At 45.5% G+C, this 268,264-nt stretch overlaps 3 protein-coding genes, 1 long non-coding RNA gene and 3 pseudogenes across 15 annotated transcripts; 4 read left to right on the top strand and 3 right to left on the bottom strand.

Annotated features, from left to right (window-relative positions):
- Positions 1-9,377: 9,377 nt before the first annotated feature.
- LOC109456774 (large ribosomal subunit protein eL28) lies at positions 9,378-9,953 on the top strand (annotated as a pseudogene).
- Positions 9,954-36,065: 26,112 nt separating this feature from the next.
- On the top strand, positions 36,066-36,674 carry LOC109456793 (COP9 signalosome complex subunit 8; annotated as a pseudogene).
- Positions 36,675-39,698: 3,024 nt separating this feature from the next.
- Positions 39,699-66,713, top strand: SLC22A2 (solute carrier family 22 member 2). 4 transcript variants are annotated; one of them, XM_019749748.2, is made up of 11 exons: positions 39,699-40,371; positions 41,734-41,837; positions 46,814-46,971; positions 49,272-49,440; positions 53,935-54,049; positions 55,214-55,320; positions 56,606-56,820; positions 57,766-57,838; positions 58,384-58,496; positions 62,046-62,145; positions 64,739-66,713. In XM_019749748.2, the coding sequence occupies exons 1-11, from the start codon at positions 39,961-39,963 to the stop codon at positions 64,803-64,805; spliced, it is 1,632 nt and encodes a 543-aa protein (XP_019605307.2). In that variant the 5' UTR covers positions 39,699-39,960; the 3' UTR covers positions 64,806-66,713. The 4 variants fall into 4 exon arrangements, with proteins under 4 accessions (XP_019605307.2, XP_074189883.1, XP_019605297.2 ...); XM_074333782.1 differs by having other exon boundaries at positions 39,702-40,371; positions 46,817-46,971; positions 57,730-57,838; positions 62,046-62,152; positions 64,745-66,713; XM_019749738.2 differs by having other exon boundaries at positions 39,703-40,371; positions 57,730-57,838.
- A 4,785-nt stretch (positions 66,714-71,498) lies between these two features.
- Positions 71,499-117,843, bottom strand: SLC22A1 (solute carrier family 22 member 1). 8 transcript variants are annotated; one of them, XR_012496810.1, is made up of 14 exons: positions 116,606-117,843; positions 112,133-112,236; positions 110,109-110,263; positions 107,353-107,521; positions 105,948-106,062; positions 105,630-105,736; positions 102,400-102,614; positions 98,640-98,748; positions 91,951-92,063; positions 90,752-90,851; positions 89,238-89,298; positions 87,311-87,455; positions 71,734-71,851; positions 71,499-71,608 (listed from the first exon to the last, which is right to left on the bottom strand). XR_012496810.1 is itself a non-coding variant. In XM_074333778.1 (13 exons), the coding sequence occupies exons 1-12, from the start codon at positions 117,014-117,016 to the stop codon at positions 87,354-87,356; spliced, it is 1,761 nt and encodes a 586-aa protein (XP_074189879.1). In that variant the 5' UTR covers positions 117,017-117,843; the 3' UTR covers positions 81,936-82,073; positions 87,311-87,353. The 8 variants fall into 8 exon arrangements, 6 of the variants coding, with proteins under 6 accessions (XP_074189879.1, XP_074189878.1, XP_074189877.1 ...); XR_012496811.1 differs by having other exon boundaries at positions 89,253-89,298; XM_074333778.1 differs by lacking the exons at positions 71,499-71,608; positions 71,734-71,851 and adding an exon at positions 81,936-82,073.
- Positions 81,953-82,995, top strand: LOC109457070 (peptidyl-prolyl cis-trans isomerase A; annotated as a pseudogene).
- An 8,000-nt stretch (positions 117,844-125,843) lies between the features above and the next one.
- Positions 125,844-224,502, bottom strand: IGF2R (insulin like growth factor 2 receptor). 2 transcript variants are annotated; one of them, XM_074333775.1, is made up of 48 exons: positions 224,144-224,502; positions 204,543-204,682; positions 195,162-195,289; positions 193,546-193,644; positions 187,912-188,044; positions 184,975-185,104; positions 183,032-183,137; positions 180,255-180,417; positions 179,951-180,116; positions 179,009-179,112; positions 174,571-174,735; positions 171,858-172,001; positions 170,538-170,681; positions 169,302-169,439; positions 168,568-168,712; positions 167,862-168,039; positions 167,102-167,217; positions 166,476-166,644; positions 165,069-165,248; positions 163,366-163,467; positions 161,319-161,420; positions 159,536-159,731; positions 158,261-158,431; positions 157,536-157,679; positions 157,276-157,451; positions 156,895-156,982; positions 156,108-156,323; positions 155,216-155,346; positions 154,841-154,938; positions 149,459-149,595; positions 147,790-147,980; positions 146,078-146,204; positions 145,159-145,278; positions 144,571-144,827; positions 144,047-144,265; positions 142,372-142,521; positions 140,040-140,201; positions 138,600-138,807; positions 138,120-138,266; positions 136,877-137,111; positions 135,942-136,078; positions 133,580-133,694; positions 132,728-132,874; positions 131,900-132,087; positions 130,829-131,015; positions 128,257-128,409; positions 127,493-127,562; positions 125,844-126,745 (listed from the first exon to the last, which is right to left on the bottom strand). In XM_074333775.1, exons 1-48 carry the CDS (start codon positions 224,290-224,292, stop codon positions 126,329-126,331), a joined length of 7,488 nt encoding a protein of 2,495 aa, XP_074189876.1. In that variant the 5' UTR covers positions 224,293-224,502; the 3' UTR covers positions 125,844-126,328. The 2 variants fall into 2 exon arrangements, with proteins under 2 accessions (XP_074189876.1, XP_074189875.1); XM_074333774.1 differs by lacking the exons at positions 204,543-204,682; positions 224,144-224,502 and adding an exon at positions 197,937-198,162.
- Positions 224,503-232,419: 7,917 nt separating this feature from the next.
- On the bottom strand, positions 232,420-236,718 carry LOC141571923 (uncharacterized). The gene is made up of 3 exons (XR_012496966.1): positions 236,230-236,718; positions 235,181-235,516; positions 232,420-232,626 (listed from the first exon to the last, which is right to left on the bottom strand). It is a non-coding gene; the product is annotated as an uncharacterized LOC141571923 (long non-coding RNA).
- Between the last annotated feature and the right edge of the window lie 31,546 nt (positions 236,719-268,264).

Below are 268,264 nucleotides of genomic sequence, written 5' to 3'. Positions count from 1 at the left end.
TGTTTGTTTGTTTGTTTGTTTTCACTTCCTTAGCTCTGACCTGTTTTGGTGGGATAGAAACTAGACTGTCTCAGACATTTTACACACTTTGTCTCATTTAAACTGTTCTGCCTATTTTTAAAAGAGAACAAACAAGGTTTGGAGAAGCGTTAACGCCCACAAACTACAGCAAGGGGAGAGTTCAAGTCCAAGTCTGTCAGATTCTAAAGCTGATGATGTTCCCACCTGGCCACGCTGCTTGTTTCTCACTCAGAGCCTGCAATTCAGACAAGAACCAATAAATGATCAGGAAGAGATGGGCTGGGATTCAGACCCAGGTTTCTAAACCCACAACCAAGGTTCTAAGTCCTTTCGATATTCGTATGTTTCTATTCTGTGTCTTTACCAGCACTAGCGATGAATTACCCCGATTCCTGGCTCTACATTTGCAAATTAATGGACATTCTACCCAAGAGGGATTTGGGCAGAACCCCAACGCACACTCAAGGATCACTGCTGACGTCATCCCCACTCCTTTGGCTCCTGTGTCTGTCTTAGAAAAGACCCTCCTTATCACTCTAGATGATAAATGGCTACTGCCTGAATTCTTGAATCAACATGGCCAAGAATATAGAAAATAGGATTTCTACCCCCCAAAGTTTTACAAGACAGATTTCCCCTTGCATTTCTGAGAACAGGCTTCTCCAGTACCTAGTTAAAAAGCTCATTAATTTCTGTCTTTGATAGGCATTGTTATGTAGCCCCAAATAATTAAAATTACCTCCCCAAATCCATCTTTGAAATAAATTCTAAATGGAGTGAGGAGAGAAAACTGGAGAGAACTGGATGGAAAAAATTCCTCTACCCTGTACTCTTTCCTAGACAAATGTAAAAGCCTCCCCAACTCCAAAACTACCCAGCGTTTTCTGGAAGTCTTGCAAAGCCCATGAATGAGGGCAGCATGCGATGCCCCTGGTTACAGAAGCTAATGCTGGTAGTACCTTCTCAAATGAAACCAGGAGCAGCTCTGTATGAGCAGCACAGCTATTCCTGTGTACAAAGTAGCCCAGATGACTTACGTGCTGCTTTCGTCAACCTTTAAGTTCCCCCATTATTCCAGGCCCTCACAGCTTTGTGATCCAGCCCGGGCTTGGCAGACATGCTCCCTGGCGCTGCCAAAGGTGGCTCTATGAAATGTGGGCCCTCAGGCCTAAGCACAACCAGGGCCTCTGTGACACCGGAAGCCTTCCAAAAACTCTCGAGCCCATTACAAGTTGTCCTTTCTGGGGACAGGCCCCAGATACCAGGACAGGAAGAGAGGGCCAGAGGGGCCCGACTCCACGCTGCACTGCCTCCTCTGCCCTCCTTCCTCACTCTCCCCCAACTTCTACCTTGGAAATACACTTGACTGTTGGATTATTTCATTTCAAAAAATGTAATTAAAATAATACATGCACATGAAAGAAAATTCAATGATACAGAAGGGAAACAACAATCTTCCACATAACCTTTCCACATCTGAGGGGCCACTTCCCAGAGCCAACCATTTTTTTAATGATTTCCATTTTCAGCCCTACTGGAAGTTACTGCTGGAACATGGAACTTATGTGGTTCCATGTTAAATGATGCCTATGGTTCTATTTCTTCTGTAGCAACTCTTGATCGTAATATTCATTGACTCTCTTCTGCAAAACATACACACTCTTTTCCCATAGTCCTCTAAGTATTTTATGACTAAAGAATAATTTTTAAGTTCTTCCCTATTTCATAAACTTATTCATCTCTATTTCTTGTTCTAGAAACTTTGGACAGTGTCTCCTGACTCAATCATGGGTGAATATTGGCATCTTTCCATCCCTCACCTTCCACCCTTTGCTCCTCCCTCTGTCAAGTGATAAGGCCTCCAATGTGGACGATGAAACAGACGATTCCTGAGTGGTGTAATAAGTCTCACTGACCCTCTGGTGTCCCCCCTCACAAATCCATTGTCACCCGGACTTTCAGCGGGCTGCTAGCATTTGAAAATAATGAGGGCTCTCTCATTCTATCTCCAGTGATTATTTCACTGTTCACTTCGCACTGGTCTGCACTGAGGTAGAGTCACAAAGTGAAACATCAGAAAGCTTTTAGCCATCTCCTGAATAGAACTGCAAGTCAGAGAATGACAAGGGGTGGGGAGTATCAGCTACAACGTAGAGAAGACCCAGTTCCTGTAAATGTGTCTATGAGTTTCCTTTGGCTGCTGTAATGAATTACCACAAACTGTGTGGCTCAAACCAACAGAAATTTATTCTCATGGCTTTGGAAACCAGACGTCCAAAATCAAGGTGCTGGCAGGGCCATCCTGAGGCTCTAGGGGAGAATCCATTCCTTACCTCTTCCAGCTTCTGGCAGCTGCAGCTGTTCCCTGGCTGTGGCTGTGTCATTCCGTTCTCTGCTTCCCTGTTCACATGGCCCTCTTCTGTTCTCCCTGTGTATCTCTCCTTCTCACTGTGTCTCCTATAAAGACATGTGTCTTTGGATTTAGGGCCCATCCAGTTAATCCAGGATGATCATATCTTGAGACCCTTGTGTTAATTACTTCTGCAAAGACCCTTTTTCCAAGTAAGGTCACATTCACAGCTTCAAGGGTGAGGATATGGACATATCTTTGGGGGCCCACCTTTTAACCAATACACTGCACCTGGAAAAACACATTTTGATATACAAATGAAGGAAGAGTCCTTTTTCCCTCTTTGTCCTCTAAAAATAGGACAGGGAAGAAAGCAGACATCAAGAGTCTTGCCCACACCAGGGCAAGAAATTGTGTGTTCTTTCTCCCTCTCTGGCCCCACAAAGATTAACAGATTATTTTCTCCTGCTCTCCTTTCCAGTTCCATGGAGGTCTGCATTTGTCATTTCTCCTGGGAATATAATTCCCAAAACACTCAGAGAAGGGTTGGTTTTGTGGTATTGCCAACCTGCAGAGTAGGAGGGTTAATTATCAATTCTGCGATTAGAGATTCTTTGCCCCATGCTTGCATATAACTGGAAATCCTTTGGTCACATCACACAACCACCCTGCTGCCCTCTAACATATTTCCGTGAGGGGTAGGAGGTGCACTGGCCCCCTATGCATTTTGCAGAGCCTCAGTCTTACACCTTTTACAGTCATCCGTCCAAGAACCGGCCCCCCATGGGCAAACTCACTTTTACAAGATCAACTTAAATGCACCAGTCAGCAGAGAGCTGAGAGGCACTGGTGGGGCCTGGGAAGGAAGAGCACTGGACTGGGAGTCCACAGCCCCCCGTGCCCCCACACCCCACCCATCAGTGGTGTCAGATGGAGTAAATCACTTTCTCTTTCTCCCTGAGCCTGTTTTCTCCTCTGTAAAATCGAGACGCCACCTGCATCCTCACTTTTTCCTCCTTGCCAACTTCCTTCCATCCTTTCTGCCTTCATTCAAGCATCAGTTGAATTCCTGCCAGACACCTGGCATGGTGGCCCAGAAGTGAGTTACTCTCTCCCCCAGACAGCATCTATACCCCCACCGTTTGGGGGTTACTGTGGGAGTCAGATAAGAGGTAGATGTGAGGGTGCTCGGTATAGCAGAGGCACTTTGCAGGTAGGAGGCTATTTTTCACGCATTCCTGCTTTCCAGACTTCTTTGAGCAGGACGCGGGCAGCCCTGAATGATCCTTCTGTGTTCTGTTCTGGTGAAAGCCATACAGACCCACAAGGTTGTCTGGCCGCCCCTGAGCAGAGGGGGCGGCTGGAGAATGTCCCAGCCCCCTCATATCACTCAACTTAATCCTCAGCCAAGCCCAGTGAGAACGTAAGCATAGCACGAATAGGACTTTAGAGTTCTTCCACAGATGTCACTGTGCTCCTTAAGCACTTTTAAATTGTCCCGCATTTAATGTGTTCCCGCAACAAATATTCATATAGAAAAGTTCCCACTGGATGTGTTTCCTCTCCCCACAATTACTCATCTGAATCACTCTCAGGCCCCATTTCCACCATGGGGGTCAGCATGTGGCTTCCGAGTGTGCTTACGGGTCCATGTGTCCAATTCCACGTCAGGCACCAGCTGAGTCAGTCACCAGTGGGTCTCTATGGCTTCAGTCGGCTCAATGGGGAGACAGACCAGATGTGCTTAGCCTTCACATTTCCATGAGTCTGCAATTCTGAGGTTCTAGAGCTTCTAGTAAATTTCAGGACTTAAAGCTAACAAGAAAGTATAAAGGTCCCTTGCCACCCACACACCCGCTCCTCAGTGACCCCCTGCAAGACACTTCCTGCTCTTCTCAGAGACCTTGCTAAAGTGCTCTGTTAACTGGAGGTTAAGACACGTGCTGATTCTATCTCCTGGGGCTCAGCTTCTCTGTCTGTAAAACGGGTTCGTTAGCTCACAGTGTCGGCCTGTGACAGCTTTTGCTGATTTGTGTTAAAATGGGGAAGGGATGCGAAAACAATGTCATTCAACTTTTAAAAATGTATTATTATTTACATTTATTCTATTGCTAAATTCCGAGATGATTCCTACGATGTCTGGTATCCACGTGTTCCTTTTTTAAGTCAGGGTAACAGGAGACACCTTTTTGTTGTTGCTTCAGTTTGGCTTTTGCTTTTGAGTATCTCACTAGCAACCCTGTCAGTCAGTGTAGTTTTGCAAGTGATTTTCCCGGTCCATGGAATACAACCAACTGGACCTGCTAGACCAGCCGATTCCTCATTCGAGTCCACTGCTCTTGTTTCCAACAAGTCTGTGTGTCAGCTATTCCGGCAAATTAATTACAGCATTTTTACCATGACCTTAGTCTCACCATCTTTCTCTTGTCACCCAAACCCTAGCACCCGCTCTTCGTTCCAGCCACTGCTCCTGTGAAGCACCAGAAGAATTACTCCCCATCTGGAACATCCCTCTTATTCCAGGCCAGGCTCCTCCCTTCCCTCTATATTCAAGGGAAGATTTGCCTATTTCACAAACCTTTCCATGCTGTTCCTGTCACTGTAATCTAAGTGATTACAGCCTGATAACATTAATGCAGAGAAATGAGACCAACTCATATTAGAAAGGTGAGACTGCATGGGATGTGTTTCTCTTTTTCTCAGCAGCAATGCCCCTCTCTACCTAACATTCTGTAACTACCTCCAAAATATTGGTGAATCTGAGCATTTAGGACTGGACGAAATCTTGGAGGCTAAGTGACTTCCCCAAGGTCACAAAGCTGGCTCAGGGAAGAACAGGGACCCAGCCACCTGTCCCTTCCCACTAGGGTTGGTAACATTGTCCATACCTCCCTCTGGTCACGATTTCTGGGAGAATCTCCTCTGGTTCTAAGGCACCAACTTAACCCCTACTGGGTGATTTTAGAATCTAACCAGGTGACATCTCTCAGGTACAGTCCCCTCAGACATTGGCTGCAAGGTATAGCAGTTTCCTAGAAATCGTGTCTGCCAGAATTGATCAAACCCCTCTGAATGAGCCACTTCCAAGGCAGAGCCTTGGCTGGGACCTGGAAATGCCAACTCTCCTCACTGTGTAGCTACAAATATTCTAGTCCTATGGCTAGAATTGGACTCTGGCATCTAATAATTTCAGAAGGTTCGTTTAGCCCTTTTGAGCAGCCTACACACTTATTGCAAACCACCCTGCCCCGTGGGTACATGCTTCTTGGCATAAACTTCTTATTTCTAATGTGTCATGATGTCATGGATTTTAAAACATGGATTTTAGTTTAGTTGTTTCAATTTGAGATAAAGAGCAACTTTTGCTGAGGCTGCAAAATACTGAACAAAGAAAACGCCTTTCGAGATTAGCTTTAATGGCAAATTTAGGAACTCTTTCCTAGGAAAGACCTCAAACTGCCGGAATGACTCTGTGTCAGCAGCATGAGTAAGTCCCAGCTGTCATTATCCGTCACTGGCAAGTGGTGGTCAGCGGCTGGTCAGACGACGGTGACCAGGGCTGGAAGTTCAGCTACTGCCCCCACAGCACAGGGAAGGTTCTAGAACCTGGAGAAGCCCAGCAGCAGGGCTGTTCATGACCCCTCCCCCCCCCCCAGTAGTTCAGAGCCATGCTGATTCTATCAGGTATGTTTATATTAGGTTGGTGTACAAAAGTGGTTGCGGTTTAAAAAGTTAAAAATAATTGCAAAAACCACAGTTACTTTGCACCAACCTAATAACATGCTCCACATCTACCTAAAAGCTCCCTGAGCCAAATGCTTAGGACACTGATTCTTTACAAGCTCACAAGAGATCACGATTACTCATCTGGACAACAATTAGTCACTTTGTGCCTCCGTGAGAAGAGAAAACACGAAGAAAGCCTCCCCCCTCTTTCCACGGGTGTGCTATTGCTCACCCCTCCCCCAACCCTTGGGTGGGTAAGCTAGACATTGGATTACTTTACAAATAACAAAACCAGGAGGAGGATTTCTCTTTTGCCTCCACATTCCCAACAAAGCCTCAGAACAGTGTGAAGGGTTTTCAGAGATGAGGCCCCCGTAATGTCTAAAGATAACTGAACAAAGCTGCACCACCCAGCTGAGCTCCGTCTGTGCACAGCTGGCCTGTCCAACGAGCCGTGGGCAAGTGGGGGAATGGGAAACCTAAACCCCACCTCACCCACAGGATCAGATGCCGAGAGGAAGGTTTTGGCGATAAGTGCTGCAAGGATTCGATAAACACAGAGTGCCAGGCTCTGGTCTCATTGTTCCAGGGGCCAGAGATAAGTATGACCTATATCAGCCACAGAAGGTGGGAGCTGGGTCTTTGAGAAGTGGCTTTCCCCAGGCAGAAGGGCGGGGCTAGTTCATGAGCCTAGAGGGAGCTGGCTGCTGCGTTTGGGAGTCCATGAGGAGCTGGGTCCAGGCAGAGGGGATATGGAAGGGGCTAGGGGCCCTGGAACTTCAGTGGAGGGTGTGCACCCTGAGTTTCCCACATGGGCCACACTTCCTCTCACCTGTTTTCCTCTGTGGGACACGCCCTGCCTCTCCTGTGGTTGGCTGGCAACTATCAGATCTTTGAGATCAGGGTCATGTGTCATGCTTCTGGGAAGCCCTGTTGCCCTCCCTGCCCCCATGCAGGTGTGAGCTGCCTCTGTCCTGGCACAGCTCTTGGCACACCCTGTGGCAAGGATTGGCTTGCTGGTCGACCTCCCCACCAGGCGGTGAGCAACTGGGCTGCACCCCAGGGCCTGTCTCTTTGCCAGTCACAGTCTGCCAGTGTGGAGCTGGACAAGGAGGAGCAGCTGGTGAATTCTGAAAGTCGGGGGACTGAGGTGCACTTTGCCCCCAACGGGGACCTACAAGGATTAGAGGGAAGCCTGCTTGCCTGATGCGGCTACTGGAGAAGATCATGTCATCTCTAGGCTTACGCACCTGCATTGCCTGAGCCCACCCAGAATCCACCAAGGCTCAATGACCACCAAGGAAATCAGGCACCTGTCAGCGCCTCAGTTTCCCATGTGAAGAACGAACACTTGGTTTCTCAGAGACTTGTCACAGAATTGTCAGACGTTATTGAAATCATTACCTTTGACCCAGAATCCCACCCCTGGGGATTTGTCCCATAGAAGTAAAAGCATATTGGAATATATGCACATAAGGTATACGAAGGTCTGACAATTAAGTGTGCAAACTCATCCTATAAAAAGTGCTACACACCTCACTGCTGAATATCACCACAGTCACCTTCGAAGTACTCCCCTTGGGAAGCTATGCACCGACACCCATGCCTAGTCAAAGCAATTTTGGAACTCTTTTTCTGGAATGGCCATCAGAGCTGTCGTCATATTACCCTTGGTGGGCTGAATATCATCAAAAATGTCTTCCTTTCAGTATTTCCTTTATCTTTGGGTAAAGAAAGAAGTCACTGGGGGCCAGATCAGATGAGTAGGGTGTTCCAATACAGTTATTTATTTTCTGGCTAAAAACTCCCTTACAAACAGTGCTGTGTGAGCTGGGGCATTGTCGAGATGCAAGAGCCATAAATTGTTGATGAAAAGTATAGGTCATCTAATTTTTTCACACAGCCTTTTCAGCACCTCCAAATAGTAAATTTGGTTAACTGTTTGTCCAGTTGGTACAAATTCCTAATGAATAATCCTTCTGATGTTAAAAAAGGGTAGCAACATGTTTGCAATAAGTTCATGAACTTAATTGTCAGACCTCATATATATATGTGCATATAAATATGTATGTGTGCACGTGTGTGAATACATATACATTTGTATGTGCATATAAATATATGTGTGTGCACGTGTGTGAATATATATACATTTGTATGTGCGTATAAATATGTATGTGTGTGCACGTGTGTGAATATATATACATTTGTATGTGTGTATATTATTATAATTTCTAACTCTACAGACTGGGAGCAGACACCCACCGATAGCAGTGAATGCGTATGGTGCCCAGATCTTGACTTTTAAGTACCATTCTCTGGGAAAGGAAGAGATGCTCCTTAGACAAATGGATGATTCTAGTGCTGGGGATGGGAAAGTACAAGATGGGTCTGAAACACCCTGCATCAAAAATCAAGAATGTGTTCAAATAATGATGGGGACATATCACCGGACACATACCTGGAGGTCAAACCAAACAGTGGTGATCAGCAGATGTTAACAGATTATCATAACCCACTAAATATAAAGGGAAACTAGGAGTCCACAATGACATCCATGAATGAGTAAAGAAATAAATGAGTAAATTGAAAGTCTGATGAGGAAGAAGATATTGACTTAGTGTCCAAGTGCCTCCCCATAGGCTATTAGCTACAAAGGGGAAAGAGTAACTGTGCACTAAGAACACCCTGGCAGACAGCACCTTCATCAGGCAAAGTGAACCTGCTCAGTACTGGTAACACAGCCTGTGCGCCACCAACAGGGCTCCATGAGAAGAGCCCAGAACGTCGTTTCTGTCACATTCCTGTCACAGGACACACACACCAACATATTCAGAGGTAACGGGGCTTCATGTTTACAGCTTAGCCTTGAATGAATGAGGGGTTAAAAAAAAAGAAGTACTTTGTATTGTATCTGTAATTTTTCTGTACATTTGAAATTATTTCAAAGTTTAAAAAATGTAGACTAATGCAGAGCAGGATGCTGACAACTGTGAAATATGATCCTAATGGTGTGAAACAGTGACCCACCTCCACCTCTGTATATGGGTGCATGCATATATACAAGTATGTATGTCTCTTTCATTCCATGAGTATACAGAGAAATGCGGTCTCCTTCATGATAAGTCCTACACAGGTGACCTTGGGGGAGGCAGGAGGAAACAGAGAAGGAGTCAAGCATAAGGAGAATAAGAAAATGCTACATTAAAAGTAAACAATGTGCTCTTTCTGCCTCCTGCTGCTGCAGCAACAAGAGCCAGCACATCTCTGTGCATTGCAATGGATGGCTGTGCGCAGCTGCTCCAGCTTCCTGACCAAAAGGAACAACAGTGTTTCCCCGAAAAGAAGACCTAACCAGAAAATAAGCCCTAGCATGATTTTTCAGGATGCTCATAATATAAAATAAGCCCTACCGTATTTCCCTGAAAATAAGACTGGGTCTTATGTTAATTTTTGCTCCAAAACATGAATTAGGGCTTATTTTATATTACGAGCATCCTGAAAATCCATGCTACGGCTTATTTTCCAGTTCGGTCTTGTTTTCTGGGAAACACAGAAGCAGATGTGCAGCGCGGAGCCCAGTGATGTGAAGGCCCGCAACTCCTTCCGCTCCCACAGGCTGATTCACTGCAAGGTAGTGGAGCCAGCGGCCCACAGCAAAAGTGTGGTGGTCATTGTGAAGCAGAGATCCAGGCAGCGAAAGCCAGCCACCTCTTATGTGCGGACCACCGTCAACAAGAAGGCCCAGGCCACCCTCAGCAGCATCCGGCACATGATCCGCAAGGACAAGTACCGCCGGGACCTGCACTTGGCTGCCATCCACAGAGCAGCGCCATCCTGTGCAGCCAGAAGCCCGTGACGCTGAAGAAGAGGCAGGCTCGCCCCACCAAGAGCTCCTGAGCACCTCCCTCCCAAAGCAATAAAGCATAAAGCGTCAGCCAACTTTCTCCAACCAGAAAAAAAAAAAAAAAAGGAAATGCTATGCAATGTAAATAATCATTATCATGCACTTAGCATAAACTAATGCGTGTGTATTAGTCTGCTAGGGCTGCCAAGACAAAATGTCAGAGTGGGTGGCTTGAACAACAGACTTATTTTCTCACAGTTTTGGAGGATAGCAGTCCAAGATCAAGGTGTGGGCAGGATGCTTTCCTTCTGGGGCCTCTCCTGGGCTTGCAGGTGGCCGCCTTCTCAGGATGTGCTCACCTGGTCTTTTCTCTGTGCCCACATGCATCCCTGGTGTCTCTTTATGTGCCCAAATTTCCTCTTCCTGTAAGAACACTGGTTGTATTGGATTAGACACCACCCTAATGGCCTCCTTTTTAACTCAATCACCTTTTTAAAGGCCCTATCTCCAAATACAGTCACATTCTGAGGTGCTAAGGGTTAAGACTTTGACATATGAATTTGGAAAGGACATGATCCAGACCATATCAGTGTGGATATGTACGTATGCGTACATACATATATGTATGTATATGTGCATATATATGTATGTATATGTTAATATATACACACGTGTATGTATGCAAATATAAAAGCTTTTACTGATCACCCTGTATGTTCCCCGACTTTGCTAACACCCAATATGACGTCTTCTAGACTTCTTGTTGAAGGAGATTTGGTCACTTTTGCTCTTTAAAAAAATATTTTTATAGGGTTGTACTTGTATATTTTCTGAGTTTTTTGAATTCCAGTTGAAAACAATAGTTACTCTGTTGCTTCATTTTAGGTAAATGACATGGGTTAGCATAATCCTCTGATAACAGGATGTTTATGAAATGATACATAGCGTTCTCTTCCCTTGAGGTCAAATGGTTAGAGGTCAAACTCTGGCAGCTCAATGACATTTCTTCTTCTCATGAAATTTACATTTTTGCCCCCTACCATTTCTTTGTCTTGTGTATTGCTCTGTGACCTTTTCAAGACAGTTTCACTCCCCATCCTCATTTATTTTTCTTTCCCCTACACTTTTGGTTTCGCTTAATTCAGTTCCATGATTTTGAAGTTGTCTTCTCCCATACCAAAACCCCCAAACCCATACTGAATGACAACCCGACACAACCTAACGAAAGAAGATATAGCCCATCTTCAAAGCCTGATTTATAAAAAGAACAGTCTGTGTTTTCCTTGGAACATCCATTGTGGATTTGGTGTTGTGCTCTCTCCATGCCCTATCTTCCCAGGCTCACAGAGATGTGGGAAGTGTTTTTGTTTGCTCTAGAAATGCTTCAAATAAGCCTTCAGATCTCTCCTTTTTTTTTTTTTCCTCTTTGCAATCGCTCTAGATTGGATGTGCAAACCATCAATTAGATGGAAAACAGTAGACCTGCATGGCCTGTTAAATAGAGCATGCTGCACTAGTTGTATGTTGTGTCATTCCTCAAACCAAATGCCGGAATTGTGACCACAGACATTTTGGAAGGACATAGAACAGCAGAAGCCAATGGATTCTGGAAGTTCAGCCTCTGTGGTGGTGCGCAAAGAGCACTGGCTGTGGTCTGGTCCCACTCTGCTGTGTCCTCTGTGGGTGACCTCACCTATCCATCTTCTCACCTGTGCCAAAAACACTCCTGCTTAGTCTTCACTGGATGGCCAGGTAGGTTCTAGATCACACACAAATGTGCCCCGTAAATAGCAGAGCCCCATGTAAATGGCAGAGCCCCGTAAATGGAAGCTAAGAAGCGTGTTAGTCTCATAAAAGTGAGAGGGCTGGCAGGGAGCCAGGAAGTCTGGGTTAGGTGTCCCCGTTGTTCCTTTCCTCCGAACCTCAGATTACTCACTGGGGACACGGGGGTACGTGAGCCAACCTCACAGCTGCCTATTGCAGTTGAACTATCCACAGGACATTCAGGCAGGATTTTCCCAGGCTGCTATATTATCCTGTTTCCTGTTTCAGAGAGTAAGAAGTCTGTCTCCCCGGGGATGCTGCTCTGCGGGATGGGATCTGGGGAGCAGAGCCCGCCGTGCCTGGGAAGCTTGGATCCCAGCTTTTTGAGACCACAGATTCTCCTCTGGTCTCACTCAGCCCCCAGCCCCTCCTTGGGGGTCTTCATCTTCGTGAAGTGCACACCTGTGTGGCCTGGTGCTATGCTGCTTGGCCCAGCAGCTATCCTCTCCCTGCTTCCTGACAGGTTTCCCACGACCCTGAAAACACCACAAGGTGGAGTCAACCACTCAATCTCCCTCAGGGAGAAGAAAGCTAACGCACTCTGCCCCTGATCAGAGTGTGGTCTCCCTGCCAAGCGTGATTATCTCATTCAAGCACAGTCCAGAAGGTGGGGTGGCAGGGTGCCCTCTGCTCACCCATCAGCCCAGACCAGGTTTGCAAAGCAATCTTCAGAAGCAATGCCCAGTCTTCACCAGCACACAACAGATAGGAAATGTGCCATGCATTGCTTCAGTATTCTTCCCATGCCAGGGGTTCATTCACTCAGTTACATCTTCATATCCTTATTGAAACCTACCCTATTCCAAGCACAGGGCAAGGGACTGAGCACAAAGACAGATAAGACACCATCTTTGCCCTTAACGAGTCCTTGGTCTAGAGCACAGAGGCATGGGCACCCAGCAAGCACTTGACTGCTGAGCAAATGTAAGCTCAGTGCCCACAGTGTGAGTGCCCCACCTGGTCAGTGTGGACCTATTCGTCTGCACAATCCGAGAGGTACAGGCTGTGGCTGCGGAACAATCCAGTCTGATGGACCTACAGGAGGCACCAGTCCTTGACCTTCGCCCCTTAAGACCAGGTCTCTGGTAATCCACGAAACAAGTCACTAATGGTTTAAAATTATAAGTAGGAAGGGATGGATACTCGTTGTGACTGAAAAAAAATCACACTTTGGGGTCTTTGCTTGCATTGGAAAAAATTGTTTTTCCTGTTCAGTAATTGAAGCCAGTGATGACACAATTGCTTAGAAAAATAGATTATCACAAATACTTAGAATACAAATTGCTAATGATAAATGTCCACTACCATGTGCCTGTGTATCTTTCAAGGGAAGCTGTGTGCCTAATGCATGTGGGATAAATCTGTCACCAGAGCACCAGCCCCATCTGAGCGTGCCAAGGGCTTGCTCTGCTGCCCAGAAGGAACGTGGAAAGGGTCCTGCTGACCGCCTGTGCCACAGGCTCCTCCTGGCTCTGCCCCCTTCCAGCTACGCCAGCACCCACTTCTCCCAGCACTCCTCCTGAGTCATCCTCCCTCACCCACCCACTTCGGAGCCTCTTGGCACATATGCCTGTGGTTTGTATATGCCATGGCAGAGGTCTGCCAACTGTCACATCACTGCTTCTCCTCTAAGCCTTCCAACCACTGGTTTATCTAACTAATGTGTATTCTCTTTGGGGAATTTTTCTTTAGCTTGGCAGAATAGAAGTTATATATACATGCTTTGTAGGCGAGGGAAAGAAACATATACCCAATCATAATCTTACTCTTCGGTTAGAAAAATAAATTATCACAAAGACTTATTGCCAATCATTATAAATACCCATTAGCTTCACTATGACATTAGTACTGTGATTGCAAATGTTGGTAAATATGAACCGAACTGTTTCTCCCAGGACCTACCACTCAAACCTATACTTGTCTGTTAACAAAAACCTTGCACGTGTTTTCTCCATAAATGTCTCAAGAGCACTGTGACCTAGATACAGCTCTTTCCATTTTACAGATGAAGAAAAAGACGCTCAGAGTATTAAAGACCACATAGGTAGTAAGAACACAGATTTCTGGCCTTGTGTTCTGATATATGCCATTGTCTTTCACCCCTTTATAACTTCTGCACATGGTATACACAAGGGCCACTGCACTCATTATAACACAGCCCTTAACACTGTTCTACATGTTTCGTATCCAGCTCAGGGCTTGACACTTACAGATGAAAATAGCAAAGAGTCTGTGATTGAATGTGGATGGATGTCTCCCCCTCCATCCTGACCACACTTAGGTGATAATCTCCTTGGTGCCTGACACCAGCTCTTCTACGTCCTTTGTAACTCAGTCTTGGGCACATAACAAGCTCACTCTGTACTTGAATAAATTAATGATTTTCAGGAAAGCAAGAGATTCCATCCCCATCTCCTTGTATGTACGCTTTGGAGGTTATGCTGCAAAAAAATGAGTTGTCCACAGCCATCTGGGGAACTCAGCTGCACTTGACCTCTGGGGTCGGTTCATTTCTCCCCCCTCCTTTCCTCCCCAGGGAATTAATCTCAGAAGGATTTCAAGCCACAACAGGAGCAAAGCTGGGTAAGGATGGGGCAAGATTATTCCAGGCTGGTAGCAAATGATGAGAAAGCTCTGTGTTATCTGTCTCTGATCTCTGGCTCCCATCAGCCACTTTGCAAAGCTGGCTCCATCCAAGGCATTTGGATAAGTGTCCCATGTTTCGAGGCAAATAAATGGTATGTGTTTGCAGATCTCTTTAGAGCATTTTTTGATGGTTTTACAAGTTCCCACCAGAGTCTATTCCTGTGGAGCTGCCCTGAGGTCCAGGCACTACCCTCCCCCAGACAAACGTGACTCTGGAGCAGTGAGTTTCCATTCGGAGGTTCACAGTGTGTTTGTCTTGGCCATTACCGATGCTCTGAGATTGGCCATTGCAACAACACAGGTCCCATCCGTGCTGCGTGCTTAGAAAACAGCTGAAAAAACGGCTTAGGGAGCTGGTGGAACCTACCTTTCTGCCTCTACTCTGAAATAAAGTGCGTCATTTTGAAACAAAATGGGGCTATACTGACATCCCTTATGGGGAAAATTATAGGAAAGAAAAGTGTAACATTACTAGAATATATTGGAATTTTGATGGCTGCTTGTTCATTATATGGTGGTCACTAATGTTTCTTTCTCCCCCCAACATCTAACATTGCAACAGCTGCATGTCAGAGACTATGGTTCATTCTCTGAAAACAAAATAGTTAAATTTGTTTAAAAAAAAAAAAAGTTTTACTCATCTCTAAGGAACCCTAGAATTTTATAGCAAAATATATCACATGTGAGGATACTTTAGAAGTTTGCAGTTAGTAATCTCTCCTCTCCAACTCAGCATTTCACAGTTTTCGGGCATTCATTAAGTAGAATCACATCAAGAGAATATTAAGAGTTTCAAGTGACCTATTGATGAAAAGAAAACCATACAAAACCAACTGAAAACTGCAGGAAACATTTAAACTAGCCTGATGGAAAATGTTCAGACATCAATATCTTTCCCATTAACGAGCAAAAACTCAGTTTTAAAGCTCAGGGTTTCCAGCCACTCACAATGTCAATAACAACAAAACCAGATCGCTTGGAAAAAAACCTTATAAAAATGCACAGGAGATACATGTATATCTCAGTAAATATCTATGACATAACTGAGTTGTATAAATTGAGAGATAAAATGTTTCTGGATGGGAAGATTGAGAAGATTGAAGTATTGTAAAAAACGGCAGTTCTTCCCCCCAAAGAACTGAGATGCTTTAAAATCCCAAAGACAATTTTAATGTGTTTTATTATTATTATTATTATTATTATTTTAGCTTGAAAAAGTTAACAAAGTTTATCTGGAAGATAAATTGAATGAATAACAATAATCAGTGATGGGAATACTGAAGGTGTCTTCTATAGAAGATCTTTTCTATAATTTAGAGCAGCATTATAGAGATACAAGACAGAAAAAATAAGCAGAAGAGAGCTGAGAACCCAGAAACAGATCTCAGTATACATTAGAAATATATATTTTACAAAAATGGCATCACAAATCAATAATGATGGGTATTTTGTTTTTTAAATAATGGTGCTGGGAACATTTCTTGACATTTTGGAAAAAGTAATATTGGCTTCTTAGTTCATATGCCTAATAAATTCCATATGAGTTAAATAATAATATATAGAAAATAACCTATTAAAAATAATAATAATAACATTTATCAAAAGTATGTCCTCTCAGTAAGGAGAGTGTCAAGGCATCAAAGCAATGGGAAAAAAATGAAAGAAAAATATCTGTCTATTTAAACTTTGAACACCTTCGTAGGTTAAACTCCTTAAAATAAAAAGGCCAAAAATAAGCTGGGAAAAAAATCACTGGCACAAGTTACCAGCTTCCTAAAATGTACCGGCTCAGCCTTGCTCTCTGTTCCGGCAGAAAACAGGCTATTTCTGTGTTGGTGTGGGCTGTTCTGTTCCCGTCTCTGCTTCCAAGATCGCTGTGTTCACCGGCCAGAGGCACATTCGGAGCCCTTGTGTGGAAATCCCACCATGTACTTACTGAACATCTATGTTAAATATATAAATATTTCCATGCTTAAGGATCTCATCATGGTAAGTATATTTTTAGAATACACTTTAGAATGTAGTTTAGGCCTCAGTCTTTAAATCTGTAAATGTGGTATGATCCCTTTAGGAGAAGCCAGTTCATAAAATTCTCAGGGAGCCAAAACTAGAATTTAAAGAAATGAATTTAAACTTCGAGTGGATATTCAATGAGAGCAAAGAAGAATTTAACCGAGAAGGGGATACCACTCCCTTGACAGAACAAGAGGCCCCTGAATACACATCAGTGACAAGCAGATAAGTGAGGGCAGGAATTCCCTAACTCCTTCAGTACCTGGCAGGCATGACTTACCTAGCATACCAAAAAACCTCGTAAATTAATCATCTATTCAGTTCCAATATAAAACTGAGATCAACATTACTTACAGAAAATATCTGTTAAATGCATGCAATGTAAAATCTTAGCCACGTGCATACACCTATGTTAAAAAAAAAAAAAAAAAAAAAAAACTAATTCATTTGCAACTTCTGCTTCTGACCAAATTGAAGTAACAGAGACCAGACTTACCCTTCTATCTGAAACCATCATAAAAACCAAATAAAATACATCAAACAGTAGTTTTCATGACACTGGAAATTGGCAATGAAAACAGAAGTCCTGCAAGACTGGAAACAGAAAAGGGGAGCCCTGTGATCACTCCAGCTTACTGCCATGGGAGTGCCCAGGCCACGGTGCAGGGACCGGAATCCAGGTGACGCCCAGTGGAGTCCCTGAGTACAGAGAGCTCGACTGAATAAACAGAGATGAGAACGTGGGAGACCAAAGCGCCTAGAGTTTGCAGAATAAAGTCCTATAGAGGAGAGAGAATCCCTGAGATCTGTGGAAGGCCCCCTCAAGAATTTGGCAGAGCACTGAAGAGCAATAGAAACTGTCTGAAATAAAATACAAAAAAAGATAAAGAACTTTTAAAAAATGACTAAATCATCAACAAACTATGGAATAACCTCAAACAACCTAATATATGTATAGTTGAGGACTTGAAGAAGAGTAGAGAGGAGGACAACAGAAAAATTATTCTAGAGAAGTAGTAGATAAATTTGTTCTAAATTTGGTGAAAAGTGTAAACCCACAGATCCAAGATACTTATGTAACTCTGAGCACAAGAAACATAAAAAACTCGCACAAAGTTACCTCATAATCAAATTTCACTAGCCAATAAGTGAGTTTATCAATGTTGCAAGATACAGGATAAATATGCAAAATAATGTTTATATACCAGCAATAATCAACAATTAAAATTAACCATCATTAAAAATAGCACCCCAAATAACAAATACTTAGGGAAAAATTTGACAAAAGGCATGCAAATCCTCTATATTGAAAACTTATAAAAGACTGATGAGAGAAATTAAAGACCTAAATAAATAGAGAGATAGATCATCTTCATCCATTAGAAGACTCAATATTGTTACAATATTAATTCTTGCTAAATTGATCTACAGATTCAACACAATCTCTGAGAAAGTTATCTGTAGAATTCTACAAGCAAATTCTAATAGTCATATGGAATGCGAAGGGCCTAAAATATAACAAAGTTGGAAAACTAACACTGTTTGACTTTAATGTTTATTATAAAGCTACAGTAATCAAGGCAATATGGTATTGGCAATAAATACAATCAAATAGATCAATGGAAGAGTATAAAGCCCAGAAATAGACCTGTGCATATATGAGCCACTGATTTTGACAAAAGTGTAAAGGCATTTCAGTGGAGAAACACAACCTTTTCAACCAATGATGTTGGAACAATTGGATATATTCATATGCCAAGAAATTAACTTTGATACATACCTCACACCAGATATAAAAATTAGCTCAAAATGAATCATACATTCAATGTATATATTTTCACATAGTATATAGATATATATGACCAAAACCTAAAATTTCAAAACTTATAAAAAGAATCATAACAGAAAATCTTTGTAATCTTGTGTTGAGCATATTTCTTAGATATGACATCAAAATCACTATCTATAAAAGAGCAAATTGATAAATTCAACTTTATCAAAAATTAAAATTTCTGTTCTTTGAAAGGTAATACTAAGAAAATGAAAAGATAAGCCATAGACTGGGAGAAAGTATTTGTAAATCGTAGCTGACTTGTATCCAGAATATGCAAAGAACCCTCAAAACTCAACAACAAGACAGCAAGCAATAAAAGATGGGCAAAATATTTCAACAATTCACAAAAGAAGGTAGGTGGATGGCAAATAAATAAAAAGATGTGCAAGATTAAATTGTACATTTTAATCATGTACAGTTTGTTATATGTCAATTATGCCTCAAAAAGCATTTATAGAAATGCAAATTTAAAAGACAATGAGACACTACACACAAGTAGGTATACTTGAATACTGATATTAAAAAGACTGACCACACCAAGTGTTGGAGACAGTGTGGAGGAACGGAACTCTTGCTCACTATTGGTGGGAATGTAAAGTAGTATACAACTACTTTGGAAAACAGTGTGGCTGCTTCTTAAAAGGTGAAACATTTACCTACCAGATGATCCAGACATCCCTCTTTCAAGTATTTCCCCAGAAGAAATGAAAGCTGAAAGCACATGTCCACACAAAGACTCGTACACAACTGTTCATAGCTTCTTTACTAGTAATAGCTCCAAACTAGAAATAACCCAAATGTCCATCAACAGATGAGTGGGTAAATGTATAATGCTACTCAGCAGTGAAAAAGAATGAACTGCTGATATAGACACCATAGATGCTTTTCAAAATAATCGTGTGGAGTGAACTAAGCTGGAAAAAGTACATCATGTATGATTTCTTTTATATGAAACTAGAAAAATCTCACTAATCCATAGTGACAGCATATCAGTAGCTGTGTTTGGCAAGGGGTGGGGAGGCCAAGAGGGATGATTGCAAGTGACATATGAGGAAGTTTGGGGCGATGTCGGATATTTTCATCATCTTGACTATGGTAACAGTTTCGTGGGTGCATACATGTCAAAATGTCAAATTTTACACTTAACATACGTGCAGTTTAGCATATACCATTTACGTCTCAAAAAGGTGTTTTAAAAAAGCTTTCTTATCAATTACAAGTGTGACAACCCGCCTCTAAGGTTGCAGGGTTTTTGCAGGGTGGGCAGGGTGGCTTAAGCCAAGGGTTGAGTTATTTATCAATGTTAGGGACCGTCATTTCAATGTAAGACAATTTTTATACCAAAATACGGAACGTGGATAAGGTCCTGGAAAATATTCATTCGTGAAGATATTACAACATTCATGAGGGCCTGAGAGGGGCTAGACCTTCCCCTGGGCAATGAGGACCCAAACCCACATCCTTGGAAACCTACACTGTAATGCAGGAGATTAAAAATAAACACAATAACTATGTAAAGTATGCTTTAATGAACGAATTCTAAAAAAACATACAAACAAGGGCAGTGTGTTGGGGGTGAGGAGATGCTGTAACTTCAGATAAAAGAGCTGAGGTATCCCTGTGAAGGTAAGCACTGTGAAGTCCTGAAGGAGGGGTGGGGTTCTGCGTGGGAGAGGCCGCTGTGTGCATGGGGGTGGGTGAGTTGGGGAGAGTGCGTGGGGGTGGGGTGGGGAAGGGGGAAAGCCTGCAGGACTTACTCTAGGGTAGGAAAAAGCCACTGAGGAAGAATGGGATCCCTTTATTTGCTGGATGGGAAAGAGACTGTAAAGGGCCCAGGAACCAGGGAGGCCAGGTGAGGGCGCCTTGCACTCACCCTGGTGAGAGGCCATGATGGCTTGGACAGGACAGTGGCAGTGAGGACGGTGAAAGTGTCCAATTCTGCATATTTGGTAAAGGTGGAGCTCATGGGTCGCCTGTGTGCTCTAGAGGAAAGAGGTCAAGATTGACATCAAGGTTTTTGGCCTGAGGGACTGGAAGAATGGAATTGCTATTAAGGCCGAGTTCAAGTGTCTCGGCTTGCAAGCTTGCATTAAAATTCCTTTCAGGAAGTGGAAAAATCTGAGCTAGTTTTTTGGTTTTTTTTTAAGCTGGTAATAAAAGTATTTCAAAGTTAAAAATAAAACTAGCTCATTTGCTACTTGATTAGTTACCTGCTTGATAATTGGGAGCAGTCAAGTCTGAGAAGAAAAATTGCTAGAGAAAAAGTTTAAAATTGAGATGTTGTTATCTGGTCATTAACACAGAGGTGGGTGAGAGAGTCTGATTTTAGCTGCAGCTAAAATGGATCCAGTCTGGGCAAAATCAGTGCTTTGTTGGAGGATACTTTGAGAATCTCTGCATCGTATCATTTAATATTCATTCACTCGTGGCTTCACCCATGTAAAAGTGAAAAAGCAGAGCTGCAAAGAAAAATAAGCTCCACCGTCTGCGCCCCCACACGAGAGGGGACGTGGAGGTAGGAGCAGAGGCCTTGAAAGGGGGAGAAGGAGAAAAAACATGACCCCTCAGAGGCAGGAGCTGCTGCTTCTCATGTCGGCAGAGGCTGGGGGTGTGGGGGTGCATGGAGGGCAAAGAGGTGCCACCTGCCTGCCCCTCCTTTGACATGCATGGAATTCAACCTCGGGATGGGGATCGTGTGTATGCATGCACACTGGGAGATGAGTGAGGGGCAACCTGGAGCCCAAATGGGGAACAGACACCCAGACTGAAGTCTGCACAGCCCAGAGGACAGGACCTGAGGTTTTAGGTGAACGTCCCCAGACTTGCCACAGCTGACCACCACAGCCCCAGGGAGCCCAGGCAGGGCGTTTTTCTAATCACGCTGTCCAATATAGTAGTCGCTAACCGCTCATGGCTGTGTAACTTTAGTTAAAAGGAAGTCAAATTTAAAGTGCAGTCGCTCTTGCCTCATTTTCAAAGCTCCATAGCCACATGTGGCCACTTGCTACCATGTCGGGCCCACCCAGACTACTTCAGTCATTGCAGAAAGTTCTAGCAGACAGCATCTATAGACTTCTGCTGCCAGCTCTGCCAGGGCAGAGAAGACCAGCTGCTCCATTCCACACGTACTGAAGTGACCTCGGTGAGATCGGATCAGGTGCTCTCCAAGCCAAGACACACCATCATGATGGAGGCACAGAGAGAATTCCAGAGTATCAAAGAGATGGCAGTCGGGTCCCATCATCCTCACAGAATTACATTCACAGGGGTCCTGTCTATGAGGCCCTGGAAAACACATCATCTTGCCAAAAGGTTTGCATCTTTCAAATCTTAACGCACCAAGAAGCTTTTAGAACAAAGTATATTCCTATTTCTATACTACGCCTTCACCATGAGTTAGATAAATGGCATGCCAAATGGAAAGTCTGTATGGTGTGATGGGACATGGAATGGCAGCACTGGCTCTTCAGGAAATCTGTGACGTGACCTTGAGTGGGTCGCTTGTGCCATTGGTTCTGTCAACCATGAGACAAAGCAGCTGGATCACAACCTTGGGAACCTATGCCTGTCAGAGCTAACCAGGTTTTCAGAAGCCAAATGACTGCCTCTGCTGGCCAGATTCTCAGGAGGAAATGCTCAGTGCTGTGAGTTTGCACAACCCTCAAAAGCAGTGGGAAACCACAGTTCGGGAGAGCTGTGGGGAAACGAGGCCCCAGCTGCTGAGCTACTCACCCAAGCTCACAACCGTCAGAGCGTGGCTGGAACCCAGATGTTTACATTCACTTCCATCAGGGCCCTCACTGCGGTCCCATGCTGCCATCTTAGACACTGCACTGCACATGACAGCAGGCCAGGAAACAGGCCTGTGTCCCTGTCCCCATCGGGCTCCATCACAGCACGATTCTGGGTCCAGTGCAGAAGATGGAGTGAACCAGGGGAAAGGGACGGGTGTGCTGTGGGGCCTCCAGCAGGCCTGACCATGCAGCATTCACCTGATTTGTTTCCACCCTCCAGCCTTCAAATTGACTATGGATATTTCTGGGTTTTGCACAAAGCCAGCAACAAATTCATCATCTGGGGGCAATGAGGACATCTGACAACACGGAGGCACAGTTCCTCTTACTGGCAGAGCGGAGCGTAAGCCAGTAGGGTGCTGAGCCCCGGATGGCGTCAGCAGCATTCCTGAGCTATCTCCCGCAGCTGGAGGTCACTTCAACAAAGGGCAAGGAGAAGCACTCGCTGTGACCACTGGCACTGGCTGGGGCTGGCGGGAGGATTTGCCCTGTCAGATGGATCCTCGGGAGTGCTGAGAAACACTTGTGAATTTCGTCACTGGCACACTGACATAAATTGGAGTGGAGATGGAATGTCACTGGTCGTTTGCTGGCTCAGGTGATCTTTGCCAACCACAAAATCTGGTGGCCTCAATGACAACAGCACTGCAGTGTCAGAATCCAAGCCAGGCCTGCCAAGCGAGCCTGAGCAACCTGTAAGGGAATGCGCTTCCTGCCAGCTAGGTAGGGAGGGCGAGTTCACAGTGGTACAGTCCCTGAGGAAGAACATTCTGGAGTCTGGTTTCACTCACCGTTTGCTGTCTCTTTTACTTATTTATCTACATGGTGAATAAGAGGAGAATGACAGCACCGCAGGGTTTCAAAAATGTGAATTATCTGGGTTTTTTTCCCCAGGTGTCTGAATGCACCAATCAGAAGAAAGGACGCCAGATAAAACCAAATGTTTTCATGAAGTGAACTTTAACTTTGCATAGATTATACCCAATTATCCAACAAACCAAAGCAGCTGTGTACAGATTTATTTACTATCTGGCAAGCATATGGTCACCCAGTCCCCAGTACCATGGAAAAGGATCAAATGTACCAATATCCTCTGGGGCTGGTTCAAGGCATTTGTTATTTCACAAGTAAAGGAGATGGAAGGAGAAACAGATGCTTTCCCAAAAAGAAAGTGTGAGTTTGGGAGGAACATTTTCGTTGCTTACAATCGGCTCCATGAGTATCGTTGGTTCTGAAATCAATTGGAGACAACCCCACCAGGACAAGCTTGCTGAGCCTAAGGTTTTCAACAGAACCTACATTATTTTAGGGTCTGAGCCCAAGGCTCTGGCGTCGATAAAACCACGTGGTTAACTAATACTGGCCAGGAGATTTTGTTGCAGTTTCTGTGAAAAGAGCGGAGAAGAGCAGCAACCAATGCAGGATGATATACCAGGGACTTCTCGAACTAGCTTGTGATCCAGCTGCTTTGTCTCATGGTTGACGGAACCAATGGAACAAGTGACCCACTACTCAAGGTCACGCCACAAATTTCCTGAAGAGCCAGTGCTGCCATTCCATGTCCCATCACACCATACAGACTTTCCATTTGGCATGCCATTTATCTAACTCATGGTGAAGGCGTAGTAATCTGAGGCCCATCACAGACCTCGCTGAGCCTCCATTTTTCATCTCTGAAATAAAGGGTCTGCACCAGTAGTTCTCATCTGGGGACATTCAGCATTGTCTGGGACATTTTGTCATAACTCAGGGAGCAGGGATATTACTGGCATCTAGTGGGTAGAGACCTGGCTGCAGCTGGGTTGAGGGACCCTGTTTTCAACTAGATTGGACTAGATTTTCAACCAGGAAATATCCAGCCCACACACCCGACAGTTCTGCAGATACTGTTTCAATATCTTCCTTCTGTTGAGCTCTTATTTTTAAATTGTCCCAAATTATTTATCTTGATATAAATAATAATTTTTATATTTTACCAAAAATATGTGGACAATAAGCACTTTTTAATATTTAAAACAACAAGAACAGAATAAAGCTTGCTAAGTCTTTGGGAAGAGCAAATCTTCATAAATGTGTACCATGGCAGCTGGGAATGACTCAAAAGTCTTCCAGGGAAAAATATATACCCCAGCAATAAAATTCATCTTCTGGGAGGCTCTTTTAATAGTTGTTTGAATGGTGCTGAAAGAAACGTGAAGCTTGTGAAAATCCTAGACTGTGGGAAGCAGGTCGGCTGGGACTTTCGTGTCTAACTGTGCTTGTTGGGCCTATCCACAGATTTGAAAAATAAAATACAACTAAAAATGTTTTCCCCACAAAAATGCCCTGTCACATTCATCTTTTCCAATAGATGCTTTGTTTAGAAAACATGCATTCTCTTCACTGACCCCCACCTTTCCCCGAAAGCCTCAGCCAGATGTCCCCGGCTCCTGGAGCTTCTACAGAACCTCGTGATACTTACAGCTTTGAACTTCTTGTATTTTATTACAAATGCTGTTTCTTTGGTCTGCCTGGCCCTCTGGACTCTAAGTTTCCTGAGGAAAAAGGCTGTGCCTTGTGATTTCTCACCCTCAGCACCTTGCCACAGCGAACATACAATAGGCACATCCTAAATATTAGTTGACACTGATCAATATGGCAGACAGCAAATCTCACTGGTCCTCGCACAAGGAATGCTGGGTAGAATCACTGTTAGATAGAGACCCGAGCTCAGAAGCGAGAAAGGGTATAACTAGGCACTAGAGTCATAGCAGGAAATGGAAATCAGAGGGGTGCCTCGTAAGTTTCAACATGACTTGAGCCCACGGAGTGTCATGAACCCCTTGGCACTGAGGTTTCATGCCCAAGGAAGAGCAGGCATGGATCCAAGCCTGTATGTGATGAGCAGCTGAAACTGAGCTCCCAAAATAAAACTAAGGGTCAGAGATAATCCACCCCAGAAATACAGAAATGAGAGAATCTGAAAAATATTTTAAATGAGTATGTTTTAAAAATTTGACAGCATAAAGGAAGTATCTGAATGTGTAATGCAAAAATACAAAATTTTGTTAAAGAGAGCAAGGAAAAGGCTTCAAATAGAAATTCAGCCATTAAAATAAAATGCCATAGACAAGTTCAACTACAGGCTAAACACAGCAGAAGAGAAAATTAATGAGTTGGAGATGCATGTGAGAATATAACATAAACTTCATCACAGAGAAATTAAGAGATGGAAAAACATAGACAAAATGTTAAAAAAAAATGGAGAAAAGGATGAAAAGCATTAACTTATTTATAAAAAGATTCCAGTTGAGAGAATGGGGCATAAATAATATTTGAAGGAAAAACAGATAATTTTCCAGAATACACACCCTTACCAGACTTCTCCCTTTACATTGATGGAGCTGCTTTTCTCTAATTAACCAGGTAAATTTGATTGCTAATTGCATTATTACAATCTCAGAGACCTGAAGTCTAAGGGAGAGTTTCCTCCATGCAAATTCTCTCTTCTCTGAGCTCTTTATTTTGTCTGATGAGACCTGAAGACCACACCCTCAAACATAATAGCATATGTTATCATTTCCTGTGACTGTTTCCCCCGTAACACTATTTTGTCTCCCCAGCCACTGCTGTTTTGGCTTCTTTGCATATGGTAGCTAAAGCTTATTCTAACAAATGGCTAGCATGTGAGAGAATGAATAGACAGACAGACAAATGGCTAGAACATATATGAAGACAGAACTCTGACTGTAGCAATCAGTCCAGAAAGCCAAATAAAAAGCCCTGTAGCAATCAATCCAGAATGGCCAGGACTTGATTAATAACTGACAGCATCCCTAATTTTTGTCCCTGCTTCCAACTCAGGACCAATCAGAGAAAGTGCACCCCTAACCAATCACATGATACCCCACCTCCAGTCAGCTACCTCCAGCTTCCCCAAGCCAACGACCTCCATCAGGTCACCCCTGGAGCCGCCCCTTTCTTCACTGAGGAGCTCTCCCCTCCTCTGCCCACCTTTGCGTCTCTGCCAAATGCAAACAATGAAGGCTGACTCCCTTGCTACAGCAAACTCTGAATAAATACCGTAGCTGTTTCTTATTTGGGTAGTTCTTGTTCATTTCCACACTTGCTTTTATCACACATTAATTCTTTCCTCAAAAATTATTTCACCCTCCAAAATTAATATAAAAAAAGAGGTAAAAATCTTTTTTTTAATTCTTAGTTGTACACTCTTTTCTTCACTGTGTATTCCTTTCTTGCTTTGCTCTGGGTAAATGGACATGACTTGTCAGTCCTCTCATTTACTTCACATCCTATGAAAACTATGACCTTAGGCTGCCTGTTCTTTCTATTCCTGCATCAAAGGAACCTACACTATGATATTTGATCTTGAGGAATTCCCAAATGTAAACAAAACACTTTGATCATTTGCCATCATCTCTCATGTCAACCAGAAGACTGCAAGTCTTTTCTTAGTCTTCTTTCTACTTGAATTTGTCTTTCTTAGGAAAATGAAGTTTCTGGAGGAATTGTGTCAGTGACACGCTTGGTAATTTTTTCAATTAATTAATGAGGGTGGTAATCCAAGGAAATGAAGAGGATGTAGGTAGCTGTTGGTCACACAAACCAGCTGGGCTCTGACGTATACTAAAGGGGAAGTTTGAGACACTATAATGATAGATCTAGAGCAGAAGAAGCATCATGAGAGTCTTGGTCTGGGCATGACATAAACGACTTGGATTTGCCACCTAGCAAGTTACTAAGTCCTTAATTTACGATGTTTAAAGGGACCCTACAGTTTTAGTTCATTCTCTGACTAGTTTAAAGTGACAGGGCAAGTTATAGCCCATCCAGGACAAAGTACAGGTTCTTGTCTACTCCGGTACTTGTTCCATTGTATACACGGTCCTTTCAGCAACAAAACTGGCTACAGGCCTTTAGATCCCTAATTTGGGGCTCAGTGAACCACATATATAACTTTAAAATCCAGTGGAAGTTGGTTTTATTGCCCAAACTTTATAATGAATTATTCTGATACCTGATTTGATATTTCCCCCCCTCAAACAGCCATTCACACCATGGGCTGATAAATTGGTATTTACATGGTAAATGAGTAGCTGAGTCATTTGGAATTTTCTAAGTGATAGGAGTTAAGATTTAGTTCTGCTGCAAGGTAAAACTGATCCAAAATAACTGTGGATTCAGTTGGCATTAGTTACTGTCTCATGGAACAGCCTGAAGGTTCCAGCCCAGAACCTGGCGTAGGCTCTGTGCCGTGGAGCCTCAGGGAACTTGTTTGTCTCCTTCTGGTTCACAGGTCAGGTATCCCTAACCTTTAATTTCATGGTTCACATTGGAGACAAGGGCATCAGAATGCTGCAGGCAGAGAAAGCAAGAGGAGACAAAGAAGAAAGTGGCAAAAGGAATACGCAAGTTGTCTTTTAAGAAAGGTTTTCAGAAGCTGGCACGTGATGCTTTCCAATTGATCTCATTGGCCAGATTTAGTCACAGGGCCACACTTAGCTGAAAGAGCAGCTGGATGGCCACATGCTCATCTGAAAGTTAACGGCTCTATTGCTATCAAAGATGAGAAGGGCACCGAGGGACCACCTGAGGCTCTGTCTCACCGCATAGCATAAGAGTCCTGTGCTTTCACTTGCATAAATGTTTCTGTAAAGACCTTTTTCTCAAAATCTTTTTTTTCATTTACACATTCTTGTGTAAATTTCAGGTTGTGTTTTAAAACAAAAGTGTATCTGAAAGGAAGAGCACCATGGTCATGCAGAGGGCACTGGGCTGGAAATAGGGAGACCCACAGATATGGGGGCTTTCCAATGGGGTGGCTTTGTGTTTGAGTTCTTTGGAATTCATCTTTTTTACTTAGTCAGCCAGCCAGCCAGTCAGTCAATAAACCCTTACTGAGCTCTTACTTATGGCCCCTGGGTTAGGTGCATGATCTCACATAAAGATACAGCATTTTGTAAAAGTCACTCACTGATTTTGCGATAAAATCATCACATTAGATCTATGAATTTGTAGAATTTTTTTGGAGAGTACAGTGAACATAAGACTGCGAGATTAGCAAGAACACAAAATAGCAAAGTAAAAAATACACAGAGAAATTTTGAAAATGTTGTGAATAAAATTTGGGAAATGCTGGAATGTTAAAGTGCTTTGAAATAAGCCATTTACACTTTCAGAATCTACCATTGTGAAACAGTTAGGCAAATGGATTCAGGAAAAGTGTGAGTGCCATCAAAATATTTAAGTTCTTCAACAAACGTCAACAGATCCTATGTTTTTTATTTTTCTTATTCTCAAGGTTTGTTGTGGTTTCATTCAACACTTCCTAATAAGATATGCCATCTCTCCCCAAAACTATTGTGGTCTTGTAACTCTCAACCTAATTCTACAAGATTGGCTACTTCAAATGAGTGTGGAATACTCATGTGGACCATTAAGTTCACAGACTCATCCTAGAAGAAGTGCTACACACCTCATTGCTGAGTATCACTATGGTCACCTCCGAAGTCCTCCACTTGGGAAGATATGCACTAATGCCAGCACCTCATCTAACTTTCAAAGCAGTTTTGGAACTCTTTTTCTGGAAGGGCCATCAGAGCTGTCGTCGTATTACCCTTGATGTCCTGACTGTCATCAAAATGTCTTCCTTTCAGTATTTCCTTTATCTTCGGGTAAAGAAAGAAATAATTGGGGGCCAGATCAGGTGAGTAGGGAGAGTGTTCCAGTACAGTTATTGGTTTACTGGCTAAAAACTCCCTCACAGACAGTGCCGTGTGAGCTGGTGCATTGTCGTGATGCAACAGCCATGAATTGTTGGTAAAAAGTTCAGGTCGTCTAACTTTATCATGCAGCCTTTTCAGCACTTCCAAACAGTAAATTTGGTTAACTGTTTGTCCAGTTGATACAAATTTGTGATGAATAATCCCTGTGATATCAAAAAAGTTTAGCAACATTGTTACACCATGTGTGTGAATTTAATTGTCAGATCGTGTGTGTATTAGAATGGTCCTCCCTCCACACTGTATGAGAAGTTCTTTCCTTAAAATAAAATTCAAACTTATCATCTGGACTGGTTTGGTACAACGGAAGGAAGGCAATCTGCTTTCAGGCATCCTTGTGTCAGGTAAACTTCAACTAACCTGAGGGGCAGTATCTGAGGTTGTGTCGTGCCTTTTCAGTGTGTCAGGTATTTACTGCTAACATCACCCTGCCGTAATACGTGGCTGCAGAACCTCCCCTGCTTTGCTGATGGGTTGCCTGCTTCTGCCCTGTCATCCTGGTGCCTGGCTTGTCATTGGGTAGGATTCATAGTTCTAACAGCCCACCTGAACCACTCCCTGTCCTCCGGTGCGGGGAGCTGAGAAAGTTAGTCTGGGCACAGCTGGCCTCCCTCGGTGCTGCCAGAAGATAGTGATGATATTTACTTACACTACAAAGGAACCTGATAAAAAATTAAGAAATACTTCCGGCATTAATCAAAATGCCTCATCCGATTACATGGATTAAATGATCAGGCAGCACTGGATGGGACCAGCCTCTTGTCACACTTCTGAATAGGTGAGCACCTGCCACAGGTGCAGTGACGAGGGCACGAGGCCAGATCCAAATTGTAAGGCAGCTCCTTCGCTACGTCCCCCGCTCTCTGCAGTTTCTCCCCTCCAGTTGCTCAATGCCTGTGGGGCTTTGCTGCAGACACAGTCAAGTTTGTCACCCAAGGAGGATGGATTTCTGGCAGCCGTGCTGTGGCTTTTGCTCCTGTGCCAGCGAGTCGATGGAAAAGTATAGAATGACAAGGTAAATCAAGTGCTGTAAACGATCTCAGCTTCTCCTTATCTGATCGCTTTTGTCAATCATTCCCTGTGGATTTCAACAGCATTTCTCCTTGGCAAGCGACACTCTTCTTGCCTCTCACCTGGTGCCTTCTTGCTCACAGCATGGAGACCTGGTATCTCAAAATGGACCGTATCAGTGAGTTAAATTCAGAGTGTGGGAGTTCATAAAATTTCTTAGTAAGAGGCACTCAGGAGTACCTCTGGGTCCCTGGGAGAGGGGGCAGGTTTTATGACCGTAGTCACTTTTTAATTCACACACCCCCATGGCACTTCCGGTGAATGACAGGAAGCAGGGGAAGTTCAGGGAACCCTTCCCTCAGGGTCTGACTTATCCTTAACTGGCTGGTGCACAGGAAGCCCCTAACATGCTCTGATCCTCAGTGAACTCATCTGTGAAATGGGAGCACTATATCTACCCCCACAGGACGTTCTGTGGATCATGGAGAAACAGCTCCTCACAGGTGGCCTGGACCACAGCACATGCTTAGCAGATGTGAGCTTCCTTCTTTCCTCCCCTACTCCCATCATGCTCTCTGCCACAGGCAGTGGCACTCTGCCTGTCCTCCTCTGGATTTGTCCATTGATGCTTAGAGTCAGAGAAGAGTCTGAAGGTGGAGGTCATGGTGCTAAGACCAAAGCCATAGATGGTCATGTTTAACTCCTACGAGAAACCTGCCACAGTCTCCCCAAGTCAGCCATGGCGATGCTACTAAGTCTTCAACATGTGATAGATGTTACCCTAGAGAGGAAGGAGCCTTATTCTGGGAGTTCTGGAGGGGAGAACCAGGCCAGTAGGTAGAGATTGCACAGGGACAAGCACTAGAGTTATATAAGATGGAATTTTTCCACTAATTAGAAATGTCAGGAAGTAAAGCTGGCAGCCTCCAAGGTTGAGTGGCTATGTGTTGAAGATCTCGTTTCAGGATGCATACATTTGACAAAGGTTAGCCTAGGTGACAGCGGGTCCTTGCTGATTGTTCCCAACTGGGAAATAACATCCATGGTGCTCAGCACACTTGTTCAGATGACTAAATCATACTGCAGACTGTTTGCAGTGTTTGCAGACAAATATTTTTAAAGCAATGTTACGGTTTATGGAGTTCTGGGGTTCTTTTCAGATACGAGATAATGATACTTTGAGGCTAACAAGAGACTGACCAAAAAACTTAAAAGGAAAGAGATGTCCATTGGAATCACTGAAAAGCTCCAACTTATTCCTGGGATTCTAGAGGAAACAGGCTTTTGTTGGGGCTTTTGCTGTCTGCACCACTGGTATTTCTGGCTTGTCACTTCCCCAGCACTGAGCCTGGTTCTGTGAGGCAGGAAGAAAACCCCCACTATGTCACTCTTTGGGGTGCCTGGCCAGTTTGTCTTGTTTCCGCTGTTCAGTTGTCTTATGATTATTTTATATACAGTATCCAGAGTGTTGTAGTCAATGGGAAAAATAAGGAAAAGTATATCTACCCCATTTTCCTGGAAGCAGAAGTTACTTGACATTGTCTTATCTTTTTGCTGGTTGGGATTATTTATTTTCCTCTATTTTATTAATGATTTTTCATTTTTATTTGGAAAATATCCCTGCATCTAGAGAGCTCCTGGAGTTTCAGGAGCCTCTGGGACAACTTAAGCATACCAACATTTGCATTATAGGGGTACCGGAAGGAGAAGAGAGAGAGCAAGGAATTGAAAATATATTTGAAGAAATAATGACAGAAAACTTTCCTAACCTGGTAAAGGAAATAGATATACAAGCCCAGGAAGTGCAGAGAGTCCAAAACAAGATGAACCCAAATGGGCTCACACCAAGGCACATCATAATTAAAATGCCAAAGGTTAAAAACAAAGAGAGAATCTTAAAAAACAGCAAGAGAAAAGCAGTTATAGTTAACTACAAGGGAAATCCCATAAAACTATCAGCTGATTTCTCAACAGAAACTTTGCAGACCAGAAGGAATTGGCACAAAACATTCAACATGATGAAAAGTAAGGACCTACAACCAAGATTACTCTACCCAGCAAAGCTATCATTTAGAATCAAAGGACAGATAAAAAAGCTTCCCAGTCAAGAAAAACTAAAGCAGTTCATCACCACCAAACCAGTATTACAGGGAAGCTTAGAGGAACTTCTTTAAGATGAAAAAAAATTAAAAATATGAATAAAATGGCAAAAACTACATACCTATCAACAATTACTTTCAATGTAAATGGATTAAATGCTCCAATCAAAAGATAGGGGCGATGAATGAATAAAAAAACAAGACCCTTACATATGCTGCTTACAAGAGATTCACTTCAAATCGAAAGACACACACAGACTGAAAGTAAAGAAATGGAAAAAGACATTTCATGAAAATGGAAAAAAACAAACAAAAAACCTGGGGTAGCAATACGTCTATCAAACAAAACAGACTTTAAAACAAAGACTATAACAAGAGACAAAGAAGGACCCAGTAAGTCCCACTTCTGGGTGTTTATCCAAACAAATCCAAAATGCTACTTAGAGGGGACGTGTGCGTCCACGTGTTCATTAAAGCATTATTTACAATAGCCAAGATATTAAGGCAGCCTGGGTGTCCCTGAAGGGATGAGTGGACAAAGAAGAGGTGGTACACATATACAATGGAATATTACTCAGCTGTGAAAAAAAGAAAAACAAAATCTTGCCATCTGCCACAACATGGATGGACCTAGAGGGTGTTTTGCTGAGTGTAATAAGTCAGATAGCAAAAGACAAATGTCATATTATTTCACTTATAAGGGGAATCTAAAGAACAAAATAAATAAATAAATAAAACAGAAACAAACTCACAGTTACAGAGAACATTTTGATGGTTGCCAGATGGGTTGGGGATAGGTCAAAAAGGGAAGGGATTAAAAAGTACAAATTTGTTGTTACACAGTAGTCATAGGGATGTAAGGTAGAGTATAAAGAATATTATAGTCAATAATATTGTAATAACTATGTATGGTGTCAGATGGGTACTAGGTGTATTGGGGTGACAGATGGGAAGGGAATTTTGGGCAGGGTAAAAATGGTGACGGAGTTAAGAAATACAAATTGGTAGCTACAAAATAGTCATGGAGATGTAAAGTATAGGGAATATAATAAATAATGTGGTAATAACTATGTATTGTGCCAGGTGGGTACTAGTCGGGGGGTTCATTTCCTAGGTTGTGTAGATGTTTGACCACTGTGCTTACACCTGAAACTAATTTAAAAAAATATTGAATGTCAACTCTAATGGAAAAATTAAAAAGGAGGTGAAAGATAAAGAAGAATAAGAGGTTCAAAGTTCTAGATATAAAACAAATAAGTCTTGGGGATGTAATGTACAGCATAGAAATATAGACAATAATATTGAGATAGTGTAGTACAGTATCAAAGGGTTGCAGGACTTATCATGGTGATCACTTCTTTAGCACAGGGAATATAATCAATGATGTGGTAATAACTCTGTAGAGTGCCAGGAGGGTACTGTTGAATAACTATGATGTACACCTGAAACTAATATAATATTGTATGTTAGCTATATTTTAATAAAAATCTTTAAAAAGGAGAGCACTCCTGAGCAAAGAACTGAAAAGCATCTCCAAATTCATGGCCACACGCATGTGTACCATGTGTGGCCATCATTATGGCCTCCTCTCTCTGTAAATCCTTTCTGTTATCCAAGATGGCTACAGAATGCACCCCAGTTTTCCAGGAGTCTGGCATTTCCAGCCTGTGAGGGGTTGTTACCTCAGAACCTGAGATCTCTGTTCACTGCCGCCTACCCTTGGCCTTTAGGCCAGTATAGCAGGTCCTAAAATAATGTCGTTTTGTTCAACGTTGTTTCATTATCACTTTGATGAGATGCTATAGGAATGTAACTCTGGTTTATATCAATTAGCTTATGGTAAAATTGGCTTCATTATATGTCATTTCACTTAAAGTTGCAGAACCTATCGAGGATGTGAAGTGAGGACTCCCTGTAGAACCAAAAATGTAATCCAGTTCTCATTCATTTTGTTTTCTCCTATTGCATAGTCAGTGGGTATAACTGCATGAATGCGCTTTGTAAATCAAACTTTGTGCCAGAAATGCACCCCTAAACTCTTGGTTCTATAGTCTGAACCCACTCACTTAGCAGACACAGGCAGAGTTCCTCCCATCCTGCCACCGCTGAGAAGAGCACCGCTATGAGCCAGGCCAAAGTGCAGCAGGGGCTGGTGGATCCCGATGGGCACCCTGCTTCTCACTTTTTTAAGAAAGCAAGAAGCTGCAGCTGCCAGAGGAAAAAGGACTCCACATGTCAGTACTCTTCAACCCAGGCTATTATACCCAAGAACTAGTCAACAGAAGAAAAAGAAGAAAGAAAAGTGGATTAAATTTCTGGTATTTTAATGGGCAGATCTATCAACAGGTTACCTCCCTTGTGTGGCATTTTCCCACCATAGTCAGGACCCCTTTGCCCATGAGGAAGATGGTTTGCCTGTTTCTCTTGCATTGGCATGTACCCAACACCATCCTAAAGAGGCACTCTGTCCCCAGAAAGAAATATCTAGGACAAAAAGACAGCAGAATGAGAACACGCCTGCCTGCACCACTTACACTTGACCTATATGCATAGAGAATCTTTTTCCTCACAAATGGGTCAAGGGAAGGACACTTCAGGGTTGAAAGGTGAGGACTGGCATTCTTTAAAAAGTAGAATTGTAGAATTAGAGAGATCCAAGATGGCAGAGTAGATAAACACTGCCTGCTTCCTTCTGTGAACACGTTAAGATTACAACTAAATTATAGAACAATTAACCTGGAGAACCATCTGAAGAGTAGCTGAACAGAAGTTTTATAACCAACAATATAAAGAAGAAGCCACATCGAGACTGGTAAGAGGGACAGAGACGCAAAACAGTCTGGCCCCAAACCTCTGTGTGGTGGTTGAGAATCAGGAGGAATACCTCAGCTATGGAGGTTCCCCCCAGAGGACCGAGGGACCCCATCCCCAGACCCGCCTCCCCAGCCCAGGGGACTGGTGCTGGAAACAAGGGCTCCCACAACATCTGGCTGTGAAAAATAGTGGGGATTCCGACCATCCGGTTGGGACAGAAGGCGGCGGGAAACCCAGACATCCTCTTAAAAAGCCCTTGCACAGTCTCACTCACTCGCAGGCACTCACCCTTGGCTCCCACGGAGGGACGATGACTCGGGAGGTGTCAGAAGCGTGCGGGGGACACACTGGTGTGTGTAGTTTCAGCTCAAGGGCCAGACGACAGTCACCGTTTTCCCTGTGTGGGGTCCCATGCAGCCGACAGGCAGCAGGTGGCTGCCATCTTTTCTGTGTTGAGCCCTCCCCCTACGCTTACGGCAAAATCTGCATCTGATTGACCTGATGAGCTCTGCTGAGACCACGCCCCACCCAATTCCCCCAACACGAGAGGCACTTTCTCCAAGAGCAGCCAGCCCCCCCGCCCCCCACATTGCACTCTATCTTGGAAAACTATCAGAGGACTGACAGCAACTGGCCTCTGTGTGCTCTGAGACTTTTGCTGAGTAGCTCCAGGCTCAGCACTGGCACCAAACCAGAATCTACCAAGATCACAACTCTTCTCACTCTAGTGACTCCCTGAGACCCTGCCTCACACATCTGCATACCACATGAGGCTTTATCACTGGCTGAACCTTAAGGGAGCCGGTAGGTGGCAGCAGGCCTCAGGGTGTCCTGGCTTTTTGCAGAGCTCTCCCTGGCCCAGTACTGGTGGCAGACATCCTTGGTTCACAGCATGGCCTCTCCCACGTACCTTCAGATCAGCGCAGGCAGCAAACAACCTCGGATCACTTGGTAGCCCCTACCAGGTAGTCCTGGTCAGTCACAAGATGTGGGTGACCTGGGCCTGCACCAGATCCCCTCCCAAGAGGCCCTAGAACCAATACACTTGGAGGTTGGCTTCAGACCATAGCAGAGCACGGCTCAATTAGCCCCACAAGGGTCATACAAAACGAGTAGTCTCAAGTGGCACCAGAACCCACGGGAGTGAATCCCACTCAGTGAGGTAAGCTCTCCACACAGCAGCCCCTAAACTGTTGACATGGCCAAATGCCATAGCCTATCAGCCTGAGGGTCAGTCTCACCCACTGATATGCCAATAGCAATCAAGGCACAACACAACAGCCTGGGAAGATGCCTGGGAAGATGTCATGATGGCAGAAATTGCTTTTAGTTTTAAAAAGTCAATGGATCAGTGCAAGAGCCAGGAGCCTTGAGGCTCCCGAAGGAGTTGCCACAGCCCCAGTGTGTGGTCAGCTTCTTGCTTTGTATCTGCTCCATAATGACATGAACAATGCAAATCATCTTTGGAAAACAATACCACCTGCTATAAAATCTGCAAATTGTGCTGGGGGGAATTTGGTCAGTCAAACAGCAAATCTGGAAGAGAGATTTCCCTGGACTCTATATGGCCATCAAAGCTCACCAATGGCCTGAGACAGTCCAGCCACCCATGGAAGTGCTGAGAGATACAGCAAGGAGGTAAGCATTTGCCCTGGCCTCTCAAGCTTACACCTCAGTCATCACCAACAATTTCTCAGCTTTAATGGGTTCCCTGTGGAAGAGTCTGTGAAAGTTATATTAGAGCAAGGATAGCAAGCTGACTCTACCACAGAATTCTTATGCCCAAAGAGCCAGTTGCAGGGGTCCTGGATGTTTCCTTTCACAGGTTTATTCCTTCATCAGAGCCTGTCACAGTTCCACCAATCCCCAATTAATAGCAGTTAGCCAGACTGACTGGTTATTTCCTCAAAAATTGACTTACCATTCTGAGTCCAAGACCCACCTTCAGCATCCTGTATACTGACAAAAAGAGAAATGTCAAATTCTTATTTTCAGTTTATTGGGTGGATTAAGCACCTCAGCATTCCTTACTGAGTATGTGATAAAATACATATATAATATAAGTACATTATGTATATTTTGTCCTTAAACATCATGCTGAATAGTTGTTGAAAGAATCCTCATTTTGTAATTGACGATTTGGATGGAGCCCATCAGTATTACGTCAGCTTGTATTTCCTCATGGCTCGTGAATGTGGCCCTCCTGCTCCAAGTAGCACCTCAACTGTCAGCTGTCTTTCTTGCCCAGGCACACAGCATACTCCAAACCCCTACCACTGATGGATAATTGTAGTGATTCATCTGGGGTGTGAGGGGGCTGTCCCTAGGGGCAGTATCTGAATGGTGGGGCATTCTGACTCACCTTCTTTGGAGGATATTCTCTTTTTTCCTCACCTCCTGAGAGCACTAATCCAGCATGCTGAAATACAGCTGAGCAGCAAAACAATCGTTTCCTTGGTAAACGAGTTTGTTAACTTTAGACTTTTTTCTGATGGTGTGAGTACATCCATTGCGGGCGGTGGAGGGCTTGCCATGAAAATACGACTTATTAGGGACGTTCATGAGGAGTATTAAGTTGTCATATTTCCTTTCAGAAGAAAGGAACGTACATATGGAATGCGTTATATTGGGAAAGAAGCTACCAAGATAAGGGATAAAGTTTGTGCAACTATCCTGCAGCCTGTTGGTGGCTCCTATCTATCCCTCAGGACAAGTTCTGCCTTTTGGAGAAATACTGAATAAGTCTTTCATTTTTTGGGGGATAATCCTCTGAATATTTGAAGCTGTTTATTGCATCTTCAGGTTAAAACATCCCCTAGTTCATTTATTTTGCATTTGTTCAATAAATATCTAATTGAATTCTTAAAAAACAAAATAAGGATAGTTTAAGAGACCTCTGGGACAATGTCAAGTGTAACAACATTCATATCATAGTGGTGTCAGAAGGAGAAGAGAGAAAGCAAGGGATTGAAAAACTATTTGAAGAAATAATGACTGAAAACTTCCCTAACCTGGTGAAGGAAATAGATGTACAAGCCCAGAAAATGCAGAAAGTCCCAAATAGGATGAACCCAAACAGGCCCACACCAAGACACATCATAATTAAAATGCCAAAGGTGAAAGGCAAAGAGACAATTTTAAAAGCAGCAAGAGAAAGGCAACTAGTAACTTTTAAGGGAGCTCCCAGAAGATTTTCAGCTGATTTCTCAACAGAAACTTTGCAGGCCAGAAGGGATTGCATGAAATATTCAACGTGATGAAAAGCAAGGACCTACAACAAGATTACTGTGCCCAGCAAGGCTATCATTTAAAATCAAAGGACAGATAAAGAGTTTCCCAGATAAGAAAAAGCTAAAGGCATTCATCACCACCAAACCAGTATTACAGGAATGTTAGAGGGACTTCTTTAAGACAAAAAGAAAGAAAGAAACAGAAAGAGATGAAAATAAAAATAATAAAACGGCAATAGCTACATATCTATCAACAACTCTCAATGTAAATGGGTTAAATGTTCCAATAAAAAGACTTAGGAGAGCTGAATGGATAAGAAAACAAAACCCTTACATATGCTGCATATAAGAAACTCACTTCAGATTGAAAGGCACACACAGATGGAAAGTAAAGAGTTGGAAAAAGATATTTCATGAAAATGGAAACAAACAAACAAAAAAGCTGGGATCACAATACTTATACCAGACAAAGTAGACTTTAAAACAAAGGCTATAACAAGAGACAGACTCAGTAATCCCACTTCTGGGTGGTTATCTGAAGAAACCCAAACTCTACTTTGAGGGGACATGTGCATCCATATGTTCATTGCAGCATTGTTTACAATGACCAAGATGTGGAGGCAGCCTGAGTGTCTGTCGATGGAAGAATGGATAAAGAGGAGGTGGTACATTCATACAATGGAATATTGTTCAGCCATAGAAGGGAATGGGTTCTGGCCATGTGTGGCAGCATAGATGGATCTGGAGGGTATTGTGCTGAGTGGAGTAAGTCAGACAGAGAAAGACAGATGCATTGTGATTTTACTTATATGTGGAATCTAAAGAGCAAAATAAACAAACAAAACAGACACAAACTCATAGATACAGAAAACATTTTGTTGGTTGCCAGATGGGAGGGGAACTGGGGTACGATTAAAAAAAGGAGAAGGGATTAAGAAGTACAAATTGGTTGTTACACAGTGGTCATGGGGATGTAGGGTATAGCATAAGGAATATAGTCAATAATATTGTAATAATATGTATAGTGTCAGGTGGGTACTAGATTTATCGGGGTGATAGATGAGAGGGTGTTGGGAGAACAGTGAAAAAGGTGAAGGGATTAAGAAGTACAGATTGGTAGTAACAAAATAGTCACAGGGATGTAAAGTAAAGCATAGGTAATATAGTCAATAATATGGTAATAACTATGTATAGTGTCAGATGGGTACTAGACTAGTCAGGGGGATCACTTCTTAAATTATATAAATGTCTAACCACTATGCTATACCCCTGAAATTAACAGAAAATAATATTGAATGTCAAAAAATAAAAAGAAAACAAAGAAAAGCAGAATTTTCAAATCTGGACAAAACCCCAAACCAGCATCCACCTTATGTGTCAGCAGTGCATTTGCTGTGCTTTGTGGAACAAGCCTGGTGGTAGAAGTTGCAAACCACCTTGAATGCAGACACGGGCTCTGACCCAAGACCACGAGTCCCGTTACACCAGTGAAGCAAAGCCAAATGCGTGTGCGTTCTCTGTGGCACTTGGAGAAAAAGTGGGCTGTGTGGGGGAGACAGGAATATATTCATTTCCCGACACCTAGTTAACTCGGGAAGATTAACAGGTCTGTGATATGTGAAAGCGGTCAGATTTCTCACTGTGTGAGACAGAGGAAGGATTGTTTGTGGTGCTGGTATGAGGTAGCAACATACTAGCAGAGAGTGATGTTACAACAAACACAGCATCTCGCCCTCCTACTTGCTCAGGGCGCTTCAGGGGAGCGGCAGGACGCACACCCACCGGAGAACTGCTCGGCTGGAGATTAGCCTGAGCACGAAAAGGTCTGGACCAAAGGCTGCTCTTTCTAAACTCACGCTCACCCTTTGACTTTTGGTCAAGAGTTGTGCTGAGCTGGCCACAGCCTCTCTTTCAAGTTCCACTTGTCCCAGGCAGGGGGAAAGCATCAAGACATCTCTTGCCTCCGGTAAAAATGCCGACGGTGGATGACATTCTGGAGCACATAGGGGAATTTTGCTTTTTCCAGAGACAGACATTTTTCCTCTTAGCTCTGCTCTCAGCTTCCTTTGCCCCCGTCTATGTGGGCATCGTCTTCCTGGGCTTCACCCCGGACCACCGCTGCCTGAGCCCCGGGGTGGCCGAGCTGAGCCGGCGGTGCGGGTGGAGCCTGGCAGAGGAGCTGAACTTCACGGTGCCGGACCCGGGGCCGGAGGGCGAGGCCTTCCCCCGCCAGTGCCGCAGCTACCAGGTGGACTGGAACCAGAGCGCCCTGGGCTGCGTGGACCCGCTGGCCAGTCTGGCCTCCAACAGGAGCCACCTGCCACTGGGCCCCTGTCTGCACGGATGGATGTACGACACGCCCGGTTCCTCCATCGTGACAGAGGTAAGTGAGGCAGGTCTTAGAAACGACAGAGCAAATAGTGAGGCTTTTCTTCAGGAAGAAGCCAGGAAGGCCCACACATGCTCTTTGGACTCAACATATCTTTTAAAATCCTAATTTCTGACAAAAACATGCAGGCTCTTCCTTGTCTGGAGCAGGTAAAACTTGATCCAATTTAGGCAATAATGATTCTCATGTATGCAATTCTCAGCAGTAAGAAACAAGCAAAAGCATAGGAGAATTGCTGGAAATAATGCCAGGAACGGGGAAATTTGCAAGCCTCCTCTTTTTCTGGAAGCCCTCCCTCCCCTTCCATTCTTCCATCATGCAGATGAACACTTGAAAGCTCATGGAACTCACCTGAACGGGGCCTTACTGTGATACGATGTACTTTCTCTTAATCGCTATCTTTTCTATTCAGTGTGGTCAGAGTGTCCGTATTAAACCATTTGGCATTGGAGCTTATGCTAGGGTACTATTGTGTTATTAAAAACTACAGCCAACATTAACAACTAACTTTGAAGACTTGTTTTTATTAGAGGAAAAGCAAAATGAGGTGGTGCAATTATTCTGAAAATACAGAGGAAGCCAGTTGCCTAGCTTAACTTAAAAAGATTGCTTGTCTAATGTGAAGATATTCTGTATGGACAGACATTTAGCTACAGGAGCCTTTTTTTAAGGATCTAAACTGGTCTAAAAGTTCCGTGAAATGAGGAAGACCAGATTTAACACCATACAACTCAAAGAGGTTTTGCAGCATGGCTGGTCTCATTCCTTCATACAGAGATGAGGAAACAGGCCCAGAGCAGAGAAACATTTTGCCGAAGGCCACAGAGTGAGAGAGTTAGCAGTGAGCCCTAGAAATCGGATCTCCTGACTTCCAGGCTAGCACCTGTCTAGCTAGACACTGCCTGTGGTTCCAAATGAGAGCAAAGGTAACAAACAGCCTTTGCAAAGGTTCCTAATCTCCCAGCTACTGAAGAGACAGCAAAGAGACACTGAACAGCCCAGCCTCCTCGGGGCACCATTTGTATCCTGTTCAGACAACTATTTGCCTCTGTGTATGAAAATTAGAAAGAAAATGGTTTTGTGCATAAATGAAGATTACCCAGTTTCAGCTGATTTAGCCACCAGTAGAGTTTACCCTAATGGCATACTGCCAAATGGAATGCTACATAGATTGTGGGACAAATCTTCTGGTCGGGTAGAGAAAGTTAACGTAATAGCAAGAAAACTGAGTTTATGGCCTTTCAGCTACATCTGTGCAATGTCCAGGATACATAACGAGTCCCCCGGCTGAGTTGTGTCTAACAGGATTTTATTTTCTTTCTCTCCTGATTTGGAACCCCTCTTGCCCTTCGGCAGTTTAACCTAGTGTGTGCCAACTCCTGGATGCTGGACCTGTTTCAATCGGCAGTGAATGTAGGATTTTTTATCGGGTCCGTCGGTATCGGCTACATAGCAGACAGGTGGGTGCCACAGGTTCTGAAAGCACTTGAGTTCACCTGTCCTTGCTTGAATACCATCCTTTCCCACTCAGACAGACTACAATTGCCTGGCCCACCATTGGTTGTCTTGACAATCTCAGACCTTTTCTTTTGCATGGATAAGCATGGCCAATGCTGTTATTTTCCAGTGCGCTGGGTCATAGAGGGGTGTTTCAGTATTAGGCCACAGGTTTCCCTTGGGGGGCTACCCAGAAGCCTAGAGCACAAAGGAAGACTAATAGGTGGTTTGATCCCTTTTGGAGTCCCGTCTCGTTCTTTGAGGACCTCTGAGCTGTCCCTCCTTTTCTTGCCTCTCATAGTCCCAGAGCCAGAGCAGACTCGCCCTCCTGCTGTCCTTACGTTGGCCCGTGGGATTGCAGGGTTCCTGAATTGGGGCCCTGAGGCCAGATGTAATTATAAGTATGGAACCTAGGATGAAATTTGGTGAAAGGGAAGCGGGTCTGTCTGCACTGAGAGAGGTAACTATCCATTTCCATAATGTCAGTGTCCCTGGAGAGAGATACGGAAAGACTGTTCCACGTGGAAGGGCCAGGAGATGGTCCACTCAGATAGTCTGTGTGTGCAGGGGCTAATATTCAGTGACTCGGAGTAATCCCATACATTTTATTATCCATCATTAGAGAATCCCAGATTCACTGTGCTGGAAGTTCCTTCTACCTTGCATCTTTACTCTGTTGATGACCAATTAGATATTTTTAGGAGTCCTCAAAGGGAAAGGAACAGAAAAGTTTGTTTTAACTTGATAAGCACTTTAGATAACTTGGCCATCAGAGCTAATTATTCAATGCACACAATGCCAACTGTTTATGGACTATTTTCCATGTGCCAGGCCCTGCTCAACATTTGAACAGTGTTGTTTTCTTTCATCATCAGTCACCTAGTGAGATAGTAATATACAAATATATGTCATTTTAGTGGTAGATAAATGGTAATGTAAATATACTTTATGCTTGTTGCTCCCCAACTATATCTAAGACATAGATAAACCCAAACCTGTGAGTATAATATAAAATGTAAACCGAACATTTTCTCTGGTTCTCTTATGTTGTCAGGCTGGATTAAAATTTACAAATGTGTTAAAGATTGGTAAGGATGGCTTAATCTGTCACATCCCCAGGGGCATCTGCATTTTCACAGCCCAGCCCATTATAAAGCAGGGGAGTGGGAGGGGGACATTTGAGATGCTGGGCTGCAGGTAGCTCCATCTATCACACCACCTCTATAACCGTCTGTGCAGCTTCCCTTCGAGGCTCTCTCTGGGATTCTGTGGGAGACTTGAGTAGAGGAAGTTCATTCACCTTTATTTTTATTGCTGCATAACTGAGGACAGTTGTTTGGAGGTGACCCCTTAAGTCAGGAGAGACACACTGGCAAGGGGCCGTCCAGAGTCTGTGTTGCTCCCGTGTGTGGCTGTCTAACCCACTGGCTCCTCGTTCCCTCTCCACTCCCTCCTTCACTATCAGACGCAGACACTAACACTCAACTCACCTGCACGGAAGTGAGCAAATAGGTAACAGAGCCTCACAGCTGGTTAAGTAAATGAGTTAATTATTCTCATCCCACTCAGAGTTGGAGACAGGTTATAATTCTCTACTGACAGTGCATTCCTGACTTATAACCCCCAGTCAATTATCCACCTTCTTAGATGACTTCATTATTTTGCTCATATTGTTTAATTCTCCTGTGTAAAGTTGATTACTCATTATTATTCCCCAAAAAGCTGTGTACATATCTCTGTGGGGTTTTTTCTTAAACTATCTGAAGTTCTGTCGGTTGTTGCCCCTTCTTCTGTTCTATTTGTGTATGCATGTAAGAGTGTGCAATAAGATAACCACCATAGAGTTCAAAAAAAGGCAATTACCTTTGCATAATTAATGCTATTTCTGAACATTTTTCAAATTTTATACAAGAATCTCATGGAAACCCATTTTATGCTATAGATTAAACCAACATTAAATAAAATAGGTTGTTTTCTATGACAAATTTTTAACATATAACCTGACAGTTGATTAGGAGGAGATTAAAAAGTTATAAATAAGAATACTGAGTCTTAACACCAAGCCAACTTTCTGAAGGTCAGCTTTGCAAATGGAAGGAAGGAAGGAAGGAAGAACAGAAGGAAGAACGGAAGGAAGAAGAAGGGAAGGGACGGGGAGGGAAGGGAGACATATGTTAGAGAATTTGAAAATAAACCTTTTATTAGATGTCTAATTTATTTCATCACCCATAACCTCCTAAAGGATGATTTTGAGTGTCACCTGACCCAAAAATGGAATCTCTCACCAATTCAAGATTTTTTACTCTATTTATCAGCAACTACAAGTGCTATATTTAGTGGCATGCTGTAAATGTTTGACAACTGGCTCTCTGAGGGGAAAAGTCCCAATTTGTAGCATTTGCTGACTTCCATGGTGTAAATACTCCCATGGTGGTCCATTGCGAGCTACCCAACTGAGGTCACTGAACACAGAGTTGGCGAAAATATGCACCATCAGATGTTATTCCCACCATACAGACACAGCTGTAAATAACACTGTGAGCACAAATAACGGTCAAACACAGTGAAACAATTAGGAAGCAATAAATTTTGCATACTTATTACACTTGTTTTTAATATAATTTACTTAATTGTAAGTGTATAATTTAATTTTTAATAATGGCTGTGTTTAACAATTAGCTCACAAATTTTCCGAAAATCTAATAATCAGCTCTCAAGAGCCTGTACCGCAGGGGCTGGATTTCCTGGTGGAACTAGAGCAAAGCAGAATCAAAGTCCCAGCAGTCACAGTCAAACTTACCAGCTCTGTGGAAGCTTCTAAATCAAGTTCTCCACCACCTACTATATGCCAGTCCGTGTATTGGGCATCCTCATGTGTTTATTTAAGTTAGGATCATGCTTTGTTTCCCCGAAAATAAGACCTAGCCGGACAATCAGCTCTACTACGTCTTTTGGAGCAAAAATTAATGTGATACCAGGTTTATATTATATTATATTATATTATATTATATTATATTATATTATACCCGGTCTTATATTATAGTAAAATAAGACTGGGTCTTGTATTAATTTTTGCTCCAAAAGACTCATTAGAGCTGATGGTCCAGCTACATCTTATTTTCGGGGAAACACGGTAACAGCCTTTAAAAGGAGATTTTATTATCCCCAATTTGGAAATAAGGAAACTGAGGCTCAGAGAAATGAAAGCAGTTCTTCTCCAATGTTAATGTGCATATAAACCCCCTCTCCCCACTCCCCCAGTGATCTTATTAGGATACTTGTTCTGATCTGGCGGGTCTGGAGTGGACCAGAGAGTCTGCATTTCTGACCATTCCCATGAGATGCTCTTGACCTTGGGCCATATTCTGTTAGCAGCAGTTAAGGACTTAAGAAGCCAGCAGTACTTAAGAAGTCACCCCCCTGCTTTATCTCTGTTTTCATTGAACCACTGAAGGGGTTTTGTTGCAGGGGGAAAAGTTTTAAACCATTATTCTAGATCTCCAAAATAAGCCATGACTTATTTTTTTAAAATAGCATTGTATCCTTATTTGGATCACGTCCCCAGTGAAGTTTTTCTGCGTCATAGATTGATGGTTGCCAGATGGAAGGGGGTTTGGGGGTTGGGTGAAAAAGGTGAAGGGATTAAGAAGTACAAATTGGCAGTTACAAAGTAGTCACGGGGATGTAAAGTACAGCAAAGGGAATATAGTCAATAATATTGTAAATACTACATATGGTGTCATACTATACTAATTGAGGGGATCACTTTGTAAGTTATAGAAATGTCTAGCTGCTATGTTATATACCTGAAACTAATATAATATTGAATGTCAATTGTAATTGAAAATTTTTTAAAAAATAAAAGAAAAGCTGCAATCACAACTGTCCAGCCACCACCCCTGAATGTGCAATGTTACTGACATGAAGCTCTAATGACTATTCAGTTTGAAGCAAACAAAGATTTAATAAAATCTTGCTTTCTATGAAGAATTATTAAAATATCCATTAACAGCTAATCAGGGCATCTTTTAGAACAAAACCCGGAGATCATGATAAAAATGTGAACATAAGAGTGCTGAGCCCCAAGTCAACTTTCTGAGAGCCAGCTTTGCAAACAGAAGGAAGGGGCGGGGGGAAGGAGGGCTTTCTGCCAAGTTCTTTACATGGAATATCTCTCTTAATCCTCTTGTCATCTGGGTCCAATAGCTCTCTTCCGGAAGAAATTGAGAAAGGTTGAATAACTCACCTGAAACCATAGTAAGTGGTAAGGTTCAATCCAGGCTTCCAGGTTTTCCTCTGCTCTGTGTACTGAGACACTTGTCTCCAGGTCTCTACACTGATAAACCTAAGACTGTCAAATAAAATGTGTGGTAGCTATCCTTCTAGGGAACTCCATAACAAAGGTCCTATGGGGTGGCAACATGTGAGGTGACTGACAGACCAGGAGACACAAAAGACCATTTCCACAAAGTCCAAGAGCAGAGTTTAAAAGGGATGGGGGAGTACACCAAACACTGAATTTTGTTTTCTCCAAGGAGAAAACGCTTGGGTGGGCAGGTGGTTGAGACTGTTGGTGCAGAGGCCCCAGCTCATATGGTGATGGAAGACCTAGACAAGCCCCTAGGGCATTCGGCACTGGGTGGCCTGGAAGAATCGCCCCCTCCCTGAATGCGCTCCACAGTGTGGGACTGGGAAAGTGCCCCCAGTGCTGGGGGAAGGGCCTATTATGCTTAAAATGTATGCATGGTATGCACTGACCAAAAGTCTTGAAAACTCTTGAACCTGAAGTCAGACTCTCTTGGTGGGTATTAATCCATGCTTCCTGAATTTCCGTAATTCAGAGTTAACCTCCACTTTAGATTTCCATAGCTTCCATGAAAGTTCTACAACCTTCCTACATCTAATATAATTCTCTTCTCTCTCTCTGTTTTTCTCCTAGCAGGTTTGGCCGTAAACTCTGCCTCTTGGTGACAATCCTCATAAATGCTACATCTGGAGTTCTCATGGCCATTTCCCCAACCTACACATGGATGCTAATTTTTCGCTTGATCCAGGGACTGGTCAGCAAGGCAAGCTGGTTAATCGGCTACATCCTGAGTAAGAATGCTTGTGATTGCAGCTGGGGGAACAAAGGGTCATTGCTGCCAAAATATAGTCAGGTCGGGGATTGCTGTGTGGAAAAATGGACTCAGCTTCAAGACAGTGTTGAGAGATTTTTTTTTTTTCCTGTATCAAAAGAATTTCTAAAATCTTTTCAATCAACTCATTCTGCATTCCACCTATAAAGAAAACAATGAAGTCAGAAATGAGGGTAAACATGCCATCCAGATTCTTACATAACTCGTTAGGAATTTGTGTTTTCTGTACCCTGGGGTGTTGCAGAGACAGAAAAATGTAGCCAACCAGGCCTATACATAAAGAAAATTCAATGATGAGAGATATGTTACATTTATAAGGGACTTTAATACTTTGCACAAATCTATTCTAGTAAACCATAATTATCCTCAATTTATATACAGGGAACTGAGAATATAAGTGCGATGGTCAATCTAGGCTCCTCATCCATTTGCAGGACCAGGAATATCATTTACATCCTATTTATTAGGAGCCAGAGTGAAGCTTAAGCTCCATAGAGTATAGGAGAATATTTGAATTCTGATAGCATAATATCTTTAAAGCAATATTAAGAAAAATTACCGCCATTATTAGATCTTAGGAAATTATCCCATCATTAGTTTCCCTTCAGCTACATTCAAATAGCATCCATACCCAGAGAGATGAACACTGAAATTGAAAAAAATAATAATAAAGCTCTCGTGGCACACGAGAGATCTGGAATATGTGTGCTTCTTAAAATTTTACCTGCAAAGTTAATTAGGGCAATTCTGTGAGATAAAGAAAAGAGAGTGCTTGATATTATTAGGTGCCTGTCATGGCAGGCACCTAATCTATGTTTGGTCAACAAAGGAATTAACGTACACAGTTATTCCATCAGTAACTTGGTTTCTAGAACACATACTATGTAGAATTCAATTCTGTACATTTAAATTTCAGCAACAGTTAATTTCAGCCTTCTCCCATTAATTTCTTTTCCAGTCCCTCTGGATGTCCTGGAGATACCCCTTGCTACGAGACTGTGCTATCCCATCCTCAGATCCACCCGTGACCCAACCACTTTGAAAGATAGACATTTCTATATATTGGGCACTTGCATGATTTTGTTTAATGCTGTTATAAAACACTTTGGGATAATTCACAGTAATTTATAGAAATATTTTTAGGATGCATTTCTATTTGGTTTATAAATGATTGAAGTCTTTAACATAATTGCCAAACATTTAAAACAAAAACTGTGTGGCTCATGGAATATCTGAAATTTCAATTCTAGTACGTTTGTGATATAAACATAACTATTCCTTAAATTCATGGACCACAGACTTCATACATCTGCCACGATGCAGTCATGGGATGAGATAAAGCTGATTATGACCCCATGTGCAGTGGTATGCTGATAAACTGGCTCTTGGAAAATAAAAACTCTGATTTACGGTGTTTTCGGATTTCTAGGTTGTAACTACCCCCACCATGACAGATTTTTAAGACATCAATGGGTTTAACAACCAGCTTGCAAAATTCCAGAAAACTTGAAGATCAGTTTTTGCAAGCCAGAACTAGCTGACTCCAGCCAGCTGGAAACTCATTGCGAGGTTTTTAAGCCATTTCCACACATTAACAGGATTGCTAAGGAAATGTTCAACTCGTGCAAGAGAACTAGTCGTATTGTATTCAGCTACGTAGAAATCATCTACAATCTAAACTTAGTGTTTGGTTCATTTATTCAGGTCTTAAATGATCACTGCCTTAGTACTCTAGGTCAAAGTTTTTTATGTATCCAAAATACAACTGCACTTGTCCATGATATTGTTCTATAAATCAAGTTTTGCTCCTCTTGGCAGGCCTTTCACCACCATCTACTGTGGGATTATAAGATTTTATGTTAATCCTTTTACCATGATAGTCGGACATATCCAAATGAATATATATGAAATTTTTATACATAAAATAATGTCATTTATATTCAAAGCAGCTCAAACTGTTATTATTAAATGCATAAAATAGTCAAAATATCAACTTTTTGTTTTTTGTGTGGATTTCTGACACATTTTGGAAAAAAAACACTTGAAATCAATTAATGCAGCAAAAGAGTTAATTAATGCAACCACAATAATTCTAACAAAATAGGTTCCAAAGAACATTTAAAACTTTTTCAGAGAGCTGTATAGAAAATTCTAGAATTTGGACTACTTTCTTGAGGTTGGCATTCTAGTTTCTGCATAGTTGGACAGCCAGCTCATTGCTGTACTGACTTGCGCTGACCACATGGGTTCTCTCTGCAGTTACAGAATTTGTCGGGCTGAGCTACCGGAGAACAGTGGGGATTTTTTATCAAGTTGCCTTTACCGTCGGGCTCCTGGTGCTTGCTGGGGTGGCATACGCGCTTCCTCACTGGAGGTGGCTGCAGTTCACAGTTACTCTGCCCAACTTCTGCTTCTTGCTCTATTATTGGTAAGTCTGTTTGGAACAAAAAGGAAACAAATTGAAATATTTTATTTCTGTCTTCCCTAATGCCCAGCATCTTTCTGAATTCTAAGGTTTCCTTCACTGTCTTGTTTCACGGGAAGCTCAGGTCCATGTTTCAGGGATAAAAACCAAGACTTTCAGTCTGTCCTCCCTCTGGAAATCAAATGTCCCTTCACTTTGGCCTTAAGAGTTTTATAACGTGGATCTTACATTTTTCACATTATTTATGTGGTGTTTAAATTAGCTTCTAGTGGCTGTGGTACCCTTTGAAGAGACTGACAATATTACTGCTCTTATTCTGTCCCTCTTCAGAGAAAACTTTAGAGTAGAGAGGCAGAGCATGACACTTGTGTCACCTCTTCCCTATATGCATGCCCAAAACAGACATCCCCAATCAATCACAGCAGCCTTTATCCCAGATAAGGCCAACATGGCACCCCCACAGACCATACCAATCAATCATAGCTTCCAGGGCAAGTGAAATATGCCTGTCACCCTGCCCACAGGAAACGTGGAAAACAGTAGAGACAGCAAAAACTATCGAAAACCTCTAATGTGACGTTACCTGAAATAAAGCAAGAAGGATACTGGATTATCAACCAAGCTCTCTCCCATGCAACAAACCCACGTATTTCATTTCTGGGCACCTTCACTTGTTCGTCCCAGGGTTGTCTAAGAAATAAATATCTCAACCTTCCCAGGAAGACTGTTTCTCCCCCAAAAGCCAGTAAAACTCTGAGAGTGATCCTTAGCTCCCTCTTTATGTCCATTTCTACCTCTTTTGTGTCTCTGAATCCACCCCTTTTTTTCCTATTCCCATCAGGAGTTCATGATTTCTTGTCTGAACTGCTGTGATAGACTCAGAACTGGTCTCTTTGACATTTGCTTTACCAGCCTCTGATCCTTTTTTTAAAATCCAGTTCCACCATGTAACTCTCCAGCTTAAAAGTCTCAATAGTTTTGTTCCCTTCAGAATAAAGGCCTTATACCTTAGCGTGACAGAAAGGCCCATCTATTGTCCAAGTTCTGACCTCTTCTGAAGCACTTCTTCTTGCCACTTTCACCCAACAGAGTCACATTGAATTGACTTATAATTGTGCCAGCTCTGTGATGGGACGTTTTCAAAAGATCACTCAAGATGCAGAGTAGAAAACAGGTGTTTTGGTGGAAGAATGGAGGCAAGGGGATCAGGTGAGAGACAATTGCCATAATCGTTGCAAGAGAGGATAAGAGCCTGAATTAAGACAGAAGTTGTAGGTGTGAGGAAGAAAAAATTATAGACAATAAGGTGGCGATGACAGAGCTTGGTGAGAGACTGAATGTGGAAGTCTAGAGAGAGAAGGTGCCGTGTGGATGGCACCCAGAGTGTAGGCTGTGTGTCTGCGTGTTGACAGGTATGTCGTTCAGAGACAGAAGGACCACAGGAGGAGGAGCGGGTGTCCAAGGGAAGGAGGTGACGTGAGCTTTGGGTAGGCAGAACTTCAGGTGCTGGAAGGACATCAAGTGCAGAGAGTCACGTCTTCACTGTAACTGTGGGGATGGATGAGTTCACCCCGAGACAATGAGCAGGACAGGGAGAGGAAGGGGATGGGGCAGAACAGGACAGAACACCAGTTTTGAAAGCCAACGTAAGGACAAGGAGCCAGGACTGAAGAATGAGGTGGCACCATCGGCATGAAAGGAGTTACAGGGACAGAGGGGGTGTGGAATCACAGGAGGAGGAACCCTGTGCAAGCCTCACCTTCCCTGAAGGTGACCCTGGTCAGCCTGCCCAGGCGGGGCCTCTGTCCCATTTGATGGCATTGTGTACACACCTCTGCAGCCTTCACATTTCACTGCTTGTTGGCATTGACTGTCCTCTTGACACTGCATGACTTGACTGTGTGCCCCAGTAAGCTGTCAGCTCTTTGGGGGCAGGTAACATTAGGGGCCCTCCCGCCCAGCTTCCTGTCCAGGGCAAGGATCCCACAGATGATGATCCAGCCTCTGCTTGAGCACTGTCATGGATAATGCTTACTTTGCATCAAGCAAGCCGTTCTACTGCAGAACCCAAAGCTCAGGATCAAGAGAAGGTTCATTGGGCCACAATTTACATTCCTGTCAAGTTTAACCAGTGCTCCTAATTCTGCACTTAAAGCTTCAAAAAGTTACTTTACCTTCTATTCTACCCATCAGTTCTTCAACTATTTGGATATGCCTCTCAGAATCCATCCAGACCCTCCACCTCTAGGCTAACCATTTCCGGCTCCTACCTCCTCTGACCTGGTTCCCAAGTCCTTCACCTTCTTGGGCCTCAGGTAACAGTTAGCCAGACTGACTCTGCTTCTTGAACTGTAGGCAGCCAGGCTGAACATACATGCCAAGTGTGATCTAGAAAAATGTCCCTGTGACGTCACAGCAGAGAGGACCGTGCTGTGAGCTGTGGATTGACTGCCACTGAGCTTCTGTTCCTGATGTCCAGTCTTCACCGAGGAATTGTCCTGGACCCCTCCTCTCCATCACACTCCCACAGAAACATGCATCAGATTTCCTTTTGAACCCTGCCTCTCAGAGCAACCCTTCTCTCCCTGAGTGATGACCCAGCGGGGGCCTTCCTGACTCTTCCCTGGAACTATAACTGGAGCAGTCCTGCCACCTCCTTTCTCACAGTCCCTCTTCCTCCCATCTACCCTGAACCAGCACTCAAAACATCTTCTCCCAACACAGACCCAAGTGGCTGTAGTCCTGCTCAAGGACATACAGGGGCTCCCTTTGTCCTGCTAGGTCAAGCTGAATGTGTGCAGCCTGGCTGAAAAATTCTCCCACCATCTGATCCCAAATGCTTATCTCATTACTTTAAAAAATCAGCTCTCAGAATAATATCCATCTAAAACATTTGCTTCTCAGTTGGTTAGAGCAAGGTGCTCTTAACAACAAGGTTGCCAGTTCAATCCCCACATGGGCCACTGTGAGCTGCACCCTCCACAACTAGATTGAAACAACTACTTGACTTGAGCTGATGGGTCCTGGAAAAACACACCTAAAATAAAATTTTAAAGTTTAAAACATTTGCTTTCCCCCATGATGGTCTGCATACTTCCACCTCCACCCTGCCTGTCAGTTCCCACAGTAACAAGCCTGGTGCCCACCTGAGCTGACCTGCCTCCCCCTGTAGCCCAGACCTGGGTATTCAGCCATACCCTGCTCTGTGGTTTGCTTCCTGTAGCTCCAACGGGAACTCTCTGGAGAGGGGACCAAGGCTTTTGCACAGGGCTGAGTAGAAGTCAGCATTTGAAGGAGGAAAGACTTATATATTCCCCTGCACAATTTTATAAAAATGTTTTTCTTATGGTGAGGACTTAAGATCTACTGCCTTAGCAACTTCTAAATATTGAATACAGTGTTGTTAACTCAGTCACCCTGCTCTACATTACATCCCCAGGACTTACTTATTTTACAACTGGAAATTTGTACTTTTTGACCACCTTCACCCATCTACCCTCCACCCGCTGCCTCTGGCAGCTACCAGTCTGTTCCTTGTATCTATGAATTTGGTTTTTTTGTTGTTCTTTATTTAGATTCCACATATAAGTAAATCATACTCTGTCTTTCTCTGTCTGACTTGTTTCACTTAGTATAATGTCCATCCATGTGTCAAAATGTCAAGATAGTATTCCTTTTTATGGCTAAATAATATTCCATTATATATGTATATATAATGTATATCACATTTTCTTTATCCATTCATTCATTGATGGACATTTAGGTTGCTTCCATATCTTGGCTATTGTAAGTAATGCTACAATGAACATGAGGGTGCATATATATTTTTGAGTTAGTGGTTTTTTGTTTTCCTCAAATAAACACCCAGAAGTGGAATTGCTAGATCATAGGTAGCTCTATGTTTAATTTTTTGAGGAACCGCCATACTGTTTTCCATAGTGACTGCACCAATTTGCAATCCCACCAATAGGGCACAAGGTTCCCTTTTCTCCACAGCCTCGCCAACATTAGTTATCTTTGTCTGTTTCATAACAGTCACCCCACCAGGTGTGAAGTGGTATCTCCCTGTGGTTCTGACTTGCATTTTCCTAATAGTGAGTGATGTTGAGCATCTTTTCATGTACCTGTTGGCCATGTGCATGTCCTCTTTGGAAAAAAATGTCTATTCAGATCCTCTGCCCATTTTTAAATCAGTTTGGGGTTTTTGTGCCATTCAGTTATATGAGTTCTTTATGTATTTTAGATATTAACCTCATATCTGATCCATGATTTGTAAAGATCTTCTCCCACTCGGCAAGCTGTCTTTCCATTCCATAGACAGTTTCCTGAGCTGTGCAGCCCCCGCACTATTTCATTTCCTTTGTAGACCCACCCGAACCTCACTGTGCAAGACCCGTCACAGAAATCTGATTATGGCCGCTGGAGGGGGGAGAGGGTTCAGGAAGATTTCCCCTCCACTTAATAACTTGTGCTCATAACACTTGTACTGTACCCTAGGTGCATACCTGAGTCTCCGAGGTGGCTAATCTCCCAGAACAAAAATGCTAAAGCCATGACAGTCATTAAATACATCGCAAGGAAAAACGGAAAATCTCTACCTGCTTCTCTTCAGGTGAGCCAGCTGCTGCAGTATTAGGTTGGGAATTCCAAGCACTGTCTCAAAGGGGTGCCACCTTTGACTGTATTTCTGTTGTACGAAGATTATTGGTTCCCCGGACAGATATTTTAAGCAGATGGAAAAACATAAAACTAGAAGGAAACCAAAAATCATGTAAAATTCGAAGGAGGAGCTTCTGGCTTGTGCTTCTCAAGACTGTGCTAGCCACTCACGCCTTAGTACCTGACGTCTTGTTTACCTGTGTGTCCGTCAGCATCCTCAGGGAAGGGGGTTTTCCCCAGAGGGGATTCCCAGATCAGTAAAACAGATTTTCAAACACAATAATTTCTTAGAGTTAAAAAAAAAATTGGATAGAAGTTGTCCTGAGATGTCTTAAGCGATCCTCTGCCTTCTTGAATAGAACGAGTTACTGAGGTGTCCGTTTTCTCCGCCTTTTGTTTTGCCGTTAGTAGACCTTACACCTTTAACTTAAATCTTTTCATCTGACAGGGGCTGGAAAAGAGAAAAATGTATTAGCAAATTATGTCAAAATAAGAATAAATCATTTCTGAATGAGGATCTATGATGGGTAACCCATGAGAATTTAAGATTTTACTTAGAATGAGGATTTGGGGCCCAGAAGCCTTTCTTCTTCCCTTCCTCTTTGGTTTCTGGGTGGTTGGAATACACATTCTTTTCCACTAATGACCAGCATAGCATCAACCTTTAGGTTTATACCTGTGCAGACATTGGTCAGGGAACAAAGCACTCATGAGCCATTGTCTCGCCAGAGTTAAGAGTTCATGTAAAGGCAATAAGTCTGGTCATTGCTCATCTCACTAGAGATTTCGTCCCCTAGTTTCTCAATCTTTCACACACCATCACATGGGCCTCGATTTACCCCACTGTGCTTTACCTATATAGTATCACTTTATGTTTGTGCATGAGTTACCTAACTTCCGTGTATCCATCTTCCTCTTCTGTGAAATGGGGTGAAAAACATAGACCCTACGTTCTAGGATCGTTGTAAAGACTAAAGGAGCTCATATGTGTGAAGGGCTTAGCATAGTCCTGGGCACGTAAATACTCCGCAAGTGTAAGGCACTATCGTGACTCCTGCATGACCCAGGGACACCATCATTAAATACATAAAGCTGTTCCTGTTGTTTCTACTCTTAGAGCCTCAGACCTGATGAGGAAATCGGGGGAAAGATGAATCCTTCATTTCTTGACTTGGTCAGAACCCCTCAGATAAGGAAACACACTTTGATCTTGATGTACAACTGGTAAGGAATATTTTTCACAATATTTTCTCACAGATCTCTCCACATCCTTTTAACCTCAGTCATGCACATTAAGGGGCAGGCCACGAGGACCTTCAAAGCGTAGCCTCGTTCCAGTCGTAGCATCAATAGCATCAATAATATTAGCAGGGCAGCTCATTTATAGCAGGTTTTCCTGATACCATTTTTCTCAGGCAGATGTTGAAATCAGCTTCCAGGCCCAAAGCATTAATTAGTACATTCTTAACCTTGGCCTCACCTTAGAATCACCTAGAAGATTTTCAAATACCAAGGCCAGACCCCCTCCCTGCCAAGGATACTGTTAAATTAGTCATGGGAAGGGTCCAGGAACCAATATTTTTTAAATTCTCCAGGAGATTCTAATATATAGCCAAAATTGAGAACTATCGGTATAAATCAATTGATGATGGGTGTACATCTCTCTCAATTGCAAGGGCCTTTTTTTCCCCTTTTCTACCTGGAGGAGAAAACAAAACCTTTTGAACAAGAATGAATCGCAAGAATAACCCACTGCTCCACAGTCCAGTTGCCCGAGCGTGACCGCTTTCACTGCCTGCAGGTTGCTCTCGGCGCTGAGCTGTGTGCTGCGCCCAAGCCTTCTTCAGTATGGCACGCTTTGCTTTCAGTGTGCAGCACAGGGGTGACTCATACAGCTGACGGAAGATTGATAGTCACTGACAAAAGCAAAGGTCATGGGGAATTAATTTAGCAACCTTCACCGTATAGCATGAAAAATGCTTCAGTCTGAATCATTGTGACTCTTGCCAGTTATCATCATATTTTCCATGACAGACCATGAATACTTTCAGTCCACAGAACTAGAAACATTGTCAAAACGTTATTTGTATCATGGCAGAAGATGAATCATCAAGACGAAAGGCTGTACCCATTTGGTGCTCTGGTTTCCTAAAATTTGAATTCAGTAGTCAAGCCTTTGGTCTCGATTGTACAAGAAGACCACAGAGAAATAATTAACAACCTCTAATAACCCAATAGAGTTTTACTAAATAAATCATCCTAGTAAGACAGTTCTTGCCTTTCAACCTGGCCAGGGAATGCTGTCCTAATTTTTCCCCTCTGCTCGTTGTGGGGTCACAGCCAGCCTTAGCAGTGGGTCAGACAGTGTCAAAGCAATGGAAGGGAATAGCAATAAGGCGATGACAAAAAAAGGTGGTCTACAGTCAACTCTTATTTTTTCCAGAAGTCTCCCCCTTTCGGAGACTCGCTGTTGGGGCTTAGCTTGACCTGAGCTCTTCTCTTTACTCAGGTTCACAGGCTCTGTTCTCTACCAGGGCCTCATCATGCACGTGGGCCTGGCAGGGAGCAATATCTACCTGGATTTCTTCTACTCCGCCCTGGTGGAATTCCCAGCAGCCTTCCTCATCATCCTCACCATTGACCGCGTCGGCCGCCGTTATCCGTGGGCTGCATCAAATGTGGTGGCAGGGGCAGCCTGTCTAGCCTCGGTTTTTATCCCTGATGGTAAGTGTCAGGCCAAGCGGGGGTCCTGTTTTCCAAGATCCTAAGAAGAGGGGTGTCACAATCCTTTGACAGGAAGACCATGTAATTTACCATCCAAATCAATTTGAAAAGAATGAACACAGTATCTCACACCTTCCTGACAAACCCATAGGGCCACCTTGCCTGTAAGAACAATCGACCCCAGTGTATGCCTGATGTAATATAATCACACCCAGTTGTTCTCTGGTGTGATAAGGAGGACCCTGCTACAGGCAGTCAAGCCAGCCCAGAGCAGAGAGCCGGGGCTCTGAGGTAGAGCAGGCCCAGGGTTGGTCTGATTCCAGCACTTCCCAGACATTATTTGGGCAATCCCCTTGACCTCGCTCCACTGTTCTGTAGAATCAGTAAGAACAATTAGGTGAATGCCATCCATTAACAATTATTCAGTTCCGCCCTTTCCTTTTCAAATACTTTCCCAATGAATGGGAGCAGAAACCTGCACAATCCTATTAGGTTGGGCAAAAGTAATTGCGGTTTTTGCAATTGTTTTTAGCCCTTTAAACTGCAATTACTTTTGCACCAACATGCAGTTTTGTTGGAATCCTCCAGTTATTTGCAGTTATTTAAAATATGCCCATATTTTTGCCATTTCTTTTGGGTGACCTCTATAGACTAACATTGGCCCAGCTTTGGAAACTGCTATAATTCTGGTGTCATTAATGATTGAGGTTTAAAGCTAAGAAAGTATTAGGACTGTGTCTAAAGTTCAAACAAAGAGACGTGGGAAATATGCTGACATTATCTTGAGTCTATGGAAGAACCAATTCTGCTTTCTTGTCCCATTCTGGAATGTGCAAATCCCCGCCTGGAGCACTGTGTGAAGACCAGGGGTGCTGTTCAGTATGTGTAAGCGGCATGTTTATCCCTCAGATCTACAATGGCTAAGAGTTACAGTCTCGTGCCTAGGTAGAATGGGGATCACGATGGCCTACCAAATGGTTTGCCTCGTCAACGCGGAACTGTACCCCACATTCATCAGGTGAGCACACATTTTTCTCAGCATGAAGAGGGTGGTTGGGGCATTTGCTTCTTGACTAAAACTACCCCGGGTGCCAGCAGAGCACACCTTGCTTTTCAAAACACAGGGTAAGAGGGGATAAGAACATTTAAAGGTAGTAGCCAGGTCACACCCTCACACTTACAGGCTGGGGTAAAACACAGAAACTGTGGTGAGAACAGAAGGTAATGAATTGCAAGAGAGAGGTTACCAAATGGCCACAGGAGACAGTGATCAGAAACAACAGAAACAGAACCATAGAAACAGAGATGTTGGTGATGAAAGTGGAAAGTGAAAACCGCCCCTCAATTAAAAATCTTCGAGAAAGTTAATATAAAACAAATATAACAGAATATGAATGAAACAGTGTACCGTATATCATTTATGTGTATTAAAAATAATGTGAACACTGTTTTCAGTTCACAGACATTTTAATGATTTGGGGAAATATTTACTTGGGTGTCGGGTGGGAGATAACTACTGTATTGTGATAGGTTAAAAAGTGAAATCAGTTTCCTGCATTTAAGGAATCTTGGTGTACTTGTCTGCTCCTCAATGTGTGACATCGGTGGCGTCATCACGCCATTCCTGGTCTACCGGCTCACTGACGTCTGGCAAGAGTTTCCACTGTTGGTTTTTGGTAAGAAATCCTAAGAGATGTCTTTGAATGAAAACCTATTTTTCTAGGGACCTGCATTCTTCTACCTCAAAACAGGCGTCATGCCTGTCAGTAATTACTAAACATGACTAGTAATTAGTAATAGTATTAGTGTTAGTATACTAGTATTAGTAACACTAGTAATGTTAGTAGTAGCTACTGTCAGTAGCTACTAATACTCAAGTATGGAAATCCATTCAGACCCTTGCCTGTAGACGTACAAAGTCAAGAAAGAGCAAGACGAAGAAGGTCCCTATCTCTCCTCTGTGATTTTCACCCCTCCTTGGGTCTCTTCATCAAAAAGCTCTTTCTGCCTCCTCTATTCCTCAGATGTGGAAAAATACAAACTCTTTACTCCATCGCTTTAAGGAAAGGCTGTTAACATTTTGCAAAGGGCAATTTCAAACCCTGGGAAACAGCGACCATGTATTAGCATAATGGAACATCTGTGTTGGTATTGGGCCCACTTCCTCAGATTCCTCAGGCAATTAGCATTAAGGAGAGCTGGCTCAGCACGTCCCTTCTGACACTGCAGGAATGCACCAAGGCTGAGCCTTCCCGTGCCTGACCAGTCTGGTGGAGAGAAAGTGACAAGGACAAATCTAATTATCAGCAGTTAACACTTGGAGGCATGTGTTGAACAAGAAGTCTGCAGACTGTGACAGGGGACTGGGAACCACTTCCATTCATTCACCAACACCACTGCCTTTCCCCACAGCTATGGGCTACGGGACATATCCTCTCCTATGCGTGCACACACACACACACAGTTCCAGATTCACACACACACACACACACACAACATTCACCTTCTCATGTTAGCCAGAACGCCTCAATGCACCCATTTCAGTCTCCTTTCAGATCCATTCTGAGTCCATTTTAATTTGACAAAAATGTAACGCTTTTCCCCAGGGGCATACGACACTCACTTAATTTGGGGGGAGGAAGGAAGAGACCCTCTCAGGTGCACCCCAGGGGAGCTCTGCTCACTCTGTCACACACACAAGTATCTCTGCCCATTCCTCTTCTCAAGGATTTGTGAGGGAAAATTTTCCACTGCTGTAGATCTGCCAGTAAAAGTTCCAAACTGTTGATAGAACTCACCCTCGAAACAGACCCTATGAATTTCGCCATATTCCAACTTAACAACAACATGGCCAAACGGTAGAACACAAGCTCTTTATCCAGCGATAACCATAACATGGTCGCAGAATGGCTGGCACTGCTTATGGGACATACATGCCCCAGATTCCTTCTTCCCCCGACACTGACTGAGAGACCTGTCCCCAGAGCCCCCTTTCCATGTTAGGAAGTGCCATCACACCCTCTGGACTCCTTCCTTCCAGGGACGAAGGTGGAGATGCCTCCATTTCCATTACTCCCTTAGGTGAGTGGGCAGTGAGTGATCAACGGGTCCGTGGGATATTTCTGGGTAGAGACAAGATACTTCAGGTTTCTCTGAGTCCTATTTGACAAAGCAGGGCAAAGGCCAGACCCAGAGGCACCACTGTTGAAACTCCCTCAGACCTCACCTTCCCCTTGAAAAAGTAAAGGATTTTAATTGCATTTCAACATTTCAAGTAAACCCTGTGACAATTCCCCATTGTATTTTGGCTAGTAATTTCAACTTCCCCACCAACCTTTAATCTGAGTAGCCAGCAGGAGGCACAACTAATAGTTTTACATGTTAACTTCTTTCCCTTCCTTTTCCACATAACGGTGCACTAATTATGTTCTTGAAATAGCCAGAAACAGAACTCTAGAAGCCTGAAAATCAACAAACCCACTTGAAAGCACTGGAGAAAGTGATAAAGAATGTCCTGGTGATTAGTCGTATCTTTGCAAATATAAAAGCGGTAAATGGCTGATGATTTGGTTACTCTACTGTATTCTCTTCATAATTCATTCACGTCAGAGAATCAAAGCCAGCTGAATATGTTTACTGCTTGCATGGGTTAAATCAAATGCATTTTTAGAGGTCTGGAGAGAATTTGAGAGGTTAGCTATTTGGTTCATAGCACTGTTCTAAGCTACTCAACAAACTACTTAACAAACAGGAACTCATTTCAGCCTCAGAACAAGCCTGGGAGGTGGGCATATCACCCCAGTTTATACAGGGGAGTCCAGAGCCTCAGGGAGGTTGTAACACTTCTCAGGGCTCTAAGACCAGTAAAGCGGGCGTCGGAGCTGGGAAAAAGGTGCCCAGAGCTGCTGGCACTCAGAACCACTGCACTCTGGCCTCTATGCCACCATTTTTTAAGGATGCAAAAATGTAGGCTGGCATGCATTTTTCTGTAATTCCAAAACTACTGAGAACCTACATCCCACTTCTTGCACTCTATTATAGAAAAATACATAAAAATGTAAACTTAACACCCCAAAACTTTATTGAGAATTTAAAGAAACAAAAATACTACAATGTTTACTACTATCTCCCAGCGTATACAAAAATACTAGAGCTGGAGACAAAGAAAAAAAGAACAACAGGAATTTATTGAACATCTGAATTCAAACCCAAAGTCCTGGCTATTCTTTTGAATGCTGTTATGCAGTAATACCGAGTAGGACAATTAAGTTCACGAACTCGTCCTAGAAAAAGTGCTCCATACCTCATTGCTGAATATCACTATGGTCACCTTTGAAATACTCCCCTTGGGAAGCTATGCACTGATGCCAGAGCCTAGTCCACCCTTCAAAGCAATTTTGGAACTCTTTTTCTGGAATGGCCATCAGAGCTGTCGTCATATTACCCTTGATGTCCTGAATGTCATCAAAATGTCTTCCTTTCAATATTTCCTTTATCTTCCGGTAAAGAAAGAAGTCATTGGGGGCCAGATCATGGGAGTAGGGAGGGTGTTCAAATACAGTTATTTGTTTACTGGCTAAAAACTCCCTCACAGACAGTGCCATGTGAGCTGGTGCATTGTCGTGATGCAAGAGCCATGAATTGTTGGTGAAAAGTTCAGGTTGTCTAACTTTTTCATGCAGCCTTTGCAGCACTTCCAGGTAATAAACTTGGTTAACTGTTTGTCCAGTTGGTACAAATTCATAATGAATAATCCCTCTGATATCAAAAAAAGTTAGCAACATCGTTGCAACAAGTCCACGAACTGAATTGTCCTGCCTCATACATGATTCATTACTTTTATTTGCCAGTAATGATCCAAGTTTCTGACTCCTTTTCATCACTAAGTGCTTTATATTGGCAGGGTTATGTTCCTTCTTTTCTTAGAGTTGATTTTTTTTTTCAGAGTTATTTTCTAACTCCGACGTATCTTAATATTGTGGCAATGTCCTCTAGCCTAGAATAACTTTGACTCAAAATGTGAAGTATTTCATTTCCCTATAAGGAATTGTAACCCAATGGAGTTTGGGATCCACAAAATATTTATGATGGAGAATAGGGCCGTCAGATGGCAAATAAATTAGTAAGTATAGGAAATCACACAAAACATTTTTTTAAGAAATAAGGGGAGCTCTAATTATAAGCCTGAATGTTTCTGAATGTGGTTACATCTGTTTGGGTTTCAGCTGTGGTTGGCTTGATTGCTGGCGGACTGGTGCTGTTGTTACCCGAGACCAAAGGGAAGACTTTGCCTGAGACTATTGATGAGGTTGAAAACATGCAGAGGTGGGGAGCTGAAATTCCGGAAGGAATTATTCTATACATGTTTGGCGCCAACTCTGTAGCAAGTGGGAAGGAAAGATGAGATTGAATCTATACCTCATACCACACATTGAGATCAATTCAAACGAAATCAGACTTAAGAGTACAAAATAAAAGTAAAATAATGAAAATACTAGAGGAGAATACCTTTATACGTTTATAGTGGGGAAGGTCTTTGTAAATATGGCCAAAAATCCAGGACCCATTTTTAAAAAGATCAATAAGTTTGCCTTCACAAAAATTAAAAATTCTGTATTGAAAAACTACCATAAGCTTTTTAAAAATAGCAAATGTGGAGAATATATTTACTCCTCTATAAAGGACTAATTTCCCCAATGTACAAAGAGCTGTAACAAATCCATAAGCGCAACTACCCAATAGAAAAAAATGAGCAAAGGGCTTAAACAGATAATTCAGTGAAATGAAAATAAAAACTGCTCTTCAATATATGAAAATATGCTCAACCTCCTTCATAATAAGAGAAGTACAAATGAACACTGCGCTAATTTCCACTTGGATTGTTGAAGACCAAACTGCTTGGGAATATACTGTGTTAGGAAATAACGTGGGGAAGAATCCTACATTGCCTGTAGGAGTAGAAATTTGAAACCTCTATGATGGGCACTATGACAATAGTGAAATAATTACAAGTGTGCATATCCTTTTACCTAGCAATTCCACACTTCTAGGAATTTACATGTGCAAAATGACATATGTACAGGATTATTCTTTAAAGCAATTTTTTTTCAATGTAACAAAAGACTGGAAACAAACTCATGACCACTGATTGGGAGGTCAGTTACAAAAATTATGGTATGTCATTCAATAAAATACCATACAGCCACTAAAAAACGTGAGGCAGCTTTATATACGCTGACAAGAAAAGTTCTCCAAGATACATTATTAACAAAAAAAGCAAAATACAGAAAATATAAATTCTACCATTCGTGGGAAGAAAGTGAAAAATATATATGTATTAAATATATACACATATTTACTTGTATCTCATATACAAGTATATACATATGCAAGAACCATAGCACTGACTATCATTGAATTGGGTGGCTGTGAGAGGGAGACTTTTCAACACATTCTTTGTTGTACTTCCTGAATTTTGAACCATATGAACCTATTCAGAAAGTAAACAAAAAAATCTAAATAAAGAGAAATGTATGACACACTCCCCACAAGTTTGTTGCTGCTGATATTGTTGTTGCTACTATTGTTGCTTCTGCTGCTGTGGTTGCTGCTGTTGTTTCTACTGTTGTTGCTGCTACTATTGTTGTCACTATTGTTGCTATTGTGGTTCCTGCTGTTGCTACTGCTATTGTTGCTGTTGTTTCTGCTGTCACTGCTGTTGTTGTTGTTGCTACTCTTTCTGTGGCGACTGTTGTTATTTCTGCCATTACCACTGCTGTTGCTGTTGTTGCTCCTGTTACTGCTGCTTTTGTTGATGCTGCTGTTGCTGCTGTTGTTGTTCCTACTTTTATTGTTGTCACTATTGTTAATGCTGCTCCTATTTTTGTTGCTGCTGTTGCTGTTGTTGTTCCTGTTATTGTTGTTGCTGCTTTTTTTGCTGTTGCTGTTGCTGTTGTTGCTGTTGTTCCTACTGTTGTACTTGTTGCTGCTGTGGTACCTGCTGTTGTTGATGCTGCTATTGTTGCTGTTGTTGCTATTACTACTATTATTGCTGCCTTTGCTGTTGTAGTTGTTGCTGCTGTTGCTGCTTTTGTTCTTGCTGTTGCTGTTGCTGTTGCTGTTGTGTTGTTGGCGTAAAGACTTTGGGAGCTCAGCAGACTTGCTTGGGCCTTTACATCTGAAATCTGAGAGGACTCCAGCACCACTGGGTGATTCAGATAAGCTTCTTCTACTCTCCCTTTCTCAAATTGGTCCAGAAACTGAGGAAGGACTAAGTACCTCCATGTGGGGGCAATTCTATAAGGAGCTTGGGGATCCAGTAGCAACCCCACACTGTATGTCAACATTACTATCAACAGGAACATGTCACGAGAACATGTCTGGGAACAAAAAACTGGAGAAAGCAGCATTTCTATGAAATCAGCAACCTGTTGGTATTCATAAAGACAAGATGGCTGAGAAAACTTGCAATCTAAACAAATTTTTTAGTTGAGTTTTCACTTGTCCAACTGTTGAACAGTAAATGAACTTTGGTAAAAATAATTTTTCAAATTCTATTTGGAGAACTGATGATAACAGTGTCTAGATTTTCCAATCTTCCTTTTTAACCTTTATGATTAAATTTAGGCATTTTCCTCATTATTTATTACAGAGAAGGGTAGAGTACCTTACTTACATAAGGAACTTAGGTCAGTCCCACTCCTCAGAGAGAGTTTTAGGAATCACTCCACCCACATTAGTTACTCACCCAGCTCTGTGTACATTTTCTTTTGGAGAATCACCACTCAGAACCCATTGCAAAACTCATCCTGGACAAAGCTTGCACCCATTTGTTGTGCTATTTATTTATTATCCACTTTATTTTGGTTTTCAGCCTCCTCATAATTTCTTTCTCCCCTCTCCATTTTTATTATTGCAGACCAAGAAAAAACAAAGAAAAGATGATTTATCTCCAAGTCAAGAAACAAGACATTCCACTAAGCTGAGACCTGCTATGGTTTTGCTCTGTTAATACAAGGCCAGAATCAGAGATTTCTACTCTCATTGCAAATCCCATACAATTCAACCCTACTTCTCTTTGAATCCTATTAACCTAGATCTATGACCAAATGGGATCTGATTTACTACTGTATAAAAATCTACCTGTGGGACCGGATCCTACAAACTCCTCCAGCTCACTTTATCCCCAGCTTTCCTTGGACAATGGCTATTGGTTTTCTGGGATTTTCTTTTCTATCTTTGTAATTCTTTATTTTATTCCCTTCTCTACAATGATATCAAACCAAAACACATAGGGGAATTGTGGGCCAGAGAACTAAAAATATCTGAAAAGCAATAAAGTTGGAAGCAGAGAGCCTGTTAAATAAATGAAATATCCAAAGCAATATCAGGCTGTCCAGATGTGTGTCAGGAACTTTAAATAGTCCTTTCAGTATCACAAGTGAAGAAAAATTTAAACATTATTTTCTGATTTAGACTTTAAGGGAAACTGAAATCCATTAATCAGGAACACAAAATGAGTAATCACTAAGTCTATTTAGACTGGAGAAGTACAAATTGTGCCTTCTACAAAAGATCTTGAGAAGAGTTTAATAAAAAGCAGTGTTCAAGTTGGCATAATTAAACCATGGGTGATAATGTTTCAGTCTGGTCGAAGTTTGTAGATTTAAAATATGTTATTTTACCAAATATAGTAAGTAGATTTTTAAAAGCTAAATACTACAAAACCTATAATGAAAAACAAAAGTTCCTTACCCTGTTCTACCTCTAGCAACTCCTCAGAGATAATTTTCAACTATCTCAGCTGTTTTTCCCTGATATTGATCTTCATATATCTGAACAACTTGCTTTATACTGACATTTCTTGATTTTTTTAGTTTTAAATATTACCAATTGACTTTTTAATATAAAAGATGAAGATTTAGTTCTCTTCACCTCTCCCCTCATCCCAGACACACCTTCTCTTTTCCCTTCAAACTTTGTTTTGTCACATTTTTATTAAATCAAATAATCAACATTCACATCCTCATGGCTATGTAACTATTCTTAAAAGCTGAGCCACACACTATATTATGATTATACTTACTTTATTTCACATTCTGTTTTTCCTGAACTTGGGTTTTCATTGCTTTGTTTTTTATTAATTCATCATTAATTTCCCCCCAACTCTCTGACAGAATAAATCTCTCAATGCATTCAAAGACCTCACAGATTGGTTCCTGCTCCTTCTTCCTGAGAGACCTCCCTCCTGGAGCCTGTGCCCTCCTGCTCCAGTGGGGCATGGCTGATCTCTAGGCCTGATGCACAGCTGTTGCCCTGGGCTGTCCTTTCTCCACCTTACTGAACATTCCCAGTGCCTCTTTCTTGTGTTGAATCTCCCGTGTCTCAAACCCCAAGTCACCCTCATTCTTGGTTTTCGCCCTCATTTTGAAGAAGCACATCTTCCAATACCACCCTGAAACACACACACTTGTCCTTCTATAATCTCTTCTGTAACATCAGGAGTTGAAACCTGCAAACCACATGTCCCCAGCCCTGTGCCATCTAGGTTTCTACAAGTCTCTACCAGTGGGCAGCATTGGCCAGATAGGAAGGCAGGAGCAGAGAGAAGCCATTTTCCCCTATATCATGAAGTCTAGCTACCCGAACCAGAGAGACGGAGGCCCCCTGGTCCCTGCTCAGTAGCACTGGTGCAGTTCTAACAGTGGCAGTGACAGTAGAAGTGCCTCGTCAACTTCATGGCAAGAACAGACTCTCCAGCCCCGGCCAGGAGCAGTTGCCTCTTCCTGGTCTTATGTACACATCCTCTTCTCACTCTAGCACGCCTGTCTCCCTTTGCTCAACCAACAATTTTGTAAACAAGTGTATGTATTAAATTGCCTCTTTTTGAAATACCTACAGTGTCTTGTTTTGCTGATTAAACACAGATTAATATTCTCGTTATATCCATGAGTAGACAACCCCCAGGAAATAAATGCCCAACTATGGGAATATGTGGTTTGTTAGGAAATGTGTGGTTTGTTAAATGATGTGACTGGGGTTAACGCATTGACGGAATTATTGTCAGGGAAAAGTGGGGTGCTGATAGTATCTATCCGTAAACAGAGTGGCAAAACAGTTACTTAAATTATGTTCCAAGTACCTGAAATGACATGCCTATCCAAAGCAAGACTTTTGGAGGCCAAGGTTGAATTTGATCACTACAGTGGGAATTGGGACCACAAAAGTTCTGGGGTAAGTTGGTAGCTTTTGACTCCACTGGAGAAATTACAAGAAGAAAATAAAATTACGGCTTTACAATATCAAGTTGAACAATTGCCAGAGAATTTGAGAGCTCCCAATAATGGTCCTAATGAGAAGGAAAAAAAAACAGATTTGGAAACAAAGCTAACCGATTCTTGGGCAGCCTGTCGCTCTAGCAGATGCAGATGGGTGAGTACGCTAGAATGTGGCCACCTCGCAGGAGCTGAGGGTCCATCAGCAGCTTTTTGCAGGAGGACAGTGCATTAGGGTTCTCCAGAGAAACAGAACCACTAGGAAATAAATACACAGAAGAGAAAATTTTGGCTTACATGAATATGGAGGCTGAGAAGTCCCACAATCTGCTGTCTGCAATCTGGAGACCCAGGAAAGCCAGTGGTGTCATTCGGTCTGAGTTTGAACACTTGAGAACCAGGGGAGCTGAAGGGATAACTCCCAAGAGGAGGAGAAGACAGATGTCCCCGCTCAACAGGCAGGCAGGACAGGAGGACAGCAAGCAGGGCACAGCCCTCCCTTCCTCTGCCTTCTGCTCTGTTTAGGCCCTTAAGTGGATTGAATGCTGACCCACATTGGGGAGGCCGGTCTCCATTACTGAGACCACTGATTCAAATGCTAATGTCATCCAGAAATACCCTCACAGACACTGCAGGAGTACCGTTAATCTGGGCACCCCAGGGCCTCCTCCAGTTGACACATAAAAGTAACCATTGCAGAGGGATAATCCTGTGAGTGAGGTAGAGGCTGGTGTCCTGAGCTTTTCCTAAGCCCAATGCTGATATTTTAAACAAATAAAGAAAACACAGAATTTTTCTTTATTTCCCTCACACCAGCCTTGGTGAATAGGACAATGTGTAGGAAACACCACCCAGACCTGCCACCAAGAATAAAACTCTCTTTCCTTTTTGTCGATCTTAGCATGAGATCATGATTAACACGGACTCTGAAGCTGGGGCCCCTCGTGACCCTCGTCGAGTCCTGGAATCAAAAGCGACTTGGCAGAGTCGTCTTTTCCAAAACAGTCTGACTCTACTTGATGGCATCAGACAAATGGGTCTTAGGCTCAAGTTTATGTTTAAATATCTCTGGCAACAATGTATTCAAGGCCAGAAGATATGGAGTAAAAGATGCACTAGTCCACAACCTCTCCAGCCACTTTAATTTTCAGGTTTGTGTCATATCAGTGTTCCCTCTGTTAAAAAAAGAAAGAAGCCCAAAATGGAGTAACTTGTGCTAAGCCCCAAATCAGCAAACCAAGACTTAATTGCAGTTTCATCCCCTCCCAGGAATGTGACTGCTAACCAATCAATCTGGAATCACCTGGTCAGCACTAGTGAGGTCATCTGCCTGATAACACCCCGCCCCCACCCCGACCCTCCCAATCCACTCTGGTAGAAACTTTCTTTTTTTGCTCCCTTCTGCCTATGAAAGCCTTCCATTTTATACAGCTCCTTGGAGTTCCTTTCTATTTCCTAGATGGGAGGCTGCCCAATTCATGAATCATAAATAAGGCCAATTAGATCTTCAAATGTTCTCAGTTGAATTTTGTTTTTTAACACCTTACGCTGTGTTTTCCCTGGCAGGCCTAGAAGATAACAAACCTTGAGCCATAAATGCTTTTCCTCAAGCATAGAGCGCACAAGGACACCATCCTCCTCAGGACTGGCCCTGGCAAAATGGAGGCCTGCCCCTCCAGGTCGTCTTGTCCCTGGGCTGTCTCTCTTCCCTCCCCATGCACCTGGCTAATCCAGGGCCCTTTGATGCCAAGAAACCTCCCTTCTGGCCCCTCATCAAAAGACAAGTGCTTTGTAACCCAGAATCTTAGGACGTTGTTAAGGAGTGATATGTGGGGGCAGAGCACATTAATCCTGGAAACCAGTCTGGCTGTGTTATGGGAAACAGTGGTCTCCATACTCAGCACTTGTGTGCCCCAAGGCTCCTAAAAAGCAGTGACTCAACACCAGGCCCAGGCTAAGATTCCCAAGTCAATCAATGATTCTAGTCTACAACTCTCTTCCCAGATCCAGACATCACCATGTAGACATCCCAAGGGTTTCTTATAGACAGTATTTCTCATTGGTATTTTACTGCTGATGACTAAAATGTTTATTGTCTTTAGATCTTGATAGGAAAAATTCTGATAAAGCCCATATCCATATCTTGCTTGCACATTTGCTAAAACATCTCTCATGGGCACCAGAAGTAAAGCCTAGCCCCTGAGTCCGTGGAGCTCACATCCTAGAGAGGCCACTGTTTGAACAACAAACTATGGTTCTGTAACTAGAACTATATTGTGTGTGTGCTGTCTCTCTAACCACTCCACTAACCGGTGTCCAAATTGTGCAGGACCTCCTCTATTCAGTAACTATTGGCTATCGAACAATAATCCAGCATTATACTAGGCATCAGGGTGGAGAAGGGGTTTGTTGTCACAGGGGGATAGAGGATATAACCAGGGAATGACAGCTCAGTGTGGAAACAGGAAGTGCCTGGGAACAAACAGGAAGTGCCTGGGCTCACAAAGTCAGAGCTGGGTTCTGCTTGCTGTGTGGGGACAAGTTTTGCTGGGTTGCTGACACTTAGCTACAATTCTAGGACTCAGCAGGATTTGCCAGGTGGACAAAGGAGAAAGTGTTTCTATGCAGAGACAGCAGCAGGGATGGGGAGCGGGACCCGGTGTGGTTGAGGTTGGGTGCAGGAGCTGGAAAGGCAGGGAGAGCAGCCAGGGGTGTGTGGCCTCAACGCTGTGGAAAGACAGTTGGGAGAGACCCCACGGGCAGCAGGAGGCACATAGCAGCCAAGTGCTGGAGGCCGTGAGAAGAGAGATGAGAGAGAGAGATTTAGGGAGGAAAAATAAATGACGACTGATTAGCTATGGGGCCAAAGGTTAAACAAGGAATTTAAGAAAAGTGTAGCAATGAGAATTATCCCATAACAATCTAACAGAAAACAAACAAACTAGAAACTAAACCCAAATGCTGAGCAGCCTGGAGACTTTTCATATAGGAGCAAATACCCAAGGGCAGCTCTACCAGTCCCGAGCTCATCAGTATCTTAGAGCACATACAATGATTTTTGTACACAAAATAACTAGAAATCATAAAAGGGACTCTTTTAGGAAGCAAGTAAAAAATAAGATGTTTTAGAAAGTTTCATCCAAAATGATTAAAAGAGAGAAAAAAATTGAGAATGGGATAATTTCTACTTTTCTTCTTCATTTCCCCAATTTTCTGTAATGCATGTATTTTAAAAAATATTTTTTAGGCATTTGATGCACATAAAAACACATATGTGATACATGAGTCACCAATAAAGATTTCCTTCCTTAATCCATTCCTGGTCCATCCCCGTCACACCAAAGGTAACAACTATTCCAGATTTTGTCTCATTTCCTTGCTTTTAATGTTTATCACAACACACACACACACACACACACACACACACACACACACATGCATCTCTAAATTTTTTAATCTCTCTTTTGTATTTCATTATTTTTCTGCTCTTATCTTTATCTCTGTTTTTCTTATTTTGGGTTTATTTGTTGTTTTTTGTTCTGTTTTTGTTTTTCTAATTCTCCATTCCAAATAGCCAGAAGTGGAAGTCTTCATGTGTATCATTTATTTATGCTCAGAAACATATAAAACACTTAAAGGATTTGGTTTTTAATTCAATATTTCTACCATTTGCAAAATGTATCTTTCCACTGTAATTTATCACTTGGAGTTTTAAAGTCCTGAAGCACTATTTTTCAGGTTTTACACTTTGAAGCTTATATGTAATTGTATTTATACATAATTCTGAGTCTTTCTTGACTATATTTGATCCAGTAATTGTAGCAAGTAGCAAAATGTACTTTCCTAATCAAGATAAAATACAATTTAATTACTAATCAAACCAGTTAGTAGCCAAGGAAAGATCTTACAAGCTCCTATTCTATGAAAGCAAATAAACTTTACAATTGTAAAGTAACTTAATAATTGTTTATCTGAAAAGAAACACATGGGTGTACTTGAAGTTTCTTTGATGATTAAAGAGTCAAACTCTTTTGACATGTTAGAAAACAATGTTAATTCAGTTGACCCAATAATCCTTACAAATAGGAAAGCAGTTGGATTAAATGGAATATTTCCATCATTCAAACCAGATGATGATGATAATCTGGTAATAATTACTTGAAAACAGGACTTAGCATAACATATCTTTTTTTTTACATACTTTTAAGAAACAAAAAATTCTAATATATAGGATGGAAAGGAAGTACCACTTGCACATGTTGCAACTTAACCACGTCAATGAGATTAAACAGAAGGTCACGAAGTTTCTAACATCAGAAACTATAAAAAAGCGAGCAATAGCCAACAAAGTTTTAAATGGTTTATTTTGATTAACTAAACTAATAAATTTTCTGACAGCTGATTCTGGGGTTAAATCCACTGTAAAATAAACTCCCTTAAATATCTGATGGATTGCAGGGCTAGTCTGTGGCTCTGAGAGTAAGCTGTCATCAGAACAGGATCAGATGGAGCAGCTACCAGAGCAGAGGGAAAGAAACACACAGGGAGAAACATAAATTCTGCTTGCCACACAGATCTTTGGTGAACCCCAGACTCTGTGGCACCTTCAGGGGAATCAATCTAAATTAAGACAACCTACCTTTGGTGACCATGCCATCCAAGGTTTGAGCCTTTGCTCTTCTTGGAGAAGAATATTATCACAAAACATCTGGAAGGACATTCCTGGTCATTTCCTATTTATTCAGGTCCTGGGAAACCTAGAAGAAACACAGCAAGGCCAGTGCTTAAAATCATCAGAACCTACGAGACATGTATGTTGGGGGTTCCAGCAAGACCAAGAATGGCTAAATGGGATTTGCCGTGAATAATTTTAAGAGCTCCTGGTTCTAGAACTGCTATGCTCAATGTTGTCTGGAGGTCTTATTGAAAAGTCTCTGCCAATCATAATGCACAAGAAAAAACAGTGTTAAATTCCACCGGGTAAAAGCAAAATAGACATTCACTGTAGCATCTATTTGACCAATACTTACTGTCTTCTATATGCAAATTCTGTACTGGGCATAAAGATTCACCATGGAGCAAGGAGATGTTACTTCTGGATCATGGAATTCATGTCAAAGGAGAGAAAACATTAAACAAGGAGTTACAGTGCCAGGTTAAAGTAATAACTAGGACACACTCATCCAACTCAATGACTGACAGAGACAGTAGAGTGCTTAACAAACATCAGCCCAGAAGGAGAAGGAAGTGTCACAGGAAAGGCCTGACTTAGTCTGGGAGCCAAGGAGGACTTTCGCTGAGATCTGCAGGATGAACGCACAGTGACCACAGTCAAACGTGTGGGGATAAACTAACTCTATCTGTTACTTCAAACTACTTGGACGTGTGTGGAGAAAACTCACCTGGGCACTGTGATGTATTTACTGGACACATTTTATTTTAATTGTGGTAAAATACCCATAATGTTTACCATCTTAACCATTTGTAAGTTTGACGGCATTAAGTAGATTCACATTGTTGTGTAGTTATCACCACCATCCAGCTCCAGACATTTTTCATCTTCCCAAACTGAAACTCTGTCCCCATTAGACATTAACTCCCCATCTCTCCATTCCCCAATTCCTGGCAACCACCATTAACTTTCTGTCTCAATGAATTTGACTACTCTACATACCTCATATAAGTGGAATAACAGTGTTTGTCTTTCTGTGACTGGCTTATTTCACTCACATAACGTTCTCAAGGTTCATCCATGTTGCCACAAATATCAGAATTTCCTTCCTTTTTAAGGTTGAATAATATTCCATTGTATGTATATTCCACATTTTGTTTATCCACTCATCAATCATTGGACACTTGCATTGCTTCCATTTTTGGCTGCCGCAGGTGATGGTGCTATGAACATGGGTGTACAAATATCTCTTCAAGACACTGCCTTCAATTCTCTTAGATACATACCCGTAAGTGGAATTGCTGAATCATACGCTACTTCTATTTTTAAGTTTTTGAGGACCCACCATACTGTTTCCCACAGTGCACCAAAAGTACAGAAGGGTTCCAGTTTCTAGATGTATGACTGAGGCGATGGCCTTTCCATCTAATACCCCACCAGCCTTGGACAGAATCACTGATACAAATCACGAAACACACTCCACAAAAGACAGAGACCTTTATTTTAAAAAAAAAAAATAGATCATAATTTTTCTTCAGTTTCCTATGCATACCCAGGGAAGCCACAGACACATTCATTCTAATTTTATTTTATAGTATTTGTTTTGTAAATATGTGTTTTACAATGATCCTTGTGCAAAAACCATTTGGCCTCAGCACCAACAATCATACATAACTAAGATGTTGTGTGTCTCTGGTCTGGGAGGCTGCTCCCACCCTGAGAAGGATTCCCCATGGAACCATGGCCCATGTCCTCGGCTGGGATCCTTAAACTCAGACTTAACCAGGAGACATTCCCAATGCTCCACCCACTCCCACAAGCTCTCTGCTAAGGGCCCTTATCAACATGAGTTAGTACAAAATGCACAAAAATGCTTTCTCACAGCCGACACCTTAGGTCACTTGTTTCTTTTAGACGTGGTAGGTTGGGAGGCAAGGAAAGGGTCCAGGCCTGGGTCTTCAAAGGAAACCAGCTCCTAAGGATTTCAGGGGACTCCTCCAAAGCCAAGCCTGCTGTTTTTAATTTTCCTAAGTAGGAAATGACCTCCCAAAGTCTGACACTGACACATCATTATCTCAGCTGAAACATCTTAAAATAATGGTTTCTCTGTTCTTGGGACAAAAGAGTGCTGTTCCCTGGGAAGTGCAGCAGGGGGAGTAATGAACTTAATGGGAGAACAAAGGGAAACTCACAAGAGGAGATTCCTCCTCCCTGCCTTTAAATTTGGCCCTGGGGACTTGGCCAGTTTCAGCTGGGGGAGAGATTCTTTCCGAGGCATCCCAGAGAAGGAGGGATTGATAAAGGCCAAGTGTCCCTAATGACATGGAGCCCCATCAAACCAATTAAACTGGGTTCTCTTTTTTTTAACATTTTTACTAAAATATAGCTAACATACATTATATTAGTTTCAGTTGTACAGTTATTCAATATTTATGTACCTAAAGAAGTGATCACCATGATAAATCCAGCAACCATCTGACACCGTACCTGCTGTCACAATATTACTGACTATATTCCCCATGCTGTACATGACATCCCCGTGACTTACTTGTCTTATAACTGGAAATTTGAATCTTGCATTCATATTTCCCCTTCCCTTTTTAATTTTTCATTTATAGTTGACATTCAACATTATGTTACATTAATTTCTGGCATACAGTACAGTGGCTAGACATCCACACAATCTAAGACGTGATGCCCCTGACTAGTCTAGCACCCACCTGGCAGTACCCGCAGCCATTGCTATACTATTGAGTATATTCCCCATGCTTCACTTCACATCCCCAGGACCACTTGCAACCACCAACTTGTACTTCTTAATCCCTTCACCTTTTTCACCCTGTCCCCCAAGCCCCCTCCCATCTATCACCCCAATAAATCTAGTACCCATCTGACACCACACATAGTTATTACAACATCACTGACCATATTCCTTATGCTATACCCTACATCCCTGTGACTACTCTGCAACAACCAATCTGTACTTCCCAATCCCTTCCCCTTTTCCATCCATTCCCAACCTACCTTCCTTCTGGCCACCATTAAGATGTTCTCTGTATGTATGAGTTTGTTTCTGTTCCATCTGTTTGTCTATCTTGTTCTCTAGACTCCACACATAAGCAAAATCACACTACATCTGTCTTTCACTGTCTAAGGTACTTCATTCAGCACATACCCTCCATGTCCACCCAGGCCACCACAGATGGCAAGAACCCATTCCCTTCCATGGCTGAGCAATATTCCGTTGTATATATGTACCACGTCCTCCTTATCCATTCTTCCATTGATGGACACCCAGGCTGCCTCCCCACCTGGGCCATTGTAAACAATGCTGCAATGAACATATGGATGCACACGTCCTCTCAAAGTAGAGTTTGGGTTTCTTCGGGATAAATACCCTGAAATGGGATTACTGGGTCCTTCTTTGTCACTTGTTATAGCATTTGTTTTAAAGTCTATTTTGTCTGGTATAAGTATTGCTACCAAAGCTTCCTTTTTTTTAAATTTCCATTTTTATGAAATATCTTTTTCCCATCCTTTAACTTGCAGTCTATGTATATCTTTTGATCTAAAGTCTCTTGTAGGCAGCCTATGTAAAGGTCTTGTTTTCTTATCCATTCAGCCACCCTATCTTTTGATTGGAACATTTAATCCATTTCCATTGAAAGTAATTATTGATAGATATGTAGTTATTGCCATTTTATTATTCATATATTTGATTTCTTTCTTTTTTTTTTTTCTTTTTGTCTTAAATAAGTTCCTCTAACATTCCTTGTAATACTGGTTCAGTGGTGATGAACTCCTTTAGTTTTTTCTTGACTGGGAAGCTCTTTATCTGTCCTTGGATTCTAAGTGATAGCTTTGCTGGGTAGAGTAATCTTGGTTGTAGGGCCTTGCTTTTTATCATGCTGAATATTTTGTGCCAGTCCCTTCTGGCCTGCAAAGTTTCTGTTGAGAAATCAGCTGACAGAGTTATGGGATCTCCCTCGTAGGTAACCAACTGCTTTTCTCTTACTGCTTTTAAGATTCTTTTTGTCTTTAACCTTTGGAGTTCTAATTATGATGCGTCTTGGTGTGGGCTTGGTTGGGTTCATCTTGTTTGGGACTCTCTGTGCTTCCTGGGCTTGTATGTCTATTTCCTTCACCAGGTTAGCGAAGTTTTCAGTCATTTTTTTTTTTTTAAGTTTTTAATCCCTTGCTCTCTCTTCTCCTTCTGGTACTCCTATGATGTGAATGTTGGTATGCTTGGTGTTGTCCTAGAGGTCCCTTAAACTCTCCTCATTTGGGATTCCTTTTTCCTTTTGCTGTCCTGATGGGGTGTTTTATTCCTAGCTTAGCTTCTAAATTGCTGATTCGATCTTCTGCTTCATCTAGTCTACTCTTGGTTTCCTCTAATGTATTCTTCATCTCAGTTATTGTAGTCTTTATTTCTGACTGGTTCTTTTGTATGTTTTCTATCTCCATTTTCATGTTTCCTTTCTCTTGGTTAAGTTCTCCCTGAGATCATTAGGCATTATTATAACCTGTGTTTGGAACTCTGTGTCTGGTAGATTGCTTGTCTCCATTTTGTTTAGTTCTTTTTCTGGAGCTTCATCATGTTCTTTTATTTGGGACACGTTTCTTTGTCTCCCCATTTTGGCTGCCTCCCTGTTTTTGTTTCTATGTAGGGCTGCTATGCCTCCCAGTCTTAGTAGAGTGGACTTATGTAGAAGTTGCCCTGTGGGACCCAGTGGTGTAGTCTCCCTGGTCACCACACCAGGTGCTCCAGGCATGTCACTTGTGTGGGTTGTATGTGGCCTCCTATTGTAGTCGAGACTTGATTGCTGTTTGTGCATCAATGGGAGTGACTGACCCTCAGGCTGAGAGGTTGTGAGGACTGGCTGTGACTACAGTGGAGGAGCTGTTGTGGAGGGGCTGACCCTACAGAGCAGGATTTACTTTAGCAGGGCTCCGGTGCCTGCCCAGTCTGCCCTTTGAGTGTGTTGTCCTTGGACGTGGCTGGGTAATGCTCTGGCCCAATCTGAAGCCTGCCACTGGGACTGCCAGTCCTGGGATCTCCTGGGATGGGACCTGCTGTAGGCCAAGTTCAGCTGCAGTCTGTGCCCTGCCCAGGGCCACCTGGCATGAGCCACAAAACAATCCAGAGATGGTTGTCACTTGTGCTGTGCTTGGAGGTGCCTTGAGAGGCCAAGCCACAAACCAAGGCCAGCTGTCACTAGTGCCAGGCTCAGGGCTGCTCAGCCAGAGGTACGGGGCACACTGAAGCCAGATGCTGCTGGTTTGGGTTTCATGATCCTTTGAGAGAGTTTAGGAAAGTTTGCAGCATGAGCCAAGGCAGGCTGTTTATATGAAAAAGCCACTTGAAGGGGATTGGGTGTGCCTGCTTGGGCGTGGTCTCAGGGAATTACTAGGGCGGGGCAGACAAAAGGTGATAGCTAGTTTGATGGAGACTCAGATATGGCAACTGCCTGTGTCTGCACACTAGGAGTTGAGAGGTCTCAACAAAGAAAGAATGGCTTCTGCCAGCTCCTCCATCCAGGAGAAAGCTGCCCCTCCACCCCACACCCTGAAGCCAGATAATTCAGCTTTGCCCCATATGTCCCTGGCACCTTTTGAGCTGCTGCCCCAGCACTGGAGCTCAGAGCGAGTAAGTCCATGCACTGTCTCGTTAAGAGGAGCACCTGGGACTGCAGCTGCCCTGGGTCTCACTCAGCCACAATCTCGGCTGGTTTTCACAGCCAGAAATTATGGGAACTCTTCTCCCTAGCACTGAAACCCTGGGCTGGGACCCCTTGCTCCTGGGATGGGGGAACCTCCACAGCTGAAATATCCCTCCCAATTTTTAATGGTCACACACGGATGTAGAACCAGCCTGTTTCGCGTCTCCACCCTTCCTACCGGTCTCAAGGTGGCTTCTTCTGTAGGTCAGTAGTTGTAGAGTTTTGGTTCCGCTAGACTTCAGGCGAGTCTCAATGATGGCTGTTCTGTGGTTTAGTTGTAACTGATGTGGCCCTGAGCAGAGGTGAGCACAGCATTTACCTATCTATCCGCCATCTTACCGGAAATCTAAAAAGGGTTCTTAAAAGGAACAAGCTAGGCAAATCACTGTGCTGTGGTGAGTAAGAGAGTAGAAGATAAAGAGGTGAGACTGTGTCAGAGAGAGTTAGGAAGTCCTGAGAGGGAAACCTGAGTTGTCTTTACTGCTGTACTTTGTCTACAACCACAGTCATTTCCTGAGGCAGTAGAGAGGATTAGTTAAAGCAGAGATAGTGTGAGGGTTAGAGAGATTTTTCCATTAACTAGCTATGTGATGTACATTGTAAGACTTTCGTTATATTCTTCAAATTATTCTTCAAAATGTGTTACAAATTAATTCCACAAACATACTACCAGAGAGTACCACTTTTCCATATCCTCATTGCTACACACAGTTCTCTCTCTGTCACACACACACACATACACACCAGTGCACGCACACACACCAGTGCACACATGCACACCACTCTCACACAAGGTTTTGCAAAGTTGATCAAAAGAAGTTGATTAAAAGAGACTATCTTATGGCTATTTTTTCTGCATTTCTTTGAGTATAATGAGGTTGAACTTGTTTTCATGTTTATTGGCAATTTTCTTTTTATTATGAAGTAATTATTTTTGTCCTTAGCCCTTATTCCTTGATATCCTACTTTTCCTTATTAATAAATAAAAGCCTTTTTTATATATTAATGGTAATAACCCTTTGACTGGCATGTAATCCTCAAATTGTTTCTTGGAATTGGTCATTGGCCTTTTAGTTTTTTTTATTTGGTACTTTACAAATATAGAATTTAAAAAAAAAATTTAAGTGGGCAAATCTATGTGTTTTTCTTTACAGTTTATTATTGGTATTATGTTTAGAAGATCTTGCCCAAACCCACATTATATAACTATTGACCTATATCATCTTCTAGTATTTCAAATAGTTTTATTTTCCACCTTTAAATAATTCAACCAGAATGTATTTGATACAAACTGGAGGGTGTTGGTGGCATTCTCCCCTTCTAGGAAGTATTCAGAAGTATCTCTATGCTTGAGGAGTGACTTTGGTGTGATTAAATTCAAAGGTCTTGGGTTTTGATCAAGTATCTCTGAATATCACCAAAATAATGCATCCTCATGTGTCTCTGCCCCCACGGCCTCGCTTCCCTCTTCCCATGCTCCCAGCTTCCTCAATTCCATTCCCAAGTCCTCCTCTGCTTTCTGTGGGACTCAGGCAATGCCTGAAGCCCAGGGTAAAACAAATGGAAGTTAAATATCAAATACTACCCTTCGACATATGCACATTGCATCTCCTGTGTCTGATTTTCTCATCTTTCATCTTTTTACTCATCATTTTCATCTTTGCCACTTTTCTCTGAATTCTGGAAGAATCTCTCAGGTTCATCTTCTAATTCACCAGTTTTGTTTTCTGTAATACATAGTCAATCTACTCTGTTGCCTCTGCTTTTCCAGATCTTTTTTTACTAACAGTAATATATCTATTAATAAATGTTTTCCTTTTTCATGACTTCATTGTCTTCTAGAAACTTGGAGAGAACATGAAATAGACATTTTCTTAAGTTTTTTCCCTTTTAGTCAGGGGAACTCTTTTAAAAGGAAGCATGATCCATGTTATCGCAAGTTTGTCCCTTTGTCTTGAGCTCCTAAATCTTTTTAATGTTTGATTATATTTTCTCTGCTCATTTCTTGTTCACAAATGAAAGCTACATTTTTTTCCCCTCCAGAATTAGTAGATGAGACAGGTTCCTGCAGAGTATTTCTTGCTATTACATAGAAAGGCCACCACTATAGACACACAGAGAGAGAATCTGTGGGTCACTCTTCCAAGTTTTTGGACTTGCCATCCATCTCTGGCCAGACTTTGCTCATTTGCTCACAATGAGATGCAAATGTCCTGCCAACGAGAGTCTGACATTGGTCAAAGGACTTCACCCACTTGTTTTCTCCTGATTCAATGTGATTCCCAAATAGTTTCTTAACACCATTTGCATTGCTTTCAGCCTTCTGCATGGGGATTGGAAAGTTATAAGACTGAGCAGGTGTGGGTCCCTGAGCTGTCATTCCCATTGGAGGCAGACAAATAGAATAGGGTTGACATTTGGAAATTTGGGGAGGATTCCACTCCAGCAATTGAAAGTTAAGAAGGCACAAGCTTGATAAAGAAATTCACTCACAGTCTCCCTGGGGTTTAATGTCAATAAATCTTACTGAACAAGAACAGAGCCTTAAAGGAAGACAACACTCTCTCCCTAAATAGATTGGGGAAGGGTGTTGCAACCAGAAGCCAGAAAGGTCCCTCAGAAAAGAACATCAAATAAAAGAAGTTACATGTATTATTAATCAATAGATAAAAAAGAATTATATGCCCATTCAGTAACTGTGGTATAAATGTATTCATATTCTCTACTTGAAAAAAAAAGGCAAATTATTACTCAATTAGTTAACTGAAATTAGCCCCAGTGTGGGGGGGTATCCATTCAAATCTTTGTGTCCCATCAGCCTGGGTGACTTTATTTCCTTCTGAAATTACTTCAGTCATTTATTTGTTGTTAGTCTATATCCCCCAACCAGAATTTAAGTTCTATACGAGCAAGAGATCTTGCCCATCTTCTTCTCTAACTGGATCTCTAGTACCTAGCCCTGTGTCTGGCACACAACACATGGTCGATTGATGACTGCTAAATGAATTAATGGTGGCTGTTTGGATTGATGGATTGATCAACGGATGGAAGCAGGTATGAGATATCTTGAGGCATAGTATCCCTTGATTTTGGCCTTTGTTTACCCAAGATAAAATAAAAGTATGGGGGTGGGAGGAGGGAGAGTCTGGTTGTGCAGCCTGACAATGATGATTAATCCTGTAATGATTCCACAATACCCAGGCAAGAGCATTTTTCACTGGCCCCGTCAGGAGACCGCCATTTATTAGTCTCAGATGGGTCATCAATTCATTTACTGTATGTCCTTGATGTTGACTTTTTGTCATTAGCAAGGGTGCCGTTTTCCTTTAACACATCATTAGTGTCTCCACATCCTTCTATGCAGGGGCTCTCACAGAGGCACTGGCAGAAAATATGCTATTTTAACTAAATTAACAAGGATTTCTGTACCAAAAGTTGGAATTACCCAGCCCTTTCCCACAGATAGGGGTGGTCTACTATTGCACAACTGTCCTTTAGAACAAAGCCTGCCTAGTATAAGACTTCACATGAGCCTTTGAGGCGGTGGGGGGTAGTCTCATGCGTCCTGAAAGTCCGTCTTTCTCGTCCCAAGAGAGCAGCTTTTGTTTTGGGCCCTGGAACACCAATGGTCTGGTCCAGGCACATTGAGTTGTGTCTCCAGCTTTGAACAATAGCCACACGTGAGGGAGAGCTGGTCCACAGGGACCAGACTAGAAAAGGAAAAATCTTATAGAACCTCCAAATTCCACATGACAGTGGGTTTTAAGTTGTATTTCCCAGATCCCCAGACAACATTTCTCCATGCCTTCGATTTGGGTAGTAGGTTCTTCACCTTGTTTTTCCCCCTGCGACGCCAGCCACAGGGCTGTCCACAGTGGCAGGAGGAAGTGGGGAGAGCCTGTGCCTGTAAGAATGTCAGAGTTTTTCATTGTTCTAGATTGGGATTTCCAGTGCCATTTGAAAGTTTGATCATAAATACTGTTAGGGGTGTAATAGATGAGGTAGGAAGAAACTGTCTCACAATTTCCAATTTTTCAGTATGAATTAAGAAGTTGTATCATTTTGAGATACCATTTTGTTTTTCATGTTTTCATCTTTCAAGAGGACAAACAATTCTGTGACTATTTCTGTCCAAGGCACAACTTCATGGTTTTTTGGGCATTGGGCCCTTGGCAGCAGCTACATGTTTGCATTTTGAGTCATATTTGGGGCAACACTCATGGGCTTCCTCGCCCCCCTCTGTCTGCCAGCCCTCTGCCCTACACAGGTCGTCTCTGTCCACATGGGTCAAACAAGTCTGCATTGTCTATTCCTAACCTATAGTCTTCAACTTGCATTGAATACCTGAAAGATTTGGCTGTGATTTCTAGATCCCTGTAAACCTGGATGGCCAACGTATTTTAATTTTAAATGATCAAACCATAGGCCTTCCAGACGCCACCACCCTGGAGCCGCCCACACCAGCCATGGTCAATGCCACCGTGTTATTTGACACTGCTGTAGACAGAAAGCCCTTGGGCCACGTCTCCTTCGAGCTGTTTGCAGACAAAGTTCCAAAGACAGCAGAAAATTTCCATGCTCTGAGCACTGAGGAGAAAGAATTTGGTTGTAAAGATTTCTGCTTTCACAGACTCATTCTGGGATTTAGGTGCCAGGGTGGTGATTCCACACGCCATACCAGCACAGGAGACAAATCTATCTATGGGGAGAAGTTTGATGATGAGAATTTCATCCTGAGGCATATGGGTCCTGGCATCTTGTCCATGGCAAATGCTGGGCCCAACACAAACGGTTCCCAGTTTTTCATCTGCACTGCCAAGGCTGAGTGGTTGGATGGCAAGCATGTGGTCTTCGGCAAGATGAAAGAGGGCTTATGGCAGCCATGGAATGTTTTTGGTCCAGGAATGGCAAGACGAACAAGAAGATCACCACTGCTGACTGTGGACAACTCTGATAAATGCGATGTTTTACCTTAACCACCAGATCACTCCTTCTGCAGTGGGGAGAGCACCCCTCACCCCCATGTCCTCAGAACGCCTCATAATCTTTGTGCTTTCGCTGCACTTCACTGGGTTCCGTGTTTTCCCTGTCCCCCGCCAAGTTTAGCTGGGCTGCAGAGTTAAGTCTGTGATTATGAAATAATAGCTAAGGAACACACGCACAAAAATAAAATAAATGATCAAACCATAAACATTATATACTTTAAACATGCTTTAGTCCCTCTCTGCATCTGTTTCTTCTCTCTGACTGTTAACTTTGGTGTTAATCTAACCTTGAGTAGAGAACTCACATTAGTTGTGTTGAACAATTAACAGAACATCTTGTAAACTATATTAGAAACTCATGTGTGCTTTTTCCTTGGCACAATTCCTATTATTTGTTCCTTTTGAGCATTATCATGGACTTTTTATAGTTTGAACATATTCCAATTGACTCTAATTGCTGTTTTAACGATGCTGAAATGATCTCAGCTTGGCTATTGTGAACCCTCCATTTTTTGGCCTTTTTGTCGTTTTAACACTATCTTTTATATATATATATATATATATATATATATATATATATGCTTTTTTAACACTATCTTTGACATCTCTGGCAGTTCTTGCTCTTTGGCAAAAACACTTCCTCATACTTTTGCAATTTTGAATTTGTATTGTTCCTAGGTCCCTAGCCATAGCAACCTTTCTTAAAATCTTAACTTTGTTTTAGCAAATTCTGTATGAGAGACTAAAATCTGGGTGCTGCAGAGCACATGAGAAGATCCTGTGGGCTCTGGTAGCAGGCAGAGCAATATCAGAGGCCGCCTCAGCCCCTGAGTGAAACTATAAATACTTTCAAGACTCTTGGCCAAAAGTTCAAATTTGGACCGAGACTAAGATTAGGCCACCAAAGCCTTGCCTCCCACAGGTCAACCACCAAACATTTAAAGAGCTATTTTATAAAGAAGAACAATTCTAGATTGTATTGCTAATACTAATGACCATGATACCAGAGCAGATAAAAACCAAACACTCTGAACAGTTAGACCATCGGGCTGGACAGTACCTTGCAGAGGGTGGTTTATGAGTACCCTCTGCGTGTTTGGGGTCCCAGACGCACACTCCACACACCAGCTGCTGATGGCAACCTTCATCCCAGCCATGACAGCCCTATGCCACACTGGGCTACTCCCACCTCATGGGGAAGCGATTCGCTGCTCCACACACCCACAGCAAAAAGAATCTCCGAAGCTGCCTCAGGCCTGTCTCTCAGGAACCCATTCACTTATTTATACTCAACCCTCCCAGGCCACGGTGGTTGGACAACCCTCCTAGGGGTGTCATGGCCACTAGAGCAACACTGCAGGTCCCCTCTACTTCCGGACCCTCAAATTTGTTTTGGAGGGTCAGCCATCCCACCAACCAGTGCACAGACAGCTGGTTGACCCCTAATATCCACTCTCATCTACTTCTCCAGTAATGGAACTCCAATTTTATATAGGGTCCACCCCACCCACTTCCTGTTCTCTCTAGATACGGAGCCATGTACAGCTTCCAGGAAACGTCCTTAAAGGAAGGCTGCACTCATTGCTGCTCCCCTACCCCCGGTCCCCTGCAATGTGGGTGCATATGATGGGTGAGTGCCAACAGCCATGTGGGACCTGGCGAGGAAAGCCCTGCCCAGCAGAGCAATGAGACAGCGGCCCCTGGGCCCTTCTCTGTGCCACCCCACTAGCTCTGGGCGGGCATCCTTGAACTTCTTGAATACGAGAAAGAAATAAACTTTTATCCAGTTTAAACTCCTGATCTTTTGGAGATTTCCGTTACTCACAGGCAAATTTAACCCAGACTAACAGAGCCCCTTGGGAGGCCATGAGGAGCCCAGGGCCCTTTCTCAAAGACCAGCCCCTAACTTTCCTCTGCGATTCTTGCACTGTCTGCCCAGCCCGGGGCAATTTTGTACCCTCTGTTGAGAGAAGCAAAAGGCCCTTTTCTCCTGTTCTGAATGTCTGCCATACCTAGCTGACAACTGAGGTGCCAAGAACCTGTGTTTTCTGGCTATGCTGTGACAGCTCAGCTTGGGACAAAGGTTGCTGTTCACGTAGCAGCCAGAGTCGGGGTTCAAAGGGAAAATGAGGGGAAAATATACATTCTCAGTGCTTCAGAATGCCATCCTGCCAAATATTCACATCTGTAGCTCCATCCATGAAGAGACAGGATGTGAACTCAGCCCACTGTCAGCAGTGCCCCCTGGGGGTGACACTGGGTGCTGTGGGTGAGTGGGTGGGGGAGTGACCAACTAATTCTCCTTACACAGTTCTTGTAAGTGGTGAGTTTTGAAGTGATTTTCACCTTTTTTGTTTCTTGATGTTTTAAAATTTTAAAAATCAAGAGGAAGGCGTCAGGAAAGGTACAATTTCTGAATAATTGTGGAGAAGTCTCCAGAACTCTGGTTGCTGATAGGTGCTTAATTTTTGCCGTTCTGGGGAGAATGTGTCTCACAGGGTCACCAAAGGGCAGTCCCCTGAAAATTTCCTGCTCAGAGCAACTGAGAAAAGCTTTCAGTCTTCTCTACAGAAGGATGATTTTACTGCTTTTGGCGTTGTGTTAACACATACGGCTACTATTTCCTGGACCTCAGTGGGTAGAGTACAGCATCTCAGTTAAAGACATGGATTTTGGAGAGACACCCCAGGTCCTTCCACTCACTACCTGGTGACCTTGGGCAAAGCAGAATCCCTCTGTGACTCAGGTTTCTTTTCTTTACAATTAGGCACTCTTCAGTATATGGAGGTGTGGTGAGAATTTAATGAGACAGTATCATATAAAATGCTTAGAATAGCACCTGGTACATAGCAAGTTCTGAGTAAATCTGAGCTATTATTATTTTTACAGTTACAACCTTCCATTTCTCAAAACTCCCAGGCAACCAGAGTCTCATAGCTCTTTTAACCAAACAATAAGATTAGTCCAAGCAAGCAGAGGCACCCCACAATGAGAAGTTGAGATTAATCCAGCACCTCCATAAACCAGCTTTGAGGTATATGTAGCTTAAAGGTGCCTGTGATTTTCACAGGTGAGATAAAAAGATAAAATACATAACTACTCGGACAGGAACCTGAAGGGGGATAAATGCCACCCATACGTGCTGAAGAATAGAGTCAACAGTAAGAACAGGCTGCCAGGATGTGCCATGGCTCTGGGAACAGATCTGTGAACACTGCCCACAGTGCATTTAGGATTTCCCTCTGTCCTTCTGCTCAACTCACAGGCCTAGGGCAAGGGACAGGTGGGTAATCAGAAATGCCCGGAATGGAAGTCACCAAAACAGAGACACTCAACTGTAAGAGACCATGCCACTTACAGGTTCCCTGCATTCTTCATCCTTCCTGCTCAGTGTCCAAGCTTGTCATCTGCCCTGTGATCCGGCCCAGAAGGTCTAAATTCAAGGCCCAGCCCCAAGCCTGTCAACACAAAGTCATTTACCGTCACGAAAATTACCCCCACAATATTGAAATGGAGATAATAAAGTCTGCTTCAAAACGGTGTTGCGGTGACCAAATCAGTGCGTACTGAGTGTGTCTCATAAAGGACCTTCTGTCAGATATCTTTTTCATTAAGTCTCTGATTTGCTCCAGTGACATCTCAAAACATCCGACACTCAACCTTCACCTGCAGGGAGGAGGCAGGGGTGGGGTGGACAATAGGACACGTTGCTCTTAGCAACCATGTGCAGGGAGTGAGCTGGTTGGATGCTCAGTCCTTTCTCCAGCTGGAGATCACTGGATCCCCTGTACACTCCAGACGCATGGACCACGTGGCAGGGAGGCTGGGATAGCGCCCCAACAGCCACTCAGACTGAATGCACCTCTGCCCAGGTGGTGCTTACAGCTTTCTGTATTGTTTCAGCATCCTTCCAACCCACTTGGAGGTGGGGGTGAGGAGGACACAGAGGCTCAGAAAGTTGAGGAACTTGCTTCAGGCGATAAGATCAATAGATGATGAAGGAGGCGTGGACACTACACCCAGCTCATACCAGACTCTGGGCTCTTCCAGTGACATGACGCTGCCTCTCCAAGACCACATGGTGTCCTAGGCCACCAGGCTGGAAATAACCACACCCTTCCCTGCCTCCATGCCTGTCCCTCTGCAGGCACTGTCTCTGGACCTCCAGTCCCCTCTGCTCCTACCTGACGCGGCCCCCACCCCATCGCTTGCTTGGCTTTTACTTCTCTTTCTATCTCAGTGATTGGCTCTCAAGGCCCACAGCAAGAAATCTCTAAAGGTTGCCTTCTAGGCATAGAAAGAAATGCTTGGGGCAGGACGGGGGATGGTTTTCAAGATACTCAAACCCCTCCATCTGCATCTAAGATTAGGCCTCCTGCTCCTCCACATCTAACAGTTCGACCTGAATGACCTCACAAACACTCCATTGCTACTGTGAATTCTACGTCAGCATTATTCACTGCACACCCTGTAGCTGTTTCCAGGTTTTTCTGAGAGCCCAAGATGACTGAGGCATACAGCAGGCACTCAGCACGTTTGCTGAGAGAGTAGGACTGACAGCATTGCCACTGCAGGACCTTGTTTCCTGATGCCTGTGTCACCTCCCAGGCTTCCCAAGTGTTTAATGCCATCTGTCCCTGTGACCAACTGATTTCTGTCTTCACTCTGTCTGACATTGCCCTCCACCCCTCACCCACCACTCTATCTGGATTGACAATGGCCCCACTATAGCCACAGTGAGGAAGGCAAGAGGGGCAGGGTGGCCAACATTACCAGGTGACACATTGAACAATATTCGAATACCCTAGTTATACTTTAGAACTCGTCCCCAGGACTAACCGTCCTCCTTCGGAGAGCACAGACACACGCACGTCTTCACTGTTCAGACCAACCGCACTGAGATCCAGTCCGTCGTCTTTGTAAGTGAGTCCTGGCTGCGCTGCCTCCAACAAGAACAGCGCACATCTACTTTGTTCAGACACGTCTAGAGAGCAGAAAGAAAGTCAGATGATTTGTTCTTGTTTTTTATGATGACCCCTGTTTGTTTAAAGCCTTCCTCAGAAGTTTGGCCAAAGGATTCTCAGAAGGATTAGAGACACTTGAAAAAACTGATTAAAAGCCTGCCATTTACATAGAGGCAGACCTTGGAGGTATTGCGGGTTCAGTTCCAGACTACTGCAATAAAGCAAGTATCGCATGAAGCGATTCACATGAATTTTTGGGTTTCCCAGTGGATATAAAATTTATGCTTACACTATACGATAGTCTATTAAGTGTGCAATAGCATATGTCTAAAAAGACAATGTCCATACCTGAATTTCAAAAATACTTTGTGCTAAAAACAACTCACCATCATCTGAAACTCTAGAGAAAATGGCGCCAATAGACGCTCAACGCAGGGTGGCAATAAACCTTCAATGTGTGAAAAAAGCAATGTCTGTGAAACGGGATAAAACAGGTATGCCTGTTTTTCGTATGTAAAGAGTATAATCATTATAATCAGAAGATACAAAGAAGGCCTTTGCTTTGGAGAAGCTGAAGTTTCCCTCCATGCATCCAGATGGGTTTTAATAAAATAGAATTAGGAAGACAGGTGCGCTTTTTTTTTTTTTTTGGCAAGGGCAAAACTTCAGGTTTCCAAGTAGCCCATGTCCATTCTAAAGGAAAACCAAATGCTGCTCAGGACTGAATACCGTGATCTCAATTCTCTGAGGCCATCACTTAGCTTAGCCAATCAGGCCAGAAGTGTTTATAATACAACCAATTGTCTCTCATCATACCTCCAACTGGCATTAGGATTTTTTTCCTCAGTGTACTCTGAAGACTGGCTGTTATGTTTCTCTGGAGTTTGTCTCATGGGGAAATAAATTTTAAAATAAAGCTTTTCGTATACTCCAGGAAGGAAATCACACTTGCTATATAACTTGTAAACTGAACTCTTTTGGATATATTTACTGTGAAATTTCATAGTTGGCATATGAGTTCACCTTCTAGAATCACCAACGAGAACCAAAACCAAGGTTGAAAACAATAAAATATTGCTGGAACATAGGTGGCGGAAACTTCTTTCCTAAAAAGGTCATAATACTTCTGACCTTCGAATGAGGATCATATTTTATTCTGTCACACATATGTACACGTAATTAAGGTGTAGTTTGCTTGAATAGCCGCCATATTTAAAAACCGAGTGCCCTCCAAGAAATCTGCATGTTGAAATGCTTTTGCCAACATAGATACCTACAAACACAAAGACATTTTCTTTCAGAGAGTGAATAAATCAATACTATTCTAAGAAACCAGTTACAGGGCCTCTTTTATAGCAATGTTTAAATTCTATTGCATCTTCAAATCACTTTAATAATTAAGTACCTGGTAACCATCAACAGCTCCCATTAGAAAGATAATCAGGGCTTTAGGGGCTTAAGACAAATAAATAAAATAAAATAAAATAAAATAAAATAAAATTAAAATAAAATAAAATAAAATAAAATAAAATAAAAATTAAAATTAAAATAAAATAAAATTAAATTAAATTAAATTAAATTAAAATAAAATAAAATAAAATAAAATAATAATAAAATAAAATAAAATAATAAAATAAAATAAAATAAAATAAAAGTACTTTTGGTGTTCTTCAGGATTGATATTAATTTGGGGGCAAGAACAAGGAAGAGTATAGAAAAGTAAGGGCTTCTGAACATGAAAAACTCCGTCTTCATCTCTGCCCCTCAGCCCCCTGGGAAGTGTCTCTCTCAGGTGTCTGTACTTCTGATGTCTGGACCTGAAGGTAAATCTTCTTTTCTTTGGGCTTCGCTTTCCTGTAGAAACTGGAAATAAAAATTAAAGTTAAAATAAAGAATCAATGTCTTGATTAAGAAACTGTTGCAAAGTTATACGTGGGCATAAGTCTCAAAACAAAAGGAGAAAACAAGTGTAACAAGCAACAAAGAAAAAAGGGGGCTGGCAAACTATGTCCTGTGGGCCAATTCTGGCCCGCAACTTACCTGTGAGCTAAGAGTGGTTTTTTACACTTTTAAATCATTTTTTAAAATAAAAATAAAAATATTGTTTCTTGGCACTTGAAAATTAGATGAAATTCAAATTTCAACATCCATAAATAAGGTTTTACTGGAACCTAGCCACATCCATTCATTCGTGTACCATCTATGGACGTTTTCATGCTGTTGAGTTGAGCCCTGGCCACAGAGATTGTGTGGCCCCCACGCCGGAAATAGTTACCACCTGGCCCTTTCAGAAAAATGTGCTGACACTGAAAGTGGGGTTTATAGGGTGTCTAAGCAGGCATCATCAGCAGAGGTTATTAAAAGCATGAATCGCTGGTGCCACCATTCGTTTACTAAGTCAAAAACCTACAAAATCTAGGTATCTGAATTTTAGTAAGCTCCCTTCATGATGCTTTTGCATATTTAGTTTTGAGAACCACTTAGGAAATCATACCATATGCAAGAAGAATGGAGAAAATCTAAGATTTATTAAACACCTACTATGTGCTAGGCAATGGAGTAGTCTCTGTCACCTACTTTATCTCATTGAATTTTCACAGTAACCTTCTGAATTAAGTATTATTGTGGTTATTGTTCAGGCAAGGAAGTTAAGTTTCTGTGGGGTTCAATGACATGCTCAAAGCCACGTGGCCAAGTTGGTAACCACATCCAGAACTATGACTCCACAAACCATGCTCTTTACTTCACAGGGTCACGTTTGTCCTTACTACGGAATCCATGCGAGCCAGCCTGGAAAGGGGCCTGAGAGATCACCTCATCGAGCATTTCTCTTCTTTCCTTTCTTGTTGCTTTAAGAGTAGAATCTGAGACTCTTTTAAAGCACTTGTCCCTGTCACAAGAATGATGCTTTTAAGTCATCCTTCCTCATGAAGCAAGTCGCTAAGGAATCTGAGCCAATCGCTAAGAGGACAGAAGATTGATTTAAAAATAGTTCTCAACTGACAGCCATTAACCCTTGGGGTGAGCAAGGGATCTCGGTGCTCATACAGTCAGCATCACAGACAAATCATTCTCTGTCCCCCAGTTTAGAACAGATAACTGTCAACCAAAAATGCATATCCAAGCTTTTCCATTCTTTCCTTATAAAGCCAATGGCTACTGTGTTGTGTTTTTCTACATATCAGCTCAGCAGTTATAAAAAAAGAAGGCACACAAATATCTGTAAAGCTGCCCTACACCTCTAAGGTGGAGGTATAGGTCTAACAGAGGGCAGTCTAACGTGGGACCCCCAAGTCCTGAGCACCACAGGGCTCACCTCCGCAGGTTCTCTGCATCCTCAATGGTCTCTGGCAATGCAACCCCCTTGGTCTCCGGAAGGAGCAGCGTCATTCCCCCGGCAACCAAGCTCAGCACCGCTTCAAAAGAGACAGATTTCACAGAGAGCCGTTAGGGCACAGCCAATACCATTTACAGGAATGGTGACAGCTAACTAAAGAGATGCCTAGATAATGCATGTGTGAAAGACACTGTTAAAAAAAAAAGTCAGGAACATCTAGAAAACTAAAGTAATAAAATAAATAAGGAAATGCCAGATAAGACAGGGAATATTGCCTTCATTTTACTTCTATGTAAGTATAAAGTTCTATAGTAACTGATGTTTAAATATTAGGGGATTTGTTGATTTCACGTACCTCAAGAACAATATGAAATTCTATTTTGACTAGTTACTGCATATATGTTGATAGGATATATATTATAGTTACTATATATAAATATTATCTTATTATACATATATGCTATACAGAGTATATATATATATATATATCAGCCTCTCTTGTTACTCTCTCCCTTTCCCTCCCTCCATCTCTCTCTCTCTTCTTCTCTCTCTTCCTCTCTCTCCCTTTCTCTTCCGCCCTCTTCATCATGGATTCCCCTGGCCTAGGCATGGGAGCTCTCTGAACATGGGCCACCATTCTGCCTTTCACCAAGTGGGTAAGTAGGGTCTTCGAGGTATCGCAGGTCCAGGTTTGGAGAGGAAAGGAGGAGTCCCCTGCTCCTTCTCTAATTCAACCTTAACAGTAACAAAGCTGATACTAAACTCTGATTCCCTTTTGTCTCCTTGTGTCTGTTCTCAGTTGTTAAGATCAGGAAGCAGATGAGGAGTGACAATTTAGATCTTTCAACCTCCAGCAAGTATATGTTAAAGGCACAAGAGTTGGGACTCAAATTCATAAGAAAGCAGGAGTCTACGTCAGAAGGTCTCTCAGATCCTGTCCTATGGGATGAATTATTGGACTCCAGAACCAAAGTATGTAAACTTCTGGCCCGCCTTCTAGAAATGACATCCAGTCTTTCCCATGAAATATGAAAGAGTGAGCTAGGAGGCAACAGAAGAGGTGATGCCATCCTGCCTTCTGTAAACTTGGTGGGGGATATCATTTACTTGTCAAATACTTATTGAGGACTCATGTTGGGCTGGAAAGAAGAAATAATCAATGTCCCATGAAGTCTTACCAAACAAAATGAGGGGCAAGCCTTGCCAAACCTCCACCAGCCTGAAGACCAAGAAGGGGGTGATAATGCCACCCAAATCACACAGAGAGGAACATACCATCACTCCAAGGTTCCTGATAAAATACAGAGAAAAAAAAGATGACATTTCTATGCTTCCAGATGTTAACCTTATCTTTAAGCAAACACAATGCCCACCCTAGCCCCCATCCTCCAAGGAGGGGAGAGGGACTGGAGGTAGAGTTAATCACCAATGGCCTGTGATTTAATCAAGCATGCCTATGTAATGGAGCCTCCTTAAAAACGCTAAAATATGGGGTTTAGAGAGCTCCCAGAGTAGTGAATACATCTATATTCCCAGAAGGTGGTTCACCACATCCTCAACTCAACAGGGACAGAAGTTCCTGTGTTTGGGACTGTTCCATACCTCTCCCTATGTACCTTTTTATCTGGTTGTTCATCTATATCTTTCAGTATATCCCTTATAATAAGTCAGTAAATGTAAGTAAGAGTTTTCCTGAGTTCTGTGAACCATTATAGCAAATTATTGAACTTGAGGAGGGGGTCATGGGAATCCTGATTTATAGCCAATTGGTCAGAAGTACAGATGGACAATCTAGGACTTGCAACTGGCTTCTGAAGTAGGGACAGTCTTGTGGGACTGAGCCCTTAACCTACAAGTCTGCACTAATCCCAGGTAGGTAATATCAGGATTGAAGCAAAGGATACCTAGTTGGTGTTTCGGGAGTTGGAGAATTTGTTGTGTTCATTTTTTTCTTTTTCGTGAAGATATAGGGAAGAGTAGAGAGAAGATATTAAGGAATGGAAGGCAAAGAAAGCTAGAGGAGAAACGTAGAGAAGCTATCAACTTGAAACAACCCTTATCATTCCTGGTAATAGTCTTTGCTCTGAAAGCTATTATCTTATGTGAATACAGACACACTTTCTTTTGATTAGTGTTCACTTGGATTATCTCTTTCCATCCTTTAACTCTTACTCTATCTGTATTTATAACATCTTTTACTATTCTTTTACTTTTAAACTGTCTGCCCTTAAATATAAAGTGAGTTTCTTATAGACAGATAATAGTTGCGTCTCACTTTTTGTCCAATATGACAATCTCTGCCTTTTAACTGGGGTGTGTAGACCAGTAATATTTCTTATAATTCTTGAAGTGGTTGGATTTAAATCTATCATCTTTTATTTCTTTTCTTTTTATTCCATCTGTCCTTTGTTACCCTTTTCCTCTTTTTCTGCCTTCATATGAATTAAATATTTTAAATGATTCTATTTTATCTTCTTTGTTGGCTTAATAGCTAAAAATATTTTATTTTTTAGTTTTTGCTTTAGGGTTTACAGTACTAATCTTTAACTCAGCACAGTCTACCTCCAATTGCTATTATACCACTTCATGGATTATATATGAACCGTACAAGAGTAAACTTGCATTTCTCTCCTCTCAGTGTTGCACAATTTTACTTCTACATAAGTTACAAATCCTACAACATACTGTTACTTTTGCTTTCAATCAGAGGTCAGCGAACTATAGCCCAAACTACAGCCGAATCCAGCATTATTATGACCTTTGACTTAAGAATGTTTTTTACATATTTAAAGAGTTTTTAAAAGAAAGAAAAAAATATGCAACAAAGACCACATATGGTCCACAAAGCCTAAAACATGGCTATCTGGCTCATTAGGAAATTTTGCCAATCCCTGCTTTCAACAATTGGTTATCTTTTCAAGTAAATTACCAGGAAAAATAAGTATTTCTATTTACCCATGTAGTGACCACTGCCAGTGCTTTTCATTTTTTGTGTAGACCCAGATTTCTATCTGATATCATTTTTTTTCTCTCTGAAAGACTTTAACATTTCTTGTAGTGCAAGTCTGCTTTTGTACCATCTAAGAAAGTCTTTATTTTCCATCCTTTTTTGAAAGATACTTTTGCTGGGTCAAGAATTCTAGGTTGACAGTATTTTCCCTTTTCAGTACTTTATGTTTTCTATTATCTTCTTGTTTGCATTGTTTTCAACAAGAAATCTACTGTCCTTCTTATCTTTGTTCCTGTTTGTGATGTCTTTGTTCTCTGACTGCTTTTTAAGATTTTTTTATGATGTGCCTTTCTTGATTTTTTTTTTTGTTGGAATTTATTGAGATTCTTAGGTCTTGGAGGAAATCAGTGTGTATTATACCACATTTCACATTCTCTTTCCTTTTCCTTTCCAATCTTTGTTAGTTATAGCATTTCTTTATTGTCAAATTTATGACATTTATATTCTGTTCTACAGGCAAAACCACATTTATTTAAATCTCAGATTCAGTGATCATCAACAATAATTTTGATGCATTATTCCATTTTTTACTGAGAATTTTTTCTCTAACAGCTTTTTGGGGAAAGGTTTATAGGAACCATATTCTTTGAAAATTTCAAAATCATTGGCTGCTATTTTTATAGGAATGAGAGTTTGACTGGATAAAATTCACTGAGTTACACTTTCCTTGAGGTCATTGCAGGCATTGTTTCACTGTCTTCATCACATGATATCAATTTGATTTTCTCTACCTACACATGACTTAAACTGTCAGCCTGGGTGCCTGATGAGTCTTTCTGTATCTCTGAAGTACAGTAACTTAACTAGAATATTCCTTAACATTGTTCATTCTGGGTCCGTTTTTCCTGTTACACAGTGTGCCCCTTCAAATCATAGATTTAAGCATTCTTTCATTTCCAGAACTTTTCTTAAAGTTTTGTTGTTGTTGTTTGTTTGTTTCATTATTTCAGTTATCTCTTTGGAGACATATATATATATATATAAACATAATCTCTAAGCTTTTTAGCCTTTTTGCTTATTTCAATTTTAGTTTTCAATTCTCAGTCCTGTCTTGCCTTCCCATTATTATACCAGTTCTCCTTTGCACTGCTTTTAAATCACTTTTCATTTCTGAAATGCTTTCATTTTATTTTTGTTTCTTTCCTGAGCTGCCTTTAATTTCTTCTGTTGTCTTGTATATATTCTCCCAAGAACTATCTCTGCTTTAAACTCTTATATTATAGAGATGAATGATTCATTAATATTTTGCTTTTAGTTGTAGTACATTTGGTTACACTTTCCATCTGCTTTGTGACAATATTTTTCTGATAAGTATTCTTAATTTTCCATTTGCTTTTCCTGTTCGTTTCTCCTTTTATTCTCATGATATATTTGTATAGCTCCTGGGCAAGTTACTTTTTTGTTTATTATTCATCTTTTAATACGGTGATTTCTTCCTGTGCAGCAATTTCAGAAGAATTTGTGGGGAGGGACCAGGCCACGTTCTAAGCCAGCAGAAATTTTCTTTTTGGCCAGAGTTATATGTGATTAGAAGGTTTGACCTCTCTTATCCCCTTTCTACAGCTGGACTGTGCAGAACCCCTCCCCATGCAAGGTCTCTCTCTCTCTCTCCTATGCTGCTATCTGAAAGCTCCCTGAATGTTTTCTCATAGCCTTGCCCTCCCTGCTTCACAACCAGCCACACAAGGTCCAGGGAATAAAGAAAACACCTCCAGCCACTGCATCCATCCTGCTATTCCAAACAAGGGGTCGTGGGTTATACCCTTCAAGCTATACTTCCTGTTTTGGAAAACTGCTGGCCTTGCCTAAAGTTTGCTGTGACAGGTGTGCTTCCTTGGACTCTTCTAGGCCCTCTTAAACCTCACGGCATTAGGCAGCCCTTCCTCATATGTATTGTCTTCCAGGGTCATCCTAGTTTCACAGATGGCATCTCTAGGGTTTTTTGCCTTCTCATTCTTCTAATAGCTTTAGTATGGTTCCCAAGAGGAGAAAGAAGAGACACCATTATTTTTTACTATTTTAAGAAAATAAGTCTTAACTTTTTTTTTGATAAGCACACAGAAGCTATAAGAAGTACAAAACTAGGTCCCTTATTTAAAATTCACATGCCTGTGATACTTCATTCAGTCAGTCATTCTACAAGGGCTAGTGACCAGTTAGTAGAGCTTTAAACAGTTTCAGGAGTCACAAAGATGTACGATACGAGATTCCTGTTTTCAAGGTGTTCATAACATAGTAAGGAGGTAAAAATAAAAAGACAACTTTCAATACAAGGGAGTGCATACTGATGCCAACAGAATGTTCTTGACAACATGTGCTGCAAACAGAAGATGGGTGCTGTTCAACCCCAATGCCCCCTGCTACTGAAGAAGCAGGGTTTCATGGTTGAAATAGTGCCTATTTGAATTTGAAGTGCTTATAAAGTAATAAAGTAACAGAAATCATCCTCTTTTTTTTTTTTTTTTTTTTTTTTTTTAGCAATTTAGATTTGCTTACACTGATTGAAAATACTGGAATGTTCATGGCTGTCTTATTTTTGTGTGTGTATGGATCAAGTTTACAATTATTTCTGAACATCCTTCCTTGTCACTAAGAAACTTCATCCAGCTGGCTTTGCATGGAGGTCCCGGGCTCTTCGGGACAGGGTTACTTGGTCTTCCTATTCAGTACCTCTGATGGTTTACATCTTGAGTCAGCCCCCTGGGTCCCGTGGCCATGGCAATGGGATTATTTGGCCTGGCTATTTTAGACTGTGAGCTCGGACGTGCCAAATGTGGAAGATTTTCTCATTAACTTGCCTTCATCTTTTAGTACTCAGTCCAAGCAACCTTTACAAATGAGAGTATGAGACTTTTAATAAAGGGACGGGGAGGAAAGAGGAGACTGAATGAGCACTATTCTTGTGTCTTATGGCTCAGCGAGGGGCTCAGAGAGCAGTGCGAGTGTAAGAGGAGACTGGGGAACTGGACTAGTTCTCAGAAACCATTGGTCTGATCACATGGGGAGAAGAAACAATTTATACAGAGAGTGAAAAAAAAGAGTTTAAGGAAATATGCCAAATTCTAACAAAGATCAGAATTAAGTTTAAATAAAGTGGTGAAATAATGTTTGTTTCAACTAAGTCTTCTAAGACACAGACGGCAGTGGGTACATTGCAAAGATGGTCAACATTACTAGTAATTGGGAAAATGTAAATTAAAGTCACAATAATATCACCACCTCCAAGAATGACTTAAAATAGGGACAGCCCGGTGGCTCAGGTGGTTGGAGCGCTGTGCTCCTAATGCCGAGGTCTCCGGTTCGATTCCCACATGGGCCAATGAGCTGCGCCCTCTACAGCTAAGATTGTGAACAACAACTCTCCCTGGAGCTGGGCTTCCATGAGCTGCTGTGACCTGCCACGAGCTGCCATGAGCTGCCATGAACCCATGACCGGCGACCGACTGCCTCAGCCGGGAGGAGCACAAGGCTCATAATACCACATGGGCCAGGGAGCTGTGTCCTACACAACTAGACTGAGAAACAACGGCTTGAACTGGAGTGGCGGGTGGGGGAGGCAGAAGAAGAGGGAAAAAAAGAAAAGAATGACTTAAAATAATAAAACAAAAAACTGACAATACCAAGTGCCTATGAGGATGGAAAGCAATCGGACCTCTCACACACGGCTGGTGGAATGCAAAATGGTGCAGCCACTTTGGAAAAGATTTTGACGGTCCCTCACAAATTTAAACACACACTCCTAAGTTGTTGCCCAAGAGCAATGAAAACATATGTCCACTCAAAGATGTGAATGTTTATTAGCACTTGTACTCTAATCACCCCAAACTGGAAACAGCCCAAATGTCCATGAACTGGTAAATGATAAACAAATCCTGGAATACTGCTCGGCAATAAGAAGGAACAAAGCCTGGGTACACGCAACAGCGTGGATGGGTCCCGTCGTGCTACGTGAAAAAAGCCAAACACAAAAGACTACGTGCCGTATCTCATTTGCACAACATTCTGGCAAAGGTTAAACCAGAGGGAGAACAATTAGATTAGGTGCTGGAGGTGGGCGGGGGAGGAGAGTGACTGCCAAGGGAAAGAGGAAACGTTTGGAGCTGATGGAAATGTCTCTACACTGATGGCGCTGGTGCTTAAATGAATGTACGCGTATACGCTCAAATCTCATCAAACCGTGCATTCCAGAGTGAATTTGCTCTAAGAAAATGCTACCTCATTAAACCTGACTTTACACAGTAAGCCTTCTGGGCCTGCCATCAGTTTACAGAGAAGTATTGTTGTGTCACGGGAAAGGCACCAGCTTCAAGGTCAGAAAGATGTCCTGCCACTTCCTAGCTGTGTGGCTCTTGGCTGGTCTATTTCCCTTTCTAAACCTCAGCTCCCTCACATGTAAAATAGGGATAACAGTGATTTTGAGGGCTAAACTGCATCATCTGTCTGGAAATGCTTTGTGTATCATTATACAAATATGAACGATTTAAGCAGGTTATGTCCAGAGGTGTCAGTGGAGGGGCTGCAGTTTACACACCGCACTGGTGCTAACGTTTGTACAATGAGTCGGCCTCCCACTCCCTGCCCAGTGTTTTCCTCTGTACCAGACACCTTTCCTCTTGTGTCACCGTCTGCACAGGGCACAACGTGACCCTTAGCCATTCCAACCTCCATATTGCACATTCTCTGCTCTACTTAGCTGTTGACCTTCTCTTTGAAGCCCAAGCCCCCATCTCAATGTCCAAATGGATCAGCCACTGGGGGCGCCTTTATCAGCTGCTCTGGAGAGCTGGTCCTCACTGCGCCTGACTGGCACACAGCTATTTCAGTGGCCGCCACCCACTGTCACCATCGTGTACTCACCTGACGAACGTAGGATACAGCTCAGCATTCACCAGACACACCATTTGGAACACGATGGTGATCCCCATCCGGCCAACACAAGCTGCTACCATGCTTAACCAGTGTAGATCTGGACAGGAAACACACAGGGTGTGGAACTCGAATGGGGACAGTGCCCATGGAGTTCCCTCCCGCAGGAAGCTAGGACTCAGACCTGGAACGGCTGGAAAGTTTATCTTATCTAACCCTTCATTTTTGGGTTTGTAAACTGAGTCCTGAGTGATTTCAGGACTCAATAAACACACATGAGGGGAGCCTCCCATTGTGCAGAGGAAAGAACGTGCTTTTTGAATCTGAGCTCTGTCTCCTGTCAGCTGCGTGACTTAAGCAGGCTGTTTGCTTTCATGCCTCAGTTTCCTCAGCTGTAAAATAGGAATCATTATACCTGGCTTATAAGTTATTGTGAGATTTAGAGAAATATATGTCCAATGTCCACATGACCACTCCTTAAGTGCTGGCTTTTTAATTATTATGCAATAGTGTGGCTGCTAGCACAATACCAGAAACACAGTAGGTCCTCAATAAACACGGTTCTCTTAGGCAATAGAACTGAAACTGATAGACCAGATTTCTAATCCTCAAGCTCATGTTCACTTCCGAACACAATGTTTAACCAAAACACCTCTCGTAATAGTGTCAGATGGTGAGTATTAGGGAGGCGAAACCGTCCCATCCCGGTAGACTGCTGTGGGGTTCTGACTACCTGCAGGTCCAGGGCTCCCCCTCCTTCCTGGGGACCAATCGAAGGGCTGGACGCATCATCCACTTCACCTGGATTACCCCAAACGCTAAAATGCCAGTGGCTCCTGTGACATGCCAGCTCACTTGCAAAGCCTCTGGGGTCACAGACATTATGACCCTTGTCCCCAGATACTGACGACTAATGGAAGACGTGCTTCATGTCACTCAACCAGCGTGAGGCTCCGAGGAGAGGAAGGACACAGTGGCCTGAGAACGAGCTCGCCTGCTGAACCAGCCATCTCTCCAGGCCTCCTGCTGCTCTCCACCCGGTAGAGAGCCTAAGGGGAGCCTTTACTTAAGGACATACACCCCCTCCCCCAGCTTCCAAAAGATAAAAGACCCAGAGAGGGCCTTGCTCACAGATTCGGGGCCTTTAATTTGGCGAGACGCTCTACTGGACATGAGCACTGTGACCCTCAGAGAGCTGCCCTGAGTCCTCTCGGGCCACTCTCCACCGGAACCACTTAGAACTGCAGTCAGGTCACGTCACTTTCCTGCTCAAAGCCACCAGTGCTTTCCTATCACACTCGGGATAAAATCAGGGGCTGGCTGTCTCCTGCTACCACCTGACCTCACTCCCACCTCTCCTGCCCCTGCCAACCAAGTCTAGTCACAGGATTCTTGCCGGTCCTCAAATGCCCAGCTCGCCCCTCCTGAGGGTCCTCACATTTGCTGTTCCCAAGATGTCTCCAGGGCGCCTAAGGCTACCCTTGACCACCATACGAAGAATTGCCTCCCCATTTCTTTTTCCTTCTAGAATGTAAGCTCCATGGAGCAGGAATGCTCTCTGCTTTGCTCACTGCTGAGATCCTAGTACCTTGACACCTGCTGACCTCATAGAAGGTACTCAAAATATTTCCTGGAGGAAGCAATGAATGCTTATCACCTAATGTGGAGAGGACTAAGTAGAGGCAGGTGGAGAGTTGGAAGGAGGTCCTGGGCTCTGCCCAGAGGATAAATCACCACTCAGACCTCAGGCTCCCCAGCCCTCAGTGCTGTCACTTAAAAAAATCTGCCTCAGATATGTGATTCCTTTTTACCTTATTTTTTTAAAAAAAAAGGAAAAGAAAAAGAAAAAATGTTATTCTGTCACTAAAGTTGTCAAGTATTTTCCAAGAGCTGAAGTATAGCTTTTTTTTATTTTAATGACAGATAATCAAGACGCACAGTTATTCTGCTTGATTAAATGTATACAAACACTTTTTATCATCTGCATCTAGAACTACAAGTAGGAGATTGTTTCCACCATTTTGTCTTGTTTTAGTAGTTGGGGGAAATGGGATAAAATAACATACGACAAAAAACAAACAAAAATCTACCCATTCATTATGTGTTACCAGGATTCCAAAAAATGGGGAAAAGGGGGAGAAAATGGGTAAAACCTATTTCAGGTGCACTCTGCCCTTTCCCTGTCTTCTTGGATCTCTCCTCATGCAAGGACAGAGAACACTGACCTTTATTTTTCCACCTCTTTTGTTTCCAACCTGTACAACCTGGTTCTTGAGAATACAGACCGTCCCCAATTTATGATGGTTCAACTTACGATTTTTCAACTTTATGATGGTGTGAAAGCAACACGTATTCAGTAGAAACCATACTTTGAGTTCTGAATTTTGATCTTTTCCCAGGCTAGCGACATGTGGCAAGATACTCTCTCCTGAGCTGGGTAGTGGCAGCGAGCCACAGCTCCCACTCAGCCCCGCGAGCACGTCAGTAACCAACCCACACTCTACAGGTTACTGTGTCGCCAGCATTTTTGGGGATAATGTGTCCTGTGCACATTTAAGTTAGACTAGGCTAAGCTATGATGTTCGGTAGGTTAGGTATATTAAATGCATTTTCAACTTACATTATTTTCAAGCTATGATGGGTTTATCGGAATGTAACCTCATCATAAATTGAGAATCATCTGTGCAGATTTTATGGGACATTTCCCACAATACCCTGGCCAAATCCCTGTCAAAATGACTCAATAAACCAACAAGTACAGAGCACAAGCTATAAAAGCTGAGGAAATAGCAAATCCACTTTAGTATTTATTTAACAACATTTCCAAAAGTAACAAATGAGAAAGGCAACATGTGCACTTGAATTAAAACTGGCTAAAATTAATCTGCTTTGGCTTATCTTGGAGCGTAAGAATTGTGGACTGAAGCACACACCCACCAAAATGGCTGCTATTAAAAAGACTAGCAAATGGTTGTGGAAGGAAAAAAAAAACCAAAAGACTAGCAACAGCACGTGCTGCTGAAGGTGTGGAACAATTGGAACACACATGCCTCGCCTGTGGGACTGCAAACTGGTTCAATTTTGGAAAGCCGTCTTGCTGTCTCTACTTAAAGCTAAACTTATGCCACCCCTCAACCCAGCAAATGCATTCCTGGACACATCCCACATGGCACGTGCTGGAACATTCACTGCAGCTTTAATCCCAACAGACAGAACCTGGACACCACACACGTGTCACTCCACAGGGGAATGGATAGAGTGTGGTATTCAGACAGTGGGATGTTTGTTACACAGTAATGAAAAGGACAAACTACACTCTCATGTGATGACACGGATGAATCTGACAGGCGTAACGATGCGTGAATGAACTGAGGCAACACAAAGAGTACACTTGGATGGTTCCACTTACACGAAGTTTGAAAACAGTCAAAATTAATCTGCGGGGGCAGAGATCAGAGGAGTGGTGAGTATTGACTGCGAAGGAGCAGGTGGAACCTTCTGAGGTATTGGAAATTCTATATCCGAGTCGTGGTACCCAGCTATATACAGTGAATATGTCAAAATTAATCGCTTTGTACGTTTATAACTTGCTCACTGTATGTATGTTATGCCTCAATTTAAAATTAAAAACTAGTAATTGTAGGCTACGGTCCCACCCTGCCTTTGTTCTTGTTCCAGGAGCTTATCAAACAGTTAAAACACTATTCCCACAATCCAGTTACCTGGAAGATGATGAAAATGGACCACTCACCATGTGAGATGAAAACCATAGCGAAGCAGGCTGCCCCTGCCACCAGATTTGACACAGCCAACGGGTAGAGACGGCCAACGCGGTCAATGGTGAGGATGATGATGAGGGCTGCTGGGAATTCCACCAGGGCGGAGTAGAAGAAATCCAGGTAGAGGTTCCCGCCCGTGGCACCCATGTGCATGATGAGGCCTTGATAGAGCACAGAGCTGGTAAACCTGAGCAAAGAGAAGCTGAGTCAAAGGCAAGCTCCATGGAAGAGGAGAGCGAGGGTCCTGGAAGGAGGACAAAGGACCCTATAAGCTGGAGAGAAGCATGTGCCCCCTGATTTAGAATGTCCTAGAGCAATATGAGAAGAGAGGGGTAAATATCAGAAAAGGTATCCTAGAAAGGCCCTGAATGAAAACTTCCTTTCACAGTTTATGTGAGAGTATGAACTCCAGGATATTCCCACATTTCCTGGAGGTCACAAATGATGATTGCCACTGCTTACTGTATAGCTAGGTCCCTGGCCCAGCACTGAACACTACACATGCCCTACCTCATCTAATACTCCAACAGGCCTCCGAGACAATGGGCAGAAGACAGTGGTAAGTGAGCCAGTTCAGGAATCAGACTGCTGTATGAGCTGTGTGACCTTAAGTAAATTCACTAACCTCTCTGTGCTTCAAGTCCCTCGTCCGCAAATGGGGCAATAATAGCACCTACCACATTGGTCTGTCTTGAGTATTCATTAAATTAATGGACAAAAAGTCCTTAGTATAGGTCCTGGCACATACTCAGTAAAGCACTCAGTAAAGGAGCTTTTATTGTTGTCATCTTGTCATATTTCCAAGATCAAGTATCCAGAACAAAACGAAGCAGAGACACAGGCCAAGTCTCTCCATCTCCACAGTGCTGCTCCCTCTACCACATCGCACTGCCTTTAACGAGTGCTATTTACTTACTGTCTTCCACCCCATAGCCCACTGCATGACCCCTCCATCCGTATTCAAGGAAAGAAGAGCCATGTTTCAGAATATGGCACATAGGCCAATGGGGATCAGCTAAGTCTCTCTCACTCCAGGGAAAATTTAGAGGCTTCCATGTGTCACTTTTGGAAAAAAATGTATTAATTTTGGAGGCTATTATAGAACCATTTTATGATTATATTGGTATTTGCTCTCTGAGAAAAGATTTTGGTTCATAAGAAATTACTATCATCTCCCAGCATGGAAATTCCCTATCAGCTCCAAAACTGAGCTCACGACTGATGTTTCTTATTAATATAATCCCCTGGTTCGATAAAGCTGTACCAGAGAAACCCTGGAATGCTTTTGTTTCTAGTCCCAAATTATTCCGGACTAGACAAAAGTGTCAAGAGAACAAGAAGGAAGGTGCTTACTGCAAATCAGTGAGTCTAGACATGCCCAGGTGCCCCCTCCAGGCCGTTTAGCCAGTTCAATGGGAACACTGACCTATTACCGATAAAGAGATTGATTTGGGCGAAAGGAGACGGGTAACCTAGATTTTCTTGTCCAAAACAAACAAAAATTCAGTCACCAAGTGTGCAGGGCTGCCACCTTCTGGCAGAATCCATGAACTGCATGTAAACATTAAAAGAACAGCTGGTGGGGAGCATTTCCAGTATCTATGTCAACACCGTTCTAAGCCCTTTACACATAGTATCTCATTAATTGTCCCAAAACGCCTATGAGATAGTTATTGTTTTGGATGGTGAGGAAACTGAGTCACAGAGAGGTTAGGAAACTTCCCCAAAGCCACACGGCCATGAGGTGGTGGACACACCTCTCCAGTTGCTATAATGAGAGAGGAAGGTGAGCAAAGGCCTCCAGGCCAGATCAGGTAGCGTCGAGTGGTCCATGGAAAGGAATTGCTTTTATTCTCAGAGGATTAGGAAGCCAGTGGACGGTGTGAACAGGGGAGTGACCTGGTCTGTTAAGCTTGAAAAGGAAGTTCCCTCGGCCTGCTTTGTGACCAGGGCCTGAGGGGCACCAGGGTGAGAGCTGACTGACCAGCCACGGGGCTTCTCCAGTAAAACAGGCAAAAGCTTATGATACTCGAACAGGGCGCTAAGAGAGCAGGTGATGAGAAATGGCTGATTTTGAATATATTTTCAAGAAAGCATAATTTGCTGAAGGGTTGGGTGCAGAAGTGTAAGAAAACAGAGGAGTCAAAAACACGTGTTGGGGATGGCGAGGGGGACGGAGCGGCACAAGAGAAGGAGCAGGTGTCTCTCTCCGCCGCGGTCCCGGCCTCTACACCGATGAGACGCCACCGAGTACCAGCAGAAATGCACCCGGCCCTGGTGTGTTGGCAAAGGCTCCTGGGCAGTCACGTGGCTTACATGCAGGACTCCCAGGGCGTGGGGAGCCTGCGTCTACAAAACTGGGGATGGATTCTGCGGAACTGCGGTTGTTCATTCAACCTTCAGCAAATATTTATTGGGGGCATACTGTGTGCCAGGCACGGCCGTATTCATTCAGATGCTTAGGTCCAATAGAACCTTACATGGGAGTGCACACAAGTGTCGCAGCAGCAGAGTGGCTGATGGGGGGAGTCGGGAAGCCCAGAGTCCAGCTACTCATCCCAGGTGTTGGGGGGGTGACCGGAACCACCTTCATGTTGAGGAGAAAGCCCTGAAGTTGGGAAACCCACCCAATGTCCTCTGAGAAAATAGAGTGAGACGTCCCCCTCAAGACAGCAACCTGGGAGGGGGATGCAGACCCTTGGTGCGGGTGAGGGGTACGTGGCTGACTCTACCTTTATGTGAGTTTCCTAGTTGGTGGATGACAAAAGCACAAACACTCTCAGGCAGGGTAGACGAAGTTCTAAAATGAGAGGAAGGGCTCTTCCCCCTTGAAAGCACCAGGAGCCACTGAAATCCCATCAACCTGCTGGAGCTAGGTCGAACCTTGGCTATTCCCAAAAGGCTAGCCGTGTGGGACTTGAGGCAACCTTGGGAACCCTTCGTCATTGTTCACTCATCTTACTGCTGACCTCGCATGTGTCAGAACCTCTTCTTACTAAAATGAGGCCTTTCCCCCATTATTCAGTCCTCAAGGGAGAAATAAGGATGTCTTTCTAAGAGCTCTCTGACTACTCAAAAACCATCTTAAAATTCCTTTTCACATCTCTCTTCCCTGAGTTGTTCCACTGTCTTTGACTTTTACCCCCGTGTGTGGGCAGCATGCCAATTCTGTCTGGGGTAAGGTGAAAGAAAGGCCCCTTACCACAGGTACATCAGGATGCAGGTGTGCTTTCTCAGGTGCGGTGTGCGGACCAGGTCTGCAAACGAAGGGCTCAGCTTTTCGGTGACATCCTCTTCGAGAGAGAGCATCTAGGAGAGAATCAGAGCATCCACCCACCTCCAAGCAACGTGATCAGGAAAAGCCGTCAGAGGGCCCCCTGAGGTCACCATCACCATGGCTGGCTGCACTCTGCATCCATCACCCCAAAACCCGCCCGGGCCTACCTGCTTCCCAAGGCAGCCCCACATACACCCAACCCAAAAATTCAGTGACCTGAGAAACCCCTTGCTAGCTGGTCACCTTTAGATTAGCAGGAGGCAGTTTGCCATTCTTTTGGGCAATATGGTCCATTATCTTTATTGCTTGAAAGTTTCTCTTTTGCGATAACAGCCATCGGGGAGACTCGGGCACACACCTGTGGACAGATCGCCAGTATGCGGCATTTTCCCCAGAGCTCGTCTGATATCAAGCCCCGATCAGCGCGAGGCTGTTGCTCAGAGCAGTGCACCCTCCTCACGTGGGGATGGTAGTTCTCGTGGACAAGGACCCGGGGTCGTCAGTGCTGCCCTGGGAGGCCCACGCAGGAGCTCTGTGTGCCACTGGTGCTCTCAGCGCCACCTGCTAAGAGTTACTGACCAAAAGGGAACTTGCCCTCTGTAGCCTTTATTCCGTGAAGCATAGGTCTTGGTCTCACCTGGAAGCTGGTAGTCTGTCCGTCTGGGAAATTTCTCACACATAATAGATGTGCCACATGTCCCATGTCCCCCACGCTTGTGTTACAGCACGATGTCTCCATGTATACAAGTGCTATTGAACAAGTCTCAAAATCTCTCCAAAACAAAACCCAAAAACTGCATTCACTTTTCACTAACATCAGATGGACACCAGGCTGTCTATGTCAAATGGGACGAGGATGTTACAATGCAAAGACTGAGAGTCTCTGATAAGGCACAGGCACAGCGCCATCCCGCCCGCCGTCCCGACTCAGCCAAGCAGGCCTTTCCCACTGGACAGCTGCTTGTCTCACACTGACAAGGACAAGGCAGGCCCTTCCCGAATGTAAATGTACCACACCGAGGGGCCAGCCTTCATGCAGGGAGACTGAGTCTACTTAGTGCCGCCCACAGATAGGATTTGTCCTCAGCAAAACGGTCACAAAGGTGCGTGGATGAGATACTTCTCTCCACCTCCTTCTCTGCTGTCCTCTCTTCCCTCTCCCACAATACAAACTCATCTGTCTGCTTATTCCTTCAGACCCTGCCATGTGCTCATAGATAATGGGATTAATATCTCATTTGAGCTGGTTTTGCTTCATAATGGTTTAAGGTGCACATTCCCCAGACAACATTTCATTCATTCATTCATTCATCCATCCATCCATCCATTCAGTCAACAAAGAGCAAATGCCTGCTATGTGGCTGGGTACATTTTTGTCTGCCTTGTAGAATCACACGCTCTATCTAGGAGGATGCGAATTAAAAGAGGCTCCATTAGAGGGTAGGTCCCCGCGCCATGCGGGCCAGCCAGCCTGTTATGTTAGGACACCCCAAATGGCACAAATGGTAGTACACACTGGGCACTGGGAGCGGCCCTGTGCCATGCGTGTGGCCACCATGGCCGTTTGGGGGACAGCCCATGTGGCAGCTGAGGTCGGCGTACAGTCCTCGGTTAACCGAGTTGGTGTCAGGAACTGGAAAGGCAGTACCAGTAGTAGAACAGGAAGAGGAAGGTGGGCACAGAGACGGCCAGCTGCAGCCCCCGCCAGTGGGGGATGGCGTAGGCCACCCCGCAGAACAGCACGAGACCCGCCGTGAAGGCCATCTGGTAGAGGATCGCCACCGTTCTTCTGTAGCCCAGGCCCACAAACTCTGTGGCTGAAACAAGAGGCACATCACTATCGGGGCTCCTCGGAGGACAGAAGGCAGACGCGGGGCGTCCCCAGGCCCTTCCTTTCCTCCTCGTGAGCCCCAGTCTTGCCCCCACCGCCTGTTCCCCAGGCTCCTCTCAGGTGTGTCATCCATTTCTCCTGCCCCAAATGACAACCTGGCCCAAGACCTAGATTCGTCCCCATGCCCTGCTGATACTCGGCTTCAAGCTTCCCCAACACACACCACGCTGTTTTGTCCCAGCTTGTCTCCAGTTGTCCCTTTTCCCATCCCCTCATTGACCAGCTATAGTTCTCATTATCAGGTTACGGGGCTCTCCTCCTGTAAGCTCCAGACAGAGCTAGAATATTCTTCATGACCCCAGGAGTATTCATCAATTAGACAAATGCCTTTGAGTGCCTACAAGGGACCTGGCCTGTTCTGGGTGTTGGACTGCACCGTGGACTTAATGGGCAGAGTCCTGTCCTTGTGACCTCACATTCTCATGAGAGATGGCAGACAATACACACAGCAAGTGAGTAAATTAGATGCCTGGTTAGAATTCAATGTGTGCAATGGGGAGACAAGTAGTTAAGTGCAGAAGGGGAATCAGGAGCGTCAAGGGTGAGGGGTTGGTTTTTCAGAGAGCGGTGGCGTGGGCATCACAGGTGAAACCTGGGAAAGACCGCTAGGTGCAGGAGTCAGCCTCACGCATGGGGAAAGCAAATCCCAGGCAGAAAGGACCATAAAGAGAGGGACCACGTGGCTAAAGAAATGTGGCAGGGAGTTTAGTTCGGGGGGTAGTAGGCGCAGTCCGGCTGTGGAGGAGACGCTGACTGCAAGCCATCCGGCCTGAGCGCCTGATTGGACAGCACTTTGCAGACTGAGGGGGTGGGGTCTGCAGGTGGACTAGGTTTGGGGGTGGGGGAGGACAAAGTCCTGGGTCCTGCCACATTGAGGAGTCAATAAAGGAGACTGAGAAGGAGACACCAGCAGAGACCAGGGAGCATATGACCTGCACCCAACTGGGGAAGCCCGTTGGAGAAACGCAAGCCAGACGTAAGCTCTCACTCCATCACAGATGGAGTTCTGGCATCTATCTCCCTCCCTGTCTAGCCCTTGAGCTGCCTGGAGGTAGGAAGTCTACCATATCTCCCAGTGCCTGCAGTCCTGCCCCAGCGCCTGCCACATGCCAACAGTGACACTGCAGGAAGATGACCAGCAGGCACTGTTCTAAGCTGTACCGTGTTTCTCCGAAAGTAAGACCTAGTCAGACCATCAGCTCTAATGCGTCTTTTGGAGCAAAGATTAATATAAGACCCGGTCTTATATTAGTAAAATAAGACCGGTCTTATATAATATCATATAGTAAAATCATATTTTATATAGTAAAATAAGACCAGGTCTTATATAATATCATATCATATCATATCATATCATGTATGTTATATAATACTGGGTCTTATGTTAATTTTTGCTCCAAAAGACACATTAGAGCTGATGGTCCAGCGAGGTCTTATTTTAGGGGAAACATGGTAGCTGTAGATATACTCCTCATGGCACAGTCATTCCCACTTTGAGGACAGGAGTCTCAGTGAGATTACAGATTACGGAACTTGCCCGAGATCACAGAGCCCGTCAGTGTTAGGGGCGTGGATTTGACCCTGAGTGAACCCCCTTAGCTGTGAGCCAGACAGTGCATGTTCTGCGTACACATGACTAGGCTCTCAATAAATGTGTATTGACCTCATTAAACTTAACCAACGTGCTCATGGTTTCTCAAGGGAGGAGCATGATTTCTCTTGGCCTTAGTGAACCATTTCTCAGAATGCCAAACCATAGGACATAGCTTTCAGAGGTGGCAAGATGTGGCTGTTTCTTCTCTGTTCTCCACAAATGAGCAAAAATGTGGGTCATCCTCATTGCTGTCTGAGATGCCCCATCCATGGGCTGAGCAAAGCACAGACGGCTTCTTACACGACTTTCTTCTAAGAAAGTATTTTTCACTTGCTAGTCTTACCCTTCATAGACTTGAAAGGAAAAAGAATTACTGACATTGGTTTACACCTCAATTTTTTTTTTTTTTTAAATCATGATGTTTGTCTCTTCTCTTATTTCCTCTTATGTCTGCTCTCCTAACTCTTGAATGTCCTTCAAACCAGTTCAGTTGGTTGTGTTTCTTTTGGGAGATGCTGTTTCTTTCATATTTATAATGTTAAAACACAGTCCCACATGTCTCTCCTTCATGCACCACCACTTCTCTAAACATATTAACATGTGATGTTTTTGTTCCCAAACAGATTTGTCGATATGGAAATACTGATCTATTTAAGTGGTTAAGTGTCTTTCAGACAAAAAAAAAGGGGGGGGGGTCAAAGGAGGGAAAGAAAGAAAAAGAGGCCATCCCTCCACCATGCCCTGCCCTAGTCACACAGACAACACAACTAGAGTTATTACGATTTCTCCAGATCCCACAAACACCCCTCCCCCCCAAAAAAAAGCCCCACCTTCACACTTGGCTCCATCCATTCTACTCCACTACCTGACCTCCGTGCTTCCTTACAATGTATGGAAACCTCAAGCCAGCGATGCTTACTCAGGGTGTAGCCAGCCGTCCAGCTGCCCTTGCTGACAAGCCCCTGCAGCAGACGGAAGAGCAGCAGGGATGTGTAGTCAGGTGCGATGGCAGTGAGGACACCTGAGATGGCACTGATGAGGGTGGTGGTCAGGACACATAATTTACGGCCGAACCTGCGAGGCAGGGAGACAGGGAGGTAAGGCGGGGGTGTGCAGTATCTGAGGTCAGATGGGCAAATGAGAAAGCAAGGGTCCCCATCGGGAGGTGCACGTCACTGCTCTCCTGAGGGACAGTGGGGTCTGTTGGGTATCACTGCCCCACCTGAGCGCCCACTCATCCATCCTCAGCAAACAGTGGCTCTTTTAAGGTTAATCAATTTTCTCTAAAGAGGAATCCTGGCCACTCTCAGCAACATGGGTGGGTGGCTTCCCTCAGCGACTCTCCCAGTTCCCACAGTGGTCTCCTCTCAGGACCTTTGTATTCAACAGACTGCATTGTTATCAACAGGATTCAACAGGGTGTACCAGAAACCAGGCTTTTCCCCACACTTACCAATGGTCATAAAAGCTTTTCTGGGAAAATATTCAGTTCTAATAGTATGACTTCTGAGAATTATTTTTCCTTTTTTTTCATGAATGAAATTGGCAAGTGACTTGCTAAAGCTTCATCCCAGCATCGTGCTTTATTGATCGATCTTTTCTATCTTATCCCTCATTCTCTCCCAGTAAGAAAGGAAACGAGAGCCCAACCTCATATGCAGTCAGAATGATCTCACCCTCACCCAAGACCTCTCCCCTGGCCCAGCAGGTGCCCTCCTCTTCTCTGTCATCCGCCTTCCTAGACTCCAATGTTTCACTTCATTTGTCTACTCCATATCCTCTCTCCTCAAATCTCCTGTCCCTTCCCCACGCCACCCACACCAGCCAATAAACTTCCTGATCCTTTACTAAATATAGAAACTTCTCATCAGAAGCCCACATCTTCTCACCTCAGAATATTCAGACCTACCAGCGTCAGCGTCCATCCCCTCCATCTTGTCTCGTGTCTCCTAGCAAAGGCCACTCCACCTGCTGCCCTCAGACAGCCCCTTGTCTATGCCCCTTTGTTCCCTCGCTCTCTCCACGATGACGTCACACTTATCCTAGACCCTTCACCTCTCCAGTACACCCTCATTTCCAGCTGCCCTTCGCAGCCAACTCGTTTTAAAAATTTGTCCACGCGTAGAAACTCCACTTTCTCATCTCTCATTTTTCTTCAACCTTCCACTGACACCATTCTTGTCATGGGTACTCGCGGCCTCCATGTCCACAGACTGACCACTCCCCCTCCTCGGGCCGGTCTCTTCTCTCATTTCCCGTAGCATCACACTATTCCAGTAGGTGACTGTCCTTTTATCTCGCTGCCATTTCTTCTAAATCTCCTTTGCCAGCAACCCCTTCTCTACCAACCTCTACATGTTGAAGTCCTCTCTCTATACCCTGTTCTAGCTTATCTAACACATGGTTAATAGCTTTAATGCCAATTACTGGTGACCAATCCCAAATATATAACTCTAGGCAAAACCTCTCATCTGACAGCACCCGTATTTACAGCTGCCTACTTGACATTTCTTCTATGTCTCACAGGCTACTGTTAACACATCTCTGATCTTAACACGTCTAAGACAGAATTCTTGATGGCTTCCCACCCCTTTCCCCACAGAGCTGCAACAAATTCTGCTCCTAATCCACTCTGTCCCATCTCAAAAGATGGTCCCACCCCCATCCAGTTGCTCAAAGCATAACCGTCGGCTTTGTCCCCCTTTCTCTTAGACCCCACTCTAACTACACAATCTGCATGCAGTTTCAACCTCCAAAAGCCATCGTAAATCTTCACCTTTTTCCGTCTTGCTCCCCACAGTAGCCCAAAGCATGAGCTACCGTGTTGTCTCCAGAAACTTCTGCAGTAGATTCCAACTGGCCGTATTCTTCCACCCCTGTCTCTGAAAAGCCCTTCCCCTGATCGCGTCGGCACTCTGTGTAGTTGGATCGGCCTTTACATACCTGTCTGCGATGTAGCCGACGCCCAGAGAGCCTAGGAAGAAGCCCACGTTCACACAGGACTGAAAGAGGTCCACCTTCCAGGAGTTCTCACAGACCAGGTTAAACTGCAGGGGGCGCAAACACAAGACCGTTTGTAAGTCAAACGTCACCTTCCATCCTCTCTACAGACAAAGCAAATACATAGCACAAACTGTGGGCTCCTTGGGTATCTGAGGTCAGATGGGCAAATGAGAAAGCAAGAGTCCCCATCGGGAGGTGCACGTCACTGCTCTCCTGAGGGATAGTGGGGTCTGTTGGGTATCACTGCCCCACCTGAGCACCCACTCGTCCGTCCTCAGCGAACAGTGGCTCTTTTAAGGTTAATCAATTGGGTGTTTCACATCATTTTCTCTTACCACATTTTCACTAAACAAATTCAAGATTTCTGGTGAATCTCAATTTCAATATATGCCTAATATCTTTGATCCTCACTATATATTAATTAAACAGGCTATCATCAAGTGTTCAGCCACTGATAGTTGGTTATCAAAGGACAGCATGGCTGGTAGCTTTTCTAAAAAGAAATACAGCAAAGTAAAAAGAAATACAGCAAAGCAATTTTCCAAAAACAAAAATGTACCAAAATAAATATAACATGTTTTCCAGAATTAGTCAAAAGTCCTTAATTAAATACATATTTATTACATATTTAATCATGTAAATTCCACCAATAATTCTGCAAATTCTGTTGTGACTGACAGAGCTGTGAGTGGCAACGTGAGAAAAACTGAGCAAAGACGCAGGGCGAGAAGGCGGGCTTCTTGGGGGCAGCACCTGCTCTAGCGCAGTGTGTGGGCGGGGCCCAGGGCTAGGGGAGCCTCAGAGCGGGCCCATGCCCAGAGCCAGGAAAGGGGAGGGGTGGGGGGCAGAGACAGAGGACAGGCAGGCAAGGTCTGCCTGGGGAAGCTTTCTTTTTGTTCGGGTTTAGAGGAAGTCCCCCGTGCCTGGCACAAGCATGGGTGACGCTTGTTCACACCTGGGCACATGGGAGGCCTGAATGTGGTAGCAACACCTCTCCTCATTAGAGCTCGGAGAGGGCAGACAGACGGACGCAGATCCAGGGAGAGGAGACGGTCTGCGGGGGCGCAGCCAGCCCTCACCCCACCCCATTCTCGGTACAGCCCAATGGGGGGTATCCAGAGACACATTCTCCCTTTCCTCCCTATTTATTACGGAGTCACGTCCCCATCCTACCAGACAACCCTGGGGGTTGGGGGGCTGACAGCAGGGTAGTCACTTAGCAACTTTGGGCCTCAGTTTCCCAGTCTGAAACGTATTGTGCCTGTTCTGTCACATTCACAAAGCTACTGTGAACCTAGAAGGGAAGTCACTGGAAAATGGTTTTGGTAAATAACAGGCTATTTAACTTGTTTTGTTACCCACCACCCTCAAACCTCTGAATTTACCAGTTTGAGTCATGTCACCGTCAGTCACTCAGAGCCCAGCCTCTGCGCTCAGCCAGCCTGGAGTTCTACCTGACTGGCCGCTGACTTCCTTCAGAGGAGCACTTTTTAAAATAAAATATAGGTAAAACTCCGTGTCACCACCTGACTTTCAGAAACTGATAATCAGCCCTATTATCTGTCTTACGTCCAGACCCCGCTGTCTACTCCCGGAGTAGTTCAGTTCTGGGGGCCGACAGCTACCACTTGCATTACTGCCATTCTCTCTACCAATCCAGATGTTCATGCCCTTCCAGCTGGAATCATGCCCTCCCCACGGAGCTTCTCCAGCCTGCCGGGGGTGCTGGCATTAGGACACATGGGGACAGATCCCTCTGGGTGTCACTTGGCTCCCCAGGGTCTGTATCTCAAACTGCACAACTCTCTCTTTGTAGCCCCCACCCACATTATCCAAGACGATGTTCTGTGGACACTAGATTTCACTAAAGCCCCAGGGCCCTGTGTTTTGTCTCTTGTTCTAATCTTTGCAATCAGTATCTGTCAGATACCCCGGCCACCCTCCCTGAAATGCCCTGGGTCCGTCTTTTCTTGGACTATTCAGAAGCCATGCTCAAGGTCAGGCACCCCTAGTCTGGTGCGGGGCTGGAGCTGCATTTGAGAGGGTTAGGCCTCCCGACAGGGGAGTCAATAGCAGGAATACACAATCCTTCCCCGGGGGCCCCGAGGGGGGTGAAACCTGTAATTCAAACAAGTTGCCTCTTTGTCCTCCCCTCAGCAAATTCCAACGGCCAAGGCAAGGCTGAGTTAAAGATTATTTCTGGAGAAATGAGTAACTAAGGTGAATTCCCCAGGAGAAAGCTTCAGCATAGCGTGAGGGGCGGAGGCAAAGGCAGTTTGGACACAGTCATCAGGGAGAATTCCAGGGGTGCCCACTCCATCCCCACCAATACCCTGCGTTCAGACCATTGCCAAGGCCCAGCGAGGTCTCACTCCATTGCCTAAACAAGACCAAATTCCCTTGTTTGGCACAAAGGCAGGCTTGCCAGATTTAACAAAAACAAACAACCAAATAAGCAAACAAACAAAAAAACCAGGGTGCCCAGCTGAACTTTAATTTCAGATAAACAACACTTTTTTTAGTATAAGTATGTCCCATGTAATGTTTGTGTTCCCTGCCTCCAGCATCAGTACCAAATATTGTGCAATATCTGGGACATAATTATCCTAAAAAGTGTTCATGGTTTATCTGAAATTCTAATTTAATTGAGTGCCCTGTATTTTATCTGGTGACCGGACATAAGGACTCTGCTCTGGCCCAAAGGTGAGGATGTCACCATCATTCTCCCCAACTGCCCCCCCACTCCTCCACAGGACCCTGAGTCTGAGTCAACTTAACAACTCATTGCTCCCCGAATGTTGAATGTCGCATGTGCTCCCTCTCTCCGTCCTGTTCCCTTTCTCCTTGCTGCTCAAAATACCACCCAAGCCTCCATTCAAATGCCACCTCCTGCCAGAAAACTCCAGGGGTCAGCTCAGCAGCTAAGATCCCCCTCCTGAGGGAGCCATTGGCCCCTCTGCATTTGCCCACAAGTGGTCTTATTCTCACCAGCCCCTCCCTCCCTCCCTCGCTCCCCCAGAGACTGCAAACCAGAAAGAACCTCATAGCTTTCTTCTCTGTGCCCCTCCCAGCGTCACATCCAGTGCCAGAACCCAGGAACAGCTCAGAGCGCGATTATTGAATGAACAGATAGGTGACTATATTTGATACTTTGCAGGCAGAGTATGTCTCAGACACAGAGAGCAAAGTGACCCGCTGTGGGCTGCTTCTGTAGTCCCAGCAGAACGTTGCACAGTTTAGTGCCCCTGGTTGATGTGTCATCCAACCGGTTTTGTCTTTGGATGGGACCTTGGACACCAGGTGTCCACACAGTGGCACAAAAGGCAAGTTGCACCAGCGTCTGCTTCTCCTGAAGGGGAAACTTGCTGCTCTGTCCCCTCTCCTCCCAGATAGCGTGCTGGTCAGGCAGGAGAGAAGGGACACAGTGCTTTCCCCCAGTAACAGCCCCAAGTGTGTTGACCCTGAAACCACTAAGTTACCTGCTGTTTCAGGGAAGCTGTGCCCTCGCCAAGACAGGCTTTGCTGACGCAGAGCCTCTGCATAGGTTCTGGCCTGTGGCTCCGCCGAGTGACCACGGTGCTCATTCCCCAGTGCCCACACTTGTCACAGTGCAACAATTTCAAAAGGGCCCACGAAGGAAAAAAATCTGGCGGCTTTTTACTAAAATATTCTCAAAGCAAAATGCTCATATCACCCATTAAATTGTCCAAGCGAGGTCCGTTGACCCCACTGCGCTCTAGCCCATAGGCCACCCACAGGGCCGCCCTGTGGAACTCAGTTTATGTTTGGTCAGCACTTGCACAAAGCACTTTCAGCTGAACTTCACAACCTATGAGGGGGTCATTATCATTCCTGGCTTACTGGTGAGGAAACTAGGGCTCAGAGAGGCTGAGTAACCTACTCAGTGATACTCAGGTAACGCGAGGCCTGGCTGGAATTCAAACCAGCTGACTCCCAAGCCAGGGCAATTTCCACACCATTTCAGCAGCTGGTGTTTAGCTGTCATGTGTCCATGACTCTGAACAGGAGGGAGGGGGACCCACAATTCTAATAATGAGGAAGCTGGAACACAGGTGAATGCTGTAGGATCTTGGAGAGGCCAGGGAGTGGGGGCAGCAAGAGGAGAAACCCCAGTCCCTCCATAGACTATGTCCAAACAATCCATCTCAGCCTGGCTTGCGATGGTCTCTCTGACCCTCAGTTTCCTCCTCTAACACGCACAGCCTGTGAAGGATTAAACAGGGAAGAATGCAGAGTGTCCAGCCAGGACAGACCCTGACACACACTAAGTGTTCAGTGCATATAATCCCTCCCTCTTTCCCGATGTGAAGCTAAAACTTGCAAAATTTGTTGTGTATTTCCTCCCTGCCCCTGACACCTACCCGTTCCCCAAAATGCAGGGCCTGCTCTTACCTCAGTCACGATGGAGGAACCGGGCGTGTCATACACCCATCCGTGCAGACAGGGGCCCAGTGGCAGGTGGCTCCTGTTGGAGGCCAGACTGGCCAGCGGGTCCACGCAGCCCAGGGCGCTCTGGTTCCAGTCCACCTGGTAGCTGCGGCACTGGCGGGGGAAGGCCTCGCCCTCCGGCCCCAGGTCCGGCACCGTGAAGTTCAGCTCCTCTGCCAGGCTCCACCCGCACCGCCGGCTCAGCTCGGCCACCCCGGGGCTCAGGCAGCGGTGGTCCGGGGTGAAGCCCAGGAAGACGATGCCCACGTAGATGGGGGCGAAGGAAGCTGAGAGCAGGCATAGGGTCAGGAAGGCTTGCTTCTGGAACCAGCCAAACTCCCCAACCTGCTCCAGAACATCATCCACGGTGGGCATGACTGGGCCGGCACCCTCATCACTTTGGCCAGACTTGCTTTGGCTGCAGTGGCCAAGGTCAATGTCTCATGTGGGTTTCTCCGCAATGGGCTGGTTTGAACTCAAGTTGCTGTCTAAGCATGATACACCTGGACGCCAACCAATTAGAAATAATCTTTTACCCCAAGGTGCCGGCATCAGGCACAGGTGGAAAACAGGAAGGTGACTGCAAATTGCTTGGCAAGGAAGTGAATCAGCCAGGCTGAGGTCCTAATTCTCTTGAATTAGAGCTCACTCACAGAGCAAGAGGAGAGAGCCAGGAGGTGGCGTGTCAACTCTCAGTCATCTTGAGGGCTCTTCCAAAGAGATCTATTTGAAAACTTCTTTTTGTAATACTGGTAAATCAAAGATAGCAAACTGACTGCTAGACGGAGCTACAGGGGCTGTGAAATCCCACAGCCTTCACTCCGTTAACTGGTTGGCCCCATAGCCCACGGCGAAGCCTGGCTCCCGAGCACGCCTCGGCTGAGCAGCACGTGTTTGCCTCCCAGACTCCACTTCTGTTTGTCTGTCAGGGCTCTGAAGACCAGAATCTCATGGAAAAGGAAGCAGTGAATGACCACAAGCCATCGCTCGAGACCCCAGCCATCCATCTGCCAGGTAAACCAGTCAGGGAGGAAAGCATCGGCCTCCTTTTTGGGGCACCTGTTTGGGGCTCAAACGTGTGTTACCTAATTCCTCCTCACGACACCCTTCATCATAGATGCTATGACTGTCCCCATTGCACACCTGTGAAAACAGATTTAGGGAGGTAACAACAACTTTCTAAGTTCACACTGTTACTGAATGAACTTGGACTGCTCCATAGCAAGAGTTCTTAATCTATGAAGCTGCCTTTGGCTCACCAGCTCGAGTGTTGGTTCATTTGTTGACTCAACAAATATTCCCTGAGTCCCTGCACATTTCAAGCAGTGCTAGGCTCTAGGTCACAGAGATGGAGCAGTCCCTAACTCCAAATAGCTTACAGTCCATGGGAGACAGTCTCAGAAAGGGACAGCAGCAGGCAGTGGGCACCAAGGGAGCCCCAAACTGGCCCCTTCGCCTGGCATGCTCCTCATACTCGGCAAGTTAACAGGATGAAGGGGGGGGACAGGAGGTGAGGCAGACAGACAGTAAGGTGGCCCAATGGCCCCGCCTCCTGGTGTTTGTACCCTGAGTACACATGGGACCTCAGACCGGGTTGTACCCAGTGGAAGATGGCAAACATGGTGGGGCCACTCCTGTGATTACATCACATAAGGTTGTAACAGCCGTCATGCTGGGAGTCCCTCTCCCGTTGCCGGCTTTGAGACAGTGAGTGGCCCTGTTGGAGAGGGCCGCGTGGCAAGGAGCTGACAGAGAGCTTTAGTCCTACAGTTGCAGGAAACACGTGAGCTCAGAAGTGGGTCCAGCAACACTGTGGTCACCCTCCAGCCCCCCAGAAACTGGGAGGCAAAGGTGTGGCTTTACAGGGTTCAATCGAGGGTAATGTGGTTTCGTGGCAGTGGACCAGGAGAAATGGCTCGGGCTCCTGGAGGCAGCGGGACCTTGAAAGACCTGGAGGGATGAGTACGGCCCCACTTCTGTGGGCCTGTGCACCGCCCTGTCTGCAAGGCTGTGCCTTCCACCTACGCTCCACACAGCCCTCCAGGACACCTGGGTGCCAGCAGCCCTCTGAGGCCAGGACGTGGGCAGCTTTTCCCTCTGCCCATCAGCACACACACCTGCCTCGTGGCTGTTCTGGGGGCAGAGGGTAGGGGCAGAGGGGCATCCTGAGCCACCTTGTGCTGCCCTAGGAAATACAGAGCACTGTATGTCGCTGTGGGACAGAGCTGGGAGCCAGCAATTGGGTCCTCCCACCACTGCACCCCAAACACAGGCAGAGACTCCCACATCCTCTTCCTGCATTTCACAATCAGGGCCCCACGGCTGAGAATGGTGAGGCAATTTGCCCAAAGCCACCCAAAACGTACGTGGCGGAGCCGGAACATGGGTGCTAACTGGTTGTAGCTCAGCAACCCAAGGCTGCCCGGAAAGCAGTCTCTGGTTTTCCAGTTAACCAGTCCTCTGGCCTGGGGCGCAGGTAAGAAGAGGTTTGGTAAGAAGCACAGCCCTTTCCCTGGGGGCTGCCTCTGTGAGATCCCCTCCCTACTTGGGCTGTGGCCAGAGGGTAAGCAGTGGCTGGGGGGGAGGGAAAGAGGCTTCAAGAAAGAGGGCCAGAGGCGACCTCTCCAAGGCAGGTCATCAGCACACTCGGCAGTGTGACAGGAAACACACTGTCTTGGTCTCCTCCTCGGGTACCTGGCACAGAGCTCCCGAAACCCTTGGAATTTCCTGGGTGAGAGGAGTGTCTTTTGTTCTAGTGAGGTGACTCTGGGTGGCTCCTGGATGGCTCCTGGTCACAGGAAAGACCAAGACACCATTAGAAAGTTGGAATTTTCCATCCCATTCTCTTGAGAAGGGGTAGGGGCTGGAAACGAAGTTAATAATTGATCACACCTACGTGAGGAAGCCTCCATAAGATCCAATAGTACAGGGCTCGGAGAACTCCCAGGTCGGTAAACACATCCATACTTGGAACGTGACACAGCCCAACTCCCCAGTGACAGAAACTCCTATGCTAGCGACACCCCCTTTTCGTCCCCGACCTCACCCTGTGTACTTCTTCACCTGGCTATTGCCCTGTGTCTTTTATCATCTCCTTTAATAAACTGGTCAACTTAAGTGTTACCCTGAGATCTGTGAGCCAGTCTAGCAAATAATCAAATCCAAGGGGGAGGGAGTCATGGAAACCCCAATTTGCAGCCAAGTCACAAAGAATTGTGGGGAACCTGGGGACCTGCTACCTGTGATTGGCATCTTGTGATTGTGGGGGTCAGCCTCGTGGGACTGAGCCCTTAACCTGTGGGAACTGGTGTTGTCTCCAGCTAGAGAGTGTCCGCATTGAGTTAAAATGTAGACGAGCCAGCGGGTGTCACAGAGAATTTCTTGGTGTGGGAGAAAATCCACACATCTGATATCAGCGGTGTCGGACGGGACTCGTGCTGTGAGCAGTAAAGGAGACATACAGGAGAAGGAAGCACTGGGCTTTTCCCTGCACAGGAGGAAGGCCACCGGGTTTTTCTAACACTACCAGCCCCAAATGTGCCGGCTCCCCAGACATGAGTCTTCTGCTTGGGAAGCAGCCACGGTACGAAGTTTCCTGCTTTCAGCACGTCCTGGGGAGAAAACAGGGTCCCTCCTTGTCCCCAGCAGCCACGCCACGCCATGCCATCCCAGATGTGAGGCTCCTCGCTCACGTTTTTCCTTGGCAAAAACAGCTGCCCCCCTCCGCACTCTTCCGAGGGCTGGGCACTCTTTCTTTCACTTGGACCCGAGATCGGGGCCCTCACCTTGCCCTGCATCTCTTCCTTTCTGCCTCACCCAGGCCTGGTGCAGGTCCATGTGGAGGTGGCTGGGACATCCCCAGGGATCGTAACTGCAAAGGGGAGAAGTGATTATGGTCACGAAGGTCTGTGGCCAAGGCCAACCGGAAAGGCCCTGTGCCCATCCAGACCGAGCTTCTAGATCGACGGGCCAGGAACCTCGCTGAGCACACTGCTCATCACCTAACAAGAAACCAAGGCGCAAGAAGTCAGTCCCTTGCCTGCTGTCATGCCTGGGGTACCCGTGCTAAAGCAGCCCCAGAGGAGACGTAAATGAGCAAGGGTGGGGGCTTCCAATGATGCTTCATTCAGGGATACCGAGATTTTCATCTCATCTGATTTTCTTGTGTCACATAATATTAGTTTTTTATTTTGTTCAGTCATTTAAGTTCTTAGCTTGTGGGCCGTACCAAAGCAGGTGATGGGGATATGTAGGCAGATGAAGGACTTAATGCTCAGGCCTGGCTCAGGGTCGGAGTTCAAAGCAAACTGGTAGCCATTGTTATGACAACAGGAGGAAGAGATTTCTGCGACTCATGTCTTGCTGGTTGACCATTAATTCCCCAGCTGGGATTGAAAGCATTTCCCAGACTGGTCTCTGATGAAAATCCAAAGCAGTTAAGGAAAGAGACTCAGGATGAGGGGCCTTAGAAACGCCCCACCTTGCTCACCCGCAGCCCCACCCGGTCCTGTGTCTCCTTCAGGAGGAACTCACGTGAGGACGGTCACTCTCGGCTTCCTACCGCCAGTGTCTCTCGTGGCACCTGGCCTAGACACTCAGAACCATCTTTTTGAATGGATGAACAAATAAAGCAAATGGGTTTTCTTCATCATGTTTTCTGTAAATTTCAAGAAGGCACTGAACAGTCACGGTCAGGAGGCCTAGGCTGCGGCCAGCGCCTGGCGCCCCTCAGCCACACGTGGCCGTGTGTCACTGTCCGTGTGTCTCCTCACCGCCTGACCCCTCTAGGCGGCCAGGGGATGGGCCTTTACTCTCTGGATTCACATCCTAGAGCCGCCGTAACCAAGTACCATAGACTGGGAGGCTTAAACAACAGAAATGTATTGCCTCACAGTTCTGGAGACCAGAAGTCCCAAATCACAACGTATGGGCGGGGTCAGTTCCTTCTGAGGCTGTAAGGGAGACTCTGCTCCAGGCCTCTCACCTTGGCTTGTAGCCGGCCGGCTTTCACACACACACACACACACACACACACGCGTGTTTTTACATTCTCTTTGTGCGGATCTGTCTCTGTGTCCGAATTTCCCCATTTTATAAGGACACCCGTCATAGTGGGTTAGGGCGCACCCCACCTGACCTCACTTTAACTTGATTATTTCTGTAAAGACCCTACACTGGATAAAGCCACCTTCTGAGGTTCTGGGGGTTAGCACCTCAACACGCAATCTCAACACGCCGGCATTCAAACGAGGGGGAGTAAATGGAGGAATGGGTCAGAAGCACCATTTTCAGTGGTTCCAGTACTTCAACAATATCATTGCTGAGGTCAACTTCCTGGAGATTTGCCCCAAAAGGGGCGAGGAGTGTTGGGGGTGGGCACAGATGGCAGGGGCCAGGCCGACAGGCTGAGGGGGCGGGGGCTTCCTGTGGGAAGAGCAGGTTCTGAGCAGCATGTGACCGTCTTCTCTTGGCCCTCACTGTCAATCAGCGGTGTGTTCTCGTACAACCTACCCAACCTGATCCTCCTGAAGACAACTGAGCTGTGTCCCACGGCGACAGCACTTCCCCATGGACTGTTCACACACCACCAGGTGCCCAAGGGGACACGGGCAAACATTTAGAAAATGCTGCATGATACCCTCTTCTTGGAGGTTCACTGACCACACTTTCTAGTGTAGTTTCATGTACACACGGCAGTCTCTCCTTTTAGACTCCGGGAGGTCTCAGAGCAAGAAATGCTCATTTTAATGCATCATTTCCAAACTGACTTGAGCTTGGGTCCTTCCCATTTTTTGTAGAACATCTGTTAAAATCATGGCAAACAAGTGTTCCATGTGGTATGCTTTGGGAACTGCTGCTGTATGACAATCCAGCTAGCATGTATGCTAACAAGATTTTCTAGTTCAAGTATCATTTCATTACACCTGAGGCTCCTCCCCCCGCCCTCCCCGCTTCCTGAAGCCACAAGGTGGGGCGGAGCAGAACAGGCATGTCCCAGTGGTGAGGTGGGTGAGGGTGGCCTGTCAGGGGTGTCAGAGCCTGAGCACCGCAAGGAGGGCAACCTCACATGCCAAGGTCATGAAGGTCAAAGAAAGGCTGAGGAACTTTCTAGACTAAAGGAAACTAAAGAGACATGGAAACTGAGTGCAACATGAGATTCTGAACGGGGTCCTTTTACTGAAAAGGGCACTGCTATGACGGCTGGTAACACCTCGACAGGACCTGAGTGAGGCTTAGCTGTAGTGATGGATCCACACCGTGTTCTGTGTCGTGTGGCTGCTCTGTGCTCACGTGGACTGACGCCCTGAATTGTCCGGGGATGGTGAGGCATCAGAGAGGAAATCCAGCCTTGAAGGATTCAGGGAAAATAAGTTATTTGTCCTGTTTGTTCAAATTTTCTGTATGTTCTCATTGTCTCAAAATTTAAAAGAGAGAGAGGAAAAAAAATCTGAAGTCACAGGGCACCAGGTTTGTCTGAGACCTGGCCCTCCAGTTTCTTCCGGCTCTTTCTGGGGCACTGTGCTCTTTGTGTGTCTCCAGCAGCCCACCGCCAATCACTTCCTTTGTCAGTGCAAGGCCAGCTTCCCCGGGCCGGCACCCAGCCCTCCAGCCATTCTGTCCCCAAACTCAACATGGCTCTCTGGACCTACCTACACAGTGCCACCTCGCTGCCTGCCCGAGCTCTACAGGTGCCACAGGAACCCCCGCCAGGATGCCCAGCCCAGTACCCACAGAAGCCCTGCTCTCCCTGGTTACCACACTCTCCTAGGAGGCACCACAAGTTTAACTCAAGGGCGTGAGAGGTCAACCCCAAGTTGATGAAGTGCAGCTGGAGAAGTAAGTTGTGTGAAAGGGGTTTCTATAAATATCACCTTGTCTACACCACCTGCCCCCAACATGCACACCATCCCCTTGTGACCTGATCCCCAAGAAGAGGTAAGATCTACATGCCATCAGTTCTTTGACCCACGTAACAGATGGGACTAAGCGCAAAGTTTTTTTTTTATGCCCAGGTGGCAGCCAACCTTTCTGAGGGACTCATCATGGGCGATGTGTATTTTAGCAGTTGGTGGAATACTGGTTTCGAATGCTTTTTCAAGGTTCATGTAAGAGCCAGGTTTCCTCTTTCCTTGGATTCCCTTGGCATAGGGTTTGCCTGTGTCATCCTTATGGCCCACTTACTCCATTTCTCTGCTATTCAAAGGACAGTCTCAAAAAGTTGGTTAAAAGGAAACTAAATAGCAAAGTTGTACTCTTATCAATAAAATTATTTCCCTGCTAAGGTTCTAATTCCCATTTGCTGTTCTTGCATGTTTTCCTAAAACTACCTGTAACAACAGCTGGCAAGGACAGTTTGTTTTCAGGGGCTTAAGGATGTGAGATTGTGTAGGTTACCTAGGTAATCTACATTACCTATTACACTTAGGAAGAGGCAATTCAAGGGCCTGCCATACACCATGGTCACTCCTGTTCTCTGCAGGCAACCCGGGGTACGAAGAACTTTCCTGCCATCGAGTGACCAACAGGGCCAGCAAGTGTCTTCCAGGGCCCCTCCTGCCCTAGAGGGCTTCCTGTGTCTTGGTGGGAAAGGGGCAGCTTGGAGAACAGGCCCCCATACACAGTGCCCGGGGACCAGCAACTCTCGGCTCATAATGTAAACCTTTAGAAGACCCCAGAGTGTCCTTCAGGAGACAGAGTGTAAAACCCTAAAAAATAATCATCGTAAGTAACTAACTCCAACTGGATAATTAGTCAGTGAGATGAAGGGAAGCATGCTGACGCTGAGAAGTCTAGTTTGACGTGTGGTAACTTCCTTCTTTGTCTGCATGTGTGCGAACACCTAGGAATCGCTCGTTACTGGTCAGTAATTTCCGATGGAAGACTCGGACTCTGCACAAGAGAAAACACGCCATGTACCAGACACAAGGCTGCACATGGTGGGGCTTCGTGGTGTCGTCGGAATCTGCCCTCTAGCATGGTTGCTTTGGTAAGCAGGGAACACCGAGGTCTGTTTTCTCAGAAACGGGAGAAACCAGACCCAGGGGACGCGGAGACGAGGTGGACCTAGAGCGAGCACTTACACAGGGGAAAGACTCCAGAGAGAAGACACAAGTGCCACTCGGGGAGACTCAGCTGGGACACTGCAGTTAAAACGCAAACATCTGTAACTTCCCAGGAAAGCAGGTGGGCAGCCAGACTGGCAAGGAGCTCGGGCACGTTTCAGTCTTAAGGGGAAAAAGCAGTAACACCCAGTTAATAATTTATCTTTTATTGAAATTGTTGAATACTTTATATTACAGTAAATTTGATTGGAAAAAAATGAGGAAAGAAATCAATTTTTAAAAATACACTCATGTTGAAATCAAATAAGCCAGCCAAACTGAGTACAAACCAAGGAATCCTGTAGAGCGGTTTGCCTTCAGTATATGACTACCACTGAGTCTATGTACAATTCTAGAATAAGAGAAAAGTCATTCGTTAAACACTTCAAGAAAGGAGCCTGCAGCGGGGAAGAGACAGCGGCGCTGCCCGTCCTGCAGCCCTGAGGCCTGACCTCGGCTGCCCCGCAGCTAGAGTCCAAGTGCAACACTAGGGCGAGATTCCAGCCCATCGGCTTTCATGCAATTTCCATGAAGTCACGCACTGTGCAAATTAAGGCTTCTTATAGGTCAAATGGTTGATCAACACTTTTTTTTCTTAAAAAAATAAGCACAGTAAAGGTGGTATCATGAGAACCTGAAGAGGTGAGACCTATACCCAAAATCTGGAAAAAAGTTATTTTTCTCTGACATCTCAACTCCATTCTCACACACACACACAAAATCAATCTTTGGGTGGGTTGTTTGAATTCACCAGCCGGTGAAAAAAATACTGGATAATGTTCTCTGTGCACCTAGGATTAAGGATGTCATGCAAAAAGCCGCAGCCGTTCCTGACTGAAGGCATAGAACAGGCGAACCCTCTGAAGCCCAGGCACTCAGGGACCCCGTACGTGCGGCGTGTGCGTGCACGTGCGTGTGCCCTTAAGAAACAGAAAGCCAAGAGGAAAGGAGACAGAATGGATTATTCTAACTTAGAGGATACATTATTGACTAGTTCAAAATCTCGTATGAAACCAACCCATTACACCGACAGCTTCCCCTTCTGACAACGGATGAGCTAGTACATTATCCTCTGCCTACAGGAAGAAACTGTTGGGTGGTTTTGTTTTTTTTTTTGTTTTGTTTTTTGTGTTTTTTTTTTCTTTTTTCGCAAACCTGAGTAATTGTCAAAGTCAATAAATAGGAGGAGAGAATTAAATGCTAAAATATAATGGTCAAATACCCTATAGGGCCTAAAGCAGCAAGGGTTTTTCTCAAATACAGCCCTCTGTTCCCAGATGCAGCTGGCCCAGGCGCGTATTATGAAGCGCACAGCAGCCATGCTATTAAATGAGGACTTGGGACAAAACCCGGGGCCCCTGACACCGCCTTTGGCAACTGGAGTGATGCCTCATTCCAATGACCGACCAATCACGGATGAGCGGTGCCTGACCTCCTCACCCTCCCCCATCACAAAAACTCTTCCCTTTTGAAACAGTTTTCATTAAAGGCAAAAATGATAGAAGCATCATCGAGTTGAAGTCTTATTTGGTTGGAGGTGCCTGGCTGTGCCATCGACCCACGTCCCCGTGTAGGCACCAGGAGTTCAGATGTGCAAGAGGTCCTCGTCGCTGTCATCGTGGAAGGACGCCAGGGTGCCCGAGGCCGCGGTCTTCGGCGCTGCAGCCCTGGGCGTGGCCCTGCTCGCCTTCTCGCCTCTCACCAGCCCCACCCTGTCGTCCACTCGCTCCCGGGGCACCTTCCTCGGCGGGTGTCTCACTTGGTTGGCGCTTTCTGCCCCAGTCCCTCTGCCCGAGTGCACTCGCACCTCTGGGATGGTCAGGACCTCATCCTCGCTGTCCTGGTCGTCCCCATGCAGGGAGGTGAGGGCTTCGGCTTTCACGGACTTGGTGGTGATGTGGCCATTTTCCTGCCCTTCCTTCCCAGGTCTCGGGGCCGGCGCCTGGATCTCTTCCATCAGCCACTCAGTTTCGTTCTCATCTGCCTCTTCTTCCTTGTTGACCTGCCGGGGACAAAGCACAGCTCATGAAGCCCACCTGAGAACCCATTCTGTTCCTCCAGGACCCTCCTCCCATGACCCACCCGAGTCGGGGACCCTCTTTCCCTGCCCACCACAGCCACTATGGTCCTGGGACCCCAGGGAGAGGAAGACAAGGGTTGGAACTGCCAGCTCCTGCTAAGGCCCAACCAAAGCACACAGCGGCACGAGGGGCAGGAAAGTGGGCCAGTGGGTCTGGGCCCCTCCCGCTACTGATCAACAGCCAGGTGCCCTGGGCGGGAGGGGCGTGCAGCCAGGAAGAGGAGCCACACGGAGCACACGTGTCTGAGTCTGCCTGAGACAAGCCTTTTGGATAGCAGTGTGGTAGCACGTATCAAGAGCCATGAGCATATTGATGCCCTTCGGTCCAAATAATGCTCCTTTTCTAGAAACGTAGCTGAAGAAAACCATCCAAATGCCGGATGCACAAAAATTTTCATCAGCACGTATGTGTATTTTTTCAGAATAGCCAAAAAAGTAGGAGCCACCCAAATATTAAACGCTGTAAGGAAATCAGCTGCAACCACAATGAGAAAAACTTGAATGAAAAAAGACAAAAGAGTGTTCGGGTTAAAAGCAACGGGTGATAACGTTTTTCCCTTTTCTACTTCAAAGTGCCTATGATGACATTTTTCTTCTCATCACCGACTGGCATTATAACAATATCCACAGCTCAATATTCTAGGGGTGGAGGGGGAGACAGGAAATTACCTTCGAGTACTTGTAGGACACGTTTGCACTGGGTCTGCAGCAGCTGGTGAGCTTACTCATCACCAATTCCCTGTAAGAGACCAACCGTGGTCAGTCCAGGCGGAACCGCGGGGCAGGGGCCTACCGGCCAGCTGCTCCAAGCCCTGGCTCCTCAGGTGGCGGCTACCAGGGAAGGCGGTGCCCCTCCCGCTCGACCAGCAACCCGCCCACAATGGCAGGGTTATGAACCAGTTCAGAGGTGAGAACACTTTAGAATTAGACAGAACAGGACTCAAATCCTGCTCCACCTCTCAGTGGTTTAGCAACTCTAGGGCAAGATACTGGACACTCGTGCTTCTGCTTTTCCAGGTGTAAATGCCATGAGACCCCACCTTCCTGAACACCAAGGCTGCGCAGAGACTACACGGGGAGTCTGCTCATGACAGCTGGTGTTTAATTAATTTTCTGTCCGTCTTCGGATACATCCAGAGACCGATGTCCTGGAAATGGGTGGGCCAGGCCGAGGGTCCACAGAGTGTCCACCATGTGACATGAGCGGCAAAACCTGACTCAAGCACCTGGGACAGGTTCCAAGGCTCCAGTCAAATGGGAAACCTTGTCCTAGAAATGCAGACATGCACAGAACACATCTGGGGGCCCCTTCCATACTTTTCACTTAGAACCTCAGGACTCTGGCTGCTGTTGGGCTCAAAACCAAAACAGAAAACTGAGCCCAGGGTGCAACTTTGAAGCCCTGGCGTGCAGCCACCCCCCCCTCTCCTCACCGTCTCTCCTTTTTGTAGAGCAGCAGCGTGAGCAGACAGCCGGTCAGCGCCACCAGCAGCAGGCTGAGGACGGCCCCCACGGCCTGGCTCCTCTCCGAGAGCCCCCTGTGCGTCTGTGTGTCCTCTCCGGCACTCTCGTCATCGAAGCCCACCCTGGAAAGAAGCCACATCAATCAGGGACACTCTGCAACAGCAAAGACCCCAGCAATCCCCAAGGGAGCGGCCTGACTAGACAAAGGGCACAGCGTAACACAAGCTGCAGCAGACACGGAGACCAGTAGTGGTAAACTCTTCTGATAACGAGTTTAGGCAGGAGTATAGGAAAACAGGTGGGAAGACACGGCCTCGAGCTACCTGGACCATTATCAAGGGAAGAAGAAGAGCCGAGCTTTGAGGACACCCTCCTCGTCCTTGCCTGTCTGTCCCTCTGGGGGGCTCTCAGGGCACATGGGTCTAATGAAGCAAAGACCTGGGGGGATAAGCAGTCACCACTCCTCTCCCAGGACCACAGTCTGTTCTCTGGGAAGAAACAGTGATGACAGCCCAGTAATAGCCTCTCCCTCCCACCATCTCATCGTGGGACATAGGCTCAGTGCCTCTCGGGGTCGGGGACCTCCACGGGCCACTGCGGGCACAGAATGGGCACCCGATCGAGCCATTATTCTCTATCCAGGCCTGTTAAGTCCCAGGAGGCCGGGCTAGTGACCAACACAGTAGCTGGTTCAATCAGCTAAGATTTCACAATCCCCACTCATGGGTGAGAAAAAGCAGTGTATTTCCATGACATTAAACATTCCAGGAAGGTAACCAATAAAATACTAGAAACGTCTTCACTGACTTCCCTTTCTGCTCAGAGAACTAAACATTTGAGTACTGACTTGACACTTCTGGTCCTTCTGGCCTTCAGTCATTCAGGCTCACCAGGCCGACAGTAAAGAACCACAGAACAGAAATTCTCCCCCATCCCGAGAAGCAGACGGTGGTGGTATCTGGACAGCTCGGGATAAGGGAGGCCACACGCACGTGACAAAGTTGGATGCTAAGACGCTGGCTATTAATTCAGAAAAATATTTAATTCAAATAATTGGGTCAGAGGGCAACCGATGACTTGACCTAAAGATAACTGCTCTAATCAAAACTCAGCCTGAGCCAAACAATCTGGGTTCCAAGCCCTCAGAGAGGATGGAGTTTAGTTCCAGCGTGGATGTGTTTGTTACCGTCTATTCAAGTGGGGACATCACCACATGACAAACACACATGAGCACTCTGCCCCCAAAGCCAGACACCAGCTGAGGCAGAACCAGCCAGGGCCACCCAGGGACACTTCAGACACAGCCAGTGTTTGATGGGACATACTCCTATCACTCCATTCTAAGTGTGTTTTCATTTCCACTTTTGGTTTCCTCTGTGATTCATGAATTATTTAAAAGCGTGTTTTAGTTTCCAAATATATTTCTCTTTTTCAGTTAACTTCTTGTTACTGGTTCCTAACTTAACTGCATCATGTATGTTATTTATATGGCACCAACATTTAGAAATTTGTCGAGATTTGCCTTACGTGTATGTCCTGGAAAATTTAGGACAAAGCTGTTTTTGTGTGTGTGTGTGTGTGTGTTTTTGCTGGGCTAGCACCCATAGAATGTAAAAAACAAAACGGATTTAACATCTAAATGATCTCGACTTTCCCTGCACTGTCCCTACCCCTGTTTTCTGCGGAGTATAGGATCCCTTTTTCAAGAGATAAAGAAACACGGCAAGAACTCATTTTTCTCCTGATTTTAAAGTCTCAGGGCAGAGAACGTAAAGCTTCTGTAAGATGGTGACCTGGATGAAATAGAAAGAAAACAAAAATCCAAGAGGAAAGCAATTTATAATATTTTGTTTTGGATGAGGGTCTCTAAACATGACAGTGTAACTGGGCCAGGGAACAAAGGCCACGGGACATGAGAAGAGGCAGGTTCTCCGAGGCCACGTGGAGGCCGTGGAGGCCGTGGTCACCCTTCTCTCACCAGAAAGACCTCAAAGCACAAACATCTACCTCCCATGGAAACCTGGCCTACATCTGATTGTCAAGAGCCATAGAACAGGTTTTCATTCAAATGTGAAAATACTTCCATCAAGTAAAAGTGATGTTTACCACACAATTTGTACTAGAACACGAAGAAAAGACATGTTGGGAACAAAGACAGGACGGAGCCCCCACCTTCCAGGAGCCACCGAGGGGAACATCAGCTGAGGAAGATGGAAGGAACGTGAGAGGTGCTCGGAAGCCGGGCGCACAAAGCAGACGGCTGATGCTACTGGGAGTGACGCGGCGTGGACCAAGAGGGCACGACACGGACAGCTGAAGCTGGGTGCTGGCTATGTGGGGTTTACTTCTACCACTTCCTCTGGATTTTGTGTATGTTTGAAAACTTTCCATAATAAAACAATGGGGGGAAACACACACACGAACTTATGCTTGAGCTTAGGTGTGAGAGAGGAGGTGAGGGTACGGACGTTAAGTGACCATCTATGCAAAGAGGAAACTGACCAAGAGTCAGCCCCTGCCAAGCCCGGATGCCACACTCACCGCAGAGGACACACGGCAGACGTGTACCAGGAGAAGAGGTACTGGCAGTCAGCCGTCTCGTGGCTGAACTCCGGGATCCCATCCCTCACCAACGGGTCGCAGTGGAAGAAGATGGTGGAAGAGACCGACTTTGTCTTATCTTGTCCACATTTAGAGGACGAGGTAAACACCACATCTAGGTCACCATCTGTCAGAAAGAAAGGCGCACACACAACCCCAGCAACGTTACCATCACCACTTCAATGACGAGCCGCGTTTATCTTTTCAGAGGCTATAAGAGGTTCACATAGACTTCAAATCGGACATAAGGATCCTGTGTCAAATGTCCCAGGTCTGCTCTTCTTCACAGACCACTTCACACATATTATGGAGCCCCTACTTAAGTCAGTGTGCAGGAAAGACTTGAATCTTGCCCAGAAAGAGGTCTGAGGAACTAATCAACCAACTAACCAGCCAAACAACCAACCAACCAGCCAGCCAACCAACCAATCACCCAAGCCTACACAATGGAGCCCCAATAAAAGCCCTGGCCACCAAGGGGCAGTGAGCTCCCCTGGTTAGCGATATCCCAACCATGTTGTCACACTGACGCTGGGAATGTAACGCCCCCCGATTCCACGGGAGAGCAATGGAGCATCTGGCTCCCTCCTGAATTCTGCCCTCCAGGCATCTTCCCTTGGCTGATTTTAATCTAGATCCTTTTGCTGTAATAAATTATAATTGTAACAGCTCTCAGTGAGTTCTCTTGAGCCCTTCTAGTGAATTACGGAGCCTGAGGCTGGTGATGGCAGCCCCCCCAACTTGCAGCTGGCGTCAGAAGTGAGGGAGCTTTGTGTGGACTCAGCCCCCTCCAAACTCCGTAGGTGGCTCACACTGTCACAGTCAGCCACATCCAGAAGCCCAGGCTATTCCATCCATTTGGATGAATGCACATCAAACCAGAATCAAACCAGGGCTTTTGCTTTAAAATGTACCTGACATTCCAGTTGAAGAGGGTTGGTTCACAAAAATTTTAAAGCTCTTTCTTTGAGGAAGTTAAATATGGAACAATACTGGAAAAAAGGAAATTACCTTGAACGTAGTATTTGGTTTTATCAGAAGTCCCGACTCTCCTGCTAAAGTGCTGGTCGTTCGGTTTAACCTGGCATATGTTGGCCCCAGAGCAAGCTGGATTTTGGGAGCTTGTGATGGAAGAAAGCTGGATTTCATACAGGTACTTGTCCCCATTTGTTCTCATGTCCCCAGAGGCACTGAACAGCCTGAGAGACAGAAAAGATGGCAGTGACTTGGCAGTCCTTTAAGAAAACCATTCATTACAGACCCGAAGTCCTGGGAACCACAGGGCTGCAGGACACTGCTGTCCTGCATTCCCAGCCTGGGTGGCACGTCCACGAGCCCACGAAGATTCCGGTGGGCCCCATCCCCGTCGTCCCACTGCTCCACGCTCTGTTCTGAGCAAACTGTCCAGCACCACGCCCACCTCACCCTGCCCCAGGCACAGCCAGCAGGCATGGCCAGTCACCTTGGCCACTGGACCCCAAGAACCACCCCCATGACACTGCTTAATAACTGACTTTCTTTTCATAAGATGATAAGCCCACAGATTCCGAATCAAACATTGTTTCAATAGGTTTGGGCTTCAACCCCTGGGCTTATCATAAAGTGAGGTAGGAATGGGCAGCTTTATTTTTACACTAGAGAGCATTCACCATCTTTGGTGTTAAAACTTAATAGTTGAGTAATAGCTTTCCCTTGGTTTAAGCAAACTATGACAACTACCTGGAAACTGTAACTATGACACACAGCCTATTTATTGCAGTGCTCCCCGCTAGGGCAAGATATGAATTGCTGCTTTATTTTTTAATACAAGCCGTGGTCAAAGGAAAATGTTTTACATACTTAAAATAAATGTCTCTGAGGCTGACGCTCTTGCCGTTGAGAGGGTTGGTGATGGTCCCATTCACCATCTGCACCTCCTGCGGCTTCACAGCGCAGGCAGCCCGTGAGTCCCAGCTGAAGTAGTAAGTGCAGGTCTCGGTGTCAAACCTGGAAGGAGGCGGCAGGGGCGCAGTCACACCCAGCAGATGGGGGCTGCGTGAGGGACCTCACGCTTGGCTCCCTGAGTCCCAGGGCCCCACAAGCACCCCACCACCCAGCCCTCCCGTGCTGGGCAAGCATGGCTATTTTATTTGCTTTCCTCCTAAGAAAGAGGACAGCAAAACAGCAGTGTGAAAAAGTAGGCAAGGGTTTCATACGGTTTTTCTAAATTTAGAAACTGCAATGTCTAAAGGCTGAAAAAATTTGCTCCTAGATTTTTGAATTTTTATTTGACAAGCTTTTTAGACTCATGACTTCACTAAATTCCTGGGTCTCCTCTTGTCCAAGACCAGCTTCTGGAAGGAAACAATTGATCACGAACAGCAGCTCACATGCTCCCTCTGCTGGTCAAACTTCCCACCCACACCCCCCGCACCAGCAGATACAGAATTGCCTGGAGAATTCTAGTATATCCCAAAAGCATACCAGGTACTGGCCCCACCTGCCCGTGGGTCCAAGACAGGTCACCTGAATACTGGCCTTGACTGATAACCAGCAGCCCTGGCCCCACCGCAGGCCCTAACTCAGCAGCCAGTCCCCTCTGCATTGTGAACACCTTCTCCCCACTCCCACATCACAACGCCCCAAGTGAAAACCACAGAAATTCCGAAGAGCTCCCGGTGCACAGTCTCCATGGCTCCCGTTTGAACTCACCTCTTGAACGAAGGCCTGCCCACTGTCTTTGCACAGGTCAATTCTATGACGGTAGATGTAGTCTTATTTTTACCACACTGATCACCTTTGGAATAAGTTACAATGACTTTGTCATCTGAAACACACAAATGATGGAACAGACGTTATTTCTAGTGCATTATTAAAAACCTTCCATGTCGGAAGTCAAAATCTATATTAAGGACCAGGACAGAAAAAAATGTTTGGCTCTCTGAAAACTTATTGTCTGGGTTACCAGCACCTGGGCAGAGCCCGGTGACAGCTTCCTGGCAGCGCCATCACTTACACGGCAAGAGGAGACCCAGGTTCAAATCCCAGGCTCCTGCTCACTAGTTTCATGACTCCAGTTGTGACCGTCCGAGCCTCAGTCTCGTCACGTGTGTAATGGGAATACTACCCACAGTGTGCAGGTTCCAAGGAGCATGGAAAGTCCTGGCACATGTGTGTACACAGAGCAGGACCTCAATTAACTGCAGCTGTCATCACTGCTCCAATTCTGTCCCATTTCTGTGTCATTTTAGGTGCCTTCCTAACATGTCCTCTCATCTGAGCCCCCCCAGTAATCAAAGGGCAGGTGGCACATGTCCACTCCACAAAGAGAAAAGCCAGATACAGAACAATTCTGCTTTTCTCACATCTTCTGGCTCCACATTGAGCTCTTTCAGCTTCTGAAAATAACGTGGTGAAAGAAACCACTGAGATGCCTCACCTGTAGGGTCTAAGAGAAGAGTGAGCCAGGTTTTCCCTCGTGCTGGTGCCAAGCTACTGCGAGTGGCTACCTGGCGCTGCCCTGAGCCCACTGGCTCTCACACAGGCATGCCCGAGGCAGGGGATGCAGAGCAAACAGTATGCCCAGTGGTCTCCATGGGACACGGCCCGAGGTACCATGGCTGCTCAGCCCTGACGGTGCTGGTGAGGCCCTGGCCCGCAGCCAGCGCCACCCAAATTCAAACCTGAACACCAGGTGAATTGTTTAATTAGGTTGGTGCAAAAGTGACTGCGATTTTTGCAATTGTTTTTAACCTTTTAAACCGCAATTACTTTTGTACCAACCTTATAAGTATCGGGCTTCTGTGTAAAATTCTGGAAGAAAGAGTTTCACGGCCTTAAATTCTTAAACGGCTGCAGTTTGGAACCAGACAAGGGTCGGCCTTAATGCAGACACCCCACACTTGCTGGGCCATACAGGTGAGGTTCCCACCCCGTGAGGCTGCTGAGGATGACACACATATACAGCCCCGTGGCTCATACGCGTTCAATCCTGGGACAGAGTCCAGCTCTCCACCCCCTTAAGGGTGCATTCCTAAATGAATGTGGGGGTCCCTGTGGTTGTCCTTAGACGGCTGTGCTGTTGGGGCCAAAGAGCAAGCTCCCCCTGGTGTCGGGGACCAGGCGGTTCCTGATAGCTCGACTTCCAGTGAAGCCTTAAATGTCCCCGTCTTTCTCAGCTGGCTGTGGGAAACAGAAGGCAAGACTAGTCCAGTGGCCACAAGTGACCATGAGATGGCCGAGGAGGAGCTGCCGTCCACCCCCCAGCCCTCTGTGAGCAGGTGGACAGGGCAGCAGTAGCTAAATCCTGCAAAGGAAGGCAAACTGTGGACTGAAAGCTCTTGACACTCCTGCCTGTGGGGTGACTCCCCCCCAGAACCTGCAGAGTCAGGCTTGATTTTCATCAAGGGTGACAGCAGTTCCCTCAAAATTGCCTTTCTCCATGTCAACACGTCAGGTGGACACATGTCACCTGTGGTTCAATCAGGACAGTTCGGGAACCCCAGTCTAATCTAACAGGAAAAGGTGAAGTTTCCTCTTTGCTGGTCCCCACAACACAGCCCGACTGTTCCTAAACCAGGTGAGGCCTACCTTCGTCCTTTACACAATGAAAGGTAGCACCTCCCACTCAACAACCCATTGCAAGATGATTTTCTATTAACTCTATTTAAAAAGAGCTCCATTATTACCTCCCAAATTGTTAAGACATTATAAAAAAAATACCCGTTATCTTTACCATGTTCCTGTGTGATTGGTCAGCTTTCCCACATAAACACACTCAACCCCCCGCTGGAGCAAGGATTCCGAGGAACCCTAAACCTTCCTTCTGGTTCGAAGAATGTTCACCAGAGAGCTGTACCCTCTAAACACACGCGCTCAAGGGCTGTCGTCTCAGGAAAGACAAAGTAGCACTTATTTTAACATTCGAGGGGTTGCCAGAATGTCTCACAACATGGGAATAGTACCTGAAGTTTCACCCAGAGCCTTTGCTGACCCTTCCCGGCCATTCGGGGACACCTCACCGCCCCACTCAGACGCAGTACCTGTAACTGCGTGACAAGGACCCAGGCCTTACCTTTGACGTCCAGCTTCTGTGTGTGAACAAGCCCCAGGACGTGCACGTCCCCAGAGGCGCTCTTTTTGCAAATGCTGGCTCTGTCAGAGCAGTCGAGGGGCCCTTTATGTATTTTCTGACACAAATTTATGTAGTACCTATGAAACAACACAAAGGGAGGGGCCAGGGGAAAGGTCAGTGCCAGCCCCGACACTCGGGTGCAGCTCTTTCCATTACTTCCAGAACGATGACTGTCACTGTTCCAATAACACGGGTCCCACAGCGCCTGTGACCACAGCACTGAAACACATTTTCAGATGCAGACAGGCTGAGGAGCGCTAACTACTGATGAAGGGGTATGTCGACCAGGCACCCGGGGGCAAATCCTGAGACACTGTATAGTTTCAAGAGGCTTTCGAGCTGGGACAGACAGCGGCTCAAATCCTGGTGAGCTGTTTGCCTTACTCAAGGTGACAAGTCCTCCAAATCGACACCCCCTCTGAGGGGAACACTTAAGGACGAAGGAGCCTGGCAGAGAGCAGGCGCTCCACGCATGGAGCTGTCAGCACAATTAATGAACCCCGGGGCAGCACAGCCTAAGGAGTCAGTGCCCAAGAGCTGAGACATTAACACGCCTTTCAGAAACCCAGCATCGGACGGCCGCCCCTCACAAACATAAACCAAAGAGACTAATTGGATCAGGCCAACAGCTGATCACCTGCGTCTTTGGGTTCTGAAGGCTCCATTTCTATTCACCTCTGCATTCTACACCACGCCTGACAGCTCTGGGCCGCTCCCAGGAGCCAGAGGCATCCAAGCCTCCCTACACTTCAGACTGACGTGGCAGGCCCACCTTGAGAATCGGAGGTGACCCACCATGACCCACTACCATCAAGAATGGCAGGCTCCCCCTTCCTGAGAGGATGACATCACTGGCAAGTGGCGAAGGTACTCACGAGGCTCCTTGATGGACAAAGAACCAGGACCCGGTGAGAGAGGACAACAGCCTTAAGTCGTAGGTTTTGTGCTTCTGGATGAATTTGCATTCCATCTTTTTTGGAGGGCAGACTACTTTTGTTTTCCACTCAAATGTCACTTCACACCCACGAGTTTCACTGAAGACCTGTGGCCTTCCAATGTCAGCATCTTCATCGCACTTAAAGATGATAGCAGATGTGCGGTGGCTGTTTGCTGTGGAGCGGCACACGGGAAAAAGGTCAGACCACACATGGCCTGTGTCACACCCGTTCTCAACCTCCTCCCGCCCTGCCGCATTGTAACAGGCCTGCCTGCCATCACGGATGCCCCAGCCAGATCGTGCTTGTTTCATTCACATACATCTTAACCCTAAATAGACCAAGTGTTTCTTACTGTTCTTCTTAATAATCTCACAGCACAAGCACAATTCCCCGACGACGACACGTATTCAAATTTGATTAACACACAAATGGTAACAAAAAATTAAACAAAGTAACAATAAGAGATCCACAATTACTTAAAAATGTTGGAGTGTCATCCAACACACCAGAGAAAAGTCCTGTCACAATAAGCCACGAAACAAAACTACAGTAATCCCGGGTAAGTGTAACATTTATAATTCCTTAACACGTATCACTTTGTTCCCTGATCACATACAAGAATTACATCATTTTCTATGCATTTATCTCACCTCGCTTTCCTTGGGAACTCACTTCAGTTTGTCCCACACACACTAGTAGCATTCTCTGCCACGGGGCTCTAAACATTGCAGGTGTAAGGGTGCTAAGTGTGACTCACCATGAAACCCCCAGCTCTTGGCCCATGCCTGCCACACAGCACAGTCGATGAATAAGCCCACTGCTAACCCTGATTACCCCTCTTCCACCCTGCAGACCCAGGAAAAGGGGCAGTCTCGCTGAGGCCCGAATCTGAACCACCAGTGTTGACAACTGGTGTGCGGACACAAGCCTCGTGAGCTAGTGAGGGGCCTGGCTCACCACCCAGCTCGTGTGTCGGCCCTGCTGTGGTCTATACGGCGATGCAGTACATCCCACAGAACGATTACAACTGTCCTCTCTTTACAGGAAATCGCTCTGACCAAAAAAAACTAATGTGTAACGCAATTCCTGCCATTACCTGGAGCTAGAGTGAGCGCCACAGGAAGGGAGCCCACGGGTCTACCGCACCGGCCTGTGCCGGACGCACCGCGCTACTACTTACAGTGTCTGCAAAATCCCCACTCATGGTCTCGGTCGTAGTTTGCGGTGGTGGCACACCAGAGCCTCGCCCTGTTCTCCACAACACACTCCTCGTAGCTCTTTCCATTGAATATGAAGGGGAACACACAGGGGTCACCTTCCTCGGTTTCTGGGAAGAAGAACACCTGCATAACCCAGAGTGCCACCAAGCGGCGGCTGCGCTTTGCCCGCTGCGACGCGCAGAACTGCCCAGCAAGGCTTTCCTAGGAGGGTCACCCTAAACCACCCTCAGGACCAGCAGGCCTCCCGCCACAGTGTGACAGGCCGTTCACAGGCCAGAGAGTGCTCAGGGCCTGAGCACGCGCATGCTGGGGTGTCCCGCGGTGCAATCGGGACCACAGAACTCACTGGATTTGGAACGTCACTCCTCAGTTTTCTCCCGCAGCTCTGTCTAATTTCGCATTTACTAAGAATGTAAATGTTCCCCGTTGCAAAGACTCACCTGGAGGGCAAGTATCTCCATTCGCATAACTTAAAATGACAGCTTCATCCTGGTGCCTGTAATCCAGTCTCATGGATGCCAGCCGTCCAAAAGATGCCCCCTTGCTTCCAGAGAGCAGACAGACACCTCCGTCCTTACAGCCACCTTCGTCCAGGCCCGCTGCCGCCGTGCACACCCCCACGCTGTAGGTGCGCGAGTCTTGAGTCACCTGGACAGACAACACCATGTGGGGCTGTGGATGGGTCTCCAGGTAGAAAGAGCTAGCAGTGCAGGGAGGTGGCGCGTGCAGGAAAGCGGGGCTGTACCTGGTGCCGTGCGTCAGAGCCTCGGAACTCACCTCCCTTCCCTCCAGTCCCGGCCTTCCTCAGGAGGGTGATGGCCTCTGGCCATTGCAAGGACCCACACCCCACTCCACCCCAGGCCTGGCCTGCTTCCTCCCCCTGCCCCATCCCAGTGGCAGCATGCACTAACGGGGGGCCTGTGGTAGGGAGCCAGCTGTGAGAACTCAGGCTGCTCACCCCCTTCCTGACACCACGTCGCCCCACCTGTAACACGGGGAGTGGTGAGGACTAAGTTAATGAGCCTCAAGTGACATTCCAAGATGAAATATGTACCTTACCTTCCTCGCCTGCCCTGGCCTCTGCAGGCTCACACCTGCTGTGCACCTGTTGGGAGGGCCTGTGCCCAGGCCAGCTCTCTGTTACAGGACCCAGGGCACATGATTCAAAGCTGACCACTCACCAGCTGCCATCCCTGGGGAGGTGCCAGGATCTTGTGGGCATGGCCCACAGCTGTATGATTAGATCGTAGGCCTAGAGTTCTAGGGTCCCCTGACCATCAGTGACCCGAGATGGCCACAGCCTCATCAACATAACAAACAGTCCACGACACTCAGGCTGGGAGCAAGACATGCCCTACGCTCGCCCAAATACATCTCAAGTCTGGGAGACCTGCTAGCTCCCTACACCCATCCTCTGTGGTCAGCAAAGTAGCAGCCCGTTTCTCTTAGAGCCAGGCTTACACCAAGTGGCATTCCATGTGGCCTCTGCCAGCTGCGCCAGACCTGGCTCTGCCCCTAAGGGTACGTGGTCTGAAGCCCGTCCCAAGCCACCTCCAGCTCTTCATCTGCGATATAAGGGCCCCTTGCTGACAGCACTAGATCATCTAAGCCTCACAAAGCCATAAGGAATGGAAAACTCTGAATCAGCAAGCACAACTCAAGAGTCAGCTGTGGCTGACTGGCCACAGAACCCAGAACCCCCGACAGGCTGATCTGGGTCCCCAGTACAGGGGCTAAGACCGCCGCCATCCCTCCATGCACTGCCTCGGTGGCAACATGTCCTCCAGTGGTCACAGACGTCACATTACCTAAAACACAGTGGGTAGCAGAAGGAATCCAGGCCGCTGCCCGAGATCGCTGGGCCTGGTGAGCGGCATTACCTTGAAGGTGCTTTTGGAAAGGCTGGACAAGTTAAAGCTGTAATACAGCTGTTCATCCGTCAGAGAGCAGCCCTCCACCTTCACTTCGTCAGGACAGACAAGCGGGGTCTCCCACTCGAACACAAAGTCACACTCACTGGTCCTCAGCAGCTCAGGAGTTCCCTGTTCAGAAAAAGAACACGGGTCTTAAAAACCCACGTGGGTTAGGCATGGCATCCTCGCACCGCTCTGCAACCCGACAAGCACCGAGACACCTGCCAGAGGGGCTGCAGCCACAGCTACAAGCAGCTCGGTGCTCTGGGTGACCCACAGCAGCTTGTCCCCAAAAGGGAGGGGCACTCATCATGCCCAGTAACCAACACTGTGCTCTCAGCACTGCCCGGCAGCCCGCCGCACACCCGGGACCCTCGCTTCCTCCAGGCGGTCCCCTGCACTTAGAGACAGACTCCACGCTCCATGCTGCCAGTGCAACAGAAAGGGCGTGGGGGGAGGGGGAAAATGTCACGACACAGAGTGTGTGAAACTGAGACCCCGCCATGGCAAGGAGGGAACTGCACAAGTGCTTCAACACGCGCATAAGCAGCGTCTCCACTCCAACATTTCTAGAAACAGGATATTTACAAGAAGGGCTAGGCATTCCACAGCCAGACGGAGGCTTTTCAATCCATGTATTTATTCCCTCAGTCAACAACAGCCACAAACACAGATGAGGCAGCTGGTGGGGGATTACATTTTTCATTACTGCTGAGAATCATTTTTTCTAGAAACTCAAGTGGAAAAGTATTTCCACTAAGATAAAAACCACAGGGGAAGAAAATGGCTTTAAAATCTTTCCAGAACTGGAATAAACATTCACTGTGGGGGCCCTCATCTCTACAGACACATAAATACTGATCAGTCTCCAGGAGCAGATGCCCTGAGAACTGACCAAAGTCCAGGGCACGTCTGACCTGTGGCTCTGCCGGCAGTTGCAGAGCTAAGCAGGCACACGCTGTTTATCTGGCAACGTGAGATAAGCAAGCGTTCCTCAGACACCCACACAAACACACAGACACGCCTAAGCGACAAAGGAGCTGACGGCTCACAAGGCCAGATAATCCTCACTGCCCACCATGTGTGCACAGGGGCCGTCCAACGGCTCAGGTGCCTGCGGCCTCTGGGTGGAGAGGCCCCAGGTGGCAATCATTTGTCTTTCCCCCTCTCTCTATTACTGTACTGCCCCTCCTTGGCAGGCTACTGCCAGGTCACTGCCTGCCATATCTGGCAGCCTTTCCCTTACAAACCTGCTACTGGCCAAGAAATCAGAAGTCAAGTCATCTTACTGAAAATAGAAGACACATTAGAGAACCACCGTCCATTACCTGAACACCTAGGACCAGCGGAGCCTTAGAATTCGTCATCATTAGCATTATAAGAGGCAATTTGGAATATGTTTCTATTACGTCACACACACACACACACACACACACTCCTGTATCAAGTACGTTAATACTCCAGTAGCAAGAAATGTATGAATATTCACATTAGATGGGACAAATATAGACCATAAGCAGCCTCAGGCCACATGACCAAATCTGCAATGCTTCGTGGATTTCAGAAGCACAGGTGAGGGAGGGGTTGGGGAGCCGAGCTGTCCAGAGCAGAGAGCTCCCCCCTGAGCAGCAGGCAGGGGCCTGGCTGCCACTGCAAGGTGTGTGATGTCAGGCACGTCACTCAGCTGTTCTGAGTCACAGAGAAAAGGGACCATACTCTCCCATTTCTCTCTTCTTCACAGAGGGGGTCATGAGAAAACAGACGCAAAAACTCTATAACAAAATGGTACTCATTATGATAGAAGCCAGTAGTATCTTTTTCAAATGCATGTAAAACAGAAACTAATAACCTCCTCAGAAGTCAAATGTAGAACTTTGTGGAACCTATTTTGATTCCAAGGGTCTTCTTTTGCTTGCTAAGTTCTGCATTTCAGGTGATTGTAGCTGCCAAACGTCTGTCAGACTTCCCAGTAAGAATAGAATGCGTAATGTTATGGTTTTAAAAAAAGAAAAGGTTATGACCCCTTTATACACTGGTAGGCCAAGGTGAATACCACGTCTACACTTAAGTTTTCATGTTTTTAAATGGTAGTAAGCCTGCATGTGCAAAACCCGCCGTGTTAATTCAGGGCGGGCTTACTCACTGCTAAATTCATTCATTAAATTACTCAGATGCTCTACTGCCAGGTGTGCTCCAAGGGGGATGCTGTGACTACGGCATCCTTAGATCTGAAACACTCTGTGGGTTTCCAGCTCATCCACACCTCAGTGTCCAGGCTGCAAACAGGCGGCACACTCACCATGCTCACGCCTCTCTTACAGTGGAATGCGATCAGGGAGGTGTAGTTGAAATGCTTGTCCGCTGCGCAGGGAGTACTGCTTTCAAAATTCAAGTAAACTTCATTCGCTACAGGATTGAGTATTGGAGGTCCTGAGACTCGGCCAATATCCTAAACAAAGAAAAATATAAACATTTCAGGAAATTCACTGTTCCCCAGGTTCATACAGAATTGCAAAAATTAGACCTCACCAGTTTGGAACATGAGTAGCCCCTAAAGAAACTGGGTTACAGCACTGAGTACTTGGCAAGCCTTGACAATCAGATGCTACACAGAAAATTCAGTGTTTCGGGGGTTATCAGTTTTGATGCTACGGTTAGTACAATTGTTCTATTTCTACTCATAGTCCATTTTCAAAGACTCCAGGCTACAGGAATTTTTCTCTCCAGCCACATCAAGAATGCTACACAGTCTTCTATGACCTGACGGTGGGAGGCAGAACCCCTGTACATGTCCCATGCTGACCGTCTCCTCACACCTGGCGCTGCACCGGGACTGCCCGCTTACTCGGCAATGTCCCCCAGTCTGTCCACAGGGAGGGCAGAGCTTGTTCTCTGCTCCCTCCCACGACTTAGCACAGCACCTGACACACACTGCCCGCTCAGTCAGTATTTCTGAGGAAATGAACACAGGAATGAGAGACAGATGAACGGCAAGGAGAGGTATGTATGTCTGGGATGAGTGAGTGTGAGGAGGCCACGACAACGCAACACATTCTCCAGTTAAGAGAACTTACTACAATTTTCAAAATCTGAAAAAGGGTAGCCAGGCAATAAAATACAGCAGCTCGAACCTCTCAGAGAAAGACTCACACATCAACACCCCAACCTGCACTGTTGGACTGGATGACACTAACACACGCTTCATCCAGGCCCCCCAACCCCCACACAGCTGTGGCTTTGCTAAATTCACGTCATGGCCAATTTCCCTGCCCACTCCCAGCACCGCACCATGACGATGCCGCACATAATGTCCAGCTTTTAAAAACACATCGAGATGCCTTATGACAGGGCTCACTATTTAAAGAATAAAAAGAGAAAAACCACCTTTGTGCTGCATCTCAAATAATAAAGCCTACCAAGGATTTGACAAAACATGAATATAACTCATGAAGACGACTTCTGAAGATCAAACTCTGTAATTAAAAAATGCTAGTGTAAAACCAAGGCTTTCAAAGCAGAATATTTAGCCATTAGCAAATCTGCTTTTGTCCTTAATTACCACTCATTGAGCAAAGGAAGTGCTTGCATTTCACAAACGTTTCAATGACACAAGACATTGCATTTCAAAGAAACCCAAGCTCTGCCAATGTTCTTTCTTGCACATTACGTAAAACAGTTCTCCACTAGAGTCACCCTTGAGACTCCTAACATGATACAAAACAATGTGCCTATACACGTGTGTTCACATTTTCTTCCACAACTCAAAGACCTCCTGCGTATCGTCGTCAGCTGATAGCTCAACGCACTAATCCTGCCATGACTCTTGCCCCTGGTCACAGAACATACATAGTCCCACCCCACTTTTCCGTTCTTTCTGCTTGAGTAACTCCGTTGGAAGCAAGGGACACAACATGAAGGTTACTGTTACAAACCTTGCAACAACTGTTTCCCCCGCTTGGATTCCCCACACTTACTATGGGGGCACCGTTGACCGGCACTTTGCACACAGCGGCTCCGGCGGGACAAGGCAGCCCGTGGATAGGATTCAGCGGCTGGCAGATGTTAATGTAGAAGTCGGGGTTGGTGTCGGAGGTGTCATCCTCGCTCTCGTCATACGCCTCGTAACCCCCAGTGCGGTGGATGAGGGGAGACAAGTCGATAATGGAGCTACCATTCTTCACGGAACATTCTGGCTGTTAAAGAGGAAAGAGTTCTTTGGAGTCAAAGTAAAATTTCCCATTACGTCACCCAAAAGAATTTAAAAGCTGATCAACAACAGAAAAAGCACAAAGGGTGAATTAATGGCCCTAGACGTTTGGTTACGTAACACTGGGCACGTTGAACCAGTTATTACTGGGACCACGAGGGGTGGATGAGATACGCTGGGCATCTGCTGGGGGGCCAAGTGGACTGTAGTAAAACTGGTGATGAAACCTGGGTGCACCCAGGCCTCGGGCATGCATTTCTCAATGTCACACGTGCCCAGCCCCACACTCACCATCTGCTCGCACGCCAGAGGCGTGTGCCAGGAAAAGAAGAGTGTGCACGTCTGCTTGTCGAGGGAGATGAGCATGGGCCTGTTGGTGGGCCCGGCCTCAGGCCTACACACAAAGCTGATCACACTCTTGTACCTCAGGCCGGATTTGGAAGGACAGAGGGACCCATCCTCATACACCAGCTGTAACACCTGATCCACGTACATCAGCCTCTTGTTGGCTTTGCCCACACTGATCCTGGTCTGCCCAAAGCAGGCCCCTGCACCAAACATGGAAGGGGAAGGAAAAACACACAATTGTGGGTTCAAATGACAAAGTTTCTGAGGACAACTTTCTGCAAATCTAGACTTTCACATTCATAGTTAACAGTCGTGATTCTGAGTGGCGATGCGGTCTTAGCAAATGTTACACATCTCCTGTCCGTGCATACATCATGCGGCCACCTATCTCCCCCACGTGAGATCAGTGCTGTGGGAGAGGAAGCGGCTAGATCTTGGCTTCTACTCAGCCCTTTGCTGGAGGAATGAGGGTGTGAGGGTGACCTCACAGACAGGACAGACAGACATCAGGCAGGAAGTCGCAGCCCTTACCTACGCCGGGGGAGCAGTTTTGATTCTCCCCACAGATGCTCATGTAGACGAGCCCCTTCTCGCTGTAAGCAGCAGTGTATCCAGTTCTGCCACTTAGAGAGTTCAGATCAAACAGGTGTCCTGAAAGGGGACGGGGACACAGTGACTCCAGGGACCTGAGACTCAGGAGGCCCATCATCAGTGTCACACGTGGATCACAATGGCCGTAGGGCTTCCGACTTCTCACCATGAAACACCACGCCTTTCATTGACGGAGCCCTAAAAAGCCTGACTGTCTGGCCCGTATCACAAGGCCATCAGTCCCCCAATTGCTGAGCTGGCTTGTCTTTTCCCAGAAAAGAGCAGCTCCAAGCATCCTCCTCCGCCTGGAGTTGGGCCACAGAAGCCACTAGGGTTCCAGGGGGACGTGGGAGGCCCACTGGCAACACTCCAGCTGCTATGAACTGCCACCTGCATCTTCCCGGGTCCCCAGTGCAGACATACACTGGAGGTCTCCTCGCCGCCCCATGCTAACTCTGAAGGTGACAAGGACGCTGACTTAGCCAGCTCTGCAATTCTACAGCTGGTGTGACTGGATCCTTCAGAAACAAGAGTCACGGGGAGCACGACTTTCATGAAATGGTTAATCTCCTCTCCACTGAAGGGGAGCCACAAGCCAACAGATTGGACAGGCCCGAGAAAAAGCCAATCATGCACACACAGGACAGAGTGTTGTCGCTTAGGGGGGGCCCTGCTGCCCAGCTTCACATTGGGTCCCTCACTGTGGTGGCTGGTGACAGGCCGGGTCCCTCACTGTGGGGCTGGTGACAGGCAAGGTCCCTTGCTCTGGGGGGCTGGTGGCGGGCAGGGCCCCTCACTGTGGGGCTGGTGGCGGGCAGGTTCCCTTGCTCGGGGGGGCTGATGGTGGGCAAGGTCTCACCTGTGGCGGGGTTGGTGACCTTGCAGTCACCATGCACGTTGCTCCTCACAGGACAGGCGGCTGCAGTGGGCCAGCTGAAAGTGTACTCGCAGTCTTCCACCGCACTGATGAACATAGGCCTGGAGTTCTAGAAGCAAAGGACAGAGAGCTGCTGAGCGGCACACGGCTGATGGCTGATGTTTGTGATAATGTACCGTACAGCAGGCTTCTTGGCAGCACACCGCGAACACATGAAATTTCTGTCCCAATGTCTACGGGTGACAGCAGAGTTAGAAAAAGCAAAGGGTCAGGATTTGTTCCTGAGATACCACTGGAGGCTTCATACACACGCAGGGTCAGAGAGACGTACCCAGATCCGGAAACCCGCGATGGGGGACCAGGCAGGCTTTCCTAGTGCTACAGCATTGTGACAGGGGTTGGGGACAGACTGGACAAAGACGCTCAAAGGGCTACTGTGAGTCACAAATGAGCAAATAAGTGATAACACTGAAAAACAAATGAACTGAAATCTGTTACTCTGAACAAAACAAAGACCCGTCAGTCATTTCTTCAAATCCCCCAGTTGCTCTGTCCGCGTCTGCAATGCAATGCCTCTCGTCCACCTCGGAGCTACTGAGATTCACTCAGCAGGTGACCCCTCCCAGATATACCCGTGACGACTGCCCGGCCACGACTCGGCCACACTGCAGTCCAGCCTCCTGGCACCACGTGCAGAACCCCTCTCCTGTGGCCCTCACGTTCCTATCACAAGTCAGACAGCTCTTCCTCCACCGCCATGAACCTGTGGGCTCAGGTCGGGAGTTGACGGTCTATCCACACCCCAGCAGCTCACACTCAAGTCTAGGCTAAGCTCTGCACAGTCTTCCCAAGAGAAACCTCAGCAGCCACTTCCATCAAAAGGGCCGGCCCCAGGCCCCCAGGCTGCCCCCGCCCTGCCTCCGCCCACCACTGCTCCCAGACACAGCTCGAGTGGGCACGCTGTCCTGACACACAGAGGGCTGGCCCAGCTTGCCATTTCTCCCAAACCAGCTAAACCCCAATCTTACACAAAGCACGTGGGGCTTCACATTAATCTCCCATGCAGACATCTTCCTGTGGTGACAAACAGTCCCAAGAAACCATTACTTTAGCCCACCTGCTTAGCTGCCCAGACCAACCCACAGGGAAGCAACCAGTCACATCACGGGGATGGGACCAGCCCCGTTTACTGTGCACCGACCACCCACCAGAAACAACACCCGGCACTTGACACCTCTTCTCTCTAACCCTCACAGAGATGTGGCAAGATAAGCATGTCTCGTGCTATTAATGGGTGAACAGTTTCGAGTGTCTAACTAATTAACCAAGTGACGCCAGGTGGCAAGCGGAAGAGCTGCCTTTGAGCCAGATCCACCCAACCTTCTGCTTTTCCCAAGCAGCCGCCATGAAGACAAAGGGCGTGTTGTCAACTATCGGTTTTCTCTACAGCCTTTGGGGATCTGAGTGAAACTTTAAAGAGAATCAGTGAATTCTGAAGTCAGAATTGCCAGGTCAGGCATCTCAGGAGCCAGAGAACTGCAGGCCGATGGGATGCCACACTGCCACCAGCTGACAGGCAGAGTCATCCTGAGCTCTCCAACTCCCGTCCCAAGGGAAGTAAGATGTTGGTGACCGTTGAGTCCTACTGTCCCCAAAGCAGCAGCAGCAGCAGGGCTGAGAAAGCTGTCACTTACGACTTGGTTCTCGCTGCAGGTGAATCGGATGGTGGTCGACTTTTTCCGAATCTGGTCTGGACACAAGTCGCCATCAGTGTACTTCAGGACACTGATACCATCTTTCCACTGGGGACCATCCCTCACTCTGCCAAGGTTCACAGGCTTGGAGCCGCCCACCAGACACACGGCCGCTTCCGGAGGGCATGGCTCTGCAACACAACAAGACACAGAAGTCACCTTTGGTTATTTTCCAGTGTTGACTTTAACTTTGTCTGGCAAGTGGTGTCAAACCCACTCCCTTGATTCTAAGAGTCACTCCAAAATAATCTGTCTCTTTTACATACATCAGACGACAACGGTACCACGAGTTCTCGCTCATTTAAATGCTGTTTGACCGGAGATGGACTCAGGTACGCATGGGGTGTGGGGAGAATCCAAGGTGCAACAGCCTGAATTACTTCTGAACCCCAAATGCAATGAAGCTACACTACATAAAGCCAAAGGCACATTTTAAATGGCATACATTTGTGCGCTGTCTTTAATCAAGAAGTCACCAAGACCTCTGAGTTCCCAGGTCCCCAAACATATGTGCCACCTGCCCTGGGTACAGAAGTACTATTCATGGACTAAGACCACGGTGTCACCAATCTTCCCAGCACAGAGCAAGGGAATAGGGCCCACGGCCTCACACTGTGCGGAGGACAGAAACCACTTTAGGTAAAAAAAAAAAAAACAGTGCCCCCTTCGAGTTGAGCCCCAGAATATGTGGGTGAGGCTGTATGAAACTCCAAGAAAATGGGACAAGTGGCCTCTTCGGGATTTCAAGCGGCCGTGGATGGCACCAAGGTTACTGCGGATTGCTCCTGGTCCCACAGGAAGAATTGACTTCTAGTCTCACCACCGGCACTAAGGTTTGGGTGAGTTGGCTTCTGCATCGTAAAAGGACCACTCACCCACGTTACTCTCAATAAATGCAACGAACACACACTGTTCCACACCCTCTTATCTCCTCCTGTCCTACTGTGGGGGCAGAGCCCCAGAAAGCAGTTTCCAGGCTCTCGGCCTCACATAGAAAGGTGTTGGCTCAGGTAGTAAATGGCCATCAACTGTGATTGGATGGCCATCAGCTGTGGCTAGTTGGCCGTCAGCTGTAACCAGTGAGACATTGGCCACTAATATAACTGCTGCGGCTACAGAGGAGAGCCGAGGAGAGTGGAGGAGAGTCGTCGGTCGGTTGGCAGAAAAACGGACAGCAGGTCGCATGTCCGGTGAACCCAGCCTCCAGTGAGACCATAGTGGTATGACTCCCCTACCTATGGCTCCATGGGTGTTCCTTTTTGGCCTCACCATATCCTGCGTTCTTATGTGGGGAGTGGGAGCAGAGACCCCGTAGGCCTCCCTGCACGACACCTACTAAGAAGAATTACCTGCCACCGTGATTAATTCTACCCACCTCCACCTCCTCACATTCACAAAAGGTTACAATGTTCCCAGCAGAGGCTTCAGCACTGACTTATCCTGGGCCACACCAGGGATTGGCCATGAAGACCCTTCACTTGTGCCTCCTGCTGCTTCCTGGCCAAACCACTCATGTCACGGGACGGAATGCACCTGCACAGAGCCGTCCCCACTCGACCTCCCCCCATAAAATGACTCCAGGCCGTCAGGCCCCCGAGAGTCCTCTTACCCGAGCCAGGCTGAGGAGATAGAGACTTGCAAACGTTGATGAGGTAGTGCTCGGTGGCCCCTGTCCTCGTGACTGCTTCCCAGTTGTCACTGTACTTTGACAGGGACGAGAGGTCGTAGTTGTTGCCAGCCCCGTCTCTGTAGGGAAGAGAACACTGCATCAGGTTCACCTGTATTCTGACCGATGCCGTCTGGACAGGCTCAGGACGAGGGGCGCAGTCCACCCTGACAGCCTGGGAGTCAGACGTCCCCCAGGGACAGAACTTTGGACTGGCCCGCTCCCACTTCCAGTCGGAATCAGCAACAACTTGAGTTCAGGAAACTTCAAGACTGAGTTCAATAAAAATATATATTAAAAAAAAAAAAAAAACCCACACTGAACACCAAGCCTGAAAAGTGCGTGCTCTCCATGCTCAGGATGGAAGACATCCAGAGACCCAGAACAAAGACACTAGTAAATAGCTAACACACAGGGAGCACCCCCAGCACAGACCGCTCTTAGCAGGCCACCTGCTGTTGACACCTTGAGGCCACCAACAGTCACTGAAACTACGATGGGTCGGTGCTGACCGTTATGCTCGGGCTGCAGGTTTATTTACTGCACACACCCCACATGCTGACAGTGACCGAGAGCCTACCCCACACCAGGTGCCGTCAATGGTGGGTTAAGACCAACACTTGGTACGTGGTCCCCGTGGAGCACCAGGTCCAGGTGAGGACGGAATAATCACAGACGCCACTTCATTAGGTCCAAGCGTATCAGAGGAGAATGAAAAGCAGTCATTCATTCAAAAAATATGAGCTAAGCTGGGGATATTGTATTGAACAAAACGACAAAAATCACCTCTCTTACGAAGTTTATAGAAATTACTAGTGGGAAAAAAGATCATAAACAGGATAAACGTTTTTAACTGTATAGTTTATCAGGAGGCAATGAGGGCTGAACAGGACAAAGGAAGGGAAAGGGGGTCTGAAGTCTGGGGTGAGCGGGGACAGGAGCTGAGATTTTAGACCAAGTCTCCTCACTGGGAGGTGACCTCTGAATAAACTCTGAAAGACATGGCACAGCCAGCCGGCCAGGGACCCAGTAAAGAGCACCACAGGCAAAGGGCCTGAGGCACAGGGAGCCTGGCACCGTCGAAGAAAAGCAAGGAGCCCTGTGTGGCTGGAGCAGAGCGAATGTGAGTGACAGAGCAGGGGGTGAGGCTGCAGGTAATACAGGGTAATATCACGTAGGGCTTTTCAGCTCATAGCAAGAATTCAGCTTGCAGTTCCAAATGAGACCGGAGAAGCACTGCATTGAAGGCTTTCAGCAAAAGAGTGGCCTCATCACACATTTTAACAGGACCACCGAGATCACTGTGCTGGACTAATCCAATGCATGGCAGGGGCAGGAGCGAGGGGCCTGACCCAGAGGTGACTGCGGTGAGGCAGGCACGAGACGAAGGCAGGTTAGAAGCAGGTGGCGCACTGCTTCCAGGAGAGAGAATTCTAGATACTTTGAAGGTCGGTGGGCCACAAGTGGGAAGTGAGGGAGAAAGGCGTGAAGGACAGAGTTGGCGGTAACTGCTATGGAATCTGTGGGAGAGGCAGGGATTTGCAGAATCAGAACCTCAAAAACTTCAGGTAACAGAGTATCCGATAGAGATGTGTTTTAAATGGTTAAAGACCTAAAAGAAGGAATAGAAATGATAACAAAAGGATGCAACCCAGTGTAGGGTGACGCGGAGGAAAGAAGTGATGAGCGAGGAAGACTACCAAACAGAACTCCTAGAATGAAGAAAGTCATGAAAATTAAAAAGGCAGCGAACTGCTGAAACAGCAAATTAAAATCAGCGGATAAGAGAACAGGCAAATTGGAAAATAGGTCTAAGGACATAGAATACTGTACAGAAACAGATGAAAACGACATTAAAAGACATGTGGACAGAACGGGGAGTAAGACACGGGTAATAGAAGTTCCAAAGGAAAAGGACAGAAGAAATTAGAGGCAACATTCAAAGACTCGGTAGCTGCAAACATTCCGAAACTAATAACAGACATGCATCTTTAGTTTTGGGAAGCACGACCTTCCAAGCAACATAATAACAATAAAACCGCACATAAACCAATCATACTGAGACTGCAGAACAAGCACAAGAAAAATGTATACAGAAAAGATAGCTTATCTACAGAAGAATGAAAACAGAACTGACAGAGGGCAGACTCTCTAACAGCAATAGTCTGCACTGGAAGATGATGGAATTCCATACTCAGCTCGTGAGGGTAAAATGAAGGCTTTTCAAATAAATAGGATTTTAATTCTACAGACTCTGTTAGAACTACTGAGCAGTGTTACTCGAAGTGTGGTTTGTACCCCAAGACCAGTCAGCAAGCATGAGGAGCCAGAAAGCAAAGCAATGACTCGATACACTGGTTCCTTCGCTGTCCAGGGGGAGGGTGACACCACTGATTTATATTCTGGTGCAAGCTCCTCGTCCCATCAGAGACCAGTAGCAAATAGTTTGCAAACCAGCACTAAGAGAAGCACTACACTAAACAAAGTTCTTAAAGAAGGAGGAAAATGAAGTCAAAAGGAAGGGGTAATATGCAAAAAGGAATAGCAAGTCAAAGAAAGTGATAGATTTATTTCTTTTCCTTTTTATAAAAAGAAATTTATATAGTCAAGCCACGAATGATTATTTTTGAACAACCACAATAATGACTTCTTTGAGCAATAAGAAAATGAATCACTGCTAAAACACTGGACAACTAGACCATGGAGATGGGACAGGGGGTCAGTGCCAATGCATTCTACATTATTTTATCACTAAAGACATGGGTAGAGTTCTGATTAACTTTAGTTTTTGTTAAGTCAAGGATATATATTTAAGGCAACCATTAAAAGAAAATGGATTATAATTCAGGGAATGGACGATAAAGTTTAAAAAAAAGAAAACAAAAAAAAGTTATAATTAGTATCGTCAGAGATCATTACTTATTCGAAATTTAAAATGTAAATTTCCAAAGGATAGTTGGTAGGAAAAATTCAGAAAATCTTCCAGAATGGAGGAAAAACGCAAAGATAAAAGCAACAAACTTTTCACCAGCCATACCATGTACCTGCCTTCAAAACTGTGGGGAAATTATTTTGAATCTCTAATCCTATAGATCGGAGAGCAAAACAATGGCATTTTCAGAAATCCCAGGGGTTCTTTTTAAGTATATGAGAATGTACTCTAACCAAATGAAAAAGGACATGAAATCCAAGAAGCAGTGTAGTGCGGATCCAAGCCCAGAGTGACTCCAGAACAAGCACTAATCAGAAGACCAGAAATCAGAACTGGGAACCACAGACCTTCCTTAAGCAGATGTGATTCACCCGTACACACAGCATCACAAAGAACCAGATCATCTTAGATACAAAGGGAAAGCCAATTATTCTGTCAACAATAAAAGAAAAAGATAGTACAAAATGCCAAGATTAAAAAGCTACCGAGATAGCCAAGTTCCAAATAGGAAGCAAAACAAAATGTGGCATGATTCTTTGGAGCAACTTATGAAACAGAAGGAATGGGAACCTCCTGACCTAAATACTCAGCCTGTTTTCCTTCCAAAAGAGCAGGCTAAGTGACACGGGATTATGCCATTCTCTGTAGATCCAATCACACCATGCAATTTTGCAGTAAATGATGTTCACCCAATATTATAAATGCTATTTGTTAGTTTTTAATTCTTTAGAATCACCCTGTGAATAAAGTAGGGAAGACCATTAGAGTTACCAAACACAATATAAATATTCTAAACCTTGACAATGTGCCAGTGATGGTTTGTGACAGGAAGGTGAGAATGGAGAGGCAAAGCAGACAGAGGAGAAGGCCGAGGGGCCGGCAGCATCTGAGACCCTCACCTTACACAGCAGGGAGTAAAGAGGTGTTGTGTAAAGGTGAGGGAACAAGAAATAGATCTTGGAGTATAGTATCTAATATTCTACAGGTAGCCGATAACAAATAAAAATGGAACAAAAGTGGAGCTGCATAGACAGGAAAGGAGGATAGCAAAGGAGAATTAAATTTCTCGTCTTTTAAGACAGATCAATACCATTTGAGGTTGACAAACTGGGGTATAGATATCATTTAGAGTCATGGAAAGCTCCAGAAAGAACTACAAGAAGATGTGATAAAAAGTGGAATGAGGTTGAGGTGAGAGAACAGGGGTGGGGGAAGCTTAATTCGTCACATACATTTTTGTGCTCGTATGAATTTATTACAATATATATATATATAAACTTCCATCTTAACCAATTATTCAATTTTCCTTTGACTTCATTCTACTTTTAAAAACTTAGCACAACTATTTTTGGAAAAAAGCTTTATGTACAAAGAATATCGAAACAATACTCCTCGTACACAAATATCAGGAAGCTGAAGACAGTCTCAAATGACAGTAAGAGAATGGCTAAGCAAATTATGGCCATCCACCCAGAAGAACAGCGCATATTCATTTGGAAGGAGAGATGAATTTGTTTCACATGAAAATGCTTACAAAACATTAAGTGGAACAGGTAACATTATTAAACTTAAATTATGATTTTAAGTTGCTAAATGTATGCACTTCCATACATTACTAAAACTTCAAAAATTACTACTTTGTCTATATACAAGTAACACGACAGGATAAAAACTGGGAGGAAACATGGAAATGACTCAATTTTTCCCCAGGGAGGGATGCTGTAACTCAGCAATTCTTTTTGGGGTGGGTCTTCACAGAACTGTCAGCAGGTCCCTCAACTATTCAGAACGTCAGACCTACAAAACCAAAATCTCCAGGGACGGCCCCAAGACATAGCCACTCTGTAATAGTTCTGAGGCTGACTGTTGAATTCACACACAGTGGAGCCCTCCACCTCATCGCATGAGCTGCCCAGCACCCAATTTCAGGAGTACATTTGAGCCCCAGGTAAGAACAGACTGGGAGCCAACGACAACCACTGAGAACCTGCAGGCTGGGTGTCACCCCCTCATGCTGACAGCCCAACCTGTGCACGTCTGCCATCACACTCTCCACGCCTTCTTCACGGCTGTGTCCCCAGACCAGCAGGGTCTAAGAGAGCAGCAGAGGCCAGGTGACTTCCTGGTCACTCTATTCCACTTACACCTATGAATCATGCAAGGTTTTCTGGTTGGACTCCAATCACTTCCCCATGTGCAACGCAAAATAATCACAGGCTCTCAGCTGTGGCGGTTTTGGGGGTGAACCTAATCCAACTCCTCATTTTACTGCTAAGGCATAGAGAAATCACCTGACTAATCTAATCCCATCGTCCACACCATTAACCATTAAAGCAAAATCCCATCAAGTTTTCGACTGTCCCAAAGCAGTAACAGCATGTGCGTTAACTTACTTGAAAGAACATTCGGTCAGGTCAAAAGGTGGGCAGGCATATTGTGTTCGCCACTCGAACAAGTAGGAACAATCTGAAGTCTCCTTGAGAAACACCGGCTGGAAAAGTCAGAGACAAACACAGGACACGGAAACTTCCGTTAGTTTATACTTTGACTTTTAAAGATGAAACTAGTAAGGGATGATTACATTCATTAAAATCTATGCAAATGGATCAAGGTCTCAACATATTTTCTATAAATAATGCATTTAAACTAAAGTAAGCAGATTTGATGAAACCTAGGAGCAGATTCGTTTTATAAAGGTAATAGCAGCAGGGAGGGTGAGGTAGGCCCCCCACCACCCCAGAGACTTCCTGCGAGCTCCGAGCCCTCACCTTCTGGGTGCTGCGGTCGCAGTAGAAGAAGATGGTTGTGGAGCGCTGGTACACCTTATGGCACATGTCCCCCCCGGTGTAGTTCAGTTTCAACAACCCATTCTCATAAGTCAGCTTCTGATTAAGGAGACCTGTTCAAGAAGCAGCTCATTAAACAAGGATTGGTTCCAGAAGTCCCCAGGTCGCCATGCTTTTCATAACAGACACATTACATCGCACACCCTGTATAAACAGACGACCAAGTATACCTGGCCTGGCAGGATTGTACCACCCGCTCCCTGTCACATTCCACAGCAGGAAGGATAACACCAGGCTGCTCTCACTCAGAGTTGTGACATTACAGACTGACCCCAGGAAGGATGGCATTCAGACTCCCCTCAGCCTCATCAGCTGTGCAGATGTTACGTCCCCTCCGTGGCCCCGAAGGGTGGCCCACGTACTCACCACGGCAGCTACTTCAACATCTTTCTTAAAGGTTCTTAAACTTATTATCATCTGCCCAGCTGTTGAGATAGCGTGCCGACCAACAGCCAGCCCTGGAAGGTTTACAGCCCAACCCCGTGCTAAGCACGTCTACTTAGACTCAATTCTAGAAAGTACTACCTCTGAACACCCATTACTGGCTACTTCAGTGGGTCCCGATGTTGCAATAAAGAAATATGACCTTAGAATCAGTAACTGGTATTGCTAAATAAGAATGAAACGAACGCTAACAACACTCGTCAGCATGTATGCTGGTTAAGAATGTCAGAAATCACATCACTAATACGCTATTTTACGAAAACACAACAGTCATGCTTCCCGCCCAAGAATTAGATATATTCTTCAGCGTAACATCTTAAATACGTAATCACACTGCTTTGCAACAAGAGCAGAAGAAAAATCATGGTACCTGCCACTCTTTGGAATCCCTGTGGCCCCGGCTTTTCCTGACACGATGAGATCACCCTGGACGCGTCAGTGGTTGGGCAGACATCTGAAGACAGCTTCCCACAGACCCGGAAGTAGTAGTTGTACTCGCCGGCACTCACGATGGTGTCATTTAGGGCAAGCGGCTTCAGGTCATACAAGTTGCCGTGCCTCGGGTCTTTCACCTCACAGTTGTCTCCTTCAAGAACACATGTGAGGTGAAGGCCAATTGCATTCATGTTTTGAGGCGAACAGTTACATAATTATTAATCAGGCAAGTGCTACTATCTTAAATGTCATTTCCACATGATCTCATTTTGGTTACATACATAAATACAAATTGCCTGGCAAACAGATTTCTAGAAAAGCCTTGGTCACAAGATAAAGATTCACTTAGTCAAACAAAACAAAACCAAACCCCACATTAATGTGTTCAAGTGTGAGAAGCCACTGACCTGTCAATCCAGGTACATGAGAAAAACATCACTGGTGAAGTTAGTGATGTGGTGGAGTAAAAAACTCAAAGAAAAGAAATTATCCGTCCACGTCTAATTGCTACACTTGAAACTAACATTGTATGTTAACTATAATTGAAAAAAAAAAAAAAAAAATCCCTCGATAATAGTAAAAAAAAGTTATCTGTCCACTAATAAGCATTTCATGATCACATGTGTGGCCATTTTTGCAGGGTTTCACATGTAAGGTGCTGTTTAGAATGTCGGCGACTTCATACATTCACAGCCATTAGTGAGCTGGGCCCTGGGCCTCACCTTCTGCTCTGACAACAGGGCAGGCTTCCACCGTCCTCCAGACAAACACGTACTCACAGTCATCCAGAAGCTGAAATGTTGGCGATCCCTATAGTAGAAATCAAAAGTTTACTTTGTTTTCATTTATTTAAAAAAAAAAAAAAATCAGTGAAATGACAGCCACATTCATATCCAACTCTTAACCACCACGAGAAAAATATACAGCACTTACAAACCACGTAAGGCCTGGGGGGAAATAGCACATTCTTGTCAAACCCTATTGATGGCCTAAAACCCATGAAAACACAGGCAAGCTTTAAATTAGGTAGAAGATTCAGACAGTAGAAGGCCATGGGGAACAGGCAGACAAGACAAGACACGGATAGTTCGTCGCCCACGCACCAAGGTGTGAGCACATTCGAGCGTTATCCTGGTGGAGAAGCGCTGGTTTCCGCACTTGTCGCCGTTGACATAGACGATGCTCAGGGACCCGTTAGCTGCGGCTTGAGGACTGATCTGCACGACGCCCAGGTTCCTGCTGCTGTCTTCCGACACCAGGCAAGACCCCACGGCACTGCCTGGAAGAGCCGGGAAATTCATTTGGGTTAGAGGATGGGAGGGGAGGCCGACTGAACTTGGGGGGTCAAATGCTATCCACTCACCATGGCATCCAGGAATATAAGGGAGAGGGTTGCACACACTCAGATAGAAAGTTCTCTTTCTTCCATCAGCCGAGGTGTCCACAGCAGTCCAAGGCTTCCTGACTTTGCTTAAGCCACTCAGATCGTACTCGTTTCCAGCAACATCTGAAATGCAGTGCAAACACGCTGGATGTGTCTTTCTTGTTAGCTTTGGACCACCACCTTTCTACCCCAACTGAAGACCGATGGTGCACAAACTTCACCGTCACAACAGAAATGAGATCCACAGGAAGCCAGGGGCTTTCCCTACAGAAACTTACACCCACTCTGACCCTCAAAAACTGCTGTGCTAATGAAGCACCATCGATGTGGAAATACAGGGCCAAGCCACAGAGAACGAGGGGTCCCGGGGACACTGTTCGGCCTGCGGGGTACACCTCACACAGCTTCATCCTCTTCCTTTTTTTCATCCTCAAATAAGGAGCTCTGACAGCGTGTTTGACTTTTCCCCCCACGTTTTCTTCTCTGTTCTTAAGCAACTTCTGATCCCAAAATAGAGCTTAAAGCCATTAATTAGATACCCAGATTCTCTTCAACAGAAGCATTAACTCTTAGGCATCAAAGAAAACGTGTAACACGAATGGCATGCTGCCTGTCAAATAAAACACACAACACACACACACTCACACATGTGCACACACACACACTTTAACCAGCCTCTCAGAGCCTGGCCCTCCCGGCCGTACCCGTGACCTGGCAATCCACTGGAGAAGGCACGCAGGCCAACGCAGTTTCAAATTCAAAGAAAGTGTTTCGGATCCCCAAGTGCGAGGCGATGTCCTGATGCAGGAACTTGGGGGTTCCTGGGTAAACGTCATCATTGCACACGAAGCGGATGATAAAAGCATCGCTGGTCCCTGGGGAACAAGAAGGCCAGTCTGTAACACAGCAGCAATCACAGCGCAGGCCCAGGACAACGCTCCCACTGGGAACGAGCCTCACAGCCACCTCTGGAACAATGACTGGACTGCCACAAATCCAGGAGAGCAGAGCCATCACCCACTCCCTTCCAGACACTAACTTCTGCTGACATCGTCTAAGATGGCATTTGTATTTCCAGCCACCACATCGCACGACTCCCCCTCCTGGGTTCAGCAGGGTGCAGTGGGAGGAGCACAGGTTACAATCCAGGCAGAAGTGGATTCAAATCTCAGCCCTGCTGCTTACTCGCTGAGACCCTGGGCGAATTACTGCACCTCCGTGGGCCTCAGTTTCCTCACCTGCACTAACTGGCAGAGCCAGGACTAGAATCAAGAGACCTGGATCCCAGCCCTGGCTCTGCACCAATGAGCTACCGGCTCTGTCCAGGGCACAGGGCCTTCGTCGCTTGTAAAGTGAGGAGGTGGTTAAACAGAAGGGCACGAGCACCAGGGCGGGCAAGAGGCACAAGGCTGGGTGAGAATCCACCGGCGAACGGGCACCCAGAGTTCCAACACAGGAAGCACTCAACAGAGCGCAGCTGTGCCGCCAGCGCCACCACCGGCCTCCCAAAGGTCTGACTTGACCTGGCGCTTGACACCAGGTTTCTGCTGTACAACCCAGTTGCAGAAAAGAGTCAAAATGTTAACAACTTTAATGCAGCAAAATGGTATTTAAAGATATAATGATGACTGATTGAAAGAAGAGGAGGAAAAAAAAGTTTAGGAAAAAAAGAAACTAATTTTTATTACTGTCACCCATCATTGCTTCAGTATCTGGAATAAAAGGGATTAAAAGGAAAAGTGAAAACACTGCACATCAGAGGAACAACTGGAGGAGGCTGAGAAGGCTGCCTGGGAGAAGGGAGCCAACAGGCTCACACCTGAGGGACCTGGGACGGCTCAAGAGGACGCATCAGGCTGGTGCACGTGTGCCACAGGCGGCGGACTGAGAGGACACTTATGTTACACACTCAGGAAGGTTTAGTCACAGAACAGCCAGGGCCCTTGTTAGCTACAAAATCAACATGGTTCTGGGCTCACCTTTGGCAGCGGAGTGGGACCCTTCGTAGGTCAGAGTTATAAAACCCTCGGTGGACAGCTGGAGGCTTTTCTCGAGTCCAACCAGCCTTTCTGGCTTCAGGTCCTTGAGATCTTTTGTCTCGGTTTCTGCCTCACAGCCGGAAGCTGGCTTTCCTTGCAAAGTCCCACAGATTGGCATCGTGCCGCACACATTAAACTGTAGGCCAACGGTAAGAACCACACACACCAACTCAGGGTACAGAACTCACCACAAAACAAGAGCCCAGCAACTCAAGGCCTGCCAGGCCGCACAGTGGTTATTTACTATGCAAGTTACGAACTTTCCATGTTTGGGCAGTTTAAGTCCTAGAAATACAAAAGGCAACCATCAAAGTCCCAACGGAAACGCCCATAAATTGCCGCTGGGGCTCAGTATGTGTTTATTTATGTAGCGCTGTACCTCTAAATGCACAAAGACACACTGCAGATAATAGTGCAACATATACGAGAGGATATACATAAGCCACAATTTTACAGTATTTTAAGTTATATTCAAGTTTACATAGTTGAAATCATGTTAATTAAAAACGAGTATAATGTGATACCCATACTTCTTAAAGATGTTGATATCATTCCACTTAAACTCAGTTAAATTCACTGTTGTTGCCAAAATGAAGTAGAATATGCTCTTTGGTATGAAGATAGAAAGACCTTCTATATCTGTTAAGTGTTGATGGACAATACATACAAAATTAACGCCTACGTACAGTGTTTTTCTTAAAGATTCCTATACTTAAGAAATGGCCAGTTAGTGCAATGCCGAGCAGTCAGGGTTCATCTCTTCCAGCATGTTCTCTAGGGTTTCATGTTATCTAAACTATTCTCTCTGGGGTCCAAAGAGGTTCCGGTTTGCCTCTCCCAGGCTTACAGGCAGCTAAACACACTCTCACCCATAACAAACCTATTATAAACCTCCTGGTATAAACCCGACTCTACAGTAGCAGTTTGGAGTGGAGCGCGGGGAACAACCCCAAGTGCCGCAGGGCGACTCTCCATCCAGGTGTTTTCCTGGGCTGCAGGACAGGCTGTGCGCTGCTCTGCATGCGGTGTACCCACCAAGCTCCCCTCCACATCACATTTTTATAAGACAGTCTCATCCTAACTTCCTGTTTTCAAAGCTTATTCTCTTCTTCCAAAGTGGATTTTGCCATAAGAATGTAAACAAACCAAAACAAGGATTTTTTTTAAGCTTTCTCCCTTTCTAGTGGTGCTTAGTTCATATCACAGCGGCATTAACATGGAGATTTTCCACCTCGCTGCTCCAGACATCCCGTCAGGGCTGTCTGTGATGGCAGTGCTGTCAAAAGATTCTAGAACGCAGCCATCCAGCTCATTCCCCTTTCACTGGGTAATATAATTACTGCTTCCTCAAAAATTCCAGTGGACACCAGGATCACCTGGAGGGCTGGCCCCACCCCATGGGAATTTGTGTTTCTAACAAGTTCAGGCGATACCAAGGCAGCTGGCCCAGGGAACTCTGCTCTAGACACTCAGTAACATCAGGCATAACTGATTTTCTGAAGAATGACTCCCTTGTGTTTGCACTGTACCAGGATGGGGGTGATGGCATTACCTCATTTCCTCCTTAAATCTGGATTCTCTTGTCTTCTCCTGGGTGACAGCTTCCATCCCAGCGCCCTGGACAACTCCTAAGGACACCTGCCTCCCCGGTCACCAGCTGCTGGTGGCGTTAACGCACGCTACCCTCATTTCAAAGCAAACGGGAGTTCATCATGTAACTTACCACAAAGGTCTTCCCGATGCCGGAGACCACGTAGCCTTGGGAACTGTTCAGCGGGTTAAGGTCAAACACAAACCCACTGTTCGGATCCCGTATAGAGCAGGCCTGCAGGGACAAGGCAGGGAAGAGACACGATCAACCAAGTCCTGAAGAGCACGGCACACAGAGCACCTCCCAAACCCGTACATGGGACGTCGCAAACCACGCTCTCTCCACTGACTTACACCCCTGTGAGAAGAGCAGCCCCGGGCATACTCACCAGCCCTCCAGAGCGGGCCCCTGAAGTCTGCCCACGCGTGACACCGGGCTCAGATAGTAAACTTACCCAGAAGCTCTTAAGGCTGCTGTATGTCCCTGACTAAGACCACTGCTGACCTCTGCGGGGAAAGTGAGGAACCACAAGAGACCCATACATCATTTTTTAAAATCCACTTAAGGAAGTTGATCTAAGTGTTCTGTCTTCTGTCTCAGGTATGACTTAAAAGGAAATGATGGAAGGACAATAAGATGCCTCACTGTCCCTTCTCTCCTTCTAGGTGTCAGGAACGCCCCCCACACCCGACCTGTCTTTTTTCTGCCCCATCTGCCATATGCAGGGAAACAAGCAGCAGCCACAGCCCAGAAAGCGCTGACGGAGGACGGGCTGTAGTATCCCATCATCCCCGCCTTGCCCGGGAACCTGCGAGGCCAGGACCGTCCTTTTGGGTGACCTGGGCTCTGCCTTCAAAGGATCTGCTGCCCAGCGGAGATTTTTAAAAGGGAGGGAGGGAAATATGAGGTGTGATCAAAAAATACGATGAATGTTTAAATTTTAAAAAGCTTATTACAGTAAAAGACACATTGCCATGAATCCCCCTCAAAATATTCCCCCTCACTTCAAACACGCTTATCCCAGTTCTTGCCACTTTCTGAAGCAGTTCTGGAAGTCCTCTTTCATGAGTGTCTTTAGTTGCACTGTCCTGGCTGCCTCGATGTCCTGAATTATTTTTACTTTGGGGAAGAGCCAGAAGGTGCACGGTGCCAGATCCGGAAATAAAGTGGATCAGGACACACCGTAATGTTTTTATTTGACAGAAATTGCCATACCAGAAGCGATGTGTGACACAGAGAGTTGTAGTGGTGAAGGATAAAGACACTCACGGGAGAGGACCTGCAGAGCTGCTTCAGCAAGTGGCAAGAACGACGGGATAAGTGTGTTCGAAGTGAGGGAGAGTATTTTGAGGGGGATTAATGGCAATGTGTCTTTTACTGTAAAAACTTTTTATTTAAAGCTTCGCCGTATTTTTTATCACATCTCGTACGTTGCATTATGAAGACAAACACCCAGTGCTATGAAAACAGGAGCTGCCCTTAGGAGGTCAGAGGACACCGTGCAGAGCAGCTGCTGCGATGTTCTGCAGGAGAGAGCTCACAGAGGCCAAGAGCAAGTGCCAAGGCCGAAGGGTGGACAAGCTCGGACGGCAGCAGGCACATGGCCGAGGAAGAGATGGTGGGAGAGCGGCTGGAATCGGAGCGTTAACACCTTGAGCATCACATTGACACAGATGGGATGTCTCCGATAGGTAACATCACAACAAAACAGATGGGTGTACCCTACAGATGATGATACACTGGAACATACAGGCTGTATCCTATAGATGACACATTAAATAGATGGCTGTGTCCTATAGATAATAACACATTAAAACACCTGGGCTGTATCCTATAGGTGACAGGGCACAGGAATGTTTCAGGTGTTGGAGTCATATATTAACAACTCAGATCTCTGCAGTGACAGAGAACCCCAGAGCCCCCTGGGCTGCCACTACCACATCAAGCAGGTAATCTATAGTAATCGGGGAGTGAAACTGAAGGTCCTAGTTCTTATCCCAGGATGTGGGAGCTGGGCATGGGAGAGGAACGCAGGATGACTTCCAGATGCCTGATGCCAACGCAGAGGAAATGGGGATGCTGGTAACAGACTGGGAACACGAGAAAAGGGGTGAGTGCACAGCCAGCTGCCTGGGTGGCAGGCACAGCTCGGCGAGAGGCCCCGGGGCGGCGCACGTACCTGGTCTGTGTCTGTTGTTATTTGGATGGGACAGGCAGCTTCTGTATTCCACAGGAAAGTGACCACACACTCCCAAATGAGAGAAAATATGGGATGGGTATTCTGAAAGGTTAAATCCAGGAGAAGAGTCGATTTAAGAAAATGGAACTCAATCTAACCCAAAGAATTCCAGCGGATATATAAAAATAGCCCAACCCTCCCGAAAGTTTTTTATATATAGTCAGTCAATATGTTAGGTGCTTAATGAGCATTATCTAATTACAATTTAACATCCTCATTATTCCTAGCCTGGAGATTTTCTCTCTTATGCTTGGACGCTAAGAAATTTACCTGAGATCATGCCAGCAGTAAATGGTAGAACTGGGATCCAAACCGAAGTTTTGAAAAACGCTCTCCACCAAGAGTGTAAAATGCAAGAAGCCAGACACCAAAGACTACAGTGTGTATGATTTCATCTATGTAAGCTCAGAAACAGGCAAAACTGACCCATGGTGTTAGAGGTCAGGACAGGGGCTGAGAGAGACATGACCGGAAGGGGGTACAAAGGGGGCTCATGGGTACCTCTGCTAGGGTTGTGTTTCTGGATGGCAGGGGGTGGTGGAGGTGGAGTAACACAACAGACAGATGTGTTCAATTTGTGAAAAATCCACGCAACTGTTAGTAACTTATAATCTGTTTGGAAAACATCATGTGCTGGCAAACAACATAGAGAATTTGGGCTCTGCAGGACGACTGGAATGTAAGCCAGAGTCCACCGGACTGCTGAAGGGAGTTTTTGCTACTCCATTACAATGAAGCTAGAAGAAGCTGTAACGGACCCTTGAAAGGCAGACTTGAAAACAATTTGATAATAAGCATGGATTCCAGTATCTCCACTCTGCATTTATCTAACAGTTTGGCAATTACTCGAACACCATGACATCAGGTATACACGTCAAACTCCAGGTGAAATAGGAACTGGGTTTGGGATGATGAAGTTCTGGAAACGGACACTGGTGATGGGCGCACAACACTGTGAGTGAACTTACCACCACTGACTTGTACCCCTAAAAATAGTTACAATGTTAAATTTTATGTTACATGTTTTTTGCCATAGTTTTCACTAAAAAAGCAATTGGGACTATACAGAATGACCGTAAAGCGTGTATATTTGGAGTTTTTCTCTTCTGTTCTATCCCAGCTTAGGAACTCAGAGCCAAAAGCAATCTCCATCACCTTTTAATTTCCTGGCCTTAATTTTTCTGCCTGTTTTGCCAATGAGCTGCACATATATCCCTCATTGTCTGCCCATGGGCCTGAGCTGAACCGAGCCCCCGTTTCCTTATCTGTGAACTCTTAGAGAATGAACCACCTCTAAGACCCATTCTGCTGCCATGATCTTCAGATCACCAATGCACAAAAACTAATAGGCGAGACAGTGCCTGTACAACTCAGAGATAAAACTTGAGTCTGTAGAACAGCATATAGTGTTATGTCACAATACCAGCAATTGGCTTCAACTTCTGGAATTACAGCCACAAAAGCACCACTGCATGCTCTGTGCCTCATCATATGCTGCCCTAAAGCAGAATTAAGTGCAACCTAACTCCTCTGCACCCCCCCCCTCCCCAGACTCACTGGTCTCTGTTAAGAGACACATGAGGAGGTACTTGGTCACAGAAGAACGCAGAACAACCCAGGTCATGGGAGGAGCAGCGCCTTACCATGCTGCCCCTGGAACAGACGAGATGGATCCTGGTGCTGTAGGTGGTGCGCCTGCCATCACTGGTGGTGCAGGCCGAGCCGTTGACGTACTCTAGAAGGAGGCTGCCGCTGTCCTCCACCGAGGGGCCTGTCTTGGCGATTCCCAAGTTACTGATGGAAACTGCTTCGGAAAATGAACCCTGCAAACAAACATGTCTGTGAGGTTCCCCTCTGAAGAGAAAACAGCTGACTTCATTACTAATACAGCTGATTCTCATTACTCCCGGTAGCTGTGGTCTATAAAGTGGCTGCGAATGCTGAATTAGTGAACACAGAACCATTGTTTTCACATACAGGGGAAATACATCCGTCTATGCATCTCACTTAAAATATGATTTTAAATCCTCCAAACAGCTCATGCTGTAGGTTCTATTTTCTTTATTTTATAAATGGATAAACGAGGTTCGGGTGTGGTAAATGACTTGTCCGAGGCCACCCCTCTAACAGGAATCAGAGGTGGGACTCAAACCCCGTCCAACTGGCCCGGAGCCAGGAGCTTCTGGCCCTACACTGCCCCATCCTCTGGTCATCTCAGTAGGAATGAGACAAGAACACAGAGCATCACCCTGTTCCACCTCAGCCGGGAACATGCACATTGGGCCACTCTGTCCATGTCCCAAATGACTGCCAAAGAGCTGCGAGGCCTAATTTTGGGTAACAAATGTTAGCGAGAAATGAATCCGCAAATACAGAATCTGTGAGTGAGCCAGTCCGTACTGTGAGGCCACTGCTCCCACAAAGAGCGCATGCACACACTCATCCGTGTATCAACAGGGAATGCAATTCTTAACCAACAGAGTGTGTGCCAGCTTCAAGACGCCTCCAAGCTGCCATGCAACATACGCCAGGAAAAGCACATTCCCAAGATGCTATTTTTAAAGAAGCACACATCCCTCTTTATTTTAAGAGTCACCGTGTGAGGAGCACACGGAAACGTATCAAAGTTCTGGCAGTAACCACACTCAATCGACGATGCGCGCTTGGATCCAGTTCACCCACAGCAGCTCTCCTGAGCTGGTTTCCCCACTAATTAGCCAGAAGCAAGAGCTTTTGGAAGCAAAAACCATTCTTTATGGATGTCTGCTGGTCACTCAAAGGTGCCTTTGAATTCAGGCGCGACGCTCCATCAAAGGCTCCCTCTGCCCTGTTCTGTGATCAGAGGTCACCAACACCAAGGCTTGCTTAAAGGTTTACATCTGAACAGTGATTTCCATACGATCGCACCCATGGGGGGCAGATGAGTTTACTCAGAGGCCCCACTTCAGCAGCCAGGCCTCCTTTGACCTGGGAGTCCCAAAATAAGCATGTCTGCCCTCTGAGGCATGTGCTCGGGAGGGAGAACCGGGCGACCAGGAAGGCAGACTCACCTGACCGCTTTCGTATTTCATCTGGCAAGCGGATGCGTATCGATCACAGCCCGGCACGGGGCTCAGCGGCCGACACACGTTTATGTAGTATTTCCTCCACGTGGTGCGTTCCCCTGCGTTGTCCATGGCGTACCAGTTTCCTCCACGACCACCTTCGGATTTTGCTAGACTAAAATTTCAAAGCAAAATGTATGTTTCTGAAGCCTGCAGATTTCAGTCTGACAATTCATTTCCAAGTAGTTAGAGAGAAACACAGAGTGACACATGCCTCTGTCATACCACGGAGGTTGGCTCGTCATGACTTGTGCCACCCAAGCGCACACGTGACTTTCACTAAGCTCGGACTGCAGCACACCTTGAACTGCCCCCAGCCCCTCGGATGCACAGTCACTGAACGAAGCAGCTGAAGGCTGAAGCTTTGCAGTGGCAACAACAGGTTGATCTCACAAAGGCTACCAGACCATCATTAGAATTCATTCTGCTTGAGACTCCCCATCGTGGGCCTGCACCCCAGAACTAACGGACTCCCTATCGCGACTCACTTACACGCTCACCAGCAAGGTCTAACCGACCTCAGCACTAATTGGACCTGGGCTGACGCCAAGGGCTGGCTGACCCCACCTCACCTGGAGAGATCATACTGCTCCATCGTGGTGGGATCAGTCACCACACACTCCAGGGGCTCCTCTGGGCAGGCGTAGCTGGTGTACCACCGGAAGTTGTAGGTGGAATTATCTTCCTCCTAATCGCACGACAAGGAGAAACGGGGGGATGGCAAAGAGAACAGGGAATGTTACACAAAGGTAGCATTTGAAAAATGACAGGAGCGTTTTCTATAAATAAACACTGCAGGAAAGAAAGTTTACTTCGCCCACCTTCCTTCATTTTTTTAAATGGAAGATTGACTAGTAATAAATTAAGACGGAAATCTAGCTTCCGTTAAGCGGGAATGAGGGATGGTTTTGATGCTTTTGTGTGTTTTGTACCCAAAACCAACAGAATTGTAGACTATCACTGACGAGTATGGCCCATTGAAGAAACAGCTCAGAAAATGAATACTGCCTATGTACCCTGGCAAATCTAAAAGGATTAATTAAATTCTCAAGAAATGATCATTTGGCCAGGAAAACAGACTAACAGTAGCTCTGCTTCTAAAAAAGGACCCACGCAGGCTCCTGGGGAGCAGAAACTTGACGGCTCGTCCCTGAGGAACACCCCAGTTCATAGCCCACCTATGGTCATACCTCATCTTACCCTAGAAAAGCTGTGCGCCCTGTCGTAATCCCCCCTTCTCTTCCCCTGCCTTCCTTGGTGAGCCTGACGCCCTCTCCTCTTTGCCCTGACAGGGTGTCAGCACACACACGTGCACACACAGCACATTCCTACCTGATATTCAGGGACACCCACTCCAGCATCTCGGTCACAAAGGAAGGTGATCAGCGTGGCTCTCGGTGTGTGCTTTTCATTATTATAGGGCGTACCATCTTTGTAATTCAACTGGATCATCCCATCATAATATGACAGTTTAGCATTACTCAGTCCCAAGTTCCAAGCCTTCTTATCACTAAAACAAACAAATGTCTCTCAGAAAAGACCAGAAACACTGCAACGCTGTGACGCTGGAGGAAGGGCCAATGTGCCATGTGGGGGCGCAGCTGTGACTAGGGCCTGGCCCACAGACCACCCTGATCCTGAGTTAGAATGTCTAAGCACAGTGGGTGTGACAACAACCCTACCCCCAATCCAGGACCCAAACCCATAGCTGGTTCAAGGTACAGCTCACTTCATTTGAACTAACACAACACTGAATAACGAAACATGTACATAAACATCTAACAACTGAGAAGTGCCAGTTACACAGAAGTAAGGTATTATGTAAATTCATGCTTCTTTTCCAAGGGTGTGGCCTGCTCCTTCTCTGGGAAATTAAACTTCGAACAGCCTCCAGTTTTTAGGTCAGCTCTTCTCAGTGTTTAGATGCTCGTTGTAAAGCAATGGCGTTAGCAGTGATCACACCTGTGCCTGAATAAAATACCTGTGAGCATACGACAGACACCTAAGGGAAAACCTGTAACTGAAAACAGTGACTTGCCTTTTTGCTACCTGACAGGCTCCCGAGCCCAGCTGACAGGAGTCCACAGACACCGCAGCACAAACGTTTATGTAAAAGTCATACTTCTCTGTCTCAACCTTATAGCCATCTTTCTTTGTGAGAGGTGACAAATCAAAAGAAAACCCTGCGAAAGAGTAAAAACAATCCAAGTGCGGAAGGTCAGTCGACCACAGTCAAGAAGGGAACCTCAGCTCACAGCTTCAAGGATAAACATTCCTCCCAGACACTGCCCAGGGGAAGGGGCACCAAAAAGGCAGAGAAGAGGCTTTTCCCTTTGGGCCACCAGAACCACAGTCTGGCCGTGTCCCTTGGAGATGGATTCACTACCATTTTACACTGTTAACCTTAAAATTCTATTCAAAGCCTGTAACTGCTGGTCAAATACACAACTAGTACGTTCAAAGCAGAACGACCACAATACAATGACCTTTGTGAAAAGTCTCTCCGAGGTGAGTTTCTTGGCCAGAAACTCATGCGAAAAGCCTTTTCAAACATGACTTAGTTCCTTGGGACCCTCAGGTTTTATATTCAGCAAACCTACCTCAACCATGAACTTAAGGCTTTTCATTACCTCAAATAAGCCCCAAATGTCAGATTTTCAGAATTTGGGTCAAATAGTAACACTATAATTCTAAAGTAGGTACCTCTAAAACACTTATAGAAAAGCAGGTCCAGGTGACGCTAAACCACCAGGGAGCTGCTGAGATACACACCTGCCTGGGAATCAAAGACGGTGCAGTTCTCTCCCTCCGTCCTGGACAGCACACAGGCAGCGGCCGTATGCCACTCAAACTCGTAGAAGCAACCGTCATCGCTGGAGGTCCTCAACACCGGAGCACTTTCTAGATCACCTGTCAGTGGGGAGGAAAAGATCCATCACTAACTGTCCCCGAAAAATCTTATTCTGCAAACTGTCCTACAAATACTGTATGATTCCACACACATGAGTTCCCACAGTAGTGCAAACTACGGATGCAGAAAGCAGGGTGGCTGCCAGGGCCAGGGGAGGGAACAGGCAGTTAGTGTTCAATGGCTGCAGAGTTTCCGTGTGGGGAGACGAACAAGTTCTGGAGATGGATGGTGGGGATGGTTGCACAACACTGTGTATGTGCGTAATGCCACTGAACTGTGCACTTAAAAATGGTGAATTTCCTGTTATATGAGGTTTACTACAATTTGTTAAAAATGGTAAATGTTATATTATGTATATTTACCCTAATTAAAAAAAAAAAAAAAAAAAAAAAAGAGTCCTAGCCCTGTACCTTATCCCATAGCTGAGAATTTATCCAAAGGAAGTATTTCAACAAGATGTGGAGAGGCTATGTGATAGCACAATTACCAACGCTGGAAACATGCTATTAATCCAACAATAAGGAAAATGTTTAAAAATAGAAAACCCAAGTCTTTATCAACATTATCAACAAGGAAGTCCCTAAAAATTATAAAAAATACTGTGAAACATAGAAGAGTACTCAGAAAATACTACATTTTGAGGAACATAAAAATGTAAGAATGCATGTAGGTTTTGACCCTGTAAAAACAATGTAAACCTATAGATAAAGGAAAGTAAAGAAGAGCGTGTGTTTAATGGTGAGGTCCTGGACAGCATTTTTAAATCATTCACGATTTCCTCCTTTGGAAGAAGTTAAGCGGCCACCTGGTCACTCTGTATCAATCCTAAGGAGAGGAAGCTGCACTGAGACCCAAGACTCATTTGGAAAATTACAACATGTCCCCCCTTGGACACCACGTGGTTTGGGACAGGGGATGGGGAATCAAATCCAGATGACCACTACTAAAGATTCTGAAACCTGAAATGCTTGGTACCATCCCTTTCAACCTTATCACCGTGACCGTGGCCAATGAGAAATAGAGAAATGAAGAATGTGGGTAAAAGCCACACACACACACAAGTTTCATCTTTTTCTTCTTTTTTTTTAAATTTTTACCTGGCTTGCATACAAGTGTTATATTAGTTTGTATTTTCTTCTCATCACCGCAACTATCACCATCAGAATAAGAGAGTTGAATGTTTCCTTTCTCTTTCGTGGGAGAAGAAATAAATTTGCCCAGGTTTTTACTTCCACTCTTATCTGGAAAAAAGAAAGGGGGGAAAAACAGAAGACATGATTAAAACTCATAATGACACAAAGAAGTACCAAAACTTAGCCAAGACCCAGCAGGTGTGCCGTGGCCCCTTTCTCAGCTCACATGGCCTGGCCCAGATGATCGATGGGTTTTTCTTGAGTAATAAATTTGACCTTGGTGGCAGCCATGTTGAAAAGCTGAAGGCCACCTCCAGGCTTAGCAGGAAATATAAGAATGATAAACAACATCCTTCGTGGCCACAGGAAGCAAAAAGGCAAGCATGGCATCCTGTAAAGTAACACTGTTGCCCCATTTTGCGGGGCCTCAGCTCCCCTGAGATACAGGTCTTTTAAAACCATAGCCAAGGGGCTAGAGTGTGTCTCATGAACAAAGCAGAAACTAAACTTGTTCAGCAAGCTGAGAAGGCGACCATATGAATTCTTGGTTCAGCTGATTTTTACTATCAAGTCCTGAAACTTTGCACCACGTCCTTCTTAAATAAAGGCATGGACATGCCTGGACTGCTTTAAAGGCACACCATCAATTCCAAATACTAGGGTAATTCCTAAAACCCCACCTGGGTTCACAATTCCCATCTCATGGTTGTAGCAGATTCTATTTACTTTCCCTGCCTGTCATTTTCAAGGTGAGTCTTCAGTGACAACTAACGTGCTACATATGTACATCAGACTGAGATATTTCTGCAGGTCAGCTACAGACCAACCATTACAGCAGAAGGCACCTAAGGAGTACGGCACTCTGGCACGAAGCCTACAATATGAGATTCCAGTCACCTTACACCACAACTTTTGAACAATTTCAGGTGGTAAAGGTGTCAAAAAACTATACTCAGTTTTACACAAGTCCCAGGAATGTGATTCTTCAGGTTCCAAAGTGAGAAGATACATAACCAAGTATTTTCCCACATGGTTCCTCCCGTTCCCAATCGTGGCATTTGCCAATGTCAGACGGCTGCGGCCAACTTCTGGCCCCTGAGCTCTTGTTTCCAAACCGCACCAAGCAGTTCCATTTGGGTCATTGTTTTTCTTTAACCATCCTTTACATGCTGGCCCCAGAGAGTGGAGGCTGAGATAAACCACAGGGAGCTTTTCTAACTCACTGGATGCAGCCAGTTCCTTCGGGAGAACTGGTCCCCAACTCGTCGCGCTGGCACCACTTACCAACAGAGCACACGGCACCATCTTCAGGACAGCCTCTTGCCCGGCCTTCCTGCAGCACTCTATGGCAGATATTAATGAAGAAATGCTTCTTTTTTGCTTCCTTCTGGCTGCCATCCACGACGGCTTCCCAATTCTGTTCCGGTTCTGCTTAAAAAAAAAGAAAAAAAGCTTCTTTAGCCAAAGGCAGTGATTATTTCTCTGTGAGTCACACCATAAATGATGATTAAGTGAAGGGAAAGGCCCAAAGCTCATGAAGCCAGTGCCCGCTGAACCTCAGGCACTCATGTTGCTGGACCCAAGCCGGCTGCAGACACAGCCATTCCCCGAGGTTTTCAGCCTTCTCATTTAATGTGACAGAAACGAACTGTGCCCAATACCTCCTCAGAAAAGCAGGCGTAATGGGAGGACAAAGCATTAAATAGCAGGGTTCTCCCAAGCCCCAGAGCACAAGATCAGAAACTGGAAATCAGCAAATCTGGACAGCACCATGTCTTGGTGCCTGGCACCGTGTCACGCCAGCAGCAACGCACCTTCGTCAGGACCATCAAGAAGTCCTGTGCAGCTACAAAAAACCTGCCAGCTCTTCCACACAAGCAGCCCAAGTGTGAGACAAGTGCTCAGTGCCACCAGAAAATAAACAGGATGTGAGTGTCCAGGTCCCTGGACACAAATGGTTTGTGATCCAGTCATATATGAACACAAACGGATCAAAAACCCACAGAAGGCAGACGGAGCACCTACTGAGTGCTCAAAGCATGACAGCAAATCCCAGGGGTGGTCACTAAAGGCGGGCCATCCCATAAAGAGTCGCTGAAGGAATGAGGTAAGCTGTGTGAAGCAGACGGAAGATGTGAAGCTCCTTTTCCAGACTGGAGACGGGGCTGCAGAGGAAAGCCCCACAGCTCCTCAGGGCTGGTGCAGTGACGCTGGCAGTCACCCAGAAGAACCCATGCTGGCCACGCATGCAAGCAAGGACAGTGTTCTGCAAGTTTGGGCTGGAGTGGGGTGAGCTGAAGAGCCGTAAGACAGGAAAAGCTTTCAGCTCTCTCCTCATGGCTTCCTTAGACTCATCTGGGTGCAAATGCTACAAAAATAGTCCAGGTTCCTACAGAACCAGAGCGATGGCAGAAGTCACCTGAGTAAATGAATGCATCTCTGCCTCCCTCACAGACCTAAGTTGTGTCTTGCACAGTGATGTTTAAAAAAAAAAAAAAGTTAAATAAAGGGCTCTAATACCACCACTCAGTTTACTGTAAGAAAACTGCGGGGAGAAGACAGGCAACTTGCTCAAGTAAACACGGCTGGATACGGCCACCCCAGTCCTCAGACTAGTCTCTGATCAGAAGGGAGAGCTTTCTCCACACATTGCACAAAACTAATCTCTTCATGAACACGCGTGTACCAGAGTTAAGCATGGCACCGTGTGTCCCAACAGCTTAACGGGTGTTCAACTACTAAAGCACACAGAGCACTGACTTCTGCAGTCCCGTGTTAAAGGAAAACTCTCAACTACTCCACAGAAGAAGAATTCCTCTTCCTAATATTATACTCTCCAAACCAGGTGGGAGTCAGGACACAACTTCCTATTGCAGCTGGTAATTCTGTGACTTCAGGCAAGTCATTCTCTCTCCTTTTGGTATTCTCTCCACTTTACAGATGCAATTCACATACATATATGTCAAATTCCAGGACTGCTAAAAGGGTAAAACTAGAATTTCCCAACTAGATTCGGTTATCCGTGGGAAGGCCCATTCTCACCACTCTTCTCTGCCCCACTAAACTACTAAGGCCCATGGGGCTAGTCTCCCCAGCACCTAACCTGTGCCTGCACATAACTAATGCTCAGCGAGAATTCCTGCAGCAAATGAAAGCATCTGTCGTGAAGGCGAGCCAGGCCTCTGCGGCAAACCCCACTCCTCTCACTGATACAGCCCTGCACTGGGTTCCAGGGGCTCCCACATCCCCGCTCCTTTGACCTCACCGAAGAGTGTCAGCTTGGACAGGGATGCTGGTCCCCTTTCAGAGACGGGGAACTAGGCAGCGAGACAAAGGGGAAAAGCACAGGGTCAGAGGCACCAACCTTCACACCAAGCTTGTCACCCTCTAAGCCTGACAGTCTGTCCACGTGTTAGTGGCAACACTGCCTACCTGAAGGCTGTCATAACAGTTTAAACGTCTTTTTACATTTTTTAATTGAGATATAACTGACATATTAACACTGTATTAGATTGAGGCACGCAACCTGATGATTGCATGTATGGATATATTACAAAATGATCACCACACTAACTTTCGTTAACATCGATCACCACACAGAGCTACAAATGTGTGTGATGAGCACTTTTAAGATCTGCTCTCTTACCACCAGGAGTTTAAATTTAAAAAACAAAAAAAAGAAGAAGAAGAAGGTTCTAATCACATAACACACAAGACCTGGCACACAGCAGGCACTGGCAGTTTTTACTAAACTGTGATAAGATTAGCCCAAAGTACCGTAAGTAGAAAACTGTAATGCCAATCTCAAGTTCAGATATTCTGCCTTCTGATTCAATGTCATTTCTAGGAATTCGTATTACTATATAAGAAAGGGGGAAGGGGAGGCCAGCTGACAAAGAAAACAGTAACAGCATTTCCAAACATATTCATGGGGAAAGAGGCAAGAGAGTCCCCCATGAATACATGGCTGAGACGCACGTCGGCCGGAGAGCCCTACCTGAGTGCCGGGCCAGGGCCGACAGGTCGTACCGCTTCTTGCCATCGGTGACGCTGCACAGCAGGGCTTCCTTCTCTTTCACACAGGCATGCTTCGTGTCCCACGTGAAGAAGTAGGTGCAATCTACCTCCCCAGTGAATACAGGAGCTCCTTTCCCACCATTAGCTGTGCAATGTGACAAGGAAAAATGGAACACGTCATCATGTGACCAAACTCAGGAATGTCAAAGGAGCAAGCAAGGGAAGAAACAGCAAACAGGACACCAATGCCAAATGTGCGGTTAAACAAACTCCAGTCCCAAACCCTAGAGATCAAAGGGCTCAGAGATTAGCGCGGCTCCTGCCGAGTCTCAGATAAGCCTAAACCCGGAAAGGCAGGCCTGTGTGCCTTTCATCTTGATAGGATAGTCTCAATACGCCCTAAGGCTGTTTACCACACATTTCATGGGGACATGGCACAGGTGCCAAGGAGGAACGTGGGAGCCACCAGGCAGGGCTCTGCTGCTCACGGGCTGCGGGCAGCCTCCAAAAGGCCCGTGAGCAGCCTCTGGGTCAGACCAGGGCTTCACAGAAAGGAAGGCAGAGACCAGAGCTCCCATTCTAGGAGTGCCACTGGCTTGATGAGGTGAGTGTGAGCAAGACAAGTTCCCTGGGGCTCATCCCTAAAATGAGAGCGTGACAATATCTACAGGAGCTCCCAAATGAAGCACGCTGAGGTCCATGGAACCTCACAAAGCTGGGGGCACACCTCCATGAGGTGCCAGCATCCTTGATCCCAGGGCCTTCATCAATGCACGTGCCTCTAACCCCCTACTCAGATCAGGTCTCCTGGCCCACCACATCAAAGGAGCCCCCCAGGTATCCCAACTGGGAGCCCTAACAGCTCAGATCTGGTCTGAAAGCCAGCTCTTCCGGGGTCCCTTGCCTGGTCCACAAAGCCTGGGATTCTGTGACCTTTGCTGACTTTCCCCCTTCCCAGGAATGCTCTCTCCTCACCTTTCCAAGCTGGTAGGCCGCTGGCACAAGGCCCATCCCCCACCCTTTGGAGGTTTAACAATCTCTTCTGGACGCCAACATGCTCACCTTGCTTGAGGTTTGGTGCGCTTCCTAACAGTATTCTCCAGGAAGGGGAAGTAATATTTTGCACCAAGGGCAAATGTTCCAATTGCAATTTATATTCAGTATTTCACATTGTAAACATCATAACTGTAACACCAGCAGCAGCAGCTACCCGGTGCTGAGCAGTTGGGTCCGGGCGCTAGGCAAGCATCTCAGTGCCACGTGGGCGCAGGCTGCAGAAAACAGGCTCCGAGCTAAGTCCTTTATAAACGCTAGCACATTTGATCCTAAAAATCCTATGGCACAGCTACAATTTTTGCCCCATTTAGTAGATTGAGGGTGGCTAAATAATTTGTCTATGGTTTCATAGCTAGAAAGCAGAGGGGCCAGAAATCAAATCCAGACGGTCTGGCCCCAGAGCCAGGCTCGTAAGCACAAGGCAATTACTTCCATACTCTACTGTGGGTTTCTTCTTCTTCTTCTTTGCCTTCTTTCTTACAGGAAATATTTTAAACCGTTCTCTAAGAATCAGTGCTCCGGACTTCCTTTGTGACAACACAACACCCACCCTTTAGCTGGGACCGCTTCACTACTGAAGAAGCTATGACACTCACTTGCCTCTCTTCTCCACCCACATGGTTTACTTAGGGTTGACTCCTACTGGAATTCTAGTTCACTATTTGGAAAAGATCTGTGTTTCTGCAAACTTGAAGCATTCCCTGTATTTGTCTTTTACCAGATTTGTTTACAAACGATTAAATAAGACTATGGAATGTTCCAGCTCCCGTCTGTACTTCAGAGCTGATTTTGCACCTAAAACTTACTAATGGTCTGCAGAGTCAATTACATAACCATTGGGGTACATCTTACCTGTCTAATTCTTCAAACCATTTTAGGAGAATAGTAAGATAAAACCCCTCTCTACCAAGCCACATTTATTTGTTTCTACACACAGCGGGCCTTGCCTTCAGGACCACGGTTGTAGGGGTGGGGGCAGGGCGATGGTTTCCACCCATCAGCACGATTAGTGTTAGCCTTTCATTATCTCTCCTTCAGTCCCTCAGTCCTGAAAGTGCCATCCTGGAAGTCCCGCGTCCACAGCTTGTTCCTAGCACATCACTTTACATGGCCTCACGTATGTGGGTTCCATGAGCAACTGGGAGGGAAGTGGATTTTCCCAGTAGAACCAAGGAGGTTTCTGGCGAAGTAGCGGCAGCACCCATTTCTCCACCCTCTGTGGCAAAGACAGTGCTCCCTATTCACCAAAGTGGCTTAATTTCCCTCTAGGCTCACAGCTAAGCTACATTTCCCAGCCTTCCTGCCTCTGAGGTTGGGCCATGCCACTTACTTCTAGCCCATTAAAAAAAAAAATGCTGCTCCCATTCTGCAGAGTCCTTGCAGGCCAAGTCTACAGGCAGCAGCAACACTAGATGGAAAATGAGCCAATACATTTCCACTGTCTCTATTCCTAATGCTGCACTCCACTTCCTGTGAATATATATATGTGTGTGTGTATATACATATACATATACATATACATATACATATACATGTATATGTACGTGTACATATACACACATACACACACACACATACACATATATATGTATGGGGGGGGAAAAAAAATGAGAAGGTCACTGAATGACCACGTGGAACAGAGTTCCCACCTCCAGCTCCTACAATGACCTAAACTGAGCTAAAGAAAATAAACCTTTAATGTAATGAGCCACTTAAATTTGTGGATTTCTTACTAGTCTATCTCAATACATTATTCTTTCCAAAAGAATGATCTAATCCCTTGACAGCGTTACCAACAATAAGGTACTACATTACAGGAAACCAGATGTAAGTTATTGAAACAAATGGTTAAAAATACATATATTGTGGCTAAAAAAGGAAATTTGTGCACCTAATGTCCTGAAATGCATGAACCCTAGACTCATAAGCACAAATAATTCCTAGAGATCCAAGTTAAACTATAAACCACATTACATTACACAGCCAATTAACACCCATTCATATGCAAAAACACATTACTACATTTATCCAATTAACACAGAATCCACCAACAGATTTTCTGTAAAAACTCTAAATTTAAATGTGGACAAAGTAATAATGAAATAATTTTACAGTATATACAGTTTGCTCCATTTGGAGTACTGAATCACAGAGCTGAAAGGAGTCTTAAACACTGTACAGTCCAACTCCAGGCCGAGAGCAGGCTCAAAATCTCTCACAAAACATCTAACATCTCACTATCAGATCTCCTTGTCATAATCATAATGAAAATAGCCTAGCAAAACACTTGAGTTTCTGGCATTAGGGCATCATTGTTAATTCTGTCAAGTCTGAGGCTACATGAAGGAATGCCCCATCTCGGAGGTGGGGTGGAGTGTTACGATCCATTAGTGATATAGGGTTTATAGGAAGCAAATTTGGCAAAACATTAATGACCATTAAATCTGAGTGTTGGGCCTATAAATTTTCATTGTGATGTTCTTTCTACTTCTATGTTTCAAAATTTTTATAATAAAAAGTAAAAGAGAAAAAGAAATGGTCCTCAGTATTTTTTTCATGCCACGCACAGCTGCCACTCCCAGACCCTACAGTGAACCACGTCAGAACCGGCTCACAACCAAATGGTCAAAAGCTCGGTCACAGAAACACACAAAACAAACAGCATGAAGGGCCAGGAAGACCCTGGGTGTGGGGCAGCCACATGGGCTTGAGCCTCTGAACAGACAGGGCAGGAACCTGGTCAGCTCCAGAACGAGAGCTCTGTGGGAGGCTGAACTGGCCGGGGTCACAGCTTGGAGGTCAACCACTACGACAGCTCTCTGCTGATGATGGGATCCCATCGCCTCTTGGCAGATGCAAACCATGTCTGGCATCTTCAAGATATAGAGAGCAACATGGCTTTTTGGAAAGCCAAGTCCATCAAGACTTCAAGGAAAGGTATCCTAATCGCTCAGAAAAACCAAACTTGCCCTGTGACCTCCTGCAATCCCCAAATCCAGCCTCTACCACAGGGCCACCATCTTGAAAGGGTCATCTTGAAACTTCGTAAAAAAGGAGTGGTGTAGTGACAACCCACAGGAAGTTGGTAAGTAAACCCACCTTGCTGGATCTGTGTGCCCTGTGGCGTGAGCCAGAATTCAATACAGCACCTCCATCCCAGCAGGCCTGGTGCTGGGCCCACTCCCAAAACAGAGTGGAGGAAAATGCAAACGGGTGTGTGTCGTTGGCAGGGCACTCTTCTCCTAGTCTGGGGACTAGAGGTGGCCACGCCCAAAGGAGGACGTCTGACTGCTCCCCGCAGCTGCCAAGAACACACCCACCCATCAATGCAGAAAAGAAATAAAACCCCAGGGCACACTCACCTGCAGTCTCATTGCACTCGAAGTTTATGACACTCATCCGCTGGAAGCCAGAGCTGCATTCATCGCCTCCAAAATAGATCAAGGTGAGGTCTCCATCGGAATATCTACATTTTGGTAACACACATACACATTTGGTAGAACCAGGGAAGAAACTCGAATTTTTAAATATCTCTACTTTAAGTCCTTGGCATACCATCAACAAATCAGTACTGACACAGAACAGCTTGCTCTTGTGCCAGCTGGGGAAAACGTCGAAAGGAAATGAGTTCCAAATGTACAGGCTTATCGTCCTTTTCTTCAAAGTAATAACTGGCTCGAAGAAAGCGCTGAAAAGTTTTGCTGTGAGCAGGGAGACTCCTCTGCTCTCCGTTTTGGGTTTTGTACAAAATAAATAATGGCCAAGAAGCACACAGTTTTTCCAGCAGCTGCCACAAACACAGTTTTACCTAAGGGATCCCGGACAATACTTATTTTCAGAGAACTACATTTTGGTCATGCTTTTGTGATGGTAACTACCAAGTTAAGGGTCACAAGAATCACGCTGAATGCTTATCTTAGTTGTTTAAAACTTTTAAGTAATGCGCATGGCATTTCAGAGTCTCAAAGTGCCAGAGAAAAATGAAAACTCCTCGGAAAGATAAATTTTAAAATACAAAAGCCACATCAGCTATAAACTAATTAAATAACTTCCCTACAGTATGGTTCCTTTCAAACAATGGATTGTAAAGCAAACACTTTTAACAGAAGCACTCTTATTGTCGAGCCAGGAAAAACATCCAACTGTTTAGTGACAAAAGGCAACGTGCCTAAGTCAAGCTGAAGGAATGCTGGCTTGACAGATTTCTGTGCCTTATGGAGAATGGAGGAGGAAGAGGGGAGGCAGCTATGTTTCACAATAGACACAATGCACTTAAAAAGTACGTGAAGGCTGTTTTTACACACCGGAGGGTTTGATTCTGGAATCTTCCTGCCACTTTGACTTGAGTAAAATCAGGCCTTTTCGCTTGGCAAACTGCAGCCTGTTTCCCATTACAGGGCTTTGCTTCAATTTCTCCACAGATATTCAAATAAAAAATATATTCCTTTCCATCTGAGGTATAAGAATGAGCTAAAGAAAGGAGAACAAATGAGAAGAGGTTTTGTTACATCCGTAGGGGTTAGAGTTACAGCATTATTACGTCAGTCAAACTTGAATCCTTTCTCGAAAGCCCACCCTAGTGGCCGGGGTCAACTCAGCCCCGCTCACCTCTGTCCTGCTTGAGTGGCCGGAGATCAACAGCAATGTCATGCTGCTCACTGCTCAGGGAGCAGTTGCTGCTTTCCAAATAATCTCTGTGGCAGGCATACTCAGTGACCCACTCAATCTCGTAGCGGCAATTGGATTTGGCCGTGAGCTTGGGAATGGTGCCCTATCAGGAAGGGTCAGAAAGGAGCAAAATTAACTTTTGAAAATGCAGCTTAAATGCAGATTTCCCATGCTTCTGAAAAGCTCAAAAGTAAGTTATTTGGTTTTTACGTTTTCCTCTCCATGTTTTTGAATCATAATTGCCCTTAACATACTTTGATTATTTGACTGTCTCCATTTACTTGCAACGTGTCCGGTCACTTTCAGAGTCACACTCAAGCTTCATCCAGTGAGCCCACTCTGACCTCAACGTCATCTGACACCCACAACCTCGGCAAGCAGCCCTGACTCTGTGAAGGGCGTGGCATCGCTCACTCCTTCCAATCAGAGGTGGTGCCAAGCCTGGGCCAGATAAACCCCCACAAGGAGTGGGAACCGCCGTGCATGTGAGCGTCTAAGGGGATGGTCCATAACTCCTTTCCTAAGACTATCAAGGGGGTCTTGGGTACACCTCATCTGTACTCGTATCTGCTCCTACCCCTGTGGGAAGCCTGGCATCACCCACCATGCACCAGACTCTGGCAGAGAACTGCTTTTACAAACGTGACTCTGCCTTTGGTGTGAACCGTGATGGATGTTATGAGGTCACTATTGTTCCCTGGCGGGCAGTGGGAGACACATGTTACTGGCCTTAGTATCAGGCACAGCTGGGCTGCTTCTAAGCACCACCACTCTGCAAACGTGTACCCAGCACCTGCGACATGCCAGGCACAAGTCCTCAGCGCTAGGTTTGCAAACACACGTCACACGCTAAGTAAGCGAAAAAGTTGCAAGTCCAGCTCTGTCAGTCTCACTCAAAACCGGTGCTTTATCCACTCAGCTCAGGGAAGTCAAGAGCTAAGTGAGACAAGTCGAACACAAAGGCCACACAGTGTACATACAGTTCACTCGTCTGAGATGTCCAGCAAAGACAAGTCCATAGAGACAGAAAGGAGACTTGTGGTCGCCGGGGCTGGAGGCAGGAATGGGGTGTGACTACAGCTGGATACAAGGTTTCTTTTGGAGGTGATGGAAACGTTCTAACATTAGGCTGTGGCGATGAATGCACCATTCTGTTTATATATACTAGCAACCATTAAATTGTACTTAAAACAAGTGAATTTTACAGTTTGTAAATTCAATAAAGCTTTTTTAAAAAGAGCTGTATGACAAGGTGAATGAATGTTTACTAAAATCCCAGCTCCTAAAAGCATTCAATGAGCCAGCGTAAACGCTTGAATACACCTTCAAGTATTACATTAAGGTATCCCATGTAAGTTGCGCTGGAAATGGACCCTCTAGCTCCACTGATAGCCAATCAGCCTCGTCTGCTAACACCACTAAGTGCTCCATGTCCCAGAGAGAAGAACGTGGGAGGCTCCCAATTCTCTCCACTGTGAGCGTGTGAACCGACTCTTACTGAATGTAAAACAAATAAGAAAGGGAAACACCAAAACCACTGCCAGCCTGGAATGTCTTGTTGGGCCGAAGAGATTTCCATTCACATGTGTAGGTACAAATGGAAAGTATAACCCAATGTTCCTGAACTTTCAGAACTAACATCGGGCACCGGTCAGCCAGCCAGGCAGGTCTTCAGTGAGCTGCCCCCATGGCCCCCACACCGCCCTGGAAGTCTGGGCACAACAAATGGAAAGCTGGCTGGGATAGCACTTTCGTCTCTGCATCCCACCACACAAAACAGGCCAACCGCCAGCCCGAAACCAGAGCAAATTCCACGTTTGTTTGGGGGAGGAGGAGTATGGCTCCCCAGCAGAAGAATTCCACTCCTCCCCCTTCATTCTATTATGAGAAGACAGAAATAAATTAGAGGAAAGCCCTTCCTTTCCTCCCTGGGGGATGCATCCCTTCCATCAGCACCCACATCTGCTAAAACACTTAAACAACCAGCACACGTGCAACGCGTGCGTGCACCACCGCTGGCACCCGCCCAAGGACAGCCCAGACAGGCCCTCCCCGCACGGAGTTTACAGCTGTGCTAGAATTGAGTAAACAGCCAGAGGACAGAGTAATCAAGCTGCATGGGAGCTCAGGAGGAGGGAGGCAGCAGGGAGGGGGTGAAACGCTCCACTTAAGCCTGCAGGAACCTTCCTTCTGGCCATAGTTCTCCTACGTCGGTGCCCCCAAAGTCGGTCACTGGCCTGCACAACTGCTGCCAGGTCTGCATACCATCTGTACTAGTTGTTTCTTCCTATGTTTCTGTACACTAATTAGCTATTTTCACTTTGCCTCATCCTAAATAACAGCCATGAAATCATGTGTTTGGGATAGTGCGTGTGGTGTTTCAAACATCCATTCAAATCAGCATAACTATGAGAATTTTAAAAATCTGTCCTTGAGCCACTTACAATCATCTCCTGCAACAGTAGAACAAAGGGCTATTGTACATTCATATCCAGAGGCCCTCCAGGTGGCCTTGAAAAAGCAAACACCACGCTTTTCTCCCGGGAGCCCCAGAGTCCATCCCAGGAAGCACCTCTTCCTGGGCGTCCGCCGAGGCACCTTTTTATTGCTCCGTACCTGGACCCAGAGCCGCCACACTGCCCAGCCCCAGACCTGTGCTCACAAGCAGCCGAGGTGACAGGCGCTGCTGGGAAGTCCCCTGAAGACGAGCCACTCACCTCCCTGCGCTCCGACGGGCACACAAACGTCACAGTCACGGCTGGGCTATGACCGGCACAGAAGTCTGGCTTCCCTGCCTCTTCTTTCACGTAAGTCAGCACAAGCCTGATGACACACATTGAAGAAACAGTGTTAACAAAACTATCACTCGCATTCAAATTAATCTGGTGCCCTAAGCATTCAGCCCACTCATTTTGGGGGGAAGAGGGGGTGCTTGGGAAGGGTAACAGAATAAAGATTAAAAATGTAAAAGAAGTCATAGTACAAAATAACTTTAATTCATTTCCATTTGAAAAAAACACATTTAAAAACAAACTTCAATGTGTGCTACTTTCTTAAAAAAATAAATAAAACGACCAACATGTAAATTTAAATACTAAGACAAGCTGTTTGAGTAAAACAAACAAAAAAAATGTAAATACTCTAACAAGCAAAACAAACAGCAGAGCAGGTCCAGCATGTTTCTGCCCACAAGGCTGCACAACCACTTCCTCGCTCAACAGCTTCTAAGTACAAGCCAAAGATCATTTTTTCTTAACCTGAAGTTAGCCAAGCGAGCTGGCCGCCGTGGCCGCCCACAGCCACAGCCGGGAAGAACCTGGGGCCACTGGAGGGGTGCAGGTCTCCCTGGGGATGTGCCTCAGGGCCTGGTGCACTGGCCACACAGCCACCGAAAACTGACAGCATGCCTTTTCTCTGGAGACAAGCTCCGACTTCCATTCATTCAATACCCACATTTTACAAAGGCCTCTCTATTCCTCCCAGTATGAAGATTCACTCATTTGACCCTTAGGACAAGCTTAGGGTTGAATTATGCACCCCCCCCCCAACATACACACATACAAAAAAAAAGTCATAGGTTGAAGCCCAAACGCCCAGCACCTCAGCACGTGACTGTATTTGGAGACAAGGCCTTTAAAGAGATGACTGAGTTATTATGAGGTCATTAGGTTGGGTCGTCAGCCGATGACTGGTGTCCTTCTAAGAAGATTAAGGCAGGAACACACACACACACACACACACACACAGAGGAAGACCACGTAAGGACACAGAAAGACGGCGGTCTACACGCCAACGACAGAGGCCTCAGGAGGAGCCAGCCTGCTGACACCTTGGACTTCTAGCCTTCAGAACCCAGAGCAATACATTTCTGTTGTTGAGGCCACCCAGTCTGTGGTCCTTTGTTAGCGGCAGCCCTGGCAAACTAATACAGACACATACACAGAAATCTCCCACACATTTTTAAATTTCAGTACGCTCGTGTTTTTCGTGGACAGAAGTGCCATGTATAATTGCAGCCGTGACGTGACACTAGTTACAGACCAGAGCAAGCTGCAACCCGGCGTCTTATCAAAGGCCCTTGGAATGGGGACAAAAATCAAAATCCTTGATCCCAGTTCAGGCTGTGGTCATGTGTGGACCACTGGAGAAAAACATCCCTCTGCCGAGTCCGGGTACAAAGGCAGGAGAAGAACATGTGTAAGTAGCACAGCTTCCCATGAGAAACAACCACCCCCCCGGGAACTCGGGCGCCGCCGTGCCCCAGCCAGGAAGCAGAGCTCGCTCCCTGGAAGGAAGCCAGCAAACTGCCCTTCCTGCCTCTCGCCCTCCAGAGGATGGTGTTTATGAAGAACAGATAAATATGGACACAGCAGCAACTTCATGGTGACTCGCCATGGAAGATATCAGCAGACACCTTAAAGTAGTTGTCACTTAGGAAGCGATACACGTGTGGACATGGGCTGGACCAAGACAGAGGTTTTCACAGCTCTATGAGACACGCGATTAGAAAGTCCACGAGCCCACCAGCCTTACGGGGCTCATAGCAAGGACCATGAATTTTACAAGCACGTATGAAGCGGTCATTTTACAGGAATTCTCTTGCAACAAACTGAAAAGCCAGGATCTTGCTGAGGAGGACAAACAGCAATGGCAGACTGACCTGTCCTTGCTCACGAGCTTCAGTCCCTCCTTGGGCTGGCCAACGTCAAATGCCTGGCCCCCAGTCACCAGGCAGGCAGCAGAACCAGGGGGGCAGGCCCGCAGCTGTGGACTTGGGTCCCGCAGTGAGTCTGCAAAACGTTGCACAGGACAGTGAATCATATGATGCGTCAGGAGTGGTAACCATGCTTAATCTAAGGCCCAGGGTCCCTTTAAAAATTTTATCAAATTTTTTTTTAAGTCGCCGTAAGTAACATAAGGTAGTAGAAGTTTGGAAATAAGAAGGAACTAGGATCACATGCCATTGGAAGACCTTGGACAAGCCAGTGACCTCTCTGGATGTAAGAAGTTCGTATAGCACCACCTGCCTGCAGGGCTCTTGGGAGTGTGGGGAGCAGGAACGCAAGGTATTCACTCTGCACCTGGTCACACGAGGTGCCCAATGGACAGGGGAGGTTGCGCTCATCGCAGTTAAGGAGTGCACCTCCCTGCTAGGGAACTTCAGCGTCAGCCCCTTTCAAGCTCTACACAGACCAGAAAACGCGGGCTCTCCATGGATTCGTGTGCGAAGGTGAGTAGAATCGTGGAAAGAACACACAGACGGTTCTGGGTTCAAATCTTAGACCCACCACTTACTTCCGCTACAGCTTTGGTCTAACGACAGCTCTCATGGCCGGTGCCCCACCTCACAGGCTTGGGGGAAGAACAAGAAAAAGAACACACTAAGTGTGTCGAGAGCAACTCCCGGACTTTACAGACTACCGGCCACAAAAGCCATGATTATTGCAGCTGTGCTTCCGGTTCCACTGCATCGCTGTGACATCACCTGATGTTTTATCCATCACGGGGTTTACTTGTTTCATGCACCTTCTTCCACTTGACTATCTGCTCCAGCAGAGCAGAAGCTTCCGTGTGGTCACTGCCATCACTCAGTTCCTCAATTAGTGCCTAGCACATAACAGGGGTTCAAAACTGAGTTCCCCCACGAGTGAGTAAACATCACCTCGCATGGGTTTTAACTAAAGCCTTATCGATCACAGGGGGGAGGGTCACCACATCTTCTCCAGTTTGCCGAGAGGAGCCACAGGCTGATGGAAAGGACAGCGAACCTTATGGTCTCAAGTCTGTACTATGAAGTTGCAGCAACAGGCAGTTTCGGTCCATACCCAGCTGTGCTGTGCCTGCCGTGGGCTCAGCGCCCTCACAGTGACACATGGACAAGCTGCTTGGCTTACAGAAGATAAAATGGGAGGCAGGCGCCCCCAAGGGTGCAAAGAGTTAAGCAGACAGCAGGAAAGCCACAATTGTTCCTGAGCTTTGGAGGGTCACTTTCAAACATGGTCCAAGGCTCGGGGCAATTTCCTGGGGATGGAGAATATCTGGGCAAAGATCGGGGCACCTCTAGTATGAACCAAAGTCACTGACGTACAAATCGAATTGCCAGTCAATTGAAAAGAAAAATACTGTTCTAAGAATATACCCAGTGAATTCAAATAATCCCCGAAATCATCTAAACTAAAATGGCATATTATTTCAGAATTCAATAATCTATAAGACTCTTCAACTTTATAACCAAATTTTAGTTATAGACCCATTTAAGACCAAGACTTTATCTACCTTTTTCCAAAAGAATAAAAGCTGTCCTTTGAAGACAAAAGAATGACGATTAAAAAAAACCTGACACAGAGCAGCCGGTTGTCTCAGTGGTTAGAGCCCAGGGCTCATAACACCAAGGTCGCCAGCTCGATTCCCACATGGGCCAGTGAGCTGCACCCTCTACAACTAGATTGAAAACAACAACTTAACTTGCAGTTAATGGATCCTGGAAAAACACACTGCTCCCCAATAAAAACTTTTTGGAAATTTAAAAAAAAAAAAAAAACCTGACATACAAAAAAATCCAAATGATCACTGGCCACTCTTGGCGAACCATGTATGTGGTATACTCACTTTTTAAAACAGTTTAGCAATAATAAACAAAATGGTACATAATGTATATGTACAATTTGAAGAATAACTGTAAAGTAATATTCACGTACTTACTACCCAACAAGACCCTCACGTACTGAGTTTATTTTTAAATTTTTTTTCCAAGCTTTTCTAAGGCCAAAGTCCTACATGCTGTGTGAGAAATAAGAATGGAAAAAAAAAAAAAACAGAAAGATGATCTTTTTGTTAGTTAATTACGAGCAAGATTTCCTCGTGGCACAATCTCAGCAAGGCAGCAGGTGGACAAGTCCTGGCCTACAGGACTAACAATTCATAGCCCTTGAAAGAAACACCAAGCTAGGTTCTAGAAATCGCTGCTAGAACAAGCACGGGCTCAGTAAAACTTCTCATGGCCCTTTTTAGATAAAGACCTTGTACAGCCTTCAGTTAATTGTCAAAGACACCCAAGCTTCTCACGCCACCTTCAGAGAAAGCCAGGAAAGAAGTCGGCCCAGAGCGAAATATACGTCGTGACCAAGTGCCCAAGGATGTTGGGCATCCCTCTCTCTTTTACCCAGCCTGCAACTCAAAGCCAAGGGACTTGGGTGCAAACAGCTGGCTAGACACTCCTTCACCCCCCACCCCGCCGAGGAACTCTGACTCCATTCCGCTCCAGCCATCCTCAGCGCCCCAGCACACCAAATCAATCCACTCTCCCCCATCTCATTGGAAGTAAGATTTACTGGAGACTCTTGAAACCCAAAGTGTCCAGCAGAGAGAACACACTGGGATGGACCAATCGTTCGAAGGGAATTTGCAAAGGAATCAATTTACTGGGGGCCAAGGACTGGGTTGTACACAGAGAATATCTTTTGGGACAAAAACCTTCTCAGGGGGCTTTGTCAGTGACCTGACTATCCAAGGAGGTGAATACAGGGGGGAGAACACAGGCTTTGAAACCTTCTAAGACATGCCTCACCCCCACGCCCATGCCCACCCAGATTCAGACCTATGTCTCTGCAAATGTTGATGAACAGAGACGTGTCCGGATCAGAGTCATCCACCAAGTAAGCACCACTAATTTTGATGAGTGGATTTAAATCATGCTTCTTCAACTCTCCATCAAATGCATAGCACGGAACCTGGAAGAGAGGAGAGAAAGAAAGGTAAGTCTTCAACACACACCTTCCTGGGGCCAGTGGCTCAGCAGAGCCTACAGCCGATGTCTCGTAACACTGGCCTCCAGGGCTCAGGACCTATGAGGCTGTGATGGCCTCTGACAAAGCGAAGGCTGACGAGCGCGTCAGCTGCTGCACAGTTAGTTCTCCCCTCACCCACGCCAGGCCTCTGCTCCTGCAGTCATCATAGCTCATGGGCATCCTTTTCCCTCCCCATGCAGAAGTACCAACCACCTTATAAATGTCCTCCTTTGTCCCTCTGCCCCCTCGGCTGTCATCCCAGAGCTTGGTGATTTACAGCAAAATCCCCTGACCTGTCCATCCTCGTTACCTCCTCCTCTTCCTCCCCTTCCGTTCACTCCTGAATGCAGTCACGGCAGATTGCTGTCCCCACTCCGCCAAAACCACTCCTGCCAGGCCACCACCAACCACCAGTCAGATCTGATGCTCACTCTCAGCCTTAGCTTTCCCTTTGCTGGGCTCACAGTGGCATTTGATGCCACCGATCCTCCCATCCTGGCCCAAACCCTTTCGTCACTCTGCTGCCTGGCCCCCCAGTGGCTCCTGGTTTCCCTCTGCCCACTACCCGCTCTTACTCAGCTTCCTGGAACATTCCCCATCTTCCTTCTAACTAACTTCAAACGCAGAGTCTCCACACCTGGCTTCTTAGACCACGTCCCCATCTCCACTCATGCCCAGGGTGATCTCACGCATTGCGTTCGATACCCACCATTGGCTCCCAAATGCAAGTCTCTAGCTGGGACCTTCCTCCCGCTCCAGACTTAACAGCCAACCACAGCAGAATCTGTGTTTACAAACATACTCGAGAGAAAATGCTGTTCCCACACTGTGGTGCTGACATTTGGGATGACCATGAGCCCATCCAACCTCTGTGCCTCAGTGTCCCCCATGCGTCATGTCAGTCATGGCTTCACAGAGCTGCTGTGGGAACGAACAGGTTAAGACGTGGCTGTACAAGTTGGTACACGTGTTACTTGTTGTAGTTGTTATTTATCATTGTGACTGACATACACAAAAGCATCTCAAATATAACATATTTAAAATGGGACTTCAATTTCTCCCCCAAAACCTGCTCTTACCTCAGTGCGCCCCATCTCAGCATGGTGCCACCCCTCGGCCAGCTGCTCAGGCCAAACCCTTACGGGCACCCTAGATCCCACACACCCCACATCCCAACCGTGAATTCCACCCCAAAACCAGATTCTGGATCAACTCACTTCTTACCCTTGTCAAACCACCGTAATCTCCTCTTGCTATAGCCCCTTTGAACTGGTCCCTGCTTCCACATTACAAGCCCCTGACCCTGCAGCCTATGTCTCCACAACCACCAGCTCCCCTGCTCAAAATCTACCAGTGGCTTCCATCTCACGAAGAACACAATCCCGTCAGACCACTGCACGCAGCATCACGACCCCCGGTGCAGCTCAGCCCCCGTGGAACTTGATGCTCCCCCTACCTGGAATGCATTTCCCAGATATCCATGTGGCTCTCTAAACCTCGTCCAGGTCACCTGCTCAGTGAGGCCTTTTCTAGCGTGGCGCTCTCCACCTCTCCCTGTGCCTTGCCCTGCCTTCTTTTTCTTCACAGCACCGCTATGCATCACCAGGGACGGCCACGGCTGACTTGTCGCCTTCCTCTTGCAAGAGTGTACACTGCCTGGGACAGGCCTTTGGCACTGCTGTAGCCCTGAGAAGGACTCAGGACAATGCCTAGACCCTCACCTCCGCTCAGTAAGACATGAAGACAACTGCCTCCTCTGGGCACCTAGTCCACCCTTCCTGGGCTCTCGTTTATAACCTTGCATCTCTATCAACTAATGGCCTCTGCTTTCTAAAATGTCCAGGAGCCCATTACAGTTGGCAAGATCCTATGCTTTAAAAGTTCTGCCTATGTCTGAAGGCAACACATTCAAGCCCCGAGATGTATCCAAGACTAAAAAAGGCCCCGGTCACCTACTTACCACCACCTACTGCTAAGTCTTTATTCGAAACACCCCTGTAAGTCTTGCTTCCAAAATAATACGTTGGCATCATTTTAATCGCCCCTGCAAAGGAACAGCCTAAAAACTCATGTTTTCTGCAATCATTTTAAAGTAGTCTGCTTCATCATCTTCTGTAGATAATTTTCCTAAAATTTAGTCTTTTGGATTGCAGCTATTCACAGGCATGTTTACAAAGGTTAACTGCTTAATATTTAGCTTTCAGATTTTTCTTAGAGAGATGCTATCAACCTGCAGGAATGCTCTAACCCAGTGACCTTTTTCCCCAGTCCTGTGTTCCAAGATTTCATGGCGAACTAATGGATCACATCAAACAACCGATACCTCCTCACAGCCTCAGGGAACAACATGCACTCATTCCAACCAGATCCTCAAGGCAAAGCCCCCATGGCCTGTGCTGCTGATCAGAGATCCCACTGACAACGGAGGAGCTTGGCACGTCTGGCACGACACACGCGAAGCCGGCCAGATGCCAAACCTAACGCTATGTCCCACTCGAGAGGCAATGAAAAGAAAAGAAAGGTATTCCTACAGGCCATCACTAGGTTCTAGTGAAAGTAACCAGTGTCCACAACCCTGCAAATTGAAGGCCTGTCCTCCCCCAACAAGGTAATACAGAATCACTAACTCAAGAGGGGAGCGACTCCGCTGACTGGTTAGAATGGGAGACAAGCATCACCTCTCCCGGCTACACAATGAAAGCCTCTGAAAGAAAAGGGAACAAGCAGGCTGGCCCGTGGCTGGAGGGAACGGTGGGGCCCCACTTGAAAGAACTCGCAGTTCTGAATCAGCTCAATTCCACCAAGAGGCCTGAGGGATTCCAGGAAATGAGGCCACAGACACCCAGCACAAGGCAGTTAGCCACCTCTGGCCGGCTCTCCACTCCAGGAAGGACTGGCAGACACACCCAGTGCAGCGCCCCACAGAACTGGAGTGTACCTCGGAAAGGCAGGCCAGGCTCCAGGGGGACGTCCTCCCACTTCCTGCCCCACTGAGCAAAGCAAAGGAAACATTCATGAGAGCAGGGACCGAGCAGCCGGGGGAGGGAGGTGGTTGCCAGCTCCATACTCCACACACTGAATCAACCTTGTTACAAAACGCTGCATGTATGTTAACCATATTTATGTAACTCTGGTACGTTCTGAATTTTCTGTGTTCCCACGAGTGCTATGGTAGGTCCGGGACGTCTGTCCACAATGTTTTAAAGAAATTATTATCTAGACAAACCCTACCAGAATCCACCGAACAAGCATTATAGCGGTCGTTTTCAAAGGCACTGTCTGGAACTACCACGACCTTTGCCCATCAAAGCATTCTAAACCTGACACGGCAATACTCACACAGGAAATGAGGAGACATCAGTCAGGTGTGCAAATCGAGACTACACCAACTCGAAACCAAATCTGGATTTTTTTTTTTTTTAAGGAATGCGGAGTGTTTTACAAGTACATAAAACATTTAACATAATTTTTTGAAGTTATACCATAGCCTGTAGGTGTAATCAAATACAACTGAAGACAGAGAAAAGGGAGTGTGCTTTATTATGATCTGCTAGCAGCTCTGCTAACAGGGACAGCAAGGCTATTTTAGCAGCCATCACGCTCGTCAGTTTTTTCTGTCTAATGTACCTACACCGAAGGCAGAAAGAAATTCAGGTTGTGAACAGATATGCCCTCCATACCTTTAGTCCAAGGGCTCCTGAAAGCAAGAATTTCAAGGCATGATGAAATTCCCACTGCTTAGCCCACAACAGGCCGTCAATAAATGGAAACTAAATGAATAAAGCCCCAGCTGCGGACGAGAGCTAGAGACGATCAGTGAAACTGCAACATTGCTCAGGCACCTTTAGATCGGCTTCTTCTCAGAGAAATTAAATGTCAGTGTTTTGAGAAAAACAGCTATACCTCCCTACTCCACTCCAAAAAATCAGTTTAGAACAGAGCATACTTCTATAAAGGGCCACAGAATAAATATTTTAGGCTTTATGAGTCACGTAGGTCTCTGCTACGTATTCTTCTTTGCTTTTTTACAATCCTATAAAGATGTAAAGACCACTCTTAGTACTGGGGCTGTACAAACACAGACCACGGCAAGATTTGGCCCACAGGCTGTACTTTGTGACTTCTGGCCTATAACATAAACAAAAGGGGGGGGGGGGTAATCACTCTTTCTTTCTTTCTTTAATTTGGAAAGCAAATTTTTCCCTAGGTGATGGGAGACACAACTGTCAGTTTAGCAAAGCAAGGGATGAGGACAGCCGCTCAGTTAAACCAGAAAAAATGGGTATCCCGATCAGGTTGCAGAATTAGGGCTGAAGGGAACAGCCGTGGGGCCTGGAAAGGTCTGGGGTCTCACGGGAGAGCAGAATGCAAACCTCTCTGCAGTTCTGAGATGCTTCTCCTGCCACTAACTGTTTACTGGCAAACAGTTCAACCTCCGTTTTAAAATTTAGTTTAAATTTGACACCATCTCCTAAATTCTCGTGTCATTTCATTAGGCCTTATTTCTTTTCACCCTTGAAGCTTTTTTCTCCTTGACCAGTCCCTATGCTCTTTTCTGGGAAGCAGCATTTTGCCTTCCCCTCACCCTCATCTCACTGTCTTATCTTTTGTAGATTGCCATATTTGAAAAGCCTATGATCATTTATTATTCACAATTTAATTTGGTTTATTTTTTTTCAAAACAAACGTCTTTTTTTGCCCTTCTTAAACGATATTATCTCTTTTTGCCATTAGTGAAAATGACTCCCATTTGGCAGTTCCTAGCTCCTAAAAGAGCTTTTGAACTCAATCCTTCAGAACAGAAAACTAATGAAGAAAAGTGAGAATTATGAACCCACGAAGACTGTCTAGATGAGCACAGGAAACCACGTTTAAGACCCAGGTGGTGGGAGAGGAGAAGCGGCCGAGGGAAGTGCCGTCTGCTCTCCTCCACGGCCAGGCCGAGTCACGTGACAGAACCAGAGCCTCTCCTCTAGGGAACAGGATCTTCATGGATCACCAACAAGGACTTGACCAGAGAAAGAGTGGAAGGAACAGTAATAGTCCTTCAGTCTCTGAGGTGAGCTGGCAAAGAACTGGAGGGCTTGAATTCACAATCCAGAAGCCACCCCAAAGCTGGGAGATGGCACCTGTAGGCAGAGTGAATCATCTACTCCCCAGCTCAACCATGTTACTTAGTCACTGAGTTGCATAGCACCAGAAACCAAGAACTAACTTGGCTTACGTGGGTGAGCCATTCTATTTCAGTCACATTCTGTGATATTTTAAACGCCCTGTCCTAAAAATAAGGACCATCCAGCACAATTTTAACAATTAAATCACATGACGTGGAGTTTGAAAACGAAACAAAGATTTCCGCCCCAAAAGGTTTGTGTCAGTATTTCAAACCTTAAGGGCCCCAGAATGTACTTCACAAGCATATAACCTTGAAATGCCCTTGTTACCTCTTTATTAGCTTTAAATATGTCTTTCTTGCAGGCTGCAGTAGTCCTCCATTCAAAGTAATGCACACAGTCTGTTGCAGTTACAAATTCAGGAGTTCCCTATTAAAAATAAAATAAAAAGTAACCATACTACATATTGTAAAGTTTTCTTCTTTAAAGTTAGAAACAGTAGAGGCTAATGAAAATTTTTAAAGTAGCAACAAGGGGGGGGGGGGGGGTGAACCCAACTGTTCTAGTTCAACAAGGTCATGACGAAGTTCCCAAACCCAAAAATTCTGAGACAAAAGCTTCATGAAATCATGTTGGAATTTTAGTATAATCGGGCCAAAACTGTTCTACTGCCCCAACTATGCAAGTACAGTAAACTCATGGGAAGTAATCCTCGGAGTCCTTCTCTTCTCAAACTCCAAATGTTCTCTAAACCAAATGCTAACAAAATCAAAGCCAGAAAATGTGACCTCATGTTTCCTGTAAGCCAAGGGAGGAGGCCCATGCAAACCCAACCGAGTTCCTACACCAGCCTCGCTTCAGACACCCCCGTGCTGGAAAGCAGCCCCTCCCAACAGACTACAACCAATGTTAACTCCAAACTGAACCACAGACAGCATTTCTGGGTGGTACACAACATGGCGAGAATTTACCTCTATGCTCCCATGTGCTAGTCTAAGGAGTTCTTCGCCATTCTGGTACTTTTATGATAAACACAGACTTCTTGAAGAAAATCAGTTAAAATTAAAGCAGCAGCTAGCTTATTCGGTAACGCAGACCTCCATATTTCATACTACTGCAAACAGATTTTTTCCCCCAAGGTCTCAGCATAGGCAATAGTGCTGTTGATAGCCTGGTCCAAACTTAATGCAAGTTCTGTTTTTAAAGTTCCTCAGATGATACACTGTGAGCCTGAGGATACAACAGTCACAGCACCGAATTCTAAAATAATATTTTAAAGCAATCTGGTAGCCACATGAGTTTCACTCAACCTGATTTTTCTAAACGTTTGAGTTCTTACTCTGATTAGAGAACATTCATAAGATCTGTATACAAATTGCCTTTCCTAAAAGCTAGCAATTATTTACTGAAAGTCCATTTCTAAATAGTAAAGATTGAAATAAAAAAACCACATACAACATGCAGAGAGCAAGAACAATGACGGCCTCTTTCAACAGGAGGAATACCCAAAAAGGTGGGGCTCCCCATTAGCCACTGGCAAAGGCGTTTCCTAGACAGATGTCCGTCTCTCCAGTTTAATGTAAATGAAGAAAGAAAAACATTTAAAAAAAAATACACATTGCCTAAAACCTATCAAAATAAAACAGTGAGAGATTTTAGAAAGAAAAAAAAAATTATTCCTGAAACATAAACATTAAACAGTGTTTTGAATTGTAGTTTTACACAGGCTGTGCATCGAGTTTCACTTAAAAGTTGTAACTACAGACTTAGGATTTTTTACTTATTGGTTCTTAATAGTGATGGTGATTTGGTTGGGGTTTCTGTTTATCTGTTTATATTTTCAATTTTGCTCCCTTATTCTTCCTGGAGCATCACTATATTAAAACTTCCCACAGGGAAAACAGTTTTAACCAAATAAGGACTATACAGCGGCTCCGAGGACTCACCAGGGTTTTCCCACACAGGAAGGTGATGCTACTCTGGACTCTATGGCCTCTGCTTTGCTTCACATCACAGTCCACTGTTGTGTTGAATTCCAGAAGAGTTCTGGTTGCACTTTTCAAAAGAGAGTCACCTATTTGGAGAGGAAAGAGTATGACCAAGCTATAAAATATTCACAACCATAAAGCCATTGCCAAGCAGAAGCAAATTAAAAGTGGCACTAATTCATCTGAAAGCTTATAAACTTACAAACTGTCCCTTCCCCAGAATTCTCCATCTCAGGAATAGCCTCCCCATTCACCCAGCTCTTCAAGCCCCAAACATATTCCACAAAGTCCTCTCTCTCATCTACTACATTCAATACATCAGCAAGTCCTGTTGGTTCTACCTCCATCTCAGATCCATCCACATCTCTCCATGTCTATTACTACTAAAACAACTATCATCTCTCACCTGTACTCTGGCCCCAGCCTCCTAATTGGTCCCCTTGCCTCCACTCGTCTCATCCCTCACCATACACTCTGCCCCAACCATCTTGCACCAGCAGTGTGATCATCAAAAATATACATCAGAACCTATAACTCAGCTGCTGAAATTCTTCAATAACTCCCCATCATAAGTGCAATAAAATCAAAATTCTTTAGAATGGCCCAAAAGTAGGGTGATCATGTCTCAGTTTGCCTGGGACGTTACTGTAATAACCCAGAATAAAAAATAAAATCTATAAAATGTCAATATGGTGATGGTAGTTGGCATAGGAACAGAGTAACTGACAGACTGGAATAGAGACTAGAACAGAGAGCACAGACATTTGTGCAAATCAAACTTTAATCTGAGATACAAGTAATATATCTGATCAGTGGGCAAAGAAGAGACTGTTTAATAAACGGAACTGGAAACAAAATGCCAATCCATATGGGAAAAAAGACAGAACTAGAACTGGATGCCTATGTACCACCATATACAAAAATAAACTCTAAATGGATTAAAGATGTAAATGTCAAAAAAACAAACTTTAAAACTCTTAGTAGAAAATATAGCTATCTTTTAGATCATTATGTAGGAAAATATTTAAGATACAGCAGCATTAACTACAAAAAAAACTGATAAATTTGTCTTGCTAAATTTAAAAGTTTATATTCATCAAAAACTAGCTTAACAAAAACAGAAACAAGTTATAAACTGAGAGATACACAGAGCTGGCAAAGCACTGGCATTAAGAATATATATATATACTCACACACAAACAAAAAAAATTATAATTCTAGGAAGTAAAAGAAAATGAATGACCTCTGAGTGAGAGAAGCTCAAAAAGAGAGGAAGAAAAACACACACGTAGTCAAGATATGGTAAACTTTAATGTCAAAAGCAAAGAAAAAATTCTAAAGCTTCTAGGAAAAAAAGAGTATGTCACATGCAATAGATAGCTCAATATAAAATGGACAAGACATGATCAGACAGAAGAAAAACATGTGTCAATAAATATATGAAAGAATGTTCAACATCATGGGTGAACAAGGAATTGCAAATCCACACCACATGGCACACCAATTACCACCATTCCATTGACAAAAAAAATTAAATGCCAAATGTTAGAGGAGAAGGGCCAGAGCCCTCCAGCGCCGCATGGCATGATGCCTACAGTCGAACGCTCACATATCCTGCGACCGAGCTATTCAGCTCCTAGGTGTATACACAAGAAAAAGAAATGTGCACACGTATCTAACAAGAAGCAAGTGAAAAGAGCATATCATGTTCTTCACACCAGCAAAAACCTGGAAACAACCCAAATGCCCACCGACAGAAGAGTGGATCAATTAACTTTGGGAGACCCACACAGCATTACACAGGCGGTAGAAGAAATAAGCCACGGTAAAAGGTAACAACATAGTTGATTTTACCAATATAACACTGTTGTTACCATTTAAGTCCCAAGAAAGTTAAAAACATCACATACACACACAGAGACTGGGGTGGGGGTGGGAGGAGGGGAGAGTGGGGAAGAGAGGAAGGAAGGAAAAATTTAAATAAAGGATATGGGCCAATAATTATTTCCAGTGAAGGCACGTAGAGGTATGGAGGAACACATAGATAGTGGTTGTCAAATACCTAATTCTTGTTGGAGACATGGTTCGTTACATTATCCAAAACAACTAATTTAAAAAAACAAAAAGAAAAAAGGTTGGTCCACAGATTAATGATCAGTGTATATCATGAAGTCAGTATTATATGTGGTCCAATTCAATACATACACCTGAGATCCTCAAAAGGGGAAGAGAGAGAAAAGGAAGAGGAGGGATGAAAATTAAGATGCCAATTGGAGAAAGGGTAATGGGTTTCAGAGCTGCCCCACATCATCAAGCTAGACAGTACAGCGGTCCTTTGTCCTGCCTGCCTACGTGCAAGGGTCTGCCTGAAATTTCCGAGGTCTGTTCGAAAATCTGCTTTCGGTCAAAAGGGTACAAAAGCCCTGCCGCTGCTCCGGGACCGAGGACAGCGCCTTGTGGACAGCTCCCGTAGCCCCGCCCACAGTGGGCAGGCCTAGGGCCGGGAGATGGGGCGGGGCTTTGGTGCGCTCCTGCAGCCCTGCGCTCCAGGAGACGCTGAGGGCTGGCGAGGCTGGTGGGAAGCGGCGCGCGCTGCGGTCACAAGGGGGCGCTCACAGACCGCAGCCCCCCCACCTTGAAGACCCTCCCCCACGCCTCCTGTCCCCCACATTGCGACCCGTTCCGGCCCTGTGCCCAGAGCTCCTGGGGCCTCCTCATAACTGCTGAGCCCACCTTGAAAAGGAAACGAGAAGGTCCCTGGCCTTGGGCCGAGAGGGATCCAGCCGAGCTCTGCCGCCGCAGCGCGGGGCACCGGCATCCCTCAGCATCAGGCCCCATCGGCATCGCGCCTGCCCATCCATCTCGCCTTCCTCCTCTGCCCGCTCCGCCCAGCGGCCGAGACCGGCTGCCGACCCGGGCATACCGGGAGAGGCCGCAGCGAACCGCGGCAGCGAACCGCGGCAACCGGCCAGCCTGGCCGTCCTCCCCGGACAAGAGCCGGGCGAGGACTGCGGGGCGGCGGCCAGCACGCCAGGCCCACGGCCAGCTCCCGAGGACGGCGCCAAATGGGCTGGGCCGCGCTCGCCGGGCCCGCCAGACCGCGCCGGGTCCTCCAGACCGCGCGCCGGGCCCGCCAGACCACGCTCTCCAGGCCGGGTCCGCCAGACCAGACCGCACTGGCGGGGCCCCACCAGACCAGACCGCGCCGGGTCCTCCAGGCCGCGCTCTCCAGGCCGGGTCCTCCAGACCAGGCTGCGCGCGCCAGGCCCGCCAGACCGCGGTCTCCAGGCCGAGCCCGCCAGACCAGGCCGCGCTCGCCCAGGCCCGCCAGGCCGCGCCGAGTCCTCCAGACCGCGCTCTCCAGGCCGGGTCCGCCAGACCGCGCTGGGTCCTCCAGACCGCGCGCTGGGCCCGCCAGACCGCGCGCTGGGTCCGCCAGACCACGCGCTGGGCCCGCCGGACCGCGCCAGGCCCGCCAGACCGCGCGCGCCAGGTCCTCCCGACCACGCTCTCCAGGCCGGGTCCGCCAGACCAGGCCGCGCTCGCTGGGCCCGCCAGACCAGGCCGCGCTCGCCGGGCCCGCCAGATCGCGCCGGGTCCTCCGGACCGCGCCGGGCAGCGCGCGCCAGGTCCTCCAGACCGCGGTCTCCAGGCCCGGTGCTCCAAACCAGGCCACGAGCTCCAGGCCCACCAGACGGCGCTCTCCAGGCCGGGTCAGCCAGACCAGGCCGAGCTCTACAGGCCAGGCCGCGCCGGGTCCTACAGACCCTGCGTACCGGGCCCGCCAGGCCACGCTCTCCAGGGCCCGCCAGGCCTCGCCGTGTCCTCCAGACCGCGCTCTCCAGGCCCGCTCCGCCCGATCAGGCCGAGCTCGCCCGGGTCCACCAGAACAGGCCGCATTGGCGGGGTCCCACCAGACTAGACCACGCCGGGTCCTCCAGGCCACGCTCCCCAGGCCGGGTCCTGCAGACCAGGCTGCGCGCGCCAGACCCGCCAGACCGCGGTCTCCAGGCGGAGCCCGCCAGGCCAGGCCGCGCTCGCCTGGGCCCGCCAGACCCAACCGTGCTTGCCGGGCCCGCCAGGCCGTGGCAAGTCCACCAGACGGCGGTCTCCAGGCCGGGCCCGCCAGACCACGCCGGGTCCGCCAGACCGCGCGCTGGGTCCGCCAGACAGCGCTCTCCAGGCCGGGCCCTCCAGGCCGCGCTCGCCCGGGCCCGCCAGACCAGGCCGCGCTCGCCAGGACCCGCCAGACCAGGCCACGCTCTACCGGCCAGGCCACGCCAGGTCCTCCCGACTCTGCGCACCAGGGGGCCCGCCAGGCCACGTTCGCCCGTACCCGCCAGGCCAGGCCACGCTCTACCGGCCAGACCTCGCCGGGTCCTCCAGACCCTGCGGACCAGGCCCGCCAGGCCGCGCTCGCCCGTACCCGCCAGACCAGGCCACGCTCTCCAGGCCAGACCGCGCCGGGTCGTCCAGACCCTGCGCGCCAGGCCGCGCTCACCAGAGCCCGCCAGACCAGGCCGCGCTCCGGGCCTCCCAGGCCTCGCCTGCAACCCTCGGCGTCCCCGGCCGAGCCCAGCCGAGCTCGCCACTCGGCCTCGCTGAGGCTGCAAGGCCTAGCGATCCCAACCTCCCGAGCGGCCCCAGGGCACACCGCACGGCCCCCGGGCCTCGCCAACATATCCATCAGAGCCTGCCAGGCAGGCAGACAGCCCTCTCCATGCTAATCACCAGTGTGCTCGAGCAAGGCTTCCCTCGCTACCCACTCTCCCGTCTAATATCGTGTCGTGCAGTTCAAAGTGGACTATCACATCAGTTGTTTCACCAAATTGAAAAAGAATCCTCTCTACCCAGATTTCCTTCCAGCTACTGCCTCATTTTTCTGCTCTTTATATCAACACTCTTTAAAAGAGATTTCTATTCTTGCTACCACCGATTATCCCCTTCAGATACTGCCCCTTGTCCCCTGCACCGGCTTTCCTCCCAAGAGCCACAAGACTCACTCCCTCAGCTTCAAGTCTTTGCTTACATGTCACTTTCTCAGCAACACGTACCCCACTTAATATCCCTGAACACACCCCTGAGACCGCCAGCACTCCGAACTCTCCTTCCCTTTCTTTTTTACAGCACTCATATTCTAATATACTACTAGTCATTGTTGTTTTTGTCTGTAAGCTCCATGTGAAAAGGGATTTTTGTCTGTTTTAGTGACTGATTCATTCAAGTATTTGTTATAAATAAATGAATATTAAGTGTTTGCTGTTTTAAAATATAATTTATTCATATATATTTTAAGATGTGAATTAACCAAGTAAATCAGAATAAAATATACAATTTATTGAACCATCCCCATATGGTTAGTTGTTCCCGCATATCTGCCACAATTAACACTACAAAAAAAGATTGTACAAAAATCTATGTACAGTACCAACTCCTCTATCTATTGGTAAGATTTACAAAAGTAGGTTACAGGAATATGTTTTAAAATTTAGCAGATATTGCCAGACTATCAGGAGAGACCATAAATGGAACAAAAACATGAGTTATATCTAAAACTCAACCAGATATCTTAAAATATCCAATAGAATTGTATCATTTTAAGAAAATAATGAAAGAACATAGGGTGTAAGAAGATATTTTCACATCTTAATAGTGAGAGATGCAAAATTCACACCAGTGCTCACCCTGACGGCTATTGTAGAATTCTGTGAGCGCACACAGGAGCCGCACAATATAAGTATCACCTGAAGTAAGGGCCAGGCTCCTGAGTGAATGAGGTCACTTGACACAGCGACTATGATCAGATTCACTGTGTCCTACCCAAGTCACCAACAGGAAGGCAGCCAGAATTCCAGGCTTTGGTGGTGAGTAACCTCAATTAACACTCTTCCCTAGTGGGCACATTCCCTCAGTTCAATGGGCTGGTAACAGGCTTCCTGAAGTGGACATATAGCTTTTAACTCTCAGAAAGATTAAGTTAAAACCATAGTATTCATATTTAGGATGTCAGAAGGAATGTGAACACATTCAGCATTTTCACAAACTTGCAATGTTTAATGTTATAACTCCAGTTCAAAGGTTATAACTGAGCAACTGATTTAGACTGTGACACGCTATTAGAACATCCAAGAGAATTTCAGGTTCATCACATTTATGTTCAAAGTAGTAAATATTTTAAGTTTAAAGTATTACATTTTTATTAGAGCTTAAGTTTTAATTGGCAGTTCACATATCTGAAGTACTTTAAAAGGGACTCAAATATATAAAATGCATAAATCATTTAAAAATCTGAAGATGATTCAACTAGGTTATAAATGACACCAAATGTTGTTCACAGGCCTGATAAAAATGAATGCTAACCTCTGATATATCTAACAATATCATTTGCCGAAGGAAGAACTAACTAATGTATGACTTTTTTAAATCAAAAATAATGTAACATTATTGTAATATTATTTAAACCAAAGTTGGGGTCTTATCATTCCTTTCTAAGTATAAAAACTGCCCTTGTGGGCACTATAAAACTCACATCACGATTATCTTCCCTAAAGAGTTGCAAACTATCCTCCTATAGCAATACATGAAATGCGCGTTTCTAGGCTCCTTGTCAGCGCTCTATGATATGATGCAACCATTTAAACTTCTGCCGATCTGATTACAATTTGACTGGGGAAAAAATGAATTTCATTTTTGCTTTGCTTGGCATTTACACCTGGCTTACTAGTGAAGCTGCACTGACCATTAGGATTTGCTCTTTGCAAAAGGCCTATTCTTAGACTTTGCCATTTTTCTCCTGGGTTGTTTGTCTTACCGTTTATTAAGAGAAGCTCTTAGCTCTTCCAGATTATATTTCTACTTTTACTAGGTTTTTTCCCAATGTCCTATTGTTTTTTCACTTTTAATATAACTGATCTGTAATTTCTGTTATATGATATGGAGAGGACTGATGCTGTTTGCTAACAGATAAAATACCTAAATTATACCGAAATTTTTGGTTATACATGAAGTTCTCATATCTATTTGGACTTAGTGCCATACTAACTCTCCTGTTCCTCTGATTTATCGGGAGTTTTTGCGGCTGTTCTCAAAATTCACATTTTTTCCCTCTCTAGAGAGTTCATAAGGAGTTAGTTTCTCAGGAGTTCAGATTTCCTGTCATGGTTCCCATTTTAGCTCTATAACTGTCTGAGCGCCTCTATGACTCTCAAACAACACAGCCCTAAATAAGTACACAGACTCTGGAGCTGGCCTGTCAGCATTCAAATTCATAGCCATGCAACCTCTGGCAAGCGGCTTATTCATTTCGTGCTTCAGTGTCTCCATTTATAAAATGAGGGGAATGAAATTACTTACTTCCAAAAGTTGCTGCATGGATTAAATGAGATATTTTACTTAAAAACATAACACCTGGCACATAAGTGCACAAGAAATTTAGTTATTATTTTGTTATAAAACAAAATGTGTAATAACAATTTTAGTTATTTCCATTGAATAACACAAATTAGCAAAATTAGATCCGATTCAAGATTACCTGTGTACTAATATTAATGTCACTGTCACCCACTCACACTAGTTTGGTTTCTTGAGGTGAAGGACAGGGCAACCGTGGACAGTGCTGAAAGTATTTACCACCTAGCAGACTCCTCTCCCTTTCAGAGTCTGAAGCTCTGGGAAACGTCTCTGTCATGTGTGTCTGGGAGTAAAATGAGATTGGAAACTGCTGGTTTATGTCACCGTCAACCTGTAGCTAAGCTTTTAACTCATCTAGTTACCTTCAGCCTCTCAAGACACTTCGACCCCCTCTGTTCTTCCATTGGGCCCAGCTTTCCACAAATGCATTTCAGCAGATCACCTCCCCCATTACCATCACAAAGAATCTAAAATGGATCCACTACCAACACCAGAATGTATCAAGTCTCCTGCCTGGCTTTCAAAGCCTACCTAACTTGGTTATTCTCAAATTTTGTCCAGCCATGCCAACCTCACAAATCACCCTCCGAGCGACCTGTCTGCATCTAGTATTGGTCTATGTTACACTAGACTAGACCAGACTACCACAAGCTAGAAGACACACTTTCATTAGCCAAAAATACTACAGTCAAGCATTATAATAAAGTCAATAAGAAAACTACTCTTCCTCTTTCTGAAAACCTGAGCTACATTAGCCAACACGTCCACTTGTGGCCTCTCTCCGTGAATCATCAGAAAATCCCAACCAGGAAAACGGCAATCTCACTTGCAAGTTTTTTAAGCATATCGCAAAATAATACAATTTGTCTGACCCAAGAGTTCACAGCAACCTGGCGCTTCCTCAGACCTCTATCCTGGGCTGCAAATCCCTCTTACCGTGTTTTCAGTCCAACAGTCTCCTTCATGGGAGAGAGGAAAATCGAACAGGAGTCGGGCCTCAACCAGCAGAACTTGAAGACCTCCCTCTCCTTACTCGAAACATGACTTGCTAGAAAGCTCTTTTAACTGTGTTGGGCATTTCCATTCAAAATGACAGGCAGAGCTACTACCATTGGAGCTGCACCTCCCAAAGCCAATCCCCAGTCACGCGCTGTCTCCACTGCGTGACGGTCCCTCACCATGAGACTTCACCAAACTGCCTTGGTCAAAAGTCACCACTGACATCCATGCTACCAAATCCTAGGACAACAGTGGCTGCTTTTATGTCTGCCCCACACCTATGTCTTCATGGAGGCATCTGCCCCTTTCCCACCCCACATCACTTGGTAGGGCTGTCAGCCCACGTGGATCCATCATCCTCACCAGAGGAAGGGATCCTGACCCCAAAGGAGGGCATATGGGGAAATAACATGAGCCCTAGAAAAGGTGGACTTGCACTTTTTCCCCTGGGACTGCCAGTCCTTAGGACTATTGAATTGTTCATGTAAGCTAAAGCCAATGGCCATCTTTGACCCCGTGTGACTACAGGCTGCCCGAGAATCAAACCACCACAGAAGAAAGCAGAACATTACAAGGGAGAAAGGGACTGGACACTAGAGGAAATGAGGTGAAGGAGGGAGAGAAGAAAAGAGAGCATTTAAGAAAGAGATGAGAAGGCAAAGCTACACAGGAAACACCCTTTTATATCACTAAATACAAATGCAAATAATTCTTTGTAATGATTGACTACATGGTATCCACAAGCTGGAAGTAACCTAATTTGATCTCATGGTGGACACTTAAATTATTACCACTTGTAACTATTATAAAACATAAACGTACCTTTTGGATTATAAGCATTAAAATTGTGTAGATACCTATATACACAGAGTCATTTTTTGCAAAATTGGGGTTCTTCACATCCAGTAATTTACGGACAGATTTACTTACCCACGGAACGGTAGCTGCCTGTCTTCAAGTCGTGCACACAAACAGCACTTGATTTCCCACACTGGGCAATACCCACATTTCCGCAGACGCTGATTTTATAAAGCATGTGATTTCTGGTATCAACAGCTTCCCAAGTATAACTAAAAAGGAGGAAAAACAATTTGTCACTGTCACTGATCTGTCAATAATTAAACTTCTCTAGTTTTACATTCAAGCCACATCTGCTTAAGAGGACCACAACTTTCATTAACCAAAAATACTGAAGTCAACTACGTATGTTAAGTTGAATAGAAGCCAGGGCAGAAACCACTAAATACCACCCTGCTCTGGTTCAATCCGCCCTGAAGCCACCTCAAGACTCAGCGATGATCAAAATTTTTTAAATCCTACCGTTAACTTAAGAATATCAACCCAGATAAGTAATTGCTCAAGAGTCATATGGATATAAGACAGTAACTGATCCGATCACACTGGAATGCCGAAAAGTCCAAGGAGTGTTGTTGTTTTTTTTTTTTTACTTTATTTATTTTATTTAAAAACTAGTTGTGGTATGAAAGACAGTTCTACTTCTGGTTTTACCTTTTACAGCTACAGTTCAGATTGGAGCTGATAAGACGAGGTTGTGCAATGAGTGCCTGACTATCTGACTCAAAATCAGACTTTTACTTTGGGGTTGACCCACAGCGACAAGCATTTTACATACATTAACACTCACTGTCTGCTCAAACTTCTGACAAAGTAGCTATTGACTAATTGCTAATAAATCAATCTGCATAGCTGGGACAAAATAATGGCTTCTCAGTTCTGTCAAAACAAGTATTCTCAATTCTCCACTGTGGGAGAATGTTTCATCCATTTTGTAAAGGGGGTCATTTCCTCAGCCAGGGTAGAGACAGGAAATGAGGAACGTGACTAAAAAGTTCCCTGCGAAATGCAAAGATACTGTGTTAACTCAACGGAATTGCTGAAAGGAAGGGAGATAAATTAACTCAGAATCCCACAGTAGGCTCAGCCTAGCTGGGAGTTGGGGCGGGCCTAGGGGGAAGACGTAAGGTCACCACTCGTGTTTCAGGAGCTTTCTACCCACAGCAGTATCACCTGGATGACAGAAGGCATTCCCTCACCGAAGGAGCAGTCCACTCCCCAGAGCTGCCCTTCCACTGGGCATCAGGGATGACTGGGCATAAAACACCAGGCAACACCCCCTCCGGCCTGGACGTCTCCCCAGGATCCCTTCCAGCAATGGAGGAAGCCCGCAATGGGGTTGCTCACAGGCAAGGCGCCCAGCATTCTCTTGAACGTCAGTCTGACATCCACCTGCCAAGAAGCCCAGGGACATACGCACATGAAGGCATTCAGACAGGGTGGTGGACTGCTCCCCTGAAGTTCTGACAACCACCAAACTGTGAGAAACCTGAAAAACAGGCTGGTGTGCTTGTGGAGTGCCCACCTTGGGGTGACGCCAGCGGGAAAGGAGTTGCCAGGAACCCTCCTCCACCCGCTCAAGAGGAACACCTCAGAGCTATCTCCTCCAGTCAGGAGGGTGCAACGGCACAAGAAAACAACCCAAGTATTTCCAGGCAGGAGAAAGTCATCATTAAAGGCCTGTTTCCGGTGACTTCACTACCCTTTATTCATTTGCTTCACAAATATCCTTAAGTACTTAACTGCAGAGGCACAGAGGACAGGAATGGTCAAAACAGACACAAAAAGGCGCTGCCCTCCTGGTGTGTGTTCCAGGGGAACAGAGAAAATAAACAGGAAAACAAACATACAGGATAATCCCAGCTACTAATCCTGTGCTGCTCAGACCAAAAAAAATTGCCTCACTTGACAGAAAATGACTGCGTAGCTACGTGAGTCGGGGACGTCTTCAGAGAGGATATTTGCCCAGGGCTTGAATGACAAAAAGGAACAACCCAGGGGTAGATATGGTGGGAAGAATATTCCAGCAGTCTGACTGGCCAAGGCAAGGTCCTGAGGCCGAAATGAACTCAGCCTCGTTGGTGGAAGAGACAGGAGTGTGACGTGGCTGGAGCGGGTGGCTGAGGACAGGTGTGGTCAGACCCGGAGACGCACGGCCACGCGGGGCCTTGCAGATTAACGGAAGCAGCTTTGACTTTGTATGTGAAACAAAGGAAGGCCATTCGAAGAGAAGACACTGTGGATTTTTCCTTAAAATTTTAACCCAGTGTTTTATTTGCAGAGTACAATGCAGTAAAACTTTTCCATTAATTACGGTTAGTTGAGGAAACTGCTAACCTCTTATTCAGGAGCCATGACTAAGTTCTTCCAGGATACTAGACATCAAATTTAATACCTTAGCAGTGTCATCATTCAGGAGCTTCACAATCCTACACATACGAGATGGGTGTGTACAGGTATCATTTTAGAATGAGTCGACTGGTAGAAATCAAATCTAAAGAAATCCATACAATACTTAAAATACTATGCTTCTCTTAAAAACAGAAATCCACTGCTGTTTTTGTAGAAGTTTAAATAAGGTAGATGTACAGAGTATGTGTTTAGGGAGCAGAGAAAAGAGTTGAAGAACAATAAAATGAGGGATATTGTCCTGCTTACCTGGAAATTAGGGTCCCTAGAAATAAAAAGCGTTGCTCCATTCATATTTGCTTTGTCAAGATTTACCAAAGTGATCAGTGGTGACATGAGCAGGAAGGGAGAGTCCTACCAAAGCACTTGAGTGCTGGCTTTGTTTCAGGGGGATGATTTAACCACTTGCCACAGGGCAGCCCCTCCAGGCTGGCACCCTCAAGGCCACTCACTCCCAACCTGTAGCACTTGATGTCCTTAGTCACGTCACTTAAAAGACGGCCAAGGCCATCTACACGTGCCTACACTACACGACCAAGGCATCTGCAGGCTGTCCATACTTGAGACATTCTGAGTCCGACGGACGTATGTCTGCTTTAAAACAACCAAGTGGAAGGCCTCGTGACACGAGGAGCGCGGGGATAATCACTTGGTTGAAATAATCTATCTGAAAATTCATGAATTATTTTCCAAAAACTAGTGTGTATTCTGGTATACACCCTAGTGAGATTAAATTATCATCTAGATATGCTTCCACTGGTACTAAATACTTTTTAAAGACTATTTCACAATAAACTTGGAGGTCATACAAATATTTGATAGCACTGTTTAAGAAAATTACGTGTTTGAAACCAGTTGATTCTAGACTCCTTGCCAGATAAAGGCCAAGCCACCAGAAAGGCCTAGGCTGAAATCATTCTTTAAATTTATGTTAACATTTAAAAGCACAATGATCATAGTATAGAACCAGAAAGTGGTTTCAGAAGCAATAAAAGTATCACAGACAAAGTTAAATTTAATGATATCTTTGAGGAATTATAAACTTTTGTTCAAAAGCTTGTCCACTAGAAAACGCTCTACCTGAAGTAAACAGGCACAGCCAAAATTAGGAAACCCAACAACATGACTCATTTAACAGCCAAGTGAGACCATTCCGCTGAGATTCACAGGAAAAAAAGTCTATATCCCAGACAAAGCTATTTGGGCTTACACAAGTAAAGGCTTAAGGGGAATAAAAACTGACAGGAGAAAAAATGAGACCAACATATTTGATCAAAGAGGAAACTAAGCTGTATATTAAAATTTTTAAATTTTGGCAAGAAACAAACCTCTGGAAGAAAAATATTTGCAAGCTGTGTGGAAATGTAGTGTTAAACACACACACATTGTACATATATTTGCTAGACTAGCATCTCCTGCAGTAGGATAGGTATGAAAACCCAGTGGGCATTTGCTTGAAACTCTACCACCCATCTCAGTGTTGAATCTTCTAAAAGTCACTAAGGCTGCAGGCTAGCCTCCATCTCATCTGAGGGAAACAGGGAGAGCGGAGAGGACCCCAAAGGCCCAAGGAAGCAGATGGTCAACAGGAACATCACCCAGAAGCCCTGCCCACTATCCCAGCCTTGAAAAATGTGGTTAATATCCTCAAAGGAGGCAGCCGATTCCAAGTCAGAATTGCTCTTCTGGACACAAAACCATCTGTGCAAGAACCTTGGCTTTGAAAATTAGCTAAAGCAAGCAAAATCCTTGCCGTTTCACCTCATTTTCCAGAGGGTAAAATGTACACCCCTCCCACTCTCAGAAAAATCCAAATTCACTTCAAAGCTAACCTGCCAATGCTAGAAATGCAGGTACACACGCTAAGTTCTCCCGGTCCACAGCTCTGATGCCGGCCCTGCTAGCCTTTCCCACCACTCAATGCCAGATTTTCTCAAGGACCCCACTGCAAAATTACTCAGGACAGTAACCGCCCGGCCTCCCTGAATGATGACCAGCAGGCACAGAATCAATGTTCACTGATGGGTGGAGTGGCCGAACAACCATCACAGCACAACACTCAACACAGGCGGTAACATCTCCCGAGCAAAGCCACCCAAGCGCTTGCCAACAGGATTCGACGCTCCGGAATTCCTCAGCTTTGGAGGCAGAGAGTCCAAGGCTCAAAAGGATCGAGCCCCCAGGTCCATCTGGGCCCCAAGGGCAAATGCTTAACCACTACAGTAGACAGCCGCACTTATTTTCAATTCTTAAAAGTTTTTTAACTTTTCAGGAAATATTCAGTTTCAATTACAACACTGAAACTGGCAAAACAGTCCACGAAACTTTAGAGTTTCAATATTGTCATAATAAATGCCATTAAAATGACAGATTCTGTACTGTGTAGAGATTTCCAGAGTGAGTCCATTTGAGTTTAGCCCCTGAGGTAAAGCTGAGAACTTTTTGAAGATCCAGGCGGGACCATGTCACGCTGATCAATGATCAGACACGTTTTCTCGCTCAAGTTCTTCCCCACATTTTAAACTTCTGCTGCTCTTTCTGCCACCCCCACCCCCACCACCTGGTCCAGTTCTGCTTTCTCTTTTGCTGTCTGAATTGCCAAACACCAGAGGCACCACCTTCTGCAACCTCTCTTCCCTCGTCCAACTGGTTTCCATAGAAAGAATAGCAATTCCCTCAGCCCCCTCCTTCCCACTGGCTGCCTTTGCCTCACTCTGTCCCCACGCTGGTTGAGGAGTCCACTAAGAAGGAACGTATCACTACTGTTTTCCTCGTCTCAGATTCACTTTCCTTTAAAACGAGTACTTAGCTCAGCAGAGAGCTGCCCTTCAAAAACCCCAACCAAGAGTCCAGGAGTAGTGTCATCGGTAACTCAGAAACAGCCCGCCATCAAACCATCAGATCCAGCAGGGACCAGGAGGGCAACAGAAGTCACACCCAAGCAAATCCCTTTGAGAGATCTGATTTTCAAGTGAATTCTGTGGCTGAAATACGCCCCAGACACGGACAGTTAATTTCACCATACATGCTGAGCACACAGGCTGGGTCCGTCCCTTAAAGAAAGCTTCAGACTGTCTGCCCCTAAGTGTAATCCCACTGCCGCTGCCGAAATGATCGCGGACTACTGCACTCAGGCTGCGTCTGTTCAGTGGCACAGAGGTCCCATTTTAACCTCATCTGGTTTAAATTTCATAATATCCTGAAAGGTGTTGGCAGATTACCAACTACAGGGAAGCACACAAGTAGCGCACTGTCAACCAGCCCAGAGACAGGAAGGCATTCTGACTTTCCCAGTACCGCTCCAGCAAATGCCACGTTTAGAACCCATCTGGTCAAGACTGAACCCAGCTAGGCGCAGCACGGAAGAAGCCGACCTCGCCAGCCAACACAACTGCCCAGAGTTCAGAAAGCCCCATGAAGAGGAAGGCAGAGCCATCTCCACTCACGGAGGTTTACATGCCTGTCCAAAAGCAAGAGAAAATTCAAAAGAAAAGGCCAGAGGGCTACAACTGGACAACGTTTTTTAACTATTTGACAAGAGTGTGTTCATGGGGTGCCTCTCAAGTTTTCATACATGTCATCACTGAGTACCTGCAAAACTGCAACACCTTGTAAAATATAATTTGGGGTTCTTGCATTTTAAAAACAGCAAACATCTAAAATAAAGTATATAAAATTCAATTATAAAGTGTAAGCTATGCCCAACCCCCTAAAGAAAAAACATCTTAGAAAACTGAGTTCCTTTCCTCCCACACAGAATAGCTCCATGAACTCTCCTTCTCTCCGTGCCCCATGGACGACCACACAGCTACATTTCTGAAATATATCTTAGTTCACCCATCCCCTGTGAGTCTCGGGGTTACGGTAATGGTCATGCAACTATTAAACATTTTATTACTGGGCTAGAATCATCGGTATATTAAACAGGATCGAAGCACGATGGGATCCGTGATAAAATTAAGCATTGTGAATCTGTAATTTGGTTTCCTTTAAAAAAAAAAAAAAAAACCCAGTTGGAGAAATACAAACTAAATTCACATACCGTGGTCACTGGCCAGAGGAATGTTTTTCTCAATCTAGAGTGAGCAGCAAATCTAAAATTTGGGGGACGAGGGGAATGCAAAGTCTTTCCAACCTGAACATCAAAAAAGATTTTCATACTTTGGCCTGCATCCAAGCCCTCTAACAGAATATTCAGGAAATCGTTTGGCTCATTACTGCCCCTTATCACGATCAGAGAGTTTCTCAGCTCATACATCCAGCCCAGTAACCTTCAAAAATCTGGAACAGGCTCCTAAACTAAGAAGGGGGTTGAGGGAAGCAGGGGGCCAGAGGAAAGGAGGGCACGGAAAGAGGTAGAATGTACAAAACGGACATCTGCAGCAGAATGTCACCACTGTTGTCCACCAGCTCTCTGCTGCTGACACTAAAGAAAAACCTGACTTGGCATGACAATCGACACCCTGATCCGAAGGCCAGGGGACACATGAGGTTGACACAGCACGGCCAAAGCGTATATAGGAAGTACTTCACTTCCTATTCCAACAAACCCACAAAGCTGTGGATAAAGATATGGCGCCTGCGGGGTGGGGGACGCAAGGAAGTGCCAGACAGTCCTTGTGTTTCCCGGGTAGTTCCACAGGTTCTGGGAGCAGGAAGCCAGTGGGTAGAGAGGGATCCGGCTGGAAGCAAGGCTCTAGGTCAGCACCAGAGCATGGGCGGGGGGGGGAATGGGGGCCCAGCAAAGCTTTAAAACCAACATCATGAGTGACTAATAGACGTCATGTGAAAGAGGGAGGTGTCACTCTGAAAGGCGTGTGGCAACAGTGGGAAGAGCCCACAGACCTGGCCCTGACTCCTGCCCCACCCTAACCAGCTGTGTGGGTCATGCTTAATCTCTCTGAACCCCAACTTCCTCGTCTACAAAAGCGAGCCACCCGCCAGGTTCACTGGGCGGAAAACAGAGACTGGGAACGTAGGGCTTTTGAGAGACTATGATTGAAGGCTTTCATCTGGATCAACAGAAGGATTCAGGATGCTAAAAATCGCATTCACAAAAAGTGTTGGTTTGGGGCCTCCTAAAGGAATGTCACGTGACACTGGCAAGGAACTGGAGAGGAAAGGGAGAGCGGCAGGCCCTTATCTTGGGCCATCTGCACAGAACTGATGGAGCACAAAACAAAGACCAGACCCGTACACAGCCCCGAGCAGGCTTAGGGGCTCAGGTCTCACACACACACACACACACACACACAGCCTCCTGGGATCTCTCAGTACACGACAGCCACACTGAGCCTACCCCAAGCCTGTACCACACAGCCACCAGCGGCCACCAGAACAGAAGCCTCCTGAGCCTAAAACTTCTGCCAGGAGCAGAGGGAAAAGGACAGGCAGGACACACTCTTCCTAAAGAGGTTTCATTGCATTGCAAGGTGTGTACTTCTTAGTCAGCTGGCCAGGGCTCCTCCACAACATAAAGATACCAAAAAGGACCGGCAGCCTGTCCACCCTCTGCTGTGCCAGCTGCACTTTTGCTCAAATCAACTCTATGGTACCAGGCCACACGCCGGTATTTCAACCCTAAACCCTAAAAGCTCTGTAAGGATTTTTTTTACATAGGAGTAATTATCTGGATATTCTCATACTTTGTTCCTCACATACATAAAGATGGGTTAGATTGTAGGTTAAACGTCTTTCTTGATTATATGGATGTCTCAGCTACCTTGAAATTCAACTCAGCCCGCGGCAGAGAATTCAAACTTTCACGCTCAGTCCCCTAGTCGGCCGTCACTGATGGCCCAGAAATCCCTTCCAGATGCAGTATCCCTCCTTCACAGCTCAAACGACAAGGGAAGGTCTGCCTTCCTTAATTTCTGGGCAGTCAACTTAGCTGGTTAGTTCCTGGTGCTCAGGAGGCCTCCTCACTGGGTGATGAGGTGATGCAGGAGAAAGGCCTGCTTTGAAGGTGCTGGGTCAAATGTCAGACTGGCACGCGGGGCTCAGCAACACCCAACACCCCACGGGGAAAAGGAAACACACACAGCACACTCCTGTCGTGCCACGTCAGGCATCACCTGTACGCGTTCCTTTAAAAGGAATAGCATTATCTCATCTAATCCTTAAAGGCTTTCAAGAAGAACAAGAGGAACATTCATTGAGCCCCAATATGTCCCTCACTTTCACGGAATGATCTGCAAACACTGTCGCTCACCAACTTAAACACAGCCTGAAGAGAAAAGACTACTACCCTCAGTGGAGATCTTGCTTCCTAGTTCATTGAGGAAACTGAACTAGAAACTTCCACGTGTCCATCAGGTCTACCAACATACTTGCATCGTCCTCACACGCTCTGCCTTCCCTCCCGTTGCTGAGGCTCACCCTGAACCTGTGCCCTGCTCCGCTGTTTGAGGACAGCACTCCCACAAACTTTCTGTTTCCTCTCTTCTCCTTCCTCCTCTCCTTTCTCCCTGGATCACCAATTTTTCTCTCTGTGCCACAGCATTCTCCTCAGCATACAAACCTTTTGTAATCTATCCCACTTTTTACAACACTTTCCATTAACCCCCCATCCACGCACGTCTCTGATGCCTTTTAGAGCAAAGTCCTCATACGGGTGGTCCAGACCAACTGTCTCCTTCTCATGTCCTCCTGTCCCCTCACTCTCCCTCGAATCCAACCAGACTTTCACCCACCTCTCCACCAAAATCCCCATCATCCTCACCAAAGACTTCCTCATGCAAAATCTACCAGTCAAGGCTAGGTCTTCGTGTTACTCGATGCACAGCATGACACGGCTGACCAGTCTCCTCCTCTGGGACACCACTCTCTTGGCTCTCATCCTCTGCTGGTTCCAGTCATCTGGGAGACCTCTAAGAACTGAGTACCTCAGGCTTTGCTTCCATCACTCCCTCAGCACCTCAGCAGTGGATTTCCATCTACACAATGGCAGCTCCCAGACGTCCCCAGCCCACAGCACAACCCTAAACCCAAAGGCACAGGTCGACCTGCCCACTCGATCTCCCCACTCAGATGTCTAACAGGCATCTCAACATCGAGATGGCCAAGCCAAACGGCTTCTCTTCCCCCTAAAGGGGCTTTTCCCACAGCCCTCCCCATCTCTGAAAATGGCGACTCCATTCTTTCAATTGCACTGATCAAAAATCTAAGAGTCATCCTTTCTCTTCTTTCTCTCCTCACATCCTGTAACCAATTATCAGCAAATTCTGTCAGCTCCACAATCTGCCTACTTCTCACCACATCCATTGCTACAACCCTGGTCCAACCTATTATCATTTCTTACCTGGCTACCAAGAATCCCAGCCTCCCCCGTGGGCCACCCCTCCCCTACATCCCTCCTAGGCTCCCCATTCTCTCAGGTCTCACCTCTCTCAGAAGAAAAGCAAGTCATTATAATGGCCTACGGGCCGGGCCCCCAGCTCATTCTCTGCCTACTGTCCAGCCCTCTCCTTCCATTCTCTCCGTCACTCATGCTGCTCCAGCCACAACAGCCCCCTGAGCCATTTCCCAACCATGTCAGCCATGCTCCTTGCCACAGCACCCCCACCATTAGGGGCACAGTTCACACCCTCACATCCTTCACGGTCTCTACTGAAATGTCATTTTACAAAACAGCCTTGGGATCACGCACCCCATGTATAGAGCCGCCCACCCCACCGCCCCTCCTCCTGCCTCACAATGTCAATCAAAGCCAGTAACTCCCACTGCCCCCTGTAAGGGACCTACTATAAAAAGACAGGAGAGAGAGCCGTGCCGGCTTCTCACTTCGTGGCAACATTTCTACAGCAGACAGCACAGGGTGGAGCCTGAGGGACCTAAGGGTGACTCAGTGGAGACGCACCCTTGTCACTTCTAGGAACCCACTCCTTTAGCGCTTCCACTCCAGTGGTTTGGGTTTCTGTGTATACGCCAGGGGCAAAGAACACGGCGTGTCGTAGTACACAACAGCGTTCTGAAACATATAACTGACTTCAGAGTAGAGATAACCTACAACAAATTAATTTTACAATCAAAATCCAGTGGTCAGTGGCCTCCTGGCCGAGCTCTCCACGTGCACTCTGCACACGTGTGTGAAGAATATTTGCAGTATCAGAGCACAAAGGCTCTGACTGAAAGACAGCATCTAAACTTTCCTCCCAGGCCGCCCACCGGCAACTGAATTGCAAAAGCCACTTTTCACTGTTTCCACGTTCCTTGGTCTTCCCTCTCCATGTCCTAAAACAAAACTGAGATTGCTACTTTCACAATCTCTGATTTCCTCCAACTCTCCTGGCCCCATGAACAGAAATACTTTTAGGAATCTGCTCCCTGGCCCTGAGCAAGCTGCCCTCCTTGTGTTTCTGAAGGCTGGCGGCCCCAGGAATCTAAGCACACGGAAGGAAAAGGGAAACCCACCAGAGTTCTTAGCTGATCTAAAGGGCAAGTCTCAGGGCCCGGGATTTCCCCGAGTGTGGAGGATTCTCTCGGACCGCCCCTGTCAGTTAACACAAATACAAAAATAGGCATATGACGTGTCGCTCTGGGCACCTCAAAAACCTCACCAGCAGCAGCTGCTGTTTTAAGTTGTACACGAAAGTGGAGCAAGCTCATGAAGTGCTTTCACGTCATCCCATCGTCTTGCACTCTCGGTCCCATTCCCACCGACTACAGATGCCCCAGAACCCATCACCCATCCCCTTCCCTCCTTCCAAAGAAGCCTAGTGAGGTCTAAGTGAGGGCAGGAGCCCCTTCTGACCACTGACGCCCATGCTGAGCCGGCTGGGACTTTCTGACTCCGACAGAAGTGCCGCAGCCACAACAGGAAGGAGGACGAAGCCAAGGAAACTGCAGGAAAGGGCCTGGGGCCGGCCCTGACATATGGCCCCTGGCACCCGCCCAAACCCCACACCTCCTCTCCTCAAACTCCTCCTTGTTTAAGGGAACTTGAGTTGGGCTTTCTGCTGCTCACAACTTAAGGAATCCTGAAGGATGCATACCTCAGAACCACAGAACTTTGGATGCAAAATGAACCCCGAGAATCACACAGTCCCGTGGTTTCATAACTTTTTTAAACGAGGGAAACACTGCTTTCTCCAAAGGATTCCTACGTGGAGTGTCAATGCATCAGATGAAGAAACGCACTCTGGTTGAAGCAGAGGCCCGACCGCGCTGACGGGAACCTGGGTGCAGAGCAACAGGCTAAAACCATCACTGATCTCACAATGCGGCACCCCAACTGACAGAGAAAAAGCAATCGCTGCCACCCCCACCATTTCTGAACAATGAGCACGGGCCAGCCACCTAACCCGCAGTCTAATAATTCTCATACTAATCCTAAAAACATTATTGGACACAGGAGGAAATCAAGCCCTCAGAGGGTCACTAAGTTGCCTGAGGCCTCACAACGAGTGAAGGGTGGAGTCCGGATTCAAAACCAGCACAGCGACTTCCCTCCACTCCCACCTCTCTGGAGGAGGAAAGTGTGATCCAGAGAAAAGAAGTGATCTGCCACAGCCAACTCAATAATGCCGCTCGTCTCCAGCTGCAGGCGGAACACACTGCACTTTGCCAAGCGCAATCAACAGGGGCTGAGCAGCTGTGTCCTGGCAGGAACAGGCTGGGGGTCATACTGGGGGTCGGGGGTGGGGGCGGAAAAGCACCTAAGGCTGGAAGGCCAGCCACAAAGACACACCAGCGAGAGGAACGCCCTGCCCATCCCCCAGCCTCCCCAGAAACAATTTAGAGCCAAGCTCCAACAACTGCTTCCAGCCCGACTCCACACAGCTGCACAGAGAGGCAACAAATGTTCCAAGGGAGCCTTACTGCAAGGAGCACACTCGGGAATCACCAGTGGCCACAACGGCACCAACACCATGAAAACGAGATGAGAAACTCCAACAAAGAAACTGGGCCTCCGGAAGGAGAATGAAGACAGCAACCAAGCAAAACTTTACAGCATCTTCCGAGGGGCATCCATGAAGAAACAACAGGCGGCTATGAGTACGCGTTAATTAGAGACCTTATTGAAATTAAAAAGACACAACAGAAAGGTTGAAGGGTTTATAAACAACAGAATTGCTAAGCTGGGAGACAGGACACAAAGACATTCTTCTGGCGCCCTGTCCAAAGGGGCAGCCAGATACAAAGTATAAAAGGCAAATCAAGCAGGACAAATAATAAGTTACAATAAAGGAAAGCCGAACAGCACAACTGATGAAAAATGAGAACATTTTTTCCAAACACTAGCAACCTAGGTGCTAGGCCACAGGAAAATGTCAAATTCTACCACATTTACCAGCCACGATGAGGGAAAAAATACATTTAGCAGGGATGGGGTGGGGAGGACGGAGGGAAGATTATTTAAAAATTAGTGAGTCTAGGAAGTTGAAATAGTTAGAACTTTTAGGTCCAAGAAGGAAATATTTCGAATTGAAGGATTAAAAACTGTATCAAAACCTATGAATAGTATGGTCCTCAGGACAAAGAAACATACAGCTTTAAATTCATCTCTTAATCATATAAAATGACTTAAAATAAAACATCTACACTTTCAACTCAAACTAGAAAAGGAAAAATGAGGTAGAAGTTACTAACAGACAGCAGAAATTAATACAATCAAAAATAAATGGTGCTAGAGATGGTGAACAAAATGCTACTTCTTGGGAAAAAACTAAGTAAAAAAGGTAGATATCTGGTGAATATGATTAAGGTGGAAAATGTGCACAAATAAACATCAGGATTTTTTTAATATACCTACAGATACAAAGAGTATTTTCAAAAAGTATAAGAGTAGCTACCTTGCTACATATTTGTATGTGAACACATCATTAAAATTAGGACAATTTTCTAGGAAAATACTGATTACCAAAACTGGCTCAAGAAAAAAGCAGGAAAGCCAAATAAAGCAGATAAAACTGAATCCATAATCAAAACTCCCCCTTCACTGCTATCTACCTCCACAAAGGCACCAGGCCCTGATGGTTTTAACTGGCGAGTTCTACCAAAATTTAAGAAAAATGTCAATCCTGTATAAAAACTGTTACACAGCATATAAAATACTATAAAAGCTACCACAAAGCAAACATATGTTTGATACTAACTCAGCCAAGAACAGCACAGAGAAGAAAACTACAGCCCAATCTCACTTGAAAACAGCTGCAAGCATCCTACATATTAGTAAACAGAACTAGATATACTAATTTAAACAAAGAAACTTTCACCCTTTCCTCACATCACACATAAAAATTAACTCAAAAAATTGATCATAGGGTGAAACATAAAGTTCAAACTATAAAACTTCTAGAAACAATCACAGGAGGAAATCTGTTTGACCCTAGAGTAGACCAGTGGTTCTCAAATAGAAGTAAGTTTGTCCCCCATGAGTCATTTAAAACGTGTGAAGACATTGTTGTTTGTGACAGCTGGGTGTGTGTGGGGGCGGGGTACTTCCGGCACCAGGTGGGTAGGGCCTGCTGTTAAGCTAGGCCTGCCGGTTAACTGCACAACGCACAGGACAGCCCTGCAACAAAGAATTGCCCTGCCCAAATGGCCGTAGTGCTGAGGTTAAGAAACCTTGGGGTAGGCAAAGATTTCTTAGGCTACAAAAGGCACAAACCGTTAAAAACAAACAAAAAAGATAAATTGAAGTTCATCAAAATTTAAAAACATCTGCTCTTCAAAGGAAATATTAAGAAAACAAAAAGGCAAGCCAAAGACTGGGCAAAAATAGTTATAACACATATCACACATACCTAAGAAAGGACTTGTGCCAGGATACATAAAGAATTCTTAAAACCCAATAAGATGACCCCTAAAAAATTTTTTAAGGGATGGGGACAAAAGATTGTTTTTAACCAACACTGCAAAACATAGCCAAATAATCAATAAGCACATGAAAGATGTTCATCACCAGGCATCCCAACAAAGAAAAGATATTCAACATCGTGACTCGGCAGGGATATGACAATTAAAATCACACGAAGATATCACTGCAAACCCACTAGAATGGCCAAAATTAAAAAGACTGATAAGAGCAAGTGTTAACAGGATATGGAACAACTGGAACTCTCGCTGGTGGGAATGTAAAACAACCACTTCTGAATCGTTTGACAGCTCCTACAAACTTAAACATTCACTCACCTTTCTGGCATCTTCCTTCCGTCCCCCCAAAAAAGAAATAAATACGTCCACACAAAATGTTATACACCAATATTCACAACAACTTTATTCATAACAGCCAAAAACTACTAACATCTAGATTACTCTTGGATCAAAGAGAAAATCAAAACTAAGATGACATTATTTACAGTTAACAAAAACAAGGGGTGGAGGGTTCATGGCTGTTCCATCTCCGGGGACAGCAGGGGTGGCCAGCAGTCTTCTGGGATCCCAGTGTGACATTCCATCTGTGGTGTCGCCATTCCACCTCTGGCCCCTCCCAGTTTTCCCCTCTGCTTCAGAAATGCTTAAGAACTATTTGGAGAATAATTGAATCCTGTGTCACCTTGCCAGGATTAAAGGTGAGGAGACACTATTAACATAAATTCAGGCCTTTCTCCCTCATTGGTCTTGAGTCAGCTATGAGGACAACACAAAGGACCATGAGTATATCCAACCTCAGCTTCCTCTACCTCCTCAAACACCACCCATGATCAGTGAGGGCACAACCCAGAAGTCTCCGTTCCTCGGACAACAAAGAGGAGGAAAATAAAAAGAATAGTACCTGCAAAGTAATGAGCTACTTTCTGCCATGGGTTGCACTTCTACGACCCTGTTGAACTCTCTCTGCCCAGCACAATACAGTTTTACATGTCCTCAACAAAATAAAGATGAGACCATCTGAATTATTTTTCTCAATCCCGTCCTTTTTGTTTGTTTGTTTTCTGATAGAACTATTTGTGGATATAGAGGTTTCAATTTCGTATCATTTCCACATAGCATAAAATATTACTCTTCTTTTGACTTTTTTTTCAACCACTGAAAAATGCAAAAACCATTCCTACCTCATGGGCCATACAAAAACTACACGGGCCATAATTTGCTGATTTCTGCTCTACCTGAGAAATGCTTTTCTTCTCTCACCGATGAACCAAACATCTAAAGGATCGTCAAGCACTTCTTCCTCATCTCTGCCAAATACAAATCTATAATCTCCAACATCACCAGTTTCATCCAACTGTGAGGCAAAGTAGCTGCAAATAGGCCAGTAATTGCTCTTCCTTCCTCAAGGTTTTCCCTCAAATCAATTCACATTCAACAGTGTCATTTAATAAAATACTCGAACTCACTTTTCCTGCTTGTTCTCCAAGCAAAAATATTGTAATCAATGTTAAAAAGTAGTTTTACAAGTTTTTAGGCAAAAGTACATAATACACTATACCTGTTTTTTACTATAAGCAGCTACATTTTTGAATACTGCTTCTATATTTTTGGTTTCTCTTCCCCTTCAGTAATAAAATGTATCCATTTTACACTAGAAAACATTGGTTTGGGATTACTGCGGAAAACCCCATTTCCAATCCATCTTTTAGAAATCCCTCTGTGAAACACTGATAAAACAGCCCCATCAGGAATTCAATGCCTGGGAATTTGTCAGGAAGCTGTTCTAAGAAGTAATGCATGAGATCTAACATACCAATAATTAACAATCTTGGGCTTCTACACACTTATTGTTGCAAGAAATGTCCACACACAAACGGATGTGATCCAGGTTTAACATGTGGCCCAAATTACGCATATAAGCATTATTCCTTCGGAAAAATCGCAAGGAAAAGAAAAACCTAGCGACAACTAAACCAACCTCAGCTCCCAGCTGGCTTCATTCTCCTCTTGTCCTCGATATAATAAAAAACTTCCAGGATTTATACCCAAACAATTGGGGGAAAACTGGTTCTGAATAAATTTTAAAGTACTTAACTACTTAAATTAAGCCAGCCCAATGCATTATTTTATAACTAGTACAAACTGTTAAGACCTCACTCATTAAGGATGTTAACACCTAAATAAAGGGGAAAAGCTCACCCTATTATGTATGTAAGATAGCATCTTAGAAAGTGTAACTCACACAGTAATGAGTAAAGCTGCTGACAAACAGAGGGCACTTTGGTCACATTTGGTGACTTCCCGTGGCCTGACCTCTGCGCCCCCTCCCCACTCCACTAGTCCAGCCCCTCAGACCCTCAGAAATTCCTCAGTCCTTTGGCCTCAGGACCTCTGCATGTGCCCGTCCCAACCGGTCATACTGGCCTCAGGAAACAGTCCTTCCTGCCAGCACATCACCTCCCGAGAAACAGCTGAATAATGAAGAATCACCAACTTCTTCCACAGCACAGGACTCTCACCTGGCACGGCAATCCTCTTGACACTTAGAAAACATGACTGAGACACTCCAGAGAACAAGCACTTTAAATAAGTGCCACGTAGAGCTAGACAGACTATCCTGGGAATCCTGGGAATCGTGCTTGTGTGGTCCCTGCTTTTCAGTGCACAAGCAGCAGAGAGGCCTGTTCTCTCCATGTGCACGAAAGGAGTTCACGCTGCTGCTGGAACAGTTTCTCCCGACAACCGACGGTGCCAGGAACTGCACGCCTGCCCACCACTCTTAACTCTTACCCCACGAGCAGTCAGGGCCACAGCTGGCCCCAAAGCTTTGCCCCCCCACCTGCAGGCACCCCAGAGGCAGGCTGGGACTTCTGTTGGTCCTATGGGATAGCAGATGAAAAACCCCTCTCAGGTTCTAGGGGAGGGGTGGTATCCCCGGAAATCCACCTCCACGTTTTAGAGGCATTGAGAATGTACTACTAGGGCTCTAGTTAAAGCCAGACAGTGTCTGGGCGCTCCAAACATGTGTCTTGGGTGACGGGTTCCTGGGGACTGCCCTGGGCACCAAACCACAATGAGTGAGACAACTTCAGTGGAAAAATGGGTTCCACATTACAAACAACCAATGTACAAACAATTGGAGTGTGACCCTGAGTCTATCAGGGACAGCCGTCATAGACAAGCTGCACCAACCGTGACATTCGTGAAGGCTACTTTTCACACTCACAATGGAGACCTGGGTGAGTTGTTTACATTTCAGCCAAATGGACACCCAGCGATGGAATAAAAAGGCAGCTTAACACATCCTGCTTTGGTGATAGTTCATAGAACTTTTCATACTGGATTAAAAACTGATCAGCTAACATTCCCACTCTTCAAATATGTGCTCAAGTTAAAGAACTTTTGGCCAGTGTTATCTCAAAAAAGTACACAGCTTTTTTTTCCACACACTTCCCCCACCAAAAAAAAAAAAAAAAAGTCTCAAGTATTTAGGCCAAAGTATCCATTTAAAACAGGAACAAATAGGAAGAACTTCACTTGGCAGGTATTGGGTAGAAAGAGATCACATATGGCTCTGGAGAAGTCCCAATGTGAAACCACAGAGCAGTAACAGACGAGGGGGGAAAATGTGTGCACGCCCTGTGAACTGACTGGGGGCTTTGCTGTCCTAAGGAAAATTAAACACACCAACTTTAAAGCTATTCTCAGACCGCAGAGGGCACATGTCTCACACTACCCAGGCATATCACCCTTCAAAGCACGCTAGCATTTGCTACGTTATGCCCGCATATGACAGTAGGGAGAAGTATTTAACGATACAAAGGCCATTTTCTACTACACTGAGAGACTGTGTTCCACCTGGTGATGAAGTTAACGATCGAAGGTTAGAGGCACTGCGATGACCAACCTAATGCAAAAATAAGGGCCGCCTCCAGCAGCAGCCATGCGTATGGGTCTGCCCACGTGGCCACTTCGACTTTAACAAGTATGAAATAAATCCAATTTGCAAACAAGACCAAGACTTCAAAACCACTAGCCCAGTTGGGTTAATTTCTTAGAGATATGGTTGGGCGCAGCAGCCATTATTCCAAAACTTCCTCCTTTCAACAATGTCTGCTTGCAGCCAGCCTGCCGCCCTTTTCTCCCTGTCGTGCTCATTACTTGAGTAACTATGTATCTTAGAGCAGCTAACTGGCCTATAAACCAATGTGCAGTAAACTCTCACTCCTGCTACCCTCTCCCCTTCCAAAAAAGGGAAAAGAATATGGGTCTTTCCAAAGAGTTTCTACCGTGAGCTCAGCCTCACTCTCCGTAGGATAATAATTTCTGCAAGTTCTGAACGTGGGGGTACTAATAAGACCATCTCTTATGATACAAGGGAAGAATAAGAATCCCACAAACTAAAAGTTCAGCTAAAAGTGGGCTCAACTTCATTCTGAGAAGTAACTTGCTGGAGCCAGAGGCAACTGTGGACTGTTCATTAGTCTTACTGAACTTTTTCATCCTTCTTCCTTTTTTACCAAAGTTTTAAAAAATAAATAAAAGCTGGATTTTCCATCATCCTAAACTGTCCAGAGAAGGTTGGTCTGAAAATTGTCGGCATTGACAGTTCCCCAGCCCCGGGACTCCTCGCCATCGCAGAACACGAAGAGACCTCGACAGGACTAGCGATTGTACAATCATGGTTCCCAGAGCAAAAGACTCCACTAGAATAATCCATACGAGACAATGACATCATGTGAGCAACTAGACAGGAAGTGAGGCTTGGAAAAGTGAAGGGTGAAGTCTTGAAAGACAATACAGGATGACCACCTCCTAGTCCCCCAACAAAAAAAAAAAAGGGGGAGAGTCGCCTTCTGCAGGAAAGCTACTTAAAGATAAAATGAAAAACCCACATGGAAGAACTCAATCAGCAATTGAAACCAAAACCTCAACGCCGGGGCCATTTGTGCGGGTGAGCCTTTCCACACTTAGGGGCCCCTCCAAGGCCCGCTGGTGGAACTTTGAGAAAACGTGGAGTGGGAACAAAGCAAAGCTGTAGTTCCTGCGTCCTCCAACTTTCGCAGGCGCTCCGCTGTGAGAGGGCAGGCGCTGGGCGTGAGGGTGCCCGCAGTGTGTCACCCGGTCGGGTGGCGGCGGCCCGCCGCTCGCACACAAAGCAGCCCCGGACTTAGTGACAACCACAAGTGGACAAGCAGGGCCCCCGCCCCAGACCAGCGCCAGGACGGCGCGCCCCCCGCGCCCCCGCCCGCGGGCACGACCCCTCCCTCTGTCTTTTCCTCCTTCACCACCATGCGGGCAACTTTCCCTCGAGGACCAGAGGACCCAAGCCAGGACTAGCGGCGACTCCGGGACCCCAGCCCCTCCCCCAAGCGCCCCCGCCCCCCACCCAGCCCCGCCGCGCGCCCGGGGCACCGCGAGCGAAGCCTGCGCCCGGGCGGGCCACCCACCTGCACAGCTCGGGAAACTCGGCGCCCTGGGCCCGCGCGGCCCCCGGGGCCCAGACGAGCAGCAGCAGCTGCAACAGGAGCAGGGAGCGCGGCGGGCGAGCGGCGGGCGCGGGCCCCAGGTGGGCGCTCCCGCCGGCGGCGGCCCCCATCTCTCCGGGCCCGGGCTGCGAGGCGAACGCAGGGCTAGCGGCGCGCAGCTGCCTGGGGCCGCGCCCGGGACATGGTTGCGCCGCCAGGGCGGAGACGGAAAGGAGTGCGAGAGGAGCGGGAGCGGAGCAGGAGCCCGAGGGGCGCGCGGCTCGGCTCGGCTGGGCTCGGCGGCGGCTGCAGCGGCCCCGGAACCGCGTCACGTGACCACCGCCCGGCACCGCCCCCTCCCCCGCCCCGCTCACATGACCGCCTTGTTCAGGTGATCCCCGCCCGCCCGCCGGGCTCCGCCCAGGCTCGGTCACGTGACGCCCCACGCGCGGGGCAGGAAGCGGCGCGGCTGGGCACCCGGGCGCAGGTGCGAGCGGAGGCCTTCGTGGGCTGCTGCCCACTCTGGGCACCCAGCCCCGACCTCGGTGTCTCCTAGTGGGCACTCTGGGTCGCCACGTGGGCGCTCCCCAACTTTGAGTAACCATTTCCCAACCTCGACGGACAGACGTGGAGGAAATGAGAGGGCTTAGACTCAAGTGCCCAGCGGTGAATGCCATCGCACAGCCGTGACGCTCTGGATCCCGCCCTACTGAGTCAAACAGCGGAGCCGCGTGCGGGGCCGCCCAACTTTTGCCTCTTAGCGCCTCTCACAACCTTCTGTGGGAGTGTTATTTCCCAGGCGTGGGCATTCTCCAAAGAGGAAGAAGGCACAAATACAGGAATGTGAAACACAGGAGGCAAAAGTGTAACTGTCAAGCGAGTGCCACTCAACAAAGCTTTATTAATTCCTCTGTTCAAATATTTTGTTGACCCCATACTATGTGAATATCTCTGAGCTCAGCACAGTGAAAGTGAAAAGATAAATCCGAAAAGACTTGAACTCAATTTACCTTCTCTTAAAGTAAATAGAACATACAGAAAAATCACGATGGTAACAGCTCATCTTTATTTAATACCTACTCCTACCAGACTGCTAGCACTTAGCAAGCTTGAATCTGGAAACCTCTGAGGTGGGAACCTTGTTCCAGATGAGGTGTGGAGGCACAGAGATGTTAAGTAACCCATCCAAAGATACTTTGAGATGTGGCAAAGCTGGAGTTCAAACACATACAAATAATCATGATTCAAGAAGAGTTAACATTTATTGAGCAGGTAATTATGTGCCAAGCAACATTCTGGTGCTTTTGTTTAGCTCATTTGATCCTAAGGCAATCCTACAAGACAGGTATCTTTATTGCACCATTTTACAGATAAGGAAAATGAGGCACAGATTAAATGACTTGCACGTCATGAATTTAGTAAATGGAAAGGCCAGGGTGTGAGTGGAAGCCAGACCGTCCCAGAGCCTGTGGCATAGCCACTACGCTGTACTGCCAAAGAGAACAACACCCCACGGAAGGAAAGTGTGACAATAGTGGCTCAAAGGGAGCACTCACATGTCCAACTGTGGGCGTGAGGAAAGGATGTGTACAGGCAAAAACATTTCCTTCTACTCTTCGAGGTTCTTTGGCTGGTCTAATAATTAAATTGACATAAAACAAATTAACGGGAGAAAAACTAATTTCTCCATACGGCAGCTCCATAAAAATATGACACGCAAAGGTAGTCTGGGGCTTCATAGGGGAGGAGGGTAATTCACAGGACCATAAGAAGAGCAGGTGTTTGGTAATCAGATGTTTGTCTTGATCTGCAGGTAAGTCTTTCAGATTAACTAGTTATCTCCGGTGATAGTTCTTTCTGAGCCAGGCCCCCTATCTAACTTCTTTTGGACAGTTATGGGAGAGGTAAAAGTTTTTCTTGAGTCTGCTGGGTCTTGATTGCCTTTAGCTCAAAATAAGTGTCACATTTCTGAGTGGCATATTCTGCTCCCCTTCAGGGTCATCTTTTTCAATTCCAATGTCATAATTGATACAGGCAAAGATCTTCAGTGGATACTCAAGCCACCAGGTGAAGAATTATTGCAAACCAGAATATTCACTTTGTCTCAAAGTGTTTTTACCTAATAAGGAGAAAAATGTGAGGTCTGACAATTAAGTTCGCAAACTCATCCTAGAAAAAGCGCTACATACCTCATTGCTGAATATCACTAAGGTCACCTTCAAAGTACTCCCCATGGGAAGCTATGCACCAACGTCAGTGTCTAGTTGAAGCAATTTTGGAACTCTTTTTCTGGAATGGGCATCAGAGCTGTTGTCGTATTACCCTTGATGTCCTGAATGTCATCAAAATGTTTTCCTTTCAATAGTTCCTTGATCTTTGGGTAAAGAAAGAAGTCATTGGGGGCCAGATCAGGTGAGTAGGGAGGGTGTTCCAATACAGTTATTTGTTTACTGGCTAAAAACTCCCTCACCGACAGTGCTGTGTGAGCTGGTGCATTGTCCTGAGGCAAGAGCCATGAATTGTTGGTGAAAAGTTCAGGTCGTTTTTGTGTAACTTTTTCACGCAGCCTTTTCAGCACTCCCAAATAGTAAACTTGGTTAACTGTCCAGTTGGTAAAATTCATAATGAGTAATCATTCTGATATCAAAAAAGGTTAACAACATCATTGCAACAAGTTCGCAAACTTAATTGTCAGACCTCAGTATATCTTTACAATGGAAGGTTCTGGTAGACCACCTTAATCAAGTAATTACAATTAGTATCACCAATATTTGGAAAAACTAACATGTTCTGCTTCTAAAGTGATGCAATGAAAAATACTGCTAAAGGATAATATTCAAAAGACAGTATAATCATGACTCAGATGCAGATGTAAAATGAACGTGTCAAAGATATTATTTAACTGATTGACTAATGTGAGAGCTAGTAACATGCTACAACTGGTTCAAAAGAGACACCAAAGAGAATCCAACGCGTACATAGGCAGTCAGGAACACTAAAGTTAATTTGCCTGACAGATGGAAGATTAGTCAATAATGGTGGGTCAAAAATCAGCTGTATACCTAATGGACGCAATTTGCATTTCTAAAGGGAAGAATCATAGACAATATCATTAGTACACTACAAATTACAGAGTTGTAAAATAGCTCAAAGACAGTGAAAGGCACAAACCCCTTCATAATATCAGATAACCCAGAGGGTGCACTAGACAATGCCCAGCTTTCCATTGAAGTTACCCAATAATATTTTTGGTCCATTTCAAAGTCTTTCACAATTTTTCTCTATAGTACAAAATATCACTTACATATGTGGTATTCTTGCCAAGATATAACCTAAATGTAATCAGAATGAAACAATCAAATCCAGATTGTGAAACATTCTACAAGAAAACCGCACTGGACAATTCAAAAATGTTGATGCTCTGAAAGACATATCCTCCCCGCCGCCCCCAAAAAATAAAGCAGTACTGTTCTAGATCAGGCTAGCAAACAACAGGCTGAGGGCCAACTCTGGCCAGGCAGCTATTTTGTAAATAAAGTGTCATTTGGAACCCACACCCATTTGTTTATACAGAGGGTGCCAAAAAAAATGTATACACATTTTAAGAAAGGAAAACGGTATTAAAATTGTAATACTCAATATATACTGATAACAAAAGATGAATACAAGTCACATTTGACTTCTGCAATTACAAGAGGTGTTCAAAGTGGTTACCATCAGCGTCCAGACACTTCTGATTACGGCGAGCCACTGCTTGAGCAACGCTGACCAGTGTCCACTTGTATACATTTTTTTGGCATGCTGGTCTATTGTCTTTGTGGCTGCTTTTGCCTACAATGGCAGAATTGAGGAGTTTCAACAGAGCCCGCAAAGCACATACAATATTTCACCATCTGGCCCTCTACAGAAAAAGTTTGCCAACCTCTTTTTGAGACCAGTGGTTTGCAGAAGTGTTGTGCTTAAGCGAGCAGCTCTGACATCGCCTGTCGGCGTGTTAGAAATGCCAGCTCATGTGCTCCACTCCGACCTGTCGACTCAAAGCCTTGGGAGATGGGCCCCAGAAAAGAGTTTTCAGAAGCTCTCCAAGAGATTCTAACACACGTGAAGGTTTGGGTAACACTGTCCTGAATTAAAGGAGAGTAGAGACAAGACAACAAAATGCAATGCATGACCCTTGACTGGAGTCCGGGCCCAAGAAAAGCCTTCCTCAAGAGGAAGGTATAAGGGACACTTGGGGATAACTGGAAAAACTTGGATAAAAATTATATGTGAGAAACTCTAAAGTCAAATGGTATAGGGCATAACACTCCCATATTTCATTTAAGTTTTGCAGCAAACCTTCAAGAAAATGGAGACTCAGAGACGTTAGACCAAACCCCTTGTTGTGGGTTGAATTATGTCCCCTAAAAAACTATATTGAAGTCCTAATCCCCATTACTTCAGAATGTGACCTTATTTGAAAATACAGTTGTCACAGATGTAATTAGTTAACATTAGACCATACTAGAGTATGGTGGGCTCAATCCAATATGACTGGTGACCTTATAAGAAGTAGAGTAGAGACACAGACACAGATAAGAGAAGACAGCCATATGAGAATGGAGGCGTAGCGTCTGCAAGCCGAGGAACCAAGGGTTGCCAGCACCACCAGTTTCTAGGAGAAAGGGATGAATATTCCTCTAGAGCCTTCAGCGAGAGGATGGACCTCCTGACACCTTGATTTTGGATTTCTAGAACTGTGAGACAATACATTTCTGTTTTAACCAAGCGGTACTTTGTTATGACAGCCCTAGAATACGAGCACACCTCTCCACTAATAGGACAGATCCAGACGTGGCGTCCAGGCGCTCCAACCGCTGCACTACTGTGAAGACTCAATCTTCTTGCACCTGTCACTTGGCCTGGTTTTGGAAACACAGGTTCAGGTGACAAGCTGTGGATGTCTCTGCTCGGTATCTGGAGCAGTAGTAGCTGCAGGCAAAGCTACGGGGTACCCCTTTGGAACACAAACCACCAGCTGTCAAACTGATGGTGCTCGGAAAGCTGTCAGGCAGGAGGATGCAACAAAATTCCAGAAACTTTTCTGGACACCCAGGGGAGAACATAATTGTACTAAAGACCCTCAAGGCACGTTGCCATTTGGGGAATACATTTCTTAATTCCTACAGTGAATAACAGTCTGTTTGCCCAGGTGGGGGGGAAACTGTATAGTAAATAGTATTGTCAAATCAATGTTAAATTTCTTGGGTGAAATAACAAGGTTGTGGTTATGGAGGAGAAAGTTCTTCTTCTTGGGTGGTATGTGCGGAATGTAAAGTGTCATGATATTGGCAACTTTCAAATAGTCCAGAAAAGAAAAGGATATGTGTGCAGACAGAAAGCAGATGTCAGAAATATTAACAAGTGCTAAACATAGGGAAAAATTGTGTCAATGCTCTTGTACTACTATTCTTTCAACTTTTCTGGAGGTTTGACATTTTTCAAACGAGAGTTGGGAAAGAGACCTCATCATGGAAGAGACTACTTTTGAGTTGAGCCTAGAAGGATGCGGGTGGGGGCGATATAGAAAAAGGCCATTGCAGACAGCAAAAGCAAGGCACAGGGAGAAGCAGACAGAAGCTGTGTGATGAACAGGCCTTCTTGCTTGAGTGAAAACCATTTGGGAATAGAAAGAAACTACTTTGGCCAAAGATTGTGCTAAATCCTGGCCTTATAAAATATAATCCTTCCTTCAAGTAGTTCATGGCTTAACAGGGACGCTAGTCCATTTTAATATAGGTTTGGAACAATTTTACTGGGGTCAGCTCCTACAGGATCTTAAATGGTCACTTAAGAAATTTAGATTTAATTGGATATAAAGTGAGGAACAATAATAGCTGACAAAAGAATACTTATTGAAGACTCACTATCTGTCAAAAACCATCCTGTATTATATCAGTTACTCCTCCTAGCATACCTATGAGACAGGTACTTTTGTTATCCTCATTTAAGAGATGAGAAATTCAGGCATAAAGAAATTAAATACTTTGCCAAGGTCATGCAATTAGTAAGAGACAGAACCTCAATGGGAGCTGTATGACCTGGTAAGAAAGCCCATAATTTTAACGCATAACCTTCCTCCTCATTTAGAGATTTGCAGCCTGAGAGAGAGAGAGATAGTCAGTTATCCATCTGGTTGCAGGATGGACAGGAAGTGGATTCAAAAAAAGTATCAGAATTAAAGTGACAAAAGAGAGAGCAGAAAGCCTTTTGGCTTTCCCCAAGAACTGGTAACACCTGGCCCAGAGTGGTACTCAGGCCCTGTGAGCCCCTAAGAGCAGCGGGAACAGGAATGGAGGGGGCAGGGATAGAGGTATGAGGCAGGCATGACTGGCTCGCTTCCTGCAGGCAAAGCCCACCTCCCAATAAAGAAGCTAAAGGTGTGAGAGTCTTGCATCCCAGCCATTCTTACAACCAGAGGGAGGGCATATGACCCAATCTTGACAATGGAAATTGATGGGAAGTCTCCTGGGACGTTTTGCAAACTGCTCTCCTCCCTAATAAAAAGCAATGCAAAGGAGGAAACCCGCCACCACCCCCCGCCCCCGCTGCACTCCTTTTGTGTGTGAATGTAGTACTGTCTGCATAAGGCCCAGTAGCTGGTAGTCCCTTGGAACTCTGAGGGAAGAGCCAGCCAACCCTGTGGGAGAAACATGGAAAACGTCAGGCTCTTCAATGCCATTGTGAGGACTTCACCAAAACCCTAGAACTGGCCAGTATCTGGTCATATGCTTTGTGACACAGCAAATAAATTTGCGTAAGCCATGTGTGTTAGTCTATAATATATTGCCACTCAGATCCAAATATACCCTTCAATATGTGCACTGTGATAAAGGAATTCTTTTTAGTAAGTAGTTTCCTTTAAAGTGAGCAGGATGTTAAGTTTTCTGCATAGAACATGCTCTGGAGGGACATTGCAGGAGAAGGGGTTCTCGTGCTGTGCCCAGCACATTCACACTGGCTGCTGCTCACCTGCTCACCACCTGCGTGCCAGAGGGTGACCTACTGCACCTATAGACCAGCTCCTGCCTGGCCACTCCAGAGAACTGCTCCGCCATCCAGTGAGCTGAATTGTACCTTCTCCAATGAGATCCGTACCCCTTCCAAGCTTGTTTTTCCTTGGGTCCTCTCCTTCAGCCCTAGGGTACCCTATAGAGTTTCCTTATTTCTTAAAGTTGGTTCTTTTGTCATTTTTAATAATTCTTTATGTTAAACTTGCCCTGTTTCTATCTTCTGATTGGATTCACATTGCTACGCCATGTTTAGTGGCTTTTGTGTTATTTGCAGCCAAAAGCATACCAAGTGACCCAATATAACATTTAGCAACTGGTTAGATAGGACAGAAGGCATTAGTGATAATTAAAATTTCTACATGGGAATATTGGTGCTGCCAAGAACAGAAAGAGGGAAACAGAAGAAGAGAAATGAATTTAAGGAGAAAGATGCTAAGTGTCTTTCTGTGCAATAGCAAGTCGGAAAAATACCCAGGAGGAGGTTCCCAGCAGGCAACTGGTATTACAACACTGAACACAGACAGTAAGTCAGAACTGGAAGTAATTATGGGGGAGACACTGGCAGACAGGAGAGTTGGTGATGGGAGCAGGACATCAGCAAAGTAAATGAAATTGCCCCGGGAAAGGGCCGGCCCAGTGGCTCAGGCGGTTAGGGCTCCATGCTCCTAACGCTGAAGGCTGCCGGTTCGATTCCCACATAGGTCAGTGGGCTCTCAACCACAAGGTTGCCGGTTCAACTCCTCAAGTCCCGCAAGGGATGGTGGGCAGTGCCCCTTGCAACTAAAATTGAACACAGCACCTTGAGCTGAGCTGCTGCTGAGCTCCCGGATGGCTCAGTTGGTTGGAATGCGTCCTCTCAATCACAATGTTCCCTGTTCGACTCCCGCAAGGGATGGTGGGCTGTGCCCCCTGCAACTAGAAAAACGGCAACTGGACCTGGAGCTGAGCTGCGCCCTCCACAACTAAGACTGAAAGGACAACAACTTGACTTGGGAAAAAAGGCCTGGAAGTACACACTGTTCCCCAATAAAGTCCTGTTCCCCTTCCCCCCCAAAAAAAAAAATTGCCCCGGGAAAGAGAACAAAAGAGAAAAGAGATTCTTGGTGTACTAGCAATCTATGAGAATGTAATAAATTACCCTCAAATTTAGTGACTTAAAATAACAATCATCATTTATTAATTCTTACAAGTTTCTGTGGGTCAGAAGTTCAGACAGGGCCCAGTAGGGATGGCTCTTTTCAGCTCCATGACTTCTGGCCCTCGGCTGGAAGATTCAAAGGTTCAGAGCTGGAATCATCTGAATGCTTTTTCACTCCCACGTCTGATGGTTGGTGCCGGCTATCAGCTGAGACGTCAGCTGGAATGCCTGAGTGTAGCCTCCACATATGGCCTGAGCTCCATCAAACATGGTATCTGGGTTCCAAGTCAAGCAGAGGAAGAGAGAGAGATGAGGGAGAGAGGTAGACTATGCTTGGAAGTCACGTGACACTGGTTTGGGCACACACTATTTATCAGGGCAGTCACCAGCCACTGCCCAGATTCAAGGGGAGGAATCTTAGACCCCAGCTCTCAATGGGAGAGCATCAGTCACATCATAAGAAGAGAATGTGAAAAGGGGGGGGGGGAATCCAGGTATGGTCATCTTTGGAAAATGCAGTTTGCCACACTTGGGGAGGAATGAATTTATGGGGAAGAGAAAACAAGCCAAAAAAGGAGCAGAGATGAAAAAAGAGGACCAAGGGGAATCCCAGGGGCCAAGAAGGAAAAGAAAGTTCTTGTGAAGTTCCACTTGAGGGTTGAGTGGAGCTCAGTTATGAGAAACACTTATGAAAGTGAATGGTGGCAGCTGTGTTTGGGTAGTTCCAGCAAGAATATCACTTTTACGTTGGTGGTTGCAAAGCGAAGTCCTCAGATTAATCAGAGACATCCATGATTTGAGTTCTGCTAGGAAGCAGGACAACTTCATGTGACTGAGAAGATGAAAAAGTAGACAGTGTCCTTTTTTTTTTCAGGGAGGACAGAGCTCACAGTGGCCCATGAGGGGATCGAACCGGCAACCTTGGTGTTATCAGCACCGCGCTCTAACCAACTGAGCTACCCGGCCGCCCGACAGTGTCCTTTTAAATAAATGATTACCTGGTTTGAGACAGGTGCCTCAGTTTCCTTAGTCTGTAATGATCTAACTCTACAAGGAGAGTCAAAGAGCTCATTAATAACTAGAGACCATTAGATCTCTGTTAGCAGGACTCTACACCCATGAGTTCTATCACAAACCTGTGACAGGAATGAGGTGACTCCCTGGCCCACCGTCTTTCTCTTCTCTCCTCACTCTCTACAAAACCATAATTCCAAGAGAAGACAGTAAGGCTAATTCAACAAACACATATTGAGTACTTATTTTTTAGATGATACTATACCTGGCACTAAGGGTACAAAAAAGGCACAGGCCCTGCTTCAAGAGACTTGCAGATTTAAGAAGAGAGACAAGTAAACTAGTACTGAGTGTGACAAGTAGGTAAGTACTCGTAATTACCTACAGGGAGCTAAAGGAGACAGAGAATTTCCTCTAAGTCAGTCAGGGGAAACCGGAGGGATTCCCAAAGGAGATGGTTTGAGTTGATGTAGCCAGAATACAGGTGAGAATGAAGGTGTGGTGGGGGCGGGGCTAGAGAGTGAGGTGCAGGCAGGTTTTGAGAAACTTTGTGCTTTGGTAACCGGAAGACAAACTTGGGAAGATTTTTTGCTGAGTGGCCACATGATGCAATTTTTATTTTAGGCAGACACACTGACCACCCGGTGACAGGGATTGATTAGCTGAAGCAGGGAGGCCGGTGGAAAGACTGTAACATAAACCAGGTGTTATGGACTAAATTGTGTCCCCTCCCCCAAAAAAACAAAAGAGATGAATGTCCCAACCGCCAGGACCTCAGAATGTGACCTTATTTGTAAATAGTGTTGTTGCTGATGTAATTAGTTAAAATGAGGTCATTCTGACTAGGGTGGGCCCCTAATCCAACATGACAGTGTCCTTTTTAAAACTAGAATTCAACTGAACAAATTTGAAAGCTCGGGGGCTGCCCAGTGGCTCAGGCGGTTAGAGCTCCATGCTCCTAACTCCGAAGGCTGCCGGTTCGATTCCCACATGGGGCAGTGGGCTCTCAACCACAAGGTTGCCAGTTTGATTCCTCAACTCCCGCAAGGGATGGTGGGCAGCGCCCCCTGCAATTAAGATTGAACACGGCACCTTGAGCTGAGCTGCCTCCCGGATGGCTCAGTTCGTTGGAATGCGTCCTCTCAACCACAAGGTTGCCAGTTTCGACTCCTGCAGGGGATGGTGGGCTGTGCCCCCTGCAACTTGCAACAGCAACTGGACCTGGAGCTGAGCTGCGCCCTCCACAACTAAGATTGAAACTTGACTTGGAAAAAAGTCCTGGAGGTACACACTGTTCCCCAACAAAAATTCCTGTTTCCCTTCCCCAGTAAAATAAAAAAAAAATTTTTTTTGAAAGCTCTTATTGGTTTTATTCAACAACTCATGAATCGGGCAGCATCCCATCTAGGAGACAGAAAAGAAGCTCCGAGAAGCTGTACAAAATGAAAGATTTTTTATAGGCAAACGGGAGCAGGACAAGGAAGTCACCCCAGTGAACAGCGGACGGGCTGTGGCAAGGTCACCTTTCTTTAGGGACTCAGGGGTCTATCAGGCAGATGACCTCATTAGCGCCGACCAGGTAATTCCAGACTGACTGGTTTAAGATCCCACTCCTGGGAGAGGCTGAAACTGCAATTAAGTTAGTTATTAAGTCTCAGTTCAGTGACGTGCGGCTTTGCATAAGTGACTCCATTTTGGGCCTGTCATTGCTTTTTTAACACCTTATAAAAATAACATCACGTGAAGAGGCAGACATGCACAGGGAGATGGGCATGTGAAGACTGGGGTGGTGCTGCCATAAGCCAAGGAACTTACCAGAAACGAAAGAGAGGCCGGGAACAGATCCTCTTGAGGCGTCAGCGGGAGCACAGCCCTGCCACACCTTGCTCTCAGACTTCTGGTTTCCAGAACTGTGCAATGAAAAATTTCGTTGCTCCAAGATACCCAGTTTGTGGTACTTTGTTACAGAGGTACCAGGAAACCAAAGGACCAGATGAGGGTGATGAAAGTTCAAGTGGAACAGCAGTGGGAACAGAGGATGGCAAGAAGTGCTCAGAATCCTGGGGCACGTTGTGGAAGTTGAAGGTGACAGGAATTAGGGTGGCTCGCGGGTTTCTGGTAGGATGACCGGGTATTTGGTGAGGCGATCCACTGAAAAAGAGAAAATGCGCCTAGAACAAAAGCTCTGAGTATTTTGCTCAGTGCTGACTCCTGGTGTCCAGAACTGTGACAGATCAGCACCTATAACAGGTATTTATTGGATGAGTGTGAAAACTAAATAAAATAGGGAAAAGAACAGGTTTTTTAAACATTTATAATATACACATAGGTATTTTCAACATTTTCCCCTTATCTCGCCAAGTTTTTAAAGTTCCATCTAAATATTTTTTTGTGTGTAGCCTATTTTCAATGTTCTCTGTTGTCCAGCTGTTTTATCCCTCATATCTACTATTCCCTCCCTTTTCCCTTATTCTAAGGTGCATATTTTTTAGACCACAAAATCACAACCCACGGTCCCTTAAAGAAACTGTGCTTACAGATACCACCACCAGTGCCTGACACAGAGTAAGTGCTCAATAAATGCTACTTATTATTATAGTTATCAGAATAATGAACTTGTAGTACTCTGAAGACTGGACATATCTTCCTTTTTTCCCCCTTCTTTTCATTTCGTTTGATTACTTATTTGCCTCCTTCTTTGTCCTTCGTTTATTGCTAACCCTTCACTCTGACCTGCCTGCCTATTCTACCTCTGCTCTTTTAACCTAATATGGAAAAATGAGTATTAGTTATCTATTGCAGCTTAACAAATTACCCCCAAACCTTATGACTTACAGTAGCAACATGGGTTTACGATCTCTTACACTTTCTGTAGATCAGCAAGGAGTCCTCTCGTAGGCTGCAGGTGGAGGTAAGCCATCACCTGAAGGTTTGACTGGAGCTGGATCTGCTTTCAAGGTCCTCACTCACGTGGTCAGCAAGTTGGTGTGGCTGGTGGTGCGAGGTCTCAGTGCGTCTCCATGGGGTCTTCTCTGCAGGGCTGCTTGGGTATCCTCACAGCATGGTGACTGGACTTCCCCCAGCGCCAGCAATTCAGGAAAGCAAGGGAGAGCTGTGATGCCTTCTGTGTCAGAGCTTCAGAGTGGCACACCATCATGCTGGCTATGTTTTATTGACCAACCCTTATATACAGACCAACCCTTATATAATGAGGGAGGGAACTACACAAAAGCACAAATGCCAGAAGGTGAGTGTGACTAGGAACCATCTCTAAGACTGGCTACTACAGAAAGTCAGAGGGGACAGTGGGGAGGGGGTATTGAAGGCGTAATAAAGGAAAAACAAATGTCACATGTGTGTCTTTTTTGTGAATACTATATTTATTCCTTTCACTAGTTTTTCCCTTCATTTTTTTTTAACCTTTATTTATTTTAAATCTGTTTTTCCAAGACCCATCACCTCCAAGTCAAGTAGTTGTTTCAATCTAGTTGTGGAGGGCACAGCTCACAGTGGCCCATGTGGGGAATCAAACCGGCAACCTTGCTGTTAAGAGCACCTATCCAATTGCGCTAACCGGCCGCCCCATTTTCCCTTCATTTTTAAAACTTACTTTCTGTGAATAAAACTCATCAAAGTAACATGAATCAACATGTCATATATTTGAGCTTATTTTCTTAAAAATCTCTAATTTTATCTCAATGGTTAGTGAAAATTTTTAATCTTATTTCAGTTGATAATTTGTGTCTTTTAAAATGTCGACCAAACTTATGATGAATTGTAAATATTCCCATCAGCTTTATCATGCCCCAGCTTATTCCTTATTTGTAATAGCACATGAACGTATTGTTCCTTAGAACTGAATTAGTCATTATAGATGTATTACATCAGCAGGCCTATGTCACTGTCATTGTGTATAAAAGGCTGCATTGGCACACATCACAAAAAAGGCAAGCTCATTCCAGGAAATTCTCCCCCTGGAGCTGGTAGCAGAGAGCTTTGGGCACCTGAGTTAGAATCTAGTCTCTGCCTCTTCTTCACTCTTCGACTTTGGATAGACCATTTAACTTAACCACACTTCCTTCATCTAGAACAAGGGTCAAACAACTTTCTATTAAGGGCCAGAGAGGAAATATTTCAGGCTTTGTGGACCACACAGACTCTGTCACAACTCTTCAACTCTACTATTTTAGCATGAAAGCAGTTGTAAATATACGTAAGCAAATAAGCGTGGCTGTGTTTCAATAAAACTTTATTTATAAAAACAGGCAGTCAGTCAGATTTGGTCCAAGGGCTATAGTCTGCCACTTCTGATGTAGAAAATGGATGCAGGTAAGAGGACATTATGCTTGCGTGCTCAATACTATCTATTACATCCTATCTGATTAGTCTAAACCAATCCAAGATGTCTATCCCCTGGGCCATATTAGTTCAGAAATGGGCATGCGTAAGCTATTCTGTGCCAATAAGACATGATGAGAGGATACTGGAGGCTTCTGGGAGACCAGCAACCGTGTTCTTAAGAAAATGCTACCACACAAATCTAGCCTCTCTTTACCCCAGGCATGGACAAGAAATCCTATAGGCCCAGTTACCACTAGCGGCTATCCTACCAGCCTTAGGAACAATTTGACAATGTGAATGGCAGAGAGAAGCCTTTTTCTAGACTTCTTTTCATGTGAGCTAAAAAAAATTTCTAACTTCTCTGTATTAACTCTGAATTGTGTCATCTGTTATTTCAGCTAAAGGCATCCTAAGTGAAAACTTTATTCAAAGGGTAGTTATGAAATCCAAATGGGATCATGTGACCATGACATGTAAATTATAAAGCTCTACCAACATGAATATTGGTAATATAATACTTAAATAATCATTAAAAACCCCTCACCCCATTCATCACTGGGTCTCAATCCCGTTGACTGTATACATCATATTCCATTGAAAATAAAAATCCTTCATCTCTCTTCAATAATTAACAACAACAACAACAAAGTAAACTATGACTTCTTTTAGCCTGAGATTCCCAACCTACCTAAGAAAAAATCTTGATGGAAACAAACCAACAGTAGTTATTAGCCTGTCAAAGTGTTGCCATGAAGGTTCTTATAGTTTCCCTTTCTCTCTCTCCCTCTCTGCTGCTTTTCCTCCTCCCTTCTATCCTTCCTTTCTTTCTTTTCTGGAAAAATATAATAGCAATGCAGAAACTGGAGTTTGAGGGGTGTGGGACTGGAGTCAAAAATCAGTCTTCTTCAGGGGGTGGCCAGTCTGCTCAGTTGGTTAGAGCACGGTGCTCTTAACAACAAGGTTGCAGGTTCGATCCCCACATGGCCCACTGTGAGCTGCTCCCTCCACAACTAGATTGAAACAACTATGTGACTTGGAGCTGATGGGTCCTGAAAAAACACACTTAAATAAATAAAATGTTTTAAAAAAATTGATTTCCTTTGACTATCCAACTTCTGCCCCTGAGTAAATCATTACATACTAAATATTACTAATCCTCATAAGTAATATTATCTAGTATCTAAAAGGTATAAATAGGGATTTGTGGTTATTTAGTAAAATCAAAAAGTGCTGAGGACCTTATCGAGTTAACATACATACTTACACTGTCGTTCTCTCTGCCTCCCTCTGACTCTTCACTCCCCCTGGGGAGGTTTAGCATAACTAGCAGTATTTTTTTTTCCTATTTCTTCCTTTATCTTTCCATGATGACCCAGTTTCATGATGATTTGAAATTTGAAACAAAGAAATAAATTAATACAATATGACATTTCATAGCTTGCATTGTTTGTAACTATATCATAGGTATAATATACCAGAAACAGATAATCAATAGCTATTCTAATTTATAAAGTACCTACAATGTTCCAAATGAACCCTTTCCTCATGGATCTAGATGTGTGAGCCTTTTCCTATAGGCCACTGAATGCACAGAGGTGTTTACATCACATTCAACTTTGCTGATATCTTGCTGCTCTGGGGGATATATCTTTAATCCCTATGAAATGGGAATCATCTTCTTTTCCACATGGTATTGCAAACCTTTCTTTGAGCTATAGATTTTAAACTAAACAGCACTAATTGAGTGCTCCACTGTGCAGAATTCAGTTCTTCAGTGGTATCCAGCAGGGACCCAGGAGCCATTTACATTTCTTTATGTCAGCAGTTCTCAAAGTATGGTCCGGGGACCTCTGAGGAGACCTGAGACCCTTTCAAGATGTCTGTGAGGTCAAAGCTACTTTTGTAATAATAAGATGTGCTTTGCTGTTTGCACTCATTTGCACATATACAGCTGTCTTTTCCAGAGGCTGAGTTGTCATCTGTCAGCTAATGAGTTGAGGGTTTCCATATTCCTGTGTTTTAAATTTTTCTTAGTTTTAATTTTAAACATGGGAAACATCAGTAGATATAACCCACATTAAAAAATATAATAATAAAAAATAACAGGGCCGGCACAGTGGCTCAAGTGGTTGGAGAGCCGTGCTCCTAATGGGAGGTTGCCAATTTGATTCCCACATGGGCCAGTGAGCTGCGCCCTCTACAGCTAAGATTGTGAACAACAGCTCTCCCTGGAGCTGGGCTGCCATGGGCTGCCATGGGCTGCCATGGGCTGCCATGGGCTGCCATGGGCTGCCATGAGCTGCCATGAGCTGGGCTACCGTGAGAGTCAGACCTACGAATGGCGACGGACTGCCTCAGCCAGGGTGCGGGGTGGGAAGCGCAAGGCTCATAATACCAGCATGGGCCAGGGAGCTGTGTCCTGCACAACTAGACTGAGAAACAACAGCCTGAACCGGAGTGGGAGGCTTGAACCTGAGTGGGGGTGGTGGGGAGAGAGGCGGAAGAACGGGAAGAAAAACAAACAAAAAAACCCACTTTGGGGCCTCAATAATTCCTGAGAATGCAAAAGAATCCTGAGACCAACACGTTTAGGAGCCCCAGACCTAGATGCTTCTGCACTTACTTTCCAAGTGCACTGTGAGGCATCCCCTGGCCCACACTCACCCATAAGTCACCGCACAGTCTCCATTATGTTGTTATAAAGCCCTGCGAGCAGTGGGGAGGATGCCCTTTGACTTGAGAATACATTTTTCTGATGGGTCTGTTTAAATAAGTCTTGGCGGGTTTCCTGTTCACAATTACAGTTGCAAGACAAGCAATGTCTTCCCTGCTCCAGGCCCACAGACACTCTCATGGAAGAATTCGTCCTTTTAGGTTAAGAAAAATGCCCCCAGTTACAGGCTGCCATTTCAGAAGACGGTCCCTGCAAAGCAGCTGTTCTGTCTCTTTGCTCTGCACTTGAGTTTCCACCTTGAACACTGTGCTTTGCTTCAAGCAGTTCTATTCTCGAGTTTGTGGAATAGCTCCATTGAGCATTCTTACAATGGTTTTCTGTTTCCCAAGAGTTTGCTATCAGGCCGTGGCTGCAGACGTTAGGAAATGCTGGGTGGGCTGGGCTAATTATATGTGGATTATTGCCTCACGTTTTCCTGTTCCGCAGACTCGATGCAGATGGTGGGATGGTTAGAGAAGGGGGGGGCAGCTTTGCCACCAAAGAGACAGGAAATCTCAGCAGGAGGCACAGAAGCACCAGGGACGTGTCTCCATTGACCTTGGCACCCCTCCAGCAAATCTTTCCTTTTTGGTACACGAGGAAGACAGCTTGCGTGGGCTCTGCCAAGGCTAATCGGGCTCCGATTTTCCAGAACGAATGCTGGAACTTGCCAGCTTTAGGCTGAAGAGAGAAACCAGACACCTTTCAAGAAGGAACAGCAAATGCACATTCCTCTTTAATTATGCAGCTTCCTTAACTGTCTAATCACTTACAAACAGGTCCCTTCCTACAGGCATTCCCTCAGCATAGGACTATTCAGGAGATAAAGTAGATCCTGGGAGTGTTTACAAAAGACATCTGCTTTCTTTGGCTAGTTGTTGCCGTTAATCAAAATTTATGTGGAGTGGCTAGTCTTTGGCAGAACAAGAATATAATCAAGATGACCCTGAAAGGCTGAAAAAGGTTAATGGACTGAAATAGCATTTATGAATTCCACAAACATGTGGAACTAGTCTCCAAGGGGCTTGAAATATAGAAAAAAAGGTCCCTGACTTAGAGGCGCACACAATATAGTGGGGTCCACACAAACGCAAAACAAATCATCCCAGTTGTGTTCTCTCCCGTCTCCAGAGCTTTCTACACACACACACAAAGCCACCATCAGATCTAGTCTCCAGACTTGCCTTTCCCCATCTCTGCTGCTACGCGGGAGCTACTGGGAAGGTTTAGAATGTTTAGAGGCTCCAGAATCAGATTTCAAAGCCCTTGCCAGTGAAATTTCCCTCTCAGCTCTCCAACCCCACCCCCACCTGAAAGTCCTTCACTGGTAACTCAGGGCCTCTCTTTCCTACGGGCCCCCGCCCCCGCTTGAGTCACTCATTTCACACCAGGAACAGAGTTTGCAAATACTTGGCTGCCAGGCCCAGGAGTCGCTGGCCTCAGGGCCAGATGCAAGATTCAGATGCAGATTTAGAGCTAGTTTGTAGATCCCAGAGCTGAGATAAATAGGCCAGGAGCTGAGGGAAGAGAGGAAGGGGTGGGTCCTCTGGGAGAAAGCCAAGAGTGGGCCTCAGGCAGCCTGGAGTCTGAAAGCGGTGGAGAGACCAACTTCCCGCTGCCCTTTGTTGACGATCGCCACCCTGTAGCTCACCAATTACCTGGTTTTAGTTAAATCACACCTGTGGCTCAAGACTCCCCATTCCGTTGTGTGAGGGCCCAGGACACCCCAAAGTCCCCTGGAATGGAGGACAGAGGTGCTTGTGGGGTGAGCACGCAGAGGGTGGGGGCTGGGCGGCATGAAGGGAAGTCGCCTTTGACCAAGACAGGCTTAGATGGAACCAGTTTTATCCCTCCCCACTCTCGCACCCCCGCCCCGTGGAATATACCGAGCCTGTTACACTTCCCAGGACTGGGGTAACTGCCATCAGACTGGGAAACACAGAAACACACAGCAGCCTTTCCCACCCCAAAGGCAGAGCTCCACCTACAGGTGAGAAACAGAATTGAAAGTCGTTAATAGATTAGCCGCTGGGGGCCCCTGGAAAGGGGTCCAGCACCCTCCCTCTGAGCTGACTGCTGGAGTGGGACAGCGCAGAAAGTGTGATGGAAATTCCAGGCAAATTGAGGAATGACTGGCCCTCAGGACAGAGCCCCCCAGGCAGCAAACCCAAGGGAGTTTCCACGCCCACAGGGCAGGGGTCTGAGTGGTTGGGTGGTGATGATGGGGTGCTTGGCAGGTGGGCTGGGGAGAAGCTTCACGGAAGGTGGGGCAGCAAGGAAATGGCTAAAGTAGTTAGAGGCCCGGGGGTCCCAAAGTGGCTCTCCTGGTTGGGACAAAGACCACCCAAGTCGGCCCAATGCGAGTGGCCTGTGGGAGGTTGTACCTGCCTGGAGGCCTGTGAGAACAAGATACCTAAGGACTACAACGCATGTCCCCCACAGCAGGACTGTGCCGGAGCTTCCCCCAGGCCCAGACATCATCTGGAGAGAGAAAAGAGAAGGGGGAGAGTGGAGAGAACCCCCATTTAACTGAGCAGTTTCCTGAAAGAGACTGGAAACTGGAGGCAACTGAATTGTGGCAAGACAAAGATCTCCATCAGAAGAAATGGCAACTTGTCAGTTCGGTTGAGTCCAATGTTAGAGAAGTCACATTTCTGTGCACCCAAGGTAGTAGATGAAGAGATGTATGCCGTTTCCCAGGTCATGGCCATCTCCCGCTAAAACAGTAGAATTGTTTCCCATTGCACTTGTCAATTATCCAGACTCTGGCCTTTGGCTTCCAGGACCGAGAACCTGTTTGTCCTCCCAGTTCCACGCTTCCCCTTACTCAGCTTTTGTCCTACTGGTCTCCTTTGTGACCGGCACACCCGCCAAGGTCTTTCCTGACTCAAGCTTTCTGTGTCTACAGTCTTCTGCCAGGAGCATTCTTTCCCTCCCAGCAGAGGATACTGGCGCCGTCTCAAGTTTGGTGAGGCTGGCTACCACGGAGCTAAGGAGCTGCTCGCTCTACATCTGAATCTCTATCTCCGCACTCTTTTCTTTTTCCCTCCATAGCATTTCACACTCTAGACACACTTGTTTATTTATGATTTGTCACCCCCACTGGACCATCAGTTCCATGAGGGTGGGAATTTTGCCTACTGTGCTCACATGGCACCGCCTCTCCCAGCACTGTGCCTGCATATAGTATATAGTAGGCACCTGCCAAGTGTTTGTGGAACAGATGGGTAGATAAGCAAACAAATTAACCAAGCAGCTTAAGTAAGGACTCCAGAAAGTGTACTTGAAGTTCAAGGCCAGAAATGACTAACTCTGCTCAGTGGATCTAGAGAAGGCTTCACAGAAGGAGCACAGCATGTAGCAGGGGAGAGAAAACCAGCTGTAGTCAAGAGACAAGGGTAGGTAAGGCACATGTATACTAGGAAAAAAATCCAGAGAGAACAGCACTTATCACAGCTTTAAAATTCTGTAATGTCCATGTTTTGGAGAAGGGTGGGGTTGGAGTATAAGTGGGATACTAGAGTATATCAATAAGACATAGGGACGCTTTGATAATCCTAGCCTTCTGCTGCCCCACTGGTGAGGGTCTATATAGAGCCATGTGTCCAAATTATAAGCACATACTTGATGCAAGTTGTAGATTTGCTAAAAAAAAAAAAAAAGACCCTGGAGCGAGCAGGATGAATGATAACCAGGTAAGAGAAAATGGAGTGGATTACCTTTAGTTTGAAGAATGCTAAAGAGAAATGATAATACAAGTGGTCTCTTTTCAAATAAGAAAGTGTGCATTTACAGAAGAGAGAAATGAAGTCAACCATTTGCCTTGCAACTTGTTCTCATAGTTTGACACCAACAAAATGTCAACTGCTTGTTGACTGAATAAGTGATCATACTTGCTGCTAAGACTTGGTGTATCACTTTATATTCTTAGCTGAGGCTGAGTGTGTGCTTTTGTCCGGTTCAGGAGCTATGGAACCTGAGATGTGGCGCTGTCCGCTGCGTGGGGACCTTCAAACTCCCCCTGGAAAACTTTCTGTCATCAGTCTAGATGAGCACGACATTACTTATGTGACCACTCTGGGTTGTTATAATTCTTGAAGGAAGGACAGGAATCTGATTATTCTGTGAGAACTCATGACTGGTATATGTACACTTTTTGGAAATGTTTAAAAATAGCGTGATACCTACGTGAAACCCCTAAGGACCGTTTGAGCCCAGACTGGGATATGCTGCCTTCAATATTAGCTCCCCGAAAACACCAGGCTCCTTCTTACAACTTAATTATGAAAAGACAAATAACCCAATTAGAGACGGGCAAAAGATCTGATTAGACATTTCTCCAAGGAAGATACACAAAAGGCGAAAGAGGATATGAAAAGATGCTTGAGGTCATTAATCATTAGGGAAATGCAAGTCAAAACCACGAGATGCCACTTCAAACTCACTAGCCTGGCTAAAATAAAAAAGTGAGATAATAGCGAGTGTCAACGAGGGTGTGGAGACACTGGAACCCTCGTACACTTCCTGGTGGGCATGTAAAATGGTGCAGCCACTTTGGAAAACAATCTGGCAGTTTCTCAAATGATTACCATATGACCCAGCAATTTCCCTCCTAGGTATATACCCAAGAGAAATGAAAACAGATGTCCACATAAAAACTCATGTTTATAGCAGCATTACTCATAATAGCCAAATGGTAGAAATAACCCAAATGTCCATCAACTAACAAATGGCTAAAGAAAAGGTGGTATAGCCATACAATGAGATATCATTAGGCCCTAAAAACCAGCGACATACTGATACGGGCTACAACATGGAGGATCCTTGAAAGCATCATGCGAGTGAAAGAAGCCAGACACAAAATTATACAAAATCATTGTACAATTCCATCTATGCGAAATGTCCAGAAAAGGGAAATCTATAGAGAACACAGACTAATGTTTGCTTAGGGAGGGGAATCACGTGGGGCCCAGAGGGAGGGTAGGTCAAGGGTATGGGGTTTCTTTTTGAGGTGATAAAAATGTTCTAAAATTGACTGTGGTTATGGTTGCACAGATCTGTGAATATACTTAAAAAAATCGTTGTACACTTTAAATAGGAAAGTTGCATGGTGTGTGAATTATGTCTCAGAAACCGGTTTTATGTAATAATGATAAAGATCAGGCACACACAGAATGGAGAACATACCTATTCTGGAGAAAGCAAGGTCAAACTGTGTTGTACCAGTTGGAGTCATAGCCCCTTTAAGCCAGGAACACATTCACCACTGTCTCCTCCACGTGGCTAATACAACGCTGTGCACATGAGAAGAATCCAATAAAGCAGGTGGTAAATGAATGAATGAATAACTAATATTCCAGTGAGGGAGTATTTTCTATTTATCCTGAGCACAGAGTGAGAAAAGCGGGATAAGTACTCGGAGGAGCTTTTAGATTAGGCTTTTGGCAAAATGGCCCAACATGAAGGGTTGGGCCATACAGTAGAATAATCTGTTACGGCTTCTTCATTATGAAGTTGAAAATCAAGTCAATCCAGTGAACTTTTCTTTGTCAAGAATCGAGTGATTCAATCCAGCATTTACTATCACCAGCCCTCTACCTTTCCTCAGTTGCGGGAAACACCACGGAAAGTCAGAAGCATCAAAGGATCCACAACTTAGGTGGAGAGGCAAAAATAACACCCCTGAGCAATTAAAGAGTAAGACTCAGGTTATTATTATCATTCTTAATATTTTGGTGGTGACATCTTTCTATTGATCGTTCAAATAATCTTCATCTCCTCTCTCTCCTCTTCTCCACCCTTAATAATTGTGTGGTGTGGAACTTTAAGTGAATTAAAATTAATTTCATTTTGAGAATTCTATATACTCCTGAGATGGAGACACCTGGACTTATCTCAAAATCAGGGCTAGAAACTCTAAAACAGGGTGGTGGGGGCAGGAGGGAGGGGTACGATGAAGGTCCATGATGAAAATGCCATATTACTTGTGACATAGTTTACTTAAGAGAATATGCTTTACTTACTAATGGAAAGGGAAATATTATACAATAGACAGGCAGAAAAGCCCCATCCCTAGTGTTGACCAGCGCACGACGTTCGTTGTGGAGATGGCCTGACTCCTTACCAGACCTGTTGGAACAGAAGGAATCACATTTCTTCCTGTTCCTCTTCTTGTTAACGAGAGAGGAGAAGCTCCACTCATCACAGACAGCAGTTAGGGGCATCCTTTAAAAGAAGCACAGCTGTGTCCCTGTTCTGAGGCCAAACCATGGGCTAATGGTTCAACCCCCACCAAAGACAAAGCCAGAGTCATTTTCTTGCAGCCTGAAGAAAACTGCAGTCGGAACACACACGGTCCAAGTGGATGAATGGACCCCAGAAGGATCCTGGATCTGTGAGGTGAGAGGCCCTTGCTCCCAGAGAAGGAATGCTTTCACCAGGTGCCCACCAGGTCTCCTTGGCCAAGAGGTGAACTGGCAAGGAAAGGACTCATCACACCAGCAGGGCCGATTGACCCCGATCATTGGGAGGGTCTGCCTTCCGCATGGGGCAATGGAAGACTACATTTGCACACTGGTGGTCCACGAAGGTGTCTCTTGGTCTTCCCCTGCCTAATTCTGATGGCAACTAGGCATCATGCAACTGTGGCAACAGCCTGAGACGGGCATGATGACCAGTTTCCACCCCTGGAGATGAGCGGCTGGGTCGTCCTACCAGGTAAGCTGCCTAGACCAGTGGAGGTGCTGGCTGAGAGGGTGGGGAGTCTAGAATGGACAGAAAAGGAGGGAGACGATGAAGAGCATGCAGCCTCAGGACTACCTGCAACGAGGGAGACCATCCTCACTCGCGCAGGTTTCCCCAGGAAAAGAGTCTAACCTGGACCCTTGAGCTCTTTCCAGATGAGGTGGACACACTGTATGAAGCAGTTGAACAAAAGGTGATGGTACACTGTCCGTATTCCCCCTTCACGTTCAAGGCACTGGTTTTCCCAGACACCGAGAATATATCTGCTGAGGGCTCACAGCTCTGTTGTTTTCCAGTGTGACCCTCACCTGAAGGGAGCTGTCCCACCCGAGATAACAGCCCTTCTCTGGGGGCAGCACACATCCAATGATTAGTCACTGCAAAGATACAAAGCCTCCAAAGATACAAAGGCTCCATCCCCTTTACCTCATTAGGACATAGGTGTGTATCCTGGTAAGTATTTAATAACCAGCTCTGGGAAAAACAGTCCTGGTTTGTAACATTGAGAGATTCCAATCTCCCACCGTGGCCAGTTTCAAGAGCAAGCTGACATCACTGAATGAGATGCTGGAAGGAAATGCATGCTGTCACTCCCAGGAGCCGGTTGGAACCAGTCTAGCTTGCCACTGCTCACCTCTCAGAGGGCCATCATGGATTCAGGGCTCCCATGGGATCAGCTGTGACCTGTTGAAACTACATCACTGTGCGTCTTCTCCCTGAACCCAATCCTGCTTCCTCATGCCTTACAGGTGTTGACCCCAAGACACCCCCCAACACAACACCTGCTTGCAACTCTGTCTCAGAGTCTGTTTCCCAGGGAACCTACACACAATCACCCCTTGGAGTTGACGTCCTTGGGCGTCTGTCCTTGGCTGTGTTTTCTTCTCACTCTATACGCTTTCGCTGGGGAACCTCATACCTCCCACACCTGGCCATCTTCTCTGAGTCAGATGACACTACTCCACTCTGGCTTTCAGAAATTTCCAGATTCCTGTGAAAGCTGGACCGATATCACTGGTGCACAACATATCTAAAACAAGCTCATTATCGTCTCCTTAAACCTGCCTTTTCTTCTGTGTTGTCTCTTTCAGTAAATGATTCACCATCTTCCTAGCAAACAACTCAATTACACTCAACTGTTCTTTCTGCCTAAACTCCGGGCCATTCTCTAATTCTGTCTCTAAAAACGTGTACTTTTCTCACAATCCCTGTCTCCACTTACTTAGGTCCACACTACCCCTTGCCTGCACGGTCCTAATGCCTCCACATGTCTCTGGTTCTGTTTTCTCCATCTTCCTGCCCGTGCTTGTCTATACCTGTGACGTTCAGCGTGGCAGGGGGAGGGCTGACAATCCAATGCGAAGCAAATACTAGGGCTTCTATCTTTATTATTTTAGACTGTCCCTTTTAACATATGCCTTATAATGGACATGCAATATCTAGAAATGCTTATAATTTATAAATAAAATGCTTTTGGTGAAATGCATGCTCACTTTGTGCAATTTTTAGTGGTGCATGGTCAAAAAAAGTTTGCAGATCACTGCTCTCCACTTATAATCCAGTGACCTTTCTATCAAACAGATCCTCTTATGTCCCTTCTGTCATGCAGGGTCTCTAGTCCCGCTCCCTGCACAAGAACACAAGATACGGTCAGGCCAAAAAGGAACACCCACGGAGCCATAGATAGGGGAGTCATACCACTATATTCTTGCTGGCGGCTGAGCTGGAGACACAGGAAGCAGGAGCCTCACGATCCCGCCATCCGCTTCTCTGCCAACCCACCAACCAACCCCTTGCTAACTCAGCCACGGCAGTTATGTCAGTGGCCAATGGCTAACTGGTTACAGCTGATGGCCAACCAGCCATCTACTACCCGAGCCAGCACCTTTCGACGTGAGGCCGAGAGCCTGGAAACTGCTCTCTGGGATTCTGTCCCCACTCCTTCTGTATTTGGTGACTCCCTAGGCTCAAATGCCACCTCCATCATTAGACCTTTCCCAGCTTCCCACGCTGTTATCTACTTTTATCCCGCTTATCCAGAGCGCCTCATGTGACATATACATGTTTTTCTTGTAGTATAGATATTTATGAAAAAATCTCAATTTTTGGCATGTTTTAAGTTCATTGAGGACAGAGACTATGTGTCTTCCCCCCAGAACTTAGCACTGCTCCTTGCATTCAGGAAGACGACTGTTTGTTGAATGACTATTTTAAGTATCAGACATCTCAAGGTTGACTTTAATGATGTATTTTACCTTTCGATAATCTATTTTTCATAGAGAGTGTAATGGTTCTTAATACAACACTGTGTAGGATCCTCAGGAAAATTCAGTGCTCCCTGACAGTCGCTAGCCACAGGCCACAGGAACAAAAAGAATTCACAGCAGGATATTACCACAAGGTGGCAGGACGACATTGCTCTTCAATACGTATTTTCCAGCTTCAAATTCTCTTCCAGAACATTATTAGCCTACCCGTGCGGCTACCTTAGAACATGTCATGTGTCCCCCGAAGAAAGCAGAGTTGGGGATGATTCTACTCCTGGGTCACCCTCAGCCTTTTCTGCTGAGCCCTGACCTTTGCAAAGGGCACTTGGTAAACACGCAGTGCCATTCTCCTCAGCCCATGCTACTGGAGATGCTGACTGAGCTGCTCTGGTCCCACATGGAGACGTCTAATGCAGCCATCTCAGCTTCAGTACTTCAGTGGGGGTCAAGATGCCGGGGTGAATTCTACTGGCAACGTCCACTCTGCACCAGGCACCTCCTCTTGGACCCCAGACACCCAGACAGAGGCTAGCTAACATTTGGAAATGTGAACAAAGGGTGCCCCCTGCATGTCTCTGTACCTGTGAGCCCCCCACACTCTGTCAGAGGTACCCACATGGGTGGTTCATCCCCGGTGCTCTGCACCAAGTGAAATGCGGACAAACAAAGATCAGTCCTTGGCATTGAGATTTAGAGCCTGTTGGGGGTATTTTTTTTAAAACGTATTTTTTGGAAGAACTCATGATGAGGAGTAACGAGGAGCTCTGCCCTCACCTTCTCTCCCCAGGACCAGAGGGAGTTTCCCAGGTGGGGCCTCTCTGTGAGTAGGTTACGATGCGGCCCTGTCCTTTCCATCCCTCGTAACATGCAGATTATATGGGGGAGACGAGACCAGAAGGGCTAAGTGTCACCTATCCTGGTGGAGCCTGGAGGGACCGAGAGCCCAGTGGAAGGACAGACAGGGCCCCACACTCCAGCAGGACACAATAAATGTCATTTATTGAAGACTTACCAAGTTCCAGGCAATGCATTAAGTTCTGACTCATTTGATTTTCACCACCACCTGAGGAGTTAAATTATTTTAATCCCCATTCTTTTCAGGTGTGAAAACAAAGTTTCTGCCCGCGTAGGAAATGGAGGAGCAGGACTTCACAGCCAAGCCATCGCCAGGCCCGTGCCTCTAATTTCTGTGCCAATTGCCTCCCTGAATGGGGCAGGGAGAAAGCAAAGGAGAGTGGGGCCTGCAGACGGCTGAGGTCCCACAGCTATGACTCAACGATGAGTCACGTGGATTATCCTACAAAGGCCAGTCAAGGCCGAGAAGACCCCGGCCAGGGGGAGACCCACACCCCACCACCCCGCCATGGCCCCTGATAACCCTCGAAAACTTGGAAGTTACTTTGAGGTAAAGGCACTGATGAAATTGATTAATTTCTACTCGCCAGTGGATCGATGGCTTAAAATAGAAATTAAATCCATTACCAAAAACGTAAAGAAAACACTCTGATTTCCAGCACATCTGATTTAGCAGACTGGGATTCACACCCAGCAGAATAAGGAAAAGGAAACACACAAGCACACGCTCAGCACCTGCTCTAGACCAGGCCCCCTTCAACGTCAATCCACTAACCCGCCCCACAGTGCACAAGGGGTTAATAATCTCCCCTGGTTGACTGAGGACATCAGGGTCAGAGAGGTCAAGGGCTACAAAGACAATGGCCAGTGCTTGCTGGAGCCAGACTTCAAGTTCAGATTCGTCCAAAGGAAACCTGCAGGATATTTCCACTGTACTGCAAAGCCTTGTGTGGTAGACATCAACCTGTCTTACAGGTGAGGACACTCAGCTCGAGGAAATGAAGGCTCTTGGATGTGCCAACCAGCCCAGTCTTCTCCATCCTAACAGCTCCTCTGATTAACCCCTTCACAGAACGCTCACGTGGCTCCAAAATCTCCTCTCATTTGGTACAAATAACTCCATTTAGTTTGCAGCTTTTGGCACCATCTTATCTCTGATTTTGATAAAGGGAGCTTTGCTGAAAAGTCCCTGGCAGTTGCTCAGTTAGAGGAATTTTTTTTTATTTAATGTAAATAGCTTTATTGAGGCATCATTGGCATGCAATAAATTGCATATTGACATATGATAAGCTGTCCATTTTGAGCAGACGACTTGATAAGTTTTGATATATGTACATATACAGTGTAACCAACACCACAATAGATATAGTGAAAATATCCACCTGCCAGAAGTTTCCTTGGCCCCTCCTTTGTAATCCCTCCCTCCCTGTGAGCAACCACAGCTCTGCTTTCTGTCCCTATAGATAAGTTTGCATTTTCTAGACTTTACTATAAATGGAATCATCTCGTATGTGCTCCTTTTTGTCTGGATTCTTTCACTCAGAATAATGATTTTGAGAGTCATGGATGTTGTTACAGATATCAGTACTCCATTCCTCCTTATTGCTGACGAATATTCTGTTGTACCACTGTCTATCTGCTATGCACATTTGGGCTGGCTGCTAGGAATGTTTGTGTACATGCCTTTGAACGCATGTCTTCTTTTTTCCTAGGTAAATATCTAGGAGTAGGATGGATGGATCGTATGGTAAGTATATGTCTAACTTTTTGAGATACTTGATAAACTGTTTTTCCAAAATGGTTGCACCATTTTACAGTTCCACTAGCAGTGTCCGAGAGTTCCACTTTTTCCATATCCTCTCCAACACTGGATATCATTATTAGTCTTTTAAATTTTAGCCATTCTACTAGGTGTGTAGTGTTACCTTATTGTGGCTTTAGCTTGCATTTCCCTAATGTCTAATGATGTTGAGCATCTTTTCATGTGCTTATTTTCCATCCTTATGTCTTCTATCTGGCTAGCTTTTCCCCATTTTAAAATTGGGCTGTTTGTTTATTGCTGAGTTTTGAGAGATCTTTATAGTTTCTGGAGACAAGTTCTTTTCAGATATATGCTTTGCAAGGATTTCCTCCTTGTCTATGGCTTTCCTTTTTATTCTCATTACAGAATTTTTAAAAGAGTAGTTTTTAATTTTGATGAAGTATAATTTATCAATTTCTTATTTTACGTATTGAGCTTGTGGTGTTGTAGGTCTTTGCCTAACCCAAGGTAACAGATTTTCTCCTATGCTTTCTTCTGCAAGTTTTATAGTTTTAGGTTTTACATTTAGGTCTATGATCAAATAAGAACTAATTTTTATATATGGTCCAAGTTAAGAATCCAAGTTCATATATTTTTGCATGTGGATACACAGTTGCTCCCACACCATTTGTTGAGAAGACTATTCTCTCTCCATTGCCTTTCCTTTGCACCTTTGTCAAAGATCAGCCGTCCATATATGCGTGGGTTTGTCTGTGGACTCTATTCTGTTCCACTGATCTATTCATCTATCTTTATGCCAATGCCACACTGTTTTGATTGCAGTAGAAGTGGTTAAGGTGCGATGAGAAGCTTAAAAAATGGCCCCGAGGTCCATTCCATCCTGGAGAGCCTGCACTTTCCTCCTCCATTCCCAGGACAAGGGAAAAGCCTGCATTCTCTTCCCAGAGGTCAGCATGATCCAACTTTTGCTCAAATGGTCTTAGAACAGCCGCCACAAAGATTGTAGCAGAGAATATTCTGTGGAGAATATAAATGATGGAAACTCTGCAAAAACTTTATCCACCATTTGCATCTCACTTCCCAAACCAGCACCTGAACCAAGCTTAAAGCAAATGGCACGCCCATGGGCAGGGAGAAGCATTCTCCTGTAGGGACAAAGATTGTCAGTGTTCCTAGCATGGGGTCATCCAGCTGGACACTTCGAGGTACTTACCAATGGAATGGGAAAGGCATCACATATTCATTCACAGGTCAAGTCAATCCTTCCACGGCTTCCAAGGTCTGATGGAGAAGGTGGTGGACGACCCTAGGTGACCCCCAAGGAAACCCACCTCCTGGGGTTCACACCTTTGTATAATCCCCGCCCATTTGACTGTGAGTGGGACGCATGACCTGCATGTAACCAAGAGATGGCAGAGGCAATGAGATGTCTCTCCTTGATTAGGCTACTATATATATTATAAGACTCCATCTTGCTAGCAGACATGCTAGACTCTCCCGCACCGGCCAGGAAGTAAATGGCCATGCTAGAGAAGCTCACGTGACAGAGAACTGTAGCTTAGCCTTGCAACAAGAAGTCAATGAATGCTGCCAACAACCTGAGGGAGCTCCGGAGCTAATTTTCCCCGAGTGGATCTAATTGTGATCCTGTAGCCCCAGACAGCACCTTGACCACAGCCTGGTGAGGTGCTGCGGCCAAGCATCCAGGAGCATGCCCAGTCTCCTGACCCACAGAAACTCCGAGATTATAAATGTGTGCTGTTGTAAGCTGCTAAATTGGTGGTAATTTGTTATGCAGCAAATAGCTAAGTAATGGAGAGAGTAAGAAATACTTTCATGTTATCCACTTTTACTTTAAAATATTAAAATTTTGTTTCTAGGCGGTCCCTTCACACCAGAAGGAGACCCTTCCCTCCACTCCCACTGCCATAGAGGGGATCCCCCAATCCAAGCTCGTGGTGGAGCACCTTCTACAATGCATGATGGCGGAAGAGAGTGGTTCTCCCAAGGAAACCTAGGGTCCTGTGACCCAAAGGAAAAGGAGACAGAAAGTGAACATCCAAAAAATAATAACTGCCCACCTAAGAGTCCAACCCACTTCATTTGACAAAGGAAGCAACAGGCTCACAGAGGTAAGTGGCTTCCAAAGTCACCCCGCCATGACAGGGCAAAAGCAAAACGTCCTCAACCCAGGACTCTTATCAGTAGAGGCCTTGTCTGACTAATGTTTTTGGATGATCTCTGTTCTTTTCATCTGTTTAGGAATATTTATTCAGTGACAAAGCATCAAAATCAAAGTTAGATAACTAGTGCAGATAAAAAGAAGTTTTAAAAAATCCAGCTGTGGAATCAAAGTTATTTGGAAGAGAAACACCTATTTGGCTGTTCTTTTAAAATATTTCCAAATGGTTTGTGCATATTTGGGATTTTGAATTACTCTCACAATCAAGAACAAAAGAATAACATATATGAACCTGTTAAAGAAAAAAAGAATTCATTCTCTCTCTCTCTCTCTCTCTCTCTCTCTCTCTCTCTCTCTCTCTCTCTGTCTCTCTCCCCCTACACTCATAAATGCTTGTGGGTCTTTCACATAGAGCGATGGAAATGTAGGCTCTCTTAGTGGAACAAAGCTTTGAGCTTAAGCCATCAGATACCCTCCTTTACACACAAATAACTGAGTTGCTTGAGAAACCAGTTTCATGCTGGGTGCTCTGCTAGGTTCAGTGGCTGTAACTTCCCTGAGGTCTCCTGCTCTCTCCCTTCCGTTGTCATGATTTCTGTCAAGCCCACTGGTGGTCCAGGAGCACCGGAAGTTTCCAAAGGCAGTAGATGTGAAAGTGGCTTCCTGAGGTCAGAACACAGCTGCTCACTGACCCCACAGGGGCCCTGGTGCCCTCAGAGTGGCTGCACCACGGAGCGAGGCCCTTACGAGTAAGGGGCGTGTCGCGGGTCAGGCACTCGGAAAATGGCGTTTGCCTCCTGCATGGCCTCCCCCTTTCTACTTCAGTAGCCATGCTCTTCGGGATGGCTACAATTCCCCGAAGGCCTACGGGGCACGGGAGGAGGGAGGGTACAGATAGAGGAGAGAAAGTAAGTACAATGTCAAGTCCTGCCGTGTGATTCAGAGCAACATACCCTCTCTGAGCCTCAACTTCTCCCGTATAGAATAAAAGTAATAATAGCTACCCTGCAACCTCGCCATGGCGAGCAAGTCCAATGACATGGGTGATAGCTGTGTCTAAGCTGTTCAGTAAATATGTGGGTGCCTGTCTGAGCCAATTCCACATCCACAGTCACCTCCCCTCACCCACAGCAGAGGCTCGAGGGTTTATGGAATAAACACTGACACTGCAGCACTTACTGTGGGCCAAATGCTAAATGCTTTACACACAGAACACTTAACCCTCACAACCTCATAGGACACGAGCGCTGTCATGAGTCATTCCTGCTGTGTAGATAAGGAAACTGAGTCACGCAGGCTAAGGTACTTTGGAGTAACTAGCTGGTGTGCTAATACAGCCAGAACACAGACTCAGGCAAAGGATCCCACGTCAGGTTCCCCATCACCACGTTCTGCTGTCTCTAGAGTAAATGCAGTGTCCCCAAAGAAAGGGACCAAACTGCCAGGGAGCCACCCCTCTCATTTTTCCTTCCTTACATTTTCCACCACCTGTCCCCCCAACCCTCTTAAAGTCTGGGGGTCCTCTGTCTTTCTCCCAGATGCCTGGATTCCGACCCCTCCCTGGGCCCCTTTCACATCACCACCTCCACTGGGTCACCCTCCTCTTTACGGTGCCCTGACCACCTGTAGCTTTCTGAAGGTCACTCCCAACGCCTGGCGGAACTGGAGGCGTTCCACCTGGCCTGGGGCCAGGTATGCAAAGATATTCCCTTGATTGAAGGGCATGGCCTTCTCAGGCAGAGAAGAGCCCTTCCAGAGCAAGAATAACTTTCAAACCATATCTTAGAATAGAATCAAACCACATGTTCAGACATTGTTCTTGTTGAAACAGTGCCTCAGTTGTCACCCTGCAAACTTCCAGTCGGCCCTGTTCTTCTCTCCTTTCCCAACCAGTTTGCTTTATTGGCTGTGGCAGCTTCAACATTTCTCAGACGAGCTTGTACCTCCTGGTAGAATGAAATTAATGAATGTTGTAAGGTTGGAGTTGCAGAAAGAAACCTAGAAAGCTCTTTCATCTTCTTTGATGCTACAAGTATGAACACTGACAGGGGAGAGAACCCTTCTCACCCTCATCTGGAACACCAGTGGGGGCAGCCAGGGTTCCCACAGTGATCGAGCATTATCACTGGGCAAGTGGGAACCAATCTAAATAGCCAACAATTGGATAAATTATGCTACAACCATAGAGTGCAATTTTATGATGGCGTTAAAAATTATGCTTCTAAGTGTAATTATTTTAAAGTATATACAGAGGGTGCCAAAAAAATGTAGACACATTTTAAGAAAGGAAAAAACTATTACAATTGTAATACTCTATACTGATAACAAAAGATGAATACAAGTCATGTTTGACTTCTGCAATTACAAGAGGTGCTCAAAGTGGTTACCATCAGTGCCCAGACACTTCTGATTATGGCGAACTACTGCTTGAGCATAGATAAAATCTCTTAAAATGTGTATACATTTTTTTGGCATCCCCGGTATTTCTGGGCAGAGGTTAGGTCACTGTTTTTATGACTATATTTTACATTTTCATGCCTGAAGGAAAAAAAACCTCCATGGGACCAAAGACCTAGCTGGTCCTTGCATTGAACAGTGGACAGGGTGGGCTACCTGGCTTCCTGGACAAAGTTAAGCAAACTCAGGGCATCTTTTGGCCAAGATTTCCTGTATTCTGCTTGTGTACAAAGCAATTATCCTTCTAAAACATATTTAAAAAACAAATATTATCTCATACAATGTTACATCATGACCAATTTAATTTTTACAAAACATATTTTTCATGTATTTGAAAATAGAATTGTGATTATCCATTTCATCAATTATATTTTACTGAATAAAATTCCCTGTTTCTTAGAGAAAAAAACATTTAATGACATAGGAAAATCATATAATTTAATTTAAAGTGCAAAAAGCTGAATACAAAATAGTAATGATGTTAAACATTTATTAACATGCCATGAAAAAGACTTAGATGAAGTATATAAAAATGTTTGTAATTATCTCGTATGAGTCACTTTCAATTCTCTTTATATTTTTCTACTTCTCAGATCCTCTATAAGCATTTAATATCTTTTAAGGAGAAAAAAAGATAAACTTTATTAAGCAAACACAGCAGTGACTGCAGCACTGGCACTCAAGTGGCTGCCAGCCAAGGAGAACACGTGGAGCTACCTGGGCCTCTGCCAGGGAAAAGTAAGGACACAGACGGTGGCTCAGAAGACGCAACTATTTTTGTTACTGTTGCTATGGTTACCTGAGCCCTTGCTTCCCTTTCCAGGCTGGTATGGTGTGGACAAGAAAGGGTGACAGAGAGTTCACATGAAACATAAGACCCCCAGCTCACTGCCATCCCTTAACAGAGAACATTACAGAATTAGGTAAAACACTGTTAGCCATTACGATATTTACTAATTTGAGACCTTCCTCTTTTCCCTCCCTAGTTGTTATTGTTGTGTTGGCCTAAAATGGTCTCCATGTTGTATTCTTCATAGCAGGCTCGGACTGTTAGCTCAAAGCCCACCAGCACCAACTCGAATTCTTACACATTCAGCTACTTAACATATAGTTCAAATAGATATATATATATTTAGCCATTGAGAGCCCACCCATTTTCTATAACCCATGAAACTGCACCCACCATTTGTTAGCCACAGATAAAACAAACCCCGTAGCTATAAAAGACCCTGTATTAATCAGGGTTATCCAGAGAAACAGAACCAATAGGAGATAGATAGATAGATAGATAGATAGATAGATAGATAGATAGATAGATAGATAGATATAGATGATAGATATTAAGAAATTCGTTCATGCAATTATGGAGGCTGACAAGTCCCAAGATTTGCAGTTGGCAACCTGGAGACTCAGGAGAGCTGATGGTATAAGTTCAGTTTAAGTCCAAGTCCAAAGGCAGGGGAAGATCAATGTCCCAGCTTGAAGACAATCAGGCAGAGAGAGTGAACTGTTATTCAGCCTTTTTGTTCTATCCAGGCCTTCAATGGATTGGATGAGGCCTTCCCACACTGGGCCTGTCAGTCTGCTTTACTCATCTACCCCTTCAAATATTAGTCTCATCCAGAAACACCCTCCCAGACACACCCACAATCATGTTTCACCAAGTATCTGGGCGCCCTGTGGCCCAGTCAGCTTATGCAGAAAATTAACCTTCGTGACCCCAAACGACTGCTGCCCTTGGGATCTCTCTGACCCAGAGACTCCTTACCTTGCAGCTAAGTGACCTCATTAGGACATGTAAACCTCCTCTCTGATTCCTGTCAGTCCTGAGAGTTCCCATGCTCTCTTCTCCTTCTGAGTGGTGGCCCGCTGCCCCCTGTCTCTGAAGGGTGCCTGCTGTTAGGGACCTCCCGGGTATGCAACTTGTCCGAGTTCCGTCCAACGAAGCTGTTGTGCAACACTGCCATCTGGTGGTCGTATCTCTTCCTTGCTCAGCCTTGAAACCCTCCAACAGACCACAATAATCTTCACTGTACCATGGAAGAACTTTCTTATGGCCCTTCCTGTCCCTGTTCAAATCCTTGAGAAGACAGCGATCACCTTCAAATGATGTTCACTGCATCGAATCAGTCCTCAAGCTCCTTGGATTTCTTATCCCTCGCCCAAGGAATTCTGGGAGAGAGGGTGTGTTGGGGAAGAGAAGCAGGCAGGGTGAAGGAAGTCGCCTGTCTCCATCTCCTAGCTTCTCAAACAAGTCAGCAAAGTCAGAACTTAAACTACTCTGAGACCTTTAGTGGCGCCCAGCACAGAAACAGTTGATGCCCACCACCTGCCCTCTATGCACTTCAAAATATGAATAATACTAAACCATGAAACTCAGAGCTTATTAAAAATAATTATTACTAAACCATAAACTCAGAGCTTATTAAAAACAATTAAAAATAATGTGTTGGAATTAAAAATAATTTCTAGATTTTTCTGTATGCAAAATTCTAAATAACTTTATAAAAAATAAATGTTTTGATCCCTGACTTGTTGGCACATTTTGCCTATGGAGCAATCCTGTCCTGCTTACACTCAAGCATGGTACAAAATATAGATCCTGTGAGCCAGGCCACACCATTTATGCTTAGCATAGAGGATGGCATGTAGAAGATGCTCTGTAAATGTTTGAACTGATTTGAATAGTAGATAAGGTAGAATTATAATGACCATTTTAAAGTCACATACTATGGAAGACTATATTTTTCTTCCAGCTGACCTCAAGCAATTGAAATAATGTGGTATACTATTTACAGCTGTTTCTTTTTTTAACAAGAAAAGCTTGTAAAAATATATCAAAAGGGAGAAAATCCTTCTTGCATGATCCGTGAAAGAAATAATTGATAAACTGGACTTCATTAAAGTTAAAAACTTCTGCTCTGTGAAATTCAATGTCAAGAGAATGAGAAGACAAGCCACAAATAGGAGAAAATATTTACAAAAGACACATCTGATAAAAGACTTATCCAAAATATATAAAGAATTCTTAAAACTATACAATAAGAAAACAAAAAACCTAATTTAAAAATGGGCCAAAGACCTTAACAGACACCTCACCAAAGAAGCTATACAGATGGCAAACAAGCATATGAAAAAATGCTCCACATCATATATCATCAGAGAAATGCACATCACAACAATAAGATACCACTACACACGTATTAGAGTGGTCGAAATCTAAAATGCTGATACCACCACATGCTAACAAGGACATGGACCAACAGAAACTCTCATTCATTGCTGGTGGGAATGCAAATGGTACAGTCACTTTGGAAGACAATTAGGCAGTTTCTTACAAAACTAACCATGCTCTTAACAGATCCAGCAGTTGTGTTCCTTGGTATTTACCCAAAGGAGATGAAAACCTACATCCACACAGAAACCCGTACATGGATGTTTATAGTAGCTTTAGTCATAATTGCCCAAACTTGAAAGCAACCAAGGTGTCCTTTAGTAGGTGATTGGATAAACTTTTACACATCCAGACAATGGAATATAATTCTGTACTAAAAAGAAATGAGCTATCAAGTCATAAAAAGGCATGAAGGAAACTTAAATGCATATTACTAAATGAAAGAAGCCAGGCTGAAAAGGCTACATAGTGTGATTCCAACTATATGACATTCTGGAAAAGGCAAAACTGGGGAGACAGTAAAAAGATCAGTAATTGCCAGAGATTGGGAGGCAGAAAGGGATAAATAGGCAAAGCACAGGGAGTTTTTAGGGCAGTGAAAATATAGTAGGCCCCCTTATCTGCTGCTTTGCTTTCTATAGTTCCAGTTATTCATGGTCAACCTTGGTCTGAAAATATTAAATGGAAAATTCCAGAAATAGACAATTCATAAGTCTAAATTCACTGCCATTCTGAGTAATGTGATGAAATCGTGTGCCTTCCCTCCCTGTCCTTCCCGGGATGTGAATCATCTCTTTGTCCAGTATCTCCAAATTGCTTATACTCCCTGCCCATTAGTTATCAGATCGACTGTCATGGTATCGCAGGGCCTGTATATTCAAGTAACCCTTATTTTACTTAATCATGGCCCCAAAGTGATGCTGGCAATTCGGATATGCCAAAAAGAAGCCATAAAGAACTTCCTTTAAGTGATAAGGCATGTATGTATAGGAAAAACACAGCATGTGTAGGGTTCAGTACTATCCACAGTTTCAGGCATCTACCGGGGGTTGTGGAACATATCCCCTGCAGTAACGAGGAACTACTGTACCCTGCATGACTGTATAATAATGGATACATGTCATTATAGAATGACATGTCCAAACCCACAGAATGTACACCAATACTGAACTGTAATGTAGGACTTGGGGTGACTATGTGACAATGTAGGTTCATCAGTTGTAACCAATGTACCTCTGGTGAGGGATGCTGATAACGTGGGAAACTGCATGTGTTGGGGCAGGGACCATATGGGCAATCTCTGTACCTTCCCCTCAATTTTGTTGTGAACTTAAAACTACTTTAAAAAATAAAGTCTTAAAAAATTCCTTCTTGACCAAACATTTATTATTTCTAAATTTAAATAGTGATATATTTTTTAAAAACTCAGATCTTTATTTGGTAGAAGGAGGCTACGTTATTATATAAAGCTTTCTGTTGCCAAAATCCAATGTAAATTAACTAAAAGGTCAGAATTATACGTTAAAAATATCTTAAGCCATTTTTGGATCACTGAAAGAAAGGACAGAAGGCAACTGACCTCTGATCTTTCATTTGTCTTATTTGGTAATTAATAAATATATTTGGAAATCTTCATTCCTTCTTTCACAAAAATATTTTACTAGAGAGAATAGTTAATATTCCTCATAAAAGGATGACAAATAGAACTAGTAAAATGCTATTTAAAGAATCATTTATTTGGCTTGTTAAGCTCTGCCTGTCTCTGAAAGCCAATGCCATTCCAAACTCCCAAGTCTTACAATGTCAGAACCCTCTGATTAATTGTCTTGATATCTACAATCTGTCTCAGGCTATTATCTGTGGAAATGTATTTGCTTCTGCCAAATATTCCCTTTATTTTCTCTTTATTGGAAGTAATCTAATATTCAGATAAGTCCCTATTTGGGACTCCTAGAGTGGTGCACCTAGCAGGGGAGTGCAAACCAGAGGTAGACAAAGCCATCCAAATCTACAGGTCAGCTTCAAATCAGCTCAGCTCATGATTGGATTAAGGTGATCAAACTCCACTCTCTCTGCCTCACCAAAGTCTGCAGTGAACCCTGTCTGGGGGAGATAACATCATGCAGAACTTCTACACCATTCCTAACCTGGGGTCTGTGGACCCCCAGGTTCTTTGGATTGCAATTCAGTATAATTGGTTTCTTTGTAATCTCGTGCATTTTATTATCTTCATTTAAAAATATTCTTCTAAAAAGGAGTCTGCTGGTTTCACTAGACTGACAAAGGGGTCCTGACACATTTATCATGTACAATGTCCAGAATGCAACCAAAAATTGCCAAGCACACCAAAAAAAAAAAAAAGAAAGGAAAAAAAAATAGGACAAGAGCAAAAATCTATTGCATTCTGGAAAAGGAAGAGGCTCCAAAAATTGTGGAGGGGGGTAAGGATGCATAAAGACTGTTTATTTATTTTAAAACATTTAAGTTCTTTGATGCAAGAAGATATAGATTCCTGCTAACTACTGCATAATTCATTTTTATTCATAATTTTGTGTACTCTTAATTCTTATCTCTCTCAAACCAATCTCATTCATCTTAGTTCATCAGCTTGAGCATTTGTTCATGTCCTTTAGCCTTATGTTTTATCATCTAATTTCTCTCCTATTCTTCTCAACATGCCTTAGAACTGCCCTTCATGTTTCCAGCCCCATCTGTCTTCTATTTTTCACTCTGTACCCTCCAACTTGCCAGGTTCTGCACTGGAACACTTACTTCATTTGCTTCCTTCAGGAAACAGGTCCACAGGATCCATTTTTAGGAAGAACAACAAGGTGAAAATGACCCATGCAGCAGGAATTTCCAGATACTCCCTAGAACTGGTACCCAGATCACTGAACTAGGTTCTCCACTACCTGGGTTTTTCTTGTCTTGTCTGTAGGGAGTGGCTGCACAGCTTATGCAGAACCTTCCGCCAAAAGCTGAAATGAGAACACTGGAGCAGCCCCAGTTCCATTTCCTCTGTAGAGTTTAGCCATAACAGACCACGTTGCAGCAGCTGGGCTGGAGGAGGAAGACAAGGAAACGATTAATGAGCCAGAATGCCACAATTTTGTTTTCTTAATAGCTAAACTCTGCGCTACTTATCTCTGAAAGATACTGAGCTTGAAGGAACATCTTAATAGTTCCCCAGGGATTCCTCATGTCATCTACATGACATATAAATTTCTCGACTTCCTTTTTGGGAGTAATAGTGAAAGAGAATCCTTGGTCAATAGGGGGAAAAAGTCATTACTTGTGTTAGGTGAAGAGTAGGCGCTCTGGAGTCCAGCTGTCACAGTTTGAATTCTGGTTCTACTAGTAACCGGTCTGAGGACACTGGAGATAAAAATAGGATACTTACATGGTTGGTTGTGAGTGTTAAACGAGATAGATTCGTGAAGCCCTAAGAAAAATGCCTGGCAAATAGCAAGCTATTTGAGTTAGTAATATTAATCTCAATTTCTCACGAAGTAGATATCATTATTTATACAAATAAAGTCTCACTACCCTGGCCAGTAGGTCTTACTTCTGAACTCATGTGCCTCCCAGAAAGGAATCTTGCTGTGCGAGCTGTGGAAAAGTCACTGTACACAATCAACTCCCTTTGCTGTTTAAAACACAAGGATATACCCAATCTTAAAGCTGCCCACGGCTCTAGAAACAATAAGAAAATTTGTTCCCTTAGTTTCTTGTGAAACATCATGGAATTGAAAAAACTTAGATAGCATGCCATCATACAATTTTTATCATGGACGCATTCACATGTAGATCATGCAAAAACTGTACCACAGGACTCATCATCTTAGGTGTGCAGTTGGATGTTCGACAGAATATAAGTTAAAGGAAATACACCCTAATTTTTCAGAGACAAATTACCCAGGTGACGAATGTTTGTGACCCTGTGATTTCTTTCCTTCTCGGGTTTTCTATTTCATTGCTTCTCTTGAAACCCAAAGGAAGGATTCCAGGGCAAGAAGAGGGAAGGGAAATGAGTGTCACCCAGACATCCTGGACTTGGAGCTGATGTGATACCTGGAAATGCTTTGAGCTGCAGAGTGAGATGGGGATGTGAGTGGAGGGTGTGGGGGACCTTACAAATGGGGACAGGGGCATGCTGGGCAGCCAAAGGCCTGGACTCTAACAGGCATTTGTCACTTTAGAGTGTCCTATTATGTGTAGCATCTGTGGCACGTAGAGGCCCAGGTTTCGCGGGGGAAGTGAAAGGGGCAGATGCTCCCTCTGCCTGTCCCACAACAGCTGGGATGTAAATGTATAAACTTGGCGTTTTCAGCGCCACTGTCACCAGGACTTTGCAGACAAATAAGTGATTTGAATGTAATTGTGGTGGCACGGGGAGGCAGCAGCCAGCAGCATCGTGGCTTCCAGGTAGTGTCCAGGCAGTGCGGGCCGTGTGGGCCGCAGCAGCAGCAGCCTGACCATTCTCTGCCTGATGGGGCAATTCCGCACCTCAACAACAGCTCCAGATTCTTTAGGTCATCGATGACAGCTTTTCTTTAGACCTAGCATAACACAATACAGTACAATGCAATACAGTACAATTCAATACATTATAATACAATACAACACAGTACTGTACAATACGATATGATATGATACAAAATACAACAGCATAACTTTACAGTTATGCACGACTCCCCAGAAGGAGAAAGGAGAAGAAATCAAGACTATCTGAGTTCACAGACCCTAAAGCAGTGCTTCCCAACAAGCCATAACAAGGGACATTTTCCATTTGTTTGTATTTCCAATCCATTACAGACCATTTCTTTTGCAAAATATAATAAAAATAAGTGACTTAGAAAATGAAATAAAAAACAAAGTCATACAAAACACAAGTCTAATATTTTAATTATTAGATTCAACAGCCATGAAATTATTCTGTCAAATCACTATAAATTTTTCTCAACGCTTCCTCTGGTCTGGTCTCACGGTGGACCAGGAACCAGTCTAGGAGCTACTCCAGTCTAGACGGGGAATCTTTCTCTGGGTCAAACCCTGTTCTCATCACAGGCTGGGACTGAGGTGGGGGCTGGGGCCTCTCTGGGGACACCTCCTGAGAAACCTTCATCTGTAGAAATCCCAGTCATCCAACAGACACTGTTAAGCTCCTAAGACATCAATGTCTGCCTGGTCTTCCCGAACGGGCCCTTTCCTGAACTCGAATCAGCTTTGAAGAGCATCTCCAGGGTCACTCAGGGTCACTCAAGGTCATCTTTTGTAACCCAGAGGGAAAGTGCACAGGTTCTTCACGTCTCCCAGGCCACTTCCCCAGTGTTATAATTTCATTCTGATCCCCACAGTGTAATCATCTGTGCGGGGAGGCGACGCACAAGGACCCAGAGACTCTCTAATATGTCTGTGGCCCTAGGGAATGCTTTGCTCTCCTGCCCTTGTCTTCTCTCCTTTCAGTTCACCCAACTTTAAGACAAATAAGGAAAATGATTGAAAGTTGAGAAGAAGGTCTGTAAGGAAAAGTCAAAGCCAGCAGGAACTGTCTGAAAGCGAGAATACTTGAAGGGTCTTGCGGAGCGGGTGCTACGCAGCTGTCCGCCCCTCCCTCGACGATAGGCCCGCAGAAATGTCTGGACGTGGAGGACTGAGCCAGCCACGGGCTGATGGACAAGCCCTACCCGTGTAAAACCAACAGTGATTTTTCTACTTCACATGTCTAACAGAAGGCCCTTCAAACCTGAAATTCAACTGGTGTATACTTTGTTCTTGTTCTGTAGAAATAAAAGGCAAAATTTGGGGGTGCCAAGCCCTCCAAAAATATAATCAGTGCTGGATAAGTGAGTCCCTGGCTCAGTCAGATTCAGGAAGAGAAATGGCCCCCCTACCCCTGGGCCTCACCATGTCCTCTCTCCTTGGAAGAAGAAAGGTAGAAGCTCCCTTCAGTTTCCCATAAACATTCAACCACACTCAACCAGAGCCAATGAGGCTAAAGGATTTTTAACGAGGTTTCACTGTGCTGTTATTTTCTTTTATGTGTTTTAAGGAATGTTTTCAGTTTTCTACATTTGCCTAAAGGCAAATCATTCTAAAGAATTCACTTTAATCAAAAGCATGCATCAATAAATCAGTGTGATAATAACTTTTGCATTAATAATATCCTGAAATATTTATCCCACAACTCAGGACAAGGCTTATATTTCTTGTTTAGGATGGCGATGGTACAAAGCTTGCAAGTGCTAATCAACCCAATATTAGGAATGTTCTGTTTTTGTTTTGTTTTTTAACTTGTTAGCAATCAGAATTTATTCATGCTGTACTCAAAAGCCATATGTGAGATTTTTATCCTTCTAAAAACCCAACAAGAACCCTTATGCATGAGCATTTCATTCCTGGTCTCTGAAAAACTCCAATAATTTCCTCCGAACCTAGAGAATACAGTTTGGTATGACTGAATAAAATGGTCCTGGAACATAGAACTGGAATTATATCTACAGCCAAGTTAGCTACCAAAGAAAATCTCTCCCTCATTTCCTAGGATCACCTTATGATTTGCCAAAAATGGAATTTCTCAGCTTTACACATACCTCATTCATCAGGTTTGAGTCAAGATGTCTGATGGTTCTCTTGCAAAGTCAACTTTCCAGGAAACAATGAAGATTGGCCACCTCGAGGTCAGGATTGCAAATGGATGTGCTGAGGCCACATGAAAGGACTTCCAGAAGAGGGTTTTCCAAAATACTCTAGGCCAGGGGTGGCAAATTCCTACTGTCACCAAAGCTGGCCAACGCTTGTTTTGTGTGTGGCTACAAGTTAAGAGTAGTTTTTTACATTTTTAAATGTTTGAAGAAAAACAAAGGAGAATTTTTATGACGTGAAAATTCCATGAAATTTCATTTTAATACCTGTGAATAAAGTTTTTACAATCATATTCATTTATTTATGTTTTACCTATGGCTGCTTTCATGCAAAAAGGGCAGAGGTAAGTCCACGCAACACAGACACTATGGCCTGGGAAGCCCAAAATGGTGTCTTTCTGGGCCTCTGCAGTGCCTGCGTTGGGATCGTGTAGGGGGGCTCCCAGAGGAAACTACGCTCATTTGAAAATCCAGATTCTGAGATGGATTGTTTAATTAGCCTTCTGTCTTTGCACTGTCACTGGAGAACGTGCCAGTGCCACGCCCCCTGGAGTGATGGAGGGAGCTTGTCTGGCTTCTCTGCCATCAGTACTGTTGGCTGGGTGCCCTCATTGGGCCAGATACTGTCAAGGATGCTGAGGAGAACTCCTAGTGCCTTGAAAGTATAAGACCCAGTTGTTTCTATTGTGGCAAAATTATATAACATAACTTTGACCATTTTCACCAGTGTTAAGTGTACAATTCAGTGGTATTAAATATATTCACATTGTTAAGCAACCATCACCACCATCCGTCTCCAGAACTTGACTAAACACCCCTCCATTCCTCCCTCCTCCCAGGCTCTGGCAACCACCCTGTTACTTCCTGTCTCTATGAATCTGACTCCTCAAAGGACCTCATATAAGTGGAATCACACAGTATGTGTCCTTTTGTCTCTGGCTTATTTCACTTCACACATATGATCTCACCTACTTGGCACAGCTACTTTGTGAGGCAGGCTATTTTTATCCCACTAGACCGGATGCTGTCGGTTAGCCCCAAGGCCACCCTGAGGTCACCTGTAGTCAGATCCTGCACTTGGCCATGGCTCCCTCAGCCTCTCTGCCTCCAAGTGTTCTCACTGTGCTGCTCCCGAGAACAAGGCAGGTCCTGAAAAGCTGGGAGTTGTCACTGTAGCGTGACTCTTGCCTAAAGGGCAGGAGATGGTAGTTCAGCGCCACCCTCACAGCTACAGCAGGGCGGTTCTGAGATGGATCAGAGGCATCTCATGACATGACATGTGTCTCAGAGGATCCTGGCTTTCCTGGGCCCCTGCTTTCAGCAGCTCACCGTGCGGTGGCTTCCTCCCTTCCCTGTCTGAGTTCATACTCCTTCTCCATGACCCCCTAAATAAATGACCTGCACCAAATCCTTACCTCAGGATCTGCTTTGGGGGAATTCTAACTAAGTCACCAATTGTAGATAATTAAGGGTTAGAGAGATGAACTTGTCGACTCTTGCACAGCTACTAACTAGAGTCTGGCTATTAGTCCCAGTCTTCTTTCTCCAGGTGAAGTGTCCTTCTCACTGCTCCCCTGGTAGTAAGAGAAGTCTATGCCTCAGGCATTAACAGTCTGGTGTTGGCTGAGGTATTAGAAAGGGAGTGTCAGCATCTGCCTGTAACTCACTGCTTCCCTCCCGTGAGTGCCCTGGGGAAACATGACCTCAGCCAGGGCTCCTTGCAAAGAGCTAATCTCAATCACACTGCTTTGTAAAAATG

The sequence above is a fragment of the Rhinolophus sinicus genome, linkage group LG05, assembly GCF_036562045.2.
Source record: "Rhinolophus sinicus isolate RSC01 linkage group LG05, ASM3656204v1, whole genome shotgun sequence".
NCBI lineage: Eukaryota > Metazoa > Chordata > Mammalia > Chiroptera > Rhinolophidae > Rhinolophus > Rhinolophus sinicus.
Note: the sequence above shows the minus strand (reverse complement) of the source record. Positions and strands in the feature narration are given on the sequence as shown.

What these genes read in the sequence shown, in the direction of transcription:
- SLC22A2 (XM_074333782.1), top strand. Translation starts at nt 39,961, where the DNA reads ATGCCGACGGTGGATGACATTCTGGAGCACATAGGGGAATTTTGCTTT. An exon ending in ATCGGCTACATAGCAGACAG is followed by an intron (nt 41,838 to 46,816) that starts GTGGGTGCCACA and finishes TTCTCCTAGCAG; the next exon opens with GTTTGGCCGTAAACTCTGCC. An exon ending in CTCTACCTGCTTCTCTTCAG is followed by an intron (nt 54,050 to 55,213) that starts GTGAGCCAGCTG and finishes TTCTACTCTTAG; the next exon opens with AGCCTCAGACCTGATGAGGA.
- SLC22A1 (XM_074333776.1), bottom strand. Translation starts at nt 117,016, where the DNA reads ATGCCCACCGTGGATGATGTTCTGGAGCAGGTTGGGGAGTTTGGCTGG. An exon ending in GTTCCTCCATCGTGACTGAG is followed by an intron (nt 112,237 to 116,605) that starts GTAAGAGCAGGC and finishes CGCCCCCTGCAG; the next exon opens with TTTAACCTGGTCTGTGAGAA. An exon ending in GACGGCTGGCTACACCCTGA is followed by an intron (nt 107,522 to 110,108) that starts GTAAGCATCGCT and finishes CTCTTGTTTCAG; the next exon opens with CCACAGAGTTTGTGGGCCTG.
- IGF2R (XM_074333775.1), bottom strand. Translation starts at nt 224,292, where the DNA reads ATGGGGGCCGCCGCCGGCGGGAGCGCCCACCTGGGGCCCGCGCCCGCC. An exon ending in TCTGTTCCAGGGGCAGCATG is followed by an intron (nt 163,468 to 165,068) that starts GTAAGGCGCTGC and finishes TTAACCTTTCAG; the next exon opens with AATACCCATCCCATATTTTC. An exon ending in CTCTGGCGTGCGAGCAGATG is followed by an intron (nt 144,266 to 144,570) that starts GTGAGTGTGGGG and finishes CCTCTTTAACAG; the next exon opens with CCAGAATGTTCCGTGAAGAA.